General features: G+C 42.1%; 9 protein-coding genes and 2 long non-coding RNA genes across 30 annotated transcripts; 4 read left to right on the top strand and 7 right to left on the bottom strand.

Moving 5' to 3' along the window:
• Window positions 1-6,083: 6,083 nt before the first annotated feature.
• LOC101165789 (RCC1 and BTB domain-containing protein 1) lies at window positions 6,084-16,219 on the top strand. 2 transcript variants are annotated; one of them, XM_023966197.1, is made up of 14 exons: window positions 6,132-6,167; window positions 6,262-6,291; window positions 7,282-7,564; window positions 8,289-8,439; window positions 9,064-9,230; window positions 10,538-10,696; window positions 10,827-10,934; window positions 12,004-12,146; window positions 12,221-12,284; window positions 12,351-12,477; window positions 12,563-12,689; window positions 12,998-13,149; window positions 13,222-13,352; window positions 15,161-16,219. In XM_023966197.1, exons 2-14 carry the CDS (start codon window positions 6,275-6,277, stop codon window positions 15,299-15,301), a joined length of 1,770 nt encoding a protein of 589 aa, XP_023821965.1. In that variant the 5' UTR covers window positions 6,132-6,167; window positions 6,262-6,274; the 3' UTR covers window positions 15,302-16,219. The 2 variants fall into 2 exon arrangements, with proteins under 2 accessions (XP_023821969.1, XP_023821965.1); XM_023966201.1 differs by lacking the exon at window positions 6,262-6,291 and having other exon boundaries at window positions 6,084-6,167.
• Window positions 16,220-16,570: 351 nt separating this feature from the next.
• Window positions 16,571-22,489, top strand: cdadc1 (cytidine and dCMP deaminase domain containing 1). 2 transcript variants are annotated; one of them, XM_020709191.2, is made up of 12 exons: window positions 16,571-16,966; window positions 17,837-17,964; window positions 18,043-18,220; window positions 18,899-19,166; window positions 19,246-19,452; window positions 19,524-19,621; window positions 20,736-20,785; window positions 20,980-21,149; window positions 21,228-21,417; window positions 21,493-21,541; window positions 21,642-21,754; window positions 22,071-22,489. In XM_020709191.2, the coding sequence occupies exons 1-11, from the start codon at window positions 16,867-16,869 to the stop codon at window positions 21,740-21,742; spliced, it is 1,539 nt and encodes a 512-aa protein (XP_020564850.1). In that variant the 5' UTR covers window positions 16,571-16,866; the 3' UTR covers window positions 21,743-21,754; window positions 22,071-22,489. The 2 variants fall into 2 exon arrangements, with proteins under 2 accessions (XP_020564850.1, XP_023821980.1); XM_023966212.1 differs by having other exon boundaries at window positions 16,574-16,966; window positions 21,642-22,489.
• LOC101156310 (calcium-binding protein 39-like) lies at window positions 22,374-34,472 on the bottom strand. Its single transcript, XM_004066610.4, has 9 exons — window positions 34,268-34,472; window positions 27,936-28,067; window positions 27,595-27,759; window positions 27,396-27,514; window positions 27,148-27,316; window positions 26,987-27,046; window positions 25,178-25,243; window positions 24,957-25,100; window positions 22,374-23,561 (listed from the first exon to the last, which is right to left on the bottom strand). Exons 2-9 carry the CDS (start codon window positions 28,035-28,037, stop codon window positions 23,382-23,384), a joined length of 1,005 nt encoding a protein of 334 aa, XP_004066658.1. The 5' UTR covers window positions 28,038-28,067; window positions 34,268-34,472; the 3' UTR covers window positions 22,374-23,381.
• Window positions 34,473-35,080: 608 nt separating this feature from the next.
• On the bottom strand, window positions 35,081-98,058 carry LOC101165288 (guanine nucleotide exchange factor DBS). Of its 6 annotated transcripts, XM_023966166.1 has the most exons (33): window positions 97,963-98,058; window positions 97,370-97,486; window positions 64,634-64,717; window positions 63,276-63,390; window positions 61,812-61,902; window positions 53,365-53,484; window positions 53,170-53,286; window positions 52,951-53,100; window positions 52,750-52,874; window positions 52,575-52,689; window positions 52,381-52,500; window positions 51,703-51,894; window positions 51,436-51,627; window positions 51,201-51,354; window positions 51,074-51,126; window positions 44,020-44,099; window positions 43,868-43,934; window positions 43,664-43,779; window positions 43,524-43,593; window positions 42,341-42,433; window positions 42,170-42,262; window positions 41,766-41,891; window positions 40,669-40,890; window positions 40,491-40,583; window positions 40,330-40,408; window positions 40,184-40,265; window positions 40,006-40,112; window positions 39,729-39,821; window positions 39,173-39,241; window positions 38,397-38,506; window positions 37,299-37,411; window positions 36,873-36,976; window positions 35,081-36,517 (listed from the first exon to the last, which is right to left on the bottom strand). In XM_023966166.1, exons 2-33 carry the CDS (start codon window positions 97,422-97,424, stop codon window positions 36,438-36,440), a joined length of 3,480 nt encoding a protein of 1,159 aa, XP_023821934.1. In that variant the 5' UTR covers window positions 97,425-97,486; window positions 97,963-98,058; the 3' UTR covers window positions 35,081-36,437. The 6 variants fall into 6 exon arrangements, with proteins under 6 accessions (XP_023821934.1, XP_023821933.1, XP_023821932.1 ...); XM_023966165.1 differs by lacking the exon at window positions 97,963-98,058 and having other exon boundaries at window positions 97,370-97,872; XM_023966164.1 differs by lacking the exons at window positions 97,370-97,486; window positions 97,963-98,058 and adding an exon at window positions 79,378-79,607.
• LOC111949299 lies at window positions 56,489-88,369 on the top strand. The gene is made up of 3 exons (XR_002875313.1): window positions 56,489-58,546; window positions 59,548-59,640; window positions 88,126-88,369. It is a non-coding gene; the product is annotated as an uncharacterized LOC111949299 (long non-coding RNA).
• A 2,398-nt stretch (window positions 98,059-100,456) lies between the features above and the next one.
• LOC101156069 (radixin) lies at window positions 100,457-118,428 on the top strand. The gene is made up of 15 exons (XM_004066609.4): window positions 100,457-100,665; window positions 102,112-102,205; window positions 110,862-110,945; window positions 112,430-112,525; window positions 112,795-112,917; window positions 113,011-113,162; window positions 113,243-113,326; window positions 113,398-113,544; window positions 113,673-113,769; window positions 113,854-114,017; window positions 114,712-114,842; window positions 114,923-115,083; window positions 115,161-115,253; window positions 115,385-115,630; window positions 117,425-118,428. The coding sequence occupies exons 2-15, from the start codon at window positions 102,194-102,196 to the stop codon at window positions 117,587-117,589; spliced, it is 1,755 nt and encodes a 584-aa protein (XP_004066657.1). The 5' UTR covers window positions 100,457-100,665; window positions 102,112-102,193; the 3' UTR covers window positions 117,590-118,428.
• A 2,200-nt stretch (window positions 118,429-120,628) lies between these two features.
• On the bottom strand, window positions 120,629-128,240 carry mrpl39 (mitochondrial ribosomal protein L39). The gene is made up of 10 exons (XM_004066607.4): window positions 128,052-128,240; window positions 126,884-127,093; window positions 126,679-126,818; window positions 122,787-122,886; window positions 122,627-122,694; window positions 122,447-122,559; window positions 122,312-122,377; window positions 122,090-122,243; window positions 121,318-121,365; window positions 120,629-120,861 (listed from the first exon to the last, which is right to left on the bottom strand). Exons 1-10 carry the CDS (start codon window positions 128,086-128,088, stop codon window positions 120,784-120,786), a joined length of 1,014 nt encoding a protein of 337 aa, XP_004066655.1. The 5' UTR covers window positions 128,089-128,240; the 3' UTR covers window positions 120,629-120,783.
• Window positions 128,241-128,867: 627 nt separating this feature from the next.
• Window positions 128,868-141,139, bottom strand: LOC101155833 (ras-related protein Rap-2a). The gene is made up of 2 exons (XM_004066608.4): window positions 140,438-141,139; window positions 128,868-129,884 (listed from the first exon to the last, which is right to left on the bottom strand). Exons 1-2 carry the CDS (start codon window positions 140,749-140,751, stop codon window positions 129,647-129,649), a joined length of 552 nt encoding a protein of 183 aa, XP_004066656.1. The 5' UTR covers window positions 140,752-141,139; the 3' UTR covers window positions 128,868-129,646.
• A 3,332-nt stretch (window positions 141,140-144,471) lies between these two features.
• On the bottom strand, window positions 144,472-198,908 carry LOC101165037 (muscleblind-like protein 2a). 13 transcript variants are annotated; one of them, XM_011485292.3, is made up of 10 exons: window positions 196,170-196,410; window positions 188,329-189,101; window positions 162,218-162,382; window positions 160,100-160,303; window positions 158,425-158,685; window positions 153,945-153,998; window positions 153,475-153,625; window positions 151,698-151,733; window positions 149,787-149,881; window positions 144,472-147,242 (listed from the first exon to the last, which is right to left on the bottom strand). In XM_011485292.3, the coding sequence occupies exons 2-10, from the start codon at window positions 188,500-188,502 to the stop codon at window positions 147,228-147,230; spliced, it is 1,155 nt and encodes a 384-aa protein (XP_011483594.1). In that variant the 5' UTR covers window positions 188,503-189,101; window positions 196,170-196,410; the 3' UTR covers window positions 144,472-147,227. The 13 variants fall into 13 exon arrangements, with proteins under 13 accessions (XP_011483594.1, XP_011483609.1, XP_020564779.1 ...); XM_011485307.3 differs by having other exon boundaries at window positions 149,787-149,839; XM_020709120.2 differs by lacking the exons at window positions 149,787-149,881; window positions 196,170-196,410 and adding an exon at window positions 198,645-198,908.
• On the bottom strand, window positions 147,806-149,780 carry LOC111949281. Its single transcript, XR_002875291.1, has 2 exons — window positions 149,359-149,780; window positions 147,806-149,325 (listed from the first exon to the last, which is right to left on the bottom strand). It is a non-coding gene; the product is annotated as an uncharacterized LOC111949281 (long non-coding RNA).
• A 21,775-nt stretch (window positions 198,909-220,683) lies between the features above and the next one.
• On the bottom strand, window positions 220,684-227,769 carry LOC101164783 (zona pellucida sperm-binding protein 3). Its single transcript, XM_011485278.3, has 11 exons — window positions 227,308-227,769; window positions 227,141-227,243; window positions 226,726-226,844; window positions 226,543-226,661; window positions 224,428-224,531; window positions 223,533-223,710; window positions 221,941-222,058; window positions 221,306-221,397; window positions 221,139-221,236; window positions 220,918-221,055; window positions 220,684-220,838 (listed from the first exon to the last, which is right to left on the bottom strand). The coding sequence occupies exons 1-11, from the start codon at window positions 227,689-227,691 to the stop codon at window positions 220,714-220,716; spliced, it is 1,578 nt and encodes a 525-aa protein (XP_011483580.1). The 5' UTR covers window positions 227,692-227,769; the 3' UTR covers window positions 220,684-220,713.
• Window positions 227,770-244,719: the final 16,950 nt, after the last annotated feature.

Genomic DNA, 244,719 nt, shown 5'->3' with positions numbered 1-244,719 from the left:
AACTGTGGTGTTTTTCTGCTGGCACGTGTACCTGTTGCACCACTTCATTAAAACAAATCACGGAGATCCGTTCAGAGAAACAATTATTTAAAAAAAAAACACTCACATTTTTGCATGTCAAGCTGTGGAGACCCCCCACCCTGGACAGCGCTGGGATTTTTGACCGCACTGGCGCTGTCCAGGGTGCTGAATCCACAGAACCTCCTCAGTCACGCCCAAAAACCTCATCCACCTTTACTACCAGTAGCGGTTTTAGGCACGGGCCATACGGGCGATCGCCCGGGGCGGAAAAATGACGGAGGGGCGGCGCCAGCGGCTCAGCTCTTGTAAAATACTTTATGCACCACTATTGGTTTACTTATATCACAGAGTTTGTAACAGCCTGAAACCTGGCGGCGCCCCCGCCCCGCAGCTGCGCTCCCTCCTGTCTTTGAGAAGTAGACGCAAATGTGTGTGAGAAGGAGAAGGGAGGGGGCGCGGGGTGAAGGATGCAGGCTGAGAGGTGAGCACGGAGCGCAAAACGCATGCGCAAACCTGGCTGGATCTTCTTCCAGGGGGGCAACGGTCGCGGGCCGCGGCTCAGTGCTTGATGAAAAAATAAAAATAAAAATTGCTCCGCCATGTAGCGAATTGGCGCCCCTGGGTGCAGCTGCACGCGCTCCTGCTGGAAATGTTTGATGAACGGGGGTGGGGGGGGGGGGGGGGGGCTGCGGGTATAAAAAAGGTATAAAAAATCATGCTTTTTTGGTTATTTTTGTGTGAAATGCCCAAATAAAAAATGGGAAAACAAAAAAAATCTTCACTTAGATGACAGTTGGTTTAGTCGACAGACTTGATACCTATGTCAGGACATTTATGCTAAATGCAAAAACATCTGAAATATGGAGAAAAAAGGTCAAAGCTGGTGCCCAATTTAGAAAGAAAAGAGAAGAAAAAGAGGAGAAAAGAGACAAAGAAAAGGGTATTATCGCATAGCTAGATGCACGTTTTCTAAATTCGAATGCTACCTGCCCTACAACAACAACAATGTTGCAGAGGAAAAATCTCTTGTTTGGTCTATCATGACCAAAACTGAAGTAGGCCCAAATATTGCAAATAACGTCCTTTTTAAGATATTTATTCTTAAATGTTTGCTCTGCCTTAACTTGTAACATTAGTTATGATTCGTGTGTCTGTCTGCTCTGCTGTAACACAAAGTTTTTGTTGTGTTTTATTGTTGTATATTAGTTCATAATGTTAAATAAGGTGTGACGGTAGCATGCTGCTGCTGCTGCTGCTGCTGCTGCTGTTAACTTTTCAAAACTCCAGTTGATCAAGTCATACCTGAGATCACCAATGTCTCAGGAGCAACTCACTAACCTGCTGTTGTTAGTATCAATCATTCAGGGGGGGAGCAGATTTCATATGATGACGTTATTGACAAGCTTGCATCAAGGAAGGCCACAAAGGTTAGGTTTTAGTTAGTGTTTTCTGTTCTTCGTGCTGCAGTTACATTTATTCTAGTGTGTTATTAGTGTGATTTGTAGTTTATAATATTTATTTCAGATTATTTGTGTTTGATTAAATATTTCCTAACTGTATTTTCAGTTACAATAAATGGACAAAGTGACTCTATGGGGGGGGGGGGGGGGGGGGGGGGGGCGCCAGAGGAGGGTCTCGCCCGGGGAGTAATTCAGGGTAGAACCGCCACTGTTTACTACACCCAGCCACTCCTTTGCATTTCAACCAATTCAACTGAATTCAATTCAATTTTATTTCTATAGCCCAATATTTACAATAACAGTCGTCTCAATGGGCTTTATACCGGTAACTGTGTAATAAACATGAATCATAAAGAACAACAAAGAACCAGCTAGCTGTCATGTTCTCAGAATAACCCCAAAGGTTTTAATAATAATAATAATAATAATAATAATAATTATTATTATTATTATTATTATTATTATGATAAACTTTATTTGTAAAGCACATTTCAAGATAAAAACCACAAAGTGCTTCACAGTAAAACACAGGAAAACATGATAAAACATAATAAAACACAGGATATAAAAAGAATTAAGAAAAAGCAGTTTTAAAAAGATTGGTTTTTAGCTGCTTTTTCAAATAAACCTTTAAGTCTCTATGGATCTGAGGCAGAGGGGAAGGGAGTTCCAGAGCGATGGAGCCACTGCTGCAAAGGCTCTGTCACCTTTAGTCTTCAACCGGGTTCTCTTAGCAACCGGCAGACCCTGGTCACATGACCTCAGCGACCTGCTGGGGGGGGGGGGGGTACGGCTGCACAGGGTCTTCTCTATAGACCGGTGCTTGGCTGTTAAGAGCTGTGTGGGTTAAAACCAGGGTTTTAAAATGCATTCTGAAACGGATGGGGAGCCAGTGCAGCTGGATCAACAACTAAACTAGCACTAATCTAAATCTACAATCAACTTTTCAAGTTACCATCATGACACGAGCTCATTCATTATCAGAGACTTCATTGATGACAAATAAAAAAATGATAAAAACGTGTTTTTAATTAATTCATGGCAACCAAAGGAACATCTGTCCCTTTATGAATGTTACCAACCAACTCAAATTCTGTTTTTCCAAATCGTGTGTGTGTGGGGGGGGGGGGGGGGGTCAGACCTCACCCAGGACCTACCTGACTTGGACATTGGACTTGGCCTGAGACTTGGCATTGAACTTGACTCGAAACTTGATTTGAGACTTGACTTGAGACCTGATTTGGGACTTGATTTGAGACTTGACTTGAGACCTGATTCTGGACTTGACTTGGACCACATTTGGGACTTGACTTGAGACCTGATTTGGGACTAGATTTGAGACTTGACTTGAGACCTGATTCTGGACTTGACTTGAGACTTGATTTGGGACTTGACTTGAGACCACATTTGGGACTTGACTTGAGACCTGATTTGGGACTTGATTTGAGACTTGACTTGAGACCTGATTCTGGACTTGACTTGAGACTTGATTTGGGACTTGACTTGAGACCACATTTGGGACTTGACTTGAGACCTGATTCTGGACTTGATTTGAGACTTGACTTGAGACCTGATTCTGGACTTGACTTGAGACTTGATTTGGGACTTGACGTGAGACCACATTTGGGACTTGACTTGAGACCACATTTGGGACTTAACTTGAGACCTGATTTAGAACTTGACTTGAGACCACATTTGGGACTTGACTTGAGACCTGATTTGGGACTTGACTTGAGACCACATTTGGGACTTGACTTGAGACCTGATTTGGGACTTGACTTGAGACCACATTTGGGACTTGACTTGAGACCTGATTTGGGACTTGACTTGAGACCACATTTGGGACTTGACTTGAGACCTGATTTGGGACTTGACGTGAGACCACATTTGGGACTTAACTTGAGACCACATTTGGGACTTAACTTGAGACCTGATTTAGAACTTGACTTGAGACCACATTTGGGACTTGACTTGAGACCTGATTTGGGACTTGACTTGAGACCACATTTGGGACTTGACTTGAGACCTGATTTTGGACTTGACTTGAGACCTGATTCTGGACTTGACTTGAGACCTGATTTGGGACTTGATTTGAGACTCGATTTTGGACTTGATTTGGGACCTGATTTGAGATCTGATTCTGGAATTGATTTGAGACTTGATTTGGGACTTGACTTGTGACTTGATTTGGGACTTGACTTGAGACCTGATTTAGAACCTGAATTGAGACTTGACTTGAAACTTGAGTTGAGACTTGACTTGAGACTTGATTTGAGGCTTGACCTGATTTTGGACTTGATTTAAGACTTGGGTTGAGACTTGAATTGAGACTTGAACTGAGATCTGACTTGATACTTGATTTAAGAATTGACTCGACACCCGACTAAAGACTTGACTTTGGAGTTCCTTTGAGAAATCTGACTTGAGACCTGAGCTAAAACTTGAGAGGAAACATTCTGTTAACCCTTGTACTATCCTAAGCACTTTAACATTGGGAGTTGGGTCATCTAGACCCACTAGACAGTGCTCTGAACCTTTTTTCTTCAATGATTTGTGATCTTCACTGGTGTCCATGGATTACATGGAATCTTTCCACCTTTATCCACCTTTGTCCTGGTAGGGAGAACACGTCAATGCAAGGGTGGGGTCATCTAAGATAGCACAAGGGTTAAAGGATTTGGGCAGTTTTTAAACCCCTTTAACTCTAACTTTATTGCACTTTTATGTGTTATTTTGCTCAAAAACTTTCTGGGAAAACATTATTTAAATAAATTTGAGAGAAGAAGCATCTGGACCCATGAGTTCCATTCTGTAAGAACTGGGTATAAAGAATGTCTTTAAACTGTTGTTTAACCTCCATTTCTGCCCCTCTTGGTATGCAATGCAGGGGTGTTTAGTTAATCAGAATTAATAATAGCAGGTCGGATGGATGGAAAACGTGAAAGGAAAACAAGAAAAAGAACTAGAACCCATAAAACATCCTTTCCATTCCCCCCATCATGCTCAACTTTGATGCATGGAGACTGCAGCACCGCATAACTGCCATCTCAGGGCAGAACATCAAAGCTGCTTCAGTACATTGGGAACATTTGCAGGAAGGCGCCGCCGCAAGGCGGGGAGAAAACAATAAAGAAATACGTCGAAAAACCATCAGTTACTCTCTCCGGTAAGTAAATAATATTGATTTAAAATTTGACACACGGAGGAAATACTTCCTTCTGAGATTCAGATTTATGAATTGAGGGACATTCTTGCATTGAAACTGCTGATCTGCAGGTAAAAAAAAACAAAACAAAAACAATGATGACATGTGCTGCATACAAGAAATGTTATTTCGGAGCCAGAATAAGCTTCAAAATGATGTGGCTTTACTCCACCTACTGGTCAGGATGGAGAACTGCAGGTAGTGATCTGAAGCTTCATCAGTGTGTAAACTTAAAAGAAAAAACGTTTAAAAAGTTGTGAAAAAGTCCTTTTTAAAAAAAATTTGGCTTTAAAATAGTTTTTTTTTATTATTATTATTGTTACTTTTACAAAACATTTGGTTACAAATATTTTTGCGCTCTCAAATTTTACAATTTAATGTGTTTTTTCAGCCAAATTAACTATATATCAAATTTTCATATCAAAGTTTTTTTCATCAGCTTACTTTTCAAAATGCCAATGGTTAAACAGCCTCGATTACGTTTTTATTCATCCAAAACTTCCAGATTCAGCTTTCATGATGTTGGAGGATTTAAAAATGAGAAATTTGTGATTTTCAGAGCTGATGATCAAGCAGAAACCATCCCTTTTCATTATACACAAACTATTTAAAAATATAGACATATTGTTTTACTTTAATGGGGCTCACACACCTTTCTTCTGTCTAAATTCCTCTTCTTCCGTATTATTGATGGTTCATCTGAGAGATATTTTCCATAATCGTGAGTTCATGTTTAGTTTTTATTGTAAGTCAACAATTTTTTATAAAAAGCCTTCAAAAGGAGGGTAATGGAACTGAAACTTCCCTTTTGTCAAACTCAGATCCACATTTAGTGCAACCGGCAGTTGCAAAATCCATATGTTTTTTCTTTTTCTATTCTACACAAAGAACACATAAATGTTCATATAAACACACATTCATTTGCATGAGAACAGGTTCATTTTTAAGTGGAAGGTGTTAGTTTACATGCTGAAAAAACACATTTTAACTAACACAGCTTGAATGTCTATTGCACAAAACACGTGAAAAATATAAAAGAAAATGAGATGAAAAAATTTCATAAGAAAATATTCCACATTTTAATGCACATACAAGAAAATGTATTTCTAAAAAACAAAAACAGTATTTTACAGGTAAAATAACATTTTGGCCATTTCGATTCATTGCAGAATTAATGCTTCATACCACCTGATGGAAGATGTACAGCTGTGCACTTTTGTCCTGAAATTGCTTTTATGATAACATGTTTATTGAAAAATTAGAGGCTCTACTTTCCTGAAAATCTGAGCGACGGGCTCCAATAAAACGTCAATTAGAACGGGGATGGCTGTAATCTAGCTAATTTACAGCAGGGGGCAGTGTCGCATCAACGACGACACGCCTCTGCGTGAAAACTGCAGACAAAGAAGCAACGTTTGTCCTCTGCGCAGCCGCAGATCGACAAGGGAAATGACAACACCGGGCGAAACAAGTTAACTTGGGTAAAATTACGACCTTTTTTAGTATTTTGATTGACTATTGCTTAGATTTTTTACTGTCATATAATTTTGGCGCTCTTTTTATGTCTATTCACAGTCTAGTCCTTGTTATGGAGCGATGTTTTAGGTAGGGAAGAGCCTAACGCTCAGCTGAGCTAGCTTTTAATTTTTTCAGTTGGCTTGCCTTGTGTGACTTGTCTTGTCCACTTGCTTAACTGCCAACATTTTCTTGTCCAGATTTTTGTTTTTTCCCCTACTTTTCGTTAAATAGACAGATCTTAAATTTAATGTCGCAGTTTTATTGTAATTACACTAAAGTTTGTGTATTTTTGCGGGCGGGAGACTTAATCTTAAATTGAGAATTAATATTTTTGTATTTTTTTTAACACATCCTCCTCAGATTTCTATTTAGATTATAAAAGAGAAAATGTTCTCTTCATATTTTTATTTAAAACGATAAGGAGCATTAATATGAACTTTTACTTTATTTGAAAATCTAAAACAAAGTTTGTTTCTGTTCATAAACATTTAGCCAGTATAAACAGTAATTTCTGTAATTATTTAAAATTTTTTCAATTTATTTTAGTTTTGTTAATTTTATTGTTTCGAGTTGATTTATAAGTTGACCCTAAAAACCAAAGTAACTTTGGAAAACAAGTACAAGTTTGTTTGCATTAATGCCTGTTTTCTAAACATAAATGTGTAATTTATGTGTTTTTCCTGCAAAGATATATTTACTTGAAATACAGAAAAACTGTTAAGCTAGAGAAAAAAAAAACATTATGTGTACCATATAAAATATACATTTATATATTTTTCTAAAATAAATTCTCAAAATTTGAGTAAAACCTAAATTCCATGTCGTTTTTTTATTTATTTTTTAATTTAGAAATGTAGAAATCACCAAATACGTATTTCCTTTTAGTTGTTACCTTCCCACATACGCTTCAGCTTTGTTGCTTCACTTTCTTGATTGGATTTTTCGTCTGTCAGGAGAAAAAGAGTATAGATATTCAGTTTTTGTTGCTTTAACGTTTCGCTTTGATGCTTTTAGGAAACTCTCTCCGCTCATCATGTCCTTAGATCTTTAACCATCTCTCCTTCCTCTTGTCTGAAGTGTCATCAGGGATGCTTCTTCTTCTTCTCCTCCTCCACCGGCATCTCCTCCTCCAGACGTCCCTTCCTCCCCCCTCGTTCCACCCGTCTCCCCCCCTTCATCCTTGACTCCTCCTCCTCCTCACCATCAAGCAGTAAAGGATTTTGGAGCAGGAGCCATGGTGGACGTCAGTAAATGGCCTCTGTTCTCGCTGCTGAGCAGCGAGGATCGGGCGTCGGTTCGGCAGGCCTGCGTGTTCGGAACCTCTGCAAACGAGGCCGTTTACGTTTCCCATGGAAACGAGGTGAGCGGCTGTGTTTGCAGAAGAACCGGAAGCTTGTCACTCCCTCATGAGGACTGCTATTGTAACCACATTGACCCTGACTGAGGGGCAAAAATGCCTCTGAGCAAGGCACCAACCTCCAACTACTGCATAGCGTTATGTGTCTGTAAATGGAGAGACTTAAATGAACTTTAGAGATGGAAAACAGGAAATGAATATATTCATTTCTTTTGTACTTAGAGCTTAGTTTTGAAACTACACAAGTTGTTTAAGGACGTGATGACATGTGTGTTGTGTGTTGACAGTTTTTAGGCAGATGTTTAGTCGGTTTTATTTGGATCTTGGGTTACATCCCTCCCTCTCTTGTGTTGGGGCTTGTAAAAGGAACAAGTTAAATACCCCAACGACTGAAAAACTCTCACAAACAAACCCTAAACCGGCGATTTATTTACAGAAAAACCCAAAACTACACAAAAATAACCAAACTATAAGACCAAAATAACCAAAGCCTCTAACAATATCCAACAAATTAAAGCTCTGCAACAGATGATGTGGCAGTATTTAAACCAGAGCTGGATGTCCTCAGCCAATCAGGGGCTCCAATCTGCACAGAAATATAGGAGGGGAAGAAAAAGAGACAGAACCTCCCACTGCAGCATAAAGAAAAAGAAAACGGATACAAAACACTCCAAAAGTCCCAAAAAACCTCATCAATGTCACTGTAAAGATGCTTGTTTCTTTTCAGGTGTTTGCGTTTGGGTTGAACTCCAACGGCTGCCTCGGCACCGGCGACTATTGCAGCACTATTGTACCAAAGAAACTGAACTTCCTGCAAGGAAAGAAGGTCGTCAGCCTGAGTTACGGCAGCGGTCCCCACGTCCTGCTGGCTGCTGAAAGTAGGTTATCACGCTCATGATTTCAACTGTAAATATTCTACGCGTGCCCAAAACTTTTGCTTAGATTTTTTAATTCCACATGATCGAAAAAAAAAACAAAAAACAACACACCTACATAGATTTCTTTTATTGTCTTTTTCTCGAGACCAAAAAAAACCCCAAGATTTTCTGCCAATTTTAATGTAAAAACAGAAATTTAAGGTTCACAATCCTTCACTCTGATTTACAAGCTATTAAAAAAACTTATTTTGCACAAACTAACACATTTTCTAACACAATTTAATTCTGCACAACAGTTGTCTGTAGTTTAAAAACATTATTTGTGTGTCGCAGTGCAGCCTTCAGTTCATAAAAATACACCTAGACAGTCTGGGAAAACCATCATCTCCAGGAAACTTTTGGGTCTGATTGTTTTCCTGAAGAAAAGGGGTTACATATGGGACACATCAGTGAATTTATTAAATGTGGAGTACCCCAAGGCTCTTTTCCAAGACCTCTGAAGTTTTCATGATATTATTTTACCATTTTGGTTAGGCAGGAGATCCACCAACGGGATCTAAGGTTGAGCAGGAGTTTGATAAAGACACGAGTCGAGGCTCTTAAATGACCCCTGCTGTTGTCCAGATGGTCAGCTGTTTGCGTGGGGGCACAACGGCTACAGCCAGCTGGGCAACGGGACGACAAACCAGGAACTGTCTCCCGTTCTGATCAGCGGTCACCTGCAGGACAAGAAGGTCACAAAGGTGGCGTGCGGCTCCCATCACTCCATGGCGCTCATGGAGGACGGAGAGGTACCGATTTGAATGTTTTGTCAGAAAATTTAAGGTGGAATTCTTCAAAAAAATGCATTTCCAATCAAGTCTGTACACTTTTATACAAGAAAAAGGTCAAAAATAGGAATGACGGTAAATCCAGCTTATTACAGATTTTTTTACTGCATATTTTTAGAAGCAGAAAAAAACAAAATTTTAATACATACAATAAAAATAATCATTTAAGTTATTGAATGTTTTCCTTAATAATCTAATCACACTATTAGATGTTCAATAAGAGCTTGTGAAGAAACACGTGTATCACTTATAAATACATCCCAGTAAAATATAAAGCACTCATTTCTTTCCATACATTTCTGTTTCGAATCACACTTGAAGTGGATTAATTGAATAATTATAATGCTTTTTGACTCATTTTATGTCTACATAAATGATATCAATAATATTGTATGATTCATGCTTACTTCCTTCATGTAATACATGCATTTGTGAGTTCATTGAATAAAAATCCAGAGATTTCTTATCAAAATAAAGATTTAGACGGGGAAAATTCTCTAAAAAACATTTATAACAGGAATCAAATGTAGAATGAATAAATGAAAAGATGGAGATTAAAAATGACTCTGAAACTGATTAAAGTACTAGAAAAATAAATACATTTAACCAAAAAGCGCTTCTGATTTTAGCAAATAATGTGTAAAGTAAAAGACAACATTATTAATTAATAAGTTTGAGATATTATTAACAGTAATAATAATCGTCATCATAATAAAAGGACAATATAAATCAATCAAAATGACTTTTTAACTACTTCTAAGTACAAAACAAATAACTAAAGAGTTTATCTTTAAACAAATAAAAATTCTAATCTATTTTGAAGGATTTGAACTTGGCTGCAGAGGTATTTGTTGAGACAGATATTTTAAAGTTTGATTCAATTTAACTGTATAAGATTTTGATCAATTGAGGATAAATCTTTTCTTTTAGCTGCGTAGAACGGAAGAAAAAAAACAACGGAACGATCCAAATGTGGTAACAATTCTTCTTTAAAGCCAAAAAGTTTTATTGCAGTCAAAATACGTTAGGAAGAGTTCAAATAAAATACATTAAAACTGTTTTTTTTTAATTACAAAAAGATTTTCAGCCAAATTATTCAATGTTTTTAATCATTTAAATTCTCACAAAGCCAAACATAAAGTGTACATTGGAATCTCCTTTTTTTTTTTTGATTCATCTTCACATACGATATTTTTTCCCCACGCAGAATAATTTTTAGAAACAGAATGATCACCTTAGACTAAACCCCTCCCCTCTTTCCCCTCCAGGTGTTTGCCTGGGGTTACAACAACTGCGGCCAGGTTGGTTCAGGATCCACCGCCAACCAGCCGTATCCAAGGAGAATCACCGGCGGCCTGCAGGGAAAGCTGGCCGTGGACATCACGTGTGGTCAGACCTCCTCCATGGCTCTGGTTAACAGCGGAGAGGTCCAGACCCCTCCCTCCTTCTTCCTGTAACCCACTTCAGTGCAGTTCAACACAAACATGAAGGTAAAGCGTTGTTGTTGTCGTCGTCGTGCCCCCCCCCCCCACCCCCACCCCCCCACCCCGTTTTCAGGTTTACGCGTGGGGATACAACGGAAACGGACAGCTCGGCATCGGGAACAACGGAAACCAGCCGTCTCCGAGCCGACTCGCTGCTTTCCAAGGGTTGTGCGTTCAGCGGGTGAGGCGCCATTTAAAATCCGTGGAAGCTTGATAAACATCATTATATATAGTTAAAATGGTGGAAAAAGGAGAAGCTAAGATGTTAAAAGTTCTTCCGAAGGCAAACACAATCAACAATGTTTTAAAAATAATAAAAGCTTCACCAAGTTTGTACATTTTTAAATGATAGTTGTGATTAGGATGTAGTTTAAGCTCCAAATGATTTAACCCTAAACCTTAACCCTTAACCCTAAACCTTTTACCCTAAACCCTAAACCCTTAACCCTAAACACTTGACCCTAAAACCTTAACCCTAAACCCTAAACCTTTTACCCTAAACCTTAAACCTTAAGCCTTAAACTTTTAACCCTTAACCCTTAACCCTAAACCCTTAATCCTAAACCCTAAACCTTTTACCCTAAACCCTAAACCCTAAAACCTTAACCCTTAACCCTAAACCTTTTACCCTAAACCTTAAACCTTAAACCTTAAACCTTAAACCTTAAACCTTTAACCCTTAACCCTAAACCTTTTACCCTAAACCCTAAACCTTAACCCTAAACACTTGACCCTAAAACCTTAACCCTAAACCTTTTACCCTAAACCCTAAACCTTAAACCTTTAACCCTTAACCCTAAACCCTAAAAAATTGTAATAATCTAAAGCTCAAAATGAACATCAGGAGTTCAGAAAATACGGACAAGATCAAACCAGTATCATATAAAAATGGACCGAAACATAGAATTTTGTAAAAACACAAGAAATGTTTATTGAAAATGAACTTTCTTTCTCTCAATTTTTATAACATTTTCCAGAAACGATGAACGATTAAAAGAAAAATTCTGACTTTTTGGGGGAAATTATAAATTTTTCCTAACTGGATGGTTTGACTGTTTGCTAAACTAACCAACTCCTTAAGGAACAGAACGCTTTGGAGAGTTTAAAGCTTTGTTTGGCTTAAATAAGCATCAAAAAGCTGTAAAATGTCAATTCTGCAAAAGCCAAAAATGTTTTTTCTCTCTTTTGCTTCCAGTTTTTGTCAAATGATAGAGGTTAGAGACTATATTATCTTCTGCTCTGCTTTCCAGATTGTAGCAGGATATGGACACTGCCTGGCACTGACAGATGAAGGGGCGCTTTACGCCTGGGGGGCAAACACCTTCGGTCAACTGGGAACGGGCAACAAGAGCAACCATCTGAGTCCTGTGCGGATCATGGCTGACAAAGAGAGGTACTTCCCGTTTCCTGTCCGCGCGTCCTCCCGGCCGTGAAGGTCTGAACCCTTAGCCGTGTTTTACCCTGCAGGGTTGTGGAGGTCGCAGCGTGCCACTCCACGCACATTTCAGCGGCGAAGACCCGAACCGGCGAGGTACTTCAGCGGTCAAAGACGCGCTGGCCGTGTGTGCAGGTTTGAAAGCGGCGGGCTCTCTTCCAGGTCTACATGTGGGGTCAGTGTCGCGGCCAGTGCATAGCCTTACCCCACCGCACCCACTTCAGCAGCACCGACGACGTCTTCGCCTGCTTCGCCACGCCCGCCGTCACGTGGCGCCTGCTGTCCACGGGTGAGGGCAAAGCCGACGCCCGTCTCCACAGATGAACGGCATGTTTGTGTCAACGTATGTTTTTCTTCTTTTTCTTACATCCTAGAAAACGACGACTTCGTGTCGGTCACAGAGGCGCTGAGGAAGGAGTTCGACAGTCCGGAAACGGCCGACTTGAAGTTCATGGTTGGAGGGAAATTCATCCACGTTCACAAGGCGCTGCTGAAGATCAGGTGACTCTCAGGAAAGCGTGTTCCTGTAAGCGCATTTATATTTGAATAGATTTAGGTGTTCACTAGCATCCAGTTTCATAAATGAAATCAATCTTTTGTTGCTTTTCTTTAAATTCTTGTTGGACTTTTCTGTAAATAATTCAAAAAAGTCATTCAAATGTCCAGTTTTTTTCCCCGCCGGACTGATTGTGATAAAAGCTGCTGCCATGTTTTGGGTTTAGTAGCTAATGTTGTTAGCAAGATATTGACCGTGTGTGACAGAAAAAGTGAGCTTTCAAGAGTTAGTAAAAAACCGTCTGTTGGTGTAGGTGCGAGCATTTCCGCTCCATGTTTCGCTCCCACTGGACGGAGGACCAGCAGGACGTGATTGAAATCAGCCAGTTCTCCTACCCCGTCTACAAATCCTTCCTGCAGTTCCTGTACACAGACGCCGTGGACCTCCCAGCTGAAGACGCCATCGGTCAGCGGGCCTTTTCACTGTGCGGCGGTGTCTAGTTCTTCAGCGCTTCAGGAAGTGTTTTGTTCTCCGCAGGCTTGTTGGATCTGGCCACCTCGTACTGTGAGAACCGCCTCAGGCGCCTGTGCCAGCAGATCATCAAGAGGGGAATCACCGTGGAGAACGCCTTCACGCTTCTGTCTGCCGCCATTCGATACGACGCAGAGGTCAGAAACCAGACCCGGGCGCCGTTTACTTCACTAGGTCCAGACAAGAGTGACCCACAGCAGCCAAACGGACCGACACCGACTGAAACTTTTAGCGCTTCCAGTCCCTGACAAACGGAGGTGACCGGCTCCAAACCGGAGATCCTCCCCCGAAAATAACTATATTAATAAATAAACCAAAAATTAAAGCTATTAAATTACGAGAATAAAGTGGTAAATTTACGACTTTAACACATACATTTATGAGAAAAGTCACAAATTTATAAAGGGAAAAAATCCAAAGATTAACAAGAAAACAAGTCATGAATTATCAAGAAAAATGTCATAAATTTATGAGAGAGAATTAAAAAAAAATAGTTCACACAAAAGTTACAAATCAGGAATTAGGCACACACACAAATCCAAAGCTACACACAAATCTAAAGCTACACACAAATCTAAAGCTACACACAAATCTAAAGCTACACACAAATCTAAAGCTACACACAAATCTAAAGCTACACACAAATCTAAAGCTACACACAAATCTAAAGCTACACACAAATTTAAAGCTACACACAAATCTAAAGCTAGACACAAATCTAAAGCTACACACAAATCTAAAGCTACACACAAATTTAAAGCTACACACAAATCTAAAGCTACACACAAATCCAAAGCTACACACAAATCTAAAGCTACACACAAATCCAAAGCTACACACAAATCCAAAGCTACACACAAATCTAAAGGGACACACAAATCTAAAGCTACACACAAATCTAAAGCTACACACAAATCTAAAGCTACACACAAATCCAAAGCTACACACAAATCTAAAGCAACACACAAATCTAAAGCGACACACAAATCTAAAGCGACACACAAATCTAAAGCGACACACAAATCTAAAGCGACACACAAATCTAAAGCGACACACAAATCTAAAGCGACACACAAATCTAAAGCGACACACAAATCTAAAGCGACACACAAATCTAAAGCGACACACAAATCTAAGGTTACACAAAAATCCAAAGTTACACAAAAATCCAAAGTTACACAAAAATCCAAAGCTACACAAAAATCCAAAGCTACACAAAAATCTCAAGCGACAAACAAACATGCTGACAAGCTACAAATTACAATGCAATGAAATTCAATCCCCTCTTTGCATTTTTGCTTCAGTGATGTCCCAGAATGAGCGATGTTGAAGAAGGAAATGAAAAAGCATTTTAAAGGACTAACATTTAATTTTACTTTTGAGTCATTTGATGCAGTTACATTGTGAAAATGAAAAAGTGTTTCTGTTAATCTATTTTAATAGTCAAATTAGTTATTTCTAATTGAATTTTGCTCCACATTTACCAGAGAACTTTTTGAAAATGAAATATCAAATACCATTTTCTTTATCACTTTAAGTGACAGAATAAGCGGTATTGAAGAAGAAAAAGAAAAAGAAAAAGCATTTTGGCGGATCGCTTTTTCTTTTTAATTTTGAGTCAAAAAATGCAGCTTTATTTTGAAAATGAAAAAGCATTTCTGGTTTTGACTTTTATTTTGAATAATGCTACATAAAAAATTTCCATACAAATGAAGAAATAAGCACACACAAATGCAGTGAATCTATTTTTCTCTCCACATTCCTTCATTTGAATGATTATAGTGGCATCTAGCGGAGAAATACAGAACTATACCTAAATGTCAGCTGCCTTGGATTCCTAACAGCTGTTAGTATTTTTGCCGCTTTACTTTGTAAAAAGATAAAAATCTCTCATCTCTGGCTGAATCATTGATGTAATAATTGTAGTTTTTCTGCGTTTCTCCAGGACCTTGAAGAGTTCTGCTTCAGGTTCTGTCTGAACCATCTCACTGAGGTGACTCAGACCACGGCGTTCTGGCACGTGGATGGAGCGATGCTCAAGGAGTTCGTCACCAAAGCCAGCCGCTGCGGCGCCTTTAAGAACTGAACGCCACCGATAAATGCTTATTTAGACACTCGTTTTGCAGGTGATCGGTTTAAGACAACCTGTTGTTTGTTTTACTTTCTAGGACTGAATCATTCTGCACATTTGAAGCTGCTTTCTTTATGGACGCCCTATTGGCAATTTGCTAAAAAACCTGTGGACTTTTACTACTACAAACTCCTGCGTTTATAGTCACAAGTTATCTTTTTTTTTATCTTTTCATTTGCTGCTACAGCGGGACTCAGGAGCTACGTCTTACTTTAGAAAATGAAAGCATCTTATTTGTGTCTTTCTGCTTTGAAACATGTTTATTTTCCATCTTTTTCACATTCCAGAGCCTCTTAATTTACTGTATTGCTGAGTTTTAGGGGACCAAATCGATAAAAGTTTGAAGTTTTTTTGTTTACAGGGAAGTAAAATTAGTTTAAGCGGATCAGAATCCGTGTTCATCCATGCATCTTGGGATCTTCGCTCACTAATCCCTCCGCATTTAGGGATGTCTTTGGTAAATATACAGTTAAAAATGGAGTAAAGCAAACTACACAGCTGGGTAAAAATCTGTTGCACACAAATCTTGGAAAGACTTGCTTCATTACAGCTGTAAGACCTTAAAAATGTAACATATTGTTTATTTATTTTATCCCTAATAAGTTTGCAATCTATGTTTTGTCAGCTGTTAACTGTGAATTTTGCTAATCCAGTGAAAAATAAGGGACTAACTCTGAAGAAGCACAAATTCAAAGCATCCTTTGTTGGTTGGGTCACATTTTAAATGATTTCTTGGAAGTCATATAATTATTTTATTATTTTATTGGAGATGAGATCAGTTTTGTTTTTCTCTTAGGTTTCATTTTCTCAGATGTTGGATAAACTCTTTGTATGTTTTTTTTAATGTTATTATTCATTACCAGACACTCAAAATTACATTTAATTATTGCAGTTTCTACTTGTTTTTTTATGCTTTTTTTTAATCTTATTTGGATTATTTTAAAACAGGCTGTGAAATTTGTTGGGTTTTTCCGTTTCCCGACTTTTTCTTTGAAATTTCAAAAAAAATGCTGCTAATATTAAGAAATAAAAAATATTCAAACCACGTGGGTGTCATTTGTAACCTCTTAAAGATTCTATACGAAATTTTCTCTTATTTGATTCAAGTTCAAGACGAGGCCCCGCCCTTTTAACAACGTCAGAGAGAATTTACGGAAATAATCGCCAAATTGTCAAAGGACCGCGAGAAACCCGGAACTAATATAGTCTTTTAAAAAATAAAGCGATCTAATCAGCAATTTGTACTAAAAGAAATCTTGTTTTGTTTTCTAGTTTATTTTAAATCGTTATTTATAAAGTAAAATGTGGATTTTTCATTGTTTCTTAGCCTAAAATGTGCGCCATTGAGCTTTTATTTTTAAACGAACGCTTTTATTTTGAATGACTACCGGAACACGGCCCAGACGGATAAACTGCTCATAGTTCGATTCGTCAACATTTCCTGTCCCAACAGTCTGTCCGTCTCAGTTTTCTGTGCGTGACCGCTGGAATATCTGTCATTACGTTAGCTCCGGGGCTGAATGGAAGGTGGCGAGAAACAGAACCGAAACGAACCGAGCCGGTCCGGCCCGTGTCGGGACATGAAAGATGGAAGCTCCCAGACCGACTGCAGGATACGAGGTGAGCCAGATGGAGAAGCGCGACATTGGAAATGTGTCGAATCTGCTCCTGTGTGACGAAGCGACGCGTTTCTGTTATTTATTTACTATCATTTATTAGGGGTTTGTGCAATTTTTTTATTAACGTTTTTATTAAATAGGAAAAAAAAAATATAAAGAACAGAAATATATGGTCTCAGTTAATAAATTCCACACTTTATTTATTTTATGATTATTTTATTTATACACTTACTGCCCACAGCTTTGAATTGGAAATCAGTGGAACTCTGGGTTAAGAAAAAAGGAAATAAAGTTTTTTGTTATTAGATTGAAAAGCTTATTTTGATATCAGGTTTGTTACATACATTTGGAATATACTGCAGCTCTTCCTTCTATTAAACTCTCTAAAATATAGTATTTAAAACCTTCAAATTAATGGATTTTTTTTAGGCTAACTGATCCTAAACAGTTGTTCAGGACATCTCTTTTTCTTCCTCTTTAAATGAAGAAATCTCTGTGCGTCAGGAGCAAGGCTATTCAACCGTTCTTCTGACAATCTGCAATCTCATCTGCAGAACTAGCAAACGCTCTGTCATGCAGAAAGGAACCGCGACACGTTTCGCATGAACTTCAGCTTCAAAATGTCTGTTATGGACAGACGAGTCCAGATGTTTGTGACAATAGAATGATCCAGAAAACCCAAAAGGTTCTGGAGCAACATCTGCTCCAGGGGAGGACTTTTATTTTGAAGTTTTTTTTTCCTTCATCCAACACTGTTGCTCAGATGTTCCAAACTATTTTTTTTTTTTCATTAAGAAGAATCCCAGGTAAAACTTCAGAGGCAGGTGTTTGGCGTGCTCTCATGTAGTGTTGGATTTGTATCCTTGCTCAGGTCACGGCCCCAGGTTGTCCAAAGTAAACCTGTTTACTTTGCTGAGTCTGTGGATGGAGATGTTTCCTCGTGATCCGCCCGAGGAGAAGGAGGAGGAGGAAGAGGAGGAGGAAGAGGACAGTCGTCAGGTCAGTTTGGGAAAGGGACGCCAGGGCTTTTGCAGATCCCGAATGACTGCTTGAGTCGCGGCGTCTGCTCTGCTCCAGATCCGTGGGATGGGCCTGGTGGTGGTGCGAGAAGGCAAAGTGGTGGGCCTCCACTGTTCCGGTCCCGAGCTGCACGCAGGACAAGCCGCCGTTCTCCAGCACGGCGTCCGTCTCGCCGAAAGTCAGCTGTACTTCTCCAGGAGACCGTGCGCCACCTGTCTGAAGATGATCATCAACGGTGAGGAAAGCCAGCCAGCGATTTACCAATGCAGATTCAAGGCTCTTATTTTGAAAGAGCATCGCTGCTACTTTTAAAGCTCTGTAAGCATCAAGTCTGAGATCTCAGAACTGCACGCAACTTTCATGATGCGTTCACTGTCAACGCGGTCGTAAAATTCCACAAAGAATGACCTGGTGAGATTTGATTCCATCCCTTTGTTGATGTTTAGTTTTTTCTCTGCTGATTCCAATAATTTGCAAAACCCAAAATCCTCAAAACTTTATCGATTAGTGGCTAACAATAACACTTGTTGTTGGATATATATCAGGGTTGTTCTTTTTTTTAAATGATCTCAAAGTGAGGCAAACATTGATGACGTCTTATTATGATGTGAAAGGTTCAAACAGAAGCTTCAGACGTTTGATAAAAATATTATTAACATTAAACGGAAAGAAAACGATCTATCATTTGATAAAAAGGGTCACTATAACATGATTGATAGATGAAAAGTTGTAATTTTTTTATTTCTGAAGCAAAACTGTTCCTTTAAATTTACGACGAAACGTCACTGAAAGGAAAGACCGGATAATTATTTGAGTATTTAAAGACTTTAAAATGAGATTTAATCCTCCTTTTTTCCGACCCAAATCCACTACATTTCCAAAGTTTCAGCTGAGAAGCTTCTCTCCTCTTCAGCTGGAGTCAGTCAGATCTCCTTCTGGCCTGGAGACCCTGAAATCAGCATGCTGGAGTCCTCGCCGCCCGGCTCCGTCAGGGAGGAGGCCGCGCTGCTGGACGCCGTGGCAACGGAGAAGCTGAAGTCCAACAGCCGGCCTCACGTCTGCGTGCTGCTGCAGCCGCTGACCCCCGACCTGCTGCAGTTTGTCAACGAGACGTCCAGAGACTGCGACTTCAGGGAGAGGCAGAACGAGGACGACGCGGCGGCGGGAGACGGCTTCAACAGGTGCCGCTTCCTCCCAAACTCGCAAGAACGCCTGCAGAAAGACGCTTCTCACCACGGTTCTGCTCTTTTTCTTATTCAGAGAACGCGTCAGATACCTGAGGGCTTTTTCCAGAAGGTTCCTCGTTTGCACGTCCCAGCAGCACAAGGAGATCCTGACCCAAATGGGCTTGGAGAACTTCTGCGCGGAGCCGTACTTCTGCAACCTGAGGCACGACATGAGAGAGCTGGTGGAGGTTCTGGCCGCCGTGGCTGCCGGGGTCCCACGGCACCGCCACGGCTTCCACAGGTCGGAGGCGCTCCCACCTCAAGAACCCCCGAGGGTCTGGGTTTCTATGGTAACACCTCTGGCCTTTTCAGAGAACAGTCCTGGACCTCATGGGGGCCTCAGGAGGAAGTAGCCCAGGAGGTGGCACGCCACTGCATCATCCAAGCCAGGCTGCTGGCCTACAGGACGGGTACGGCGCTGGAGTTCAGGCCGAGAGAATGCAACCGTTTTAGGAGAAGAAAACCATCAATTACCCAAAACAGAAGGCTCGCTGAGATTGCAATGATCCAGTTAGATTTTAATCATATTATGTTTTAAGATAATCATTTTATAATTGTATCAAAAGAAATGCATTTAAAAAAACTGTCAAAGAATATGAGGTGGAGTTAGCTTTGTGATTGGCTAAAACATAAGCCCCGCCCTCTGTAACCGATTGATCGAGACAATAAAATTCAGCTGAAAATATCAAAGTTTCTTTAGAATCAGAGGAAGGGCCTGTTTAAGTAGAATCATTTGAAATATTTTAAAAAGAAGTATCAGATTTTTACGAAAAAACTTTTAGGACCAGTTTACAAAAAAAGATTTTTTTTTTAACTACAACTTTAAAATCACACATTTTCGAGAGAGAGAAACGTGACTGTGAAATTATGAGATTAAAGTCGTACATTTACAACTTTAAAAGTTGAAGTTATGACAGTTTTTCTCCTGAATTTATGTGTTTTAAAGTAGTAAACCTATGACTAAATGTAGAAAAGTCGTGACTTTAAAACACGTGAATTTACAAGAAAAATAGAAATTTATGAGAAAATGTCGTAACAGTCACATTACGAGAATTACTTTGTATATTTGTTAATTTAAAAGTTCTAGGCTAAATTTATGACTTTTTCTGCAAATTTTTACATGTTTTAACGTCGTAAATGTATTACTTTAAATATTTTAAATTCACAACGTTACTTTCTAAACACAAGTTCATTTTTGGGAAAAAGACATACATTTACGAGAAAAAGTCTTATATTTTTGAGAAAAGAGTAATAAATGAATGAGAAAATTCACCAAAGTTGGTTATTGGAGCCGCACTTGAAGATGAAAGATGTCGAGCGTTTCGTGAAACTTTATTTCCGATTAGGTTTCAAACACGAACAAAAGATCGGATTTTTGTTTTTCCCTTTGGCCCTAATTCTCTGTCGTGTTTTTTTTTTCAAACCAATTGACTACAAAGTCATTTGAAAGAAATGTGTGTTAACATTTTAAACCTCTATAAATGCGTCAGTATTTCTCACCTTTTGCCTCTTTTCTTTTCCCAGAGGACCCTAAAGTGGGCGTGGGGGCAGTTATTTGGGCAAAAGGAAAGCGGGTAAGATCTCTGACACTGCAATTTATCTAGTCTGTGTGGCTCTACGTCTGAAGAAAAATCAAATACAAGCATTGATGTTTCTGCTGTGGGACAGCGTCACCAGTGGGAGGAGCTAGTGCTCCAAAATCCAACCCTCTGATGAACTTTGAAAACGCTGGAGGAGGATCACGTTTGGATCTGCTCTCGGCCTCCAGGTTGGTTTTGGTGGAACGGGCCGTCTGTCCCTGGTGGGTTGCGGGTACAACGCTTACCCGGCCGGCTCCAAGTACGCGGAGTACCCCCAAATGGACACCAAGCAGGAGGATCGTCAGAGACGAAAGTACAGATACATGATCCACGCCGAGCAGAACGCCCTCACCTTCAGGTCAGTGACCCTCGGGGGCGTCCAGAGGCTAGCCGCGCCCTTTTTTTCTTAAGACCCCGCCCCGCCCGGTTCTTTCAGGACGCGTGACATCCGAGCAGAGGAACCCACCATGCTGTTTGTGACCAAATGTCCGTGTGACGAGTGCGTCCCTCTGATCAGAGGCGCCGGGATCACGCACATCTACACCTCCGACCAGGACCGAGACAAAGACAAGGGCGACATCTCCTACCTGAGGTTCAGCAGCCTGACGGACATCAGCAAGTTCATCGTGAGTCGCATCCCTGTGAGTCGCATCTTTATTGACAAACCGTTCCAGAGTGCGACGCTCTGCGTGTTTTCTCAGTGGCAGAGGAACCCTTCGGATTCTCCGGCGGCTTCTTCTCACCTCGTCAGTAAGTTTCTTCCATAAAAACCTTGTAAAATTCAGATCCTTTGAGGAAAAAAGGGTGTCTTTTTTTTTTTAAGAATGCGTCATTCTTTCCCGTCCCGCAGACGGTTACCTCGGGAAACACGACCGACAGCCGGAGCCGGAAACCAACAGAAACAAGAAGCTGTGCACCCAAAGGCCCAGCGGCGCCCCCTCTGGCTGCTGAGCGCTTATAACAGTAGGTGGCGCCGACAAAGATTTCCGTTTTTCGGCACAGATTTGACACCTGTGTCCTCTTTTGAACTGAGGGAGGTGGCTGTAGGAGGAGAAGGTTTGTGGCACGTTTAAAACTTGAATGACATTTAAATGATGTACACACGGCGCTTTACCGAGCCGAAAACTTTTGTTTTTGGCTCTTCAGTAGAAGAATTGTGTTTTTTTTGTGTTTTACCGCCAGATTTATTTGTGTGCACTAAAATATTGATTTTATTTTATTCTTTTTTTAAGCCCATTTTATTGTTGCTTCGGAACAACAAAGTGTTTCTGTCTTTTAGGATAAAACCCCAAAAACTGCACCCACATCCTTTTATTGGTAGTGAATGTGGTACAATAGAAAGGCTGTGGAAACTAGCCGGCTGCTTTCAGACTGTGGGGGAAATAAAATCGCACCTTCGCCTGGAAACGTGTGAAAAATGATCCTTTTTATTTCAGATTAGCTGCTGCTAAAAAAAAAAAAAAAAAGAAAAGTTGACACACAATTCCAATCACAGGTTTACATGCTGTTGTTTATTTAGTTTTCTTGTTTTTTAATTATTTTTTTTTGTGAACACACAACTGGATTTTCCTCTTTTTTCTTCTTTCATTTCATTTCAACTTCAGATCCCAAAATAAAAAGCATCTAAATCATGTTGGTGCTTAAAGAAAAAATTTAATATTATTTGAATAATAAACAAAAGAAATGCATCAACTGAAATGTGTTTTTTATTTTTATTTTCTGTATTTCTAGAGGGGAAGAAAAACAAACTTCTTTTTGGATTTTCCAAGCTCTTCTTCGGCCTGAAGCTCCAATCTACTGAGGTTCACAGCTTAATCAAAGCAGATTCGTTCCGTCCAGAGGATATTTTTCACCCACCTCTTAATTAAGCTCCCCTTAGAAAGATACGAAAACACCCCCAAAAAAAAAACAACAACAACAAAGGCACGTCTGAATTTCCAACTGCTTCCTTCAGATCAGAGAGCACCTGATACGGCGAGCGGAAACACAAACGTCTCCTTCCTTCCTTCCTTCCGACGAAGCGCAAACTGTACAAGGCGAGAAATTTAGATTAAAAAACAAAAATCAAAGCGGGACGTAAACTGATCAGCTTTTTTTTTCATGGTTTCCTGTTGGCTTAATCATACAGAAAGTGCTATTAGAAGAGAAGTGGGTGATGGTTTGACGCTCATACTAGGACAGAAGACTTCATTTAAATCATTCTTCAAAAAGAAAAAAACAACAAAAATTCACAATATTTAGCTTCGTTTTTGGTCACAGGTCAAAGCGGTTCTCGGTTTTCTGGCTGACAGGGAGTCGAGTGGTTCAGATGGCACGATTAGATGGTTAGCTTTCCACCTTCAGGCGGAGAACCTGCAGAGAAAACTTGGATCTGAGGCCTGGCATTACTAATGCGTCGGTTGGTTAAAGTTGGCTTTCTCGCTGCTGGTTCTGAAACTAAAGAGTAAAAAAGGTTTTTCCGAAAAGCTCGCTGATTAAGAACTACTCCTGCTGCGACAAAAGAAAAACGTCTCTGGAATAGAACACCCATCGCTGTTAACAAGATGTTAGGTCTCCTATTGGTCGAAAAAGTGGGCGGGCGGACGCCGCTCTAGGAGGCGGGCTTCTTCAGATCCCTGATCTGTTTGATTAGGTAGGTCTTCTCGTCGTTAAACTGGTCATCATCCGAGCGGTCCTTCTGGAAGTTACTCAAGAAGTCGATGAGTTTGGTCTGGTTCTTCAGCAGGATGTCGACGATGGGCTGCGTCTTGTTGGGGTTCGCCACGAACACCTGGAGGCGGAACAGACGAGGTCAGAACAGCAGATTTAAAAGGCAAAGATTGGAGTTTTTATGTAAAAACAACGACAAAAAAACACTTCTGCATGAGTCACAGTGAGAACATTCATCTAAAACGTCCTGGTATGGACTGAAATGCTATAGCATTTGCATGTTTTTAAGGGTTTCGTGTAAAATATTCTTTCCTTCTACGTATTTTTGCAAACTTTCTGGAGCAGATTTCATCTGGAACTCAACCAGAGAAAAGAAAGACGAAGAAAAACGACTGAGATCTGCTTTAACTAAGGAAAGATCACAAGAAAAGATCCGATTTTCTCCAGCAGAAACAACCATTGACTTCCTGTTTGAAGCTGGTCTCAAAACGAAAATAATTGGTAACCAGTAAATGTAACAGGTGAATTAATCCTTTCTTCACACTCAGGTAAAACGGTCCAACCTTACGACACAAATAAACACGCTTGGATGGATAAAAACAGAATAAAAACAACTTGATAAATCTGGATTCATTTTCATGTGTAGTTTCAATTTAATGCAGATTTATAGATTTAGAATCCAGATTCAAAGATGTGAGATCCAGAATTTTAGATTTGAAATACATATTTGTAGATTTAGGATCCAGAATTAGTCTTGGGAAACCAAAATTAGAATCCAGATTTATAGATGTGGGATCTAGAATGTTTTTATTTAGAATATAGATTTATAGACTTCAGATCCAAATTTCTCCTTTATGATCCAGATTTAAAGATATGGGATCCAGATTTATTATTTAAAATCCAGATTTTAAGATGTAGGTCTTGAAAGGTTTTATTTAGAAAACAGATTTATAGACTTAAGATCCAAATTTATACTTTATTATCCAGATTTCTAGATTTAGGATCCAGATTGGTCTTGGATAAAGACATGGTCTTAGTCAATTAGAACATGCCAACAGGGTATGTTGGAAAACATTCATGAATGACTGCGGGCCTTGAGTTACCATCCCGGAGCCTATGGCCATTAGTGATGTCATTTCCTGCCAACGGCAGAGCTGATTCTGGTTTTTACAGTCATTTGTCGACTGGGATTACAATCAACAGAAGTTTGTCAAACTCTGTCTGAACGATGTTAGTCTGGAATTTGAAATAATGACGTTTTATCAGATTTAATCCCAGTAAGGAAAAGGCTAACTATAGTTAAGCGAAGAGACGTGATGCTTGTTACGCCACCTAGTGGCTACCTGGTGAACTGACCTGACTCCAGTTATTTTAAATAGTCAATTAAGATTAAATCGACCCATAATGCATCACTCCTGTAGGTGTATTGTGTCCGAAACCGCAACACGTGGAGGCGAGTTCTTACCCTCCTCCAGGGAGCGCTGTGTTCGTGTGAACATGTGACTTGAACCCTCACCTTGAAGACGTGGAACGCCTCAAACTGGATGTTGGCGCTTTTGTCTCGGAGCAGATTCATCATCAGCTTCAGATTCTCCGGCTTGCTGATGTAGCGCGTCATCACCGTGAAGTTATGTCTGTCCAGGAGCAGCTCGCCCAGAAGCTGAGGACGGAAGAGTCCAGCCCGTTAGATGAAGAAGGGCCTTCAGCGGCTTTTGATCCACGGAGGAGAGAGCAAACCTTCAGAGACTGCCGCTTGGTGACGTAGTTCTCGGAGTGCAGCAGCTTCTCGTAGTCCGCAAACACCTGGAAAGCAGATTTTACATCAATGCAGATCTAACTTAAGACATTAGGTTCGCTCAAAAGCTGGAAGAATCTTCCTGCACTTCCTCAAAACCTTCCATTTGCTGAAACCAATGAGTTACATAGGCTAGAGACGCCACGCCAGCCTGTTACCATAGTCCAATGCACGCCAAGAGAGACGCCATATCGGAAAGGGCGGTAAACAATGACGCACAGCTTAGCCGACACCGTAAAATGACCATAAAGAGCTTCATTTGGGTCCGATTTTAAAAAAGGAAAGAAGAATCTTTGATCGTCACAAAAATACGACCCAGGCTGTTGAATTATTGTTTTTTGTACAAAGGGCAACAGATGGACACCGTTTCAAATGTTTCTACAAATAAATACATCATATAGGAAAAAAAACAATAAAATGTATATTTTTTAAATAAATGTAAAATATTGTAAATAGATAAATAAAATAAAGTAATTTAAAAATAACAATAAATAAACAATTGTAAAAATAAATTAAAATATAAAATAAATACATAAATAAAAAATGATAAATAAAACGCAATGCTTTCCGGATGCTTGGTTGTGGTTTTATTCAAATCTACACGCATACTTAGTTTTTTTCATTCGTCTTCCGAACCGTTTGTCCCTTTCGGGGTCACGGGGCTGCTGGAGCCTATCCCGGCCACTTGTGGGCGAAGGCAGGGGGCGCCCTGGACAGGTCGCCAGTCTGTCGCAGGGTCACACATATCACACACCCATGCACACTCACACCTATGGACAATTGACCTATGGAGCATGTTTTTGGACGGTGGGAGGAAGCCGGAGAAAACCTGGGAGAGCATGCACGAGGAGAACATGCAAACGCAGAGAGGTCCTCCATTGATGTTCTGCTTCACGTCCCAAAGCTGGGAATTGAACCAGGGGCCTTCTTGCTGTGAGGCAAGAGCGCTAACCACTGCACCACCCTACACATACTAAGATTTACACAAACTGTCAGACTCCTCTGTTTGTGTTTGGGTCGGGTCAGGTCAGCCGAAATCGCCGCAGAACCCTTGAGCCCATTGTACATGGGCCTCTCCGGGCCAAAAGCGTCAGTGGACAGTCGCCCCGTCTCTCCTGCTGACGGGAGAGCGGACGCAGTAAGCACTTCAGCTCGCGGCCCCCGGCACGCCAAGGTCCACGTGGGAGGGGCCGCTGCACCGCCGCAGGGAGAAAAAGATGCACCTGGCGAACTTAGACACCCGCACGACACGGAGCGGGCAGTCTTCTGTGCGTCATCCACCCGCCGGACGGGGATTTGGCGTTGGGGCTCTTCGCTCGCCGCTACTGAGGGGAACCCTGGTTAGTTTCTGTTCCTCCGCTCAGTAATCTGCTTAAATACAAATCCTAAGGTCCTCCTCCAAAAAAAGGTATGTGGTCCTGCGTAAAAACATGGAAATACTGCTGCTAGGCATCGTTGGTGTTGACATCGCCATCATCGCTGCAAGATCCGCCAAAACGTGGACTATTCCAAGAGCAGACGCACGCGGATCATCTCCTCAACATGTTTTCGTTACTAGCTGCTCGGTTTGAGCAGTTCACAGGCATTTTACCCTTTCCAATATGGCGTCCGGCTTTACCAATGTAACTCGTAGCGCAGCGTCTCTATCCGACACAGCTCCTCTTTCTTTGAGACTTGACTGACTCCTGATCCACAGATGTTGGACAACTTGTCCCTGGAAGGGGGGAGGGGCTTAAAGGCGTCAGGCTCACCGTGTCGTAGTTCTGCTCCAGGAATTCAGCCACAAGCACCTTGTGTCTCGTCAGAAGATCCTGCCAGAGGAAGACGGGACAGACACGGCCCACGCAGACGCCGTTAAAAGCGAGAAAATTCAGTCTGGTCGCGCTGTGACTCTGCAGCTCTGGGCCGTTACCTTAAAGGTGGCGAAGGCGTCGGAGGCGATGTCGAATGTGGACATCTCCACGTAGTTGAAGAAGCTGTGGAAGTGCTCGGAGTGAAGGACGATCTTGGCCAGCGGCTCGTGGCGGATGCACTCCCTCAACATGATCCCGCAGTTCAGCGCGATCTGCGGAGTCTCGTACCTGCAAGAGGCGCACAGAGACGGCGGTTGCTGCACGCCGCCGTAGAGGTTCCCCGCCCTGTGAATGGCGTTCGCCTCACCCCTTCAGGAGGATGAAGAGGACCTCCTGGTGGGAGCAGAAGTATTCCACGGTGGGGCTCCTCGTCCCGATCTGCCTCCTCAGGATGTTGTTGAAGATCTGGCACACGTCCTTCTTCCCCTGCAGTCAGGAGGGTGGAGCATGAAAACCCAGAGCTCTCAAAAGCCCACGATCCAGATCCGTCTGGGGTTTCCCCTCACCTCAAAGTCTATCACTTGAAGGTTTTGCACCAGGGATATCAGCAGGCCGCTGTTGTACAGCTCCTGCGCCAGCTGGGCCACAGTCTCCGTGTGTGGCTCCTTATCGCTGCTCCCGTACAGGATCTCCTTCATGGACACCAAGCACTTGGAAACCTCATCAGATGCCTGCGGAACAAAGAAAATCCGTCTTATTTTTCTTTTCTCGAGATGTGAGAAACCACAGTGAAGTGTCAGGAGTCGACGGGGACAGCCGGCCGTTTCAAGCTCTGCTTTCACAGAGACCTGTCACCTTTGGGCCCCTGGACTCCCGAGACCCAGAAAAGGAGGAAGACCCCGCCCACCTTTTCTGTCTTCTTGTCGTGTTTGACCACAATGGCCAGGTTCTCCTTCAAGGTCCTGACGATGTCCGTGGGACTCTTGTGGGATTTGCCAAACAGTGGCATGACGAAGTCGCACACGAGCAGCTCGGGAACCTGGAGGACACACAACAGCGCAGTGATCAAACACACAACAGCGCAGTGATCGGACACACAACAGCGCAGTGATCGGACACACGACAACGCAGTGATCAGACACACAACAGCGCAGTGATCAAACACACAACAGCGCAGTGATCGGACACACGACAACGCAGTGATCAGACACACAACAGCGCAGTGATCGGACACACGACAACGCAGTGATCGGACACACAACAGCGCAGTGATCAAACACACAACAGCGCAGTGATCGGACACACAACAGCGCAGTGATCAAACACACGACAACGCAGTGATCAGACACACAACAGCGCAGTGATCGGACACACGACAGCGCAGTGATCGGACACACAACAGCGCAGTGATCCAACACACGACAGCGCAGTGATCGAACACACGACAGCGCAGTGATCGAACACACGACAGCGCAGTGATCGAACACACGACAGCGCAGTGATCGAACACACGACAGCGCAGTGATCGAACACACGACAGCGCAGTGATCAGACACACAACAGCGCAGTGATCGGACACACAACGACGCAGTGATCGGACACACAACAGCGCAGTGATCCAACACACGACAGCGCAGTGATCCGACACACAACAGCGCAGTGATCGAACACACGACAGCGCAGTGATCGAACACACGACAGCGCAGTGATCGAACACACGACAGCGCAGTGATCCAACACACGACAGCGCAGTGATCGAACACACGACAGCGCAGTGATCGAACACACGACAGCGCAGTGATCAGACACACAACAGCGCAGTGATCAGACACACAACAGCGCAGTGATCGGACACACAACAGCGCAGTGATCAGACACACAACAGCGCAGTGATCGAACACACGACAGCGCAGTGATCGAACACACAACAGCGCAGTGATCGGACACACAACAGCGCAGTGATCGGACACACAACAGCGCAGTGATCGAACACACGACAGCGCAGTGATCGAACACACGACAGCGCAGTGATCAGACACACAACAGCGCAGTGATCGGACACACAACAGCGCAGTGATCGGACACACAACAGCGCAGTGATCGGACACACGACAGCGCAGTGATCGGACACACGACAGCGCAGTGATCGAACACACGACAGCGCAGTGATCGAACACACGACAGCGCAGTGATCCAACACACGACAGCGCAGTGATCGAACACACGACAGCGCAGTGATCGAACACACGACAGCGCAGTGATCAGACACACAACAGCGCAGTGATCAGACACACAACAGCGCAGTGATCGGACACACAACAGCGCAGTGATCAGACACACGACAGCGCAGTGATCGAACACACGACAGCGCAGTGATCGAACACACAACAGCGCAGTGATCGGACACACAACAGCGCAGTGATCGGACACACAACAGCGCAGTGATCGAACACACGACAGCGCAGTGATCGGACACACGACAGCGCAGTGATCAGACACACAACAGCGCAGTGATCAGACACACAACAGCGCAGTGATCGGACACACAACAGCGCAGTGATCGGACACACAACAGCGCAGTGATCGGACACACAACAGCGCAGTGATCGAACACACGACAGCGCAGTGATCGAACACACGACAGCGCAGTGATCGGACACACGACAGCGCAGTGATCGAACACACGACAGCGCAGTGATCAGACACACAACAGCGCAGTGATCGGACACACAACAGCGCATTAGGGACAGATGAGGCTTCGCTTCACACTAAGCTCACTTTAATCTGCGTTTATCAAACCTCCTGCCTTTCAGAATAAAAGCCAAACAGCTGTTGTACGATGCAAAAAAGACTTTAAAATCACCTGCTAATCAACAGGCCACGCCCACATTTAAGTGCAATGCCAAAAACAGAATAAATAAAAATTAATTCCCAATTGTCTTTAAAAAAAATTATGTAGTTTTAAGGGCCAGTTTTGAAGCAAATATGTTTTTTAAATTACGACTTACGAGTTTTTTTCTCGTAAATGTGAGATTTTAAGACGTAAATTTACAACTTTATTCTCGTAATTTAAGTTGTGAATTTTCTTCCTGTAAATTTACTAGTTTTTTTCTTGTGAATTTACATCTTAAAAACTCATTAACAAGAAAAAAACTCATAAATTTACAAGATTTAAAGTTGTAAATTGAATACTTTAAATATCACAAATTTACGAGTTTTTTACACGTAAATTTACTACTTAAAATCTCATACATTTATGAGAAAAAATAAAATAAAAAATAATAAATTTAAATAAAATTACTACTTTACATTTCGTAATTTTACTTTTATTTTCCAGTGACCCTATAACTCCGTCATAGAAAACAAGTCTAAAAACGACAACAAAAAGTTAGCTCTTCTTACACAGAGCTGAAGGAGGAGCTAATTTACCTGTTTTGTCACCTAATGGTCACATGGTCGGCTGTTTTGGCTCCACTTATTTCTGTTTTAAATTCAGCCTCAATGCTGCCTCTTTAGCAGCAATAACTTTAATAACAATAACTCTATCTTGACTTTGTTATTTGGGGCAATTGCTCAGCAAATTTAACATTTCTTGGTACTTTTTAAGACGGAAAATGACATTTATCGTGGCCATGCTGATAAAAATCATGGTGTGTTTTTGGTGTTTTTAATGTTCATCGTGGCGGACAAATATAAAGAAAATTAAGATTAAAATGGCATTTCTGCTTATTTCTTCCTTTAAATCAATGTGAATCAGGACCAGACGGAAAGAAAAAATCCTCTCTGTGACGTAGAAAATACGCTGCGCGAGCCACCGGCTTCCTGCTCCGCTCCATTCTGATTCTCGCAGACAAATAGATCCGTTAAACGTCTTTGTTTTCCTCATCTGAGCTGGAATCTGGTTCAGAACTGGACGGCTCCAATATAAGCTGCTATTTTTGTTGCACCGCCAAGGTTAGGTTGGGGTTCGAGGGGCTGTAAGCTAGCTGGGGAGCGTGTGAACGGGGATGCTTCGTACCCACAACGTTAGAACTGCTGCCGCTCTGCAGAAACTATGTTCAAGAAAACCACATGGGTTTTTTGATTTTTGTTTAAAAACAGCATCATCGTAATTTAAAGAACACTGAAAAATGCTTTGAAAGATGGTCAGAGGGAGACTTTAAGATGAATATCTTATTAAAACGTTACATTTAACATAAATACTGAAAATTGGGTTCTGTTGCTGTTTAGCGTTGACTTTAAACCCCCTGAAATGAACTCATTTGTTCTGAGAACCAAATCCCGACTGACTCGGACAAAAGCAAAATGTTTTTCTGGGTAAAAAGGTTTTTCAGAAGAAGGTTGGAGGATTCGTCGCGGCCCTCCACCCGTCTTTTTGTCCATCAGCTCAGCCCCCCAACTCCACAAAAGTCCGCTAAAGAAGTCAAGTGTGAAGATGACACGTTGCAGACACATTCCACCCGTCATCTCCAGGCAAGCATGGCTTTCCTGGAGTCGGCATGGATGTGATATGATCGTCTGATCTTTGCGGCTTCCTTCAGCTCCTTTCTTCACTGTATAGTCCGTCACCAAACTGTCTGAATCCCAGATTTAGCTGCATCCAAATGGCTTTAGGTTGTATTTTGCCCTGGAAGCTGCAGACCTGTTTATGCAGCGTGTGCATTAACTCGCATGTTCCATGCACTCTGTAGTTCAATGAGCATCCATAAAGCAAAATAAAAGTTTGATTTTTAGGGGGGGCGCCGAAAACCCACAATGCTCTTTTCCTGACGTGATTTTTACCAGTTAAAAAAAAGCTGTTTCTGCAGAAATCCAGGTCAGGAACAGCCGAAGAACTTGTGACTGCTAATCCTCTTCCTCATCTGGGAATGTTTAAAAAAAAAAAAGCCCTCCCTCTTTACCCCGGCTCCCCTCTTCCTCCAAGCTTGAACTCTTGTCGTCGGCTGGACGCTTCCCCCTCAGACCGGACGCTGGTGTGGGTTGAGGAGAACGTGAGGATTCGTCTGAACAAAGACAAACTTTCACACGGAGGAAGTTTGATGACAGACTAATCAGACGGCGGATTCACGAGCAGCAAGAAGAAGAAAACAACCCAAATTAGAATCACAAGTTCTGCACCTGACAGAGCCGAGTTTTTCCTGAACACATCCCTGCAGCGTTCAGACTTTTGTTTGGGCAGAAAGTGGCTATTTAGGGAACCGCTCAACGGTGACATGTGTTTTATGTGTTCTCAATACAAGAACCTGAGCAGCTAAACGCACAAAATGTAAACAAGTGGAGCCAATCTGGATCCAGAACAGAAAAAAAAAAAACCTTTGAGACACTTTAGTTTAAAAAAAAGCCAAAATAAAGAATAAAAATGGCTTAATATTTTTATTTTAGATTGAATTTATCACTGGAATAAAATGTTCTGGTTAATATTTAGTTGAGGTTCTTCCCCTCTGACATAATGTTAGTAATTCATCAACAAAAAGGTCCAAAAAGTTCATTTAATTCACTCCAAAAACACATCTTTAAGACCTAGAAAGCCTAAAACTGACTAAATTCTATATACTTGGATTATTTTGGTGTGTTTTTTAAGGTTCTATATTGCCCCTAAATCCAAACTTTTAAAACGAAAGTAACAATGCCAAGTTAATCCAAAAAACACACAAAAGTACTAAAGTATTTGACTTTTAATAAATTAAAATGACAGAAGGGAGCACTAAAATAAACATGAGCAGTCAAATTTAATACATGTCTATTTCCTGTGAACTTTTTAACAAAACAAAAATTACAAAGTATTGCACATTTTGTGTGCAAAAGTTGAATATTTTATAATAAATGAATCTGAAACCTGATTGCTTTGATAGCTTTTGAAATCAATCTTTTCAAACTTGTATTGAAAATTAAAATCAATTTATTTTATAATATTCTGGAGCAGAAGGTCATTTAAAGGCATGACAGTCCACTGCATCTTATTAAGGTTATCTTATATTTAAAGGCTAATTGAGGTAAAACAGGAAGCCAGGGAGCCATGCAGATTCACTTTCAAAATAAAATCACACTATTAGTGTTTTTTATTTACACCAATATAAGCTATAAAGTAACTTCTCCTTTACTTGTTTTCCTCTTTTTTCTGTTTTCTTTGATTACATAGTTTTAAAATAAGTTTGGATTTTTTAGAATGATTGTAGTACAAAATTATTAGTGCATCTTCATTTCATTTTTGTCAACAGTAAAAGTGACGTTATTTTTTTACTGTTGCCCCAGAACATGAGGAGTTTTTTCATTTGTTAGTGTTTTCAACTTCAATCAATAATCTGATAATTACTTTATGCTTGAGTGCTATTATTTTGATGTTGATTATTGTCTGACTGGGAAAAATAGGTTTCTAATTGGTATTTATTTCATTAACACCATTTTTAAAATTAAAGACAAGAACAGCATAAATAAAACTGAAAGTATATTATGAATACATGCAATGTTAAATAGTTTAAAAAAGAGAGAGAATTAGTTTAGTAATTATTTTCTGTATTTTGACCTGTTAAATGTTCTGAAACAGTTTTTAGAATATATTTAAATGCTTAACTTTTATCCCCCAAAAAAGGACAGTGTGTGTACATGTATCTGTATAATATATATATATAACTTGCTAAAATCTAAGTCATTTTACGTTTTGATAACTAAATGTCGCGTTTTTAGGCTTTGATTGGGCGATTTTTCTGCATTCTGCCTGGTAATTACATAATAATTACTTGATAACATCGACATCACGTAGTCTTATTTTGAAACTTCGCACCGGAAACGCAATAGTTCTCCCTCAGGCTGGCCCGACACGAGCTGTCTAAATACAAAACGCAAAAACACACTCGGTGTATATGTTCCGCCACACGGTGCAGACCCTCGTGAACGACAAGCATAAAGTGGCACGCGCCGGTAGCTCGAGAGCGAAGTAACGAGCGCAAAAGGCCGCGTGAAGTGTCCCAGACAATGTGATTTACAAGGCTACACCCCTCTCGCCTCCGGCCAAAGCAAACTCCCTTTTCGTTTGACAGATTTCCCCCCAGCGAAACAGCGCCGCGAGGGGAAACAACAGCAGGAGAAAAAAACTGAGGTTCGTGAAATGCGGGTTACCAACAAAAAACACCAATTTAAGCACGTCAGCCACGAGCAAAGTTACGAGGAACGTCAAGGGCAGAAATATGATCATAAGGTCGGTGAACATCGACAGCGTTAGCTTGGAGGAGTGAGACTCACACAGTCAGACGGTGTCTTTAAATGTCTCCCCCGCCTCGCAGCGCGGCCTGGCCTCCCCGGTAGAAGTCTACGTTTCAGATGTTGAGCAGCTAAATCAGCTCAAACGTACGCTGAGCAATTTTAACTGAGTGGAATCCTTTATTAAGCCAGTGCAGAATTCCATCTGGTCGCTCGCAAGTCTCGAGTCAATTTAACGCACTCAAGCAAAACCGTTTCCGCTTTTGGACTTTCACAATAAGACGCTAGCGTCGTTGTCAGATAAAAGCACGACGGCCAATGTTTTAGATCAATTCACAATAAATACCCTCAATTCAAAGCGTACATTTGACTTGATTTTTTAGAATAAATTTATATAAAGTACTTCTCCTTAACATATAATTAAACATTTGGTGTTTGTAAGAAAAATGTGCCACTTCCGGTAGCTTTCACGCTCGTGCCTAGCGACTCGACGTCAGTAGCTTTACAGCTTCGTCCGGGTTCCGTTCGCATCTTCTACCTTAAACATCCTCCTCTTGTGTTTTCTCGTTCTTAATGCGCTATAGCGATAAATAGTATTAATGGAAGTTTGACAAATTAACTTCCAAGCGAACTAATGCAGGCGTTTTAATTGGTTACCGCTTGGAATGAGCCGGAAAAAGGAGCAGAGGTTGTGTCATTTTCCTATTCGGACGCACCCCGTGCCAGCTCATGCAGCCTTTACTGCATCCAGAATGGAAGTCATCAATCTGATTTAAAAGCACATCATCTTTTAACATTTTTTAATGTAAAATATGTTGAATGAAATGTAAAAAAAAAAGAGCAGGAGACATCTCATAAAGGAAACTATTTCAGACTTTATTAAAGCAGCTTTACTTTTACATACAAGTCAGACTTACATATTTACAAATGTACAGCTGTGTCTCATAGCATCATTTTCGACAATCAGTAGATTTACACATATATATATATATATATATATATTATAGGAAAATAAAGATAGTGCTTGCTGCAATGTGCTGCATAAACTAAAAAATATAACCCTTATCTCTTCAGCCACAGGATCAAAAGTACAAATGAATGAGTAAGCTTTATTGTGACAGTCCAACGCTGACGAGTTTAGTGCCCCATGTAGGCTTTCCAAGCAGGGCAGGAAATACACTTTCAAGGAATTTCAAGAGAGTTCGATTTAAAAAAAAAAGGTGTAAAAACGTGACTGTGAAGATCATGCCACCACCAAGACTTTGCAAAAACTTGTCAACAATATGGAAAACAGTGTGGTGCACAATTATCAACACGTGAGGCCGAACACGAACACTTTGACATCGAGCTGGTGGAGTCTTGCTGACAGGTGTAGCCCAGGCTGAGTAATAAACAGGTGGGGTTGGTTTCAGGGCTGTTTATTTTTTGCAAAGCACGCCCTGCAAACACAGCAGAGTTTATAAAAGTGGCTTTAAAGAAAGGGCGTCCTGTGTCAGGGATGCCCTCACTGCTCGCTGTACGAAAATGTTTTATTTGCAGGTGAGCACGCGCGTTGCATGCCTGAGTGGGGCTGGGGAGCAGAGGGAGTGGACGGGCAAGAAGGGGGAATGCACGCGCAGGTATGCGGGCACACCTGCCGGCCTGGGATTCCTGAGAGGTAAAAGGAGGTCAGAGGCGATAACAAAGAGGTTTGAAAAGTTGTCTGAGCTGCCAGCGTTTGAGCACGGCGGGTTTTTGTCCTTTAACACATCACCGAACCGTTTTGTTTTGTTTTAAATCGCCATCACACCCCGGCTTGCTACTTTTCACGAACCGTGTCTGATGCCGAAGGCCGTCTCACAAGAATCTGTCGCCGCCCTGCGATCAAACCCCCTCAACTGCACCAGATGCTCTTTTTTTGTTTTGTTTTTTTTGATGCTACATAACTGCAGTATGGCACAGAACACTCATAACTAGATGAAAAAACACAGAGTTTTGCCACAATGTGCGGATTCAAAATGACATTTTTTTGGTTTTTGGAGAGGCTGACCTCACAACAAAATTCTGAGTGTCCAATGACATGCATAGTAAGTCATGGGTTTTTCCATTTGTGTCTTTCATTTGCCTCCTGTTCTGCCCCTGAGCAGGAGCTAGATAGATACCCCCCCTCCCTCCCTCCCTCCCTCCCCACCCAAAAGACACCAACTACAAACACATAAAAAAAAGGATGATATCAGGGTTTGATGTCAGAGAAGCTGGTGTAGGTCTCGCTGCAGCTGGAAGACGTGCTCAGGTTCCCAGAGACGCTGCCATCTACAGGACAAAAATCACATGATTCAAAGTCATTGGTAGCCCCTGAAACGTCTTTTTAAAAGCGCTTTCCTCCTAAAAAAGCAATCGTTTCTGTGCGTCGTTGCAGCTCTCTGCTGCCACATTCCATTGAGGTCAGTTCAGTGGTCAGTCTTTGTAACTGCATGTAAATCTAAACTCCTACAACTGTATCACACAGATTTTTTGTAAGCAAAATACAAAAATGATCCAGGTTTTATGAATAAAAGTCAACTAAAAGAAACAGTAAGCTTTTGGCTTGCTGAGGTCTGAAGTGATGCACTTTTATTGATGCTTAAAGTCATTTTGGACAGAGTTTGAAGGGTTCTCCTCTCAGTACCTGAGCTGCTCAGTGACTGGGAGCTCTTGGACTCCGAGATGAGGCTGAGGAGGTTCGCCGCCGCCACCCAGCCCTCCTTTTGAGTGCGGAGGTTTTTCACAAACCTGCAAAACAAAAAAAGGGTTGGGCAGACTTTATCCTCCAAACAAAACCACCAAACAGGCTTGACGTAATTCCTGACCTGCAGCTTTGCTGAAAAGGTCACAATAATTTTTTTTCTGTTCTACAGTGGAATAATCTTTTCTTTGCTTCAGTTGAAGATCTTGTAAATTAGAATATCTAAACGATTTACCTGTGACTCTGAACTTTTCAAAGATGTCACATTATTTCTATTTTCTAACCACAAACACAACTATTTGCACTGTAAGGTTGAAATGAAGTGACAAAAAGTTTATAAATAGTTTTTGACTCAAAGACGCCGTTCACCATTGTCCCTCCTCTCCTTCCCTGATGAGCTGGACCACGTCTCCACTCTTGACAGACAGCTCCTGAGGACCCGCCTTCTCGCAGTCTGCTACCACTGTGTACTTTCCTGGAGCCTAGAGATAGGCCCAAAGGGGATTATGGGTATTTGTACAGCCACTTTATCAAAAGATAACAAAATCATCTATCTTGTCTTGTCTTGTCTTGTCCTGTCTTGTCCTGTCTTATCCTGTCTGTCTGTCTATGCTAATTTTTGCAGAATCTGTTAAAATACCTAAATACAAGAATATTAAGCGTAATTACTGACCTTGCATTCATCTGAATGTCATAATGTTTCATGATTAAATCTTAATGTAAAAGATTTCGGGTTAAATTCAGATTTTACATTAAAGGTCCACAAGATGGCGCCAAATCTACAATTTAACTTATTTAGCAATTCGTTTCTGTTTTTGTTTTTTTGCATTTTCCAGCATTTACACCATCTTTTTTTCTTTCTATGTCCCCCTTAGTGGCTCCACATAGAAATGCAATACTATAATTATATATATTTGTGAAATATCCTGTACTTTTTATTTCATTTGCATTAAACATCATGTCTTAACAGGGTTCAAATCTCCAAAAATGTATGAATGAATAATGATTAAATCCCACTCTAAAGTAACCTTTGAAAAATTGCATATTAAAAAAATTAATAAATTATATCAGTTTTTGCTCCAGTTCTGAAAAAGCGAGCACTTCTGGCTATAGATCAATATAAATTTATTAGATAAATCTTAATGCAGGGTTTTCAAAAAATCTAATTTGACATACAAAAATCAGGAAAAAATTGATTTGTAGTAAAAGTACATAAAAAGTATGATATTTTTGTTTGTATTGTAAGTGCTGTTTTGAACCTATATCGTACAGATTGTATTTCAATTTGAATTTGATCAAATGGAAAAAGGAACTTATCAGTTCTTAGGTCCATAGTCTAATAAACAACTTTAATTTTAAATAAGTAGAAAGGATTATTTATCTTAAGTTTTCTGTTGTTTGCAAGGTAATTTTAATCACAAATTTTACAAACATTTTGAATAAAACTTCTTTAGGAAGAATCCTCACCAGCTTCTTTACTGCATCCTCCTCGGTGTCGGAGTTCATGGGGTCCTCGCCGCTGGAGTAGCCGTCGTTCTCCTCAGAGGCGTCGGCAGACAGAGACGCCTTGCTCCAACCTGTCGGGAAGGAAGACCAACGAGTCATCAATCCGCCTCTGAGCTTAACCGGACGTACCGACAGGATGTGAGAACGAAAGAAAAGATGGAAGAAAGGTCCAAACCGAATCACACAAATGAAACAAACGAAGGACAGAGATCAAGAAACAAATGTTTGTTTTGGAGGGTTTCTCTGTTCACCACACAGCAGTCAGAATATCCACCAGCAGGAAAGATTTTCCTCATTTGGCCAAGATTTAAGGTCTTAAACTCCACAATAGGGTGGAAGTTTTTATCACTTTACTGAAGGATTGATGAAGCAAAGTGATTGAATATTTTAGGACACTCCACCACAGGAAAACACCCACAGGGCCCGAGCCTCGGCTCTGTACCTTGGCGCTTGCTCTGTAACAGATTAGTGGTACTCATCCATTTGGCTCTGGTCAGAGTGATGTGTGGAGTCGACTCTAAAGAGGAAGAAACGGCCAGCAAGTCAGTGTCAGCCTGTCGGCCGCCTCACGCCTGCTGACTGACAGTCAGCTTTTTTTTCCGTTCTTCTCACTAAGCAGTCAGCCTGTGTGGAGTAACACACCACACTCCAATGACGATGACGGGATGGCAAAAAAAAAAAAAAGAAAAAGATGGCTTCTGGAATGGAGAGACGCCAGAAACGAGACAAAAGTGTACCTCTAAACCCAAACGGCGTTGGGTCACTCTTGACCGAGTGGCGTTTGGCGGTTTGCTCAGGGCTCAGAGCTGAGCAACACAGGGAAGAGGAGGGGGATGAGGAAGGAAACAAAAAAGGAGAGATTTATCCAAAAGTTCCTTGAAAACCCCCAAATTAAATTGACAATAAAGGAACCGAAGAAACGAAATTAGCATGACATTAATGTAATAGCACATTTGCACCACCAGGGGGCACCAAAATACGAGTTTTCAGATCTCGCCGGCGACAACTAAATAACAAACGTTTTTTGACGAACCGTAAATCTTTGACCGCCAAACGTGAATTGGCGGCCTCTGGTGTGGAGAAAAGCGGCCTTTTGCATCACCTTTGCCCCGAAGGTGATGCTAGCATGAACTGTTGCATAATGGCGACCACTAGAGTTACGCTAGTCGAAAGCGCACTGGAGACAACGTTAAAGGGTTTAATAAAAGAAGGATAATTTCTTCCAAAAACTGTAGAAGAATGAAAAATAAAAAAAATTCTCAACTGCGACCTGCGTTTGCCGCTAACGTTTACCTTTCGGACTCTTGAGATTGCTGAAACCCTGCAAAGTGAAACGCTTTTTAGCCAAAGAGGATCTGTCTGTGGTCGGGCTGGTCACCGCTTCATCTGGAAGCAATGGTTTGAAATGAGGAGCAGGAAGCAGGGGGGGAAAGGGGGGGGGGGGGGCAGGAGATGACGGCGATGAAGAGATAACCACGTTAAGGAAAAGGAGGCGGAGCTTCTCCCACCCTGAACAAAAAAACCGTCATTGGGCTCTCAAGCCGAGGAGGACACGGATTCAAGCGTTCACCTTTGTGCTTCGGGGAGGAGCATGAGTTGGTGTCAGAGGCCGGGTTTGGCTCCGCCTTCTTCTCCTCCTGTTTCTTCTGGTTTCTCTGTGCGCTGCTGCGGAAGGGGCTGGAAGAGACCAAACATTTACCCCAGATGTCACTGCGGTGAGGGTTTGGTACCTTCCACGTGAGACCGACCTGAGGCAGATGGAGCTGCTGCTGCTGCTGGTGGTGGTGGTACTCGGTGACACGGAGTCGGCGCTCTTCGGCTGCCTGGCGTCTAAAAGAAAGCCAATGACCGTCAAGTTCTCAACGTCAAAGTGGAATACAGGGGGAGAACCTACCTCTGCAGGCTTTCAGCTGCTGAGTCAGCACCTTACGGATCTCATTCACCCAGGAGGTCTTGATCTCCGGTGTTGGGGCCTTGAAGGAACAAGGCGGAGCTCGGAATCCAAACGTTTTTTTTGTACTTTTACCGATACAAGAAACAAAAACGACAGCGCACCTGGACGATGAAAACCTCCTCTCTGGAATTGCACCAAATTTCAAACTTTTTGTTGTCCCCCTTTGCGTTCTCCGTGATTCCCACCGCGCTCATCTGGGAAAAAAAAAAAACACGGCAAACACCTTTAACCACAGCAGTCACCTCGTAGCCACGGCATCTCGTCGCTAAGCGGGCTTACGCTGAGGGAATGTTTAAAGCTGTAGGACGGCGCCTTCTCGTAGCCCTCGCCGTTCTCCTCCCTCTTCTTGCAGAACAACAGAGCCTTCTGATGGAGAAACAAGTGTCTCTGCATGGGTTTGAACCTGGCGAGGTCCTTCACCTTGGCATGGCCTTTCTTATGTTCCGTCCAGACGCTGAAGGAGCCTTGCATCAGCAGGCGACCCAGCTCTGACAGGTTACCCTGAAGAGAGGGAAGACATCGACACGGTACAGCTACATTCACACCAGACTCGCCCATTCAAGACACCACTTTCAATGGAAGGTCGGCGTAAACCATTGACTGTATACAGAGAGTGGACATCGTGGCCCCTTCCCCTCTGGCGTTCCAAACAGGAAGTGGCTCCAAGGAGCCAAAATCCTGTAGACCTTCCACAGAGAAATGACCGGTACCATTCAATAACCCTTCTTGCTCTGATACCCTTGTTTAAAATGTCCTTTAGTGCAAGTTATAAACCGACCAATCAGATGCCTCAGGAAAAGCGTGTGGTGCCCGCTGGCCCCCACCTCAAAATGTTTGACAGATTCTCCTGAGCCCGCTTTCAGTGAGAAGGAGGGTGCGGACTTCCAGCAAGCTTACTGCTAAATTGGCGGCAGTAGTTGCCATAGAAACTCAGACCAACTCGGACCAATCACTGTCGACTGGCTCCAAATGGTGGCGCCCGTATTGGCTTCAATTGGCTGGAGCCAGAGGTTTCTATGGGTGACGTCACAGCCGCTCTTGTCCAGTTCCTGTTTCTAAGCAATGGTGAAAGGCTCTGCGTACAAAATACGCCCTTTACCAGTTAAACCAGGTAGAACTTTGTCCAAACTCGAATTGGGCAGTGGTGTTTGGATTCGGCGGCGACGGCCTAACAATGTCTGCGTTTGTTTTTCAAGTACGATAAACCAAACCTACTCTCTTGATACGATAATAATCCGTATCCGCCATTGCAAGGACGCCAGCAAGTCGCACCGCTTCAACGTTTTGCGCCAAGCCTCTTCCAACTGTAGGTGGCGTACCTGCGCTAGTCAACGGCTGTAAAAAATGAAGTGTTGCATGGATCATAGAAGCACTACCTCATATCCCGTGATGGCGATGAGGTGCATGGAGTCGTTGACGGCCTTCAGGATCCCCAGGATGGAAGACAGGGCCTCCTGCAGGTCATTGGAGCCGTCACAGCCCTTACTGTACTTCAACAGCTCCTGCAAAGGTTGCATAGCATGTTGGGACAGAAACAAGACACCTTTGGACAGAACTCCGCCCTTAAATATTTCCCTCCACAGGTTCCAACCAAAGCCTCAGTCGCCGCTTTGATCTGTTGCTGCAAATGAACTAACGTGCAACAGGAAAGGGCCAGAATAGGAGATAACGCCTTATTTAAACACATATCCATAAAAGGGATCTTATGTCCAGACCAAAATGGGTAAATATTTGTCAGATAGACATAAAACTTGAAGGAAGGGAAAGGAACAGCGCTTACTTTCAGCAGCAGCTGGTACTTGGTGATTCTCTGAACAGGTTTTAGGAGGTAGGAGTCCAGACCGAGTTTATGTTCCAGCTTCTTCTGGCACTCCTGGTTCACAAACCAAATCATGGAGAGTTTACGACGGAGGACGTTGTTACTGTTTGTAGCTGTGAAGATGAGGCTTACCTGGAAGAAGGCACAGTCGGAGCACTGTCTCCACAAGCTCTCTGAGCGCGGTTTGTTCTGGCAGTAAGCCTCGTAGATCTGCAGATCCTTCATCTGCACGAGAGAGAAAAAACGGCCACAAGAAAGGTTAATGCAGGTAGAATGTTCACCAGGTAAGAAGGCTATAAAAGCTGAGGAAACACTTTCAAAATAAAACGACAGACATTTTTCAAACGATTCAATGCGAGATCAGCTATATTCATTACACCTTCATGTTAAATGATAAACTAGCTAAAGAAAATGTAATAAATAAAAGATAAAGACTGCTAATACCGCCTTGAGAAGCTAAATGTGTTTTTAGCACAGTCCTTCAAAATTGTTTGCTATATTAATTTAAAGATAGTCTGGCGACAGAAAAACAGGTTCAACCAAATCATTCTAGAAAAATCTAATTACACTAACAGCTAAAATTAGTAACAAACAAAAAAACTTTAATAGTTTAAAAATGTAATTACTGTAATTTTTCATCGCCAAATATACTAAAGAAAGTCTGAAAGCTTTTTGCTCTTTAGTGTTTTAATTTTTAATATTTTCCATCATAATACTGCAAAAACAAAAAAACAAAAATGCTAAAAATGCAAAGGTTCAGATTCTTCCGTTAGAGCAGCAAAGAAAGTTTCTGAAACGAAATATGGAAGAATGTGTGTAAGATTTGATCAAAGCTTTTCTTCAATTAACAAAAGGATTTCAAAATAATAGTGTCTAATAAAGTTAAAACGATCTTTTTTTTCATATGCCAAGAAAATATTCTAATCTAAACGTTTTTAAAGTACTTGATTTGTGAAACATTCATAATAATTACACTAACAGCTAAAATTAGCAACAAACAAAACTTAACTTAAAAAATAAATAGGTTTAAATTTGTAATTATTGTCATTTTTCATCGCCAAACATACTAAAGAAAGTCTGAAACCTTTTTAAAATAAGTAAACTTAACCATTCTTTTATTTAACTAAACTAAACAAAAATCTCAAAAATGTTAAGATTTTATCATAGTTTTTCTTCAATTAAACAAGGATTTCAAAATAAAAGTGTCTAATAAATCCTTTAGAATTAAAAAGATCTTTTTTGACATTGATTTTTTTGGACACATTTATACTACATTATTATTATTATTATTATTATTATTATTAGATCTATTTACCCGTTCTAAAAAGCAGCGCCCCACCAGCTCTGGGCAGTCGGTGTACGCTTCCAGTTCTTTCAGGAAAGTCCTGGAAACCAAAAAAAATGTGGTCAACGTTTTACCGGAACGACTCAAACTATTACAATGCAGATAAGTACCTCTTATGAAAGTGGTAGATTTCAGACATGTTGCCAAACAGGATGTCCTTTTTGCTGTGGAGGGTGCTGGGGATGAGATGGGCCATGGCGGGGTTGTCCATCTCTGCTGCGTAGCCCTGTCGTTTGACACAACACGTTGGTAAAAAATAAAAATAAAAAGACCATAAATGAAGGTGGAGACTCTGAAGGAATGGCTGTACCTACCTCCAGCACACACAGAAGCTCCTCCACGTATGCCCGCTCCGTCTCTAGGAGCTCGTTCATCACATGACTGGAAGCCGCAAAAAGGAATACACAAGTGAGATTTCGTTCTAAGATGAACGTTGCGTCGGCTTTTGTAGATTTCGGACGCTCACCGCCGTAGAACCGCCAGGCTTTCCTCTTCTTCTGAAAGAGAAGCGTGTCTTGTGCCGCCATTAAGGACCGGAGACTCTCCCTGGAAACGTGAGCGACATTCCCACACATTTTGACCACTTGCAGAGCCGCCAAACATCTTCTCATAAAGCCTTAGTCACGACTCCCCTTACGGGTAGGCGAAAGTAAAAAATGGTCAAACCTTTACGGAACTATGATGGTCGCAGGCCGCTCAGTGAAACCATAGAAGGAAAAGGTTTTTTTCGACTTAAATCCAGCTGGCGACTATACGCAAGCGTGAAGTAGGTGAGATGCTGTTCACGCTAAACGTTCACACCAGATCGGAAAACGCTTGTTTGAGCGACCACTACCAGTGATAGATCTTCGAGTATGTGTGTTTTGGGCTTTAGCGTTCAAAACTCCAGCGTTCATGCGTCGCTACTTTTGAACTCTACGTACAAGATTGAACCAGGTCGACCAATCACGGACCTAGATTTGGTAGTGACGTACGGATTCCGCCCTTTTTCATTCATACGAATCCTTCCCCTACCCCTCCAGCTTCTCCCTGCCCCTACATTTAGCCCTCCAAACGGAGAGTCATGGAAAAATTGTGAAAAATTCCCACACTAACCCCTACTTATGAAAAAAATGATATAGTGCAACACTTCATGGTGTCAGACACCATGCTCACCCCTTTTTTATTTTTTTTCAACTTGTCCTGTCCAACAGCTGGGCAGACAGATGAGAGCTGAGGGCCTCTTGTGTTGGACATATTTTACTTTAACAAGAGGGGTTGTTAATCTTCAGACAAACCAAAGGTATGTCTGAATAAACCCCTTTGTAATTGTTGCGGTAAACTCAGGGACCTGTTGGGTTTTGTTGATCTGCTCCACTGGCGCTAATCACACCAGGTGGGAACAATTGAGAGAACAAGCAAAGCAGCTGATTGTTGTCAGTGGGAGCATATAAAAGTGCTCAGAAACATTTGACCAGAGAGAAAAGCAGAAGCTTTGTATTGTTCTGGTGTGATTTCCTGACCTGCCCGAAGAGCTGCAGTCAAAATATCCAGTGATGAGCTTGTTTCCTGGTCTGGTCCTGTGTGGTATATTAGTCACCTGGTTGCTCCAAATCCACATTCTGTAACAACTCCAGTGAGGTTTGTATGGAACAGCAGTCAGAAGTTTAGAGGTTTAAGTTTAAATGACCTGCTAATGAAAGGCCCGGATGTGTTGAATCCAATCCGTGGTGTAATCCTTCGGTTCAGAAGCGGGAAGTTTGCTGCTCTTGGTGATATAAAAAAGATGTATAACTCAGTCTGGCTCGAAGAAAGAGAAAAACACTTGCATCGTTTCCTCTGGCGTGACTCAAGAGAACAAGAAATCGAGGAGTATGCAGTTACCAGGGTCAACATTGGTGACAAACCAGCAGGTTGCATTGCTCAGCTGGCCATGAGAGAAACAGCTAACCTCCCTATGTTCAATCATTTCAAAGAAGAACGGCGTATCCTTCAAGAGGATACCTATGTAGATGATATACTTACCTCCCACAATGATCTGAGTGAGTTATACACAATCACAACAAATGTGGAGAACATTCTTAAAGCTGGCGGGTTCCACCTTAAGCCTTGGGTGATATCTGGTCAAAACAGAGGAAGAGAAATGGATGTAAAGAAGGTGCCCAAGGCAATGATTTTACCCAACCAAATGAGCGAGGATGAGAACAAAGCCCTTGGCTACGGTTATGATGTAGACAACGACACATTACACGTCATGGTAGCCATCAACTTTTCTAAAGAGAAGAAAAAGATGCGTCTTGGTCAAGATCTCTCAGAAGAACAGGTCAAGGACGGTACACCAGATCCCCTCACAAGACGAGTGCTCCTAAGCCAGATAGCAACATTTTATGATCCTGCTGGTCTGGCCGTACCAATTAAACAAAAAGGTGCCATCTTGGTACGGCGTGCATTTCAGGAAGCTAAAACATCATCAACAGATGCAAAAGAGACTTGGGATACAGCCTTGTCTTGTAACATCAGAGAAGAGGCAATCCATATTTTTAAAGAATATACTAAGTTGGCTCATGTGACATTTCCCAGGGCACTGACCCCCACTGATGCCCTGCAAGACACTTGTGCTATTACCTTTTTTTGATGGAAGTGAGCAAGCTTATGGAGCTGTTATGTATTTGAGATGGATCAGTCCACAAAGACCAGTTGTGAGATTAGTAGAAGCAAAGGCAAAGTTAACCCCCTTTGACCACAAAGGAGAAGCAGTCAAAGCTGAGGTTTGTGGCGCAGTCTTTGCAGCCCGATTGAAAAAATATTTTGTACAGAACTGCAATATAAACATCAGGCGGTTTTACCACATCATCGACAGCCAGACGGTTCTCGGTGCCATTCAGAGGGAAAGCTATGGTTTCAAGACCTTTTTTGCCAACAGGATAGGAGAGATACAAGAAACAACAAATGTTGAAGATTGGTGGTGGATTCAAGGACACCAAAACATTTCTGACATTCTCACTCGTGGAGCAGACTCTGACAACCTGAAAGAAGAATCAGAATGGCAAAAAGGTCCACCATTTTTGTACCTACCAGAAGAGGAGTGGCCCTTAAAATCAGCTAGAGATGTGGCGACTGAAGCTAAAGAAGAAATTACCAAGCTACAAAAGAAAGCATATGTCACGGCTCTATTGACAAGAGCTCAAACCAAAGCAAGGCAAGATTCAAAACTCGGAAAAAGTCAGAATCAAGTTGTACAAAGGCCTCCATCAACTGCAGGACGTCTAATTGAGATGCATCGATTCAGTAGTCTAAATCGATTGGTCTGTGCAACTGCGCTGTTATGGAGGGCAGCCAGAAGATTTCTGGAACTGATACGGCCCCTGGATGGCTCAAAGTGGGAGGCTGTTACTTCTGTTGGGACCATCACTGTACAGGAAAGAAAGGATGCACTAAGAGACCTAATGTTAACTGCTCAAGATGGATACTCATTCCCCAGTTCAACAACCAATCGACTTGTGGCTTTCAGGGATAAAAATTCTGGACTACTGCTTTGTGGTGGCAGAATCCAAGCATTTGAAGAAGACAAAGTTGCTGTACCACTCCTGCCAAATGGTGCTTGGTTATCCACCCTCATAGCAAGAGATGCTCACAAAGACGGCCATGTTGGTGTTGCTGCTACCCTTCTGAAGATGAGGAAGCAAGCATGGGTGATTAGAGGAAGAAGACTAGCTCAAAAAGCTGTTGATTCTTGTTGTTTGTGCAGAAAGCTTAGAGCAAAAAGGTGCCAACAAGTGATGGGTGATTTACCTATAGAGAGGACTGGTGAAACCGCCCCTTTTGCATTCACATCCACAGACCTTTTTGGCCCTTATATGGTCAAAGATGACATTAAAAAAAGAACAACCATGAAGGTCTGGGGGGTTGTGTTCTGCTGTATGGCAAGCCGTGCAATCCATGCAGAGCTAGTAAATTCTATGTCAACGGAGAGTTTCCTAATGGCATTCCAAAGATTCACAGCGATTCGGGGGCATCCAAAGAAAATGTGGTCTGACCCAGGAACAAACTTTGTAGGTGCAAAGTCAGTCCTCGAAGAAATAAACTCCTACTTAGACAGTTTGGATAAACCAGCAATTGAGAGACTGGCAGCCAAGAATGGAACAACTTTCTTGTGGAAATTGCACCCAGCAGACTCCCCCCACCGCAACGGCGCTGCTGAAGCGGCTGTGAAGATCTTAAAACGGGCTCTGCAGTCCCTTGGAGCAGAGTCAAATTTAAGCTTCAGTGAATTCTACACAACCCTTCAGTTAGCAGCCAATTTAGCAAATGATCGCCCAATTGATGCACAAGTGCAGAGAGGAGAACATTCTTTACATCACACCTAACTCTCTCCTTCACGGTAGATCCTTTCTGAGTAGTGATATAAGAACATTTGACTTCAACAACTACCCGTATAAAAGATTCATTGAGATGCAGAAACAAGTATCAAAGTTTTGGAGGACCTGGAGTCAACTGGCGGGCCCCAATCTCTTCATTCGAAGTAAGTGGCACACAACTCAAAGGAATGTCGCTGTGGGAGACATTGTTTGGGTGTGTGATCAAAATGCTTTGCGAGGACAGTTCAAGTTGGGCAGAGTTATCAAAACGAACCCAGACTCTAAAGGTGTGGTCAGAGACGTCCTTGTTAAAACAGTCCCAAGTTCTGTGACATCAAGACTAAAGCCTGACAAACACTCATCAGAGACCCTAGAAGGGTCCGGCCTTTCCACAACATTACGGAGAGATGTCAGGCGCCTAGTGATACTTCTACCAATTGAGGAACAAAAGACCCACTCCCACCTTGCCTAAGTTGACGATCTCTTTCAGGACTTTACAGAGATCGAGTGGGAGGTGTTGCGGTAAACTCAGGGACCTGTTGGGTTTTGTTGATCTGCTCCACTGGCGCTAATCACACCAGGTGGGAACAATTGAGAGAACAAGCAAAGCAGCTGATTGTTGTCAGTGGGAGCATATAAAAGTGCTCAGAAACATTTGACCAGAGAGAAAAGCAGAAGCTTTGTATTGTTCAGTAAGAAAACATCTTGCCTGTGAAGATACAGCTGGTAAGAGTCAGACATTTATTTTGGCTGTAGTAATGCATAAATTGTTTGATTGACTAGAATAATCTGTTCTTTATATTTATGCTTTGAAAATTGTATTAATTGTGATAATTGTTATGGTAATCACCAGATTTTCACTTGTGTTTGAAGGTTTTTCACCTGGTTGTTCACATGACTTCAAAAATAAAAGAGAGGAAAAGAGAAACAATCTGAGTGGAATCCTGCTTCATCTTTCTGAAAAGCAAGGTAGAACCCCTTTCAAGTGCAGGGGACGCAAACAATTCTGGAGCACTTGACAGTAATTGAGGTCAAACTTTATTAATTTCAATCATGTCTGAAAATCTTTGGTGTTGGACCGGACGGAAAAGGAAAGATGGGGAGAAGAGAGAGGGACGTTAGAGAGAGGGGGGGGGGGGTAGGAGGGTGATAATAGGAGGGGAAGGGGGGTAAGACCATGAAGCAGCATAAAGCAACAAGTTTACTGGTTGTTAATCATTATGGTAAGGTTCAAATGTAGTAAAAAAAAAAAAAAAAAAAAAAGGGCGGAGCCTGTCCACACACACACACTCAAATGTTATAAACACACCTGCTAGCTGCAAAAATGTCCACCTGTCGACATGTACACAAAACAGATAGTGTTCACACGCATACTTATGCCTTAAAACCAACTAGTGTGAAATATTTCAGTCATTCAGTCATGCAAACTGTTAGTGCAAAGGTGAGCTAACACCAGTGCTCAGGTGAGTGTTTATGTTCTTCTAAAATGGATGGTGGAACGTGAAAAGAAGGAGGGAGAGTGCCCAGCCATCCCCACCCCAAGACCCCCACCGCAGCAGCAGCGGCAGCCGGAATCCCCCCAACGCCACACGGGAACCGGCAGGGAACAACCGCCGCCCGGGCGACCAAGCCCGCCACCCAGGCCAGGGCCAGCAGGGCCGCCGCAAGGCCCCCAGAGCCAGAGGCCAGGGAGGCACGGAGGGAAAGAGAGCGCCGACCCAGCCCAACCAGGAGAGCAGCCCCCCCGGCACGCCGGGAGAACCCAACGCAGGGCCCCACCGGAGAAGGACGCCCACAGCCCCAAACGAGCACCCCACCACCACCCAGGAGTTCCGGGCATCCCCCCGCCCCAACCCCAGGTACGAGCCAGGACCCCCCAAGGGAGACCCGCTCCGCACTCCAGGCAGCCATCCGCCCGGCCCACGGTTGGTCCAGGGAGGAGCGAGGCAGGGGCCCGCCGCCCCCGCCCAGGAGGGGGGAACCCCGGGGAAAAAAGAGGGCCCACAAGGGGTGTTGTAAATATGGCCCGACCAGGCTCGGCCACAGTTGGAAATTTGGCGGGGCCCAGTACTCAGGAGCAAGGACCAGAACCCACCCCCCAGGGACCAGACACCCCGGGCTCAGATGTAATGTGAACCCCCCCACCGCGCGGAGAGAGTACCGCCGGGCCCAGGACGCCGGCACCCCGGGTGATGACGAATATGACGTCATCGATTTCACAAAGTTAAAATCTATTTGATATGAGCATTTTGCGATGATTATTTATTAATCCACTGTGTTCTGACGATAAAAACTTTGATGGTTTATAAAAAAATATACATTTAAATACATTTTTTGGGCAAAAATTGTTAAGACACAATGCATTGTGGTCTTTATTGGCCAATCCGGTGAGCTTGGATGCCCACTGACTTCTGGGAAATTTCTAGGGCACACATTGTAGATTCGGACAGCACTACAAATTGGGGAACGCACGTTATGGTGCATTATTTCATTCAGACACAACCGTTGTCCTCAAATTCGGACTTTACCACCGCTCGATGACATCATCAATAGCCGGCGGTGAGTTACGTTAGCACGTAGCTGCCAGCGCTCAGAAAATACATTACAACCTCGGTTTATAACTTTAAAAAAGTAAAGACGCTCATTTAAATGTAAACTCTGCTTCAGAGCACACCCACGCAAAGAAATGCATTTCTCCTCAGATCACCCTAACTGGCGGAGTGATACCCGACGTTTCACTACGGTGTTTCCTTAAAAAAAAAAAAAAACTTTTGGACACCACTACAGCTCCAAATGCCTGTACGATTGAAGCAATAGGAAGGGACTGGAGGGGTAGGAGAAGAATTCGGATTCAACCCAAGTCTTTCACACATTGGAATAGAGATGTGAAATAAAAAGCCCGGAGAAAGATTGACCAGATTTGCGGCGCTTTGACATCGGACGCCAAGCCTCTTCCAACTGTAGGTGACGGACGTGCACTGGTAAACGGTAGCAAAGCAAGAAAAAGAAGAGGAAGCCCCTCCCCTGCTCGACCAGTGTGAACACCGTGGGCGTATTTAAGAACACGACCGCTATGCGTCCGCTCCTCTCCACGACCCTCCACCGACCCGGACAACCCGATAACCTACGGCACCCGTACAGGTGACTAAGGCTTTAGAAACACTCAAGGAAAGTCATGTCTACCTTTTTACAGAGGGTACTATCTGCAGAGTATCTTCTCTCTTTTCTCTCTTGACCTGGAAATGAAAAGTGTTTGATGACCGTGGATGTATGTACTTAAAAAAAATGAATAATGCGTATCAGGACTCACTGGGAGAAGAAAGTGGAGACTTGACTTCTGGTCTTGGAGCTACTGGCTGAACTGGTCTAGTTTGTTTGGCAGCAAGTTTCTTCAGACTGACGCGTCTCTTTTCAAACATCTCCTGGACGGAGATCTGTTTCTGGAAAACTCGTTCAATCTGGTCCTGATGAAAAAAAAGAAAGCACACGTTAAATAAAGCTTTTGAAAGCTTCCAACTAATGTGGATTAAAATAGTCTTTCGGACCCTGAGCTGAGTGTTGAGCACTGTCTCGTACTGACAGCAGATGGCGCTGCGGTCCGTCAGAGTGTGCAAGGCTGCCGTGTCTAGGTATCGCTCCAGCTCTTGCAGAGCTGCCTCCGCTCCATCCTGGGACTGGCAGCGATCCACCGGCTGGCTGGCCAGCAGGAAGATGCCCTCTTCACACCACCCCGATGCCTTCCGGCAAAAAACAAAGAAACTCGTCAATCTTTCAGGAGACGACGAGAAAAGTCGGCTGGACCAGATTCCTACCTTCTCCAGAGCGTGGTGGAGCTCCAGAGCTCTAAGCAGGAGGCTCTTCTTGTGCCTCAGAGTGGAGCTAATCTCCTCACACACGTCTCTCAGCTCCCTGCACTTCGGCCTGATGGAGTCCTCGGCGTAGTGGGAGTTTTCGATCAGTCCGTCTCCTTCGCCGGCCAGGGACAGGGCAACATCCAGCAACGCCTGTTGAAGAACACTGATATCAGGAAGCACACGTCTATGTTGACCACAATTACTTCAAGATGTCCGTCACTTTCTCCTGAAGTGTGGAGAGTCCACAGAAATGACTGATCTTCAGGTGTAATCCAAAACAGTGACTGTACTGAATGGAGTAATCAGGTAAATCTGAGATTTTAATCCAAACTCCAGCAAAAAGGTGTTTAAGAACTTGAAAAGTCATATGATCTGCTTTAAATGCTTCAAATTCTTACAGATGAAACTCTGTAACCATAATGTTCAGTACCATGCAGCCTGTGGCGGTAGTGTCATGATGGGGTTTTGTTGTTTTGGTGCTAAAATTAGATCACCTGGATGCAGAGTTTTCATGTACAAAGTGCTGCCTGAAACATTTTTTGTTATCTGTTAGTGTTCCCCTCGTCCTCGTTTTTTTGGGAATGGAAGATGTGACGGAGCTGAGGTGGTTCCATAAAGGACCCGGTTTCTCCTTACAAAGGCTTTGTCCTCGTGGTTGCTGAGTTCCTGGAGGACGTGCTCGGCGTGGGCGGGGCTTACGCTGACCTCGGAGAACCCCGACAACCGCTCGGACGTCACGTCGAGCTGAGCCCGGATCTGTGGAGAGCAGAATAAGCCGTTGGAGTGCGTGCACGTGAGCAGACGGTTGCTTCCGCCTGGGCAGGACTCACCTCACGAAAGTGGTGCTCAAAGTGCCGGAGCTGCAAACACTGCTCCAGTTTGGTTCGGTGGCGCTCCCAGAAATCCTCAAACGCCGTCTCGGTCTCGTCCAGCTGGCCGATGAGTCTACGACCAAAGTGGAGTTAGCGGCTTGCCTCCATCATCGTTACAATTTTTCCATCTAACCTTTGGACCGTGGCGAGATTCTCCATTTCATCATGCGTCATATTGTATTCGGGATCCACCAGAAGAGGCTCGTTGATGATGTCCAGTAGACGCCTTCCTTGAGAGAGCGCCACCTGCAGGTCCTCCTGGAAGTGGAATCAAACGTTTTTTACGCACCCTGTAAGCGTTCGTACGGGAACTCTGGCGGGAGGCATCGCTCACCTTCATCTGCTCTTTTTTGCAAGTGTGCGCCTGCAGCAGGTTGGTGGTGGCTTCGGCATCGTTGGGCAGCTCCGTCTCGGCCAGCTCGGTCCCGAAGGCTTGCAGGGTCTGGGCTATCGTCTTTACCATGAGGGCAAAAGCCTCAATGGCCTGTAGGGAGACATTCGCAGATTCAGAAAGGCCGGTGAGCAAGAAGTCCAGATAAGTGGACATACGTACGGTTCGGTGGGAGATCCAGCTGTCGTGGTTGTAGTCCTGCGTGCCACCAACCTCAGTGGTCAGCTGTCCTGGGTCGATGTACGCATGGAGCTCAGTCACTGAGCTCAGCATCACCACCTGGAAAAACACGTACTCTCCCATAACCGTGAAGGGGTTTCACGACGGAACCAATCACCTGACGTCTGTTCGCCTTACCGGCACCTTCATTTTGAAGTCATCCCTGATAAACCTTAACTGGAGGTCCGAGATGGTCCGCTGGAAAAAGGTTGTGGGACGCAACACCAACACCAAGTGCAAGATCCCCGGAAATGAACCCTAGGAGAGCAATCAAGGTTTTGTCAATCAAAAACTCCAGGGATTTTCTGGAAATCCTCAGATTTAAACAATCAAGGCTCGATCTGTATCATCGATGTTCTGTTTTCTTATGAGCTTCTTGGGCAGATTTTAGTACCACTGCTAAATTTAAAAACAAAACCAATGGATATCTCCTCCCGACAAGTACACAACCAGGAAAACCCACAAACCGCTGACGATCAACCAAAAATTGTGCCCAAAAGAATTTTTTTTAACATATTCTCGATAGTCCTCTTTTTTTCCTTGAGTTCATTATTCAAGTTATAAACTGACCAATCGGACGTTTGACAGTTTGCAGTAGGGGGTGTGGGTATTCAACAAGCTCTTTCGTGACTGACAAGAGTGGTTGCCATAGAAACCCAGAGTGATTCAGACCAGTCGCTGCTTACTGACGTCTGGGCTCTGAAGCGGCGGTGTCCGTATCCTGGAAACATGGCGACCGAATTGCTTTTGTTTGGTTGGAGCCGGAAGGAAAAACCAGTTTCTAGGGGTGACGGAATATTTGTCACCTTGTCTTTGACTGACAGCTGTAAAAGCTCTGCAAAGTCACCCTAAAGCTGAGAATTCAAGTTTGTTTATTTTTATAAAGAACTACACAAATTTTGCTGTTCCCTTTCCAAGCCACCCAGTGGTTCTTTGATGAACTGATCTGGTTTTAGCCACTTTTATCTTCAAATTTGCTCCTAACAGAAATTTCTGCTTCTTCAGCTTCCCTAACAGTCACATGTTTCCAGGTCTTCAGACACATTTTCCTTCATTTTCGGGTCATTTTTTCCATTTTTTCATCTGTTTCTTTAAGCATTTTTCTTTCTGTGTTTCAGTTGGTGTTAAATCAAACTAGGGTTCCCGTTTGGACCCTACAACCTTCTAGCCTTTTAAGTTGTTTGAAATATAACTATAATTGTAGATTTTCATGTTTTTTTTTTTTTTACCCAGGTGACTTGTGAAGTTGAGCAAAATGGCAGATATTTGCTGAGGTGGTAATTTTCCTTTGCTTCAAATTTTCCTGCATGGAAAACTGTGAATAACCTTTGATACATGACGGCGTGTGCCTGAAGAATTAAAATTCACATGAAAACCTTATTAAGTTAAAAAAAAAAAGATATAAATTGTGTTGACTAGATAATGAGGGTGAAGCTTTTTCATGTCGGTGAAAGTCTGGCTTACATTTATTATTAAAAAGTAGCTTTTGTTAGCAGATGACTACAGATTTACAGCTTATTTGCCACATTTTATAAATCAAAAACACTCGAATCATGAATTTTAGTCTCAGTTCCATCACTGTAAACCATCAATGTGTTCGCCCTGGAATAAATCCTCCCCGTCCAACGATCTGATGGCTCAGAGTTGACGGTTTGTTTCCCCCACCTTTCAAAAGAATCAATTAGAGGAGGCAGACAGGCCTGAGCTGAGGCAGGCAGGAGCCCAAGAGGCCACTTCTTCCACCCCCGAGTCATTTGCTGTTAGACATGACAGATAGAGTGATGTGTGAGCAGACGTGGGGAAAACCGGATTGATTTGAAGACTTTAGTAAATCAAAGCCATTTTAAGCCATGAGATTTCAGATGTGCGTGAAGTGTCTCGGAGCCTTTTGACAACGAAATCATCTGTAGTAAATTCATTACATGGCTTTAATATGGTTAACAAAAAGAGCTGGTGTTCAGGCGCGCCCATGCGTGCACTGGAGTCATTAAAATCCCTGCAATTTATCACCATGGAAACCAATTAAAGAGCAATGCTGGAGAAAAATAAAATAAAAAAAAGATGTATCTAGTTTTCACCCATTTTATGAACAATATTCCGCGTGGAAATCCCGAACAGCATTTCTGTAATTGCAAGTGATTAAATTCAATGAACCCCAGTCGTCCCTCATTTACATGACAATGTCCGTGCTGCTCTGCGGATCCCCCGGCACACGGATGCATGCTAATGCCGCATGGACAACAGCCTGTGTGCTAACACACACACACATGTGTATGACTTTAAAAGATGAAAAAGCATCACATTAATAAATGATGAGGATTAGGAGGCTGACCGGGGTGATTTATATTCTTTGAGGGGGAGTTGTTGCACCGGCATGTCCTCTAATGACATCCACATTGCTGTCCAGGGAACATGCTGCAGCATATTTAAAAAAAAAGAACTCCCTCCCTGTAAACAGCCTTTGAGATTTCATTTTATCAGCATTTTTTTTTTATGACACAGTTATTTGTTGCAGCAAATGTGAGCGTCTTAGCAGCAGCCAACTGGACCATCTGGTTCCTGGGCCTGAGGCATCGCTGCTTGTTTTTTTTTTCATTAACCTGAATCCAAAGGATTCGCTGACACAAAGAGTCCTGCCGTTATCTGGAAGGTGGATCCGACACCCCAGAAGCATTTCTGTGACCGCTTGGAACGAGGAATGAATCGAGATCGTTTGGATTTAGAAACCTCGTGTCCTACAAGGAGCAAAGCCCCAACAGCAGTTTAAAGACACACTCCAATGAAAACGGTCTGTTTGGAGTTTCTGACATGTTCTTGAGGCGTTTTTCTGATGATGGAGGACACATAGAAAGAAAATTGAGCTCAAAATTTCGAATGAACAACTGCTGCTCTGTAGAAATGTCAGTTTTTTGTTTTGTTTTTTGGCAAAAACGTCAAAATCATAATAAAAACACCACCGGGAACACTAAAAAAAGATTAAGATATGAGCAGAAGGGGGCTTTAAAGACAAGGGGGGAAGGAGGGGGGGGGGGGGGCAATAAAACCATGCTAAACCAAAAACTACAACTCCTAACTGACATTTACTGTGAAAAACTTCGATGTTACAGCAAAAAACATGCTCTTATTTTGAAATTTGCAATTATTTTACATCAAAAGCATGTAGAAATTTTGACATTCTTCTTTTTTATTGTATCTTATTTTATTGTATTTACTGTTTTATTACATTTATTTAGTATATTTTCTCTGAAAACCTCTATTTTAGTGTGTCAATTCACCTATTCATGGGTTTTGGCCTGTTGTATAATTAATAATAATATGTATAAATAAATAAATGAAATTAAGTACAAGACAGAAGCAGAAAATTTTCCCAAGATTTTGACAACTGAGAGGATTTAAGTTTGGATAAAACGTTTATAGCGCGTTTATTTCTGTTGCTTTGTTTTTCAACTTGCTTTAAGCAGGAAGTTCAAGGAGGCTTTCACACTAAGCTTTTTGGTCTGCACCATCATGTGGCATTGTCCGAATACGCAATCATCTTTAGAAAACACGGTCACAGTTTCAGTGTTTGTTTGTTTTTATCGGCTCCATATTTTCTAAAAATACATTTCTTGATGTTTTGAAGGTGCAAAGGTACCCTAATTGACTTTTTTTTCAACCATTTTTTTTCTTTAATAAAAAAGTTCCCAGTGGTGTTTATATTATTGTTATGTAGTTTTTATCCCAAAAGGCCATATTTCATGTTTATCTGAAGCACCGTTCTGCAAGCTTGGTTTTACATAAGTGAAGGGCTTAGCACAAGGGGAGGGGCACAAATGACAGTGACTGACAGTCTCTATTCTTCAAAGCTTCTCTTTAGCGATAAAGAAACTGTAAATAAAACTGGCATAGTTTTGGTTCCAAATGAACACTTTTTATGTGTTTCAATATTGAGTCAATGGTACAGACGCGATCTGAGGTCTTATGGCGCGAATTGTGCAGCAAATGCGGCGCAAAGGTCTGGCAGCAGCGCAGTTTAAAGCAGCGCAGCAACATTTGGTACCCGTCTGGACCAAATCGCCCAACAGTTCCCGTCTCGACAAGCAGTACCTGTTAGAACCAAAGGCGGGCACACCTTAAGACGTCTGGCGCAGGGTGGGTTGAGCTGGAGGGATCTCGAACAATAGCTCCGCTCCCGGGAGGCGAGCTGTGGAGACCCTGTTGCTTTAAAAGTAAAGCTGCTTTTTCTTTGTGGGTTATTTGGGTCTCTCATTGAGTATAATGTGAAATTTCTCATTGAAATACACCATTGAATTTCACAATAATTGCGTAAAATGGCTTTAGTATGAATCAAAGGCTTTTAAACAAATTAATGAAATTATGAGCCTCTCTCCGTTTCTTTCACAAAAACCCATCATCATCAGGCATGAGTGGTCTTCCATGAGGAGTGCCTCCCATGGGAGGCAGAACAACCCTCACCCTCCTGGAATGGTAGAGGACAAAGATGCCCAACAGGAATATGCCCCACCGAGAAGGGGGGTGGGACCTCCTCTCACCACCTGCTCTACATGCCCTCAGGTAATGTGACGGAGTGACCAGGAGCCGGAACTGCTGCTGTGGATACGATTTAAAACCGAACAGTTGGATGTTTATTTTATGGTTGTACTTTTTGTTAAAACCTTGGACACGATTTCCAGTGCTCCGATAGCTCTTTAGCATGGCACCATAAAGGTGAGGAGTAAGAAAAGCTCATTCTCTTTCATGCAACAGCTCCTTTGTTTCAACATTTAAGGACCTATGAAGGTAACGGTGGTGCCGCTGCTGCTCAAGTCTTTGGATTTTTGTCAAAAGCAAACTTAAAGAAGATGGAGCAACATTTGGGAAACAACACAGCAATATTGACATGATTGATGTCATGATAATTGATAGTCTATGTCAAAGTGTGCACTAGCTGCAAATTGTTGTTGCACATTATTAAAAACATCCAATCTTAATTAATTAAACCAAACATCATCTGACGAATTAGCCAGCCGACACATTTGTGGTGCATATTAATGATTTTTGACAACAAACATTGCTTTTATAGCTATATGGTTTATTTCTTTATTTTTTGGTTTATCAATGTTACTAAAGTGTAATGCCAGATTATCTTTCATGATGAGGAAATAAAGAAAAAAACAGGGGGAAGTCAATGCACATGGACGTCAATGGGAGATTCTCAAATAAGCTCCCAGTGGTCATTTTGGGAACTGTAAGGCAGGGTACTTCCGGGTTTGAGACCCGGTCCCGGGAACGGAAGTGGGGGTCTTGGTGGAAACGAAGACGCAAAGAGGCGGAGGAACTCGTGAGTGCTAATGGCCTACATAATAATAATAGTAATGAAGTGGGGCAAAACAGTTATTACAATAAAAAAAATGTATGTATAAATATGGTGGTAAAAAGGCAGCCGGAAAATCCCCTAAATGCAGCTGCGAGCACTTAGCTAGCAGGAGCTAGGAAGTCACGTGAGTTTAGCTTTTTTTTGTTTTTTGCAGCGCCAACAAAAATGTATTTAAACCTTAAAATTAAAATCTTATTATTGAGCCTTGATAAAATAACAATAAAAATATTATGAATGTTTTAATCCGACACAATTCGTGTTTTTACACAAACACGAATGTGATAGATTTTAATTCCATATGATGCGTTTACTTGCACTTAAAAAAATTGTACAATCCAAGAACCCTCCTTTTATGTCCATTATTAGACATAATTCCGATATGTAAGGATGCAATGTTTTGTTTTTTTAATCTAGTATATTGTTTTATTATACTAGCCATGTCAAAAGTCAGAGTTGTCCTACAAAGTTTCTAGGTCTACAGTGAGACTAAACTATTACAAAATCTGTTTGAACATCAACAGAAGAGGATAGTTGACAGATTTTTTTTTTATTATTTCAACAGTTTAAATTGTTACATTCGTAGATGTAAAATAAATGAGTCCAATGGGTTTTAAAGCGGAATGAAATCAGACTTGAATAGAAAATCCAGGTTTTCTAAATCCGATTTCCTAAAGCGTTCCACAAAGTGACACAACATATCAGATTATTCATCATTACCTCTAATCATTTAAAAAAAAAATTGGAATTTGTCATGATCTACACGTGTTTACATGGTGGAAGCTAAAAATTAACTACATACCTATTATGAATCATTTATTTATAATAATTATCTTTAGTGTAGAAAACCTGGCATTATATAGTTTACTAAAAAAAGGAAACTGCTGTATTCATCTCAACAGAAAGGCATAATTACAGAATTATCAAGATTATGTGCCTGAAAACAGAGATGTTGCTCCTCTGATCAGAGAGAAGAGGATGAGTCCACGGAGCACAAAGGAACAGAGAGAGAGGAAACACAAAGGAGGAAGCCAAGGACGGGAAAAGGAGGAAGCAGAGAGGTAAAGAGAGGGATGGGAGGGGGGTGTCCTGTGGAGAGGCGACTGCTGTCCTCAGCTTTAACGCCCCACTTCCATCAGAACTGGGTTTTTGAACATGTTTTTTCACATTATTTCTCTATTCAAGTTGTTGTGAATCGGGAGCAGATAAAAAAAAAAAAGCTCCGCTCTGCAGAAACTATGTCCTAGAAAACGACTTAATTTTGGCTAAAAACGCCATCATTATAATTAAAAGACAAATGGATCAAAAGATGATCACAGTGGGACTTGAAAATAGTATATTTTAGTGTTAAACGCCATCTTTTGCTTATGCTAATATCTTTAGTTTAAGTATTTAAATGTAAACTTGTGAAAAGGAGCTCTGCATCTGTTTGGGGTTTCCTATTAAGATGCACAGAAAGTCAAAATATTTTAGATTATTTGGAGCAACTCTGTTTTTTTTAAATATTTTTTAATATTTAGACACTATAAACAGACAACTTTTGCTGCTTAGTTTCTTAAATTTAATATGACATTTTGCTACTCCTTCCACTTGTAGTGTTTTAAGCTCCATTAGAAATAGCGTCATTTTACTTTTGGTCATATAGTTTATTTATTAATGAATATTTAACATGTTTTCTACTTTTCGCATTGAAAAAGAACGCAAACGCAATTTTACCTTCCAGTTCAACATACTTTAACCAATCGTTACAAATTTTGGTATGTACCCTATTGAGACAACCACAACTTGAATGGTACCACCCACTGTGCTTAAATCCTTACAGTTTTCCATAAAAATTCAAATTAGAGGGCGGAACACAAATCGGACGTCACAAAATTGAACACAATATATCTTTAATAGTTGACGAATGGACGCTACACGTTCAATGACTTGTTGAAATGGTCTTAGATAACATACAGATATTTTGTTTTTGTTTTGTTTTAGCACCACCTGGTGGTCACTTATAGAGGATTTTCCAACTTTTATCTGTTCTGATTGTTTGTTGACTTCCCAAATCACTTCGCTATGATGTCATCGTTCGCCATTTTTTTGTGTTTTTTAACCCACATGCCAATCACTTCATAGCCAATTTTCATAGCAGGCTAACTGTTAAGTGTTCGCATGTAAAAATGAAAAATAAAAAAAGAAGTTCTAATGCAGTTCCACCAATGACCACTTGGGGCTGGTTGCAGAAATAAACAGTTTTCTGTTGACTATTGTGTCTGAAAGTCAAGAGTTTACGCCTAAAATAAACAGTTTCAGTGTTTCTTTATATGTGACTTTTTTTTATTAATTTGGATCCACTTTTATTTATTTGTTGCGTAAACTAGCAAGCATTTGGTGTCTTTGATGGAGCGGTTTTGGATCTTGAATGGGTCTTAGCTCACAAATTAAATGTATTTTGAAGGTATTCGCTTCATCCAGAGTCTTTAAGCTCAATTTTTGTTTCAAAGCAGCTGCTGGTCCACAGCTACACTGAATTCTGGTAATGATAGCGGCCTCCTTATCAATAAATAAAACATCAATGGTGTCAATTGAAAAAAGCGGAAAACTCTTTTTTAAAATCTTAAGGAGCTTTCTTATCAGGGTCCTATACTAAAAATTATTATTAATAGAAATCTTTATTATACAGTTTATTTAGAATCCTGATCAGTAAAAACTGTTAAATGTGTTATATTTATACTCTGTTGAGCTCATCTTTTTACCAATTTGATAAACTCTAAATACATTGTTTATTTACATATAATTAATGTATGTGCTTATTTATTTATTGATAGAATTATCTTGGTATTTAACCCTTTAAATCCATAAAACTCTTTAGTTTACATCAGCTTTGTTGAATAATAACCATTTATGTCTTAATCTACATCCAAATCTAAATTTACTTTTGTCTTAAGATAATTCTATCTGAAAAATTTTAATGGACGTATCAGGATAGAACTGTGACAGACAGGAAAAGGTGTGATGTCCGTAAACAAGCGAACATGCTGAAAAAGTTCACATCGACGTCACGCGTGAACAAACTGGAGACTGAAGCTGCTGCCTGATAAACAGTTTCAGTCCCTTTTTTCAAAAAAGGGTCAGAGGCGCCGATAACAGTCTCAGAGCAATAGCCCCCCTCTGCAGCTGACGGGGAGGACTACAGCGGCAGACACGTGCGCCTACAAAAACACACACACGGCGGGTCTCTTACCGCGATGCGGAGCAGGGTGGCTCTGACGGCGGTCCATCGGTCCTGCCGGCGGTCGATGACCAGGATGAAACCCTCTCCTGATGCTGCAGTGCTGTGGGAGGAGAGGCGCACGGCGTTATCGCAGAAGGAGAAAAAAATAAAAAAAGAGCACTTTCTTCTGTTGGTGTGCCGACGAGATAAGGGTGAGGGCGTGGGCCAAAGTCTATATGTGTCTGTAAGTGTTTTGGAGACGGTCATGAGGCGTTCCGACATGCAGCATCCCCTTTTAGTGTAGTCAGAATCTCTGGGACATTTGAATGCACCACGTCTCCTGCCTTTGTAGAGGCAAACACCAAAGCTTTTATTGTCTTGACCTAAAGTGACTGCTTTTGTTTTGAAATTCTGAAAATGCCAGGCTGCTCGTATTTAGGAAGTATCGCCTTTGTGTCATCGTTTGTCACCAGGGGATGATCATGAGAGGCCCTTCCGATCACCATGGCAACGTTGGCTCTGCAGTCAGTGTGTGTGTGTGTGTGTGTGTGTGTGTGTGTGCGCCATCGGCTCCACAGGCAGGGCCATATGTAGCCGCCTCATTAAGCTAATGTACGCGTTCTCAGTAAGGCTCCTGTTGGACGAGCTGACATGCATCCCGACAACCCAAAACGCACCGTCGACCAGGCAGAACGTTCACATGTCACGCCAAAAACGGCGACGCCAGCATCGGAAAAGAGCGCCCGGTCCGTGCAGAGAAAAACGTCCTGCTGTAGCCAGCGAATGCCGCAGCATCCGACCCTCATTCCATCCTGATCGAAATCCCGGAACGCACAAAGGAAGGAAAACGTAAATCCTAACGTTTCAGGAGGAAAACACAATCCACCGTCGCTCCAAACGCCTTTTTTCTATTTATATTTTTTTGCATCTCTCTGTTCTTCCAGCGGAGGAGAGAGAGAGAGAGAGGTGACCGACGCTTGAAGAGCATCTCCCCCCCTCCTCTCTCTGCTCCTCCACCAGCCGCCTCTGCGCCACGGCCAATCGGAGCTCGGCTCAGCAAATAGGAGCTCGGAGTGAAGCCGATGGCTGAGGAGATGGAGGGGGGAGACGGGAGGGGGGGGGGGGGGGCGTTATGCATGAAAGGTGATGAGACACCAAAAATACAGAAAAGGCCGCCGTGATAATAATGTGGAGGCGTCTCCAAACTGCCCCCCCCTTCTCATTAATTATCTTTGGAAGGAGGTGATCTGTTTAAAAATAACAGATGAAATAAAAGAAAAAGCTGTTTTTTTAGGTAAATGGATCAGACATTAAAAATGTACGTTTATATTGGATTATTTTCATTTAAAAAAATCATAAAGGTGCCTTTTTCTTTTTTCTTTTTAATATAATTTCTCTTGTTTTTACACCATCAGCCCCACGCTGACACCTACTGGAAAAACACGGTACTTCCACTTTCTTATCAGTCATAAATTAAGAATGGACCGCGCTCACCTGGGAACACTGGTGAGGTAGCTGAGCACATTCTGGAGCTCCTCCTCCTTCACATCGCTGAAGTCCGGATACTCGGGGAAAATGATGATGGGGCTGCCGTTCGTGCCGCGGCCCCCTAGAGACACAGAGGTCAAGAGGGTCAGGGGGTCAGACGGGCGTCCAGGCTTGTTATCAACCTGCTGCTGGGTTTTTAAATGGACGTGCTGGCAGCTGGAGGGACAATACTGACTGAAAATGTGGAAAAAATTCATTAAATAAGGAAAAAATTTAAGTGGACCTTTGCTTTCAGCATCAAAAACAGCTCAAATAAATGTTCTAAATCTCCCAAAGAGTCCTTGAAGTCTTTCACTGGAGGGTCAAGTTGCAGGGCCCGTCGTCACGGCACTGAATTATTCACCCAGCGATCACGGTCACCATGGTAACCCGTGTCGGGGCCTTCAGCGTGCAGTTCTGTGTGCACAGGTTTGTTTTTTCTGAGCTGCCCTGCACGCCGTCCTGCAGGCTGGTGGGTGGGACCGTTCTATCGCTTCCACTCTGGAGTAGTTTATGAACCAAAAAAAAAAGTGAAACTTTGCTCTCACAAGGACCAACTCTTTACGTTCCGTCGCGCCGTAGTCTGAACCTAAACGGAGGTCAAAGGAGCTGAGAAAGACTCAAATGACCTTCAAATGTTAAAATTGTACTTTTTTTTTGCCTTGTAGGAGCAAATTAACAAATATTTTTGGAATTTTCCTAATTTAGAGATCATTTTCATACAAGTTCATAAGGATAAGGACTTGTTTGTGTAGCTTGAGTAGAAGCTTCCTCTTTTAGATGACAGCTTTCTAATTCTTTATTATCTTGGAACCAAAGACCTGGGACTTCATCTGGACTTTTACTCAAAAGATAGGGGAATTGACTTGAATGGACTTGGATTTGGGACAAAAGACTTACAACTTGACGAAAATTCAAGGTAAACTTGAGATGAGATTGAAACTTGTGACCTTTTATTGGACGAGGACTTGAATCCAAAAGCTTGGGAGTCGACTTGAACTGTGATTTGGGACTTGATAATGTGACTTGTGAGCCTCTTTGTCGGAATATGACAGTTAGAAGAGTCCAGTCCTTAAACCGGGGTTGTTCAGTTTGAGGTCAGTGAACCAGCAGGAACATTGAGGTTATTCCAATCGATAAATACAGAGTTTTACCTTGTTTTCATTAAACAAAAAGCTTGATTGTGGCGTCAAACTGACATTAGTCGACAAAAAAAATAAAATAAACTACACCTTTTTGTTAAAGTTTGCAGCTTTTCAATAAAGCGAAAACCTTTCACTCAACACAAACTACCAATCGGATCACAGTAAGAAATTCAAACCAACCTGGCAGGATGGCAAACTGCTTCTGAAGTTCAGAGCCAACTTCTGCTGCACACAGAGGCCCCGCCTCCTTCTGCAGAATGTCATCTAAACAAAAAAACAAGGAAAGAAAGAAATGGTAGAAACACCTCAGTCTTCTTAGTGTTTTAGAAGCACCTAAGGTGTGCCAATGCTCAAACACATCCGGTTAAAGAAAACAAGACGTCTTCCTTTAGTGGTTTTAACCAAAAACACCCTGATTCCATCTTTATGTCACAGTCGCCTGTCACGACTTTTAAAGCAACATGTGATCTGGTTGTAATTGCAAAACACATCTTTGAGAGTCTGCCGGCACGGGCTGATGAAACACAGACGGAAGTTGTAATGGCTTTAATGGGGTGGTCGTACAGAAGAGTGGTCACATCTTAAGGGGAGCACAGGTGTGTCTCACAGTTCCCTTGAGGCGCTGGCGGCCACTTTAAGGGATGTCATGAAAATGGAACGTACCAGCGTTGTGCCGTCATACGGTGTCCTCACGCCACACTCTAGTCGTTAGTAAGGTGTGAATGCTGACCGCTTACTGGCCACACATGAATGCACACACATGGTTCGTGATACACGAGTAGGATATAGTAGCCTCGAAGTGTAAATCACATCAACAAATCACTGGACGCTAAAACATTTTAAAGATCACAACGGCAAATAAAAAAATGCCCAACAAATATTGGAACAAACAGCATTACATTTTAAAAACTAGACAAAATCCCAGAAACCAAACAACAGTAAACAACAGGACGAAAACACTTTTTGGGAAACGGCCCGTGGACTGAATCAGGTTTGTTTAAATTGCACATATTTTTGAGTTTCAAGTCTATGTTCCTGTGTCCAGTGCAGAATAATTTTTTTGATCACACAAAATCTTTTAAAGTTTTGCATTCTGAATAATGGCACAAAAATCACTCCTTAGACAACCACACAAACTTATTTCCCTCATTTCCAACATTTAGGCTGCAAGAAGCGTGTACGTATCCGTGAGCGTCACCAATAGGCCCCATGCCCGGTCTCTCACCAAGCGGTCCACAGCTCTGGTATTTCGTGCGGGTCGCCTGTGTGGTCCGTACAGGTTTGACCATTTGACCACAGAGTTAAATGTTTAAGTTAAATGTTTGGCTAACTCTAGAAAAGTGTTTGGTTCAGCAAAAAGTGAAAAATGTCCCATGCTTTTTGGTTTGGTCTATTTTCATTACGAACTCTTAAGCTCCGTTTCCACTGGGGCAGTACGGTCTGGTCCGGCCCCTCTCCGGTCCAATTTAAAATGGTCCAGGCAGTTCAGGTGAGCGTCTCTCCACCCAAAGTTGGACTGTCACGCCGCATGCGGGGTGTAGACCCATTGTGTAGCTTTGCGTTATAGTAGTGCGACTACAGCAAAACCGAAGCTATCAACAACAAAAACAGCTCTTCGTTGATACAAAGCATTTAGTGTTATATGACAGAAGATTGCGGGTGGCGAAAAGGAATACAACCAAAAACGTTGGTGCTGGTTTGGACTTTCTATTTTTGTATTGACCTTGCGCCAATCAACGGGTGACTACAGTAGCCTACTGTAAAGTGGTACACTTTGGACTGGCTTAAATGGATTAATTTGATAATGGAAACGCTCAGTATACTGGTCCAGACCGGACCGGACCAGTCATGTTTTTGACTCGTTCTTCTTTGGGTATAAATGTTCAACTTTTCTTGTTTTTTTTACTCATGAAACCTGCGTCTGTTCCTTGACCTCTTTAGTCTGCAACATGGTCACCCTGCATTCATACTGGCATGAACCTCACCAGGGTTCACGTGCAATGGAACCCGAACCCAAACCATGAGGACGAAAATGGAAAAACAAATCTGTGGATTGTAGTGCTCCGGCTACCCAGGTCAACCAACGTCATCTTTAGTATTCATCAACAATCTTTTTGATTATTTCCTTGCCTTCTTGATCAAACATATAAAATGTACAAAAATAAAAGCCGTTGGAGGTGAAATGAAGCCAGAAACGTAAAGAACAGAAGAAAATGTAAAGAAGTGAAGTGACCAGAGCGATGAAAGTGAAGATGAAGAAAACTGCACTAGAAATTCCTATTCTCTCTGGTAAAGCTGGATTACAATAATCTCATTTAGACAGCTCAGACAAAAAGCAACCCCCCCCCCCCCCCCATGTGTGACCCATGCGTGCCAAAAAAATGCAGAACCTTTGGCACGGTTAAGAATCTTCTCTGAATGGAAACTGAGAGCAACCCGTCATCTCCCTGTGTTCGATGTACGCGTGGACAAAGGCTGGCGCTGACATGAGTGCGAAATGCTCAGCCAAGAGTTCCAGACACACTAGAAGAACCGGGACTGAGGGGATTTAATTATCATGTAAGTGCAAACCAAACAAACGTGTCCAACGGAGACCTTCCACACAAATCCTCCCACAAGATCTGACCCTCAAAGAAAGTGGAACCTTTTGGTAAACAACCCAAAAAAATAGGCTGAAAATGTCCATCAAGATTAAAACAGTTTGAAATTATAAAAAAAGCCTTTGAATCACGGATAGGTCACGCCGTAAAAACATATTAGATCATTTATTCAATATCTTTTTTTTTTTGCAATATTCTTGTAAATTTTGAATTTATATGACCAAACTGTTTTTTTGCACAACTTTTATCACATATGTGCATTTTTCTGGCCTTTCTATCTTTTTTTTTTAACCACACCATTTTTCAATATCATTTTTAAATTTTCTCCCAACTAGAAGATTTCCAGCTCGTCTAGTAAATGCTGTGGGTATGACTTGACTCATTTTGCGGTTTAGTTAAAATCTCATCTATCAAAAATAAGAGACATGCAGGTGGTCATGCAGCTTGAATTAGCACAAATACAAAAAACATTTTTCAGGATTTGTGAGGAGTGACAAACATGGTGATGTTTTGATCACTTCTCGTTGAACGGAACACAGCGAAGGCGATCTCTGCAGCTGCTCTGTACGCTACAGAACCCCTTCGGATTAGGAGATTACGTCTGAAGTAATGCGGTGTCCAGTGTGTCAGCACACCGCCGGCCAGACAGCAACTCGTGCTTGAAGTTCAGACGCTGTTCACAAAGATCTGGACTATCTGAGTTAAATATTACAAATGTAAAGAAAAAAATAAAACTTTGGATTTCACTTTTATTTAATGAGATAAAGAAACGTTCATAATAAATAATCGAATTAGCTATTTAAAGTTACTATTGCATGGCCTGCAGGCGTGGCACCTGCCATCACCCTTCTTTTCACCCACCCTCACTCTCGACTTCCGATCAGGAAAAAGAACATACCCCTTTTTTTTATGGCTGCTTTTGTACTGGTTTTATCTCCATTGCAAACCATTCTAACTTTTGGTCACTTGAGGGTGACGAACAGGTCTATGCAACCTTTAAAAGAATCCACAAAAGTAAACTTCTGGATTTCCTTGGCAACGAGGTTTTTTTGTTGTCAGCATGTTCATACTGTGTGTTATATATAGTTTCGTTCAGCTTGAGCCGACGGTCCGTGTATTACGTTTTCTCAATATAATGGGCGAGCGGCAGGGAAATACCACTTTTTCGAGCTCAATGCACATACAGCATAAACAAAACAAACAAAAAAAAACATAAACAACTTATAATTCCAACATTTCTCAAGTAGCTTCGTAATGAAGCTTGAGGAGTTAGGAGGCGATGGATCGAAATCCCTAGGAGGAGCTTCACTTTGTAGCTAGCACGAAGGGGGATTTTTGTTTTTTTTGGGGGGGGGGGGGGGGATTCAAGATGGCAGCCTCCTCCCAAGTTCAAAGTCAACCAAAGGTTACCTGTGGTTGTAGACTTTAGCTGGTGGGATGTGGGTGACTTTTTGTAAAGATCGCTAGAAAAAAAGTTATTTTTCGATATTGTGGGAAAATGTCAAATTACAAACTTTGCCTCATAGAGGAGTAGGTCCTGTGGCCATCCCATAATAATTTCCCACAACATTTTTGAAATTCTTTATTTTGTAGCCCCATAGGACTATTTAACAGCCAGCAGTGGATGCAGTTTGTCTTTCCAAAAACAAGAGGTTCTGTTTAATTACCATCAGCTGTTTGCGACCAGCAGTGAGGATTTGAAACTCAAAATTGTTCGACTTTTGTCGTAAAAAGCAAGAAACGCGTAGTAAGCATATGGTTGGCACTGCTGGCAGTTGGTTTAAGTGACGCAGGCAGTGTGTGGTAAAAGTCAGGTGGCGCGTTTGCAAAGCCCCGCGGTGCAGCTGTCCCTTCAGGGGGTCAACCTCTTAAGAACCCGACGCTGGATCCCAGCCACAAATGCTCAGCGCTCTTTCACTCTTTCATGTTTATTGTTTTGGCAAAAGAAAAAGAGTTTTAAAAAAAAAAAAAAAGTGACAGCCGCAACAATCCACCGTACAACTCACACATCCTCTGATGTCAGGAAACTTAGAAAACACCTTCAGAGCCAGAGCCTACTGGAGTCTCTGTTGGGCTTTAAGCTCACACTGAACTGAAGGAGGGGGACTTGATGGGGGAAGGGGGGGGGGGTCCTGGAAAACTGCCCCATCAACCAGATGAGGGACAAACTATTAATATACAAATGGAAACTGACAGAAAAGAATTAACCTGAAACATTTATGTGGATTATTTCTTTAGAGCATTTTGGTTTAAAGCTTTGAAAAAATATTGAAAAACTTACAATATATATTTTTTGCATCAAATTATCCCCATAATTTATGCTTTATTGAGATTTACAAATTTTATGCAAACAGGAAGTCAGAGAATTAAAAAAAAAATCAAAAATGGCCTTTTATTGTGAAAAACTTTTTACTTTCATTACATTTTTTTACTTTTTTTTTAAAATATTTGCTCCACCTATATAAAAAAAACAGCTGAGAATGGGAACACATTCATAATGAAACAACACAAAGACATTCCTCAACACAAAGCACCAAACAAACAGTTGAGCATGTTTTTGTGTAAGACCCCCATATAAGATAAGGTAGCATTAGCAAACAGTGTTTCATTTTATTTTATTTAATAGATGTTTTAAATCTTTAAATCAGCTTTAAATGCATTTAAAAATTGCAATTTATTTAAATAAATCATATAAATGTGCATTTTTAACCACTTTTATCATCTGTTCAGTGAAAAAACAAGCAGGTAGAGCTTTAAAAAGAAGCAATTTGCTAAATCTATGCATTTATTTAAATGCATAGCACATTGTAATGATTGAGTGAAAGGCTGGTTGGAGGTGTTTAGCGGTGAACTCTGCAGAAACATCAGACATTCAGGCGTCGGGCAGCTTTTCACCGCTGCAGCTCGAAAACTCAGCTTTGTCCCTCAGACGAGTGAATGAAATGAAACTATAGCAGCAAAGCTGTGGGTGAACCCTTTTAACCTCAACGCGCACACACACAAACACACAAACTGGGGCAATGCTGCCAAACACAAATAGTGATTATGAGGGGCCTAAAAAGACCCACCCCTTTGCACCCTTCCCCCAGACCCGGAGACCCCCGTCCCCGCTTCATTCATTCTTTTTCTCAGTGGCTTAGCTGAGGGGAAGAAGATAAAAAAAAAAAAAAAAAAAAAAAAAAAAAAACAGCGGCCATTTTTCACCTTTAAATTGAATGACATCTCTTCGGTGAACCAGGAAGTTCTTCTGTATTTTAGCAGTTTAAAATAAAAATGTCAAAAATCTGTTTACACGTTTGAGAGATCAGAAGGAGTAAAGGACCAGGAGGAGAAAAGATACAAAAAAAGTAAAAACAAGAGGCTGGAGGTCCTGTCTTAGTACGGTGAAACGGAGGAGAGGTTTTCCAAACACACGCCTACATATTTAATGCATCGACCTGCACTACGGTACGTCTGACACCCTGATCCTAAGGAAATATGGAACCAAAAAAACAACAAGTTTGTTGTAGACTACCTCATGTTCTGACATTCTGAACCTTGCACAGAACTTGACTACGTTGGCCTATGTTATGTCTGTATGTGATACTGGTGTTTTATTGTGTAACTATTTCATGGATACCAAGAAAGGCGCCAAATATTTTAAACCAATTTTGACCACAAATAACCTGGATCAGTGTTTAGGAAACCAGCTGGGGGGAAACCCACTTCCACACAAGAACTATTTGGCCAAAGTTGATTCCTCTGATACTTTAAAGTCAAAGTTCGTCACATGCATCCATTTGGGGGCTTGACCCTCAGGATGCTGCAGGCTTTTGGGTTGTCCAGGCCTGTGGAGGGTCATAAAGTGGAGGCGGTGCATCATAAGGGAAGCACTGGTGAGTCTTGCAGTTCTCTTAAGGCTCCTACGTCATGGGATGACACAACAGTGGAAGGTACCATTTTCATACGTGTATCGTAAAGTATTCGTAAGGCTACTTAAGACGTGGTAGGGACACTGTCGCATGGTGCCCTTACACCACACGTGCTTGGGGTTTGAGCTTTTTTCATACGCAGACTTCCCATACCCACCTTTTGGGACAGTTGATGCTACTTTCTTCCCACCGGGTATGTGTCACGCTTTTAGCATTCGGTGTTCACACTGGACTGTTCCTACCGATACATTACACGCACTAAAATGGTACGTTCCATTGACATGACATCCTATGACGTAGGAGCCTTAAGGGAACTGCAAGACACACCTGTGCTTCCCTTAAGATGCCTTGACACGCCTGGACAACCCAAAAACCTGCAGCACCTGAAGGGTCAAGCCCCTGAATGGATGCATGGGACGAGCTTTGACTTTAAAAACTGAGTATAAGAGGAATCAAACTTGGCCAAATAGTTCTGGTGCTGAAGTGGTTTCACCACAGCTGGTTTCCTAAACACCGATCCAGGTTAGTCGTGGTCGAAATTGGTTAGAAATGTTAATAATAATAGTCCATTTTATTTGTTTGGCGCCTTTCTTGGAACTAGAGCTGCACAAGACTTTCGTTGCCTTGTGGGGGGAAACGAATGTCAGACATGACCGAGGCGGCGTAAATGTTCCGATTGATTAACGAACGTTCACATTTTTTGTGTCAACACAACGGAGACTCGTCTAAGAAGGATCTGTGGAAATCAGACATTTTCAGACCTGATAGTTCAAACTGTATTCAAGCGATCCAAAAAGCTTTAAAAATTCTGCTCTCTTGTTGCCGTGGTGAAGGCAAACAATCTGTTGAAAGTTTATTTTTTCGCAGACCTGCGCTAACGCACAAATATAGTCATTCATTTTATTGATTGGACATTTTTTCAGCTTTTTTGACTCTTGGTTCACTTTTGTCGAGATTGTTCATCTGCGTTTTTACTACAGTAAATTATTCAATAGTTCTGATGAGTTTCTCGCGTGCATAAGCAGCATCAGACCAAACAGTGCAATGTGAATTGGTTTCTTAATAATCCACCTTTGTTTTTTTGGTCAAATCCCATTGATCTCTCTTAAAGCCGTGTCACACAGCCAGTTTGTATATTTAGCGCATATTGCACTGATGAAAATTGGTCAGACATGAATCTAAGGGGGAAAACGTAAGAAACGTTGTGGTTCTTTCCGTGAAATTTTCACAGATGTTTCACGAATGCACCACATTAAAACCAGGGAAGAAGTACGGATAAACCACGCAAAGAACAAGTAGACCAATGTAGAACATGAACTGTGCCTGATTATTGCGTTGTTTATATGCAAATCATTAGTGATTTGTGCATCAAATAAATAATTTTAACGTGATATGTGCACCGTGGAAAGCCACGACTGTTCCACGTATGAATATTGGAAAAATAACACACACAATTGTGTAAGATTTAGGTAATATTAGCAAATAAAGTACGTAAAATACACGTAAAATGTGTAATTCTCAAACCGAAACCCGGCCGTAACCCTCGAAGATCCTCTGTGTACATGGACAAATGACTAACGTAAGAAACACGTATGAACTACGTATATCAGGCGTGTATCACGAAAGACCGAAATTTCATACGCAATATGTACGTAGTGGCTGTGTGATGTGGCCCTTAAGTGTTGACTCTTCCCTTCCCTTTTTCTAAAGGGGATGTTTTCGTTGAGGTTTATATTCTATGAACTGATCTGAAAAACGGTGTTCACATCTGTTTCAACACATGCTTCACAGTTCAAGTTTCAGTTTCTAACTTGAAAACTTAATTATAGGCCCCATTGTTCCTTTGAACATGCCTGTTTTCCTCTTCTCTTCTCTTTTCAACAAAAAAAAAAATCCTGTGTGACAAAGCACACCTTGTGAAAGGTAGAGATTACTTCGCTAAGACGTTAAAAGCTAGATGGTTGTCTGCCTGTGGCGCTCGCATCATCCTCCTTTGTGTGGAGGTCGTGTTCAGACAAGTTTTCGCGGCGTGCAGGGCCAAATTGAAAGGCGGCAGCTAGCTGTTCTCCGCTGGTTGACGGCCACCAGCGCTGATGCTGGTCAAAGTTCAAAGCAGCAGGAGGCGGGAGGCACTCAAACACACGGGTGCACTGACTTTGGACCCACCCGGGGGGGGGGGGGGGGGGGGGGGGGTTGTGCTAACACAAATAAGCCTGACTAGGCTGGATGGAGGTGAGCGCCGTTCCAAAGTGACCTCCAACGTACCTCCCCTCAACACAGTCTTTTCTTCACCCATCTGATATATGATTCGAGACAGAGATGAGACATTTCTAATCTGGATTCCTCAGGAAAAATAGAGGATAAAAGGCATGTACAGTAAAAGGAAATGGGGTGTAGAAAGGACAAGGACCAGAAAATAAAAGCTGATTTTCCCGGGGGGGGGGGGGACATCAGTCGGTATGCTGGTTTGCCGCCACGTGTGTGTGCGTTCACACTTGTGTGAGGGAATCTGAGCTCTATTATCTGGCATTATCGTCAGGGTTTACCCGATCTCCATCTGTCGCTGCTGCGCGACGTCTGAACGCAGCGCGCACACACAGGCGCAGGTCCGTCGCTGGCATGCACACACACACCACACAACAACTGGGTCACAGGGCCAACAGCCTGGAATGTGCGTATCTGTGTGCGCCCATCCCCTCCGCCAAAGCTTGAATTAGTCAAGACAGCCTCCCAGGCGAATATTAAAATATAACCGACTCTCGCATGACTTCAGGACTGACTGTGTCCCTTTGTGCCGGCTCTAAATGTCCAGATTAGTTTCACTTTTACGTTTAATTTTCCAGGAGCGCCGAGCGATTAGGATAAACTAATTTAGGCAAAATGTACAACTCCCCAAGCAGAACATTTTATTTAAAACCATCACTTTTACTTCCATTAAAACCTTATCCCAAGTTAAAGAAACCCAAGACCAGCAGCGAGTCAGCTGGTTGAAATACAAACCCGCAGTATCGGGTCGGACTCTGTCATTGGCACCGAGCCCTCGTCTACTGAATAGACGGTGGCATCATCATCTCTGCAAAACAACTCACTACTGTACTTCTGTCTACAGTCTGCGCCACTGATGCAACACAATCACACTCTCCAGAGCAGCAGAAAACGGAGTTCAGACAAGATCTGCTAATCAGTGGAGCTCCAATCATCCACAGAAGGTTATCTACGTCCAATTAAACCGACTTTATTTGCATGAAGTAGCAGGAAATCAGAGATTGAATATGTATGAGACCATCTTATGCAAACAACTATTACTATAGTTTACTGTCACGAATATTTTATGGCGAGGAACTAAACGGGTTTCAGCTGGTCTCCATACAAAACCAAAAATGTTTATGAATCCCAAACCGAACCAAATCTGGACCCACTCGTGTACCGGAGACATTGAGGGGTTGGGTACCATTCTAAACAGCAGTGGTGCATGCAGGGATATACCATTCACATTTAAGAATGGTATAGGACCACACACCTCATCAAGTATGATTAAAAAAAACAGTTCCTCCACAGACATATTTTTTTTAGGATTCTTAATTTATTAGATAGTTTAGATTCTAGAGAAGAATTCCTTCAACGTAAAAATATGAAATGTCCCACATCATCTATATTTCACACCAACGCCCCACTTGTTTTAAAAAGTTGAAGCCAAAATAGAAGGAAAAAAAATGCCGCGGTACGTTAAATGACCACCAGAGGCTGGTTTTAGAATCACTTAAAAGTCCAGCTTTATGCAAAAAACAAAACAAAAAGAACATTTGTACTGTCTTGATTTTTGATGCCTATTAAATTTTTATTCATGGCTATATTAATAGAGTTCCCTCTTCCTTCTACAGTCATGCGCCCATTTTTTGATTGTTGTAGAAGTGGGTGGAGTTAACTTCCATCAATATATCCAACACGAAAATTCAATATTTTCTCTATTCAGAATCTTCTGGGTGACGTCAGAGACCCATGCATCAATCAAATCATGTCTATTTTCCTCTAAATTTTGTTTAAACCTTTAACACAGGGGTCACCAAATCCAGGCCTAGAGGGGCGGTGTCCTACATGTTTTCCTACCCACCTGCCATTGAAGCTCCTTATTGGCTAAACACACCTGAACCAGGTAGTCAACAGCAAATAAGGCAGGTTTTCTGGAAAACCAGCCGGACACCGGCCCTCAAGGCCTGGATTTGGGGACCCCTGCTTTAACAGCCTTAGCCTTAGTGTTGACGCTCTTTGAATTGTCGTAACTCTTGAACTATGTTCACACCAGCCTCTGGAACAGGTGTTTAAGCAACTACTTCCATTGAAAATTCCACGAAAACCAGCGTAAATGCACATTTCGGGCTTCTGTGTTCAAAACTCTCTTGGATACCTACGAAAATCTTTACGACCATTTTTTTACTTTACATACAAAATGTGCAGCAATTGAACGCATGTTGAAAATTAAATTAGGTCGACCAACCAGGGACTTTACTCACGGAAGTGCCAACCGTTTGTACACTGATCGTGGAGGCAAAATTAATAAATGCAGTTTGTTCCTGGATGGAATTCTGGGACACCAGGTTGTTTTATATATCGGAATAGAGCTGCGAAAGAAAAAGCCTGGAGCAAGATTAGCGAGATCTGCACTGGTTTGACAGTTCGCACCAAGCCTTCCAACTGTAGGTGGATAACATTGCTCTATTAAACAATGGCAAAAGAAAAAGAAGAAGCCCCTCCCTGCTTGTCCAGTGTGAACACCATGGGCTATAATCGCGTTCAAGAATGTGGTAAGCGCATGTTCTTGAATGCAGGTATAGTCTACGCCTTAGACTCTACCGCGTTCACACTGGACAACCAAGAAGGGGCTTCTTCTTCGTTTCCTCGCGTGTCCATAGCTTTAAACCTTTTGTGCAATTAACAAACTTCCAAAGCAGCTTTGCGCTGATTTCCAACCCTTTGCAACATTTTGCTGTAAATCAGCGCAAAGCTGCTTTTCTCGGCTTTCTGAATCAGAAATCGGCAAAAAATGTGAAAGGATCTGCTGTGGATGTTTCTGAATGACTTATCGCATGAGCTGGTTTGTGTTCATTCACATTATTATGATTTAATGGAAACAATGTAGTTGTAAAATTGTGGTGGTGGTTTTTATTTGTGGACATTTCTAGAATTTTGATATAGTTTTGCACATATGTGTGTTGGAAGCACACTTGCAGTTTTGAGGTGAGCTTTCCCACCTGCCAATAGAAACGGACAAAACCAACTCTGTTGTGGACCAAACCATTTTCGAACGTGCCTGAACGTTTCCAAACTCGTCCTGCGATAAAAATGATGTACTTTTTGCTGCACCGTCAGTAATATTTAAGCAGCTTTCAGAGTGGTCCACACCTCACGTGAACTTGGACTACAGCCACAGTTTGCCCCAGAGGCGAGGGCGGTGACGGCAACCTCTGATGGGATCCTTTGGCTCAAAGAACTCCAGAATCCCCCTGAAAGCTAATGGGAGATCTGAGGACTACAAAGCTGAAAATCCTGTGGGTTTAAGTACGAGTCCTCCTCCCTTCCTCTTTCCCTACTATTAGAGAGAGGAAAAATAAAGAAAAGATGGCCAGCTGAGTGCAAAACCAGCCGATGCAGCAGAGGCTTTTTTTAGCTGCCCTTGGCCATGCCTACCAGTCATTACACTACGTGAACAAAGTAACCCAAGAAAGGCAGAGCGGCGAGGGGAAAAAAATGGAAATAACATTCAAAGACAGACGGAGGGTGGTGGCCAATAAGCAAATAAGCCCACATGGTTGTGTTTTTACTTGCCCTCAAAGAAAGCAGTCGCTGCAGGCTAACATCGCATTCTGTTTAAAATTCAATCTTGTGATCAAAACAATAAATAGATTTTTCAACTCCAGCCGGTTCAAGATTTCTAAAGAAAAGACACGCTTTCTAAGGTTTTACAAACGTGACAAGAGCAAATATAATTTTAGATTATAGTTATGATCTGAGGGAAATAAACACTCCTCAATAGGGGTGTGTGAATACTTTTGTAGGAGAGCTTTATTTACTTTTTTCAATAAAATGTGATTTTATGTTGTTGTTTTTGACCTGGGAAAACACATTTGCAAGATACATGATTGTGCTTTTTTTTCCCCCTCTAAATTGCTCTTGATTTGTTCCTGTTTTGATCATTTTTCATGCACATAAATGGTTTGATTGGGAAAACCTGATTGATTTTAGGATAAAAGAGTGAAACATGACCTGCACACAGAGAGGTCTAACCGTTTAGAGAGCTTATATTTGATCACTGTTTCCTGCTTAAAAGAATCCCACATCCTCCAGGGATCATTAAAGATCCATTTGGATTTGTTTTTTTTAGTGCATCAATTCGGCCGGCGTGGAGCTGCTGCCCCACAGATGAAGACAAATGGGGTAATTTTAACCCGAGATGAAAGATTTTTGCCTCTTTTTGTGTGCACTGGCGTGGGTCAAGGCTGTGGCTCATTACCGCCGCGTTGTCATAAGCTGATGCTCGTGTGCACGTGCAGCTTTGCAGACTCATAAGATGACCAGCATCTGCCAGCAGAGCAAACATACGCTCAGGCTACAGGGCAAACACACTGTACACACAGGACGGCAAAAAATAAAAAAGCATCATTTAAAGCTTGCATGAGCACCAATGAAAAGCAAATAACGGAGTCAATGAGTCAACAACAAAGACGCACAAACAGAGCTGGAAACGGGGAGGGGGGCTATTCAAACACTCAAGAGTTTTGTCCTGACTGACGGGAGGAGGCCGCTCGATTAAGATGCCGTCAACGCGCTGCTTTGTTTACCGGACCTCACATTAGCATCGACACCTCTGCCGGACCCCGAGGAGGAAACAAACCCTCTCTGCTCAGCGTCCTGCGGCGTTTACGTCAACAGCAAGCTTTTCTTGTGCACAAAAATCTTCCTCTTTTTTTTGTTTTTTGTTTTGAATGCATCTTCATTCATCAAACTTTATCTGCATCATGCTTTTACTTTGGAATTTGAGTTTTCCTCTTTTTAATTTAGCTTTATTTTGCTCTATTGTGTGACCAGCATTACTACAAAATAAAAGCATCTTTTAGAATGATGGAATTATCAGATCTCTAGGTTGGAACCAAACATTTCCCAGCAGGAAAAAAAAAAAATGTCAGTGGTGATTAGAAAAAAAAACCCTGTTTTCTGATGGACCAGCGGTTGTGCGATAGATCCGCACCAAAGTCCAGATGAACTTTCACCTGTTAAACAAACTGTAATATATATATATCCATATATATATATATATATGACACTATGTTTACTACCTTTGGCACACTAAAGAATAATCTTTTTAATTAAATATGAAGTATTTTCGCAGCTCATTTTCCTGCCCGGAAGTAAGACGCCTTGATCTCTTTCGCTCCTTGTGGGTTCCGCCCATTTCATGACATCAACCTAAAGTCGGCCTCGGCAGCGTGTCTGCGTTTCGTCCACGAAAAACAAACAACATCCGAACTTGTGCAAATATGGATGTGCATATAAACGTAAAGCGTTTAGCCGATCAATGCTAGCTCCACTGAGGCAGTGGGTGTGTCTGTTAGTCTGGGGGCGGAGCTGGAAGCTCAGACTCTTCCTGGAAGGGACCTAAAATATTAAATCTGTCGTTTTCCAGGACATAGTTCTTGCAGAGCGACAAGAGTTAATTAGAAATTCCTGCCCCCTCATTCCCATCAACTATCTGTTTACGTGTTCTCCCGCTAGCTTACAGCCCCTCGCACCGCCCAATCTAACGTTAACAGTGCAACAAAAACGGCGAGCAATATGGGAGCGATCCAGCCATACAGTTTAGAACCAGATTCTAGCTCAGACGAGGAAAACAATCAGTTTGTCTGCAAGCGGACGCAAAGACCAACTGAAATCTTTGGTGTCCTCCTGAGAAATACTCAGAAATGCTATTTTTTAGCTGAATTTTTTCATACATCATGAGAAAAATTCCATAAGAACATGTTAATTGCTTTTTTGAAAAGTAAAATAACTCAATTTAATTTTGTAAATTTTCAAAATCCTATATTGGATGCAGGAATCTTCCTGTCACATTCTGACATTAAGATTTTACACGTTAACTGCAGTCTCCATATGAACACTCGTACCCTGCCAGGCGTTTTTTGCAGGTTCCCTCTTAGAAACAGGAACTCATTCGTTGATGCATCCATGCAAGTCTGCGCTGGTTTATTGTCGCAGATTTCTCAGCCGCTCAGTGAGACGCGGCCCGCTTTTAGAAACTTAAGTGAACCCCTGCTAGTATTTGCAGCCACGTCCAAACAGGAAAACACCTGCAGGATTCTGATCATCTCCTGTTTCCTCCCCAACAAGCATTAAAAATGCAGGCAGCAACACTGTGAGGTACCTGTCATCAGCTTCAGCTGCAGCCACAGCCTGGTGATTTCGTGGCAGAGTTCTGAAACTCGGTTCAGAGCCATTGTTGTGCCGCTGCATCTATGCGCACGCACGCTCACACACACAACTGAAACAAACTCACACAACCGCACGTCCTGTCAGAAAGCATCGCGGTGGGAAGTCCATGCCGCTGCAGCCAAGGACCTCGGCTGCTTACTGAGCTGTCACCGCACAGCACAGACACACAAACGCACACAAACCCTCCAGTTAGTGCCGGCTGAGAAGGCGGGGCTCCAGAAAGTCCACCCCCGATCTCCCGTTACACAGCCTTCACCCGACAAAGACCCACAACCCCAGACCAAGAAAATGGACTTCCACAACAACCCCTTTTTTTTTCTTTTGTTGCTGGATGGAACTATAATCCAGATTAGAATCTGTTTGTAGTTGGAGTTCCCGTCACGGTTTTTTGACAGTAAAAGCTTTTGTCTGACAAAAAGAAGGAAAGCCAATCAACTTTTCATTCAGAAGATAGAAAAGAGAGCATTGAAAAAGGACATTTTCATTACGAATGGTTAGAAATGAGCCATCCTCTTTTAATGTTCAGCATATGTCCCACAACAGAAGAGAAAGCGAGTCTGCCACACGCTGGTCAGACCGTGAACAGACACACAGGTTTCAGCAAAACTGAGACTATTTGTTTTTAGTTTGGTTAGATTTCTGTAAAGATGGCTGCAGGGTCTTACCTCAAACAAAAAAAAGAAAAACCATAAATAAACGAGTGCTATCTTAGATGACCCCACCCTTACTTTGACGTGTTCTCCCTACCATGACAAAGGTGGATAAAGGTGGAAAGATTTCATGTAATCCATGGACACCAGTGAAGAAGAGCTCTGTCTAGTGGGTCTGGATGACCCAACTCGCAATGTTAAAGTGCCTAGGATAGCACAAGGGTTAATAGTTCAGGGCGTTTTTGAGCTTTTTTTTATTTACAATTTGCTTTGTAAATTTATCTTTATAACCGTTTCAATTTTTTCTTTTTTTTTTACAATGCCAGCTTTTTGTTGTTGTTTTGTTTTACCAAATATCTATTTTTGTTTATATTACAGAATTACTTCACACTGAACCTGAAAGTGTCTAAAAAAACAACAACTCTATTTTATGTGGTAATTTACACAGATTTACAAGGAGTCTAACGCAAACGCGAGTCACGCAATGAAAGGGAGGGCCGCCGAGTGCTCGGGTCCTGGACACAACGCCGGCCCCTGATGCCTGCCCCTGACGCCTGCCCCGTTCAGGGAGGCGGAGCGTGAGCGTGTGCGATAAGACCCCGAAAGATGGTGACCTATGCTTGGGCAGGGCGAAGCCAGAGGAAAACTCTGATGGAGGCCCACAACGGTTCTGACGTGCTAATTTACGTAGTTTACACAGATTTATGACATGAGATATACACAATTTGTGTGTTATATTTGTGAGATGCATACACATTTGCACAAATCGATCCAGGTATGTCTAACGGACTTTTCATGCACGTACCACCGATATAGAACTTTGAAATCGCGTATACGGCGCACATGTCACTAATGAATTACGTGAAAAAAGACCACAACTTTTCTCACTTTTTCCACGTATGTTCACATATGACCAATTTTCATCCGTGCAATTTGTGTTAAAATTTACGTAGCGGCTGTTTGACATCATCAGCCATGTTGACAGGATATGACATCATCAAACCCCTACCCTCCGGAAACCCCTCTCATGACATGCACAAGAAAAGCATGTTAGCTACTTAAAAGTGCCCAGTTTTACAGCTGGTGACTCAACAGTCACAGTTAAATCAAGAGGCCACGCCCCTGTGAATTTTCTCCTTTGATCTCAAAGATAAGATAAGGTTTTAGCAAATAAATTTGAATAAATATAACTGCAAAATGGAAAACTTCTAAGTCAAACTCTTAGTACATGTTAAATATTTAGATCTAGTCACATTTCTGGGAAGAAAGACTGACTTAACCGGGAAAAACGCCCCCTAGTGGCTACTTGGTGGCTGATTTAGATTCATAACATTTGCTTTTTCCACCTGCTTCAAGAAGGAAGTGAAAGTGTGCAGACAGACACGCCTTAAGTTAACAACCTTGTCTTTTTAGAACCGACAGATGTTACAAGAACTCTGAGACAAAAGAGTGTGTTACCGTAAACACAAACCAGAGGTGTTTTTTTAGATTAAACAGACACGGATCACAGCTGTGTGCTGTAATAATAAGCAGTAGGCATCTTATATGTGCAAATGCAAACTTTTAAATAAACTTTTCAATCAAAAGCTCATTTTTTGACAGTGGATAAACATAAAAGCCTCTTTTTAATTGCATGAATGGACACATCTTGTGGAAAAACTACCAAAATGTCCTCAGAGCCATGCACGCGCATTGAAGCCGTGCACATGTGCGTGTTGTCATGGGAAGCCGAGCAGACGGCGTTCGGTGGAAGGAGGGATGTGGGGCAGACTGCTGCTACAACCGTTTGCAGCTGACGTCGGAACTCCGGCGGACGTCCGCGAGCGCAAAGAAGAAACGCCGCGGACTCCTTCCGCTTCACCGCCACGCACAGTCGGCCCCGCCGGAGCGTAAACAGGAAGTCGCCAATTCAGAAGTGACTCACAGGATGAAACTGAGAGAGTGGACGAAACCAGGAAGACCAAAAGGTGTTAATATGAGCTTAGTTTGACTTTAGAGTGCAAACACACCAATGATGGAAAGATTAGATAGTATGACTATAGGGAAAAAATACATTTAAACAAGATTTACTTTTATTTATAAAATTTGGCCAAAAAATAATCCTCACCGAGAAGGAGGGTCTAAGGGCAGGGATGTCTCGTGTAGCTTAGCCTAGTCTGTTCCCAAATGTTTTTGTACGACTTTGGTAAACCACAATCGACTCGTATGCCCCTGTTGTACACATCCCTTACAATAGTGGGGGCATTTAAAGGACAAAAACTTTTTCGTTTTATGATGTAGATTTTACGTTTAGCAATGGACACGCAACACCAGACGTTTTTTCTGTGGCCGATACCGAACGTCGACGCAAAAAATAAAGCTACTGTGCAAAAAAAAAGAAACTGCAAATATAAAAGCCACAGCAGATGTGGATTATTGGGGATTGATTTTGCCCATGCACTGCTGTGAGAATAAGAAAAAAAAAGAATAGGCGTACAAACTGAAAATGAACGGGAATGTTTGATGTCACTGTGTGCACTTTTAGGCCATGTAGCCTCTAGTCTGGAGGATTCGGGTTTAAGGTTAGCTTAAGCTAACACGGGGAAACCCGGAGTGCAGAAAGACGGAAACGAGAGGAGAATGGAGTTCTGTAGCTTAAGCTTTACATGGACCACCACACGGTCTGACTGCAGAGCGGAATTGAACCAACAACAGGTACTGAAAAAGCCTGACATGGAAACAAATCTGAGTGGAAACAAATGATGGCTAAATACTTATTACTGTGGTGCAGTGGTAGATTGCAGGTGCGATTCCCACCTTGCCCGCCTAAATGTTGAAGTGACCTTGGGCGAGACACTGAACCGAGACACTGGAAGGTTGGCGCCAGTGTTCGGGAGCGGAGCGCGTGAATGGGACTTCACTTCGGGCCTTCGCGGGCGCTATATGAGTGTACGCGCTTTACCACAAGCATCTCTGATCATGAATGTTGAGTCCAACCAATGGACAGACAGTGCTTGGTTTCTCCGTATGTGCTGTTGTTGACACAATCTTTTTTTAGAAATATTTGATTACAGCAAAGAAAATAAGCTTTATTTGGAAATATAGTCTTTTTTTTTGGTGTGATGGCGGGTCTCAGCCACCGCAGTTTGGTTGAATACTATAATTCAGGGGTGTCAAACTCATTTTCACCGAGGGCCACATCAGCATAGTGGCTGTCCTCAAAGGGTCAGATAAATGCATAGAAAAACATATGTTTGCTTGTTATTCTAGCATAAATCAAATGAATTAAATTTGATTCAGTCAGGTTAGGTTAAATGGACAGTGTTTAAGTCCTAATGCATAGTTGCCCAATCCAATATTTCAAGTCAGATTCCCCCTACATATAAATAAATACTCACCAATTTTTATTTTTTATTTTAGGAAATTAAAAACTTTTATGCTCTCACGGGCCACATAAAATGACATAGCGGGCCACATTTAGCCCACGGGCTTGGGTTTGACACATGTGCTATAAATCCTTCAACCATTGTTTTCCTGTTTCTCTGTCTTTATTCTAGTATCTTCCTCCATCTTTTTGGTGCTTAACTCCTACAATGTTTCAGCTATTTTAACCATTCAACTATTCAAATGTTCAGCTCTCTCAGCTTTTTTCCAGCTGTGACTTTTGGTCCTTCAAATCCTTGAACTTCTCAACATATTTCAGGATTTCTGCCTCTATTGAAATCAATGGGGAATCCTTGGTGCAGAAGCTCGCTGGTTCGATACCCGGCGCTGGCATTTTTTCACAAACATATCCTTGTTATTTTGCTGTTTTCTCTTTATTTATGGTCAACTTTGTTAATTTCTTTCTTTAATTATTGTTTTTATTTCCCAATTATTACCCTTTACGTTTCATTTTCATTCAGCAATCTAGCATTCAACCCTACATTTTCTTCTATTTTTTTTTCTGATTTTCTGTTTAATTATTTGCACCGTAGCCCATTTTGAAAAGAACCCAGATTTTCACCACATCAAGTGACTCAATCATGCTCTGGTACAAACCAACCTCAGCGCTGAAGCCGCCAAACCAACTGTATCCTGAGGTCAAAATGGGGGGGGGGGACATTATTCTATGAAACATCCTGACGATGTTTTAGAGCTTTTATCTGATGGTGTGAGCTCAGGAGACCGCACAGTCGAATGCTGTAAACAAGGAGACATTAAAGGAAGAAGAAATGGCGATTTATGGAGATGGTCATGAAGAAGTATGACAGGAATGTTTTTTAACGAAAATAAATCCCCTAATAAAATCATGAGTTGCTCCTGCGAAAGAGGAATTTATCCCCTAAAAAGAGGAAGGACGACTGGTCATCATGCGGAGAAGGATAACAAAATGTCATGACGGGCATGCGACTCCCATCCCATCAGAAGACTTCATGAAGCACATGATGAAGAATTCCTCAGGTAACTTTAAACTCCAGGTAATTAACATTTACATTAGAGCTTAATTGTGTCCCGGAAAAACTAAATATAAGAAATGAAAACATGTTTTGTTGTCTACAGTTGAACATTTTCCAAAAAGAGATCCTCTTTACAGATTAAGGAAAAAGTTAGAAAACTTCAAAACACAACAAGAGTTCAACATGAGGCGACCAAGTATCTCAAACTTACTAATATTAAGCCTTAGAATAAATACGAAAGGTAAATCAATGAGAAGTAATTCCCATCCAGAAGAAAGAATGCAACATACCAGTAGGATTTCTTTAAGATAGCAATATTTTAAGGTAATATAGGAATATTTAAATGTCACAAATTGTTAATAATCTACTTTTAAACAACTTTTGTGACACAAAAACACACATCCTACATGTGAAAGGTTTACAAAGACAGAATTTATTTTTAAACCTGAGTGGGAGTAAAAAGCAAATTTAAAAATATTACCGTAATGCTAAAGTCAAGTCCCGGGTGTCTTTATGTGAGACAAGAACAGCTCCATTCTGCTTTAGTAGAATATAGTTTAGCTGCTTCGATTTCTTTTGGTTTTGACAAATAATGAATCAAATAAAAATGATTAAACTAGAAAATTAATATTATCCTTTCAGCCGACATTGTAGAAAAAAGACTCAATTTCAAAACTGAGCTGCATTTCTAGAAGAAAACGCAGGGTTGAATGCTCTATTGCTGAATGAAAATGGAACTGAAAAGGGTAATAATTGGTAAAAAAATAAATAAAGAATTGATCAAAGTTGACCATAAATAAAGTGAAAACAGCACAAAAACAAAGATTTTTGTGAAAAGATGCCAGCGCTGGGTATTGAACCAGCGAGCTTCTGCGCCAAGGATTCCCCGTGTATTTCAATAGAGGTAGAAATCCTGGAATATCTTGAAAGGTTGAAGGATTTGAAGGACCAAAATTCATAGCTGGAAAAAAGCTGAAAGAGATGAACATTTGAATAGTTGAATGGTTGAAATAGCTGAAACATTGTAAGAGCTAAGCGCCAAAAAATGGAGGAAGATACTAGAATAAAGAAAGAGAAACAGGAAAACAATGGTTGAAGGCTTTATAGTGTTTAACCAATAAAGTTTAATTTCTTTGCTGTAATCAAATATTTCTAAAAGTAAAAAGCAAAAGTGTCTTGCCCAAGGACTCTTCGGCCACTTCGGTCATATGTCGAACCGGCAATCTCCCGATCAGAGGTCGACCGCCCCACCACCGCACCACGGCCGCCCTTGTTTGACCCGATAAAATAAACAAGCGTGACCTTTTCTAGGATGCATGAACTAAAACGTGCTCTGGTCTGATGGCTTCCACAAGCAGAGGAGCTCTGACACGTCCTTCACGACAAGATCTGCTCCACTTAGAGGACAGATGATGGTTCTGTGTACTATGTACTATGTTCTATGTACTATGTACTATGTACTGTTCTATAGATCAAGATCCTAAAAAACTAAAGCATATTACATTTTAAAACCAGTTTCAGTCAGGAAGGCAGGATCAACAGCAAGGAGCAGAAAGAAGCAGCAGCCTCAAATCAGCTGATTCTAAAAATATTCTTTTCAGGTCTAAATAAAGACATACAAAAAAAAGCCGCTCCTGACAGGCACCAAGATCAAAAACACCAGTAAACAAATGCGGCACGCATCCCACAAGGCCGAGAGGCTCTGCAGAATCTGATGGAGGCGATTCTGAACAAATACTGTCTTTATTAATGCGACTCCTCCTCCTCCTCCTCCTCCTCGTCTTCCTCCTCTGTCACACACCATCTGTGAGGAACTGAAACACCCTGAGCAAATAAGGATGTCGCAGCCGTAGTGAACACTCCTCAGGCTTTCTTAAACATGTTGACTTCACACAAAAAGACACAATTATCAGCTGAACTCCAGGAGCATAACTTCAGAGGAGTTTAAAACTTTTATTTAAAAAAGAAAAATTAAATATAGAAGGACAGTTTTCTGCTCTTCTTAAGAGTCATTTAAGAATGACATTTCTTTCAATTGTTTTAGTGCAAAATACCAAAAATCTCTGAAAAAATAAATAAAATCAGCACCATAAAGGATAAACCAATTATTTTTGTGAATTAAAAAAAATTGGGTGGAAAAAAAAATCTGTTGAAAAAATCTGTTATCATATTGTTTAAAAAAATGTTTTTTTTTAAACAATATCATAAGATTTAGTTAAATTAACCTTACAATTATTTATAAAATGCCAAAAATGGGTATAAATCAAGAGTTTTATGTTATTATCTTTAAAAGCACTGCAAATAATTTCTTATTGATGGTTTATATGGAATTGCATACATTTCCTTTGTGACACAAGTGTATGGAAATAAAATAAAAATATCTATTGGGAGTTCATAAAATCAGCACAAAGAAGGATAAAAATATAATTTTAAGAATTTAAATATCATGGGATTTTTTTTAAAGTCACAGAAATACAGTTGTTTAGTTAGAAGACAAATTGCTAACAAACAAAACAAATAAATAATACCGTATAATTGAGTCAAATTAACCAAATAATTATTGATTATATGAAAAAAACCAAATCCTTTTCTGTGTAAATCAAGAGTTTTACGTTATTTTCTTCAATAGTATTATAATCAATTCTTGATGGGTTATTTGCACGTATTTACTCGATAACTGAGGTGTAAAGACAAAAAAAAAAGGTCAAGAAAGGCAGTTTTCCAGGAAAAACAGCTACGATTTATCTTAATTTATTTAAGATAACAAGATAATCTTAATGGTTTAAAGTAGAAATTAGGACTAGAGTTAAATAAATGCCGATACGAATACCTTTGCAGCTTTATTTGAACTAAAAAAGGACTAAAGATGAGCGAATTGAATTTAAAACGACTAAAAGAAGATGATATTTTTAGTGCCTTTCCCACTAATGCCACTCAGGAAACTCACTGTGCAGCTTCTGACAGCTCAGGGTGTATCTGTAGAAGCTCTCCATCTCCCGCACCGAGATGCAGACGAAGCCGCAAATGCAGAGCTTCCTCTTCCTCTCTTCCTCCTCTTCTTCTTCTCTGACCACCTTCATCTCCTCGGGTACAGAAAAAGGGAACTCTCCTGCCTCATTAAGCCCTTCTCTCTGCTCTTCAAACCTCCCTGTCACTATTTAGCTCACACCTGTCAGGACTCCTCTCAAGATTACGCCACTCCTGTTTTTCCTGCCCCTCCCTGCTCCTGCGGGAATCTGGGAAATAATCCGCACGTGTGCAGCGCACTTGCATCCCCACGAAAGTTAGATTTAAGGTGACGGCTGCAAAAATACAAGTGCTTCAAAAAGTAGCCTCAGACGGCCCAGCTCCAGTTCAGAATGTCGGCTGAGTCAAAACGCTTTATCACAACTTCAATAAACATTTATGACCCATCCTGAAGATTGCAGCACTTCTGCTGTTCAGATTCCGCAGGTTTGCATTAGGTAACACGTTGGTACATCAGACAGTCTCAATAAAGTCTTAGTTTGTGGCTTTAGAGACGTGGTGCTGTCAATCACAAGAGCGGGAAAAAGGTGAACACTCACCCGTGGTGTCGGTTTGAGTGCATTTGTGTCTCTTTTTCGCCTCCAGAGGCCGACGGACGCAGAAAAAGCCGGCAGACATGACAGAAACGGACCGACTTCACTGCCTGCTTCCCGTTCTTTTCTAAGGTAAGATTGGACTGCCGCCGGCAAGGGCTGTCAGGTAATAAGTGATCGAGGTCGAAGAGGTCGAGCGCCGTGGAGTGGTAACTAATGCCCCTGCTGGTGTGGGGAATCATGAGATTGATTAGAAAAACTTTTACTATAAAAACATGAATATTTTTGTTAAACAAATGTAACTTCACATGAGTAATATTTCTAATCGTTTATTGAGAGATACACTGCAAAAATAGGCCCAGTAGAAATATTTAAAAAAAAAAAAGTTTTCTTCAAATAAGGAAAAAAGAAATCTCCCAAAAAATGGTCTTACCACGACTTTGTATTTTAAGAAAATAATTATACTCACTAAGACTATATCATACAAAATCAACTTTGTGAGCTTTAAAGTGTATTATAATGCGAATTCTTCATTAAAAAAGTGGGACTTTAATCACAAATTTCTGAGCATTCCTCTAAAATCCTGCTCTCTGAGCACCAGCACCACCCAATCAATGAAAACGAGACTTTGTGATGTCACAAAGTGAGGAACAGCCCCTTCCAGGAAGAGTCTGCGCTGCTAGCTCCGCCCACAGTTTAACAAAAACATCCACTTTCTTCGTGGAGCTAGCGGTGGGCGGCTAAACACTTTCCTTTTCTACGCACAAATGCATGGCCATCTTTTCAAAAGTTCAGATGTTGGCCTCAGAGATAGAGTCGTCCTACTTATGGGGAGCAAAATGAGCTGCGAAAATAGCTAATATTCATAAAAATGTGTTCTTTACTGTACCAAAGGTAATATATTAGCATATATATGGATGTAGTTTACTCTGAAAGACTTAAGAAAAGCAGGATATAGACCCTTTAAACTGGGATTCTTTTTCTGTTGAAAAACTTTCTTGAGATAATTTTACTTGCAAGACAGAAAATAAAACGTCTTTTTCTTGAAAAAAGCATCTTTTTATTGTCTTAAGATTCAGTTTATGCAGTGTCACTGTGACCCAGTTTAAGGACTTGCTGTCCCATATTAGTCCAAGGAGGGAAAAAATAAAAACAAGAGGATCTTTTTGTTGTTGTCTTGATACTAATGAGGAAAATCGGTTGTCATCCTGCGGCGTTAGCAGCAGCACGCTAGACCACCATGCCCGTCCTTCAATACACACTGCAGGACCTCCTATTGGGTGTGTCCATTGACTTAACTGGACGCCCCTGCCACGTGAATCACGTATGCAGCTTTAAGAATCAGTTTTTTCCTGTGTACTAACAGTTTTGATTGAAGCTCCACCCACTCTGTAGACCATTTTCCTCTGAATGGAAACCAAACCAAATTTAATGCTAGCTGCTGTTTTTCCATTTTCCATTTAAGGTGGGATGTACTTTCTTCTCAACTGCAAGTGAAACTATTCCCCTTTGTGAACCCTGAAGCTCATAATATAAAGTGATACAAATAATTGTATTTTTTCAGCTGACTCCTGGATAGAAGTTGTTCTATCAGAGGGCGGTCCTCCATAAATTAACGCAAACAAAACTATAGCTGCACGTTTGTTTATGAAAAATAAACTGCATCCACTGCTGCTTGTGCCAAATCTTTAAGTCTGTTGTTGTCTGGTTTGTGATTAAAAATTCTAGCATCATTCATTAATATCAGAGCATGGATCCTTGACAAAACTACACATTAAAAGGGACAAAAATATAGTTGTAGTTTCCCTTTTGGCTTTTCCCATCAGGGGTCGCCACAGCGAACGAGTCGCATGGTAAACTTGGCAATGTTTTACGCCGGATGCCCTTCCTGACGCAACCCTCTCAAAGCAACCGGGCTTGGGACCAGCACAGAAGTGGAGAAGGGAACAGGGAGCAGCCCGGAGTCGAACCCTGGTTTCACGGACGGAAGGCGCCGCAAACCAGCACGAGCTAAACCGGCTCCCTTAAAGGGACGAAAATATAGTAATTACGTTTATTGAATTTATGCTTTTTTTAATAAAATAGTACAAATTTGGCAAAGGGTTATGTTGAATTACAGATAATTATCATTGGAATACAGTCTTTTAAATCAGTTATGGTTTAAAATCACAAGTTTCATTATTGAGACAACGGACCAAACAAGGAAGCCCCGCCCACTAAATTATATGATTTAAGTCTTTAAAGCGACATTTCTTGCACCTTTTCAGGTAGAAAAAGACTAATTTTAATGAGATCTTGTTAAATTATGTCTTGTAGACATTTACCACCTTTTAAGCTTTGCCAGAACAGAGCCAGCTATTTGACCCCACTTTACATAGAGCTTTCACTTTTCGGGAATTAATACAAAAATATCCATAGAGAAGTGTAGGTATCCCAAATTTTTCCTTTTAAAGACGCCTGAAAAGGACCGTAAACCGTTAATTTTTACTCAGAACTTATTTTAACGTGGGATCAGGCTTTTTGTTGTCGATTTTATACTCATAAGCTCACACGTGGACACAAAGTCGAGATGAAAACATCAGAAACATTTTCAAAAAACTGAAGCATTAAAAGACAAAAGTAAATTTGACTCTGCTGATAAATATCTGAAACTGATCAACGGAGCTGAGTGTCATATTTTTGACCAAATTTTTAATGAATTTTTTACTTTAAAAAAATGAAAAAGGCCTTGTTTTTTTTTTACAAAGCTACATCTCACATCTCAAATATAAAGAAGTTGAAATACTGTAGATGAAATAAGCCATAAGGTGCTGTTTTGTTGACTTTTTTTTTTAACGGTGCACAGAATCATTAGGAAGAGGAATAGTGGGAACTTTTTCATTCTGTTTTAAAAATGAAAGAGTGAACGCCAACAGAGGAAATCTCCCTGAACTGGTAGGAAATCCTGTCCTCCCATCCTGTGGCGTTGATTGAAACGGCATGAAACTTTACCGGCAGCATCGAACTGCGCTCACCTTTTCTCCTGGCGGGTCGGCTGCTTCTGCTGTGGCGGGGTTGTCTGGTGAGCAGATGGATGGATTCTGACAGATTGTCCTGCAGTTGGGAAAACAGCGCTTGGCTGCTGTGGACCAACTCAAAGAGAGACATGGTCCCTTTCAGCCCAAGGGTTCTGAGGAACGCTTTTCTGAGGCTGAAGGTTTTTATCTCACTCCATGTCAGCTCGGAGTTTATCTCAGGAAGAGAGGGCTGGAGGGTGGGACCACCAGACAAATCCCCCAACAGCTCATTAGACCACCCTGCTAAGTGTGTCTACATGCTTTTGGTCACCAACGCAAATGTGGCTGAGCTTAAAATGACGGTCCGTGCAAAATCGAATGTTTTTCCACCAGCACACACGTAAAGTGAGTCGGATAAAGTCTAAAAGAAGCACACATTTGAACCTAAAGCTAAAATATTCATCTTATCTAAAATAAGATCATCTTTCCAAATACAAACTTCACAAAAAAATAAATGTCTAACAGATCTAAACCACCTTATTTGTTTAAAATAAAAATACATTTTATAGCAGCTGACAGTCAAAACACTGATATAGAAGCTTTTAAATTCAATGAATATGTAGAGAAAACATAAAAAATGATCTGCAGGACAAAGAAAATTAGGGCTTCAGATTACTACAGTTACTTACAGAATAGTTTTTTTTCTGAAAGGCAAATAAGTTAATTAAAAAAAATCATAAAAACCTATCATACATAAATGTCTTTTTTAATGTTTAAAATATATTAATGTTTTCTCTCATTTTAAATGCTAAAACTTTTTAATTATTTGCACTTATTGATTATTTTTGCGTTTTGCAAGTATAGTAAAAGGTAATTGGAATTTTGTGTTTCTGATAAAAAAGTTGTTTCTTAATATCTTAAATTGAAGAGTATTAAATTATCTTATACTAAATGTCAGGACTTCCTTTCAACAGACAAGAAAAAAAGCAGAACACCAACATGAAACGACTGTTTTAATCCACCATATCAGGTTCTTTGTTTTTATGTCATATGTTTTTATTGCAACACACGAAGCACTAACGAAACTAAAACACAAGAGTCGGGGAAATCTAAAGGAAGTTTTGATGGCCATTTTGAGTCATAGTTGGAAATTTGTCGATTTGTCATATTTTCCCGCAATAAGGGAAAAGAAAACTTTTGTTCCAGCGATCTTGACAAATTTTCACACACGACCAGGTTAAGTCTACAACCACAACTAAAGTTTTATTGACATTTGAGCTCATCAAGAGGCCGCCATCTTGAATTTAAAAACAAAATAAACAAATAAAATTTTCATTTAGTTTGTTCTATAAAGTTAAACTCCTCCCAGGGACTTTGATTTATCACCACCTTACTCCTCAAGCAACATTGTGAAGCTATTTGGGGGGGGGGTGGGTGTTGGTAAGTTTGGCGTTGCGAGATCGCAAAATTTGCGTTCCCCTGTGGCTTTTCATATTTTTTAACCAGATTGTTGTGAAAATTTACTAATTTAATTATTGGCTCAAGCCAAACAAAACGATTTGACATATGATGTGAAAATATTAGGAATATGGGCGTGGTTAACAAAAAACCTCCGTTGCCAAGAAAATCCAAAATTTTACTTCTACTGATTCTTCTAAAAATTATATAGATCTGTTTGTCACCGCGAGGCGACCAAAAACTAAAATGGTTGCTATGGAGGAAAAAACCAATAGAAAAGCAGACGTATTGTATTTTTTGTGAATTTATGACGAAAGTGGCGGGGGCAGAGGGTGAGAGGCTTGTAGCAGCCACTGAGGGGCAGGTCATAAGGGGGCAGCGGGGACAGGTAGCGCCTGCAGGCCATACCATGAGGCTTTAAGTTACATTATTTTTAAAATGAATAATTTTACATTTTTTAGTCAAAATCATTAGAGCTCAGAAAACGGCGTCCTCTGACTCACTGATCAACCCAAACTTTTGCATGTCAAGTCGGGGAAATCCGAATTTCCATGGTGCCATCTGTAAAGGTCTCTGCTTTCTTTAGACTATCGCATTATCTTTGTTCCGCTGGTGGTTCTGACTTTGAAGCTTCAAAGGCGACACTTAAAGGCGGTCATGCAGCTTCCATTATCTGGTATCCTGTACAATTGGATTTATTAATGAGTGCAATAGATCAGAGCTTCTGCTCTCCAACCCTGACACCGAATACAAAACCAATCAGACCCAAAACAAAGTGAACTATCTTGAATTTTTCTGGGCAAACTTTTTTTTCATTACAGCGGAAACTATAAAATTATTTCCAGTGGAGTCATGTACTACAATTAGCACTACAAAAAGTTGCATTACCTCCGATAATGCTAGTGTGAATGCTTTATGCTGAATGTGGTTGCCGAAGATGCTAAAGGAATGTACTGTAATTGCTGAAGACATTTGCTGAAAGTGCCAAAGGTATTTGCATAATTGTAAAGTTGCAAACTGACTTAAAATTCTTGAAATTAGCCAAAAAAACTTTGGACATTTTTAAAATATTGGTTTAACTCAAAATTAGCCCATAAAATATTGGTAGTTGCCAAATTAGCCAAAAAAAGCTAGCATGCTGCTATATTAACTAAACTATACATAAGCCCAAAAAACCACATTAAATGCTGAATTAGCCAAAAAAGCTAGGACGTTGCTAAAATATTAGCTTAACTCCAAATTAGCCCCAAAAAGCTAGTATGTTTTCGAAAATATGCAGAGGTATTCAGACATTCACAAGTTTTAAAACTGCTCAAGGTTTAAATGGGTTTTGAAGAATTTCATAATAATTTCAAAGAAGTATACAAAAGAAAAAGAAGAAAGAAAATCGCATAAATTGCAAAAAAATGTTAAAATGTGAAAGAGATAGTATACCAAAAGTACAAGCAGGAATGTCCTAGACATGCTGAATGTTTTGATACTAATATTGCATAGGTATTAAATTGCATTTGTAAGGAGCTGAAGGGAAGAAAAAAATATATATATCACGAAAATTGCTAATAATAATGTTAAAGTACATAAAAGATATGAACCCCAAACGTAGAGGCATTGAATGTCTTGAACGTGCTGAATGTTTTGATACCAATATTACATATGTTTTATATTGCGTTTCTAAGAAGCTTAAAAATTGCATAAAATGCGGGGGGGGGGGGGGGGGGGGGTTCAAATGCGTGATAAATATGAATATCAAAAGTAAAAAGCAGGAATGTCCTGCACATACTAAACACTATGATAAAAATGTTGGTTTCAAAGTGCGTTCTATGGAGCTGAAAAATAGCAAAAATTGCAACAAAAAAAGTTTGTGCGTAAAAGAAATGAATATTCAAAGGAGAAAGCAGGAATATCCTGAACATTCGGATACCAATTTGCATGATTTAAAAAGTGCACAAAGATTTTGAAAAATTTCTCATTGAATTAAAATGGGGCTAAAAATCACATAAATTGCGTAAAATCGTGAAAACCCTAAAATACACGATAACCAAAAATACATGCAGGAATGACCGGATTCTGCTGAACGTTTTGATACCAAGATTTCAGAAATTGCAGAATGTATGACGGAGTGTTTACGTGTCAAAAAGTATACAGAAGTGGAAATAAATAAAAATGATATAGAAAAACAGGATCAGAATAGTGTGAATGCTTACGAAGCAGCTTCTTCAGAGCAGAAGAAGCTCGGATGGGCAGAGAAACATCCACTTAAAGACCAGGGGCCTCATTTATAAAACTTTGCGTAGGATTTGCGTCAGAAGTGGCGTACGGATGAAAACTAGGACGTGCGTACGCACAGAAATATTCAGATTTATAAAACCGTGCGCACGCACATCCTACGCATCTTTCCCTTTATAAATCACAACCAATCCTAAATGCAGCGCAGCTTTTGCGGTTTCATGACACGCCCATAGTTGCCCATAAATAGTCCGTGAAACGCCCACAAATGAATATTTATGGCTTGCGAAATCACGGCAAACACAGAGAGGAAATCAAAAAAACGTAACTTCACTCAATGTGAGGTTGAAGTTATCGTTGGCGAGGTGGAAAAGAGGAGAAAAGTGTTGTTTGGAGGGCACAGTGTGGCCATTACTAATGCCATAAAGGCACGTGAGCGGCAGACGCCGTTAATGCTGTAGCCTCACAACCTCGGACCGTGGTTAAATAAAAAAGAAATGGTCGGACATCAAAGTCGAGGCAAAAAAACGTCGGGGGGGGGGGGCTCTGGGGGGGGCCGGAGCGCCAGATCCACCGGCTGACACGGGTAAAAGAAATAATTAAAATGAATGCAGTCAAGTCACATGTATGCAGTCCACACAATTACAGATTATTAATATAGAACAATTTTATTTTAGCTGCTGGGTTTTCCAGCGGGGCCAGTGGTTACGATGCTGCAGCTGAGCAGCCGTCTGGACCCAGCGTCTCCACGGCACGCGGCTCTCAACCCTCCAGCAGTGGACTTGTCCTCACCGATGCAGTCCTTGAAATGCAGACGAAGTCATTACGTCAATCAGAGAGGTGGCCAAGGAGTTGGGCGAAATCAAGACTGACTGAAATAAACTGCACGATGAGGGAATTCTTAAATAAATAATATTTTCCACACCTTTTGTTGATCTTTACAAGCGACGCATCACTTCCAAACGCTGGCGCACAGCAGCAGCATTTGGCTCAAATGCGTGGGGATGGGGTTCAGGGTCGGGGCCAACACAGCAATCGGCGCCAGGGGGTAGAGGCACGTTTTTAAGCTGTGCCCCATTGTAAAGCACAGCAGCACATGCCAGCACGATTTGGCACACACTGTCACTTTCACGTGTTTCTTCCATCTGCCGACGGTGTCGCCGTTTCTCATTTCACCCGTTTTTGTGCGTACGCCTGGGTCAGAGCTTGCGTGGAGGACCGCACATTTTCCCGTCAAGTTTGCTTTTTATAAATCTCAACTATTGCGTAGAGAGTGGCGTACGCCTTCTTTTGTGCGTACGCAACGTTTATAAATGAGGCCCCAGAACTCTGGGATAACATGACATAGCCTGATTTTAGGAGTGAGAACTGAATAAGTGGATAGGAATCCCAAAAGTGTCATTTTACAGTTCCTAACAAAAATGCTGGCTGACAAGTTGGTCATTTGGTCAAATCCAATTTAAAAATAATGTCAGTTTTGGCAGAAAAATATACACAGATTCATGGAAATAAATATTCAAAAACTGTTTTTTCTTTCATTATCAGTTTTCAACTTCAATCGGCAATTTTAATTAAAAAATTTGCTTTAGAGTTCATTTTTACTTAAAAACCGATCTACTGGGCTTCCATTGTAAACGCACTGTATTTGAGCGTCCTTAAAACCTTCAAAAACACGACAGCAGTCACTCAGTCCATCCGCATTCCCAGGAGTGTCTTCTCCTTTTCCAGTTAGTTGTTTTAACTGTCAGGTGTGAAAACTCACCTGGTCTGTGGTCCTCCTCCTGAAAGCAACAGATTGAGCTATTCTTGCAAGTGAACTCTGATGCGGTTTAGACCAGCTATCCAAAAAAGCGGATGAGCCAAGCACCAACCACAAAAAACAAACAAACATCTTAACTGATGCAAAGAGGTAAAAAGCATTTATAAAAGCGCTCAAAAGGCTTCCTCTTGTCCTTCCTGTTCAGAGTTTGTTGTCGGAACAGTTGGTCCACCCTTGACAGTGCAGTGTGAAACCAAACTAAACAAAGATGCTAAGCTTTTTTGCTTACCCCCCCCCCCCCCCCCCAATCTAATCAAACCGGATTTATAAAACAACAGGGATGTTTTCAGGGGTGAAGGCTTTGGAAGGTTGATCCCCTCATTCAGTTTGGTGTGTTTTCACTATTTTCACCACACCCAGAACCTTCCAGAGGAGTTAAGAGACCGAAACCGACCAAAGCACCTGGAAAATGTGAAGTAGGCTTTGTGAAAACGAGCTCCGTTTAAAACGGGGATAAAGTATCCCGCGTTGGGCACCCAGGAACCGGAGCCAAACCTCATCTGAAAGGAGATTTTTAAAGGAAACTGATCTCCAAACTCTGAGGCAGCAGTTCTGAAGGGGATTCCCTACAATAAACCGTTTAAACCTCAGTTTGCTCATTTTTTTCCCGTTTTTGTCGTCTTTGTAACTCAATCTTTTACAAACAAATACGATATTATCTTTAAAAATGTTAACTTTTTGATGTTTTTCCCTGTTCAAATGTAACAAAATAAAAGCATACTGTACAAACGTCAGGTGTCATTCATTTGAATTACTTTCAGCGCCGCTTGTAAAGAGGATTTTGAAGAAACTCTCACCACCGACTTCCCCGCTGTCCTCCACATCTTCTTCCACTGAAGACTTTTGTCCCATTTTCAGCCTCTGGACACACTCGGTGGACCTTTGTCTTCACATGAACCTCAAACAAAAAGCAACTGGAAGAAAAAAAAATGAACCGTCCAGCAAGCAGAACAGAAACGGACTGATGCTTACATTTTTTTTTTTTGTGTTGCTTTCTGCAGAGTGGGAGGAGAGGAAGGAAGGACCAGGTCTGCAACTGCGCAACACTTAACAAGATCACTGCCTCTGCATACCACAGGGCACACTTTTGTTCCTTCGGGGGGTGTTAACAAAGTTAACTAATTTTATCTTTTCTTTAACAAAGCTGGCTGCACAACTGGAACATGAGCGGCCAAACTTAGCGTTGATTCAGAAAATGTAATTATCACCCAAAAATGGTAGAAAGTCGTCTGCATAGACAGGATGAGATACTTTGAAAGGGATGAAAAAGTTGATTTTTTTTCTTGTTTCTCCAAAAATTAGCATTATTTTTTTTTTTTTGTCACACAAACACCTGAAGACTTCTACCAGAACAATCAGTGCTAATGTGTCCAATTCCCCGTCCAATTACCCCCACACTGGCTCCTTTCATGGCTCCGACAATAGAGCAGCGTGCTCCGAGTCATACGGACCGGGATCTTGTGAGGTGGTGCCGTGCCAAGCTAAAAACAGACCAAGGGAAGCTTCACTTGTGACGCCCAACTTCATACATGTGGCCCAAAATCCATAACGTCAGCACTTTTTTTTTTTTTTTTAAGTAGTTAAAGTAAGGAAGTAAGAAAAAATAAAAAGGAACCAAATCAGTTTTAGTTTCTATGTTTAAAAAAATTAAAAAGCATGTTTTTGTTTAGAAAAAAAGGCATTAAGTTAAAAAAAGGTTGTTATCTTAATTAAATTTACTCTAAAATGTGACATTGCACAATTGGCTACAAATTTTAAGTCAAGTTAGCTAATTGCTAACAAATAGAAAAATCCTTAACAGGATAATAAATTAGAATTTGACTGGAGTATTAATAGCTATTTATCAATGTTTTAATTTGTTTAACAAATGAAAAGTATTTCTTTACCTGAAAGTTTTTCCAAAAGGCCAAGAATTCACCTTCCTGTGAGCCAATTAAGAAGATCCTGAAAGAGTGCTGCTTGTTTTGCTGCCACTCCTACTGGACACCGTCATCTTATGGAAAGTTTGTATTTGTAAACTAAACATGCAAAAGTCTTCATTTTTGTATAAAAGTCTGTGTTTTTTATTTGTCTTAGAATGTAATGAAAAATACAATATTTGACCTATTTATATCAATGAAGTCAAAATATAAATTAATAGGATACGTCTTTAGAAATCCTACAAAACATTTCACATCACTAAGCAAAAAAAGAAAAAAGGATAATTTTATTTAATTCAGCTTTTGGCTTGCCATTGAATTTCAGTTTATACACATCTATATTAGTTAAAAATAAAAACAAAGATAAACATTTTAAATAAATCAGTTCAGCTTATGAAAAATGCAAGTTTATAAAAACAAAAAAAGTCCATTTATGTTTTTAAAACATTTTATTAACACTCGATGACATTTTTGAAGGTATCAGACGGGATGTCATTTTAGAACTAATTTTAAAAAAATAAAATAAAAGGGCAACTTGGTTATAACAGCACAGTCTGAAAAGATAAAGAGAAACACAAACAGAATTTATGAAGCCTGATACTAATAATGTTTACTCTTATGTAAACATAATATACATTTCCATATTTTGTGTCCATTTACTGTACTGGCAATTTACAAACAAAACAATATTGTGTTTAAATCCAGATTATAGTTGAAGTTTAAAAGATGATACACAAAAAAAGTTAATTATTTTTCGGCCATTAGTTTTTACAGCAAATTTAAATAAATAAAAAACTTTAATTTTAGGGGTTTGAGAGTTATGAATAAATATGACCTCTAGGGGGCGACAATGGCTCCTATTCCTGATTTGTGCGCCAACAGTGCCATCCAGTGGTGGCGCATAGATACTGCTCCATGTCGAATGCAACAAGTGTCAAGAGATGTAAATATGCTTCCAATTTTTAACTGAAGTTTAGACCGGATGTGAGTGATTATAAACAAAACTTTTTTCCACGCTAAAACTTTCAAAATAAGATTAAAAATAGTTTTATTGACAGATGATGCTGGGCGTTATTGAAATATTGGCTGTTATTGTGAAAAGCTTACAGTGTGTTTTAACCTGTTTATTCAATGAACCTCGCGGCATAAAGCACCTCGCGTGCCCACATGCAAGTCTAGCATCCTCTCGCGGGCTGCTGACAGCCATGTTGCACATCTTCACAGTCAAGCGCGTAACATAAGGCTGAGAAGGGATGAGGTGGCCGGAAATGAAAGTTTTTCCTTCAAAATAAACGACAAGCGTGGCGTGTTTATACTAAGGTGCTTAAAAATGTTCTGTGTTTAAATATTTTAGATGTTTGCTGATATAGACAGACCAGGAAATGTTTGCATAAACAGAACAGTATTTTAATGAATGTCTTCAAATTCAGTTTTGCTTAAACATACACAGATATTACCAACAATTATTTTTTATCAAAAATGCAATATTATTTAAATCTAATGTGCAATACAAACTACTCAATAATTAGAAAAAGAACGAAATTCATCATATTGCTAATATTTGCACTATATCGAATGTCAATTTTGTACAACGTAGGATTAGGGTCACCATGAAAGAAAAAATATTATTTAACATATGTGAATACAGTTGTAAAAGTATGAAAAAAAAGTAATTTAAGAGACTAAACTTATGAGACCAAGTATTTTGAAAATATAGTTGATAGTGTTTGCCTCTATCCATTTTGTGTGCTGACTAAATCCATCAATGCACCAATCCCATAAATGGCTTCTCATATATTTAATTATTTAGTTGTTTTTATGGTGGGCTAAATACTCCGTCATACTTCTATATCAAATTCGTTTTATGTCCCCTTTTTGTTGTTGCTTACTTAGTTTACTAGTAAACTATCCTATTCCAAGTATTTTCCTGGGCTTTTATTTTCTAAACTCGAACCGGAAGTGACAGTAATTGCTCGGGGTTTGTTTGTTTTTCACAGCGAAAACCCCAAATCGTCTTATGGGTGTTTAGATCTCAACGGTTTTTCTGCTGTGTGCGGGAACTTGTTTGGACAGGCGAAGCGCTGGATGTAGCTTTATGCTTCTTCTCTGCTGGTGTTTAGTTTTATCTCTCCGTAGTTTTTCTCTCAAACTTGACGCCGGAGACCGTCCGCGCGGTGAGTTGCCTCTCCCTAAAAAAGATGAGCCGCTGCTCATCAAGTTTGCTATATAGCGGATATCCTCGAGAGAAGTGATGCTCGACTCCGTGAACTGTAGCCCCAGGGCTGATTTAAAAATTATTGTATTTGACTTTCTGCGGGTATTTGTTTTGGGAAGGTGTTAAATAAATGTGTGGATTTAACTTAAAGTCAGTGAGTCTTTTAAAAGGCGCTAAAACTTCAGGCAAACCCGTCACGCGGACAACACCCACTACTAGCTTAAAAATGTCAGCTTTTCTACGGCCGAATAGTCACTGTTTTACACTAAAAGCGCCTTTATTTGAGTTTTTAGCTAACTATAAAAGCATTTCCTTCTTTTTTTAACAAACGTGGGGGTTTATTTGAGCCGCTCAGAGCAACAGTTGCTGCTGCTGAGTTCAAACGGGGAGAAGCTAATTGCTTACCAGCTTCAAATAGACAAGATTCACCCCAACAACCTCATACATGTGGAAATGTTTAAATATATTCATCATTTAAATATTTATGGACGTCTAAATCATACTACACTTTAAAAAAAAGACTTGTTTGGGGGTTCAGATGCCAACTTTTGATCATATTTGTAGTAAAAAAAAAATTTCAATTACCACTATTTTATCCAAAAAAGTTGTTTTTATTGTTTTTTTTAAATATATATTATTATTAATATATATAAAAAGTATTTTCAAACTGTTATTTTCTCTCCCAACAGTGAACCAAATACATTGTAAGAGATAAATGTTGGTGTACGAATTTAAATGTTAGAACTGACGAAAGTTAAAGTTTATATTTTACAAAAATTGCATTTAAAGATTAGAATTGTTCTGTCAGGATCTTCGTTTATGATGTGCAGTCAGGAAGTGAAACCACGTGAAAACCTGTAACTGTAAGTTTAGTTTAAAATTCAGATTACAGATGGAAATCCTTTGGTCAGAACACTCTTTACTCTTGGCTGGAGGCTTTTATTTTGGCCATTTGGTGTTCGTAGAAAGCTTTTAAAAGAAGTTTAGTCCTACTGTAATACTTATTTGTCATCGTAAAGAGTCTCTGAATGAGTTTTTGCTGCTTGTTTTCTCTTTGCGTCTTTAGAAAATATCAAATCAGTCATCTCAGTTGTTGTTCTTTGACCTAAATGGTTGAATGTTAGTAGAATTACAGACAAATGTGTGGTTTAAATGTCAGTTGTATCGTCTACGGTGCATTATTGTTAATCCACTGCATAGTTTTAATCCCTCAGAATGCCTTAGCAATGGCTTCTGATACTAAAACACCGGATTACGGTCTTGACAACTTTGATTTAGTTTGTTGTATCTGAATACATCAGATTAGTCTATTTAAGGTTTTCGGTTTTTAATTTATAACAGAAAAAAACACCAAAAAATAATGCTTAAAATCTCCCTCACGGCATAAAAACGGTCTTTATTTCAGGTCCTGTGAGACGGGTTCTGCTGCCGCCCCGTCACGGATCGGTCCTCTCATCTGTTGAGTGTGAAGAGGAGGGGAAGCAAAGATGCCCAAACCGGTAAGCATTTTTCAAAGTAGACTTCAGTCTTAGAGACCAATAATAAAGCTTTTGCATTCTTTCCAGAGGAGATGGAGTTGCTCCTTTACTCCTAGCGTTGTGTTAAAGTGGTAGCTTCTCTTTTTCCACTTTCGTTGCTCGTCCTCCCAAGTAAACATCCAGCGATGGAAAGCTGCTGACCCTGCAGCCCTGCAGCTGCTGCAACACTGCTGCAATTGTTCTTAAGGGATGGGGAGTGTCCGTCTTTGAGGGTCTGAACTGATTTGCTGCAGTCGAGGCTCGAATGTCTGGATCTGCTGGAAAACAACAGACGATGCATTCGTGTTTCTGTTTTCATTTCACGCAGGAGCTTCTCTGCAGAATGCGTCGATGCATTTACACGAAGCTGTTGATGCGTTCAGCCGTAAACTAGGTTTCAGTTTTACTTTTCTTTCTGATTAAGGGAAAGTCGGTCTGCTTTACTGTTTCTCACTCCTTTTTGTTTCTCATCAATATTCAGTAGAGATGAACAACAAATGTCATTTTTAATCACAGGATGTCCTGAGTTTGTCGCATTTCTGACTGGAAATCTATTGTAAAAGGGAAAAATGTATTTGTTTGGTATAGACTAGTTTTCTGAAACAAAAAAATTGTATCGTATTAAAATCATTTATTTATTTAAAAAAACAAACCGATTTTTTTATATCAGTACATTTTCCATAAATCAGGACTATCAAAAGCATTAATTCAAAACTTGAATAATACAGCAGATCAAAATAAAACAAACGGTCACTACTACAAATTAATTCAAAATATTAAAAAAATAATAATAATTGTCTTCTTTTAAAAACAAAATTAAAATGTACATTTCAAAACGATTTCCTTGCATTTTTTACGTCAGCTTTGTTTCCATTTTTACCGGAAACCGGTCGCTCTAACCTTCTGCGGCGTCTGCAGCTGCATTCTTGGTTCTGATTGGATCTCTTTGTATTCACCTCCGCCGTTCACTGTCAGCAGCCGCTCTGATTGGACGCCATTATCAGTTAATTTTTGTCTCGTTTTTATTCGTCAACAAAAGCGTCAACACCTCTTTGTTTGTTTGATTTTAATTTTTGTTTATGATTCATTTCGTGAAAACGCGTCATGAAAGAAGACTGTGAATAAAACCTTTGTCAATAAAGTTGACTCTGAATTTATAGTAGCGAGTAAAAGAATTCCAAAAAGTTATAAATTATTGGAGTTAAATATAATTAAAGGTGATCATTTGGAAATACGTTAAAGTCCCTCTACGACAATTTATTTTTTTAAATTAAAACCTTCCTGGTTGTGTTTTAATCATGATTATGAAGTTTTTAACTAGAATCCCTCCTTCCTCATTTCTTAAAAAGCCACATTTCATGTTAATCTGAAGCCTCTGTTGCCCAAATCTCCTCTACATGGGCGTGGCCATTGGTGCTGAGCTGAGTAGCTCCGCCCTTGACCCCCTTCCCTTTCTGCAATAGCCTATTCTGCAAGTATTGTTACGTTTCTTCACTCTTACTGCGTCTTGGAGCGGAAATGTGACCCCCGCCACATGCTTGAAAAGTCACCAAAACTGGCACACAACTAGGACTCTGCAAAAATTAATTTTTGGTAGAGTAACCCCCCCAACACGATGACATCACAGCTTTCAAAAAATGAATTGGGTGACATCACAACGGCTCATCAATTCAGAGCGTCTTTGCGACTGTTTGACTGATGGCAATTTAAAAGTAAAAATACACAGAAATGCCTAAATGAAGTAATTTTTTTTATAGCATTTGTTCTCTTTCATAAAATAAATGCCACATTTCCATTTAAAAAAAATCACGTGCCCAGTTCTGACATCTACATCTACCTCCTGGATTTCCAGCTGTTTGCAGCAGACGGGCCTTACTAGGAAATTTGGGGGTCGGTAGATGCATCATTAAGTCATCGTTTAATATCACAACCCATGTAGTTTTGTCTTTATGATGCTGAAAATAGACTCAGTGGCAGTCCTTTAACATTTACCACTCTTCTTCTTTGCCCCCTCCTGGCTTTCTCGCCTCCTGTAGGGGTTAATCAGAGGGAGAGACAGTTGGTTCAGATTAACAGCTCTGTCTATTGATGTGTTTAAGACTGTCAGCAAAGCTCTGCACTGAATGAGAAAACTGTCCTGAAGAGCAGATTTGAGGGAAGTTCTCTGCTCAGACCACAGAGGAACCTTTGCTTCCTGCAGCAGGAGCTAACGAAAGCTGGAGACGCCTGTTCAAATGAACCCGTAAAGGCAGACGAAACCGAAAATAAATGCAGAAAAGAGGTTGTAGTAGGTTTAGGGGTTGTCATCTGGACTTGGTTTTAAAGTTAGAAGACGTTTCACCTCTTATCCAAGAGGCTTTGTCAATTCTGAATTAGCTGGCCGAAGAGCTGGTGTATATGCGCTCATGGGGGAGGAGTCAGACCTGAAACTGGATGGTATTGTCCACTTAGCCTACATGGTTTTGGGTCGTTTAGAGTCCTTTGTCCTCAGTTGGGGGTTGGGGAGCCAGTGACTCCCTCCCCAACTGGTCATCTCTTTCAGCTGTTAACGACCCAGGTGGAACTGGTTTGGTTTGTTTAGGTTTCAAAACACTGCCGTAGATGGATGGAGGAATAAACCTAAGACCACCATTCTTATTACGAGAAGGTTTATCCTTCTTGACAAAGATGGCTTCTTTCACTCCTCGCTCAAACCAAATTTGGACTTCACTGTCCTCGAACGAGGGGTTTGTGGCCTTCAGGTGGAGATGCACTGCAGACTCAGGTCCACTTGGGTTGGCTCTGCGATGTTGGTAAAGCCGCTTATGTAGAGGTTGTTTGGTTTCTCCTATATACTGTTCATTGCAGTTCTCTTTGCAGTGGATAGAGTACACAACATTACTCTGTTTGTAGCTAGGAATTTTGTCCTTTGGATGAACCAGTTTTTTGTCTGAGAGTATTAACTGGTTTGAGATGAACTGGGATGTTATGTTTTTTGAAAATCCTTTTTAGTTTTTCAGACAGGCCTGAAATATAGGGAATTGAAATACTCTTCCGTTTCGGCTCTTGTTCCTTCTTGTCTTGTTTTCCTGTATGTTGGGATCAGGTGAATGCCCACTTGGGATATCCACAGGTTTGGAGGGCTTGGCGGATATGTTGCTCTTCTTTCTTCTTTCCATCAGAGTCTAGAAAAGCTAGGGTGTTGTCCTTTGTGTCTTCCCTGGTGAACTTGATGTTCTTGTCTACTGCGTTGATATGATCTGTGAAAGTCTCCACTTCCTGGATTTTGATCTTGACCCAAGTGTTGTCCACACATCTGAACCAGTGGCTTGGAGTAGTACCTGGGAATAGGGTTGTGCCGATGGACGATATCATCGTCCATCGTGATGGGTGACTGACATGCCGATGGAGAGACCACCATCGTGATGGCACGCCCCCGCCACGTTGCGAGTCAACACCATAAGCCGCGGTTACATGTACAAAATATCTTGATGGGATCAATGGTCGGATTAGAATCCAACAGTGTAGATGGGCCCAGAAAAATGTTTTCAGAATATAAAAACGTTCACTCAAGTGACACTTTCCGTCGGAATAAATCATTCGCACATGCGCAGTAGGGTTTGAAAACCGGAAGGATATAAACTCCGCCGAACGGCTTTTAAAAAAAAAAAACTTTATTGAATGTAACAATTCAATACAAAACAATGTTAAACAGCGCCGAGCGGCTATATACATTGACATGTCAGCTCGGTAAAATACGAGACGATCTTCTAAACGTGCTTTTAATAATGTTACGGTTATTATGAAACACCTGTTCGCTCATCATTTGAATTTTAATCCGTGTGGTCAGTGCTTTTTCTGAACGAAGCCAGGATTAGCAGTATGCTAACACGGGCTAACAACATTAGCTTTGGGTGGCGCTGCATGCTGTGAATAACATCAGCCTTTATTTAGTCGGGACACGACTGGAAACACAAATCCTCGTGATTGTTTGAATGTTTTCTAAGGACTGAGCGACATTTCTGCTTTGAAGCTCAAACCACTGTGTGCGCTGACGATCCGAGCTGTGCTCAGACACACACTTTTAGACCCGGTTCTGAGTTTGATAGCTCGTTCCCCTAGAGCTGCGGGACGGATCGCAGTCTTAAATCTCCCACACATACTGCTCATGTAACAAAGCACCCCCCGCCTTCCCATCAAACACAAAGCTGTAAATCCGCACTCCGCCGGTCAACTTCCCTAGTTAAGTGCGGGAGCGGACTACTTCTTTTCTATTTTGTTTGTTACTTTTTTTGTTAAAGTCACTTCCCTCAGTTTATACTGGATCATCGCGGATGAGTCAGTAGTTGGGAAATAAAATGAAAAAAGCAAAATAACGAATAGCAGTTATATAAGAACGAAAACTGTAAAAATACCCCCCCCCCCCCCCCCCCCCCCCCCCCCCAGGCGATGTCATCGTCCATCCCGATGGTTGACAGCAAACATCGTCAACGGCCAGTTTAAGGGACATCGCCCAACCCTACCTGGGAAAGAGTCCAGGGCTCTTCTCTCGACTTCTTCCATGTACAAATTGGCCACAATGGGCGAGATTGGAGAGCCCATAGCACAGCCGTGCCTCTGCCTGTAGAAGTTTCCCCTGAATTGGAAATATGTGGAGTTGAGGCACACTTCCAGCAGTTCGCAGACCCAGACCACATCTGCGAATTGCTGGAAGTGTGCCTCAGTGTGAACTTTTCAAAGCAGAAATGTCGCTCAGTCCTTAGAAACCGTTCAAACAATCACATGAATTTGTGTTTCCAGTCGTGTCCCGACAAAATAAAGGCTGATGTTATTCCCACATATTAACGTTCAGCCAAGCTGCAGATTGCAGCATTTCCCACATGGATTTATGTTCATCAAAGGCTACATGTTGTTAGCCCGTGTTAGCCTTCTGCTAACCCTGCCTTCTTCCGGCTCCGTTCTTCAACAGAAAAAGCACTGAGCACACAGATTAAAATTAAAACGATGAGCGAACAGGTGCTTCATAATAACATTAATAAAAACGTTTAGAAGATCATCTCGTATATTACAGAGCTGCTAGATATCTATGTTTGTATTTCAAACACTACAGCGCATGTGAAAATGATTTATTCCGACCAAAAGTGTGACCCATGTGAACGTTTTTTATAATCGGAAAACGTTTTACTGGGCCCATGTACACGGTTGAGTTCTAATCCGATCATTGGTCCGATCGAGATATTTTGCACATTTAACCGCGGGTTATGGTGTCGACTCGCAGTGTGGCGGGGGCGTGGCATCACGATGGTGTCTCTCCAACGTGATGTCAGTCAGCCAATGGTATCGTCCATCGGCACAACCCTAGTGCATATCACAAAACATGGCGAAAATTGCAATAAATGGTTTCCTTAAATGTGCTAACACAATCTTATGTTTGCTTGAAGTATTTAACAAGTCAAAAAAAATCCATTCAAGCATTTGACCAATCGGATGGACCTCTTCACAGTGTTGAAGAGGTCCATCCGATTGCACATAGGAGGCGACATTGGTCGCCTCCTACGTGGGTCAGTTGGAGTATAAATTAAGTTGTGTTGACTCTTATTTAAATTAAACTGTGCAGTGTAATGGGATTGATGTTTTTTGGTTGTTTTACTGTTTGCTCATGTGTCGCAAGTTATATTGTCATCGCAATATTGATCACTAATATGGCAGGTTTTTCTCATATCGTGCAGCCCTAGGCCACATTATTCCACATCATTGGTTTGTTGCTATACTTGAACTTGTGGATGTTTTTGCATCGTTCTTGTTCTGGATTTAAACTTCCCCATTTCTGGTCCACAGTCGTAGAAAGTTCATTTTCTGCGGCTTGTTTGTGCTAATGGTAGTTTAAAATTTACAATTCTTCTTAGTTTATGGGTATTTTTCTTTGATTATAAATAGTTTCGGAAGTTAAATGCCTTATACATTGATAATATTGTCTTTTATTGTATTAAATACTGTAATTTTAGTCATTTATATTGTATAAAAAGTTGGTTTGTAGGTTCTAAATACCCTGTTTTGCGTATGATCTGGACTGCTTGTTTTTGCTACACATATGATGCATGTAATGATGATCAATGTTCAACTTCATCACAGTAGTTGAGGTAGGGGAGCCAGGAATCTGGCTGCAAACTGTAAGGGCTGGATAGTTCCAATGTTGCTCGCCATTTTTTTGTTGCACCGTTATGGACATATTGGTTGTGAATGACTGTAAGCTAGCGGGAGAGCGTGCTAACAGATGGATGATGGGAAATGAGTGCGGGCTCACTCAACACCAATAGTCCAGCACTAATCTCAGAGGTGAATTCCTGATGAACTCCTGCCGCTCTGCAGAAACTATATCCTCGAAAAAGCAACATTTTTGGCTAAAAATGACGTAATCCAAATTAAAAGACCGCTGAGAACGCTTCTAAAGTAGATCAGAAGATGATCAGAGCGGGACTTTATCGTCTACAGGCTCGGCTTTAAATTTACAGCAATAAATCTTCAATTTAGTCTTTAAAACTGTGAGTTATATCACCACTGTTCTATTTGAATACAGATTTTTCAGTCATCTTTTTCAATAATTCTGACATAACGGAGTCTCCAAGCTTCAAGTATCTCTTTAAAAATCCTGTAAAAACTGTTCATGTTTTTAATTTTCCTTTTCATTATCTTCTGGTTTCTAAGCAGAAATATTAACTGTAGTTTAACTTGAAGAAGCAGTAGAAGCTTACACCAAATCTGATTCTCTCCAGATGTTGCACACATTTGGAATAAAATAAAAGTAAAACAAAAAAACTCCTAAAAATGCTGCGAAAGACTAAAACACAAGTCCAGAGAAGAGAAAAAACTCATGTCAGAATCTGTTGGCCTGAAAAAACTCTAGAAAAATCAGTTTGATGCCCAGAACTAAAACCCCAAAAAGGTTTACCTGTCACCTGGCTGACAGGTGGCAGAAAGTGCACCTTTTTCGTCACCTGACCTTTGCCTTTACATCAAACACATTATTTGCTTTTTGGTCTCTGCAAAAACCCAAAATCCCACCCGCTCGATAAAGTCCAGCTTTTGTTGCATCGATCGTGTCCTGAACAAGTTTGTGGAGTTGTTGGTTCCTCAGGTGTGATAAGCTTAGTCATCTCCTCCTCCTCCTCCTCTGTCTGCAGAGCAGAGAGGATTAACTGTCCGTCTGCTCGTCTCCCGTCAGGAACAAAAATCCTTCCTTTCTCTCTCACGTGAAGGCCGATGGACGGCCACTCCAACACCAGGTTAAGGTGGATTTCCTGCGCGTTTTGGCGCTTAATCTCCTCCTACCTGGGAGAATAACATTGACCATGAATGAAGGAGGTGTCATGAATGCTGGTCACCTGACACAGAAGATTACCCTTCCCCTGAAAATAGATCTGCTGCTCGCAGGTTCAACTCTGTGAAGCTCCACGTCGGAGTTAGAGAGGTCTGCAGCAGGAAGGAGGTCGTTTAACTTCCTGTTGAGGAAAAAACACTGAAATCCAATTATAACTGAAGCCCAAATCAAAATCAGAGTCACTTTTTCTCATTTTTATTAAACGTTTCTGTTATTGTCTGGTGGATTTTCTTTACTTCCTGGAACTTTTACAGCTTTTTTCTGTTTTCCGGTATTTGAGCGACATTTTCACTCCTTCTATTCGTCGTCCGTCTCCTGCAGAAAAACGTAATTTTTATTTCAACTCTCTGAAACGTGCGAAAAACTTGATTCTTATATATTAGTTAATTTCCGATAAGATTGGATGAAAAGCATCCGTTCAGGCGCTAAACGTTATTTAGAAATGAAGCAAAACTTAACAAAAAAATGTTGCTTTACGAAAAATAAACCCTATGTACAAAAAGATTAATTCTAATTATAAAAAAATGCTGTTAAAAATGCTGCTGAACAAATGAACCAAAAAAGGCATGAAACTAAAACTAAATAGAAAAATTGTGCTTAAATTTAGTTTTAAGAGTATAGTTCCAACAAACAAAAGTATCTGAACAGTAAAATCAAGGTATTTTAAATCATAGAAAAGTGAAGTGGGATTAGATTTTGTTTCTACAGAAACATGTTCCAAAAATGGGGTTTTGTATGCGACACTAGCATATTTTTAAAGGCTAAAGTCATGAAATGTCATTAAAGAATCCTATAACTTGGGAGAACGCAGCAGGGTCATAGAGGTGATGCATTGTGGGACGTCTCTCTGTGGAGCTGCGATCCTGTGGCTGATTATTCCACCATGTCCCGGATACTGCAACTTTTATGGATTATTCATGCCGGGATGGCCGGAGATCCACGAGATTATAATCTGAGGAAGTGTAATCCTGTAAATTCCACTGGGTTTCTCGATCTTGTGGTCACACTTTCTGCTGAAGCTTCACGCCATCATCATCATCATCATCCTCCCTTTGAGGAGGGGGCTGAACTGACCACAAGGAGAACAAATGTTCATCTGAGGATGAGGAACGCCGTCATCCATAAGATGGAATCTTATTTTTCAAACACTTGAATTTATTTGAGAGGTTTGGCTGAACTGATGGATGTTTTTCTTGTCTCGATGTGGGACGACTTTTTAAATCCAAAAAGCTTGGATCAAACGTCTGCTTCCTCGGTGCAACCTCCCGTCTTGTCTCGCAGGTAAACGTGCGCGTGACCACCATGGATGCAGAGCTGGAGTTCGCCATCCAGCCCAACACGACCGGAAAGCAACTCTTTGACCAGGTGGGCAGAACACGCAACAGTCAGCTCAAGAAAAACACGGGGCAAAAAAATACTTTGTTTGTTTACACAACAATCAGATACAAACGCATGACAACTTTGGATCAGACTGGTTTTGATTGTTCTTCTCTTCAACTTAGCCGTTTTTAATGTTTAGCTTCTTCATGAACTTTTTAAAACCTAGATTTTAAAAAAAAGGTTTTTTGGTCTTTGAGTCGTGGCTTGTTTTGGTGAATTTCTGCCGAACCAACAAGTCATTTTTTTCAGACAGAAAGATCTTCAAACTTTAAAACCCAATAGTTTTTTTTCTCTCCAGCTTTTGACATCTCGATGAGTTCTTTAATTCAGTTGTCTCTGATAGTTTTTCAGGCCACAGACCGGCCTGTACGAGGCTAAAGTTGGCATCAGATTTTTCCAATTTCCCTTCACTTTAGACAGAAACATTCATCTTCGTGTCTGTAGATTATCTGCGGTTGGTTTATTTCCTCACAAAAACAACCCCAGAGAGCCGGAGCCTCTCCCAATCCACAACTTGTGACGTCACAAAGTGGGGAACTGCCCCTTCCAGGAAGGGTCTGCGCTGCTAGCTCCGCCCCCAGGCTAACAGACACGCCCACTTCCTCAGTGGAGCTAGCGGTGAGCGGCTAATCGCTTTTGTTTTCGATGCACCATCTGCACGTCCATCTTTACAAAAGTTCAGATGTTGTTTGTTTTCGGGGGGGGGGGGGGGGGGTCAGACACGCTGTCGAGACCAATTCTCGGTTTTCATGAAATGGGCGGCACCCTCAAGGAGAGAAAGGCGGAGCCTCAGAGATGGAGTCGACTTGCTTTTGGGTTGGAAAAGAACTCAGCTAGCATTTCTTTGTAAAAAAAATGGATATAGTTAAGTATAAAAGGCTTCAGAACAGAATGGTATATGTCCTTTAAACTTAATTTATTCTCTAGATGTGCAGATTTTCCCTGTCTGAATTCAAAGGCATGGCAGATAAATACGACAATGAAAACCTTTAGCTTCTAAAAATAACACATCCAGCGTGTTTGTAACTTCATTAGCAGCGTCCCGGTAACATTGGAGTCGGCCGCTGCATATTATGTGCAGCGGGTCTTCCTCTTTCCTCTATAGTTCTTTTCTGCGCAAAGACGTTTGTTTTTCTTAGCTTTGCCAGCTCTGTAAATGTAGTGGTCGCTTTCAGAAAGTAGCGGATGGATTTAAGACACCTGACCCACAAAAGCTTTACAAAATGAGACTTCCTTCAGAACCAGATGATACATTGAGCCTAAATGATGTAAGATATGTTTCTTTTTTTCTCATTTGTACGGAGTGACCCACGGACCGGGTTCTGGTCCTACATATATAGATTTAAAAAAACAAAGTTTTCCGCTTCAAAATGGATTGTGTTTGATGTTTTAGAGTGAAGTCCATCACAGGTCAGGGTCCACAGAACGAGGACCTTTCTTCCTGTAAAGTTGGGTTCTTGTTGTCTCAGGTGGTGAAGACCGTGGGTCTGCGGGAGGTCTGGTTCTTCGGCCTGCAGTACGTGGACAGTAAAGGCTACAGCACCTGGCTCAAACTCAACAAGAAGGTCCGTTTCTCCTCACATTCCACCCATTTCAGTTTGAAATCCACGATAAAACCATCTGTGTACAAATCCAGAACAAAGCCATGACTTATGAGAAGAAAGGATGAACCTGAGGCTTCACTGCAGCTCAAAGACAGAATTTCTGATTTTTTTTCTGATTTATTGGCATAAAGATGTTAAATAATTCTTATTTGTGCAGAAATATTACATTGAAGCTCCTAATATTTACACTTTTGTTGGTGGAAGCTTTGAACAGACTCTGGATCCTGCAGGTGACCCAGCAGGACGTGAAGAAAGAAAACCCTCTGCAGTTCAAGTTCAGAGCCAAGTTCTTCCCCGAGGACGTCTCAGAGGAGCTGATCCAGGAGATCACGCACAGGCTCTTCTTCCTGCAGGTAAACTAAGCAGCAGCAGCAGCAGCAGCAGGAGGAAGGAGGACCAACAAGTTCATCTGAGTTTTTTAAAAAAGTGATTCGGCATCACTTTAGGTGAAAGAGGCCATCCTGAACGACGAGAACTACTGTCCTCCGGAGACGGCCGTGCTGCTGGCGTCGTACGCCGTCCAGGCCAAATACGGGGACTACAGCCGCGACGTCCACAAGCCGGGGTACCTGACGCATGAGCGGCTGCTGCCTCAGAGGTACCCCATCCCAAAAAAAAACCACGCAATTGTCTCAAGAACGTCTCCTGAGGAGGTCCCACGGTTCTGTCTGCGTTCAGGGTTCTGGAGCAGCACAAGCTGACGAAGGATCAGTGGGAGGTCAGGATCCAGACCTGGCACGAAGAGCACCGGGGGATCCTCAGGTCCGTGCCCTCAGGCGGGAAATATGGGAACTGCTTCCCAGGAATAACCTCCAAGTCTGCGTTTCCTGTAGAGAGGACGCCATGATGGAGTACCTGAAGATAGCTCAGGACCTGGAGATGTACGGAGTCAACTACTTTGAGATCAAGAACAAGAAGGGAACGCAGCTGTGGCTGGGCGTGGACGCGCTGGGACTCAACATCTACGAGCACGAGGACAAGTGAGGACGCGTTACCCACCATCCATGCGGGCTCTGCCGTTCTCCTACAAACCCATCTTTCATTTAGCTGAAACCAGTTAAAAAATCCCACTTGTGGTTGTTATGTTTAAATCTGAAATGTTCGCCAGGTTGACTCCAAAGATCGGCTTCCCCTGGAGCGAAATCCGGAACATTTCTTTCAACGACAAGAAGTTCTTCATCCGACCCATCGACAAGAAGGCGCCGGTGAGTCTCCGGTCCGGTTCCTCTGCAGGTTCCACCCACACGCCGGCGCCAGAAGAAGATCCGGTTTGTCTTTTGCTCCCGCAGGACTTTGTGTTCTGCGCTCCTCGACTGCGGATCAACAAGCGGATCCTGGCTCTGTGCATGGGCAACCATGAGCTGTACATGAGGAGGAGGAAGCCCGACACCATCGAGGTGCAGCAGATGAAGGCCCAGGCCCGAGAGGAGAAGCACCACAAACAGATGGAGAGGTGCTCTGGCTTCTGCTAAGTACATCTTTAACCCCATGGGATTCACACCCTAGACATAAAATCACACCAAAACAGAAAACGGGCTGAATTTAGCTGCGGAAATCCGACAATATGGTCGACGCGCCATCTTTTTTTCAACATAGAACTAATGTTTTAAGTGTAATTTCAATAAAACGACCGCAACAAATGTTTTCAACAAACTCATTTACTTGTTTTGAATGAAAATACGGGAAAAACGCCCACGGATTTCTCTGTGAGGCACATAGAAACAGTTTCTGGCGTCACAGCTCCACGCCGTCTCCTTCCTGATGCTTCTAGGCGACCCACACAAATACAGTTTGTCTTCTGGGAGCACAGTTTTTCTTTTTTTTGCAGCCTTTGCATTTTCCGTTCTTGTGGCAAAGATGAAAAGGAGTGTTGTTTTTGGAGTTTTATCCTTCTCCTCGGCCGGAATCTGCTCACACCGTTCATCTTCCGCCTCCATTTTTAAAGAGAAAATATCGCTTTGTTCCAGAAACTACACTAAATAATTGCCCTTTTCTCTCTTTCACTCAACATAATCTCAATCACAAAGTTTATTTTTGACGTGGATTTATTCTGCTGATGTCAGGATTCCCCATAGTGATGGATAAAATATACGCAGCTCAGCAGGCTGTCCACTAGAGGGCAGTTCTGAGACGTGGAATGTTTTCAGGGCGCAGCTGGAGAACGAGAAGAAGAAACGGGACCTGGCCGAGAAAGAGAAGGAGAGGATAGAGCGCGAGAAGGAGGAGCTGATGGAGAGGCTGAAGCAGATCGAGGAGCAGACCATGAAGGCTCAGAGAGGTACGCCGCCACGTTCATGGCATGGTAAGAGCAGGAAGAAAAGAAAAACAAATTCAGTGAACGTTTGTGTTTCTGCGCAGAGCTGGAGGAACAGACTCGCCGGGCCTTGGAGCTGGAGCAGGAGCGAAAGCGAGCGCGGGAGGAGGCCGAGAGGCTGGAGAGGGAGCGGCGGGCGGCCGAGGAGGCCAAAGCCGAGCTGGCCAGGCAGGCGGAGGACCAGCAGAAGACCCAGGAGCAGCTGGTGAGGGTCTGCGCAGTCGCAGACCTTACAGCTGCGCGTCTGGATGTTTTAAAGCCCGGTGTCTCGTCTCGCGGCAGGCGGCTGAGCTGGCAGAATACACGGCCAAGATTTCTCTGCTAGAAGAAGCCAAGAAGAAGAAAGAGGAGGAGGCCACGGAGTGGCAGCACAAGGTGAGAAACGTCCGATGTTTTCACGTTATTTCTCCCTGAAGCTGAGTTTTACTGTGAAAGACGCTCAAGAGGACGTGAGGAAACAAGACTTTGTCATTTAGTTTCCACGTTTCACTGAAACCCCCCTGCAGGCCATGTCAGTCCAGGAGGACCTGGAGAAAACCAAGGAGGAGCTGAAGACGGTCGCCACCGTGACGCCGGCGGCCCGCCAGCACGAGCCGCCGGCGTGCTCGGGCGATCACGACGAGCAGGACGAGAACCACGCCGAGGCCAGCGCCGATTTCTCCAACGAGGGCGTCCGCCAGCTGGACCTCCGCAGCGAGGAGGAGCGCGTCACGGAGGCGCAGAAGAACGAGCGGGTGAAGCAGCAGCTGCAGGTAGGAGGCGGCGGCGGCGTCCACGGTGAACGGTCACCTCCACAGACAAAAACACCAGTCCACTTCCCGATACATGTAGGGATTGGAATATAGAAATCTATGGAAGCGTTTTGATTTCAAAACAAAAAAGAAGAGAACAAGTAGAAAAGCCACCGATCTGTTTTGTTTGTGTGTTCATGAAGCCTGTGTTGTTGTTCTACTGACCTCATCCACCAACATGACAGAACAAAACGCTGGACGCAGCTCTACTGACCCGTTTGAAACCTTCATTTGTGTTTGTGCTGATGCAGAAAAGCAGCCGGAGTTTGTTCATGTGAAGCTGCAGAGACCGTCAAGAAAGTACACAAAAACGCCAGTTTGTCAGGGACTCACCTTAAATAATCTAAAACAACATCACAATTATTGTTCAAATAAAATCCACTCAAATCACAACATTGCTCTTTCTCTTAGTGAACCAGCATGTTTGAGTAATGAGAGCTTTAGACGCGTCCTTATATCCTCGCTTTAGGACTACAGCTGTTGTAGTCCTAAAAACATTATAGCGAATTCTGGGGGAAAATAGTAAAAATCAGGAAAAAAGTAAGTGAAATTCAGATTTTTAAAAATGGCAACATTCAGAAGAAAATATATTAAAAATCAGAGAAAAATATAGAGTAAAATTCAGGAAACAAAGCATTGTAAAATTCAGAAAAAGATAATGCGAAATTCAGAAGAAAATATAGTAAAATTCAGAATAAACAGATAGAAGAATTCAGGAAAAAAATATTGAAAAAAATCAGAAAAACATTTAGTGAAATTCAAGAAAAAAATATAATTAAATTTAGAAAAAAATACTTTATATTTATTTTAGATAAAGTTTGAAAAAAAGTTTAAAAAAAATCTTTAAAATAAATCTTGAAAATATCTCGAAAAAAACAAAATTTTAAGTTGACAATTATTAACATCATCCTTTATAATCCATTTTTTCTGAACAACAAAAAAAAATTATATCAAAGTAAGAAAAAAATATCTCAAAAAACATAAAAGGACTTTTATGTAAGGACAAATAATTTGTGAGAAAACTTACAGGAAGTGACCGCTAGCCACAACAAAGCTGACCACACCCACAACGTGAGCATCATGCCTCGTCTCTCAAACTGGTCTATATTGAAGACTTTCCTCTGTCTGTCATGGATAAACAGACGTGACGTGGTGACGAGCACAGAAACTAAACGGATCATGTCTGTGGCTTTTCTACTTTGATTAGAAAGTACTAGAATGAGAATCACCTTTGTGTTTATATGAGGTACTTAAGAGCCACGACACCCATTGATTTGCTGTTTTTTCATTGAAAACGCAAAGACTCTTCCATAGAGTTCCAACCAAACAGAAGTTGTTGGAGTTCAATGTCATAAGCTCCTCCCACCAACGCCAGTAACCAGATGATATATTATCTTCTGACAGCAGTTTTGTTGCAAAGAAGAATCTCAGGCCAGGCGGTGGCACATCAGGGTAAGACGAGGCTCCGCCGTTCCTCCTCACACTCCTCCTTTGAGCAGGACGTGTGCCGGTTTAGACCCATTCCCGGTTTTGACGCGGACTCTGACACCGGCCGATCTCCTGACTCCAAACTCCAGAACCTCCTGACGGGAGCGTTGACTCCTCCCCCAAGGAGGAGTCCTTCCTTCCTCCTGCAGCCTGGACTGCTCCTCTACGCTCTGCTTTCCTCTGTTCCAGCTTCTCCCGCCCGTTTTGACCTCTGACCTTCTGCCTCCTCCTCCTGGTCACCTTCTCCTCCCTCTGTTCCTCCCTCAGACGTTGACCTCCGAGTTGGCCCACGCCCGAGACGAGACCAAGAAGACCCAGAACGACGTGCTGCACGCCGAGAACGTGAAGGCGGGCCGGGACAAGTACAAGACCCTGCGGCAGATCCGACAGGGCAACACCAAGCAGCGCATCGACGAGTTCGAGTCCATGTGAAGCTCCGCCCCCTACGGAGCCCGCCCGGGAACGCGGCGCCCTGACGCTTTTGCCAAAGTCCTCATCCGGAACCTTCATCGAGATCAAACTGGAGTTTATTTTTGACTGACAGCTACTTTTGTTTTTGTTTATTTTGTTTCATGATCTATAAAAACAACATTTTTTATTCTGATTCTGTGACTTTTTCACTGAAAAAAAAAAGTTTTTAGTTTAAGTTCAACCACAAAATATGCTCGACTGGACTGTCACGTGATGACTCGGCAGTATTTTATTTAAAAAAGAATAAAAAGGTCAAACATTTGTGACGGGTGAATGTAGCTGGAGGCCAGAAGAAGGGATTCACACAGGAAGTTCAGCTTCCTTCCTGTTCCTGTTTTTCTTTTCTTTTAGTGTTACGTAGAATAAGCTAACGAGCGTTTCTTCACGCTCCAGTTTAAGGTCAACCCCCCCTCCGTCCCCACCTGGGACGCCGCTCTACCTCAGAGACAGTCTCAGCGTTTCCTGTCATGGGGAAAAAAACACCTTGTCCTTTCAAATTAAGAGCATCATTTCAGAGGCCAGCTTTTGTTTCTATTAACCTTTGGAACGACATGAAGATGAAATATAGATTTTTTATTTTAATATGGAGAAAGATGTTTATTATTTGTAAGCTAAGGAAGACAGTTGATGTTTTAAAGCTTTTAGCTTCTATGGGTTCAGCATCCACACTTCCCAGAACCGTCCCTTAGGAGGTCCGCTCCAGCCCCCCAGCCATCCCAATACTTATATTTGTGTTCTAGTAAAGCGGACCGAGGTCCATTAGATTGGTTCTGAAGAAATAAAAGTTTTACATTTTAAGAGTCTTACTGTTTTTGTCTTTTTTAACTTTCCAGATCAAAGCCTCTGTGTTTAGGTGGATGTGCGCCCCCTTGTGGGTAATCACAATAACTACATTTGGCAAGCTTTGTCACTTGTGAAAAAAACTTTATATTTAAAATGTGACAAATAGAAAAGCAAACAAATGACAAAACGGTGTCATAAATGTTTAAACTTCTCATCAAAGCTTATAAATTAATTTTCTTTTAAAGTATGTTAGCAAGTTAAAATTTTCCCAGAATGCCTTTGGGGTTTCAATTGAAATTTTCAGTGTAAAGAAAAAGTCCTTGTTTAGGTTATGGATTTTATTTAAACTCCTCCTCCTTATGGTGTTGAGGCCACGCCCCCACACCTCTACTATAAATCTGATTAGAGGTCTCTACTTCCTGTTTGTTGCCTCGGAAACCAACTTTTCGGTGGGTTCACTTAGATGTGAGCTCTCTGACAGGTTACCATGGAAACCCAGGAGAGTCTGTTAGCTTTCTTCAACTGTTCCTGCTGATGGATCTCCTCCAGATTTACAGTCAAAAGCTCCATGAGAACAGAGCTGCTGAAGGGCTCTGTGGTGCAGTGGGTTTGTGTTTCACTGTGAAGGGTTCAATTCCCGTCTGTTGCTCAGGATTCTTTTCATTCTTTAAAGGAACTCGGTCAAACTATTAACAGAAAATCTTTGAAGCTCTGCAGCTAAAGTGGTGCAATAGCTCAGACTGTTGGTGAACTGTCATCTAACTCAGAGGTTGCTGGTTCAATTCTCATGCTGCGCAATTTTAAAGTTGACAGGCAAAATTGTAAAAGTTAAAAGCACCACGAGAAGATGTTTAAGTGTGAGTGGCCCTGGTGGTGCAGTGGGTTAGTGTGAGCTCTGAAGTTCAAATCCCATCTGTTGTCCAGGCAGGATACCTCAGTGGTAGGCGGCAGGTTATGAAAGCATGAGAGTGTTAGTTCAATTCCCAGCTTGTGGCAGAGGCAGTAACTCACCTCTGTTGGATAGAAACAGTTAATGGGAGGCAGCAAAATACAAGTGTTGGTGGGAACAGGATAGGTAGAGTAGCTCAGAGGAGAAATAACATAAACAACATTGTGAATGAGGTCTGTCTCCTGTAGATTTGACTGTTAGTAGTCCCTAGAGGTGCTGGTTAATGCATAACTGTATTTTTTTTGTGTTGTTGTCCTTATAACCAGCCCTCTTTCCCTGCTCTACCACTCTTCCTGTCCACCAACTCAACCTTCATTGTTGTCTCTGACCATCTTTAACATTTCTATCCAACAGAGGTGAGTTACTGCTTCTGCCACAAGCTGGGAATTGAACTAACACTCTCATGCTTTCATAACCTGCCATCTACCACTGAGCCATCCTGCCTGGGCTAGACCAGCAGCTCTTCATTCTTATAACCTGACGATGCTCCACACTCTGAACAAAACTTTGGAAGGATTTGAACCCTCACCCTTCCGCTCATTAGATCAAGAATCAAACCAACAACCTTTGGGTCTGACTGCAGTCCTCCAGCAGTGTGAGCTATTCATCTGTTCCTCTTGACTCATGCTCTTCAACGTTTTCTGTTTGTTCCCTGAGTTACTTTAAGAAAAGCTGCTTGTCTCCAGAAGACGTGAGCAACAGATGGGATTTGAACTTCAGAGCCTCACACTAACCCACTGCACCACTTTAGCTGCAGAACTTCAAAGATTTTCTGTTTCTAGTTTGACCAAGTTCCTTTAAAGCATGAAAAGAATCCTGATCAACAGAGGGGAATTGAACCCTTCACAGTGGAACACAAACCCACTGCACCACAGAGCCCTTCAGCAGCTCCGTTCTCATGGAGCTTTTGACTGTAAATCTGGAGGAGATCCATCAGCTAAATGACAGAAACAGAGTGGAGGACATGAGGTAACTCCTCCTCTTCCTCCTCTTCATCAGTAGAGCTCCTCCTACTGTCTGTGTTTTCAGGTTGTGTTCCAGCAGGACGACAAGCTGCAGGTACAGCTCTACATCAGTTCCACAAACGTTACACTTCTAACACATCTAAGCGATCCCTTCGGTTTCCGTGGTAACCTACTAGCTAACAACACTCAAATTAACCCGCAGCATCATCCATGCCGTTCTTCGGGCAATAGGACGACAAAACCAGAGATAATGAGGATCATTTGGACACTGAAGGACATAAATCATTTAAAGGACACGTAAAAGCCGATTTTAAACCTTTTATTGGAAACAAGAAGATGTTACTTTTATGAGGGACGTTTCTTTCTGACGTTTTCTTGCTTCAGTACGGAGCAAGAAAATGACGGAAGGAGACAATTCAGGAAGTTCATTGAACAACCGATGGTCAGTCGAGCCTTTTTTAGGGGTTTAACTCGCTGGAAGGCGGCGGCGGTGGCGACGAGGGCGGGGTCACTTCCTCGGGTTCTGTGACTCTCACCTGTGAAATAAAAGTGTTTAGCATTTTCGGCAGAAGGCAGCAAAGATTTGATGGTCTTTCCATAAAAGAAGAAACACTTTGGCGTTCCACAGGGCTCCGTTTTTGAGCCTCTTTGTTTCTACGAGAATAGAAAAACTAAACACAAGGTCACATGACCAACTGGTCACCCTATGGAATCCGTTTTTCCAGCTTTTTACTCCGATGGGAACAGCAAGGACGACCCCTTGAGGCCACACCCCTTGCAGTATTGGAGAAGTAGGTTTGATCAATGTCTAAATGGAGGTTTGTTCACGTGTGGCAATGAGGAAAAAAAAAGTTTATAGGGTCATTTGGGGTTCATTTAAGGACAAACTGGTGTGTACTGACCTTTGTTTGCCCCCCTCCTCGCACACATTACAACAGATAGGGGCATTTTTAACCCTAGCCGATAATCTGAGTGGGAACGGCGGTTCTTACCGGTTTCTGGGCCCGCTCCCTCAGTTTCCTCCAGACGGTGTGGTGAGCCTGAACAGAGAAGAAGAGCTGACGGAGACGGCAAACAGGGCGCCGTGGCATTGTGGGAAATAACGGTCACAGCAGCACGGGGAACACGTGGACCTCTGGGCGGTTTGAGGAACAGCTAAAGAACCTGTTCGTTCATTTCCTACAGCCCATTAAGTCTGAACCAATCTGGGTTTCTGAGTTTGTCCGGAGCGGCGTGTTGGAAACGGACAGAAACTGGGAAAGACGAGGTTCTCCCAGAGGTGGGTTTGTTCGGTTCCTACAATCAAGAACGAGTTCTAAAGGGTTCTAAAGAGAGGCACCGCAGAGGTCCGTTCAGCTGAATCTGCTGGAGCTATAATGGTCAAACACAGAGGTGGGAGTGTCATGGTTTGCAGAACCACAACACAAAAATCAGGGGGTTTTTAGGTTTGCGGAGAAGTTTGGCTTTTTTTGGTTTTTAAAGAGTAAAAAAAAATATATTCAATTAAAATATTCTGATAAGACATTTATAACTGACAACACTGAAGGGATTAAATCTGTGACCCAGAAATGAAATAAATCATTTTGGTTCTGATTCATTTTGCAGCTGGAAGCAAAGATGTTTTTTTTCATGATTAATTTGCAGTAAAATAATTTTTTCTTAGTTTCAGATATTTGCAAAACTTTCTGCACAAAAAACTTCAGGTTTTACAAACTGACCAAGGTAACACACACAAACACACACACAGACAAACGCACAGCGTACCTGCAGCTGCAGGGGCAAAGACAAACCCTGAACTCTGCGCTGAAGCCCCCACGGCCCCCGACCGCATTCATACAGGGCCGTTACTTCATACTGGGAGCACAGCCCCGTTCTGGCCACCAGGGGGCCCCCACTCAACAGAACATGACCCCCACACCTGCAGAGACAGGTGAGCAGGTTCAGCTTCAGAGGCAGAACTGAAAACTCTCACAAAGGTGGGACGACCTGTAGAGCGTCACGGTTCCTCCGGAGCTCTGCGAGGCTTTCCGCTCCACCTCCTCCTTCTTACTCCTGCAGGACACCAGAGAGTCACGGGGGGCGGGAAGTTACTGTGACGGGGGGAGGGGGGTGACGGTCTACCTGCTGTGTGAGAAGACCTCCAAGGCCACAGAGGGCGACACTTCCAAAGGCTCCCAGGGAAGGTCCTGGTGGATCAGCTGCTGGGCCGCTCGGGTCAGAGAGCGCAAAGACTCCTGGGAAAAAAAAGGCGTCAGTGCTGGAGTTCTGAGGCCAGAGGAAACGTTCTGGATGAAGGTTCACCTCAGAGGGACTCCAGGAATCCAGCTGCGGGTCCAGGGCGACATCGCAGCAGAAGGCTCCCGAGGTGACTGCGGAGAAAAGGGGGGAAAACAAATGTTCGATCGTGAGACGCCGTCCTCACACAACCCGAGCAGAAACGCTAAAAAAACAGAAACGTCACCTGGAAGTTCTGGAGAGTCCAGCAGCTCCACCCAGAACTCATCCTTGAAGGCCGTCTCCAGAACCTGCCCGAGCAGAGCGGCACAGGAACGCCAAAACGCCTGAAGACAGAGCGCCGAGTCATGGAATAGAGTCACGGAATAGTCATAGAGCACCGAGTCATAGAATAGAGTCACAGAGTGCTGAGTCATGGAATAGAGTCACAGAGTGCTGAGTCATGGAATAGAGTCACAGAGCGCCGAGTCATGGAATAGAGTCACAGAGTGCTGAGTCATGGAATAGAGTCACAGAGTGCTGAGTCATAGAATAGAGTCACAGAGTGCTGAGTCATGGAATAGAGTCACAGAGCACCGAGTCATAGAATAGAGTCACAGAGCACCGAGTCACAGAATAGAGTCACAGAGCGCCGAGTCACAGAATAGAGTAACAGAGTGCTGACTCATAGAATAGAGTCACAGAGTGCTGAGTCATAGAATAGAGTCACAGAGTGCTGAGTCATAGAATAGAGTCACAGAGTGCTGAGTCATAGAATAGAGTCACAGAGCACCGAGTCATGGAATAGAGTCACATAGCAACGAGTCATAGAATAGAGTCACAGAGTGCTGAGTCATGGAATAGAGTCACAGAGCACCGAGTCATGGAATAGAGTCACAGAGCTCCGAGTCATAGAATAGAGTCACAGAGTGCTGAGTCATGGAATAGAGTCACAGAGAACCGAGTCATAGAATAGAGTCACATAGCAACGAGTCATAGAATAGAGTCACAGAGTGCTGAGTCATGGAATAGAGTCACAGAGCACCGAGTCATGGAATAGAGTCACAGAGCTCCGAGTCATAGAATAGAGTCACAGAGTGCTGAGTCATGGAATAGAGTCACAGAGCACCGAGTCATAGAATAGAGTAACAGAGCAACGAGTCATAGAATAGAGTCACAGAGTGCTGCTTCATAGAATAGAGTCACAGAGCAACGAGTCATAGAATATAGTCACAGAGCACCGAGTCATAGAATAGAGTCACAGAGCACCGAGTCATAGAATAGAGTCACAGAGTGCTGCTTCATAGAATAGAGTCACAGAGTGCTGCTTCATAGAATAGAGTCACAGAGAAACGAGTCATAGAATAGAGTCACAGAACACCGAGTCACAGAATAGAGTCACAGAGCGCCGAGTCACAGAATAGTGTCACAGAGTGCTGAGTCATAGAATAGAGTCACAGAGTGCTGAGTCATAGAATAGAGTCACAGAGTGCTGAGTCATAGAATAGAATCACAGAGCACCGAGTCATAGAATAGAGTCACAGTACCGAGTCATGGAATAGAGTCACAAAGCACCGAGTCATGGAATAGAGTCACAAAGCACCGAGTCACAGAATAGAGTCACAGAGTGCTGAGTCATAGAATAGAGTCACAGAGCACCGAGTCATGGAATAGAGTCACAGAGCTCCGAGTCATAGAATAGAGTAACAGAGTGCTGACTCATAGAATAGAGTCACAGAGTGCTGACTCATAGAATAGAGTCACAGAGTGCTGAGTCATAGAATAGAGTCACAGAGTGCTGAGTCATAGAATAGAGTCACAGAGCACCGAGTCATGGAATAGAGTCACAGAGCTCCGAGTCATAGAATAGAGTCACAGAGTGCTGAGTCATGGAATAGAGTCACAGAGCACCGAGTCATAGAATAGAGTCACATAGCAACGAGTCATAGAATAGAGTCACAGAGTGCTGAGTCATGGAATAGAGTCACAGAGCACCGAGTCATGGAATAGAGTCACAGAGCTCCGAGTCATAGAATAGAGTCACAGAGTGCTGAGTCATGGAATAGAGTCACAGAGCACCGAGTCATAGAATAGAGTCACATAGCAACGAGTCATAGAATAGAGTCACAGAGTGCTGAGTCATGGAATAGAGTCACAGAGCACCGAGTCATGGAATAGAGTCACAGAGCTCCGAGTCATAGAATAGAGTCACAGAGTGCTGAGTCATGGAATAGAGTCACAGAGCACCGAGTCATAGAATAGAGTAACAGAGCAACGAGTCATAGAATAGAGTCACAGAGTGCTGCTTCATAGAATAGAGTCACAGAGCAACGAGTCATAGAATATAGTCACAGAGCACCGAGTCATAGAATAGAGTCACAGAGCACCGAGTCATAGAATAGAGTCACAGAGTGCTGCTTCATAGAATAGAGTCACAGAGTGCTGCTTCATAGAATAGAGTCACAGAGAAACGAGTCATAGAATAGAGTCACAGAGCACCGAGTCACAGAATAGAGTCACAGAGCGCCGAGTCACAGAATAGTGTCACAGAGTGCTGAGTCATAGAATAGAGTCACAGAGTGCTGAGTCATAGAATAGAGTCACAGAGTGCTGAGTCATAGAATAGAATCACAGAGCACCGAGTCATAGAATAGAGTCACAGTACCGAGTCATGGAATAGAGTCACAAAGCACCGAGTCATGGAATAGAGTCACAAAGCACCGAGTCACAGAATAGAGTCACAGAGTGCTGAGTCATAGAATAGAGTCACAGAGCACCGAGTCATGGAATAGAGTCACAGAGCTCCGAGTCACAGAATAGAGTCACATAGCAACGAGTCATAGAATAGAGTCACAGAGTGCTGAGTCATGGAATAGAGTCACAGAGCACCGAGTCATAGAATAGAGTCACAGAGCACCGAGTCATAGAATAGAGTCACAGAGCACCGAGTCATAGAATAGAGTCACAGAGTGCTGCTTCATAGAATAGAGTCACAGAGCAACGAGTCATAGAATAGAGTCACAGAGCACCGAGTCATAGAATAGAGTCAGAGTGCTGCTTCATAGAATAGAGTCACAGAGCAACGAGTCATAGAATAGAGTCACAGAGTGCTGCTTCATAGAATAGAGTCACAGAGCAACGAGTCATAGAATAGAGTCACAGAGTGCTGCTTCATAGAATAGAGTCACAGAGCAACGAGTCATAGAATAGAGTCACAGAGCAACGAGTCATGGAATAGAGTCACAGAGCACCGAGTCACAGAATAGAGTCACAGAGTGCTGAGTCATAGAATAGAGTCACAGAGTGCTGAGTCATAGAATAGAGTCACAGAGCACCGAGTCATGGAATAGAGTCACAGAGCTCCGAGTCATGGAATAGAGTCACATAGCAACGAGTCATAGAATAGAGTCACAGAGCACCGAGTCATAGAATAGAGTCACAGAGCAACGAGTCATAGAATAGAGTCACAGAGTGCTGCTTCATAGAATAGAGTCACAGAGCAACGAGTCATAGAATAGAGTCACAGAGCACCGAGTCATAGAATAGAGTCACAGAGTGCTGCTTCATAGAATAGAGTCACAGAGCAACGAGTCATAGAATAGAGTCACAGAGTGCTGCTTCATAGAATAGAGTCACAGAGCACAGAGTCATAGAATAGAGTCACAGAACACCGAGTCATAGAATAGAGTCACAGAGTGCTGAGTCATAGAATAGAGTCACAGAGCACCGAGTCATAGAATAGAGTCACATAGCAACGAGTCATAGAATAGAGTCAAAGAGTGCTGAGTCATGGAATAGAGTCACAGAGCACCGAGTCATAGAATAGAGTCACAGAGTGCTGCTTCATAGAATAGAGTCACAGAGCAACGAGTCATAGAATAGAGTCACATAGCAACGAGTCATAGAATAGAGTCACAGAGTGCTGAGTCATAGAATAGAGTCACAGAGCTCCGAGTCATAGAATAGAGTCACATAGCAACGAGTCATAGAATAGAGTCACAGAGTGCTGAGTCATGGAATAGAGTCACAGAGCACCGAGTCATAGAATAGAGTCACAGAGTGCTGAATCATGGAATAGTCATCAAATAGAGTTAGAGAGCACTCTACCAAGCACTGAATCACAGAATCCCTCCCTCTACCTGGTTGACGGGCGTAGGATCGGCGTCTCTGAACGTCAGCAGGCGCAGCGAGCAGGAGTGCGTCAGCGCCTTGTGCAGAGGCCACGGCTCTCCGTCCACCAGCGCCAGCGCCGAGTTGGTCACGTGATGCTCCGTTAGATCTGAGGGAGTCAGCCCGTTTAGGAACCGCCTTCGCTCAGCGCCAAGCTTTCTAGCGTTCACTCACGTCTGGCGCAGCTGAGCGGCGTGGACGTCCCTCTGTTCATGATGAGCAGGCTCCCGTCCAGACCCGGACCCTCCATGGACACCTCGATCTTCTCCACGCGGGGGTACAGAGCCCTCTGCCGCGCCTGCTCCCGGGAGAACACGGCGCTGCGCTGCTGCCAGACCTCAGCGGGCGTCGGGCGAAGAGCGGCCGCCGCCGCTGAAGCAAAACCTGCAGGAAAAACAGAAAAGAAAATCAAAAACGATGCAGGAGGCAAAGAAAAATAGGATCTTTCCATCTGCAATGATTCATAAACGTAGATGTTCACTTTGTTTTGATCTGATTACTGAGATTTGAACTGAACGTTTGTCAATTCTGACCTGATTAAAGTAATTAAATCTTCATTATAAGATGAATATCGTCTGATTCTATGTGCAGTTATGTGGTTTAAAAAGTGATATTTACTACGGAAACAACAATGAAACAAATAAACCAAACAGTAACCTATAACACATCTGCTTTAGAAGTTTGTTTTAGGTGTTTAGTAAATAAAAACAAAAAAACAAAGACATTCACACATTGATTTTTAGATTTGGATAGATTTTTCTTTAACTGTTTATTAATTAATTAAGCCATATTTTAATTTATTTTTTAATCAATGATTAATACATTCCCATCTTGATTTAGTTTAGGTTATTGTGTTCGTTAGCGCCGCTCTGTAATTACAGAAATAATTTCATATTTAGTTGGAGAATGCAAACCCAGACTGTTAATTATTTTTTAATATTGAAATAAATTCAGAATTTAGGTCTGTAATGTCTGTAATTCAGCTGCTTGCAATACATATGAAAATATAATAATCACATATAAAAAAAAAATCACAAAAATATTCTTTTATCTATTTTAGTTAGTTTCTTTTATATAAAATGTGTTTTCTCCGAGAAAAAAACGCATTTTGGGAATTGAAGTTTATTGTTAGGCCAAACGAACTGTCAAGTAATCTTGTTTAGCTTGTAACGTATGCGTTACACTTTTTTTTCAACTTACCTATTAGCACAACGTAAACACAAACTTCATGTGTTACATTGGGTTGCAAAATAACAAGAGGAATAAAAAATATAAATAACAAAATCTGATCCGACTACAAATTCCAAACAGTTAGCTTGTATGCTACTAATCGGATACTTACGGCGCTGGAAATGTCGACACGAAGTCCTGGCCGCCATTGAGCACAAATGTTCCTTACAAGACCATGAAAAAAAGATGTGAAAGTGATAAATATGTTTGACCTAACGGACGCCTGTTATGGAAGGACGCCATGCATCTCTGGTGTGCAGCGCTTTCATTGGTCCGGGCTGAACAGACGCTAAGAGTTCCGCAAAAGCTGCAGTTTTGACTTCACGACAGCAGGCGTCGCTATCGACCTTCTTGTTTGTTTGTTTTAACAGCGGAAACAGCTTAGACGTCACTTCCTGTAAATCTAAATCCGCTAATCTTTTCCCAACTGATTTGCTTTTTTTAAAATATAATATTTCAAGAGTCAAATCGGTCTAGTATTGTTATTGAACCCAGTTTATTTAGATTAATTTTAAAATTAATTAAAATGTTTTTTAAAATGGGCAGAAAGTTAAGATTAATTTATAACCATCAGTTCGACTCATTATTATACTCTTATCATAACCTTTTGCAAATGCATTTCTTTTTAAATACATTAATATAACACCATAGTTAAAAACCACATTTACGTTTTTTTAATGTATAAACATTATATAATTAAATCATACAGCCTGTTTTCACAATAAAAGTGTACATTAATACATTTAAATAAAAAATAGTTTTATGTTCAGAGCAAATCTAATACTTTTTTTCTGAAAAGGCTTTTATAAACCGCTAATCAATAATAATAATCTATATTCTAATTCATGTTTTATTTTACTAGTGGTTGTTTGGAGAACTGATTTGGCTCCAGCCACTCAAGGACAAACATAAGAACATTGAACGTGACGCTTGTGCATAAAGTTTTATTGAAAATAAGTGTTTCTGACATCAAACCACCGACATATTTGACGTGACTTCATGTAGACGGACACGGACGTTCGTTCAAAGCAACGAGGCGTTTGCATCTGCGGGGTGAAAGCTGTCCGTGGGTGAGGGGACGCGCCGCCTGATGGGCTCTTTGGGTGGGATTGATTGTCCTCGTGTGTCGGTGCTACAGGTCGCCCGTCATCCACAAGCACATCTCAGCGTTTTGGGAGCGAATCTCCCCAAAAAAGGTGCAGGTTGTTGTTGTTTTTTTTAGGACATTCATCTTCATTCGTAGTGGGCGGGACATCCAGGGGGGGGCGACCGCTTTCACAGTGGTGATTGACGTCTGCTCACGTACAGGTGAAGGCTCTTGCACTGTCAGTTGTCCCAAAAAGTGCAACAAAAAAAGAAGAAGAAGAAGAAGAAGAAGAAATGCAGAGCGAGCAGCCATCTTTATGTGGACCTGCTTGCTTTTAGCACCGTGATCCTCTTGGCTAATTGCCTTTTGGGAAACCCTGGAAATTCACTCCATCAACGGGACACTGATGGGAAGTTGGAGGTCAGGTGTTGCTTCTTCTCTCAAGTGAAACCCGGACGCCGTCCTGTTTCCTCCACGCCGTTTGTCCTCCGGAGACAGGGCTTGAACGAGACTGAAAGGACTAGAAGACGAGTGGATTTTCAAGCTAACACCCACTAAGTTTGCGTTCTAATGTCTACCCCCTGTGCCCCCTCCTCTCCCCCATCCACCCCGTCGGGCCTCTACTGGATGCTGCAGGCGGGGCAGCAGGTTTCTCTCCGGTCGGGCAGAGGGCAGAAGTCCATCTGCCGCACGATCTCGGCGAACAGCTCGTCCACCATCGTCTTGCTTTTGGCCGACGTCTCCAGGAAAGGACAGCCCCAGTCCTCCGCCAGCGCTTGGCCCTCGCTGGGGGACACCTCCCTCTCGTCCTCCAAGTCCACCTTGTTGCCCACCAGGACCACCGGCACCTGCTGGTACCTGGAAAGAAAAACAAAACAAAAAGAAAGACACAGATTTTTATAGTTTGGACGATTTCAATCCTCCATCCTCACGCTGATGGAGGATGAGGAGGCTGATGAGAAGAGTGGGCGGAGCTATCCAGGCTTCAACCCGTTGTTTTCTGACTTTTGCTCCTTCAAATCCTTGAACTTTTCAAGATATTCCAGGATTTATGCCTCCATTGAAATCCATGGGGAATCCTTGAAAACCTTTGCGTCTTTCAACCAATATAACTTCAACATGCTTTTAGCTAGAGACACCGTTCAAACTACAAATTATTCACAAGACTTTAAACTGATTCCAAGTCTTTCAGATTTTTAAAACAGGTTTACGTTTTTGAAATATAAACCTTTAGAATTTGCGGTAGGTTCAGCTTCATAATGGGTTTCAATGGGAGAGGCTTCACCAAAGTTCACCATGTTTGGGAGCTTCTTATTTTGGCATTTTTTCAGCTAAAGCCACCATTAAAACGTTAAAATGCTCACAAGGCTTTGGACTACAACATATTCTAGTCTTGCGAGTATGCAATTCACAGTGTTTTTCACAAACGGACTTCCTATAACCCTCCAAGTTTCATTTTCATTCAGCAATCTAGTATCCATTCTAGTATGCATTTTCTTCTGGAAATGCAGCTCCTTCTAGTTTCCAAACAACGCTTCTACACTAATGTGCTTCACTGCATTGAGTAAAAGATACTCAAGGCTACAGTGGATCAAACATAAACAAATAGGACTCGCAGCAGTCTTTCCTAGTAAAAAAAGTTCAGTTTTTACTTGAGTTGACTCCCATTTCCACCCTGTTTGTTGTATTTCGTAGTTTTCTCCTCACATGTTGACACTTTCAGATGGAAGAGTACTCTGCATAAATGTTGAGAGGTTATTGATAAGCTCGTTTCTGCTTACTTTAGCCGCGGTCACATCGTTACTTCATTTTAATCTCCTGTTAGATGAGAATAATATATATTTATGTACAGATATTCGTGCTCGGATGCTCAAAAGCCGCATGATGTCAGTGGCAGTGGCTTTACGCTCTCTGACGGCGAGCAGCTAAAAGCCTGGTCCATCAGTCACCGCTAAGTGCTTTCAGGCTCAGCGTATTGATCTGCTGCTGCTCCTGAGAAATGAGGCCCTCGTCTCCAAATTGGTGTCCTGCAGCAGCGCTTGTTCGGCTGCCGGAGGAGGCGAGGCCGGGCGTGGAGAAGAGCCGGCAAACGCCTCACCGAGCAGAAGATGACGTGCAGGAAAAGAGGGTCCTTGTGGAACCCGCTGAAGGGGTTCTCCAGCGGCGAAGTGATGCTCCTGCCGTAGAACAGCCTCCCTCAAAACGTTTGCGTCACTTTCTGGAAGGGTTGCTTTAAAACGCCCCCCTGCATTGACGCTGAAAGGCCAGAGAGTTCCCTGCAGTCTGACATTTCCACGCCACGGCCAGCGCACACACGGACCGACCAGGAGCTGACATCAGCAGGACCGGCGCTCCTGTGTGTTCAGAAAGCTGGAGTCGGTGTGTTCCAGAGTGTGAACGGGGAGTGCGCCAGGCGGATAAATGCAACCTGACAGCCTCGTAGGGGACACTTTATGTAGAAATACAAAGTCTTCTGGGTGGGCGGAGCTTGTTTGGAGCAGCAACACACTGCTGCTGTTCAGCTCGGCGTGAAGAAACCCTGTTCCGCTGGGATTTATAGGTTAGTGTCGTGTCTTATTGAACGAGACGCCACACAGAGCTTGTTGGACACCCCAGCTTCTCCAGGACTTTATATGTCGCGTACCGATACACCTCAGTCACTGTTAGTCTCCCATCTTATATCCAGATGAAATTAGAGTTGTTGTCTAGTTTGTTTCAGTTTTACAAGTTTATCGTTTTATTCTTCCTCTATTGATCTCTGTCTAGCATGAACAGACTTGTGTGAAGCCCCGCCCACACAGGGGCCAGCTCTCTTCTCATTGGTTGACCATATGGAGTGGAAAGTGCTAGCTCTATTTGATTGGCTGGCCAATGAAAGGCGGGGCCCACACATCTACTCAATGCACAGAAACACAGTTGAGTGGAGGAATTCTATCAATTCAGTCAGTACAAACAGATTGTCCAGTTTTTTCAGCAGACTTCTGGCCAAATACAAACAGTTCCCCATTCCCTGAAAAATCCAGCTATTTTATTTATAACCGTGTCCTCTAGGGTTTAGAACAAACATCCACTTTATGGCCACGTTGACAGTAAAAAATAAACTGCATCCACTGCTGCCAGATATCATGGCTCCTTTCATGAAGTGAAGAAGACTTGGCGTGCTTCAGACGATGTTCATATAAGAGCATAAACATTTAGCCAAAAAGATCTCGATAAATACCTTGCGAGTGTTGTTTTTCATGCTACGTACACATGTGATTCCAGAACGCGGGTTCTTTTAGCACACAGTGGACTGTCGCTGTCCAATGCTAGCGAATGTACCTACAGTTGGAAGAGTCTTGGTGCGAAACTTTTTTTTTTGTCACAGCTCTATTCTGATATATGGAAGACTTGGTGTTGGCACAAACTGTAATTAATAATTTCCCCTTTATGATTAATTTTCAAATGGTTGGTACTTCCGGGTTTTGAAAAAGATGCTACCCATATGTCACCACTAAAGCCCTGATTGGTCAAAGCTCCACCTGCAACGCAAGTTTAGTACATAGGGTCTGAAAACAGACTTAAAAATGTGTGTAGCAACGTGTGAAGGCAATAGTTTAGAACGCAGAAGCCAGAAACACGCATTTATGCGCATTGACCTAGACTTTTCATTGGAAATGGTTGCTCAAACGCTCAAACGCGCGTCTCCGAGCCCGATGTAAATGAAGCATAACCCTTTAACACGGGAGCTGTTGAATCCTTCCGACCTAATCAAAACGGTAAATTAGGTAGGATTATCTGATAAGGTAGGACATTTGGATCTATCATTTTGTGCTACCGATAGGAAAATCTCACGAGGTAGGAGAAACCATCGGAACATCGGCCACAGGAAATAACACACTCTTTCAATTAGTGTAATTCTTTGACCAGTTGTGGGATATAAATCATTTTATGCTAAAGTCTACTATTTGTGCAACGCTGCTTTTCTCAGGTTCAAATTGTGTTCATTGCATAAATGGTTGAACTTAAGGAGCTCTGGTGTGAAAGGGTCAAACTTTTGAAGTCGTCGTAATCCCCCTGGAGACTCGTTTTTGGTTTTTTGTGTTTGCGTCTTTTCCGTCACTTCCCCGCCAATCTCTGATTAAACTGCTGCTTCTTCAAAAACCTCCTTGAATCATGAATTTCTACAAAAGTTGCGCGATAACATCCGTTAGCGATCATCATCGGCCGATAGTGGAACAGTTTGACGCCATGCCGATAATTCTGATAAGAGAAAATAATTTGCTGATAAAATGGACCGATAACTAAAAGCTTGAACTGCCGTCGCTTCCTCACTCACCACTTCTGTATTTATTATTGCTAGTGCTCGTTCGAAAAAATAAATGAAACAGAAAGCGTCTGGGCAGGTGACTATTGCCGAAGCGTTTGACCAGTGTGAAAAACTAAACAAGAATGATCCGCGAGAGTCGCAGATAACCGACAAAAACGATGGAACTGATAACACGTGCTTACCAGCTGGTATTGCTAGAGTATCGGCATCGGCTACATGAGGGAGGAAAAAATATCGGGTGTCGGTTGTAAAAAGTCATTAACGTGCATCGTTAAGTTCCACTGATCATTCAACATTGAGCAAATGTTTTTGTCCCAGCATCATTTGAGCCATCTAACGTCTAAAATAAAGCAGTAGACGACCAATAAAAAGACTATGTTTGTTTCTATTGCACTGTTATTTTTAGAAGCCATTTGGATTTACAGAAAAACAATGATCATTTCTGATTTGTAATATTTAGAGACTTGTGGAGAAGCTGAGCTCCGCCCTCCCTCTGCAGCCGTCATCTGTAGCGAATTACCAAAAGGTCACGGGTTGACATCCTCCCAAGGCAATCTGGAACAGCTTAGTACCATTTACCTCTGCGGGATGTTATTCTAGCTGCTGGAAAAATGCAAGTATGCAAACCCCCCGCCTCAAACACAAGTGTTTATGACCAACAGAAAAACAAATAAACCGTTTGTTTTCCGTTTCGCCACGCAGCTCGGCTTCCCGCTGCGCCGCAGAGCCAAGGTCTGCCCGATGACGCATTTTCCCGAGACCCACCGCGTCCAGCGAACACGCACGCGAAATTCCAAACCCCGGTCCAGCATGTGGCTGCAGCCGCCGCATCTGGTTCCAGTTAGCAGCTGTGGACGTCGCGGTTCCAGAGCAGATGGAGGAGTCGAGATGAGACTCCGTGTTTTGGTTGAATCTAAAGGCCGTGTCGCACAGCCGCTACGTACATTTAGTGCATGATGAAAACCGGTCGTGAGTGAATCTCCGTAGGAAAAGTTGCATTTTTTACAGATGTTTCACAAATGAACCAAGCAAAGAAAACCAACGTAGAACATGAACTGTGTGTGATTATTGTGCGTTTATATGCAGTTCATTAGCGATTTGTGAGTCAATTACGTAATTTGAACGAAAAAGTGCGTTGTAAACGTGATATAAAACATAGGTGGTCCATGTCTGAAAAGTTTACGTGAACCAGTCGTGGAAAACCAAGAATTTATGTCTCGCAAAAATCACACACGATTTTGTAAGACATAGACCTGCGCAATAAATCACAAATTAATTGTTACTCCGATATGATGCTGTGAAATACGCAATCAAAAAAAATGCTGAAAATCGTGATCAATTGTAACCTTAAATGTGCTAAAAAAATCTTATGGCAGTTTGAAGTATTTAATGAATCAATTTAATCCAGTTATGCATTTGACCAATCAGATTGGACCCCGTTACATCATCGGATCAGATTGAGCCGTTTTATGCCTGCCTGTATTTTAAGGTATCTTGACTCTGAAACTAAACTGTTGCAGTGAAATGGAAATGATGTATTTGGTTGTTTTGCTATTTGGTCATGTATCGCAAGTAATATCGTCAACGCAATATTGATCATTAATATCGCGATTTGTCCTCATATCGTGCAGACTTAGTAAGACATATAATAATTGCGTAGAAATGACGTAAAATAGGTGTAAACTGCGTGATTTTCTACAGACCAAATATTTTGAACAGCTCAAAATTGAATTCACATAAAGAATCGAAGTTTTTCAACATGAAAATAATCTTATTTAAAAAAAAAATATGTCTTAGCGATTAGACCTTTTCTTAAAATGAGACTTCTTGAATTTTATGGGAATTTATTTTTCTTTTTTAAGAATTTGTACTTATTTCAACAGTTTTTGAAGTGCAGATACTTTCTCTCACTAAAACCATGAAAATAGGACGTCCTGTTTGTTTTACGGTCGTTTATTTAGTTAGCATTTCAAACACAGCCGTGCTGTGTGTCAAACTAAACGCACAATTCATCAAATACCCACAATCTGAAGAAACGACGCACAAAAAATGTGTCACATTTTTAAAGTTCTAGAAGCAGGGATAGATTTAGAAGATGATCAATGAATCGATCAAATTGAAATTACGATTTCTTTTGAAGTATTTTTCAGGTAAAATATTTTTTCTATACGTTCTAACAAACTTTCTACTTTTATTCAGTTTAAATGCATAAAAATCATTATAATAACTAAAGAAAGTTCTGTTAAAAAAATAAAAATTGGATAAATATATTAAACTGCGTTGAATCTGATGACTTTTAGCCTTTAAATTGGTGTTTTTTATTTGTAAAAGACAAAAGCTGTGCTAAAACATAACTGTCTTTTTTAACTTCTCTTTGGACTAAACTCACGTTTGTCAAAGTTTCTGACTAAAGCAGTGCCTGTTTAGTGTCCACCATGTTTAGAGTCCTTCTGAAGTTGATAAAAATAGAAGCTTTCTGCAGGTTTCACTTGTTTGCTGAAGCTTCTCCGACCACGCAGAGACACCCGCTTTGGATTAACCTCCACAGCCGAAACATTTGGTTCCAATCCGAGCTCCAAAACCAGAAGACATCCTTCATTTTATTGGTCACATGACGTTCCGGAAAGGTTAAACTCAAACTCAGCTAACAGCAGATTTAGAACATAAAAGTAGTAAAAGAAAATCTTCTTTTTTCACTGACAGCTGGAGGTGATAATCATCTCAATGTGGGGGAAACTCCCAGTACAGATCAAAGCACGTTTGCCCAGGAGAACTTCCAGAGGTTTGGAGATCATTAACAAGCTGCAATCTCAGAGGTATGTTGTAGTTTTTATCATCTGGCCTCCGCATGAGTCTCCTGTTTTAAAGGCAGGATGTATGTACGCAAAACAACAACTAGAACTTCTGGGAGGGTTTTGTGATGGAAAGCACTTCTTCTCCAAACATGGCTTAAACAGCTTCCTGAAGGCTAAAAGATGCTGCTTTTACACCAAAGTGCCCCCTGGGACCAGTTCTGCTCTGTGTTGCCCTTCAGCGGTGCATGGCGCTCGCCTCCTGCTATTAGACACGGCATCAGCGTACCACGAAAACGCCCCTGGTGACTCCTGGGAGAGCGAGCGGCGATGTCCGGACGAGGGGGATAGTGCCTTATGTCCGGTTTATACGTCCGCCGGGGCTCGGGTTGTGTCGGTCCATCGGAAGGGAATCGTTCCCATCCAAGCGGATGACATCCTCCATGAATGGAATTTTACCCCCGTTGTCCAATCCCCTCCCATTTCTCCTGAACTTATTTTGAGAAATTAGAATATGCAAAGGCGGAGAAAAGTCGATCCAGAAAAATTGCGTCTTTTTAACACTGTTGACGATGAAACGTGATTGAAGACGTTGGAAAATAACGTAACCTCTACGATGCATCCATGTGGGAGTACGGATACACCGATAGAACTAGTAGTTGATGCCACAGCGTCATCAGGCTCAAAAAGCGTAAACGCCACTCAGAAGTTCGTCGTAGTTATCGCAGACAGTTCCGAGCGAAACCGACCCGACCTTTGTAGGAACGGAGCCGCATGATTACGGTGGGGACGCGATGCGAACGATGCAATGACCAATCGCTAAGAAATTTAAGCTACGTGCTCCCGTATGGGTGGTTGACTCTGGGAGTTTTTGGGTTGTCCGGGTCTGTGGAGGGTCATAGAGAGTGGCGGTCACATCCTAAGGGGAGCACAGGTTCAATTCAATTCAATTCAATTTTATTTGTATAGCCCAAAATCACAACAACAGTCGTTTCGATGGGCTTCGAAGTAAAACATGAACTCAAAAGGATCATGAATACAAAGAGTTCAATAGGAAAATACTAAAAATGAACTAACAAACTGACTAAGCTATACTGGCATCCATGCCCTTAGACCCCCCTTCGCGGTGACAGGTGTGTCTCGTACAGCCACCTTATAGCTGCGTATACACCGGTCGCGCATCCAAATGTCCTTAACGCTCTGGCTGCGTGTGGGAGGAGCAACCGCCAACGTTTTTCTGGACTTCATTCGTTGCCACATGATGAAGAACAAGGATGATGTTGAGCGAGTAGCTTGGGTTGATGTGTTTTGGAGAGCTCTACAGAGGTGACAGGAGGGATGTTGTCATGTTTGGGTTCATCGGATCATCCAGAGACTCTCCTGGCGCACTTGACTCCTGCAGCGGGAGCTGCGGCTGCTGGCCGTTTTAAACTTCTGTCCGTGTGTGGCCCAGTGTGAAGAATTTCTGTCCCCCATAACCCAAGAGGGAAAAACTAAAACTTTAGGATCTTTATATTATTGTCTTAGTGAAAATAGGATAGAAATCATACAATTAGATTTTTACAGCTCAATTTCACGTCGTAAGTCCACGGAACTGGAGCAGTTGTGCTACCTATGGCGGCACCTACGGCGGCTCTCCGTCTGCCGGGCAGCCAACCACATATGGGCCATTTGCCTCCCAGGGGCCGGCGGAGCTCGCAAGCTCCCTACTGGCTAGCGTAGCTGGCTCGATCGCTCCAGTCTCCGGCAACCCCGCGGCCCTAGCCAGTTTATAAAACGGATGGAAGTTCAGGATGAAATTCCTCGCATCGAGCAGCCATATATTTTTTTTTTTACCCCCTGAAGCGTCACATGCCCAAAGCTAAATCCCTGATTGGTTTACGCACCACGCCTACTTTTCCGCATCAGCCGCCCACGTCTGTACACTGATGGGTGAATCCCATTCGGACATCGTGAAAATGGAACGTACAATTGTGGAGCGTGTGGTAAGTGTATCGTGAAGTAATCGTAAGGCTAATGAAAGTTCCACGCACTTGTGACGGCATACAGTGTCCTTACGCCACGCTCTAGTTATGTCCGAGGACTGGTTCCTTACCGACTCCGCAGTCCAGCATCACATGACACCTGTAGAATGTCCAGACAAACTGTGTCCTTGTTCCCTAATTTTACCGACGGAATCACGTGACAACCACTAACAGGCTCGGTGCGCAGGTTTGAGAGGGGGCGAAAACTGGAAAAATCCCTACGTCCTGCCTGGATCTCACCTACTTCCCCCGTAGGTGTTGTATAAGTGTTCACTACGACCTGCCGCTCGTCTGTATCCGCATCCGCTCGTCCTCGCTATCTCATCAAGCAGATCTTAGCATTGTCCTGTGTCCTCATACGAGGTTTGCCCGTTTTTCCACCGCAGACAGTCCCCCGTAAGGACAGACGGGGCCAACGTTGAAGGAGCTGGTGCACCAGGACCTGCCTCGCCCCTGCATTTGCGTCTTTGCCTTCTTGGCATCAACCCCATAAAGATCCAATGAGCGGACACATCCTGCTGGTTCAGCAACAAGTGAGGGAGGAGGAAGGGCGGTTGATGCGGCGCTCATCATCCGACGAGCTTTTTTTTCTCCTCTAGCGGAGCCACAGAAGTGGGAGAAGAAGGTATGAAATATTAATTGGGAAACACTTCAGGACGCTTTGCTGCAGCCGAGCTTTTGGGTGGCGGCCGACTGCAGGCGAAGGCTGCTCGCTTTCCGCCCACCCGCCATTATATTATTCATTTCCAAGAAGTTCCTTGTCATGCTCCGCTCTGCGCCGTCAGCTCAGACGGGTCACCTGGTTCAGTCCGCGCTCAGATTCCGATCGTTTTCAGAGGTTCTGGTCTGGAGTGTTATCCGGATCCAGTTTGATGTGCTCCAGGTGAGCCTCAGCCGGGGTCTGACGAGGAACACGTGAACCGGTTAAAGCTTCTCACGGAGGATGAACCATTTTACTGTATCAGCCATACGGGGTGTTTGAATCACAGAACATTTGACAAATGCTGGACAGAAATACGTCTCTATGGATGACAGAACGTAAATCCAGCAGTTAAGGGGTATTAAGAAGTCGTGAACTCTTCTATTGGTCTGTCTCTCCATGTTTTAGAGCGAAGAAGGACTTCAGAAAACATTTGTTTTTCTAGGAAAACCACTCAAGTTACTGTCAATAGAAAAATACAAAATAAAAGCACCAATTAACTTGCGATATTTGATCTGCGCATACTATGACGATTTCGGAAATAGCGTTGTGTCTAATTGTTTTAATGACTGTTCTAATAAAAAATAATCTGCACATACTTTTGATACTTGATCAGCATGAGTTCTGAAACAGTGTTATGTCTATTTTTTCTGATATAGTGTCTTTTTTAATCATAGTCAAGATTTTTCTAAGGAAATCAATAATTTTAGATAACTAATCTGCATGTGCTTTGTTGATTTTATGTCTATTTTTACATAATAATAACGTCCTTCATCTTTGTCATGTGATTATTGATACCTAAATATTCGTAATGACCTGAAACTGTGTTGATAAGGAAACAATATCTGATAAAATTTTATAAATAATAATTTTATTATAATGTAATTAAATGGTTTCGGTAGAACAGGGTGGGATTCTAGAAGTTCCTTCTATTCCCTTTCAAGCAATTTTTGATTTAATGTCTAATTATCCAAAGTTTCATACGACTTTTTATGAATGTATGACTGCTGATTGTGTTGTTTTGTGCATTATTCGTGCGTTGATTGCTTGAAATAAACCATTTCAAATGAAAATAAAATAAATTTTAATAAAGCACCATGACGACACATAAAAATAATGTTAATAAAAGTTTTAAAAAGTCTATAAAAAAGGTTGAAAAAGTTATTTCTGATTGATGAAATATAAAAATATATATATTTTTATTATTATTTTGGTTATGCACTGATTTTACTTTCCAAAAATACAATATCAGTTTGACACAGTAGCTTTATTGCAAAACTTAAAATTGAAAAAAATAATTTTCACAGTAAAGATGTAACTTTGACACATTAATGACAGTTTTACTTAACATTTATTCTTTATAGTGTTTTCAGACACCAATTTAGGAGTTTGATTTCCCTTAACTTCTCCCTTAATTGTGATATATTTTTTGTTATTGGCCTTTCCATGACTAATAACTTTTACTCATAACTTATGTGTTCTTAATGAAAGTAGTTCATTTGAAAGAGCAGAACCTCGCATGTCCTCCACCAGCTCCGGGGGGGACTCCTAAAGGAATTGGTGAGCATTCAAACGGAGGAGCTCACCTCTTCACCCGGATAATCTGGTCCCTCATGGGTTTGATGTCCTGAAAACTCTGCTGGTTCACCAGACTGTAGACCAGGATGAAGCCCTGGCCGTTCCGGATGTAGAGGTCCCGCATGGAGGCGAACTGCTCGGTCCCCGCCGTGTCCAGGATCTCCAGCACCGACGGAGACGAGTCCACCTCGATCTCCTTCCGGTAGAAATCTTCAATGGTCGGGTCGTACTTCTCTATGAAAGTCCCGGTGACGAACTGGACCGTGAGGGCGGACTTGCCCACCCCGCCGCTGCCCAGCACCACTACCTTGTACTCCCGCATGGCCCCCGTCACGCGGAGCAGAGCATCCCCGCAGCCGGCCTCCGCCCCAGAGAGAGAAAGAGAGAGAGAGCGATGCTGTCACGGTCACGGGCGCGGGGGAGGATGCTGGGGCATCGATCCCGGGGATGCTCGGCCGCTAGATTCCCGCGCTAACCGGAAGGGACGCCGCTCCAAGGGCGTTCATCATGCTGCACGGCGGCGCGGGAAAAAATAAGAAAAGAGAAGAAGAAAAAGAGGATCGGCTGTAACAGGAAACGTCCGCGCGGCGCATCGTTGGCGGGACGCTAACGCCGCATCCCGCTGCACAACGACGCCGTTAAAGGAGAAGCACCGATCCCCGCCTCGTGAGGGCGGACAACGGCGGCGGCGGCGAGCAGGGGGGGGGGATCCACGCCTCTGGGGTCGGCCGATGGGCTGGAATATATGGAGCGCCGTTAGGGCCAAAAGTAAACAAAAGAGGGCGCGAAAAGAGCCAAGAGGGAAATGTTTACTCATTCTAAGAAAAAGAAAAATCAAACCCTTTTATTAAGTTATAAAAGTGAAGTTACTAAAACATTTTTATCAAGCAAATTGATCAAGTTTTTTTTAATTACACGCGATTGTGACAAAAACATTAACACACAACTCAAAAAATGAACAATTTCCCATTCTAACGAAGCACTCCCCCAGTGGCCACAAAGCTAATTATTTGACCTGTTGTGACCTTTTAACCCCCAACGCGTTCTAAAATGGAGAAATGGAGCTTTGAGCCGACACGCAACACTTTACGTCAGTAACAGAGTCAGCTGATTGCACAAAAGGTGTCAGAGTGTGGAGTAAGGTCAGCATCAAAACCTACATTTTTATCGAGAATGCACAAATACTATGATACATTTACCACACGCACGACATGGTACATCCTATTGTTCACGATGTCCCTTGGGTCGGCCGTATGAGCCTTGAGGAGACTGTAAGATACACCTTAAGAGGTGACCCGTCACCAGAACAGGCAGACGGCTGGATCCAAATGCAGCAGGTTTATTAGCTTAGCTAAAAGTCCACAAAGCTAAATCAGGGTCAGACAGGCAGGGGTCAATGGAAGGCATGAGAGCATCAGAGGAGAGACAGGATGGTCAGGATCCAGGTGAGGGACGAGGCAGGCGGCAGGCAAGCGGGGTCAGGGTCAGAAGGCAGAAGCTCAGGTCCGACCATCACACTTAGTAAGGAAGGCAGAGTGGCACAAACAATATTTCGCACTAGGTAAGGCTCAGTGCAGCGTTCAAATACACTGTGAGTGATTCAGCGAATCAGGTGTGCGGCATCCAGGAAGTGTGCGCTGGGGATGCTGGGAGAGGAAAGTGCAGTCAGCAAGCCTGGACGACCCAAAACCCGCAGACCCCGTACCGAGTTACCCCCGTCTGCGAGCATGTGACTAAGACTTTAAGCTCCGGTGTTGAAGGCTTTTTAAAAATTGGCAGATATTTGTGTTGTGACACGACAGAAGATTTTTATGAAGTACATGTAAATAAATAAAAACGCAAAACGGAGGGATAAAAGTATTTCTAGTGAGCAACTGCCACAGGTGGGAATGTTTTTTTCTGTTGTTTTTTCTGTTGTTTCTGTGTTCTCTTGACAAGATGTTAAAAATGTATCCACTAAAGTCCCACCATAAAGTCCTGAACTTTACACGTCCAGCTACCTTTTCAAACGTATGTGCTTTAATTTAACTTTATTTTGAAAAGTCAGACTACCCGTGATCCTCAGTTCAAAGAGACCCCGGAGGGGAGATTTCATGGGAAACAGTCCTTTCTTTCCCTTCGCTTTAATGCAATAGCACTGAAAAAAGAAAGTCCTCAAACTTGATTGGATAAGAATCTAAACTCAATTTCAGCTCATCAGCGTTCCCATGCGTGGAAAAGCCGTTGAAGGGGTTTGTTTATCGTTTTGGTTTTCCCACAGGAAACACGTCTGGACAAGAGCGGACATCCATTTACGTCTTTGCTCTAAACTAACCAAGACGCTTTAAACATTTAGAAAATGACCTTCAAGGGAACTTTACACATTATAAAAGCTCCTGCTCTTACCTATCGGGTGTGATTCTTCACCTCCTCCTCCTTCGCCCTTCAGCTGCTCACCATCAGGTCATGCAAGGACAGGTTCGGCCATTATTTGCAAAAATGCAAATGTATGTACTCCTCTATAACCTATGGAAGACCAAAACGTGTCATGAAATCATTAAAATGTAAAAAAAATAATAATAAACTTTTAATTACTTCATGGAGTTAGCAGTGTCTCATAAATCAATTTTATCTGTCAAACTCACCTGTCAAAGTCAGTGGGCGGGGCTACCTCAGATCCAGATGATTCAATTGGTCTGGCCTGAAGTCTTTCACGATGTGACGGCTAAAGTGATGGTGTACCTTCACGGTCGACCTGGTTTGAGACTTTTTTATTTTTCAAACTTGGGATCATTAATCATAAAAGGTTTGCAAAATATATATAGACCTATGCATATGGAACATGGGGAATTGAAATCATTAAATAGTACGTTTGAAAAGGAGTTAATTTTTGTTTTACTTATTTTTCCCCATTAATTATTAAAATAGTAAAATGAATCAATGATTTTGTTACATACAATTGAATTGGTATTTTTAATAGGTAATAATTAAGGTTGTTTTCATGTATTTTAATTTGTCACATTTGGTCTTCCATACATTTCAGCATTGAAAAACCTAATAAAATGTTCCTATTAGACCTACCTTGACAAACCTTTTTTTTTTATCTCTAGACAGGACTAAAAGTTATGAAAAAAAGGATTATGCTCATTTAAATGTCACTCAATTAGAATGTAATATCCTTTAATAAATAAAAAATCAGTATTAAACTACATATTAATAAATTTTTACAAAATATGTTAACTAATTGCATCCGTTTTATGAGGTATTTTCAAAAATGTGGTTATTTTTGCTTTCCGGACATTCTACTGTCTTGTTAAAAAAAATAACATCTGTTTAATGAGTTATTTTCAATAATCAGGTCATTTTTGCCTTCCATACCTTCTATGTTTTCATTTAAAAAAAAAACTTAAATCCGTTTAATTAGTTATTTTCAATAATCAGGTCACTTTGCCTTCCATACATTCTATGTCTCATATAAAAAAACAAAACTTAAAACCGTTTAATTAGTTATTTTCAATAATCTGATCATTTTTGCCCTTCATACTTTCTATGTATTGTATAAAAAAAGCAACTTAAATCTGTTTAATTAGTTATTTTCAATAATCGGGTCATTTTTGCCTTCCATACATTCTATGTCTTGTAAAAAAAACAAAAAACAACTTCAATCCGTTTCGTTAGTTATTTTCAATAATCAGGTCACTTTGCCTTCCATACATTCTATGTCTCATATAAAAAAACAAAACTTAAATCGTTTAATTAGTTATTTTCAATAATCTGATCATTTTTGCCTTCCATACTTTCTATGTATTGTATAAAAAAAGCAACTTAAATCTGTTTAATTAGTTATTTTCAATAATCTGGTCATTTTTGCCTTCCATACATTCTTCAATCCGTTTCGTTAGTGATTTTCAATAATCAGGTCACTTTTGCCTTCCATACTTTCTATGTATTGTATAAAAAAAGTAACTTACATCTGTTTAATGAGTTATTTTCAATAATCAGATCATTTTTGACTTCCATAAATTCTTTCTTGTCAAAAAAATATGTTCAGACAAAACTGAAATAGTTTGAATTTCTTTATTTCTTTCTTTCAATAAATTTTACACAAACTTGCTGGAACCAAAGAAACATTTGACTATATAAACATAACATAACACAAAATATATGAAAACATAATAATAATAATACATTGAAAAGGATTACACTGAAACTGTCAATCGTATGAGGGTGCTCTTGAATTTCTGTCTGTTGATGAGCTGCAACCAGGATGACAGAGGCCGTCACTTCAGAACCTGCAGCATCCCCTAGAGCGCCCTCTGCTGGCTGAAGCTGAGAACTTGACATCCATCGCTTCCATGGTAAGGCAATGGGACAAAGTGAAAGACCAGCGACTGCTCTCCTCTGTTGCAGCCCCCACTTTTGGCCTTGTGGCGCACACGTTGAAAAACAGAAGATTTTAGAGAGAGAGGTTTTCCGTAGGAACTCAGAAAGGGGTTTGAGGTGAGAGTAGCCGTTCAAGTTGTGAATAATTTCATACAGAGCTCTTTAAAAAGAAACAAAAAAAAACAGAAAATCCTCAAGCACGATGGACTCAAGATAAGGCAAAGTGTTTTGGATAAGCTGAGTCTGCCTAGGTGACCAAATGCTCAGAAAGTGCTCACGTTTCTTCTCCAACCGCAAGGAAAACATCTCCAGAAGGATCTGTTCCTACCGGAGCAATCTTCTTTTTTGTACAGACATCTTTTCTTTTTTATCACTAGAAACATTCAGTGTGTTTATTATTCATTCAGAAAAAAATTTGTCATGCAAAAACACATTAAAAGGTGAATTCCCGGTGCTTTTGGTGAACAGACGGACGAAAACCTCCTTTAAAAAAAAAAAGAAGTACACCCCTAAACCCTTTCAAAATAAGAGCGTGAACGTGAAGGTCCTTCGTTTGGAGAACGACTTATACATAGATTATTTAGTCCTTACATATATTCATATAGAGATTTATATTCATGTGTAATCTATGTAACGTAGATGACTTTTTAAATCTAAAAGTGTTACAGTCACAGCGCTATAGAGGCTGTTATTTGCTAAGGAAAATATCAGGTCAGAATCTCAGTCAAGAAGAAGAAGAAGAAGAAGAAGAAAAAAAATCGTTATCTTCCATCTAACTCGGGTACAGTGTTTTAACACATAAAAAAAACAAAAAAAAAAGCAATGTCATTTACAAAAATACCAAATTTAGTAACTGCAACGCTCGGTTGCCACGGCAACGACTTAGATCGTTATGAAATACTATCATTACTAGAGTGAAAAGTACATCTTTTTTTTTTAAATTAATTCATTTATTTTTAAACATTTTTTTTTTGCCTTTTTGTTGTTGTTGTTGTTTTGGTTAATCTATACAATAAAATTTGTAATCCTTATTTTTCCAACAACACAACCAACTCTATATAACTCTATTATGCCGCAACGCCGTGACAGTTGTCGCCCCAAATGTGAGCCACCGTGCAGAACGCAGCGCAATAAATTACATTCATCTCAAAATAGAATAGCTTACAATGTCATAGTTTCTTTTTTTTTTTTTTTCTTTTTTTTTTTTACCAAAATCTGACTAAAAAGAAGAAGTAACGTAAATGACACCGTAAAGATGGGAACCATCTTTTCCACGAGTTTTCCAAACACATTCCAGGTGAAAAGAAAACAAAAAAACAGCAACAAAAAAAAGTTCCCGCTCTGCGTCGCGTGACTGTGGATTGTCAATGTTAATCGAGCACCGTGACATCACATCAGAGTCTGGAAAATCCACGGAAAAATGAACGTTTGAGCGTCTTTGAAACACAAAAATGACGTCTTGAAGGTGGAGATGTGGGGGAGGGAGGGGGAGGGGGGACACAAACTTTAAATAATACATTTCTAGAATATAAACTGTCAAAATAAGAGACACTTTTACATACGTTACACAGTTTACAATACAGTTGTCTCGCTCCCGTTCCTCGTGTAAACTACGCAAACCCACGTTTAGAAACGACGGAGGTCACCACACATTCTACAAAGCTATTGTTGATTTGTCGTTTCTCCTCTCTCCTGGTAAAAGTCACTTGTGGATGTGGAGAGATCCCCAAAAAGGTCCTTTTTCCTGCCTCCACCCCGCATGCGGATGTCGGTGATGATCATCGTCTTGTTTAGGCACTTCTACAGTTTTCTAAAATGGAACAGGATCGTCGGCGATAAAGAAGGGGGTGGGGGTGGGGGTGGGGTGGACAGGAACGACCGGCGGTCACGGATAGCCCTCCAGGTGAAGTTCAAGTCATCTTTTTGCTTTTTTTTTGTCTAGAATTAGCACTTCAACCTCTTCCGGACCCTCGTGCACGCCCCCTCGCGGGTTTGGTTGAGGCTTTTCTCTTCGCCGTTGCAACGACTAAAGGTTGCAGCACGCACTACGGCAAAAGAATTGCAAAAATGGATGCAACTTTGAGTGACAGATGTGGGGCTTTAATAGCAACGGGTCGACTCGGTCCGTTAAAAACTTAAAAACCTTCAGGAGGGGAAGGAAATCCCTCCAGAGAGATGATAAAATGACTTCTACGCCGTTCCTGCTGTACATACGTGTTAATAGCTGTTTATCTAGCAATACATACAGTTGATGTGTGTTACTTTTGTGTGTGTTTGTGTGCGTTACACCGGCACTGCAGTTCTTACGGTTAAATTCTGAAGGGTTACACTCTTAGCATGCAGGTTGCTGCACCTCCACAGCGGAGGTTAGGTAGTATTTACAGAGGGGCTGTTTTGGGTTTTCTAGTGCAGCTTGGTGAAACTCCGCCTCTTTGACTATTTCAGGATGATCTGGAGGACAAACAACAAAAAACAAAAGAGAGAGAGAGGGGGGGGTTAGTTGAACCAGCAAGAAAACACAAACCAAACATTTCTGACCGTTTTGAGATCAAATAAAAACTTTAACGTCTCGTTTTCTCCGAAAACAGCTGTTGTCCTGCAGACCTGCTCACATTTAGTTTGATGCTTCGAGCAGCAGGTGGCGCCGCCCCATACGTGCCACATCTGTGTTTTAAAAGCTTAAAATTAAATGTATACAAATTTCTTTAGTCAAATTGTAGTAAATCAAGAGCAGAAGACGGACGCATCCACCTTTTCCTGGTCCCATCTGGTTCTACAGCTCACTAAGTATCGTTCGCCGTTTTTCTTGCGCCGCAAATGTTAGTTCCTCACACTAGGATGACGCATTTGAGCGCATTTGAGCATCCACATTCAATATAAAAAGAAGTCAATAATCGTACATCCGCGTTTCAGGCTACGTACGTTTTTTCTGCTGTTTTCAGCTTTTTTTTTTCATGGATGTACGTCGGCGTTTTCCGGCTATCACATTCAAGTTGACATACGTTTTTCTTCCATTTTTCTGTTTTTCATAAACGCTGAACGTTTCAGGCTACCGCGTTCAAAACTCTGCAGTTCACGCGTTGCTACAGACGTTTTCCGTTTTTGGGCTGTACGTAAAAACGCGCAGCGATTGAACATGCATTAAAAGTTCAACCTGTTGAACTTTGACCGAACAGCCACTCGGCTTGGGTACCGATGTTTGGTTTAGGGTCCTTTTCAAAACGCCGAACTGTTTAAAAATCATGGAAGATAAATGAATAACTGCGATTAGTTGACACCAAGTCATTGATTTATCGGAATAGAGCTGTGAAATAAAAAGCCGGGACCCGGATTTACCAGATCTGCACCGCTTGGACATTTCGCACCAAACTAGTGTGAGGCAGCTACAGTCCAGTGTGAACACCGAACACTAAAAGCACCCATGTAAAGCGTGTCCTTGAACGCGGCATTCATGCCCGGAAGCTTGAGCTTGAGAGAGAGAGCATGTAAACAGAAAGCTCTCAGCAACGTGAAGGGGGGGGGGGTTGCTTTGCGCCACCAGGAGCGACTTTCTGATGAACTCCTGCAGGCAGGAAGTACGTCCTAGAAAAAAATAATCATAATGAAAAGACCACGGGGGGGGGGGACTTTCAGGGTTGCTGAGTCATTTCTGATCACTCCTCATTCACACCAAGGAAAGAAATAGTGTGGGGGGGGGGCGTGAAGCGATTGTTGGTCAGCCGAAACAGTGCTGAGTGAGTTTGTGAGGCAGATGACGTCAAGAGGAAAAGGTTTTACATGGATGAAGAGGAGCTGGCCTTCAAAGCAGCGCAGAGATCTGCCAGCAGAGGGCGCTGCAACCTCACAGCTCACAGCAAAAGTTTCTCCTGAGCGCAGACGACGTCATCGGCTCCTGCTCGCCGCGTCACATCAACCGTTCCGCCGGGAGCCGACCGGACGCGCTGACCTCATGTGGGTTCAGTCTGGTTTCCCAGCACACACTCTGCCAGACAGACTGAAACGTGCCTTTCTTCTTTAATCCAATTTTGATTCAATTAGTTTAAAAGATTGGACAAAAAATGTTTACCAGGCAAACCCAGAAAAGTCTGACTTCTGCAGCTCCTGACCTCCATCAAAAACAAATTTTAAAAAATCCAAATTTGATTAAAAAAAAAGTGCATGACAAGAGCAAACAAGCGTCTGAATCTGACAGAGGAGGGAAGGGAAAGGAGTATGCGGGACAGGCGGATGCAGACAGAGGAAGGCTGACGTCATGGTTCCTCCTCGTCCCTCCTGCATGTTTAAAGCGCAGCCGCTGCTGCTGCTGCTGCATGCCAATTACAGCAAGAGACGTTGACTCACAGGAAGTGAGCGCATTACTGGCTGATGAGAAGCAATAAAAGCCCAAACTGGATCCTCCTGGATCAAACACTCAAAGGGATTTTGATGTTTCTGCTTTAAATGTGAAGATGCTGGACTCTGAGGCTCAGACGATGCTGCTCGCGGCGTCAGCATGTGGAGCACGTCCCGCTTCCCCTCCGTGTCCTCAAAGCACCTCTGCGCTGGAAACCAGACCCGCGTGCGTCACGTCACTCCGGCAGCCCACGTTCGGAAGGCTGCCTTCAGACGTCGTGCGGCTAAATGTTTCTCTCTTTTTTTAACTGGCGGAGACGGGGTGAAAGGGCGCGACCCCTGAGCGGTCTGCAGGAGAGACGGCGTGTTTTCTGTGAGTTTGCCGAGCACGCTTAGCGGCACAGATGAGGCGCCCTACTGCAGATGAAGACATCGAGAGAAAAGAAAGAAGACAAAACAAAAAAAAAAACATGCAAAAGTGATGCAACGTAACACAACTACTACTTGCAAAATGTGGGAGCTCTGAAGAAGTGCTGTTTGTGGGGGGAGGCGGGGCTTAACTAGGCTTTTGGGCTCGCTCGGGCGGAGCTTCGGCTTTATGAGGAGGCAGTTCTTATTCAGAGCTCCGGGGACTGATGAAAGAAAGCTTTAAAAGGAGCAAACCTGATTGGCTGGTGCTGTTGCTGCGTAGGGGACACTTGTGGCAGGAGTTGTTGCTGCAGAGACAGTAGCAGGCGAAGCACTGTACATCATTTGGACTTTGTTTTTTTCGAGGGATGGAAGGACGGGGGGGGGGCAAAAGGGAGGAGGAGTAGGAGAAGGTGGTAGCAATGGGAGAGGGTTGTGGAGCATCATGGTAACCATGGTAACAGGTTTTTTTTTTTTTTTTTATTGGACGGGTGACATTTGTTGCGGTTGGAGGAGGTGAAAGAGAGCCAGCGAGCCATCGTTAGGGTTACGCCGGCAGATGGCATGCAACCGTTCACAACGCAAAGCCGGGGCAGAAGGAAAGAAAAGGAGGCATGGGAGAAAAAACAAACAAAAACAAAAAAAAAGGAGAGAAGCTGATTACAATCACAAGGAAATTTATGTGGACAATCAGTTGGCTGCTTTTTCCCAGAGAACTTACAATCAATCAACCCCTTTGATTAAAAACAGATCATTTTTGCATTCTTTGAAAGAGTTGCACCAAACGAAAACAAACATCCCTTTAAATGCGTCCAGTCTTTCACCAAAACCAAAGAGAATGTGGTCACATGATCTATTCATCACAGGATATGATGTCGTTAGACCACACCCATAATCGGATATTAAATATTAATATATTAAAACTTTTAGATGTTCGTATTTTTCGCTGTAAAGTTCTTTTTTTCTGGATTTGCCTGTCTAACAAAAACTGCACTGATTTACAGGTTTTATTATTATTTTTTTTGTTTTTAAAAGGCCTATATAATGTAATGTAAGTGTATTATAATGTGAATTTCTAACAAAAAACAACCCCAAAGTGGGGTTTTGATCCGTTCACGCATCTAAAAACGCTGCGCTCCTTATCCAGCCCCTCCCAATCCACAAAATTGTCTCACGTTGTGATGTCACAAAGTTAGGAACAGCCCCTTCCAGGAGGAGTCGGCGCTGCTAGCTCCGCCCCCCAGGCTAACAGTCACGGCTAAACGCTTTCCTTTAGATACACAAACTGCACATCCGCCTCTGTAAAAGTTCGGATGTTTGTTTTTGCAGTGGCCCACTTTAGGATGATGTCATGAAATGGGTGGGGCCTCAGAGATCGAGTCGTCTTACTTCTGGGTAGGAAAACAAGCAGCGAAAATAGCTCAAATTTCATAAAAAAAGGTAATATATAACCACATATTTGTAGTTTACTCAGAAAGGCTTAAGAAAAACATGACATTGACCCTTTGAGATGAGCTTAAATGACACCAAACATTTAGCATTTTTGTGCAATTAGAGTTAACCTGCTTTTTACCTGTGGTCCTCTGTATTTCCAAGTTAGCACTGGTTCATTTGGAAATGTGTCGGTTTTTGTTGTGACAAATTACAAAAATGTTTGCCGAATTTAAAGTTTAATGAACCCTAAAAACTGAATAAATAAAAACTACTACCAGCACTACAAACAGTAATTGAAAGGAGCTTTAATTTGATTTAGGATGTATGTAAAACAACACTTGAATCGTGGTTTTAGAGCTACTTTAGCCCCAGGTTTTTATCGATCGGTAATGAGATGCTGCGTTTTGTTTTGGTGGGGAGACAAATGGCGCCATCAGACAGGTTTTCTCTGGGAAACTGATTTAAATTTCCTGATCAAAACACAGCAAACAGAAGCTATCCTAAAGCACAAAGCACAAGAACAGATCACACACACACAAAAAAAACACACAAAGAAACACAGTCAGTCAAACCCGGAGCTTCAACCTTTAGGTGACACACCACCCACCTCCACCCAAAAACACATGAAAATGGAGACCCCAGAAGAGTTTTTTTTCTTTTTATCTCACCTGTAAGGGCTGCAGACACCCCCACCCCACCCCCCAAGTGTGTGAGAGAAACAACGGGACCTACCAAGACCGCTAGCGGGAGTCATGCACAAGACTGACCCTGTCGTGATCATGCAGAGAAAAAGACAGGAAAGGGGGGGACAAAAGGGGGAGAGAGGGGCAAATCAGTGGGTTAATTTGAGGAGGAGGAGAAGAACAAGGTTAGACAAGACAAAAAAACGGAAAAAAAAAAGTCTAAAAGCTGCTGTTGCAGCTGCAGCATCAGCTAAACACGAGGCAGCGTAGCAAAGCAAGCGGACCCTCTCCTTCATGAGTTCATGCATTCAAACAGAGAGCAAACTCGGCTATTATTACCAATTATTTATACCTGCAGATGTCAGGACTTTATTGCTTTAATCTGGTTGTTCTGGACAAATGACGTCATTTAAAATAAAAATAAAAATCCTTTCTGCTTTGTAGGCCACGAAATCCAGAAAATCCCTTACTCAGTCACAAATATGAACAGAGGAGCATTTATTTACTTTACTTTACAGAAAGTCAAAGCAGCCGTGCGTGAAGAAGCTCTGCCTGAGATCAGTGAACGTGTACGAGGAAAAAATGACAACAAATGCGGGAGGAAGGACGAGGGTTGCTATCGGTTACCACACTCTCTGCGATCGACTGCCAAGCTACGACTTCTTCTGCAAGAAGAAGACGGAGAAACGGGGGGACAACTTCATGGGAGCTGGGGCCCCCCGCTGAGGGGGGGCAGCGGCTTTGACACGGGGCGAGCAGATGCATCACGCTGACGTGGTCGTATATCAGAGAGAGCGGCGCCCGATCCGCCGGATTCAGGGAACGCTGGAAATGTTAGCGTGCGGCAGCGAAACAACAGCCTTCAGGGAGGCATCTTCAAAGACCCCTTTTTGACACGCGCTGTTAGACAGGTGACTGAGTTAGGTTTTAAAGGTGGGTTTATTTGAAAGAAGAAAAAAAAACATTAAAGTGTAATAAACGGACTTGCGTTTTAAACTAAATGCTAAAACCTGGACGTAACAGCTGAAAAAAAAAAAAAATCTCCTTCCTTCCAGGGCTTTTCATCCCAGTCCTCACCTCCTAAATCTTCAGGGATCCTGATTATCAGCCCAAAATTTCTCAGCAGGATCTGAACTGATCTCACAAGCAGCTGGAGGGACATTAAAAACTCCCATGTGAAGTTTTAACGAGGGATTTTTGGAGAGAGAGCTGGGGAAGCCATTTTTGTGTTGGGAGGAAAAGAACCTCATCCCGACTCATCGTACTGCAAAAACAGAATCTTTAGGAAGTAAATAAACCCTTAAAGCCAGAAAATAATCTTTTTCTACAACAAAGTAAATAAGTGTCTTACTCACTAGAATTATTTTTGTTGCTATTTTAAGCTTGATTTTTCAAATTTTGTGAATTATTTTTAACTCCTTTCTATGGGGCCTGTTTTTGCAGTGCAGACATTGAGGTGGAATCCTGATGGTTGGGGCCTTGTTTCTGCCGCAATAGAGCAGGATTTCTGCGCCAGAGGAACCATGAATTCGATCAAATTGTAGTAAAAACCAACCAGCTAACATCTCTGAAAAGGAGCATCTAGGTCCTGAACCTCCAGAACTTAATCCTGAGGAAGATTTAAAGTAGAAGCCGTGGTTTTGACCCGTCAACTCGTAACGATGAGGAGAGGACTGTCGAAACCTTTGCTGCAAAAATGCAGATCAATTCATACATTTTTGCCTGTTCTACCTGTTCAAATAAGCCTGCCATTAAAAACGGGTTATATCATTGCCAGTGAGCAAGCGTACACAAATACTTTTGTCCGGTTCTGCGTGAGCTCTTACCTGTGGGAAAGAAGGCGGGCTGCTGGAGCTGTGCGTTGGCCAGAGCCTGCTGGTAGTGCAAAACACTGGGACTGAACAGGGAGCTGGCTCCGTTGCTCTTCTCGAGTGCTGGTCTCTTTGGTAGGGGCTGGAGGACGCCGTGTGGGAACGCCTTACAGCCACCAATGCACACATTAAGACACACACACACACACACACATACACAACAGAAGCACAGCAGGTTTGTACTGTGTGCAAACGCAACATTTTGTATCTGTTCATTTGTCTAAGCGCAGCAGGACAATAAGACAACAGTCATCGACATAACAGGAGACTACTTTAACATTACTTCATTAATGCATAATTCAATCAGAAATCTAAACATTAAAGTGTCTTACACAAAAAACAGAAGAGCCAAATTAAATTCTGTGAGTGGCTACAGTACAATTAAAGAAGCTACATGCAAAGCAAAAGGTGAAAGGTCAAAGTACCAGGTCTACAGTTGCCTCGAGGGGTCGCTTCATTGCTTTGGCAGTCGACTGAGTCTTTAATTAGCAGGCAGCGAGCACATGATGGCAGTGGGCCAATGGGATTCAAGCGTATTAACATACAGGTAACAGCAAGCAGAGGTGCATCATGGGGGACAGCATTGCATTGTGGATAGGTGAGAAGGAAAAAAACAAAAACAAAAAAATAATCTGAATGCAAGTATACCACATACAAAACAACAGGCATGCACAGAAACAAAAAAATCAGTTTCCTTTACTTCCAAGAAACGTGGCTACTTTCTGAATTAGTAAAAAAAAAAAAAAAAAACGGTTCTACATTTACTTTTGGTTAAGAACAAGCAAGAAACTTTGGTGTACTGAGCAAGAACATCTGCTAAGCTAAGCTAAAAAAAAAAAAACACAAAAGAAGGAGGAAGGTGAACCAAAGATGTCCGTCAGCTACTTAGCATCTACAGAGAATCTGTGCCAGGTGATTTTGAGTCTTCCTGAACAACAGTGATGAAGATCCGGTTCACATTAGTGGATGAAATCGCTAAAAGTTGGGTCTGCTTTGACCGAACAACCTCAAAATTGACCACACATTTATATTTTGGAGGCGTTTAAGACCTCTAAAGCTACGTTCACACCGGACTTCCAATGAAAAATCAATGGAAACGCGCGTACATCTGGGGCTTCTGCGTTCCGAAATCTTCTATTTTTACGCGTCCAAAACTCGTGTTGAAAGTTAAACTGGTGGAACTTTGTCCAATCAGCGACTCGTATTTGGTACTGACGTATGGATACCGTCCTTTTTAAGTCATTAAAGTACCAACCGTTTGAAAATTTATCATGGAGAGATTAGTCATTGAGGTTTGTTCCCGGCGGGAATTCTTCGACGCCAAGTCTTTCATATTTCGGAATGGAGCTGTGACAGAAAAAGCCTGGGGCGAGATTCACCAGATCTGCACCGCTTCGACATCCGGCGCCAAGCCTCTCCCAACAGTAAGTACTAGTATCGGGTACCGACGGTCCAGCGTGGAACACTGTACGCTAAAAGCACCGGTGTGTACGTAGCAAAAGAGAGACAACAAACCCACTGTTTGTAGTTTTTGTCGAGCAGCTGTGAGGACGGAACCTTCATTTAAAAATCAGTTTTAACTCCAAAACAAGGGATTAAAGGAGTTTTGTTCTTAGTAAAGAAAAAAAAAACATATTTTTGGATAAATTGCTTTCTCTTAGAGAAAAGGTCTCAAATAAAGTCAAATTTTTATTTGAAAGAGGAAAATATATCATCATGTGATTCTCTATATGGATCAAATAATACCTGTTGGGTTAATGTGTGCTGAAGTTAAACAAGTTTTTGCAGCACTGAAGAAAACTCAGTGTGGACCTAGAATGTGGAGCTCTGTTTATTTTTGCATGACCTTGAATGTGGCTGCTGGAGGGGGTTTCAAAGCAAAAAAACGTGACATGGATGTGATGAGCGCCGCGCTGTTAGGGGTCCATGCACACGCCTCCGGGTTCCCCTAAAGCCTGGCAGGACTGGTTCCTGCATCGCTGACGCAGACGGGGTTAGTTCCGATGGGACACGGTCCGTGAGAAGCAGAGAAGGTCGCGGCGCGGTGAGCAAACACATAAAAAGAACAACATCATCTGGGTAATATGATCTGACGCTGAGACTATCAGCACTCTATCTGATTTACTTTTTAAAAAGTAAAAATGGATTTGCCGCCCTGCATCAGGTATTACGGCTGGTGGAAAATGGGCTTTGGCTTACGGCTAACTCCTGAAGGAAAATTGGATTAAAGGTGCTGACTAGACAACTGGTCGTCCTACGGTTGACCCTCCTAACCTCTAGCACCGACCGGAGGTCGGCTGGTAAATCGGAGTATTCCAGGAGGAACGGGCCCTGTTGAGCTCCAGCAGGTTAGAAAACAGCCGTGGAAGTTTGAAAAAGAGAGCGAAAAGCAGCCAATAGGAGGAAAGTGCGTCAAGCATGCCCATGCCATGGAGGGAAAGGGAAGTCAGTCAAGCACATTGATGCGGTGCGAGGCGTGCAAGAGCCAAGCCCCGATTGGAAGAAGCCACTTGGTTGGGGGGGGGGTTCTACCTGTCTGGATTTCCACCTGCTTAATTTCAAAGTGAGCTTTTCAAAGTAAAAGTAGAAGAGGGTTGTAAACCCCCTCCCCCCCTCCGATGCTGGATTCATCCATAATTCAATTTGCAGTGATCTGCAGAGAAGCACACTTATCACCGAGAGAGGCGGTGTGCGATGGGAGGCGGGAAGGGGGAGCGGGGGCAGCACATTGTCTCTGAATGCACCAAGGGCATTGGACAATAAGAGGACTGCAGTGAGATAACAGCGGATCGTTCTCGCAGCGTTGGCTAATGACTTCAGTTCTGTCTGGAGCTGGTTCTGCACTCAGCTGCAGCACTTTGGGTCCGTCAGGGGGAAAAAAGCCAGCAGAGGTGGGCATGCTTCGGTTCTGATTCGGCTCGAACACCCTCACCCCCCCCAAATAAAGGGAAATCATATAGATAACTGTTTTAGAGAGTAATAAAGCAGGGCTCCACATTTAATGATATGCGAGGAAATCAACCAAACGTATTACATAAATATGTGCATAGACCTGTGTGGCTGCCTGTGTTTTCACTAAAAAACTAAAAAACAAAAAGGGAGATGTCAGATATATTTTGCTATCCTGCGAAGAAATCAAAAGCAAACAAATAACACTACGAAACCATTGACTGTATATGAGAACTGGACTGGACTGCTGGCTCCGACGAAATTAAGTCAATTCACAATACGGACGCCGCTATGTTGAAGCCAGACGCTGTCAGTAAAGAGTGATTAGTCCGAGTCGGTCATTATTTCTATGGCAACCACCCTCATCAATCAGGAGTGAGCTTTTTGGAAGGCCACGCCCCTACCTTGAATAAGTTGCTCTACACTTGCAATCACACTTGTACCACAACGTTTTACGGTAGTACTTTACGATATAAAAATGTAAATATTTGCAACAAGTTTGCAGTGATATGCAACACTTGACAGTAGTACTTTAGGTGAAGTGTTGCGTGTCGGCATCAGATGTTTGCAGCAATATACCACACTTTACAGAAGTACTTTACACAGTTTAAAGTACAACGGCAAAGAGTTGCATATACTACCAGAAACGCTTGCAAATACCATAGTAAAGTGTTGCAGATCTGCAACAAGTTATCAGCAATATCTTACGGTTGTACTATTCGTAAAGTGTTGTGTATCGGCAGCTGCAGGTTCGCTGCAATGTACAACTTTTTTACGGTAGTACTTTGCACTTTACAAAGTGTTAGGTGCTGCCACAAAGTGTTGCATATACTAACACAAAATGTGGCATATCTGCAACAGGTTAGCAGCGATATACTGCACTTTACGGTAGTACTATTTATTAAGTGTTGTGTATCGGCAACTGCAGATTCGCTGCAATGTTCAACTTTTTATGGTAGTACTTTATACTTTACAAAGTGTAAACACTACCACAAAAAGTTGCCTGTCTGTAACAGGTTTGTGGTGATATACACCACTCTACGGTAGTTTGTAAAGTAATACCACAAAGTGTTGCATATATTAACACAAAATGTGGCACATCTGCAATAGGTTAGCAGCAATATACTTCACTTCATGGTAGTAGTATTTGTAAAGCATTGTGTATCGGCAACTGCAATCAGCAACTTTTTATGGTAGTACTTTATACTTTACAAAGTCTAATTACTACCACAAAGTGTTGCCTATCTGCAACAGGTTGGTGGTGATACACAGCAATCTACAGTAGAATGTAAAGTACTACCACAAAATGTTGCATACCTGTAACAGATTTTTGCCGAAATAAAAACATCATGGTAGTACTTTACAGTTTACGCTAGTGAAGTAAGAATCTGTTGGAATTAGTTGATTGCGTGAATGGTCAAAGAGTTGCGGTACGTCAAAGAACGTGTTGTGTCGTGTTGCTGGCAACAGCTCCAGCATGAAAGGGTTAAGTGGAAGAACTGACCTTCAAATGGCTGAGAAGCCAATCAGGGACGTGACAACCAACTTTTTCATTTGTAAACACTAATATCCCCCAAATGGTTAGTGGCCAATCAGGAGTGAGGTTGTTGAAAGTCCACTCTCCTATTACTTAACAGAGGGCTACGCAAAACCTATCAAACATTTTTAATGTTCAACGTGAGACCATCTTTTTCTGTTTAGGCATCTGATTGGTCAGTTTATAACGTGAATAACTTGATCTACAGAAAAAATATGAAGCTGTGTATTTCTCTATAGAAGTCTATGGGATTCTTGGAGCCGGTGGGCACTTCCTGTTTGGAACGGGGGTCACTCAGTCCTGTTCATACGTACAGTCAATGTGTAAAACAGAATCATCCAAACCGGTTCATTTGTCAGAAAAAGCAGAAACTCTGTCAAATCAGTTCGGAGAGACTACAGGACAGGTGTTGCTCTCACCATGGCTGCAGCTGTGGCGGCAGCTTGGGCCGCCACAGCTGTCTGGTTGGCCTGGTGTTGGGTCGCCTTGATCTTGGCCTGCAGGTGGGCCGGAGGGTGGAAGTACTTGCACTTCTCGCGGGAGCAGCGGCTCTTGATGTAGTCCATGCACACCGTGACTGTGTTGTCGCTGGTGTCGATCATGGGGCTGTCGCTGGGGTGGGCGAAGCGGCAGTCCGTCTCGCCGCGCGCACAGTTGCCCCGCTGGAACTCGCGACAAACCTGGAAAGCGGGAGAATCGCACGCAAACACATTCACACGAACAACACAAACACACCAAAGTGACTCATGTAGTTTGGTTCCAAAAGAGAGAAGTTAAGAAACTGAAAAGTTTGCTAAGAAAATAACTGTTTGGGTTCAAAATAGGCGACTCCCCTGTCCGATGTAGGACATCTTTTTGGACAAAACACTTTAAGAACCGTATTATGCTTAAATTTAGTTTAGGTTTTTAGCCTTACTGTCCAAAAGGCTAAAGCTAATAGATTTTAATTAGCCTAGTTTTTTTACGTTGTCGTTTTTGATCGGTTGAGGTGTTATTTGTTTCAAATGTATGTACGTTTCCGCTCATCTGTCTGTACCCACAAACTCTCTGCTTTTGGGACGACAGCAGGAGTGATATTAATCTGGTTTATTTTAAGAGTGTGTAAGTCCCTTGTTTAGTCCTATGTGTACTTGTTTGAACCTTGCTTTAATACTTTGACGGATTTAAGTTAAAATTTGTTTTTGTTTCTTTAAATGTTGCAGTAATAATCAGTGAAATCCACAATATGAATGCAAGTTGGTGGGGATTTTGTCCAAAAATGTCTGTTTCAACACATTCACCAGGATGGGTTCATTGCACTTCGATTTGACGTAAGTATCCTATAAACACTGAGTTTATAGGATACTTAAAAGAACAACAAAAATAAAATGAATTTAAAGCTGAGCTTTTAGTTTGAAATAAAGCATAAAAGAGAATTTTAAAAAAATAGGTTTTAACTTATCTTTACCAAACACATTGCCATAATATTTCTGCTGCAGATTCATGAAAATAAACAAACAAAAAGCCACAAATTAAATTGCACGGCAATTTTAGCGGATGAATTACTTAAAAACCTCATCTCTGCAGAATCTCTGAACTGGTTGTCGCTAAAACACAAACTGGAGCGTCCACACAAACATATATAAAACCGTCCGCACACACGAGCGCACATACACGACAGCTTTGTGTAGGAGTGCATACGTGTCCCACAGGGACACTGTTTAATTAGAGCCAGCTCTATTCAGTTGCTAAGTGACAGCTCTCCTGCAGAAAAACAGACACAGGCGTACACCCACGCATCACCTCCAGGTCTTAGGTAGATTATTGTTTATCTTCATAAATATAGTGGAGGGAAAAGGCAACTCTCTTTCACAATAAGCTGGTCTTTGAAAAAGTTGTTTGCCAAGCAGGCAGATGGAGGTCCCATGCTGCAGAGCGAATAATAAACAAATAGCGGGGAAAGAACATCAGATTTAAATGTTAATCTGTCTTCAACTCAAATTTGTATTCATTTTAGACATTATCTTCCTTAATTTGTTCAATTCGCTGCACTGCAGTAACTGGTGATGCACTGAAACGTCTGGAAAAAAAGGGGGTGGTTTCAGGGTGTGTCACCTCCAGCTTGTCAGTGCGCAGCAGTTTCTGGTTGGAGGAAGAGCCAGCGGTCACGGAGACGGGCGGGCTGCCAGGGACGATGACGGGAGTGCTGGGCAGGATGTCTGTGGGCACCAGGCCCATGCTGTGGGACATGGGAGTCAGGTACGGAGTGTAGCTCAGACCTGCGCTGGAGCCCAGACCTTGGCTGACCGGAAAAGTCTGCTGCAGGCGGAGAGAAGAGCAGATGTTCAGCGCCACCCTTCTTCTTCAGATTTCTCCATCAAATGTGTCCTGTAGAGCGGCGGTCCCCGACCTTTTTCAGGCAACAGACCGGTTTAACAGTATTTTCATGGACAAGGATGAAGAAGTCTGTGTTTTGAATAACATTTGAGGATAAAGTTTCTCTTCATCCTCTGTAAAAACATCTGCAGCTGCTTTAAACTCTATTTGTTCACTAGATTTCATGTAGGAATCATTAAAAAGTGATCTAGATTTTCCCATAACCCATAACTTCAGCCTCATTTGACTGTTAAGGAGCGACGAATAAATGACAAAAAAGACGATCACTAAAGGGGTACTTCCTAAATATAATCGTAAACGCGAATCCACCGCTTAAATAACTTTATTAGCAGCTTCCTCGTAACATTAGACAGCCGGGTGCTGAATATTCTGCAATATTATTATGGTGTGTAGGAACAAGTGTCACAATCAATCCATGTTTGGAGTAAAGACTCCTGGTTTTTGTCTGTTAAGACACAGACGCTCTGCACATTTTGCATATTTTCCATGTGCCCCATTTTTTTCTTTTTCGATCCATGTGTGATATGTGCGTAATTCATAAATGTTTCATGTGTTCGCATTTCCTCGACGTGCGTAGATGTCCATCGAAAGTTTCTGCCGACGGACATATTTTTGTGTCGTTTTTACGCAAATATTACGTAAATCTTACGCATTGTGCATGCTTTTTGCAAGATGCACACGGAAATTTGTGTCTTCCCACGATTGTTCCACGTTTGTCTAAGAGACATTTCACGCATGTACCACCAATGCATAACTCTTACATCACGTATACGACGCACAAATCACATTAAAAGTACATAATCGACGCACAAATCACTAACGAATTGCATATAAACAGCGAGGGGCCGCGGCGGGAGCTGACCATGGTGCTGACGCCATTTGATTTCTCCTCCATGCTCCGAATGTCAAAGCGAAGAAATTCAATGGTTTCCGTGTTCTTTGTGCGATTTAGTCTGCAAGTTCTTCAGTGGTTTTAACGTCGTTCATTAGTGATGCATCTTTGAAAATGTCACATAATGAAGCACAACCTTTCTCACTTTTTCCACATCAATTCATGTATGAACAATTTTCATTGGGGAAACAACCGCTAAAGGTCAACCAGTTGTTAGAGGGAAAATAACAGATATTTTAACTAATATTTATTTTTTCAAAAATAAGATCTAAGTCGCTCCTGAGTATAAGTCGCACCCCTGGCTAAACTATGCAAAAAAAGGTACGACTTATACTCAGAAAATAGAATAATCCCCTGGTGGTCAGTTTGGATTTTTTTTAGAAAACAAGAAGGGTGGGAGGTCTGAAAGATCAGGGTCAGGCAGCACGGATGAAGATCTTTCAGCAGGTTTGCTTTGGCTTCTGTCCACGGTCTTAATTAAAGAGCCAGAGACTTAAGAAAGCGGGGTGCAGCAAAGACGTGACATGGAGGATGCAGCGACCGAGGAAAGGAAGAAGGAGGAAGAGAACAACTGAAGAGAGGGGAACAGCTGTGGGGAGCTGGGTGGCGGGGATGACAGTTAGAACTGGGGGGAACAAAGAGAAATATATATGTGGGAAACATGGGGGAGATGGAGAGAAACAAGAGAATCTTTTTATTGTAGCGGTTTTTGCTGAGCGTGTTTGTTCCGATGCAGTTAAAGTCATCCAGGCTTGGCAGCAGCCCAGTCCACTCCGCTTCAGCACTGAGGAAACGGTTGCAGGGAAGAAATTACGATCTTTGGAGGCTAATCTCCAAACTCTACGAGCTTGTCAGACAGAAGAAGCTGCTGCACCTAATAAGATTTTTTTTTTTTCTTGCAAAGTCATGCGGCTCGTCGCGGTATTTCCCAGAGCGACACTAACCACATGCTGCATGGTGGTGCCGGGGATCATAAACTGCATCTGCTGAGCCAACATGGCCGCTGCCGTCTTCTGCTGGATCAGGTTGTTTCGCCCGTTGATCTCCAGCTGGGTCTTCAGGTGGGCCGGCGGATGCAGGTACTTGCAGTTTTCTCGCGTGCAGCGGCCCTGAGGGCAAGAGACAAAAGTCTGTAAACAAGCATCACGAAGACGAGAGACGGGAGAGAAGCATCTTTCTAATATGTTTTCTTCAAGCATTTCAAAAATCTTTGGAGGAAGAACTCGCTTTGACTCTATTTATTAACATTCCTCAGAGCTTTTGTTTAGGGAACAAAAGATCAAATTCGATCATCAGTTTGCTGCGGTGCAGTGGACAATCAAAAAGAAGATGGTTTTCAACCATTAAACCTCAGACAAACTGACACTTAAAATGCTCTCCTTTAGGTTAAAGTCAATGAGGTGGTCACTAATAAAGTTATGTTTCGATTCTTAAATTTAGAGTCTGTAGTATTTTAGTGGTTTCTATTGTGGTCCATTTTATTTCCTTTTTCACAAGTCAGTTCCGCAGGAAACATTTTTTGGGCGGGAGCCTGAAATGTGAAGCAGTGCGGCCATTTCCAACCCGAACGGCAAAAAGCTAACAGTCACATAGCTTAAAAATGCTGCTAATTTTACAATTTGACCTTCATTTTTTCAAAACATTCTTTGCTCTTCAATAGCAAAAGCCGTTCTCTGATATTTTTTATAATCTATTGCATGTTTAGCCGGCTAGCTGATTGTGTCTTCATTTTTGGAACCTTGTTCCCTGGATAAATGGACCGCAGCAACACTTATAGGCTTTGCCGTCCCCGGCGACGATTCATGAATCGCACGTCACCAAACAGAGGCATGGAGAACTAAATGATAAATAAATGATCAAGAATAGAGGAGAGAAGGAGGCGAGAATAGAGGACAGAACCCCAGTGCACCATAGCTTCCCCAGCATCAAACTTCTAGCAGCCTACTACTAATTATTATTGTTAAGTTTAATTCAAACATGTTAACAGTAAGTCAAATATTCTCTGATTATTAGCTAGTCTGGCAATAAGGCTGTCCAAAGAGGAATGTTTTAAGCCTAACTTTGAATGTAGAAACTGTGTCGGCCTCTGATAAACGCGTCGTCCGCTTATCTCAGTGGAAATGCAAATGCAGAGGCTGGCGGGGTCAGGCTTGCAGGAACACTGGTAGATGAAGCCAATTACACTGTCAGAGCAAGGCCTAATGGCGAACACAGTGATCCAATATGGATCCTCCACAGCAGTTGTTGCAGGAAAGGGGGGAAGGCACACGGAAGCCAGGTCAGCAGGGGACAAATGAAAGCCAGCATCGAAGGAGAGATGTGCAGAAAGCAAAGGGGACAGAGCGGAGGTGTCTGCAACGGCACACAGAGTCTTAGAGGATAGAAAAGCAGGATAAAAACGAGTCTGGTGTAAGGAAGGCTGCTGGTCCATCTAAATACCTCTTAATACCATGACACAACCCAGCCCACTAAGTATCCTGATTAGCTATATCACTGCCATCGTGATTTCTCCAATTTCCTCTTATATGACGGGTCTGCCTCGCGTCAAGGACAGAGTTTAATCACTCAAGTGCTCCACTCAAGCACCGATTTAAAAAAAAAGTCAGACGAAAGGGAAGCGGACCGTGAACGGGATGGCTGTCGTGTGCAGCGTGCAACCATCTGGACGGTCTCTGACCGAGGGCTCGGCTGAGCGAACCGTGCGGAAGTGGCATTGAACACATCAGTGCGGGATTGATGATCAGTCATTGGCACTCAAAATCACGAAGCTGCAAAATTTCAGTTCCAGGTTCCACCATAACAAGTATCCTTTCCTAAATCGTTTTTAAATGTCTCACGAACACATTTGTGTTTGAATGTATGGTCACAACAGCATGTAGGACTTTGCTAGCATCTGTTTAGCAACACCAACAAACAAGTGGGTTATGTGTGAATGCTTTGAGTTTAATTCAAGGACTACAGAACTATCTCTCTGCAGGAATTGATGTTTATTCTCAGCCTTTAGGTCCGTAAAGAAACATTCGCAGGAAAACCTTTTACTAAGGCACGCTTAAACTAAAAGCCATACTCTTATTGTGAACGAACAAAGGGGTTCTGTTTGAATAAACAAGTAAAATCATGACACAGCTATTGTGTTTTTCACAACTGACAGAATAAATAAGAGCACCTAAAACACTTTTACAGCTAATTTTCAATCTATTTAGTTCAAATTCAAAATGGGATTTTTTTTACGAGTCTTTCTGTTCAAATGAAATTTGGACTAAATAGTTTATTTGGAGAATAATAAAATTAGAATCTTGAGTTTTGCTGCTGAAAAACAAGCTCTAAGTTTCTTTCCAATAGTGTTCCCTCACTGATTGCTGGCGTTACGTCCTAAAAATAACCTGTGATAGGCGAAATCCGCGAAATAGGATTGCAGATAGCACAAACTCCATACGCATTTATCAGACAAGCACAAACATTTTAAACTCTCAAAGTTGAAACCTTCATTAGCATTAGCTGCGTTTCCATCACACATATGCGCAAAGCTTTACAAAAACTCTAAGAAAGTAAAAAGAAAAACATAATTTGGCATAATCTACCGTATTTTCCGGACTATAAGGCGCCCTTTTTTCATAGTTTGGCAAGGGGTGCGACTTATACTCTGCAGCGACTTATAATAGAAATAAATTGAAATAAATACATTGTTAACCCTCCTGTTATGTTCATTTGTGAGGAACAGAGATAATGTTCCTGGGTCAATTTGATGTATGAGGTATGTTAAGTGTTTAGAGTATGTTAAGTGACTCAGAGAATCAGCAAACCTTTTTTACAGTAAGATCTTGAAGGCTTACAACATAATATTTTATTTTCCAATGATTTCATAGATGCAGAAATGCAATAAAAATAACTACATTCTACAAATACAGGATGAAAACAGAGTATTAGTTGGCCAATGATGCTTCATGAAAGGAATAAAAAAATAAGTATGAGAAAGAAATACTGTGAAATTATGAGATAAACAGTCTGCTATGATTGTGTCATATGAGGTTTTGCAACTTATTAGTTCTTGGTCTTAGATTTTGTCAAATAAATTTCCCGTCAAAATGCGACTTATAGTCCAGTGCGACTTATCTGTGTTTTTTTCAACTTTATAATGCATTTTTGGGTGCGACTTATACTCCGCAGCGAATTATAGTCCGGAAAATACGGTAAATCATAATTATGCGAATAAACATAAACCAACTTATGTGAGTTGGATGGGGCTATGGTCTCATCCACAGCCCCATGGGGTGGGCTAGGGATAAATCACCATTTTGGAAAATGGTGATTTAATAGAGGGGCTGAGGATCCAACAATTCCACATGACACGCTCAACTTTTAATGAGCTGGTGAAGCCTGTGAGTTTTTTCAAAATTGGGGTGTTTCTATTAGGCGAATTTCTTCCAATTTGCGCAATTTTATAGTGAATGGAGACGCATCAATCGAGAAATAAGTCCAGTATTATGGAATGAAAACAAAGATCTGATCGCAATCAAAGATTTATGTAGGATTCAGATAGATTTTGCAACCTGAACGCACTCTTTACAGGAGACACAGAGAATATTGATTGACAAGAACAACGGCCAATCAGGATGCAGGACACAGTGCACCCTAAACAAAACAAAAAATATCTAAAGAAAAATCAAAGAAAGATCCACAAAAACAAAGAGACAATGATGGATGAGGAATTTGGACACAACCTTAGTCTATGTACAACATAAAATGTTATACTGTAGACTGAGCAAAGAAGAAGAAAGGTCAATATCACCACAGAAGAAGTAGAAATGATGTTATAGTGACATAGAAATGGAGAAAAAGAAGAGTAGCAGTTTACGGAGAGGAATATTTTTTCTTGAAAAAATCATGTATTGAAAATAATTACTTTGGAAAAAATAGTCAAGAACATTTGAAGCTTCAAGGCTTCAAAACAGTACACAAAAGTGACATTTGGTGACCAAATAAAGCAATTAAGACCTCTCTTAAGTACTCAAACACTCAAGTACTTTTTTTGTTTTGTTTGTTTTTTTGTATAATCTATTGATTAAGGATTATTAAAGACCCTTTCTATCTTTCTGTCTGTCTGTCTGTCTGTCTTTAATACAATAACTTTTGAAATCTAAACACAAGTCTTGATAAGACTTGGGATGAACACACAAACATGTCGTCTTTTGTTTAGCACCAAAGATCCAAAGCGGAAATAGAAACGGCTAAAATATTTGTGATTAGTGGACAGTTTGGGGTATGATGGAACAAAAACATCATGCTGTAGTTCATTTTTTGGGAGTAGCGTCGAGCCTGCAGCCTTGTAATGACATGAGTCGCAGGCTGGAAGGGACTGACCAGGTGTGAAAGCGGCAGCAAGCCCCCGATACCCTCGCTCCTCCTTCTCAGTCCGCATGCACAAAAATCACACCTGCCCACACACATGCATGCTAAATCCCTCCATCGCAGCAAGCCGCAAACACACTTTTAACACGCTCACAAGTGGAGCACACCGTTGGGTTTCCTTAATTAATTATTCCAGCACTTAACCCTGCGGCCAAAGATCTTTAAGGTGTAAGAAATAATTAAAGCTCTGTGGAGAGCGCCGCTAAAAATCGGCAAAAGATGTGGATGGTGTGAGCGCCGTGTCCACAAGAAGGAACGTGTGGGCAGGTGTAACTGCAGAAGAAACTGTGTGGGAGAGTGTGATTCTGCGCCTGCGAGGAAGAGAGCCCTGGACAGCATCCCAGGCCCGGTCTGCAGAAAGCCACACCATCCCCACAATGCCCTGCAGACACCTCATGTACCTGCTTACACTGGTAACAACACACCCGTAAGCAGAGCGAACCCTCAGAAGGAGATCTGTTCAGAAACAATGATGGGAACGGTCGGTGCCAGGCCTCGCGCTTGAAAACCTCCTGCTGTCACCTTCTCTTTCTGCCTTTCACAGATCCACCATAAACCCGTCTTTTGCTCTGCGCTAAAATTTCTGTGATTCATCTGCTTTGTATCAGCAGAAGATGGAGGGAGTGATAAAAAAAAAACAACAAAAAAAACCCCAAAAAGCTTCCTCAAGCGCTTCTTTGATAATGGAAATTCCAACATAATGGGCTAATAAAAGGCATCACACTGTTTGCAGCAGTGTTACCAGAAAGCTTTGCAATTACTGTAAATGATCTGTGTGGCATCCATCATCATCGCACCGCATATTTGCTTCTGCATCGTTTATTCTGAGCATACGCTTCAAGTCACAGATATTCACCTCAGCTCTTCATTAGCCGAGTTGTGAGGCCACAAATGGAAAAAAATAAAATAAAAGTAAAGAGTCACCATTTTAGGGCTTTCATCAAGGCTAATGTTAGATTTGGTAAGGTTTTTGGCAGTCCATAGCAATTTTGGAAAAGTTACTTAATGCCTTAGTCTCATGGACCTGTGTGGGTGCTGCACGTTTTTGGGTTGTCCGGTCATAGAGAGGAGCCGCCTCTTACAGGAAGCACAGGTGTGCCTTACTCTTGTGGTACTGCTGTGGCTCGTATGACCACCTCAAAGGGACGTCATGAAAATGCAAAGTATCATTGTCGTACCTGCGGTAAATCTATCATTATGACATCCAAGTGTCCTTATAACGCACTCATTAGTAGTCACAAGTAAGATGGAAGTATTGGCCCCTTACCAAATGCAAGTTCACACGCATGGGCTGTGCACATGATAGTTTAGTGCCCGTAGGACGCCTGTAGGATGTCCACATGTTCACACCGCCCTCAGCAATGCACAATCAAGCGGACACATATAGGTGCATTTTGGGCTTCAGCGTCCAAAATTCGCAATTTCCTGGGTCGCCGTGCACATTTTAAACACCGTTTTTAGGCTATATATGCAAAATGCGTTAAAAGTCAAACCAGGTTGTACTTTGACCAATTAGGGACTCGGATTTAGTAGTGACATATGGATGCTGTCTCTTTCAATTTTACGAACTTGATCACGTAGGATAAATTTAATAGTTGTGTCTTTCATATATATAGGAATAGAGCTGTGACAGAAGAATCCTGGAGCGAGATTTGCACCGCATCTTGTCCCCAACCCTCTTCCAAATGTAGGGGGCAGACATGCGCTATTTGATAGCGACAGTTCGGTGTGAACACCATATGCTAAATGCTAAAAATTAGCGTTGCAGTTAGCCTGCACATAAGGGATACGCAAGGACCACTAAAGTGTGAACACGAACTGGCTCCATTCGCATAATTATTCACAGGATTATTATAAAAAAATGGTTTGCCCATTTTTCATCCACAGACAGCCCACATCCACCAGTAAAGACAGTTGTGATTGAGGCTTTAGGTATTCACAAACAGGACACGGGTACTTGCTGAATTTGAAGAGGTGGTAATTGACAACCTCTTTGCAAAGTAGTTAAAAAGCTTTTACCCACAATGCAATGGTAATGAGCTTGACATTGGAGGTAATTTAAGACATTTCTTTAGAGAAAAAGCATGTAAGGCCGACTGCAACAGCCATCCGCAAAAAGGCAGGAACAAGAAGACAGAAGACGGCTATGAACGGAGGACTCGGGCTGGTGCTTTTGATGCCACATTTGGAGATTCAAAGCACACACGATGAGGTAAGCTTTGTGGAAAAATCAGCACTGCATCACAGAAGTGCACACAGCTCAGCATCCGAAGCTGTTCAGCAGCATGCAGAAGCGCTGAAAGGCTGCACGCACGACTGGTAACAATACTGTGCCGTCATCTGATTACAAGCCCTTCGTCTTTTTGTAAGGGCGTAGGGACACAAGCGCACAGGCCTGAGCGGAGAGACACGCTTCTGTTGAAGCCACCCACACTGAGCAGAAATCCATTCATTGCAAGAGTGCTGCTTTCCAGCAGCTATCTATCAAAAGGGTCTTTGAATGCACCATTACACCTTTGTGGTCTGTGCGCTATCTTACGCAGAGTAGCTACAGGTGTAAAACTACACTTCCAATCAGAGTCATAGGGTATTATATCTACCGTAAAATTCGACTTACTTGTGATTACAGTAAAAACCTTTGTCAATATTTGTAATAATCTTTATTTTTTATTGCAGACAGGCCTGTAGAATGAATCGCAAAGTTATAAAGTTATCGTCATTGAGCCATTTGCCTGTTTGAAAGGAATATTGCAAAAGACGGCATAAACTGTGATAAATGGTTACTTTAAAATGTTTAGACATAGGGCAGCTTGAAGTATTTGACAAATCAAATGAAGCATATTTGACCAATTGAATGGGCTCCTTCAAATTAAAGATTAATTAAAGGGGAGATGCTACAAATCGGGTAATTCTTTGGCCAGAAGGTGATATTTTGACTAGATTTTGAAAGTGTACATCTGTTTTGGTCAACAGAGGCTGTTGACCAACTCACTGCAATCTCAACACTGTCTGATATTTCTGCAGGATTTACAGATCATGATGAACTTAATGGAAAAAAAAACCCCTAAAGGTCAATCTCTTTAAAGAGCAAAGGTATTACTTAAAAACTGTCTGAATCCAATGCGGGGAACACGACGGCCCGTTCAATATCTGCAAACAACAGAATGAGGCCTAAGGCAAAGAAAAGAAGACCGTGGCGGTGCTAAGTGCAAACATCATCGGTCCAAACATGACAGCTTCTGCCTTAATTATACTGTGATGTTTGGAGCTGTGTAGACAAGAATCTCTTCAATCTGATCCTGTTATTTCCAGCATAAACACTGAAGTCTCACGATGAGTGACATGTCATCTGGAATGACCTGTAGCTTTCCAATACCCGTAATAACAGATGTCACTTTCGAGACGAGTGACACACTAATGACCGCCTGGTACATGCAGGGAAGCCCTCATTATTTAATGAGTGCGTTTTCTCCAGCAAAAACAGATTCATCTGTTATCTTTCTGCAGTAGAGTAACACGGCATATACTCTCTACACAAATATAGGTTGTGTTCGAATTCTTCACTACTCACTACTTTGCGCACTTTATAGTGCGTTCGCCCTTCTGTAGGGCCGTCTTAGGTTCCTTCCCTACTCACTATTTAGTGCGTTCACCTACCTACCATTTCAAATTCTAGTGCCCTGGAAATTTCCCAGAAGTCTCTGCGAAAAACCAGTGGGCATCGATGCTCACTAGATCGGCAAATATAGACCACAATGCATTGTGTCAGAACAATTTTCGTCGAAAAAATGTATTTTAATGTATTTATATGAAAAAATGTAGTAAGAATGGTGTCCTAATTGCTTTTAAAACCTGGGGTACTAGATAGTCTCACACTATATGGTCATTTAGTAGTTAGGGAGTAGTGAGAGAATTCGGAAACCACCATAAATAAAAGTCAGACTGTGCTGGTCCAGAATGTTCCTCTATAACTGGCTTCGGCAACCGCTGCATGGGCTTTTGCCCTGGCGTCTTTATCAGCAGTTAAAAGCCCCTTCCACGACCCCCCTCCTCCTTCATCAGGCAAACTGAATGGTCAGAGTGATGGCTGTTGTGTGTTTGTGGGTGGCACAGACAAGAGGGCCAGTCTTCAACCCGCTGGGAAGAATGGCGCTTCAGTTGTGGGCCCCACCGTTTACCACTGTAACATTTGCATTTCCCCTCAATGAACACTCTATCCTGAGGCTTGCTGGAGACCCAGGGCAGCTGCCTATAGGCCAACATAAGGGCTGTAAACGTCCCTGCACGGGCAGCTGGAATCACCTTGACATTACTCTGCTCTTCTCTGCTTCCAAATTCCCTTAATAGCAACACTGGAGTCTTGGCTCTCGTCCAATATAGATAAAATGAGAAATTGCCTTTTCTTCCCTTATCAACACTTCAAGCTAAAAACAATATTAAACATTAGGTAATGTCTTGAGATTCACTGGCGTGTGGGTGCATGCAATTCTACATTAACCCCTTCAATTTCCCTTGTACTACAAGGTTGAGTCTTCATATCTAAGCCCTAATTATCAGAGTTTTTTATAGGCATAGTGCTCAATAAAATGATCAATGATTGTGTAATTGGTAGTATTGACAAACTGCTTCAACCATAAGGAAGACAGCAGGAAAAAAAGCCTTGGAAACAACATGGGTGTGTTACACAATGCATTCTGACCAAGGATGTCTGGACAGGACCTCAGACAGTCTGCTAAACCTTTCCACAAGCTAAAGCCTCATTCAGGGGCTTGCAGGTTTTTGGGTTGTCTAGGACCATGGCGCACAGGTTGTCTTGGGGTTCCCTTAAGGTCCATGCAGCCACCTCAAGGGACACAGTTGAAAACGAAACGTACCATTGATGTGTGTGTGGAAAGTGTTCCGTGAAATATTTGTGAGGTTAATGCAAATTGCGCGCACTTGTGACGTACGGGAGATGCCGTCGTACAGTGCCCTCACGCCACACTCTGCGAGTACTTGCCCTTTCACTGACCGTACGTTTAAAAGCAGCTCGCACGGGGTGTGCACGTGATATGCTAGGACGTCCCTAGAACGCCCGTAGGATGTCCACACAAACTGCACCTTGATTGTCTAATTTCTTGATTTCTATCAGTCAGGCTTCACGTAAGGAACACATACTGACCACGGACCAACACTAACGTGCCTATCTCACCAACTTCCCCCTTAAGTGTTGTACAAGTTATCACTGCAGCATATGCTCGTAGAAAGAATGTAAAAGAACATTTTCTTTCCATGGGTTTACCATTACAGGCTTGCCCATTTATTACCTGCAGACAAGGGCAGTTGTGGTTAAAGGCTTGAACAACTGAGATGTAGTCTTTTTAAAACTGTGCTCTTAGTTTGTTTGCAAGTGGACCCTGGCACAGTTCTCAACAGTGTGAATGTAAACAAACTTAGCAACATCTGAAGCAAATCAAGACTAATAGTAGGGATGCCAGAATTCCCGCTGCACACCAGTATGTTTATGTTGAAAGTGTCAAACAATCGTGCTAAATTTAAGAAGGATTTAGTGTTTTTTTATTATTGAACCAGGCCTAGTATAAGCCAATTGAAAGGTTTTTCTTCATTGTTACTTGTTTATTAACACATTTAAAAGAGGGGTTTTCCAAAACATTTAGTATTTGTGGTCATTTTGTAGTACACAAATCACATATCGAACCAGAACAAAACCCAAAAATCAAGGTTTGAAACGTATCGTGGGGAAAGTGAATCATTACCTCCCTAACTAGTATCTTGTAGCATCAAAAAACTATGTTGTGAAAATAAACCAGATAAAAACATGATATTTTATTAGAGTTCAATGGGTTGACCTGGTCTGAACACACCCCAAAACTTGCATGTACTGTAAAGCATAGGTGGTTAGTGTTTTTTAGAAATGAATTATCTGTCAATCATGACAAATGTGATATTTGTCCCGTCTCTACAACATAGCTAAACATCAGCTTCTAGCATTATTTCCTTCTTTATTTTTTTCTTTTATTTCATCTCAGGACTCTGCTGTTCCGTTTACGTCTATGTTGCAGATAGCAGTGGGCCATCAGCGCTGATAAAAAAGAATTCAAGCTTCCTGTTGTGTTTGATGTTCTGGTGAAAGATATTTGCAACTCCTGCTAAAAATACCCAAACGAGAGCTTTTTATCATTACTCAGCTGTAAGAAGCTCACCTCTACATTTCTAAAAAGCAGATTTTCAGTCGGCTTTTTTGTTTCTCCACCTTTCTCAGTTTGATTTTTTACTTCTTATTTTACGGACCAGCAGACAAAGAAAGTTGCTTTTCCGCTTCCTAATGTCTGGTTACGAGTCTGAAAGGGTTCAAGAGAGAAGCACTTTGATAAACCCCCCCCCCCACATGTAAAAGGTGCACTCCGGTGCTCAGAGGCCTGAGACGAGCAGTGATCCCACCACCTCCTCAAGTTGTGAGGTGCTGGATGCACATGGACAGGGGTTTCCTTCATCCTCAAAGACAGGGAATTCTTCTTCCTGAAGCTCTAATGGATCCGTTGAAATTAATGGATCTGCTTGAAGCGTTGAAGCCGCAAACCAGCAGGAAATGCTGCGAAGCCATTTAGAAATGATAGCCAAAAGCTTTCTGCATGTGTTTGGGCTGGTAACGGAGATGAAGGATCAATGTTGAATAGTGGGTAAGTCATTTGAATGTAAACCAGAGAGAAAGCGGATCTCCAGACTCCTTTTTTTTTTAAAAAAAGCTCTAATTACCTTATTAGCAGGCATTTTACCTCACGCAGTAAACAATTCTAAATAATGGGAATGAATGGGAACAACGCGGGAGAAGTGGCTGGTTATAAGCCGCGTTCTGCTTTCTGTTCCTCGACAATGTTGCCTCAGCAGTAATTAAGTGCCTTTGCTTCACCAACCGTAATCCCACAGATGAAGGAGTGGTGCAGCTGCTGACACACCTGAGATTACCCAGGGATAGAGAGGAGACAGGCGCTTGGAGGAAGCACACACAGTGAAGGGGGGAGCGGGATCAGGATGGGTTTTGCTGTGGGACACCTTGAAATGGCGAAACCCTGCGTCCAGAGGGCTGAAGAGTAATCACTCCCCATATCCGTCGCAGGTGGATAATAAAAGCGGATCTGATGAGCGGACTCGTTTGATCACATCGTATCCCCGTGGAAATGTCTCAGAATAGCAGCAGAACGATGCACATCAGATGAAAATCACATGAGTGGGTTATCATTGTACAGCTCTGAGCTTGTGATCGATGGCATAAAAGCCAAACAGGGAAAGGATTCTGTGTTTTTCTATGAACTAAACCCTCCTGCTCAGTCCTCCACAGAATCTTGTTTAGCTCTTAGGCCTTTTTCTTTCATTAATTTTCTGCAAAATCCTCATTAGGAGGTGTGGTCCACTGCATCCAAAGCTTTAAATTGACACAAGAGGCCGTTAAACTGTGAGAAATTCCAAAATGCTTTTGAGGAAGGGGTATTTAAAGCGCGGCTGCGATGGCACCATTGTGAGGTACCTGTAAAGCTCTGGTCCCCACTGCTAATCCATCTGGAGGCTGCTGCCCTGCTTCAGTTAATCTGATCATCTGTGACCTGCTGAGACATGAAACCCACCCTCCAGAGCACATCTAATCTGATGCCGCACATACTGCAGAGGGACGGCGCGAGGCGCTGACGGCCGCCCTGCAGTCTTGTTGCCTGCTAACCATCGGTTTGAGTCAAATGCGGCAAACCAACCCAAACAAACTGGACTAGCACCTGGCACTGGTGCCTTTTTAGTCTGTCGATAGGTAGGCGTTAACCTGCTGACACTTTCCCGAGAAGACAGATCTCATCAGCTCTGATGTGACAGCCGACGAACAACTTAGCCTCAATTATTCCATAGAAGTAGGTTAGGAGGTATGGATAGCCCAGTTTAGAGAGAACTGTGTCAGAGTCCCAGGAGGAAACAGCCGACAGGCCTGATTTCTATCTGCTAATTTTACATTTGTGACCAGTTTTCAGACACTCTCCGGTGATCAGAGGCGAAGCTACTTGAAATTTTAATGATAGAAATTAAAAGAAGGCTGTTAGACAAAAAAAGGGCGTGTCTTCAGATTCTGACAGCACGCCAAAGCCTGTTGAGGAGTTGTTTAAATCCGTACAACAGATAAAGGAGGATAATGAGATAGAAGGGAGAGAGCAGATCTATTCATCAAAGCCCCTTTCTAACACACTCAGCAGATAGGGGCAGAAATGTTGCACGGCTGCTTACGCTCCACTTTTAAGATTCAAGCTCAGATTGCTGACAAAAAAAAGAAGAAGAAAAAAGTTGAGACGTACAGTTTCCTGAACCACAGAGGAGGAAAGTACAAAAAATCTCTAATAACTCTGAAGCTAATTTTTTTTTTATATTGTTTAGAAACATTGAGCATCCACCAACAAGAAAGGAACATGAGTGAGAAACTTTAAACTGCAATTGCACAAGGTCTTGGGTAACTTAAATGTGATCTGCTCAACACAGTGCGGCAACACTTGTTTGTTGGGCGTTGTGATGAGGCCTCCGAGGGGCTGGTATGCTCCTGGGGGTGAAGAGACCTAAATCCCACATGGAGATGATGAAAACATTCCTCATAAGATTGAGAAGACGAAAGAACAGAGATGAATGGGAGTCCTATTCGACGACTTACTAACTCTAGGATACTATAGGATAGTTTTTTTTATGACAGAGTCTTAAAAAACGCAATTGTTTTAGCGTTCAACCACAAGAGCCCAAAACATTCTTAAGATAGGACTTTTAGTTTCTTAATCGAACTAGGATTAGTTATCATCTTAGATGAGGGCTTTGATCAATTTAGTGAGGTGATCTGCCTCTCTGGTCCGATCTGAGCTCTCAGTCTCCATCTTCTCCCTGTTCTAAAATGAGTTCAGATTATCAATAAGAATTAGGAATAATTGTGTGGTTTGATGCCAAAAAGTAACTGAAACATCTTGTCACACATTCCCTCTCCCACCACAGGTTCAACCTCCCCACCACTGTGACGCAACACGCTGCCAATTAGTGTCCCCCACCTGTCCCTGTAGGTCAGTCGTGACGGCATTTGCTGGGTGTGAGATGGGCCGTCTCATTTTTCATCCATGAACTTTGCATGCCAATCCCTCCCCTGCTTATAGACTTGCTGTAATGGCCTGAGCTTGACCTTTCAGCTATGGCCACCCTAAGACGAGGAAGAACACGCTACAAATAATAACTTTGACGTCTGACATGGCACGATAGGATCAAAGTTCTAGAAAATGAATCGGAACTGTATTGGATTCAATTGGGCTCCGGGACATTTCCATTCATGTCATCCTAATTTGCAGCAACTGCAGTTTGGCTGATTGAGCTTGGAAGAAAATGTTGCGCTGACCTTGAATAAATGATCTACTTCTTGCCACCAGACTATACTAATGTTTGAGAAGATCCATCAGCTGTTATAGCCAATTTTGTCATTCCAACATAATCTATGGTCACAGCACTGGGAAGAACAGTTCCTTCCACAAGATTCTATGACAGGACACAGATAAAAACAGATGTCTGGATTGCTATTTTGAATTTATAGGTCTGTTGAAGTGTTTAAAGGTACAGCAGATTGTAGCAAGTACCACTTGTACTTCAAAATAAAGCCTTGGTCACGATTTTCCTTTTGGGTAGACACAGCTGTCTGTGGGTGAAAAATAGGCGAATCTGTACGGGCACGTATATGGGTAGAACGAAATATCAGGGTCTTAGACTGCTCGAGAGCGTTTGTGCACCTCTTTCCTATGGGCACGCTATAAGCACTTATGAATAATTATAAACACTTATGAATGCGCAAGGGTAAGTAACAGTGTAGTAGTTGTCTGTAGGTGTTGTTCACATATTTGCGTGCAGCCTTACTGTTGGATATTAGACAATCAGAGACAATCAGACATCTTACGCTTGTCTTACCTTATGCACAGCCTGTGCATTTGTGTAAGGTCGGTAAGGAGCCAGCACTCGCTCCTTACTTATGACTAGAGTGCAACGTAAGGCACCAAGCGACAGCATCCCCCATACGTCATAAGTGTGCGCAACTTTCATTATTCTTACAAATACTTCATAATACATACAGTACAGACCACAGACCATTCTCATTCATTTGAATGAGAAGGTGTGTCCAAACTTTTGATACGTACACTCCATTTTCATGATGTCCGTTGAGGTGGCCATGTAAGCCTCAAGACAAACCTGCGCTCCCCTTAAGATGCGACGCTCTACAATCTTCCACGGGTCCCACAATCCAAAAACCTGTACAGGTCAACCACCCGTACAGGTGCATGTGACTACAGCTACTTTCACACCACCTTTCAAGCTAATGCCTTCAAAAATATTGCATTCACGCATAGGCACGCAGGTTTTTACGATAGTCTTCTGGCTTTACGTACAAAACCCGTGGCCACAGAACATTCATTGTAATCTTAACTAAGTTGAACTTTGACCAATCAGTGACTCAGATTTGATGGCAACTCAGAGCGTAGCTTGTTTATATGGGGAACCAGACACACCTGACAGCTTGTTCGCTTTTTTTTCAAGTAACAATATACCAAGGCCACTCTCCTGACATGATGTAATCCTTATCCGCCATTGCGAGGATGCCAGCAATGAACTGTATTTGTAAATACACTTTACAATTACCATTACGAAGCCCATTGAGACGACTGTTGTTGTGAATTTGGGCTATACAAATACAATTGAATTGAATTGAACCAAATTGTTTCAGTTTTGTGCCCACATTGTGACATTTTTGCACCAAGCCTCTTCCAACTGTAGGTGGTGGACATGCGCTAGTAAACAGTAGCAAAAGAAGAAGAAGAAGTAGCCCCTCCCTGCTTGTCCAGTATGAACACAGTGAGTTGACCGTGCATCAAAAGCCCAGTGTGTACATAGCCCACGGCTTAAAGTCACTACCACTTAAGGAGGCTAAATAGACCAATTGATCAATCTAAACACCAGGAATTATTAGGTTTTAATCAGGCCTTGATGCTAAAGATGGAGAAACGACAGTTTTAGAAATAGACCGTCAACCTACTTTCCCCAGGAGATATAGATGTCACGGCAGGCTGGGTTTGCCACTGCCTGTTTGACACAGACTAACAGCCGGTGAGACAAAGAAAGAGCAGAGAAAAACGTTCTACTGTCGGGCCCCTGAAGATTGCATTTCTGTTGCCTCATTAGATGAAGCCAATTAAGAAGATCTCAGTCTCATTATAGAGGCTGGCCGGTGGGAGACAGCTGGAACTGTCTGTTTCGCGGTTTGTAGCTCCCTAGGTGAGTGTGTGCACGCGCACATCACTGTGTGCAAAAGCATCTGAAGCTTTGTGTCCACTTAAAAAAAAGCAAAAAATGATTAATTGATTACTAAGAAAATATGTCTTTTTTTATTGGACAAATACTATAAAGTATTCAACCCATTATTTTCCTGTTTCTCTCCCTTATTATAGGATCTTCCACCATTTTCTGGTGTTTAACTCCTACAATGTTTCAGCTATTTTAACCATTCAACTATTCAAATGTTCAGCTCTTTCAGCTTTTTCCAGCTATGACTTTTGGTCCTTCAAATCCTTGAACTTTTCTAGATATTCCAGGATTTCCAGGATTTTTGCCTCCATTGAAATACATGGGGAATCCTTGGCGCAGAAGCTCGCTGGTTCGATACCCGGCTCTGGCATTTTTCACAAGCATATCTTTTTCATTACTGTGCTGTTTTCACTTGATTTATGGTCAACTTTCATCATTTCTTTATCTAATTTTTATTTTTTTTCCAAAAATTACCCTTTACGTTTCATTTTCATTCATCAGTATAGCATTCAACACTGCATTTACTTCTGGAAATGCAGCTCCTTCTAGTTTATAATTAAGCCTATGGAAGGAGTCGACTTATTTCATGAGCAATGATTAATTTCGCAGTTTAAAATAGATCATGTTGCGCGCCGTATGCTTTACCTAAGCATCACTGACCTTTCCAGGAAAAACAAGATAATCGTTGCTGCACATCTTTTAAGAGTGTTTCTCAAAGGCAAAAGAGGAGAAGTTTCTATATAAAGCAAGCAAGTGAATGCATCTCTCAGACAAACTGTCTCTGAGTGATGATCAAACTCCTCATCAATAATTAATGAGACCAATACTAAAGGTCAAGTACACAGCGAGCCTTTTGCCTGGCTCGCCATAGATCTACCTTGAGGTTGACTGCAGAGATGCTGGCTGCAGCAGCACGGGAGTCCAGTTGACTTTGAAGTAGTCAAATGTGAGGAAGGAGAAGATTCTGCAGCATCAATGGAAGCTGTTGTTTTAAAAAAAACAGAGGGGGAAAAAAGCTTGCAAATCAAGGACTGTGGGCAGCTGAGAGTGATGGAAATGGAGGATGACTCAGAGGCAGTGGGTGGACTTAGACCAGGTGAGACACTGGTACGGCAGATGGGCCGATTATCAGCGCTCAGTCTTTCCATCGCAGCAGCAGAGAGCTCACGGGGTGAAGAACACCTACTACTCACTCTGACACAGAACAACACAAGCGCTCTGTTTTATTTATTTTGTTCTGTGGAGAAGAAATAATGGAGTTCAAAGACCCAACGTTGGGATGTATAACACATTAGCAGGCGTGCTTTGTGACTGCCGCAGAGCTTCCTACAGGTTCGGGTGGTAAATCAGCCGATCAAGGGAAAACGATTGAAATTTATTAGTTTACGTCCACCTTAAATGTTAGTTGTATATCCTTCTTCTGTTCTTTCTCTCACGAAAGGCTCTTAAGGAGGTTATTTGTATCCAACTATTGTCGGACTCCATGTTTTATTTTTAGTCGGCCTGCCCACACGAAAACGCAAAACGGCTCACCAGATTTCATCTGCTATAGCAAAGTATCTGGGAGGGCTAAAAAAAAGAAAAGAAAAAAAAGTACTTCAACAGCAAGTGAAGTATTTCACACCAATGTTCAGGACGGCTTTGTTCAGATCAGCTCTTCAGCTGAACCCATACGGAGAAAGCAAATGTGAGGATTATTGTAGGACACGCATCTTGACATTGTCCATCCCACATGTTCTGATAAAACATGATGTAGATGATTAATTCAAGCCAAGTGACTACTTAAAGGAGGAATACAACAAATCTCCAACTGTCGTGAAAAAACATGTACAGATTTTAAATAAAAGCTTTGGCTCTTCTGAAAAGCCAAAACTCAAACACCTAAAACACATTTAGGGGCTTATGAGACAAGTTCCACCATGATGTACACAATACAGCTGCATGGGGTGCATTGATATTGGCTTATGAGGCTTCTGTACCCCGAGCTCCGTGAACTACAGTGTGAATGCAGACAAACAACACAACACCAAGGATTCCCTAACAGAGCTAGTGATGTAAGCATTAAGCATTTGGAGTGTCAAAACTAAACTTCATCAGAAAATGTGGCGTGCTGGACATAAAAGTGTTCATCAAAGGGACACAATGGTCAACAAGAAGGAGCTGCATTTCCAGAAGAAAATGCAGGGTTGAATGCTGTATTGCTGAATGAAAATGAAACGTAAATTGGCCCAAAAAATAAGTAAATAAAGAAATGATGAAAGTTGGCCATAAATAAAGTGAAAACAGCACAATAACAAAAAAGATATGTTTGTGAAAAATGAGCCTGGTATCGAACCAGCGAGCTTTTGCACCAAGGATTCCCCATGGATTGCAATGGAGGCAGAAATCCTGGAATATCTTGAAAAGTTCAAGGATTTGAAGAACCAAAAGTCATAGCTGGAAAAAGCTGAAAGAGCTGAACATTTGATAGTTCAGCTCTTCAATTTAAAACAATTTAGATAGTTTAGTTTGATAGTTGAAGAGTTGAATGATTAAAATAGCTGAAAACTTGTAAGAGCTAAGCGCCAAAAAATGGCAGAAGATACTTTAATAAAGAAAGAGAAACAGCAACACAATGGACCAATTAGTGATCTGTTTTTTTGTTGTTGCTTTTTTGTGGTGCTTTTTCTCCTTCCAGGTGAAGTCATTTGAAACAATACCAACCCAAAATTAGCTTGGATAAGTGCGCGTTCCTTGCGTGACTGTTAAAACTAAGGAAATTAGACTATTAGTGTGGTTTATGTGCAAACTTCGAGCGTACGGTATTTGTGTGTGGTCAGTAAAGGGTCAGTATTCGCACATCACTGACAAAAAGTGTGGTGTAAGCACGCCGTATGACAGCTTCGACTGTACATTACAAATGGGTGTGAATATTTCACAAAACACTTACCACACGCCTTTTGTATATTCCATTTTTTTACGGCGTCCAGTGAGTTGGGCGTTCGAACATCAAGGGAATGGCAAAACACACCGCACGGGGGTTGAGCCGTACATGTGCTTTGGGTTTCTGGGTGGTCCATGTCAGTGGAGGGTCATAGAGAGTAGGCTCTTTGGGTTCACTTAGCGCTCTATGGGCAAACTTGCATGCCCCTTACAGGTTTGCCCCTTGTTTTATCCACAGAAAGGCCGTTTCAACGCACAAGGACAGTTGGAACTTGGTCTTAAGATGCAGCCGCTCCTGTCTATGACCTTCAATGGGCCCGGACGACCCAAAACCCTGCGGGCCGACCCCTGGATGGATGCATGTGACGAAGGCTTTAGCTCAATTGGGTTTCCATCCAAGTCTTCTGTCAGAATCAACCAGGGAACTGAAAAACTGGCTTTTTTTAGTATGTACATGTGGGTATTTCAGACCACACAGTTTGTCTGAGGCAGGTCACAGTAGTTCCAACAGCAGCCAGACATGTTTGTTTTGACTATTTGATCGTTCTTGTAAAGGCTAGTGTTTTTGTTTTAGGGTCACATGATTACATACGCCATCCGCAAACTTTTTAATGAATACAACTTAGCTAGTTTCAGAAGAGTTCCCATTTTAAAACCAATAGATTTCCATTCATCTTAGTACAGATGCTTAAATGACTCATAAGACCCCCCCTCTCTCATTTATTTTCCTGTCTGTAACTTTTCTCAAATCAGCAAGATTCCAAAAGGTAGTGAAGGGGGTGAAATCACGTGGATCAAATGAAAGCTGGCAAGGTTTGCACTAGCGAAAAAACCGAGCGTGAATGCACCCGGCCGCGCGCACCAAGGACTGTCAGAGGATCGGCAGCAGCCGAGGTCTCCTAGGGGCTCATCAAAGCATGCCGCATCCATTGCAGCCTAACAGTAAGCTCAAGCCAGTGCCTCATTGTGTCTGTGAATGACCCTGGGGGAACACCAGCCACCGCTGCACCGCACGCATTCCCCTCCACGTGTTTGCTCTGCCCAGGGTGTGGCCCAGTTCGAGAGGATTACCCTCAGGAATGCAGACGAGGCCATATTTTAAAACAAGAGAGGAGAACGGGACTGAGGCCACGGGTGTATGATTCCTGTCCACCGAAGCATCCCAAAGGCCCAAAAAAAAAGAAATGCAAATACTGTAAGACGGTTACAGAAAAGCCAGAAGCAGCTCTGCACTTAAGATTAGTGTTTAGTTTCCCCATCCTGTGTCTGTCTGGACTGGTTTCTCCGTAGCAACTCCTTCAAGTCAGCTTGTAGGCATGTTCATTACGAAATTGGGTTGAAAACGATTCCCTTAATCCCTGCTTGGCCAAACGTGCTCACAATGAGTCCTTATTCTTTCTCACACCAGATTTACTTCTTTCCTTCAGCGGCTGAATCCCTTACTAACGCCCGTCACTCTTTCCGAGTTCCCTGGCGTCTTTATTTACTTATGTCAACCATCCCCACACCCCCAAATAACACTTACAATATGTTCCTTTTGAAGCCGAGTCCGGATTAAGAGGCTCTTAGCGCCTGTGGGAAACCGGTCCCAATGGGACCGTGCAGACTCCGACACAAATGGGCGAGAAAATCTTTAAAGACCCGAAAGTACTTTGTTTTGTTTCCCACTTTCTTTTGTTGACGACTACAACGATCATGCAGCGATGCAGCAGACCCCCCCCCCCCCCCCCCGACCCCTCATAGTATGGAAACACAGGCGTGGTGGTCACCTTCTAAAATGTGACTGGACATAAAAGTAAAGGGGAGTAAATCCAAACGAGGATCTCATGGAAAGGTGTGTTTAAATAAGATCAATCCTGCTTCAAGTTTTAAAAATGAGGAAAACCCTCCAGAAGCTACTTTTATCAATACTTGACAATATAAACCTCAACTTTGACAGTTTTCGAGTGTTTAAGAACAGAAGAGCGGCTGTCTCACCGTCACATGACCGCAGTGATTTCATTTACTCCATTAAGACGTGGATTCTAGCTCATTTCCTGCAAACGCCACTCACTCCATGATTTCCATGGTCACAACACAACAATTACAGAAGAATTTAAAGGAAACGTCCGTCAAAAACAACCGCATGGCTTCATCTTAGTGAAAAACTTAAGACACAAAAAACCCAACAAACAAGGCATTTAAAGACCATCTTTGGCCTGACAAACACAACACATCTGCTGACACGTCTTATTATTTGCATCAGACAAACGTCAGATGTGAGGCAAAGACCTTCAGGAATCTCCTAAGAAAAAAACTACACTGCTTCCACCTTTGAGCATCGCCTCGGTGAAACTTACAGATACTTGAGTCGTTTTAAATTGAACAGATTAATGTGAATTCAGGGTTTCATGGACAAAAGAAAAGAGGGATTTCTAGACCGCAGATAGACCAAAACCCTGAGATGTTATGAGCTAAAAATTTGTGATGTTGCCAGGTTTTACATGGAGGGTGAATCAAGCGGGGCTGGTTCCTTAAAATAATTTGGTCCATGCAAAGCATCCCAACAGAAAATGCAAAACAAGCCTCTTCCTATCCAGGGAAAACACGTTCCTTGTGGTGAACCATTTTCACTGATAATAACCGGATCTGACGACAGAATCCAAGAGATAACAACAGAGTAGTGTTTTGGGTTTTCCCCTTCAATTATTAGCCTTCCTTTCTGCTTCAATTTGTTACTATTTGTCTAAACTCAACACCATTCAAACACTGAACGCTGAGTTTGCATGCTCGCACACCGCTGCCTGGCCTCTTCCTCCTGAGTGTTACCTTTCAAATGTTTACTAAAAGGGCCCCCTGTGATCGCGGGCCAAGTTACACCTGGCAGCACAACCCTGGAACGATAACCCCATCTAAGGAGAAGGAGACCCGGGAAGAGAAGACGGACGCAATGGGGTGAAAACCAGCTTTCTTGATGCTAAAAGAAAGCCTTCTTTCTTTATAAGTCGGGAGCAAAGTCTTTGGGAAATCGGAGGTTAGTAGGTGGTAAAAATACAGAGAATCTTCTATGTTCTTTAAAAAGAGAAGAAAAAGGTGACAGGAAGAGTCAATTTACTTAGATTTTTGTTTTAGATGAAGTTTGGTCATTTGATTTTGTAATTAAACAATGATAAAAAAATATATATATGTTTTTAATTGATGGGGTTAAGGAAACTTCAGGACAAAAAAGTCAACATTCCAAAACTGCAGTTATTGAAGTTATCCTATTTTATTTATCCTATTTTATTTTTTACCATAAAGATTATTTTACCCAAAAAAATGAGTATAAAGAGCAGAGAAATGTTCTACAAGAATTACTCCCTAAATATGCGGTAAAATGTATTGTTTGTTAGTAAATGTTGATTTTTTTTTTTGTATCAGCCACACGCGGTGTGTTGTGGCAGGCACCGAATTCATGAAAAAAACACTTTTTTTAGAAAAATTGCAGCTTTTCTGTTTGTTTAATCTCCATAGCAACCATTTTAGTTTTGGATGCCTGGGGGGTGACGAACGTATCTATGTAATTTTTAGAAGAATCAGCAAAAGTCAACTTTTGGATTACCTTGGCAACAGAGGTTTTCTTTTGTTAACTACGCCCACATTCTAATACGTTAGTCTTGTATTGTATTTTATGTCATTTAGTTCAGCTTGAGTCAATAATTCATGTATTAAAGATTCACAGCATTACAGTAAAAAAAATATGGAAGCAACAGGTAAACACCACTTTTGCAAGCTCGCCACGCTAACGCCATTCCAAATCTACCGACTTTAACCCCTACCCCCCCAAGTACTTTCCCAATGATGCTCAAGGAGTTAGGAGGAGCTCAAAGGTTAACAAAAACTTTGGCTGTGGTTGTAGACCTAACCTCTTTGCATGTGTGTGAAATTTCGTGAAAATCGCTACAACAAAACATTATATTTACCATATTGTGCGAAAATGAGAAAATTGACAAATTTCATAATTTGCCAAAAAGTGGCCATCCTGTAGCTATCCCATAATAATTGCAAAACCTTCTGTGGATATCCCTGACATGTGTGTTTTGGTATTGTTAGTGGATGCTTAAATCATTTTTTAATTCACTTTTTTGATAGTTTCTCCCGCTGTAATGTCATCGTGTCTAAAAAATATTTTCACCCGTTACTTGGTGTACAAACTTTGGTGAGCTTTGGATTGCGTGGTGGTGGGAAAATTACCACAAATACTATAATCTCCAGTCATATTCCTAAACTGAAAATTACAAAGACGTGTTCAGACAAAGCTGGTCATTTCTTATGTTTCTAGCAACAATTGCGACCCGTAACATAGTTTTATGCTAAAATACGTCGGACTTATGAACCGGTTTTCTCCCAAACAGCTAAAAAAATGTGCATCTCAAGGAAATCTCCGTGTCTTTTGCTTCCATGAGTTTATTTCTAACACTGCATGCATGAGCATTTTCAGGAAAAAAAAACAGTAACTTCATGACATCAAGATGAAGAGATCCCGTGTTTGTTATTTTAAAAAAGGGAGGAAGAAGAAAAGGTCAAAGAAGAAAGTGCTTCATCAGTGCCCTTCTCTTCTTAATGATGAATTATGAGTGCACGGATATTATTGAGTTTTCTGCTCAAAACTGTCCACACGGACGCTCATAAAAGAGTTGGGGACATTTTAATTTGACTGCTTGACCACGAAAATGGGCCATTAACACGTCTTCATCTTGTTTCCGAGAACACTGGGGGATCTGAGCGCGAGTCTCGACTTGAAAACATTTCAGGCCAGCGTTTTCCAACCAGATGGTGGCTTCTGCGAGGAACTTCAAGATTACAACCTTCTTCTATTTAAAGCATGTTGCCGGGGAGATCTGGGATGTTCCCGCGTTGTTACAAAAATATTCTTTTTTTCTCTTTTGATCAACGTCTTGTCAAGCCTTTTTGACTAGAGGGACGGCCAAGTTTGGCCACTGAGCCAGAACCTTGATGAGGAAAATGGAAAGAAGCCACGATACCATGGAAACCAGAAAATGTTTTATCTAATCAATGTGGTGGTGGATGGAAGATCATGCAAAAAATCTTTGATTCTAAGCAAAAGATGTCAGATCTGTCAGAGGACAGCCTCAGAAAACAAAAGAAGACTGTGAAATGGGGTGCTGGTATGCCTCAGAGTCACAGATACCGAGACGGAGTTAGCAAGGACCGTGGCTTTGTGGGCATTTGGATCCATGTAACGCCAAAGCCAGGATAAAAACGTGCTAGCTATGGCAGCACGGAAAGAATGTCACTCAAGACAGACTTTCTGCAAAGCTCTTATGAGGCCTCATTATGCTGAGGTCGAATAAAAAACAACACATTTTTAGGAATTCCAATAGATAACTGACACGTGAAACTTCTAAAAGTGACCGGTTTCAGGCAGTACTTAGCATTCCATACAACTTTGTAATTCTTCTTCAAGTGAAAAGTGAATATATACAATGTGATTATTTGTGTTTTTGTTAAAAAAAATTACCAATAAAGATGGTTAGATTGCTTCTTTTTATTTTTCTGTTTAATTTTGAAATCCCAAACCCTTAATGCCAGGAGGTCTTGGACAGGCTAAAAGCGGGGGTTGGCGGTGTCACCATTCACCCAACAATATCTATAAATGTCCCCCCTGTTGTTGCCTAAACGAAGCAGATACTCAAGAGTTCAAGAAAGCGTTAGCAACTGTCTGTCTTCCTAAAGGAGTCACAGGCCAGGAAGTCGTGGATGCGGTTCGTTTTTCTAGATGGCTGTGAAGGTTTTTATGAAGGACAGTGTCATCAACAAAGCTGGATTTTCCACAAACCTGCTTCATAACCCTTTAAGACGGGATCCGATCGCTGGCAAGAGCGAAGTAACAAATTCTTCGACCATTTACACAATTAACGCAGTTCCAACATATTTTGATTTTGCACCAATATGCAACACTTTACAGTAGCGAAAGGTCGCATATCAGCACAAAGCGGCTTTTCTCTGCATCGTGGCAATGCGTAAACAGTTAAAAAATTAGGATAATTCAAAGAACGTCAAAACTGGAGTCAAAGCTCCGGTGTTAAACCAGAGAGAGAGAGTTTGACTGGCCCGGGGTGTGCTCAAAAACTGCTGCAGCTGAGGGGTATTTTAACGAGGTTAACAATAACAGAAGTCGTTGTGATGTTTTTTCGCACGTAGGGAAAATGAGGGACCACCAGTAAGGAGGAGAGGTCGTATTTTTTATCAGAAGAGATGTGGATTTTACAAAGCATCACTTCAAACTGCTCATTTAGAGGGAAAAAAAAAGTTCAATTTGTCCTATACATCTGCTTTTTGAAGCCAGGGTAAAGCTATGTGTCTTATGTTTCAAATTAAGTGGCCATAAAATGACATTTTGCCTCTTTAAACCTTATTTATGTCAGGCTAAAAAGGCGTCAACACTTAAAGACATTAGGAAAAAAAACCTACAGCCCAATTTCAACCTCTGAAAGTCTTAAGGATTGGCAGAATTTACTCAAATATGTTTAAATTCATACAAATTGCTTCAAGGTCTTTGGTCACCAATTAAGAGTGGGAATTGTGAATACATTAGGGAAACATTTTAATGAAGGAAACGTCTTTGGAAAGTGATGGAGCTTTCTTGGTGTGACTCTGTCAATGCAGCACTGCTCCACCCAGAGAAAACGTGAACTCTGTTTCCATGGCCTGCTCCACTTTCATACTCATTCATCTTTGTCACATCTGTGTTTTTTTAACTGTAAAGCTCTATATGGCTTACCGGTACGCTGAGATGCATGTGGGGACTCAAGTGAAAAGTCATGATCTGATACATAGTTTGTAGTTTGATGTACGGAGTAATAAAATGTAAAAAAAAACAATACAATTTAATCCTTTCACTGTGATTAGGTTAATGTGAAACCATTATGGATCACTGACATACTTTGGCATAGTTTTTTGGCATCAACTTGCTAATTCTTTCCCTAAGGTTTGAATATGCAAAGGTCTAGTGTGAGAATCAACAGTCGCGTTACAGCTTCTGACTGTTGATGTTGTTTGACGGTTGTATACAGCGAGACAGCTGACAGGCGTCCAGGAATAGAAGCTCTGGAACGACTCGAGGCGATCGGATGTTGGCCTACAAGTGCAGATGAGCCACGGTAATATTAGAAGAACTTGGCATAAAAAAAAGCTCTCGCACGCACGCACGGTGCGGTGGCAGTGAACATGACAAAGGACCTCTCTGACCTTTAGCTTCGCGGGTCAGACTGGTGCTAACTGCAGAGACCTGACACTCGTTGATTTAAAGGGAACTACCCGCTCCTGCGCCTCATTAGGAGCATCATTTCACTGAAAACGATGCTTATATTGTCCAAGAAGATGTTATCTCTCTTACCTTTAGAGAGTCAAAGCAGGCGATGACCCTTCCGTTCTCCACCTGGCAGCTCTTGGGCGGGTGGGCGAATTTGCATTCTTCGTCGCTGCGTGAACAGGTCCCCCTCTGAAACTGACGGCACACCTCCAGGGTCAGCCATTTAGTGTCCCGTATGGAGGCTATGTTCAGGGCCATGTCGAGGAGCGACGGCTGCGGAGCTGAGGAGGGAAGATCCTCTGAGGAGAACTTGAGCTGTGCTCCAGTTAAAGGCTAAAAGTAAAAATAAATAAATTAAAGGACAAAGGAAGCAACGTGCGGCTATAAATAATCTGGGATGTGCGGTTGGTCCTTGCAGACGGTAAAGTTGGGGTAATGGACCGGCAAAGTCTCATGCATGGAACGGAGCTATGGTGGAGCGTCAGTCAAAGCGGTTCATCAATCAGAACGTCTCAGGTGCGGGCCTCTGAAGCGGCAGAGGGGGCATGCCTGGACGCAGCGGGTGCTGGCTGCCCCGGTGTCCTCAAAACGTCGCCTTTGTGACGGATGGGGTCTTCTTGGCGGTGGATATCAGGGGGGCGAACTGGGTCCTGGTTCGACGGTACAGACTTGCAAAGTCGGTCACTTTGAAATGTTTTTCCGCTCTGTGGGTTCAGCCGTGAAGCGGCTCTGAGTTCCTTCAGGTGAGGGCGGGGCAGAGCTGGCGTGGAGGTGAGCCGAATCCTCTCGCTAAATGTGGAGAACCACTTCAAGTACGAGGGGCGGTTTTGTCTCACAAGGCACTTCCTGTCAGGGATCTGAAACAGAAAGAAGCCCAAGGATTAGTCACAGCATGAAAAGAACGCTTCAACGGACACTTTTGGGTTTTGTTACCGCCCGTCTCCCAGAATCTAAGGCCCAGGGGACGGCTTCAAATTTAAGTTAATAAATTACCTATTGAAAGCGCTGTTCTGCATTCAATAATTGCACCACATAGAGCGGCGGTGCAACCAATGGTAAACACCGCAGTGTGGCATTATTCTAGGCGAGCGTCCAGCTGTCAGACAGGGGCGGAGCCTATGCCAGATGTGCTAGGGATTCCTTGTACTAGTCCAGATGAAGCATCCCTAAATTCACACGGGACGATGGCGGTGGGCTCCAGTGATAGCTGTCCCCGACAGTTTGAGGAAATAACCTTTTTGCTGGAGAAGATGAAACTCCTCGCTGAGCTACTGAGCAGGGAGCCCATTTTTTTCAGCACATCTGGAAATGTTTTGCTCGTAACTGTGGGTGGGCGGGAGCAGCTGAAGACAGCAAAGAGAGGGCAGAGACTGTAAAATCTCAAGCTCTGATTGAAGGGTTCTTCTTTTTTTTACTGCTTTATGTAAATCAGCGTATCCATGGAAAACAGAGAGTAGCATAAAATACCACTAAGGGACTCGGCCAACCCCTGTCAGCAGCAGACAAGTCCAGGCAAGCTGAGACCTGCAGCACAGAGGAGTTATGCTCCAATGCTGGCTGTAGATCTTTGACGATTTTCAGCACTTCCCACCAAAGTGAAAGATTAGATTTTAAAAGCAGTTCTAAAAGTAAATAAAGACCCTCTACGTTCACGATTAAAGTCCCACTTAACTGATTTTTTGATCATTTTCAAAACAGTTTTTTAAAATTTATTTTTAGTCAAAATTGAAAAGACCCTGTGTCGTTTTCTGGGACATAGTTTCTGCAGAGTGGCAGGAGTTCATTAGACTTCACTCTGAGTTGTGGGGGGCGGGACCATTTTTCCTTCTTGTGGCCCACGCCCCGCCCACGTCACAAATACTTTTTCAAACAGCAATTTTTCAAAAACAAATTGACTCCAGAAATACTCAGAAATGCAATTTCAAGCTTCATTTTCTTTAAATCTGTCCTCCATCATCAGAGAAATGCCACAAGAACGTGTCAAAAACCCAACTTCCATCAGAGCAGGTCTTCAAATAAAGCAGGACTCCATTCATTTAAAATAGAAAAATGTAACGGTGGACTCAAACTACCCCAAAGTTTGTTTGGTTAGTGTGAACACTGCTGTGGTCTCAGGCATGGTTCAGTAAAATATGCAGAAGCTAGTTTAAAGAAGTGGGCCAGAGCGCGCTTTGACTGTGTATCCTCAATTAATGAATCAAGACACAGATCGAACCAGCTGTCTTAGTTTTTATTTTTTAATCTTTGAATTATTACTATTTTTATGTATTTGTATTGGATGTAATACAATTAAGACACAGGAAACCAGAATCGACAAAACAGATAAAAACACAACGATTTAGAAAGAAAGAAATGGTTTTAGCACTTTAAACAAAGTCACACACCAAAGTTTTCCCGTCAACTTCCTGGTTAACTTCAGCAGGAAACAAAACCTAAACGTCTCTGTTGTTTTGGACCAAGTAACCAATCCTAAAAAATGCTCTCCACAGTTTTTCCGTCCTCAACGTTTAGCTGCCTACAGTTCTAGTAGATCGATAACTAGAGGATAGCGAACGAAGACTCCTCAATAGAAATGGAGCGACTAGAAAACACTCACTCAACTCTAAACTGACAACAGTGTTTCCAACAGACAGGTTTCACAAAATGACTTTAGTGGAAATGCCAAAAAACTCCCAAAACTTTAGATAAACCTTTTACAGACATGCTCCGATGTGACTTCTACACCGTGATAGCAGAAAGTCCCATGACGTCACATAACGTTTATTTTATTTTCATTATATTCTTCTCTTTTTTATTTTTAAAAGTTATTTTCATCAACAAAAAGCACTTGATGCTTTTACTTTGAAAATGTTAACCTTTACCGACACTTGACTTTGAAGACTTCTTTACTTCCGTTGATATTAGCGAGATTTGGGTTATTAAGTTTATAAAATCCATCATTATTCTGTCATTTTTGAGCAATTACATGGCTTGATGTGTTATTGATTCTACTATTTTTATTTAAAAAAATCGCGAATCAACAAATAAAACTTTTTGAATGTTGAATTTTTGGGAACGGATCTCAAATATCCGAGTATTTGGTACTCGTAACGGCCTTAACAGTTTAGTTTGGCGCAGTGCGGCTTAATCCAGGTGGCGAGACATAAATAAAATTTTTTATTTTAACCAAACTTTGTTTTTTAAGCTCTTCTTTCGATTAAATGATCATTAATAGTTTAAACTAGTTTGCAATGAAACAATAATGTAAACCAAACGTATAAGCAGTCTGAGGGGTAAAATATAATAAGCCAAAAATCTTTGATTCACATCAGCAACTTTATTTTATTTAACTTCTATAATTACTTAATTAATTAAATTTGAACATAATCAGCTTTAGATTTTAACAGACTTTTTAACATTTATCTTCTAAAGGATCGTTTTGCCCAACTCATAGTACAGTTGTTTCTCGTGTAACGGCATAAATTGGTGCATTTTTCCTCCGACATCCTGCTCCTGAATGACATCGTCCATTCAAACCTCTGTCCTGCATCAAATCATATCCTCCCTTTTTTAGTGCTGATGGTGTGAAATGAGATCAGGAGCTTCCTCGTCCTGAAACGCCGCTCTCCGAGGCAGGATTTAATTCCACATCATCTCCCCCCGGAGGGGCGGAAGCCAATCGCTGCAGAAGAGACGTTCAGGTAAGAATGGTGTCAGATATGACCTTAAACAATTAATCCTGGCTTATTTTTAGAGGGTAGAGAAAGTGTTTGATCGAGCTAACCCACTTTGTCGGTGCGTAAAAGGACAATGGCTCCAGTTCTTTAGCTAAACTATGCAATTATTTGTAAAGAAAATGAAAAAAAAACAACTAATCCTGACGTTTTTGTAGTAGCTGGTTCACGTGACATTAAAAAAACAACAACTTTTAAGCAACACATGACAGGAAGGATCCCAGGAATTGGAGAAAAACCTGGTGGGACAGGGCCGCATCCATACTGATAAGGACTCGTCCATGTTTGAACGGTCAAAAGGTTTGTCTTTCCCACGCATTTCTGGGAGTTTGTTTCCCTGATTTCCTGTAATGTGGCATTAAAGCGATCACCGAACTACTCGTTTTCCTGGCAAAATGTACTATTTTGTAGGAATTGTGGGAAAAAATATATTAATGATTGAGCCAAAGAAGTATGAAACGCTCAAACACACAAGGGAGGAAAAAAAAAATGCTTCGCAATGATGACTGCTTTGAAAAAAAGAAAGTGGCTGAAGTCAGAGGTGGTGCATGCAGTTTTAGTTTAGGCTGATTTGACATTATTGGACACTGCACCTCTGGCTCAGCGACACCTTGATGCAGCACAGCTTAGTTTACATCGAGGTGGGGAAAAGCTCTTTGAAGGACGGTTTGTGGAAAGAGGGGGAAGGCAGACGGTCAGCTAGGAGGTGTTGGGACAATCTCTTACCTGGAGGAGGACGGTCAACAAAAACCTTCGCTTTTTGTTGACCGTCCTCCTCCAGGTAAGAGATTGAAATTAAAACTTGAACCAGAGTCTTTCTAGAAATGACTAGCCCTACGTTCACACTGATTGAAAAGTCTTGCATTGGTAGGTTCCTACGCGTGTTTTTGCTCTTCTCGGGCTCTACATACAGAATGCGTAGTCATTTAAAAGCACATTAAAGGCTAAAACAGTTGAACTTTGACCAATCAGGGACTCTGATTTGGTAATGTCATGCGCTAGCATCGGGTAGTAGAGCCAGTTCGGAGTCAACAAACACCTGCATTCAGCACTTTCTAGGGGTGTACGGATCCATTTTAACAACGATTCAATTCAATCCCACCTCAGACAGATCAATCCAGTTGGACTGTGGGCATAGAAATCGATGAATTGATTAATGGTTACACTCTTGTCGCGTTTTTAAATTGCGCATCACATGCCTGGTGTGAACATGGTTATTAGTCCTTTTATAATCAGGACATCACATTTGAATTTCATTGAAGTCTAATACTACGTTCACACCAGCTTCGGCAACGCACGTTCAAGCAACTGCTCCCAAAATGAAGTCTGTGTAAACGCGTGCATGCGTGGATTTCGGGCTACCGCATTGAAAAACCCTTACATTTATGCGCTGCTGTGCAAGTTTTTGGACTGCTTTCGGGCTTTACGTTCAAAACACGTGGCCATTGAATAAGTAATAGAACTTTAACAAGTTGAACTTTGACCAATCAGGATCCGGAATTAGGTAGTGACGTATAGATAGCGTCCTTTTCAATTCACGGATGTCACGACCATTTGAAAACTGATCATGAAGGGGAAGTTAATAACTGCTGTTTGCTCCCGGCTGAAATGATGCGACACCGACTCTTTCATTTAACAGAATAAAGCTGTGAAAGAAAATGCCTGAAGCAGGATGTGCGAGATTTGAACCGCTTTGACACTTCTCACCGAGCTTCTTCTAAGATTGGGAACACCGTATGCTAAAAGTTCAAGAACGTGTGTTCCTGAACGGGCTACACATGCCCAGTTTGAGCATAGCTTGGGGGGCGTGAGCTAGCGAGACAGTAGGGCTACACGATATGAGGAAAACTCGCAATGTGCAATATTAGTGATCAATATTGCAATGACGATATAACTTGCGATAAATGAACAAATAGCAAAAACAACAAAAACATTTCCCTTTCACTGCAAAAGTTTAATTTAAATAAGAGTCAAAATATCTTAAATTATTCTCCAAATGACCCTCGTCTATTTAGCAGGGCAACATCTAGCATAAAAGCTCCATCCGATTGGTCAACAACGTGAAGGGCTCCATCTGATTGGTCAAATGCATAAAGGGATTTATTCAATTTATGAAAAAGTTCAAGTTGCCATAAGATCGTTTTAGCACATTTTAGGTTTACCATTTATTGCTCACTTTTGCAATATGGATATTGCACAGCTTGAAATCGCGATAAATTTGCGCTTAATTGTGCAGGCCTACGACGAGAGAGCATGTAAACAGAGAGCTCTCAGCAACAGGAAAGGGGGAAGGGGGTTTCCTCTGCACCAACAGTCCAGCCCACAACCCAATAGATGAATTTCTAATGAACGCGCAACACGAGACGAGTGTGAACGCAAGCATAAGGGACGCAGACAAAAAGTCAGGCATGACTTTCGTGAGTTACTCTGGAATCCAGAGGCGTGAAGCCGAGCGGCACAGCTACAGACGCTAAGGTTTACGGACACTCTCCGCAGCCAGCTGGCAGCTGCATTATCTTCGTCAGTCTCCCTAATTGAAAGAGAGTCAGCGGGACTGGGGCGTCTCGAGTGAAAGTCATTGGCTTGACCTCTGAGTGGTACGTATGAGGGCCATTAGTCTGGTATCCGTGCAGTCTGCTGCTTGTGTTTGCACAGCAGAGACGAGGAGCTCCCCGGCTCGGCTGGCGGCTTGGCGTTAGCCAGGTGCCTCGGACGTTATAGAGATACAATTCAAATTACATTTGAGTGAGGCCGGGAAACCGGGCCTCCTGAGTGGCCACAATTTCCATTTATTACCATTTTTATATTGCAAAACCGCGGCTGAATGGTGATTTGCATGGCCAAGAGGAACGAGCGGTCAGAGTTTTTTCAAGGCTGCGCACAGAGGGCCTCACCGGAGAGCGAAAAAATAGGAAAAATGTTCCAGTGAGTCATGGAAACAGGAGTCCAAATGCTCTCTAGCTTGTTTCTGTGCGGGCAATAACCTGCAGATGAAACAGAAATAAGCCGCGACGATTATGGAATTGTCTTTGGCATAAGCCACAAATCCTTGAGTTTGATCATATCAAGAACCATTAGCGTTAAGGATGGGTGAGTGAGCAGAGGACTAAGCTACTGTTGGGAGGCAACACTAGGAGATATGCTCAGAGTCAGCAGGCAGGTGTGCCTCATATCAGAATAGCCTTAACAAAACCCGTATGACCCGGAGGGCCCAGCTCACGGACGGATACACTGCCTTTTATTGGAACAAAAAAGAATCTGATGTTGCTGTAAACAGGTTTATTTTCTTCCTGCATGTCTTCTCTCCAGTAAACCAGAGGGACTCGGTCAAGTCATCCACTAATTATAGAGCCGTCGTCAGCCCGAGGTCAGCGCCGCTGCTCCGATAAATATGATGATTAACAGAACATCCCAGCGTTATGACAGAAAATCTGTGCAGATATAACATCAAGGAATACGCTTTTGATGACATCACAGCCTTTGTACGTCAAATGCTGAACCTTGAAATATATTTGAAAATTCATCAAGATATAATTGGAAAAAAAAAACTCTACTTTACTCTAAAACTCATTAAAAAAATAAAGAACATTTCAACCGAACCATTCAGGAACAAACAAAGTTCAGGCTGAACACGCTGTGCTTCAACAGGAAGGGTTGGTCTGATGTCCCACTTACAAAAATGGACCAAAAAAAACAAAATCGACTTCCCCTCCATCTACAGCAAAACCAATAACAAGAACTTTGGCGCCCGACGTTGTCCGCCGTTAACCACACCAGGCCCAACGTCGAGACTAAATCTGGACAGAACCAACTCAGAAAGTCGAGCCCTGAACCTCGTTAGGACTCAACCGGGTCAGGAGCTATTTGCAAAAACACATTCTGCATGTGTGGCTCGACCTCAAAACTCACAAAGCTAGTAGAGACGGAGCACATCAGGACAAGGGAGCTCCAGATATTTGCACTGAATGGTGAGACTGTAACACCCCCCCTCCCCAGGACTTGAAAGGGAAAGTCCATTATTGGACTTTAAATGAAGCAAATTCCAGCAGTTTCAATATTTTTGTATCTGTCTTTCATAGAGGGTTGAGTCCCTCCCCACTCAGACCGGTATGCAGCACACTGCAGCAAAGCTCCAGACCTTAAAAACATTTTTTTTTTAAACTGGTGGGGGAAAAAGAAGGAAAACCAGACGTAATGACAGTTTCCTCCCACCTGGTTTCACTGAGTCCAGGACCTGAGCGTCACCCGGCGCTCCTGAGCCACCGATCTCCACTGCGGCTCCCCTTCAGTCCCAGCCGGAGGAGCTAACGACCACGTGAACTGCTGTCATTCCAGAAGTCCATGCCGAGACTGGGATTCTCTCTCAGCCAGAGCAAGCGAGCGAGCGAGCGAGCGAGCAGGGCAGGGCGGAGGGGCAGGAAGCAGCAGAGTGTCTCCTAAAAACTATGCGCCTGCAACACTTCCAGCCAGACGCACACCCCTAAAGCCAGCCCCTTCCTGCCCACCAGCTCGTGGCAAGGACCTCCCCCACGGCTCCAGCCAATGAGACGACAGCCACTGTGAATTGCCTCTCCACTGGAAGGGAGCAGACGACTGATGTGGCGAAGACTGCGCTCGCAGCAGCAGCAGCAGTAGCAGCTCCTCATCTTCAAGAGGTATTTCCCCAATTTCATGCCCAGCTCCGTCAGCTGTCACATAGTTTATGCATTCTAGATTCTAGGGATTTTTATTTTTTTTAGAGAAGGGGGCAATAAAGTACAGCTGAAGCCGCCCTGTCCTTGGGTCCATCATTGCTTCCGATACCATCCCCCAGAAAACCGCCACACGGCTCCGCCTCCCCCTCCTGCCTCATCTCCATCCTCCCCTCCTGACTCCTCTTCACCCCCTCACCTGTTCGGATGAAGCATTTCCATGAGATACCCTCTTAACCCCCGCCCCCCCCTCAGCTCTTTTTTTTTTTTTGTCCTTGGATATCTAAAGGGGAGAATGGCATTTCTGCATCTCCATGAAAAGAAGGGGATGCTGATGTCATGCAGGCCGGCACGCCAGAACTGATGAGTCAGAGATCCGGCTTTCACGACTGTTCGATCCCGGACTCAATAGAAACAGCTGTGGCGTCTGTCTTCCCCCGCCTCGCACAAAGCCTGCGCGTGACGCCGCAGCCTGGGCGTTTCGTCGACTCCAGTCAGGACAAACAGACCTGTTTACTGTCTGCTCCTGCTTGGAAGGTCACATGTTTGCCCCACTAGCAAAGCATCTGCTAATATCTGAGGGGGGGGTGGCGTTTAATCTCAGCTGTGACTTCACCTGTGAGGAAATGACACGGAGGAGGGGGGAGGGAGGCGGGGGACGGCGTCACCTGACACCACCAGGGAAAGCAGTCGCTCTGCTTCCCTAAAATCCTAAAAATGAAATCATCCGAATTATTTCATTTAGCTTTTGACTCTCCTCGTTACAAAACACACAACAGGCTTCCATTACAACCCCCCCAACAGGAAAACCAACAAAAGCCCGGCAGACAAACAACCACAGCTACTTCCTTCCCAACATCGGATCCCCTCCCCTCTTATTATCCCCGTCCTGTTTGACCCCCCCCTGAGCGGCTCGGCTCAGATTTAGCGTTCTGTCGCCCAAAGCGGCTTCATCTTTTCAGAAACAAGCAACGGATTCAAAGACTAATTAGAAAACAGATAAACCTCAGCAGGAAAAACAGAAAGAGCAACATTAAAAAAAAAACACTGGATGTTCAGGAGGGGCGTCAGAAGAGGGTGAATAAAGCGTGTGAATCATCTATTGCATAAGCGTTCCCAGCAGGATTCTGCCATATTTACCCAAAAATTGAAAATCCTCTGTTGTTTCTAGGACGCGGTTCAGTCAAAATTCGCCTCTAAGTTGTAAGCCGACCCCCTTCCCATCATTCATCTGTTTACACTCCCTCCTGCTAGCTGGCAGCCCCTAACATCCCTAACTTAACATGCGTGGTGCAAGAAAAAACGGCGAGCAGTATCGGAGCTCTCCGTCCGTACGGTTCGGAACCGGATTCCAGCTGGGACGAGGAAAACAAAGACGTGCACGGATCTCTGTTGGGCTGCAAGGTTGTGGCTCGCCGTAGTAGCTTCGACGTCACACCTACAAGCGTTTTTCAAACGACACAGTTTAAAGACATGCTCAGAAATGGACATTTCAGCTTACTTTTCTTTGTATATGTCTGGCATCGTAGGAAAATTTGCCAGAAGTACATACATAGCCAGGCAGGCCGGCAGACAGACAGGCAAACAGATAAATAGCATTTTTCAAACAAAAACGTCATTTTCAAGTAAGAAAACTTTGTAAAACCCTAAGAAAAAGGTGTCATATTGTTTTGTAATATGTTTATGAAATATAGAATTATAGGTGAATAGATATTAACAAATTTTCAAAAGGGAAAATAGCACTAATTTTAGTGTTAAGTGGTTTTAATAGGCTGCTGGACTTGGGTGGACAGTTGTTGGGGGCTAGCATAGCCAAGCAGCCAATCACGAATCACGATTTGGACTCTGGAGCAGCCTTTTCAGGAAAAATGTATCCTCTTTCTGGTTAATAAAGTTATTACATTTTGTATTAAGGGTATAATAAGCAGATTAATGGGAGTCAAATTCCAAAAAAAGAGGCGCTTTTACCTTGCTAGGCTAGCTACCTGCAGCTTACCTGATGACGACCCTGTCACATCCAGCTGCACTCCAGCCGCCTTCCCGACAGCGCAGCGCCCGTTCGCGTGCAGCAGGACTCCGTTCGCCCGGAACATGCGCGGCGCTTTCAGCTTTTTAAAAAATAGATATACATATGTATAAATACAAGTCTTTATTGCGGCAAACTTTATCGATATATTTCGTTTGAGAGGAGCTCTACAATCGGCTAGCTCGCTAACTACTTTTAAGGCTAGGAGAGGAAGCAACAAGCGATTTTGACAGTTCGGGGGAATGTTGGTTGTGCGCCACTTGAGGAATAAAAAGAGGGGTGGAGACCGAGTTATCAACAATATTTACACCGTTATAAATATAAATTCAGCCTTTTTAAAGCATTATCTAAAAAGATAACTGTACTAACACCATAAACTAACGTTTGTTGCTGAAAATGTAAGCACCTAAATGCTCTCGCGTTAGTTTAAAGTGTGAAATCCCCCCTATTGTTGATGTGGTACGGTCCAGAAAAAAAATGCAGCGGCAGGGATGGGGCCACGGGGCTGCCTGTGTTACCAAGGAAACAACAGTGAATCTCCCTGGAGTGAAAGATGCGGTCTTTGATTTAGTCTTTCTGTCAAAGTAACCTCTAAACCACGTAATTAAATATAAATATGAAAAAAATATCAAAGATGAAACACATGGAGTTTTAAAACTTCATTATAGTTTATTTTAGCACTTTTAAGCTCATCCAAATTGAAGAAGAATCATTGAAAATTAGGAATAATAGCTTACATTTTCTAGATTTAAGGTCTGTGCATCCTCTCTCGCTTTGCAGACGAGCACACAGCTGGCTGGTCGTGGCGGCGTGTGACGCACAGAGACCCGTTGTCAGCAAGGAGGGCAGCAAGTCAACAAGGACCAAGTCACAAATATCCCCGGAATGAGCAGAGAGGCACAAATTTAGCCCCACTGACTGCTGCCCATGCCATGTGCTGCCTATTGAGCGCGCGGACAATGAGCACAGCCATGGCCGCCCGCTCTGCCAAGGCCCACGCAGATGGAATGCAGTTGGATTTAGCGTCAACGCCGATGCTTGAAGGCCTCTTACATATTAATAGATGACACATGCGTGATATTTGGCGACCACGCCGAGTCACAGCAAAGATATAAGTCAGAAGAGTTCAAAGCTGTGGACACAGTGTGTGGTCATGTGACCCCTGGTGTGGCCTATTTAAAGGCAGTTTGTTGAGCTACGTTCACACCGGCGTCGGCAACGCGCGTCAAGCAACAACTTCAATGCAAACGTGAGTTTATTTTACCCTACAGCCTGACTTTATTATAAAAATAAATAAAAATACAAAAAAATATTTAAAAAAAGTAAAACAAATGATTAATCACTTATTGAAAATTGTTAAATTGATTGAATTTTAATGATATTACTTCACTTGCTCCAAAAATTGATAAATTGATTCAAAAATCTTTCCTAATGTAGCATAATTTTGCACGTTTTTAACTTTTGATACTTGATGAAATTTTGCAATGAAAATTCCTGAAACATTGTTGTGTCTACTTTACTGATATAGTATTATGTTTTATTCATATGAATGGCTTTTATAAGTAACATAATCTGCATATATATCTGCATTTGCCATGTTGATTTCTAAAATAGTTATTTTTGACGTAGTACTTAAGTAATTCATTTTTGTCATGTGCTTTATCAATATCTTATGATTTTTAATTCTGTCTGATAAAACCTAGGAACCGGATATTGATAAATCCTGTAATAAAATGGTTACAGTATAACGGGGTGGGATTATATAAGTTCGCTTCCTTCCACTCCCTTTCAAGCAATATTTATAAATATGTCTAATTATCCTAAGTTTGATTAGTTACTGTATGAATGTATGACTGATGTTTATATTGCTGTTGTGTATTATTTCTACTTAATTGCTTGAAATAAACAATTTCAAATCAAAATCAAAAATATGTGCGTTTCAGGCTTCTGTGTTGAAAGCTCTCATGCTTACGCGTCGCCTATGAAATGATACTTATGCCAACACATTGCAAAAAAAACTTTCTTAATTGCAAATAAAAATAATACATATTTGCTTTTAAATACTTTTCCTTTGCTTTCAATTTTTTTTTTTTGCTTTCAAAAACTTTTTTTTCTAATTTTCTTTTTTCTTTCCCAAAGGAAAAATGTTTTCGCCTGCATTGTATCTCATCTGTGCTTTTTGTGAAACTTATGAGAGCAAAATCAAAGATAGGGAAAAAGCGAGGTGAGACACAACACAGGCGAAAACATTTGGGTTGCAAAAGCACAAAAGGAAATTTGAAAAAAAAAAGATTTTTTAAAGCAAAAGAAATTTTTTTTTTTTTTTTGACAAAAATCCTGCGGCACACCAGCATCCAAAAATAAAAAAAAAGGAGAAACTCATAGTCTGTATTGATCTACAGTCCCTCTACAATCTCACGTGCATTTTTGTGATAATTTTGGCAGAAAAAGCTGGAAGTTGCAGCTGTTTTTTCTAAAAGATGTAATAAAAGTAGTTAGAAGATTTAAAAACTGTTTGATGTGTTTTCATTGTGGTTTCAAGACATTTAACAAGCATTGTGCGCTGAGACGCTGTCACTTTCACTCAATGCATCATGGGAAATGTAGTGCAAACAGCCGCCGAACGTCTCTGAGCTTCATTGTTTTGTTCACTTGTTTCACGGTCTGACACCGGATTCTGTGGAAAGCTACACCGCTAAAGACGAGCTTTGGCGTTGAGAGACTTTTTGAGCAGAATCAGAACAAGGAAGTGAAGACTTTAACCACTTCTGATTGGTCAGACTGATGACGTATGATTAAGCCTCCAAAAATGATTGGTGGAGACAGTTAAAGGGGCGGGACTTTTCAGAAAACAGCTGACGCTACGGCTAAATCGCGGTACCGTCATTCTTAACAAAATGTCTTTAATAGAATCAAATAAACACAAAGAAAAAAGTATTTTATCATCTTTTATATTCCTAACTACTAGTGTTTTATCAGGGCCTGTTTGGATGAAAACAGAGCTGATATCCTGGAGATGGGAAATGTTTTTAGATTAGTTAATAAGGGCAATTTCCCACGGCACACACACGTTTTAAAACTGATCATGGAGGACAATTTTATAATTTTGTTTATATTATGTATCGGAATAGAGCAGCAGAAGAAGAAGTCTAGAGCAAGATATGCAGCGCTTTGACATTTTAGCCTATTGACACTATAGGTGGCCGTCATGCGCTAGGATCAGGTAGCAACAGTGCACCATAACACCATAACATGGCAGTCGTGTTTCTCCAACGACTGACCAACATGTTGATGTTTCACCATTTTTTTCGCAAAGCTTTGATGCAGCTCTGACCAAATGACAATAATTGTTTGTTTTTGAAATTGTCTTTGATTGAACCCCACACCAATCAGCAAGTCACATGACCACAAAGTTTGTCCAGCTTATGTGGAAATTACACATATTGCTACATGCTTGGCTAAGAGCAATTTGCTTACAGGCCCCCTTGCTAGCTTACAGCCCCCTCACAACCCCAAGCTAACATTAGTGGTGCAACAAAAATGGCGAGCTACATCGGCACTATCCAGTCGTACAGTTCTGATCCAGACGCTCATGGATCTATTTGTCTATAACTGGATGAATCAGATAAGGGGTGGAGCAGGGAGCCTGTGGCCCCGCCCAGCGTGTTGTCGACGTCACAAATGCAATCTTTTTTAAACATCATCTGCTCCTGATTCACAAACATTTTAACAATGAAATACTATTTTTTTTAAACTCCAGATACACACAAACCGAGAACTTGTTGGTTTATTTTTCTTTTACAAAGTGGGAAGTTGTGTCGAAAGAAGAAGCTTTAATTAACTTCAAAAAAGGCGGCATGGCATATGAAAATGACCAAAACAAAAAACCCAAATTTGCTTGATTTGAAGTTATTTTTCTGCTGGATCATTTTGGAACCTATAGATTTCTGCCGAAAACAAAGAACATTTTACCTGTACGTAAACATTTTACTTGTGGTAAGAAGCCCCCAGTGGTTACTTGGTGAACTGCAGCCGGTCGTTCCTTTTTTAGATGACCTTCAATCTGGAAGTCAATATAGAAAAAATATTAATTTGAGGCAAAACATGTTTTTTGGGATTTCATTAAAAATGTCATAATTCTCCATAAAAACAGTTAATGGTACGGAGAGAACTGCTTTTCCAGATGCAGGTGATTATGAAAAACTGCAGGCATAGGTCAAGCTGGTACCCCTAAGGCCTGGCATATTGATTCCCCTCTTGGCAAAGAGGAGGCATTTGTAAAAACGCTGGAGCCGGCAGACTTTTCTGAAAGTCCCTGAACGCCCACTCACCACCGAGCACAAGTAAACACTGTGCAGGCATAAAAGAAGCTGCTCAAACACAGATATATCCATCAAAATGTCGACTGTTTTTTTTTTAAATCATTTGGATTGTTTGGAAGGAGGAGGATTGTTAGCATGAAGGATGTACATCTGTTTAAAAGACAAGCTGTTACTGAAGCTCATCCCACTCTGTGAATATTACACTGCACGCTGAAAGTGCACATTTCCTGCAAAGCGGATGCGCGTGCGCGCTCATTAATGGGCTGTGCCGGTGCGTTCGTTGCGGCAGCAGTCAGTGGAGTGGACCTGGGGATCAAGTGAGGAGGCGTCGGGCAGGAAAAACAGCCGCAGTATCTGCAGGACTCTCTCCGGGCGGCGGGTGATGAAGAGAACGCAGCGTGTGTGTGTGTGTCCCCCCCCCCACGCACGAAACAGTAAACAGACACACAGAGGGTCTCTCTGCTGACACGTGCACGCGCACGAGCACAGAGTGGGCAAAGCTCTCCTGTCAAGGTCGGTATTGATCTTGGAAACGAGAACAGGCCCCGATTATGAAAGCTTTTAACCCAAATGCTTAATGTAGCGCAGGTGTAACGGAAGAAGCTTACATCTGACGGTGGGGGGGGGTCACCTGGGCATTTTCACTAATCGAAATACCTGAGCGAGGACAGACTGAAGGTCATCGTTAAGCTAAAATCCACCCAGAGCTGCTGGGAAAAGCTGAGAGGAGCCATTATGAGGCAGACCGCCGGGGAGGAAGGCCAGTCCTGCGTCGCCATAAGTCATCTGCTGCAGCTGTTTGTTCATGTGGCTCCACTCCTGTCCTCCAGGACTCGTTTCAGGCAAGAAGGAGGAGGAGAACGCCATCACCCCAAGATTTTTGCAAAAAAAAAAAAAGTTTTTTTTTGGCATTTCTGATGCAGCTCGATGCTTTAAAAAAATCTGTTTTAAATGGATTTCACTAGTTTATGGCAGAAAAATATGACTGGCATGCGGAGGCAGAAAAATGTCCAACTTTATGAAGATCTGCTCCTGTCCTTGGCCGTGGACCCCGTCTCACGCTCCCAGCCGTCCCCCAACTCCATCTGGATGAAGCCCATCTGCTGAACATGTAGTTGTAGAGTTAGATAAGCTAATTCTCTCTGGGTGTTCTGGTACATCGCCTGTCTGTCCTGGGGGAGGATCCCTTCTACATGTGGACACCCCTGAGGTTTCTTCTTTATTTCGGGAATCTTTTTTTTTTTTTTTAAGTTTTTCCTTACCGACAAGGAGGGTCTAAGGGAGGCACAGTTTAGTTTAGTCTGTTTAGTTCAGTTCAGCCATTACCTATTGAATTCTATGACTTCATGTTCTTTATGATCTCATGTTTATTATACAATTATCGGTATGAAGCCCATTGAGACGACAACTGTAGTAATATTGGGCTATATAAATAAATTCGAATTGAATTGAATAAAGAAAACATCTTTATAAAATAGAGAGGGAAGATCTTGTCATACAGAAGGTGTTTTGACATGTTCGAAGCCAGTTTTATTTTTATTTTTATTACAGACCTATTAAACACGATTAAAACATCTATTGCACAAAAAACAACAACCCTATTTTTGTAAATAAATTCTTATCAAACTGTTTTTCAGATTTGATCATTTGATTCTAAACAAATTCAACAAAAAAATAGCATCATCTGCAAATAAATTAAACTTATAGAATGTTATAATTTTGAAAGAAAACACATAAAAACTAATGTATGTATTTACTGTACATTTTTGGTTTTTGTTTTTCTTTTAAATGATAAATTATCTATGCCTCAAAAATTTCATTTTTTTTATTTATATTCATAATTGTTAGCATTTAATCCTCTGAAAAGCTAAAGTTTTTATCTTTCTTTTGTAATATATATTTTACATTGATTATATTGAAGTTTATTTCTCTGAAATTTTCAAATTTTCTTAGCAAGTATTTTTGCATTGCTATTATTATTATTATTATTTTTATCTACAGCCTTTATTGTTTTTTATACTTCTGTTTTTCAAAAGGACAATCTTATAGAACTAAAAATGAGTCAAAAGAATTTGGTTCAACCAGCTCCCTTTTCACCCAGGGCCCCCCCAAAAAAGACCCAGTACCGCCCCTTTCAGTGTACCTGTTAAAATTAAAAAAAAATTTAATAAAAAAAAAATAAAGATTAAAAGCATTTTCTTTTGGGGGGAACTTACACAATGGCTCAAGCAGCCCCCTTTTCACCCAGGGCCTTAGAAAACCCAGTACTGCCCCTGTCAATGCACCTGTTGACCATTTTTTTGTGATTTTGAAAAACAAAGATTTATTGGTTTTGTTCTGTATAGACGGGAGAATATCTGAAACATGACGTTCAGCACATTTGCATTTATCAGCATTTATCAACAACCTTCCCCGCCTGGAGGAAATCCTCTGACTTGATGTCTGTAAGGATCTGGGGAGGTGTGACATCAGCGGGATTTAACCCTACATCTGAGAAAAGTGGCACTCCTGGGGCTGGGCAGCCACTGACAGAGATCTTGAAAATGTCAGGAGAAAATGGCATATCGCCATGACAACCTGGCTATTGTCTTCATCAAGGTTGCAGTGGGAGGCAGCCAACGCAGCAGCTAACGAGGTCTTCTGCACCACAAATGTAGCCCCCCCACAGATTTATGTGAACCAGGAGGGGCTTGTTGTGGGGATGTGATCATGTGACCGACAGCATGGCATGTTAACCTCTGACCTTTTTCTTCAGGCTCCTGACGGCTGGACGGATCAAGTGTGAGAACAGATCAGTTGCTCTCATCTGACCCCTTATTGTGGTTCAGTCTTAAAAGTACGGTACACGGAATATGGATTTGGTTTCAAGGTTGCCACTTTATGACGAGTGAAAAAGGAAAAAATGAGTTTTTTCTTTTTGTTAAATCACTTTGACCTTTTTTGTGTCCCATAATTACTTTTTTCAGAATATTTTGGTCTAAAATCTAAAAACGTTTTGATGTCAAATTGAAACTTTATCTAAAGAATTTGAGCTTTATTTTACAAGAACTTCAATTTGCTTTGATCCATTTATTTTCTAAAATATTTGTATTATTCCCTCATTTTATAGAATCCCCCATTTTAAAAATTAGAATCCAAATGAAATCCGGAAAATGTAAATTTTTTCAAATTGATGGACTTTTTCCCTCAACATTTTAATGATCTTTTTGATCAAATTAGTGAACAATTTTTTTTTTGGGAAAAGTTAACCTTAAAACATGTTTTTATTTGTCAAATAGGAACTTTTAACTACTTTTAACTCAGAATTTTTATCCAGATTTAAGCTGTTTTTTAGAATTATATATTTTTTGTTTTATTTCTCTCTCTTTCCCTTCTTTTCTCTCTTCCATTGAACCTCTCTTTCTATTTTCACAAAATAACCCACGGCTTGTTTGTCTTCACTCGGCAGAAAGAAAAGCCGAATCCATCAGGGTTTGGAAACAAAGAGAAGTAGAAGGGTAATAATGCAGAACTTTGAAAGTTAATTTCATTTTATTCTGATACATTTTGGAAACAACTGAGTTTTTTCTACCACTAAACAATTTGTAATTCATCTGAAAATATATGAAAAAACTTTATTTTATTTACTTCCGGTCTCAAACGATCAGATCAATTCCAACAGGAACTCAAGTATTCTAGTCTTGCTGATTCCAGTGAGGCAGTCAAAGCCTGACTCAAGCTCAGAAGTTATTACATTACCGTAACCATGGTGACGTATTTGCTAAGTGATGTACAAACGGAGGCGTACTCGTGGAGGAGAGGGGAGAGAGGAGGTGCCAGCGGCCACATGCAGACGCCGCGACCTCTGAGCTGCAGGCACAACCTTCAGAAACAGAACGCACACATGAATGCACAAATGTCTGTATACACAAAAACAACTATTTTATAGCAACGATGCAACAAACTTTATTTAAAATGTCAAAAAAACAAACAAACAAGTAAACACAAACGGGAAGTTAAACTGTTCGCATGCAGAGATCAAAAGAAAGTCTATGGCTGTGATGTCTCATTTTGGCAAAAGTGATTCAAATTCATCATATTTTCTTCTTTAGTTATGACTAGATTGCACCACCTAGTGGACAAAATAAAGATGACACTAATAGACTATGTAAGGGGGTTTATATTTACAAAACTGTGCAAAAATATTTAGTATTTTGTGGCCACCAATTAGCAGAAAGCATTGATGATACTAAAATGCAATAGTTTTCCCACAAAATGCAAATAAAATGCCAATCTGTGGCCATGAAATGGTCATTTGTGCGCACAAACAACACAATACTGGCCAAGAATGAATAATCTGAGGGAACAATTACTTTTTATTGTTGTTTATTGTTACATAGAGGGCTCTATGGGTCTCCCATCCTTCCCAGACGTGTGCATTTTTTGGAATGATCTCGTAAGCAACGACCAGAAACATGTTGCTTTAACAATAAACCCAAGAAAACACTACAACCTAAACAAATAGTCGTCTAGCTAAAGTTTTAAATTTGTATTAAGTCCTCTGAATCTGACCGAATGTACTTTAGAGCTCTGAAACCAATTTATGAGTAAATATACAAAACATGATGGAATGTGGTTATCTCTTCTAGTCTCGATGAGGAAAACATTGAAAATAATTATAGTGTTTTATATATTTATAACGTCACTCTGTCACATTTGTGGATGGTTGTTTAAAAAAGGTTAAAAATGGTGTCCATACCTTATAAAATGTATGTTCTGAGCGTCAGCAAATCTTATTTTTTTTCAAGTTTGAGATGGTAAAGCACACCTCAGATTCAATGGGATACAGTGAGTACAACTAGATTTCATCAACATATCAAGGACTCCCTTGAAAAAGAGGTTCTTATCTCAGTGTGACATTTCCTGTGTAAAAAAGGTTCAATAAAAAAAGTTAATGCAAAACAAGAGGTTTTTATTGTTTCATCACTGAATTTGATTAATTCAATTCTTAAATCTTCCATGTTTGATAAACTACAGTACAGACCAAAAGTTTGGAGACACCTTCCTATTCAAATGAATGGGAGTTTGGAAACACCTTCCCATTCAAATGAATGGGAGTTTGGACACACCGTCCCATTCAAATGAATGGGAGTTTGGACACACCGTCCCATTCAAATGAATGGGAGTTTTTACACACCGTCCCATTCAAATGAATGGGAGTTCGGACACACCTTCCCATTCAAATGAATGGGCAGGTGTGTCCAAACTTTTGGTCTGTACTGTCTTTTTTCTCTTTCACGTGTTCACTTTTCTGTGTAGAAAGTGTTTACAGGACAAAAACCTGCACATGTGCTTTCTACCGCTTGAATATGAACTAAATTTCTTCCTTTGATTTAAAAATCTTTCAGATAATTTGGCAAAGCTGCAGTGTTCTTGTCAGGTTTCTAGGTTATGGTCGATCGAAATCCCTAGGAGGAGTTTACATTTGAAGGGGATTGTTTCTTTCTTTTTTTTTTAAATTGAAGATGGTGACCTCTTCCTGAGGTCAAAGATCAATGAAACTTCAGCTGTGGTTGAACTGTGTGAAATATTGCTCAAACAAAACCTTTTTTGTCCATATTATGTGAACATGTGAAAAGCCGTAGGTCCCTTGCCCATCCCATAATACTTCTAAAACTTCCTTTGGATATTCCAGGAAAAAAATGAAATTTTAGTTATCGGACCTGAAGCTAAAAGAGAGAAACCGTTTCTGAAGCTAAAGGAACTTTCATTAAGCCATCAAGAAACAGTCTTAAACTTGGGCGTTATTTTCGACTCTAAGCTAACTTTTATCCCACATATAAAACACCACTGCTCAGCTGTGGTGGAGCGGTCCTCCCCTGTGATGCTGCATTTGGCTGGATATGCCGCCGTCCACAGAGAGGGAGGTGCCAATTATTACCAACATCTTGTTTTTGGGCTCAGTCTATCTCTCATTGTGTTTCCCCATCAGTTAGGGGGGTGGGAGGTGTGAAAGAAGTGGGGGGGGGGGTTGTGTAGGTACGGGGAGGGGGGCCCTATTTTTAAATGTTTTATTTTTGTGCTTGTTTATTTTAATTTTCACGCTTGCTTTTATATTATTTATTTTGTTTTGTTTTAATGTAAAACATTTTGTGTTCTACTTTTATATGATAAATAAAGTTTGATTTGATTTGATTTGATTTGATATTCCCGACATGTGTGAATTTTTAAAATACCTTTCTCCATGAGAACTCTTTGGTTGTGTCCGAATTCCTTCCCTACTCACTGCTGTCCGAATCTACAATTCATGAATCCAGTGCCCTACAAATTTCCCAGAATTCTCCTGTGTGCATCGATGCTCACTACTTTGGCAAATATAGACCACAATGCATTGCGTCGGAAAAATTTTGGCCTAAATAATGTATTTAAATGTATTTTTTGATAAACCGTCAACATTTTTATCTTCAGTGGACTCATAAATAATCGCTCATATCAACTAGATTTTAACTTCGTGAAATTGGTGACGTGACTCCGACACAGCTTTCTTTTCTAGTCTTTTTGTTGTTGTTGGTTTCTCCCACTGTGATGTCATCACTGTGACCAAAGCTCCTTTGAACCGGGTATTAGGTGTGTGTAGGGCAGGGGTCGGCAACCCATGGCTCCGGAGCCACATGTGGCTCTTTCATCCATCTGTTGTGGCTCCTTGTGACTTTGGAAAATAATGAGTATTTTATAATAATTAAATTTTATTTTAGTTGTTTCGTTTTTCATGGCATTTCAAAGGCGCTGCTAGCTCCGCACGAAGCACGAGGCACGTAAAAAAACAGCTTCGTAATGAGCTCGTCTTAGTAGAGGCACGCGGGGCGGCTTCAATAAACACTCCGATCTTCTGCCGGGAACTTGAGGCACCGCGGGGCAGAGACTGATGACAGACTGAGAGTTCGCGCCAGCGTTGCCAGATAGAGTCACAGGTTTCCAGCCGAAAAGTCATCTGAAAACCGCCAGACCCAGCCAAATACCGCCTAACACAGCTTTTGTTGATGTTTTTTTTCATACTGGACTGATAAAATAAAAGATTTTTCTAAATAAAAGATAGTTCTGACTAATCATAAAAGGTGTGCAATATTGAATATTTCTTCAGCGGAGCACCTTCTTTCATTCATTTGCTTAACCCGCTCTATCCCCGCTATAACCTGCGTCCGGCTCTTTCGTCCTTGTGCGGCGCTGGAGCGACCCGACTACCGTATTTAGCGCTCTCTGTGTAGGACACACTGAGGAGCGCGGGGGAAACCACTCTCAGCTGCAGAGGATATGAACAGGTGAACAGGTAGAGAGGAAAAGCAGGTAGAGAGGCGGAGGAGGGGCTTTGGCTTCAAACTCTGTCAGAGAGATGCAAACACGGGCGTCAGATTCAGACGCAGCTTTCACTGCAGGTGTTGAATCAGAGACTTTCCCTGGGATGATTTTATGAACTCAAACATGGAAACATGATTACCAAGTAGAACTCTTCAAAATAATAAACCTGATCTCTCTACATTCTCAGTGTCTACCATGCATTGATAAACACATCGCTCCATGCGGCGATCAGACCAGAACCAGTAACTCCTCCCAACGCGGCCGCGGTATCATCCTTTAAACAACATAATGTGCATTTGCAGCGGTGCATGCTTCAGACGATCTCCGATTGGCCAATCTCCATGTCAATCAAGTCCATTACTACTCAGTGAGGATTTTGATTGGCTGGTGGATTTTAAAGAAGTACTTTTTTTTTTAATCTTTTCTGGCCCGCGATCTACACTCATGTCATTGAAGATCGACCGGTAGATCGCGATCGATGTAATGAGCACCTTTGAATAATACATACATGCATAATATATATAATGATGTCAAAACGGGTTGTGGCTCCAGGAGCTTTCTTTTTTATTAGGGGCGGTCCCAAATGGCTCTTTGAGTAAAAAAGGTTGCCGACCCCTGGTGTAGGGGGTTAATTTGTGCTAAACATCCTAGTCTGTAAGTCCAGAACTGCTGTAGGTTCGAATTACCAAAATAAAAGCCTCCAGTTATTTGACCTGATCGGACTTGATTGGGTGCTTCCTTGAACCTGCAGGGGGCAGTGTTGCTCCATGGAAACTGGGCCTTTTTTTTATAAAGTATTATTATGTTTTTATTTCCCCTTCTCTTTGTTCTTTTAACAGATGTCTAAACTAGAATAGTAATTTCCAGGGGGGGCCGCCTCATTCAAGCCAGGTCTGATTCCTGACAGAACGGGCTCCAAAAGCGTCTGCAGGCAGGAGGAGTTCCTGGTGTGATGACAAGCTTCTTCTGCAGAATCTGAGGTTATTTTTTTTTAGTATAAACCGGGTTCCCCTGCCCTCAGCAGCTACAGGTGTTCCAACAGACAGGCAGGGGGGGGCTGTGATGATACAGCTGGGTCAATACGCCTTAAAGGCCCGTTTTCCTCCCTTAAAAAAATGCGCCTGAGCAGGAAAGAGGCATCCTACGTGTCACACGTATGGAGGGAAATGACTCTCCAGGGAATACAAAAAAAAACAGGATTATGGATTGAAGAGAGGAAAAAACTCAGGATTTGGTCTCCATATGAAAAAAGAAAGGTGCTGACAGCTTCCTCCATTCAGTCCCGGTGGGGGCGCTTATCTGGCGTCGCGTCGTGAGATAAGAGCGGCATTTATTTTCTCAGGTTGACAGCTCGGAGCACACTTGGAATGATTAAATTAAATAAAAAAAGTTTTTTTAAAAGGGTGTTTGGGCGCCGTGTCCCCCCCCCCCCTTGCTGTGCCAATCAGGATTAAAGGTCATGGTCTACAGGACAAATGTGTGAACATTTACATCCATAAATGAGAGCTGCGAGTCTCTCAGAGCTCTTATCCCCTCAGTCTGGGCCTTGTTCTTGTATTTGTGCACCAGAGATGTGTGATCAAACATTTCCCATTAAAGCCCAGCAAAGGCTGGACTCGCATAGAACACGAGGGCAATCCTATTTTTTCCCATCCATTGTCTTATAAAATAAAGTAAAAAAGCATATCTGAAGCAAGAATAAACGGGAAGAGAGCCTTTTGTTGTGGCTGCTCTCCTGGCGGTTGAGAGGAAGGGGTTCACTCTGCACGGATCTGATGGGACTTCAAATAAGAGACGACATCTGTTCTGGTCCGAGTCACATCCGTGTGAAACTTCCCTGGTGCAGATGCTTCCCAGTGCGGTGATTTATGACGCTTTCGGACGGCGGGAGCTCCGCCAGCACGACGGAACGAAAAAAAGCAGGTTTGACGCTTAGAGGAACTGCAGAAAATCATAAAAAAAAGCCCAGTGAAAAAGCTACAGATGGTAAAGAACTTTAAAAGTTAAATGAACAAGTGGCTAAAGACAGAAAACAATAAATACAGTAGTGGTAACGTAACAGTAAAGAATCTATACCATTACTATCTACATATATGAGAACATGAGACCTTTGGCACACTAAAGAACATGTTTTTTATGAATATTAGCTATTTTCGCAGTTTCTTTTCCTACCCAGAAGTAACGTCTTACTTCTGATTGAGTTGTCTCTCAATCTCTGAGGCTCCGCCCATTTCATGACATTATCCTAGATCCGGTCTCGGCAGCGTTTTTCCCATGAAAACGTGTAAACGGAAAGCTTTTAGCCGACGTGTGTGTGTCTGTTAGCCTGGGGGCGGTGCTGGCGGCGCAGACTCTTCCTGGAAGGGGCGGTTTCTCACTTTGTGATGTCACAATGTGGGGAACCTGCTGGATTTCCTGGGTTGGGAGGGGCTGGTGCTCAAAGAGCAGGTTTTTAGACGGATGTTCGGAAAAAGGTTCGAAGTGCCGAATTAACATTATTATACAATTGAAAGAGGAAAGAGAAAAGTGAATTTTTCTTGACAAAAGACCTTTAAACTGCGTACAAACGACCACTTTTAATGAAAGTCCATGCAAACGCGCGTTTCAGGCTTCAGTGTTCAAAACTCTTGCCGTCATACGTCCCTACACACGTTTTTGTTTGTGTGCAAAACGCGCCACCATTAACGTGAATGTTGCAAGTTAAACTTGGTCAAACTTTTACCAATCAGGAACTTGGATTTGGTAATGATGCATTAAGCCGCTGACTTTTTGGAAATTGATCATGAAGGCAAAATGAATAATTATAAGTCTGTTAAATATCGGAATAGAGCTGTGATGAGCTGTGAAAATAACAAAAAACAAAGTTTAGGAAAGTTATTTATTTTATTTGTAAAGCATTTAAATAGTCCTTACAGACCCAAAGTGCTGTTGCTGTGTCAACGAGATAAAACAAATATAAAGAAAGGGATAAAAAAGATTAAAAGTGAACAAAGAAATGCTCATAAAATAGAGAATAAATGAAAATGTGGTGAGATAAAAGAAAGAGCGGGAAATGATGACGAGGAATAGTTTTTAAAAAAAGCCAAAATTCTAAATAAACCCAACTAAAAGTAGTATAAAGTATTAATATATATATTATATTTGTACTCTATGGCAATATTTTGCACAAATAAATTAAAAAAAATAAGTAAAAAGGCCTAAAATGAACTTTTATTGATTATTTTTGTTTACCTGCCTTATGGAAAATTGATGAACAAATCTTAAAGAGACTAAATAGAGTCAAAACAGAATAATGAAGCAAAAAAAAAAATGAAGTAGTTGAACAAACTAACTAACATGAGTGACGGCACAAATGCTGTTTGAAAATTTAAAATATGGGGGTAAAATACTACAAAAATGATGAAGATTTGTGCTACAAATTCTAACATAAAAAACGTTTAAATACTGATTAGCTGAACAAACAGTAGGAAAAATCACAGTAAAAGGAGAAAACATTTCAAAATCCAAATATAAATAGCTATTTAGTGGGAGATTTTTGAACAAGCAAGCAAACCTCCTTATAATACAAAAAAATATATATATATATATGAAGTTTTTTTTGTCTTTTAGGCCCTGAAGCGCCGCTTTGCAGTCACCTTTAAGTCATGAATAGATTGGAAAATTCCATTTAAACGATAAATATTCAAGCAAAAGGCAGCAGCCAACAAATAAAGCGGTAAATTTAAGACATCTGAGATGCTTTTATTTGATAAAACTTCCATTAAAAGTTCAATTGGCTGAAAATGTGATTTATGTAATTATTGTGGATGATACTTCCTCACAATCCCAGTTTTTCTTGTTTTGCTGCTGCAGTTCAGAGCTTCCCACGATGCATTCTGTTTTCCTCAATTGTTCCACTTTCTGTCAAGAAAGAAAAAAACGGGCACAAAGGTCCGCGGGCCAGCAACACCGGCGGCCACCAGAGACCCTCACAGCTCCCAAAAAAACAAACAAACCAAACAATGGCCAGTGGAGATCTGAGGGAAGGAGGCCGGCGTTTGGAGATGCTCAATGGGGAATCGGGTGAAGGTGTGGCTCCGCGGGTCAAGCCTCCGCTTTCCTCTCCCCTCCTCTGGGAGGGGCCCCACTGTCTTCGACAACAGGAAGGGAGTCAAGGTCGAAGCGCAGGCCCATTGTCTTCCTGCCGGTGTGACAGACGCATGTCAGACTAGCATCTCAGGGTCGCGATCGTTCAAATGTGCTGACCGATCGAGCGGGGCGTTTTCTCTTAAAACCCTTCATGGGTTGAATGCCATAAAGCCTTCAACCCATTGTTTTCCTGTTTCTCTTTCTTTATTTTAGGATCTTCCTCCATTTTTTGGCGCTTTACTCCTACAATGTTTTTAATCTATTTTAACCATTCAAATGTTCAGCTCTTTCAGCTTTTTCCAGCTATGACTTTTGGTCCTTCAAATCCTTGAACTTTTCAAGATGTTCCAGGATTTTTGCCTCCATTGAAATAAATGGGGAATCCTTAGGGCAGAAGCTCGCTGGTTTGATACATTTTTCACAAACATATCTTTTTTTTTTGTGTTTGTTCTGTTTTCACTTGATTTGTGTTCAACTTTCATCATTTCTTTCTTTTATTGTTTCTTTTTTTTTTGGGCCAACCATTGGCTAAATGCTATACAGCGTTATTTCGACAGACCCCAAAGCAGCCATGTGCTATCAAAAGCTGAAGAACGTTTTTCTCTGTGTCACAATCCGTTGGAACGGCACACTAGTGTGCTGTGGGAAATTGCCCTCATTGACTAATCTAAAAACATTTTCCATCTCCAGGATATCAGATCTGTGTTCATCCAAACAGGCCCTGATAAAACACTAGTAGTTAGGAATATGAAAGATCATAAAATACTTTTTTCTTTGTGTTTATTTGATTCTATTAAAAACATTTTGATAAGAATGATGGTACCGCGATTTAGCCGTAGCTTCAGCTGTATTAGGAAAAGTCCCGCCCCTTTAATTGTCTCCACCAATCATTAATCATAGGTCATCAGTCTGACCAATCAGAAGTGGTTAAAGTCTTCACTTCCTTGTTCTGATTCTGCTCATAAAGTCTCTCAGTTCCATCAAAAATACCAGCTAAAGCTCGTCTTTAGCGGTGTAGCTTTCCACAGAATCCGGTGTCAGACCGTGGAACAAGAGAACAAAACAATGAAGCTCAGAGACGCGAGTCTGTTTGCGTTCGGCAGCTGTTTGCACTACAATTACCATGATGCATTGGGTTAAAGTGACAGCGTGTCAAGGTTAAAGTGTGCCGTGGCTCAAAAAATGTCTAAAAACACTGGTTTAACCCCCCAATGCTGAGCGTCAAGCAGGGAGGCACTGGCCTGGATTTGAACTCACGACCTTCCAGTCACGGGGCGGACACTCTACCACGGTGCACGAGTTACGGTAACTCGGCAAACACCCACACTGGAGCTGAAGTTCTGGGGACAACCCCACACGCTCTTGGAACCAGCACATTTCCACGATCTTCTACAGAACTCAACGAAAATTTCCAACGGCTTCTGTCGTCCGTGTGACGACGCACGACGGCGCGAGTCAGGACCAGGTAGTTGAACTGCGTACAAAACTACAAAGTGTTGCTTTTCTCCGCTTCCAAATCCATCGGAATGGCATCAGGGGTCCAAAGGTTTTTCAAGTGTTAATCTTACTAATGCAAGGTGGACCTTTGAAGCTTTACAACAAATAAAAACACAGCCTTGACAGAAAAATTAGATTTGGTTTGAAAGTTTTGGGCACAAATCCTAACTTTTGGAGCATTCCTTTCTCCCAGCTCCAAAGCCCACTTCTCTTTAGGGTTATCACACACCGATAAGAAGAACAGCAGAAAATAAAGACACTGCAAAATGAAGCCTCTTTTACTTCACCCAGTCAACCAATCTCTCTCTCTCTGTTTAACTTTTTTTTTCACATAGATAAGGTTGCGCGCACACCGCCCCACCCTGAAACCTCCGGGACATGCGCTCGTCCCTTTTGTGCCCCGATAGAGGAGACCGGCGGTTGCATGTAATCAGCATATTATTGATAGTCTTAATGAGAAAGAGTCTGAGTCACCGAAGCCATTAGCCGGGATAAAAGAGGCTTAATTGTTTTGAGTGTGCGTGTGGGTGCACACGTGTGCTTTTACGGCATGTTCCTGAGCTAAGATCAAGCTAATTAAATCCATTTCCTTCATTAGGAACTTATTTCTTTCTTAATTAAGAGGGTCAACCTTCGGGCCTGGACGGAGGAGGCGCCTCCATGCTGCCGTTCACCACCACTGAAACTTCTTTTGAGGACAAACGTTGCCGTCTCAAAGGTTTAACTTCACAGTCGGACATTTTTGGTGGAGATCGAACTGCGGGGGGAATCCAGACGCTTTGCTTGTCGAAGGGGCGCGCGCCGATCGGTCGGCCCCACGCCGTGTGCAGAACAGCAGTCATCATGGCTGCGGGACAGGGCACGGCACGCGCCATTACATCTGATGGTAGCAAATATATGTGTGTGTGTGTGTGTGTGTGTGTGCGCTCACACCCTCGGGGTCACACTTCCTGTCTGTGCGAATGGCTGATTCAGGGCCGGCTGCCATTTCGCTTGTCAACCGGGGCCCAAACTGCCGCGGGACATCTGTGGGCAGCCGACTATCTCCAGCACGATGATGATGATGATGATGATGATGATGAGCCTGTGCAGCTAAAAGGAGACATTAGCACTTTTTTATAGATGGCTGACGTCTCTTCACGCCGCAGGAAAGCAGACGCGACACAAATTTAGCCTCTGAAAGTTAAAGATCTACTAATGTGGGGCAGAATTGGCCAAAAATCTGCATCCAATCAATGAAATGGATGATCACCTATAATAAAAAATAAGAAATATGTGGCCCACTGCAGGGCCTGTTGCATTATGGGTAATGGTAAATGGCGTTCACTCGCTTACCTGCCTTGAAGGCTCAAAGCACTGTAAAGTCACAGTCTCCTTCACCCATCCACACACTGGTGGCGGCTCCACTGCCAAACACTGGACACTTGGAAACATGGACGGGCAGGGCGGGAATTGAACCTGCAATCTTCCAACCAGAGGTCAACCGCCCTAACACTTCACCACGGTATACAAGTCAGCGACGCTTGAAATGTCAAAGCGGTGAAAAATGTATGGAATCTGGCTCCAGGTTTTTCCCTTTCACAGCTCTATTCCCATATATAAAAGGCTTGGGGTCACATGACTCCATTTATTAGTTTATCCGCCTTTGATCAATTTCTAAACGGTCGGCACTTTCGTGAATTGAAAAGAACGCTATCCACACATCTCCACCAAATCTGGGTCAAAGTTCAACAGGTTTAAGTTTTAAAGCGTATTTGATGGCCTTGAGTTTTGTACGTAAAGCTAAAAAACGGACTAAGAAACACCCGCAGTGATGCGTGAACGCCGGAGTTTTGAACACGGATGTGCGCATCTACATTCTTTTCATTGGAATTGGCCGCTCGAACACGCGTTTCCGAACCCGGAGTATGGTTAAAGCACCTCGCCAGCTAGTGTGGACCAATTCTGCTCATTGACCGACGTCTTCTGGCTTCAGCTAAATAAAGTCGACTTAGTCGCCATTTTGGAGCCAGACGCTGTCAGTGAGCAGGGATTGGTCCGAGTCGTTCTGAGTCAACATTTTTAATGGGAGCCACTTGCACCAATCAGGAGTGAGTTTGATGGAAGGCCACACCCCTACCATTTGAAAGCGAGCTACACCAAATCTGTCAAACATTTTGAACGTTGGACGTGGGGACCATCTACTTTTATTGAGGCATCTCATTGGTTAGTTCATAACTTGAATAACTCAAACTATTGGGGGGAAAAAATGGAAAAAAAACAAGAGCAACAATGTTAATTCTTACCAATGGATGGACTCATCGCTTTTTTTTTGGTGCCACTTCAGGTGCAGGACGTTTTTCTGGTTCTGGTTTGGTATTTGCAGCCTCTTTGGGGGGGGGCCTTTGGGAGACTGGAGCGACCTGGTTAACTCCCCAGCGGATCCCCACATTTTTTGTAGTTCTGTTATTCTGTAGTTCTGACAGAAAGACACAATGATGGATCAAACAGCTAGCGACATTAAATGAGTCATCCTGGAGGACATCTTGCTTAGGGAAGGCAAACTACAACACAAAGCCAAACGTTTTTACCCAAAATGCATTCTGGCCACTGCAGGTCTTGCAGTGGGGAGGGTCATTACAAAATCAAAGGTTTGTTGACATGTTCATATTGCAGTCACAACATATATATTACAAAATGTGAAAAATTGATTCAGAAAAAACATGTTTTTGTTGGAAGTTCGTATGGAAAGACTAATTTAATGTAGACTAAACCATTCCATACTAACTATTTAAAAAAAAAATGAAATCAAAAAGCTTAACTACAATAAGTTTGTAAGTTTTAGGAGAGTTTTAAATTTGTTCCCAAAAAACAAGAAGGAAAACCAATAAAAGACAAATTTTTTAATATTCACAGAATCTAAAAACATTTCAGATTAACGTTTTCTGTAAAGGCGACAGGCAACGTGCTGCCCTTTTGGCTCATGTTTTTATAGAAATTCACAAAATACGGTGGCTCAGAGAGGTCATGTTTCCCAAAAACCACAGACGCATCCCAAGTGTTGCTTCTGTTAGCTAATCTTGATTTCAGGGTCTAGGACCTTAAATCTGATATTTGGCCGATACAGACAAGTTCCAGTTGGTGCAGCGCCCCCCAGTGGTTGGGGTTAGCTTTTGCCCCAATTGTTTTTTTTTTTTTTTTAAATGGAAACTCAACGTGTTCTCCACTTCTCTACTTACACCAAAGGGATTCTGGGGGAGGAACTGTTGGAAATCGCTGCATCCTTCCTGCCATCTCCACCCGCCATGTGGGGGCATCATTAGGCTGGAGTGTTTTACGGGGGTGGGGGGTGCCAGCGCTGCTCCGGTAGTAAAAGAGTGGGGCCGTTAGCCTTGCGCACAGGAACAAATACCCCATTAAACCAAGGCCTCCATATTACTGTAATAAAAGCCCCTGCTCTCTGCCTTTATGAGCTTTTTAATTATGTCTATTCGTCTTCCTGGGCTTGTGAGCAACAGTTCGTGATGAGCCTCATTGCACGGAGACTCCTCCACCGGCAGAAAGCTGAAGGGGGCAAATGAAAGAGACGCCCTTAAAATGCAAAACGGAGCCGCCTGACGGCAGAAGCCTGATGCTTCCCCCTTCCGTTTGGAAAGGGGGGAGACGCTCAAAAGCTCAGGGGTAATGTTGGGTATTGAATCGACTCCCAACCGTTTTGCTGCAGGTTCCTCGGAAAATGAGACGCACAAATCCTCCCCGGGACTTTGTGAGGATGCTGAATGGAAGCCACGAATCTGAAAAGGAGAAGCGCTTTGGAAGATGTTCCAGACGCGAATGCAAATGTTGGAGGTGTGGTAATAATGGAGCCAATCACTTCCATATGTTTTGGGACGGTGTGATTGTCAAGAATATTCATTAACATGTGCAAAATGTGTTTTTTCCCCATTGTTGTGGTGAAAGAGAGAGCTGAGCCAGAAAGTGAATCTGTCAATTTACCGGGTCGATCTCCGTTCCAATCCTCACCTTTGGTCATTAGCTTGACCCAAACAAACAAGGTCCCGAATACAAACGAGCTTCCTCTGTAGGTGGGCCCTCCCCTCCCCTAGAGATAGGGGGAGGAGCTGGGTCACCTGGAGAGAGCTCCGAGTAGAACCGCTTCTCCTCCACATCCTTAGGAACCACTTGAGGTGGCTCTGGCATCTGGTCTGGATGCCTCCTGGACGCTGTTTTTGGGGAGGTGTTCTGGGCACGTCCCACTGGACAGGGGGGCCCGGGGAAGACCCAGGACACGCTGAGGGGACTACATCTGTCGCTTGGCCTGGGAACGCCTCAGGGTCCGCCCAGAGGAGCTGGAGGAAGTGGCTGGGGCGACGGAAGTCTGGGCACCTCTGCTTAGACTGCTGCCCCCGCGACCCAGTCCCGGATGAAAGGAGGAAGATCGACAGCAGGCATACAGATAATTCAATGTCCAGTGTTACGCTTTGACCATCGATCAGAAGAGAAGAGTGGGAGTTCATAAAAAAACTTGTTTTATTTGATTTGCTGTTAGATGAAGGTAGGCAACAGTCTGAATTTTTCACTTCTGAAAAAGGAAAAAAAAAAATTTACAAAAGCAGGAAGCGCTAAAATATTAATACGTGATAATTAGCACCCAAATGACAAATGTCTATGCGTTCTTCAGCGGTCCTGCTCTTTGCACCAACATGCTTGGAGAGGGGGGAAAAAAAAGAAAACTAATGAAGAGGAAGTTTGGATATAAATAGTTTTATTGCCTTAAATCAGGAGGAAACCGAAAACACGGTGGGTTTGCGAGGTCTGCTGCAGACGACAGAGCTCAGGAACACCACCATCCCGGCCAGCGTGGCACCTGCCCCACACAGCAGGGCGGCGGGCAGGAGAGACGCTGAGAAACAAACCCAGACGTGACGGGGGTCACCCAACGCCATCAGCGCGCTGGCTAACTGCAAAAACCGACTTCTCACCGGCGTCAGGCTCCTCTTCCTGCGTTTGGAGCTCGGGAACAGGTTCCGTTGGAAGCTCTGGTCCTGCAGGCAGCTCCTCGTGGACCTCCTTCATGACAAGGATCGGGCCCAGAACCACGGTTCCCTCCACCTGCAGCTCTACAGAGACCAGCATTTCACGTTGGATACTAATATTCAATGAGCCTCCAACCACCACTGGGTGCCGCGTCTCATCCTCTTACCAGCATCTGCGGCGGGACTCCTCCTCATCCTCCTCGGCTCGCTGCAGCTGCTATCGCAGCAGCTGCACACCTTGTTGTCTCCACCTGACGCCACCCATCTGCGCAGGGGAACATGTAGTTACAGACGGCGTTCAGGACGTGAATGCCAAGCGTCTGACTCCGCCCACCTTTTGGCCTCGGGCAGGAACGAGCAGGCTTTGTGCTGCCAGTCGATGGGAGCGTCCAGCTTGGTCGCTTTCAGGTGGCAGGTGATGTAGAACTGACAGAATTACAAAAGGAAACGAAAAATCCTTAAAGCGAATTTCAAAATAAAATAAGGATTTTGGAAGATATGGATTATGGGGCTCGATACCTAAAAAATAAAATACAAATCTGCATCATTCAAGAGTTTATTCCTTTCAAAATTACCATAAACTAAATCAAATTTTGCATTTAAATGAAAATCTAAAACCATTTCAAATCACAAAGCTGCTTCATGTTAATGACAGAACTGGAGAGGAACAGAAACTGAAAGATTCTATTTGGTTTGACCCCATTAGAGGTCCAGAATACCCCCCACCAACATACAAACTAGAGTAAAGACGCTGCTGAGTGTCAAACGGCACCTTTCATTCCCTTTCTGCGTGGAAACGGTTACAAAAATGAAGAGAAATTTCACTTTTCTGTCAAATTAAATCTACATTAAGGACCAAAGATTTACTTCACTTTAGTTCCATCATATATAAAAAAAAAAAAAAGAAATTTGTGATTTTAATGACAGAACACCTATAAAAAAAACGTCGTTTAAATGTGCTGCCCTCACCGAATTGTCGTCTTCATGGTTGAACCTGAAGGTTTTCAGCTGGAAGTGAAGTTTATTCTCCTGCAGCCTCTGCATGAAGTAGGACTGCTCTCCCGTCTGCTTTGCGTCAGTTAAACACCTTAGAAATGACAAAAATCCACAGACAAATGCGCTTTTTTAAATATTTAAAGCAGACTTGAAATGTAAAGATGTTTTAAAATGAACAGATGAAGCTTTTTAAAAAACAAACATTTCTGTAATGTTTTTGGCTTTTGAGCAATTCCACAAGTCAACGACTCCTGAACATTTCCCAGATCCCTGAACAAACCATAAACAAATGAAAAAAAAAAAAAAAAAAAAAAAAAGTCTCAAAACGTAATGTAAAGGGAAAAAAAAGCAGATTAACTTTAAAACTTTCATAATTATGAGCCAATAATTCTGACCAGAAAGTTTCCCTTCTATTTAGAAAGACACTAAATATGTTTTTGTGGCTGTTCACGTATGAAATGTAGCTCCGAGACGTTTGCAACAGAAATATTTTAAAAGTGTTCACTTTTTCTGCCTTTAAAAAAAAAAAAAAAAAAAAAAAAAAAAAAAAAAAAAAAAAAAAAAAAAAAAAAAAAAAATCACAAAATTTCATTTCAAAATAAAACATCCTGTGTCAAATAAGATCCTCCAGCGGCAGCAGATTCACATGAAGTAAAAATGTCACATGACTGCGCACCAGTCATACATCAAAAAAGAAAAGGAATCAAAGGAAACAAAAGAAAACCCTGTCTGTGAAGCCCCTGACTACATTACCCATAATGCTCCAAGAAATCAAGCACTGCAGCCTCATAGTCAAACACTTGGACATGTTTGAGCTCCACATACCTCAGAAAATAAACATGAAGTCAGTAAAAACCTCTGAAATTTCTATTTTTGAACAGATATGTCTATAAAAAGATTTGACACTGCTTACATACTACCCACTTTACAAACCATTGAAGATCACTTGAATTGAAAAAATTAAAAAAAATAAAAATCCAGAAAAAACCCAAAATAAAAGGTAGAACATAAAAATAAATATCAAATTGCTTTCTATGTTTAAAAAAGAAAAACAAAAAAAACTGTTGAGGTGATGGACAAACGTCACCCAATCAGTGATGCCCCCTAACGTTTTCTGTCCCCCCCCCCTTATTTACAGAAATCCTAGAAATCAGTCGTTTTCTGAAATAGCTTTTGACTTTCAAAATTGATTTGATTTCTAAAATTTAATTTCGTGTTTTATTATTTTATTTCGTTCAGTCATTTATTTGGTGTGATTTGTCCTTCAGGGCCACCATACAATACTGGATTTATCAGGATAGTAACAATAAGAAAACTAAAATCAAAATTAAAAAAAGCATTTTCTTTCTAAAGGGTTGATATAAGCCTCTGCAGGGTTGTAGTGTGTCAGAAATCCAACCCAAACGGCTCTTTAGGAGTTGCAAGTTGCACACTTTTGGTCTAGAATAACAAATGCTTTAAAAAAAAAAAAAAAAAAAAAAGAAAAAAAAAAAATTGGTATTTTCCTGGAAAATAAACCCCCAAATTCTCAGACATTTAGGAGTTGGAGAGTCCCAGCTTCTCACCCGTGGTTGTTGATGAAGGCGTATTGGGGTTTCCCTCCGGGGTGGGGGCTCATGGTGGCCACGCAGCTGTCCACGAACACCCTGAGGGGAACGTGGTGACCCTGCAGCACCGACGCCTCCACGTGCATCACGTCATTCAGGTAGTAGACGTTGGAGGGCCGCTGCCACTGCCAGTCCTCTTAAAATCAAAAAACACAGGAAAAAAGATGGAGGTGGAACGGGTTAGGGTTAGCTGGATGCCTGGGGGCGGGGCAAGAGACGCGGCGGCACTAATCTACCTCTTTCGGCTTCTCCCATCAGGGGTCGCCACAGCGAACAAGTCGCATGGTAAACTTGGCAATGTTTTACGCCGGATTCCCTTCCTGACGCAACCTTCTCAAACCGGGCTTGGAACCGGCACAGGGGTAGAGAAGGGAACAGGGAGCAGCCCGGAGTCGAACCCCGGTTTCACGGACGGAAGGCGCCGCAAACCAGCACGAGCTAAACCGGCTCCCCACGCGGCGGCACTAATCATCTTTATAAAAACATAACTACAGGATCCTGTTGAACCACAAGAGCCATACTTTGCTCCACCAACGTATGAGACGATCAACGGTTCCCTGAAAATACAGTCGGGTCTCTTCTGAATTAATTAGGAGCCATAATCAGCTGGAAATTGATCGCCTCATTTGTGGCGGGTGACCCCACCGGGTCAGCTGGAGCCTGCAAGGGGGGCGATTACATCCAATCACCACGCGTCGGAACTTTGTCCCCTCTATTAAGTCCTCCGTTTAGCTTCTTCAGCCGTCGCGGTGATTGCAATCACGCCTGTCGTCGCTGGGGAAATTAGCCCCAGAGCCAATGAAGGTGGGGTTTTTTTTTGGGGGGGGGGGGGGTCCTAAGGTCCAAGTGTCACCTGTCATGAGACGTAGCGAGAACTGCAGTCGCTGTTCTGCACCCAGCTGGACGGCCTGCGTCTCCCAGGTTGGCTTCAAGGCGCCGCTGCTGACAACGTGCTTCCTGAAAAAACAAAAAGCAACCACGTTGACTTAACCGTAGCAACCCGGTAATGCAACATACAAACATTTGGAACGCTGTCCGCTGCATTCATTTAACAGGTTCAGGTGGGTTTGCTCCTCAACCACCATGTTAAGAGTCTGTCTCCTCTTTGTTGAAAGTCCTGACAATTTAAATGAATGTTGGTAAAAGATGCTAAAATAAATCCATATTGTGAGAGAAAACAAACCATATGGATTTGCAGTGTGGCACTGCAGCCATTTTCTTTTTTTTGTAAACAACAAATACGACGTCGCCCGTTTACCGACGTAACACTCTAAAAAATAAACATTTTATGAAAAATATGACTGAATCATCTGTTCTAATGATGCAACATCGTGAACATTATTTTCAAAAGACAAACCATTCAAACGCAATGCATTGTGGTCTAATTGAATTAGCATCTACGCACACTGGGACTATGTCCGAATTCACACCCTGACTACTAAAAAAATAAAAACTTTGTAGTGCCCTGAATTTCAAAAGCAAATTAGACACCAGCTCACTACTTTATTTTATTTTTTTTAAACGGGGGATATGATGTCATCGATTTCACAAAGTTAAAATCTCATCAATCGACTCTTTTGCCACGATTATTTACGAATTCACTGTCTTCTGAAGAAAACTTGTTTAAAAAAATATATTTAAATTCATTTTTGGTAAAAAAAATAAAAAAAATGTTCTGACGCAATGCATTGTGGTCTATGTTCGCCGATCTAGTGAGCATGGATGCACACTGGTTTTTCGGAGACTTCTGGGAAATTTCCAGGGCACTGGATTTTGGAATTATAGATAGGCGAGCGCACTATATAGTGAGCAGGGAAGACAAAGCCAAAAGGTTTCGACCAATGACCTCGCCTGGTTCCCTTCACTTACAGCGATATTGGCAGGATGGGGCTGAACCAAACTAGGCAAACGTCGCTTTAGGAGGGATTTGACCTTTTAGTTTAAGGTCAGCAGCGTAAAGATGTAAAACGTTGTTTTTAGACTTTTAGGACATTTTAGCGGGGTGTAAGTCGTTTCCAGACATTTCTCAAGAATAAATAAATAAAAATATACACTTTCATCTGTAGGGTTTAGATCAGGGGTGGACAAACCACGGCCCGGCGGCCATTGCGGCCCATTTAACTGTTCTGGCTCGTCAAATTGGAATAAATGATATTGAGAAGGTTTAATTTCTGTTGAAATTCAATGTTTAGATGCAGGAAGTTTTCCAGCACTCTTACGGTGTTGATAGGTTTGTTGGTTTTCTGATGCTCGTCTGTTTTTCCAAGTCATTTTTCCGATTGTTCCCACACAACTTAAGCACAGCGTTTCTCCTTGTTTTGATGTTTTTCCCCTGTGGGACATCAACCCATCAGTACCACTGGGGCTAAAATAAGAACAAAAGGCCACAGTTTTGAAATTTAAAACTCAATTTTAACATGTATACGTTCATTTTCATCGTCCAGATTCCTCATAATTTTTTTCCCTTATAAGGTGATTACCAAAACACTCCGAGCATCTGCCTCTAGGGGGGCCCCCTTTGTTAAATTTTAGAACCGTTTTGGCCCACAAAGCAAAACGTTTGTCTATCCCTGATCTAGAAATAAGGACAAAAAAAAAAAAAAAAAAAAAAAACTAAAACTTTAAGTAGAACCATCATAGCATGAGAATGAGAGTCCTCAGACATTTTTTTTAGTAGGACTAGCACTAAAAATGCATTTTGGGCTGTAGAACATTCAACAGCTTCTTTTCCCCTTTTGAAATGCTTGGGGACCCATTTTTTTTCTAGAGTTGGATATTTTAACGAACCTTGTCAAGTAAAAAAGATTGGACAAATGATTTCACTACTTCCTGGTAATTTTCTTCTTTAAATTATTGTTATTTACTTTGTTTATTTAACTCGTTTTGCATTGAGGAGCCAGGCTTTGGACGTCCTTTGTATGACGACGGGCCCCTTTGTGGGCGTGGTTTATTCAGAATCAAAGTTCACCTTTGATAGTGGCACTCGACGGTCACCTCGGCGGCGTTGGTCTTCAGAATGGGCGTGGTGCCGATGGGCGTGGGCAGATACTTCAGAGGGAAGGCGTAGACGAGATTCTCCTCCGTCGTCTGCGGGGAGCCGGGCGTTACCTCCGGAAACAGACCGACAGGGAGGAAAGTCAAAGAGCCGCACCTTCACGGTGCTGCCGCAGCCCTGCAGCTCCGCCTGGAAGAGCAGGATTCGGTCCACGGCGTCCACTGCCGCACAGCCTCCTAAGGTCAAATCGCCGGGATGGATCAGCTTCCCATTTCCTGAGCAGGAAGATCAAAAAAATAAATAAATAAAGAAGCGGCGTGTCAGAGGAGGCCATTACCTGCAGCCGCGCGCTGGTTTCAGTCAATAACACTCTGACAATTAAAAGGTTTTCTAATGTGTTGCTGTAAAGTCGGCGTTCGAGCACCAAAAAAGGGAGAGCGTCTGCTCAAAGACATTACAGGAAGCTGATATTGATCATTTGCAGCACTTTAGTCTCCCAATAAAACCGCTAATCCAGCCCTTACCAGAACATAAACGGACCCCGCAGACGGTCCAAACAGTCAGCCGTTACCTAAAAAGTTCTGCTGGACCGCCACGATGACCTTGTCCTCGCCACAGCGCACCGACACGCTGTCAGCCGGCACAGGCGCGCGCCGCTCGGAGCTCACCAGCATCTGGAGGTCGACACCAAACGTGAGGCGAGCGCTTCAAACGTCAGTGGGAACACGGGCCACCCACCTTTGGTTCCTTCCCAGGGAGCAGGATCGGTTCTAAGCTGCGGGCCGGCGCCGCCTCCTCCCACTGCCTCGCCTGCTGTGAGGAGAAGCCTCTGGGCTGCACCCCCGGCGGGTTCTCTTGGGCCTGCTTCAGGTCCTGCTTGGTGCCGACGGCTGGGTTCTTGAGCTGGTGGATCCTGAGCCGGATGGTGTAGGGAGAGTGGGCCGGACGACTCTGGTCCGACCGGTTGGCCTGCTGCTCCGCCGCCGCCTGCTGGGAGATCGCCGCCACCTGCTCCTGGGTCTGGTTGGTGCCAACGACTGGCCGGTTCTGGGCCGCGGAGCAGAAGCTTCCAGCAGAGAGGAGGAGCACAAACCCAAACAGAACAGCCACTCTGAACCCCATTACAACTTTTTACATAAAAAGCTGAGTGTTTGGTGTTTCCAGAGAGCACTGCTGCTGCCGCTTTCCCTGCCAAGGGCAGATATGGGAGCTTTGGCCCGGCTCCACCCTCACCTAATGACTTAATTGGACTCCAGCTGGAAGACTTTCAGCCTGTGTGCTTTTTCCCCAACAAACCACATTTTTATATTAAATGTGAACACTATAGGAACCTCACCGCCTCTTCCCACATCTCTATTTTTGCTTTTCTGGTAAAAAATCCAGAAAAGTGTCTTTGATGTTAATCAGCAAAGCTGCACAAGGAGAAGCAGCTTTTCACAAGAGGAGGAGGAGCCTAAGCAGTTAAATCTACAGTTTAACAGTTTAATCCGAATTTAATTCAAGTTGTAACATTTATTTTGGATCTGGAAAAATCTATTTTACCCTAAAACAAACTGCTTTTCTGTTCACAAACAACAGATTAACAGTAATGGTGAAATTCTTCTTTATCATGGCGCATTTGAGCAAAATGGAGCATGCTGTTGAAGGACTATTCTGTAGAAGACCCACACACGCACACGCATGAGGAGAACATGCAAACTCCACACAGAAGGTCCCCCCCCCATTGGTGTTCTGGTTCAGATCCCCAGTCAGGATTTGAACCAAGGTTCTTCCTGCTGTGAGGCAAGAGTGCTAACCACTGCACCACCATGCAGCTGTGCTGGTAACCATCTACTTTTCCACTGACAAACTGCTTCAGGATAAAATAATAAAAAAACTACTTCAAATTTCACACACAAAGTTGAAACTGAAGTTATTTTGACCTTTGACCCTTCTGGTACCTGCTACTGTTAAACTCCTCCCAGGGATTTTTATAGTCTATTACCTCCTGACTCCTCGAGCATCGTTAGGATGCCAAAAAATGAAGAAGGAAAAAAAAAAAAATTGGTTTTGTAGTTGGCGCCGGCGTGGCGACCTCAATAAAACGTGGCGATCCGCTGTTGCTCACACACATTTTTTTTCTAAAGAAATTATACATTTTCCGCTTAAGGCTGAGCAAAACTATCTGACATACGACACGAACGTTTTAGGAATGTGGGCGTGGTTAACAGAAAACCTTAGTTGTACCTTTGCAGATTCTTTTAAAAAATGACATCGACCTGTCCGTCACGCCCCAAATGGTTGCTATGGAGATAAAACCGTCAAAAAAGCTGCTATTTTGAATAAACCAGGATGGCAGCGGCGTAGGGGGGAGTGAGGGGCTTGCAGCGGGTTTGTTTATTCTTTATGGCTTTATTTTTTTTAGGTTTCGCTGTATTAAGGTCATTAAAAAATGTAATAGTTCACATATTTGCCTATTTTTATACCTTCAGATTATTTTTACAAAAGGTTTTTGTCGATTTAGTCTGTGTTTGTATTATTGTCATATTTACAAGCTAATGCTGCCAAAACATCCATTGTTGGCTGATTATGTCAGAAAAACAAATCATCTTTTTGATGTTTTCATGTGCCTAAAAATGGTTTGAAACGCATATTTTAAAGAGCCTTTTCTTAAAAATTAGGTTTAAATTAAATAACACTCACATTCCCCTCCTGTTTTTTCCTGCCTTTTTTTTCCACTGACAAACTGCTTCAGGATGAAATAATAAATTTGATTTGTTAGCCGCCTTTCAAGGCGTACACAATAGTGAAAGTAAAATATGCATTTTAAACCAGGCTAACAAGGTCAAGTTATGGGGGGAAATATGGAGTGGGGGCATCCAAATAAAGGGAGGAGGAGGAGGAGCTGAGGGTTGGGGTGGGTGTGGCGAGACGAACAAGGTCCGACAGGTATGAGGGGCGAAGGTTGTGGATGGATTGAAAAGTCAGGAGGAGTATTTTATATGTGAGGGAACAGGTGGGATGTGTTGGACGGATGGCGTGTTTGAGGGATCATTCTGCCAGCTGGGTTTTGAACATTTCGTCGTTTTTTTTGGGTGGTAAACCAAAAAGGAGGGAGTTGCAGTAATCCAGGCGGGAAGTGAGGAGGCTGTGCACCAGGACGGCTGTGGGATGAGGGCGGCGGGAAGACGACGGCTATTGATGCGTGAAGTGAAGGAGAGGATACCATAATACATCCACCTCCGTGCTTTACAATGCCCACATCTCTGGTGTTTTTTTTGGTGAACTTATAAATGAAATACTCCAGAAACACCATGTCCCAGCTTCCTTCCTTGTCTTTGTGAAAAGTCATCTTTTGCCCACAGAACATGTCGAGAAATCGGGTTCAAATCCCGTCATTTTTTTCATATCTCCTCCTGACTCCAACCGTTCCGCTTAACTGCAATTTTCTAATTACTTGTAGGACTCTTCTTTTTTTCTTTTCTTTCAGATTTCTGCTCTGCAGAAAAGATTTTGATCAGTGAGGTTTTGAGTGATTTGGAGTCAAACTTTGACAAAAATCCACATGATGTTCAGAATTCAAACAAAACAAAGAGGCGGCTCTCAGAGGGACCAGAGTTCAGGCGAGCGCAAACGCCTGCAGATATCGGAGGAATCCAACCCTGATGTGGATTGAAGGAGGCGTGACAGATGTTGTTATTGTTGGATAAAACCTGATGGAGTTCAAAACTTTATTCCAAGCCACAGGTTGTATTTCCTCCTCCATCTTTGATTATTCCTCTGGTTAAATCGCCAGGAACACCCCGCCAGGAGCGGTCCAATGTCTCTGGTCCATGTGTCTAGTCCAGATGGATCTGGGTTACTTAGAAGGAACTGGATATAAAACGGACCAAAACCGAGGAAAAGCTCTTCTTGTGGAAGCAGAGAAAGCCATAACTAAAAACTGGCAGAAGGCTGAAGGACCAACACAAACAAACAATGGACAGACTTACCTACAAACTCAAAATGGGGGAACAACAATTTTTGAAGGACTATAGTGAACTTTGTTTTCAGTTTCCTCAAAGGGAAAGGGACTCCTTAAATTGAGTTTTTCTTCTTCTTTGTACACATGTTGTTATAATGTTTCTAGCTTTTTTCATGTGTTTTAAAAAAAAAACATATTTACAGGGAAAAAAAGACCCAGTCCAATGAAAATCGTGTCTTTTGGTCTTTTTTTGAACCTGTTCTTCTCATAATGGAGGACATTTTAAACTGGCGGGTCAAAGCCGAGCTTTCTCCACAGCAATTCTAGATCCACGATGTACGACTTTGTTTTCGATCCGCCATCTCGGTTACTGGCTGTGCTTTTTTTTTCCTACACCAATGTTTAGAAGAGTGTAAACAAAGGCATGTCGGGAAATAAGTTACAGGTTAATTTCCTCGCCAACGGTCACGCCCACATCCCAAAAGAAGAATTTCTACTGAGCCAATGTGCAGAAAATATGTCTTAAAAAACCCCGACACAGGCTTTTTGATTTGAGCTGGAATCTGCATCAACGACCACTTTGAACGATTTTCCAGTTGAAAAAGCGTAGTTGGAGTGGGACTTAAAAGGCTGCAGGTCATAAATGTTGTGCAGAATGGAAGGTTAACACGCTAATGTGACATGCAATAAAAAATCCATATCATAATGGGTTATATAGGGGAAGCAGAGTGTGAAAAAACTGGCATTTTCTGCTCAGATCCAGATGGATTTTCACAATAAAAGTCACAAGTGCATTTATGTTTAAGAGGACAGTTTAACGCCAGGAAATATAACTGCAAAAACATCATGTACCAATAGAAGCGGTGATAAAAACTGGGGGTTCAAGGTGCTTCTTTTTTAGGAGCAGAATCAGTTTCAGATGCTCTAATCCAGGACTGCATCTAGCCTCTCTGTTGGGGGGGGGCGGGTGTCCCTGTGGACTCCGCAGCAGAGCTTCTGTCAGGAACCGCCTTTTATCTTCAGCAGAACAAAGACGTGCGCTGGCTCCGTCCGTCCCTGCCACTCACACTGCTAACCTGCTTAGAGCTGCTCCTAATTTGGCCCCCAGAGGGCCCTAATGTGGATCCCTCTGCAGCCTCTGACCCCCTCCCTCGTGTGCGTCCCGGATGTTGTTACAGACAGGATCACTGAGGTAAAAAATTTAAAAAAAGCACTTTCCCGCTTAGGAAACGGACACGTCGACAGATGCTCGACGATGTGTCCCTCGCCACGTTCTGCTGACAGCACAAAGTCCTGGGAACGCTTTTTTTTTTTTCCGGGAGGGGGGCGCCATACGCATTATGGCTACGGAGGCTCATTAAAAACATGTAGAGGGGAGATGGATTAGCTCCAGCCTGCTGTCGGGTTCGCCTTCAGGATCAGCTGTTTGTCAGATCCATCTGAGCGGGAACTTTTTTACACGCTGGTTTCAAACCATCCCTGCTGGATGCCTCCGCTTCCGGATTGAAGCGCACTTAAGAAGGACATGGAACCATTGCAGGTGCAATTCAGGAAGTAACCGGTAGGGGGCACATCGCCTGTAATTCAACCGGAGATGGAACACATGTACGACACAAATACTCACACCACTAATCTTGTTTTAAAACTAAAATTTTTAAAATATGCAAAGTAAAATAATTAAAGGGCCTTCATCATGCTTTTCTCAAGCCTTTCTGAGGAAAATTTTTCCGTTTGCACCTTTGTCCGGGTGAATACTGGAGTCTGATTGTCTGGTAGCTTAAATGTTCTGTATCACTGCGCCGGGTCATTTAAAACAAACGTTATCGTCATCATCTGGACAAAAACCAGCGGTAAGAGGTGAACTTTCTCTCTGACCGGATGCTTATTTTAACCCGTCTACTACGCCTGAGTTTTCTTCCGGGTTCCAGCTTCTGGGTCTGCCACGTCATCCATATCATGACATAAGTGTCGCCTTCCTTTGCCGCTGCGGTCCCTCAGCCGGTACCATGACAACACGCCACACCACCTATCAAATAGTTCCCCTTTATGTGAAAACGTGATTTGAACGGAAAAAAATATAAAGAACAAAGTCATCAAAATTTATTCCATATCTATTTCTCTTGTCAGTGACCATCGTATAAGTGTCCATCGCCAGCTTCCACATCGTCCATAAATTGCTAATAATGGACACTTCGTCGTTTCATGAAATATGAGTTCTGTTCGCAGCTCTTTTCCCACCCGGAAGAAAGACGGCTAGATCTCTGAGGCCACGCCTTTCGCTCCCTGTGGGTGCCGCCTATTTCATGCCATCGTCCTAGAGTCGGCCTCTGCAGCGTGTCTGCATTGCGGACATGAAAACTAACAACATGCGCACTTTTGCAAAGAGGGTTGTGGATAGTGAATGAAAGCCTGTCCCAGCTTTTTATGGAGAGAGTGGGTGTTAGCATGGGGGCGGTGCTCCTCCTGGAAGGGGCGGTCCCTCACTTATCTACGTCACAATGAGAGGACCCGCTCGTTGACGTGGTTTATAGAGGAATACTCAGAAATGCATGAACAGGTCAAAATACCGCTTTGGGTTTATTTTTTTAAGGAGTGAACATTATCGTATCATGAAGTTGATATAACATGAATTTCTTGCAAATACAAAGAAACCTATTCCGGGTATTGCAAATTGTATGCATGTCTTTCATTGTCAAACAGAAAAACTCACATTAATCGTCTTGTTCTAAACCTATTTTTTTTTGCCGCTTATGGCAAATTTATCACATTTTTTGGACACTTCTAATTTATCATGATAGTTTTCCAAACACATTTTTTTACTTTTAAAAATGGAATCAAGTCAGTACAGGAAATAACCAAACTGAAGTCATGAGGTGATTTCTTCCAGTTCACTCCGATGTCAAAAACCCCGATTTTTAGAAATGGCTTTAAAATCGTCTGGAAATAGAAATGGCGTTGGGGAGACATGAGACGCTGACATGACGGAGGTGATCTTTCAATTTGTCAATCAAAAAATGGACCCTTTTATTTCACAGCATTACCTTATCATGACAAAATAGCTTAATCAATTATTAAAGATGGTTAAAGTGATTGATCTTTAATTATGTACTCGCTCCAAGAAAAAAACATCTGCACATATTTGTAACTTTTGATACTTGATCTGCATGTGCTAGGATTATTTCGGAAATAGTGTTAGGTCTAATTATATTCATGATAGATTTTTTGATACTTGATAACTGATCTGCATGGGCTGTGTTGATTTCCAAAATAGAGTAATGTCTATTTTATGTAATAGTTAAGTAGTTCATCTGTTAAGTGGAACGAAGCTGGACACAGACACAGAGGGAATTAAGATGCTTTGATTGAGTCCCAGTGGAGGTGGAGGGTTCAAGCTTGGACGGATGACGGAGTGGAGAGCTGCCAGACTGGTGGGAGTGGTGACGACTGAAGAATGGAGCTTTGTTTGGTGTCCTGATGTGTGGTGATCGGTGACCATTGGTGGAGGTGAAGAGGCAAAACAAAGTGGATAAGAATGAATGAGGCACTGGGCATAGAGCTTGGCTAAAGAGCTTAGCATTAGTCTGTACACTACCGCATGAAGCAGACGGACAGACGTCGGCTGGAGGGTCCATATGAGGTCCATATGAAGGCTGCAGGCTGATGAGACGATGGGTAGCAGGTTTGACGATGATTCCCTGGTAGGTGTGGGAGGAGACCAGGATCCTAACATCATCTTTTCTGTCGTGTGATTTATTGAACTAAAGGATTCTGTCTGATAAAAGTTATGAACCGGATAATGATAAATCATGTAATAAAATGGTTACGGTAGAACAGGGTGGGATTATATAAATTCCTTCTGTAACCCGGCTTAAGTTACTTAGTCATTTTTTACTCTTTTTTTGGTGTAATTTTCAGTTTCTCCACTGGTGGCAGTCAACATTTTAAATGTTGTTTTTTTTTGGATTTGCCAGGAGTGATCGTCCTGTCAGTAGCTGTGTTTACATGGGCAAAGTAATAGGAAAGAATCCCTGATCAGAAGGCAAATGTGTCATGTAAACACGTCGTTCGGAATACTCTGCCCCGATCCGACTCGATCGGATCAAAATTTCTTTCCGATAGAGATAGGTGGATTATACCGATTGTTTATCCGATCGTTGTTCATGGAAACGGTTCATTCCGATCGTGTGTCACTTCTGCTCTGGTTTTACGTCATGCATAGACGGTGTTTCGCTCCAGAAAAAGCTTTGGACCTCAAACAGGACCGACCGGCTGCTCTGCGGAGGCCCGGTGCGAAGCGCCGCTTCGCTCTCGCCCCGCTGGCCTTCCGCCTCTCCCTTCTCTTACACCCCTCACAAGGGGGGTGTCTGGGAGGAGCGGGACCCTGCCCGGTCCTGGCTCGTGTGCCGACGGACCGAACGAACTGTGGGGAGGGGAAGGGGATGCTTTGTTACGTGTGCGTTTTGTTGTTTGTTTGTGTGTGTGACTGCGATCCGTCCCGCCGCTCTCGGTTAGCTGCTGTCAGGAGAACCGTGTGTTCCAGCAGAGCTCGGACCGTCAGCTCACACACAGCCGCTTTGAGGCGGTGTGCGAACTTTTCAAAGCAGAATGTCGCTCAGTCCTTAGAAACCGTTAAAACAATCACATGGATTTGTGTTTCCAGTCGTGTCCCGACAAAATAAAGGCTGATGTTTTTCCCACATATTTACATGCAGCTAAGATGCAGATTGCGGCATTTCCCGCATGAGTTTATGTTCATCACACAAGGCTAATGTTGTTAGCGCGTGTGTTAGCCTATCCTGGGAGCTCCATTCTTCCACAAAAAAAGCACTGACCACACGGATTAAAAATAAAATGATGAGCAAATAGGCGCTTCATAATATTCATAACATTAACAAAAACACGCTTGGAAGATCGTCTCGTATGTTGCCGAGCTGCTGCATAAATGTACATGACAGCTAGGTTTGTTTACTGTGGGACTCGTTTCCTTTTTCCGGTATTTGCAACACCATTGCGTATGCCCAAATGACTTATTCCGACCGGAAGTGTGACCATGTGAACGTTTGTTCTAATCGGAAAAAGTTTTTCTGGGCCCGTGTGCGCGGTTGAATTTTAATCCGACCATTGATCCGATCGAGATATTTTGCCCATGTAACCGCGGCTATTGTTTTTATCTTTGACGTCTTTTCAACTTTTCTCAAAGCACAGCGTCAGAGGAAAAAAAGACTGAAATTAATTGTGGTTGTTAAAACTGTATTTTTTCTAAGTTTTGGAGACAAAAAAACTCACTTCCAACAGTTAGATTGTACCCAGGAAGAGAAATCTGGTTAAAGAGCTACGTTGGACTTTGATAACTTTGTGGGGAAATACATTACCTCGGTGAGTGGTAATATCGCATTTGATGTCGCATTAACCTGCTATATTCACTGGTTCATCTCATCTCATCTTATCTCATCTCATCTCATCTACTGTTTGGACATTAAGTGGGTCACCTTTATTTCTTTTTTTGGATGCACTTAAGGTTTTTTTTATTTCATTCAAAAGAAAAGAGAAAGTTGGACTCAGATTTACGTTTTCTTTTTGAGATCTCAATTTTATTTGAACCTCCTTTTCATGTCAGTGGCCCCTTGTTTTTTTTGTTGTGAAGTGTTAAATATAAGAGATTCACTCAGTTCTGCAGACTGTTATATTGTGTTATTTTATTGCCTAAATTAAGTATTCTTTTCGGGTTCAACTGTAAATCATACAACTTCTTTGGGGTGGAATATTCCTTGCTAAATATTGGAATACATGACAGTAAACAATCTCCTCATTGAACCTAGACGTAGAGTAACTCCATTTGAAGTGATTTAGAGCTGTCACCCACAGCAGCACCGCCTAGGGGTTACACTTCCACTCCCTTTCAAGCAATCTTTGATTTAATCTCTAATTATCCAAAGTTTGAGACGTCTTTGTATGAATGTACAACTGCTGATTGTATGGTTTTTTGCTTTAATTGCTTGAAATAAACCATTTCAAATCAAATCAAATCAAATCAATCAAACGTTCTTTTGGTTGTGTCGATGCAACAGAGACGCGCCGCAGACGGACCAGACTAAATCCAAAAACAATAGAGTGAGAGCTCAGTCAGCCGGTAGATCTGTAGGTGATGGACGACAGTCAGCGGCTCAGCTGGTTCTCTGCTCATGGCGGTGAATCAACGCCACCGTCACAGACCCAAGCCATTATCACACACTCTGTTTCTGCAGAAAGGGCTCAGTCACAGAGCGCTAATGGACCGTTATTAAAGACATGCATCACTCCACCGACAAACCCACCGCCGCCGCCGCACGCTGCTCACTTGCAAACACACAGGCGGGAAAACGACTCCCGGGCTCCGCCATAACAGCTGATGTATCATTCAGCAAAGCAGAGCGGCGAGACGGCACTCTCACAAAGAGACGGCCCACTCCACACACGCCGACCTTATTTTATCACATGACATTTCTCATGAAGGCGCTCCGGTCTCATGAAATAGCTTTTCCATGGCCTTTGCTGCGCTGTAAAGGTCCTGAGCGCAGCTTGACTGACAGACGTCATCGCCGCGGCGCCCAGGAACAATGATGCTTCCAGAGAATGAGCTGCTGACCTTCAGCCTGGGCTTCAGCTCGCCACGGACTCCCCACTTCCTCTTGGGGAGACACTTCTCTTCTCCAATCAGATTTTTCAGAGCCTAATCTGATGATATTTGGATGTTTGGGTGGTGACGGCACAACTTTTGTTGCTGAAATGTTGATAAATATGCAGAGAAAATCTCACCTTTGTATGAATTTACAATTATCTTGCATCCATGCAGTCATTCAAACTCACATTTGTCCATTATGAGCCTTTTAAGTTGAACAGTACCAGCTTCACCATCCTCCATCTTCTTTTTCTTTAAATAAGACGTCATCTGCAAACAGTATCAAGAGATATGGATGGTATTCTATATTTTAAAAGCTCCCAAATGTGTTTTATTTTGAAAATAGTCTCTCCAGAAATTTCTGTTGGCTTTTATTACCCAATTTGATTGTCCAACTGGAGGCTTTTCGTCACTACAAAAGGCCAGGCAAGGAAAGTTTATTTGTACACCAAGTGATTCACGAAACAGGAAAATGCATTAAAATCACAATATATAACAGTGCAAAGATTAAAAATATACATAATCAGTATAAAATTTACTTTTAAGTGAAAGGAAAGAGAAAAAGAAAATGAAAAGAGGACCCTTCAGTTAAATACCCGGCGAAACAGGAATGTCTAGAGTCTAGATAGTAGATTCTTTCTCACAACCTCAGGGAGACTGTTCCAGCTTTTAGCTGCATGACACCGAAACGCCGATTCCCCCCGGTTTAGTCCTGACTCTGGGCACCCGCCAGGAGGCTGGTCCCTGAGGACCTCAGGGTCCGAGATGGTTCGTATGACGCTAACATGTTAGAGATGTACTTTGGTGCGCGGCCATGGAGAGACTTGCAAACAAGCAGAGCTGTTCTAAAGTCTAGTCTTTGAAAGCCAGTGCAGAGACCCGAGCACAGGACTGATGTGATGGTACTTCCTGGTTCTAGTCAGGACTCGAGCAGCAGCGTTCTGGGTGTACTGAAAAAGTACTGGAGTTCCTGTGACTCATTTGTGCTTCCTATCTAAGTAACAAACCATTTTAGGCAGGGAAACATAATGGCACCTCCACCGTGCTTTGCCATACTCTTCCTTTAGGCCTGAACATTTCAGGATACTTTTCCATTAATCCTATTGTTTGAATTTTCTTTCCAGTGGTCTGAATCACAACCATAAACGAATAAAATTCAGCCAAAGGACCAAAGGGGGTTTATCTAGTCTCACTACCCAAGGAGGAGTTTACTTAACCCAATTAACAGATGCTCTGCAACATACCGTAACCCTTCCAGCATTTACACGATCAACGCAAATCAGGCAGAGAAAAGCGACTTTTCATGTAGGCTTTGCTCCAATATGCAACACTTTACGTGACGGTAAAAAGCAGCATTTCTCCCCTTCATATTTCACTGGAATGACATACAATGAGGAAAAGGTCAAAGAGTTCACGACAGTCAACTCTATTTCTACAACACAACGAGACACTGAGGTTATCAAAAAAACGTTCTGCCGTATGTTCCCTATAGACTTTATTCTGAAAAGATCCAGATTTTTCATGTTTCCGTCTCATGTTTTACTGTACTTTTCCTGTCTGGAAAATTCATTTTTCCATAAATCAATATCAACGTTTCTAAACTCTGATTTAGCTTTTTAGCCTAAAAGCTATTTTGTGACTGAAAACCTCTAGTTTCATCTATCAAATATCCAAACATGATCATCAGGAACCGATTTACAGTCTTTGAAAAAGCTTTTTTTTTTGTGTTTTAGCATTTAGACAAGACAAGTGGCCGGATTAGGCTCCGGTAGCCCCGTGACCCCGAAAGGGACAAGGCAAGTTTAGGAGATGAATAAGCATTTAGACAGCAGGGGTCCCCAAATCCAGACCTGTCCTGTTGGTTTTCCAGAAAACATTTGCTGCTGATTACCTGGACCAGGTGTGTTTAGCCAATAAGGAGCTTCAATGGCAGCTTGGTTGGAAAACATGTCGGCCACCGGCCCTCCAGGCCTGGATTTGGGGACCCCTGGTCTAAAGAGACAACATTTTTAAACAATAAAAAACAGTTTCATTGGTTTATCCTAGTCGGGTGATCCTGGAAAAACGTTTGTGTTTTTATAGGTGTGACTGTAACTCAGCTCCTTTTCTGCTGCGGCTCAAATAAACGGTTGAGCGTGAAAATCCAAAGCTCTCCTCCCATCAAACCTTCTGTTTGATAAACAGTGATGCATGGAGCGGCCTCCCTAATGCGGAGGTGCTGCCTGCTCCAACCAGGCGTTTTTTGTTGGGCTTTCTTCGCCCCTTGCAGGTGTGTGTTTGTGTGACATGCTCGGCGTTTGGAGGCGGGGCCACAGAGCGCGATCCTTAAGGCTTTTTGCAATTACATCTAAGCAAAGTAATAAGACATGATGGATGGCTGCAGCTTTCGCGTCACGTGCAATTTCATTTCTGCCACTGCTACAAGGTCCTACTGCAGGCGGAAATGAAGCTTTTTTTTGGTTTTGTTTTTCGTTTTCAAACAGAAAAAATGACAGACAAGCACGACAAACAGTTCAGGTGCTCCTTTACAAAACAGAATGAAAAAAGGTAAGTAAAGAATTGCCAATTAAATTCTACTCAATATGTATTTACAGGCTGTCCAAAGAGGGCATAAAGAAAAGAAAAGGAAAGGAAAAATGACCAAGTTTCCTTTTGGACACATTGAACAGAAGACAAACACTTCATTTTTACCATCTTTCCTCTTTTTGCCCTTTTGTGTTTCAGAAAAAAGATTAAAAAACACCAAAAAGCAGTCTCAATACAGAGCTAAATAATTGTAACTTTCTCAAAGTGATTTGGAAATCACTGAAATCGTTGTGAACATTGACTGAGGCGGTCCTGACATGGCGAATGTCTTTCCCATTTGAATGAGAGAAAGCATGTCAGTGAGCCGTGCTGTAAAGTACAAAGACAAGCTGTAGATTTCCCCCACTTTTCCACAAGTTCTAGTGGCTTCTGCATCACCGTGGGGATAGTTCTGGTACGTAGGCAGCCAAAACATGGCAAGTTCTGCATCGGGTGGAATCAAGCAGCCAGGCTTTGGAAAAAATGTCAAATATTTTATTCCAAAAGCCAGTCAAGGAAATGAAGGCGTAACCGGAAAGAAATGTTGCTGTAGATATTTCTGTGGGGCTATATTGTAGGACATATTTAATAAATAAAAGACTTTTGGCAACATGTGGTTTAAAAAAGCGTCTGTTTTATAACAGTAAGTTGCCAAAAGAGACAACAAAATTAGTGAACGTCCTCCCGATTTTGGGAAAATATCATATTCATAATAAAAAGTGGAAAAAAGATCGGCTGAATTTCCTGAAGTCAGAGTATATTTATCCTCATTGAAATGTATTCACAGCTAAAGTCCTTTCATTGATGAAATTTGTAAATCTGCTACAGAATGGTTACAAATCTAGGGTCCAGATTGTTGATTGCCTTGCAATTTAATTTATGCTGAAGGTTTTTTATATTTTTTATATGTGTATACATTCTTGTTTTTTTTTGTCTTTGTTTTTGTGAAGAGCTGTGCCTTGCATCATTGTGAGGTTGTGTCTGCGAGAGTTTTGTAAAAATAATAATAATAAAAAAAGCTTCTGTGTTTTTTTACATGGTTTTTTTTTTTGCTGCTACCAGTAGGTGGCACTGTGGGACCAAAAAGTGGGTAGCAGTGGGAGGCGTGAGGGTCTCCTAACCCTGCGCCTCTTATGGAGTTATAAACATCAGCCCTGCAAATGAAGGGCCTTGGAGATGGCAAAGGCATCAATTTAAGATGTGGAGTAAGATGTTAAATGGACAGAATAATTGGGAGATTTTTAGTCTTTGCAAGGTTTTTTTTTTTTTTGTAATTATCGTTGCCGGTCTTTTGACTCAGCAGGTGCCTTTTATAAACGTGCGCAGTTGAAATGTAAGATGGTGATTATGCAAAGAAATAAAATAAAATAAAGAAGTCAACGTTCAGCTGTGAAAGTGGAGGTGCTAAAAGCCTCCGATTGTTCTGCAGACACAGACAGAGCTTGTCAACACTTGGAGTGGTAAATACAACGACTCGGTCGGATCTTAATTATCCAGATGGTTGTAAAGTGAGAAGAAGCTGCTGCTGTAAATGCAAAGCGCAGAAAAAGGAGCAGATGATTTCTGACAGAGGTGATTGCGTTTCGTGAAAATTAAGACAGGTAGGAGGAGAGAGAGAGGTATTTCGGAGGAGAAGCATCCTGAGTCTCGTCGCCTCTGCTATCAAAGATCCTGCAGCCCTGGAGGCCAACTGGTGACGAAGCACCGCCGTGCGCATCCTCTTCCTCTTCCTCCTCCTCCTCCTCCTCCTCCTCATCTCTCTGCTCTGCTGATCAACCGGGCAGAGCTGCAGTTCTGAGGCGTTGTGACTCGGCAGAGAAAAACAAGCAAATCACGGCAGGTCCCTGCTGGTCCAGACTGATTTTTGCAGACGTGACGTTAAAGGAGCTTCAAAACGTGAACCTTTCAGATGTTTGACGCTATCGTCTGTCTGAGTGACTTCAGCTTTAGACCAAATCATTGCTCCGTAGGGCAAACTTTTAAGTTACCAAAATAAAAGCAATATGCATTTGCTTGGGTAAAAGCAACATAAGATGTAGCTGCAGTGCTTAACATTATGATCATGAAATACAATTAATTTTACCATTTTATTACAATGAAAGGCATATTAATATTCAGGTAGAGCTTTTTTTTCTTACTCATTCTCTTAAGAAAATCGTATCGTGGAAATGCGTATCGGGATACGTATCATATTGCCAGACTCTTGCCTACTGCTACTACACCCCTCATAGTTGCAGTAGTTATTTATTTTAGTAGTAGTTATTTGTTTTTTTTCCAGTTCCAGGTTATGGAAGGCGTTTTGCCTGCCTCAAAAGCAGATTATCCGGATAATGATAAATCATGTACTCAAATGGTTACGGTAGAACAGGGATGGGTTAAATAAATTCCTTCTATTCAAGCAATCTTTGATTTAAAATCTAATTTTCCTAAGCTTGATACGTCTTTGTATGAATGTATAACTGATGATTGTGTTGTTTTTGTGCATTATTCTTGCTTTGATTGTCACGGAAGGAGGTTAGGGAGTAGCCAAGTGAGAGGAGAGAGGAGGAGGCAGGCGTTCCAGGTGAACAAAGTCTTGAATCCAAACTAAAAACCTATAAACCACTGCTATGCAGGCAAACCGAACTAGAAACTCGACACACTGGAAACTGCACTTAAACAGGGGAACAGCATAACCTGGAGCAGCACAGGAGGAAGGGAAAGACAGGACTCAAATACAGACAGACAAACGAAACCCAGGTGACAACGATCAGGACAGATGAAGACCAAAAGTAAAACTGAAAACCACGAAACCTTTCAAGATAAAACCGGAAGCAGAACTCAAAACATGACATAACAAAGCAAAGAAGCTCAAATCGTCACATTGATTGCTTGAAATAAACCTCTTCAAATCAAGAATCAAATCAATTGTTCAAAGATTTACAGCAGTTACGATAGCTACCATGTTCCAACGCAGTGCCAAGCCACTTTTCCTTGCATTCTAATCTGTTGGAGTTATGTTCAATTCAATTCAATTCAATTTTATTTGTATAGCCCAAAATCACAACAACAGTCGTCTCGATGGGCTTCGAAGTAAAACATGAAATCAAAAGGATCACGAATACAAAGAGTTCAATAGAAAAATACTAAAATGAACTAACAAACTGACTAAGCTATACTGGCATCCCTGCCCTTAGACCCCCCTTCGCGGTAAGGAAAAACTCCCAAAAAAACCGGATTCCGGAAAAAACGAAGAAACCTCAGGGGTGCCCACATGAAGGAGGGATCCTCCCCCAGGACGGACAGGCGATTTACCAGAAATCTTAGAGAAGAATTAACTTATCTAAATCTACAACTACATATATAAAAGTCCAGCAGACGAGCTTCATCCAGCCGTGGTTATCGGGACAGTCAAAGGCGCGAGTCGAGCCGGAGACAGGAACCACAGCCAGGTGTAGGAGCAGGAGCAGAGACGAGGTACTCAGTCAGGTACAGAGCAGAGACGAGCCAGAGATGAGCCAGAGGCAGGATCCACAGCCAGGTGTAGGAGCAGGAGCAAAGGCGAGGTAAACGGTCAGGAACTGGAGCACGGATGAGCACGGATGTTAAAGGCCTAAATGACTGGAGACTTTCAGTCGGTGCCGTGTTGCAGGAAGCCACTTTTCTCCATGTGAGAATCCTTTGCAACCATGGGCGGGGTGAAGGGGTCACGATCTTTCATGCCAGGGGGCTTCCCAGCAATACTTGGCGTAGGCTGCAGTCTTAGACCAAATGAAATATAAAGTCAGCATTGGGAAGATGTGTGAGGATGTGTCAACCCCAACTTTACAGCCAGCCATTAAAATCCAAAACCAATACGATCACAGAAAGAAAAAAACCCGGCAGAAACAGCCGCAGGCGGGGAAATCACCCAATGTGGGGTCTTCACAGGCCTGACAGTGAAAAACAGAGCTGAGAAGAATAGTAGTTTCACCCCCTCGACTCTCTCTGTGACATTCGGAGAGATATTTACCTTGTAAAGATCTTGACATTTCACTGCGCGCTCTAATAACATCATGAAAAATGAATAGCGGCGGAGAGAGTGGAGAGCAGCCCTGCAGAGCTTTTGTCGACGGGTATCGATCGGGTGCAGGAGGTGGGGGAAGGAAGGAGCCGGGCCGTCCCGGGGGGGCCGCGGGGAGCCACTCTTCACTGATCATCTGTTAACCTTGTCAAAAACCAAAAACAATCTTACGCGCTCGGCAGCGTCGGCGGTGGTCGCCACGGCGATTGTGATTTTCTTCTCAAAACCTGGTCCACCCTGCTCCACATCAGGTTAGGCGGCTGAGTCGATATCGGGATGAAGCGGCGGCGACACTGTTGCCACGAGACGGAAACAGGGGAAGAAAATCTTCGAGAAAAGGGCAGCGGCTCACTCGTCTGAGCAGGTCAGCCAGACTGATGGACGCTTGACTTTTTTTTTTTACTAACAAGGGACTCATTACTGCAGGAAAAAAAAACATCACTTATTTTAATGAGAGTTGGTTTTCATTTATGCACAATGACTGCTTGTTTTATGCAGCCTCAGGTTTAGTCCTGTGGATTAGCAAAACTAATGTCTGTAGAATCACATCTACTTGTTTATTTGGTTAAACGTCTGGTGTTGAAATAGTTTTAATCTTTAGCTCATGAAAATGTTTTTGATGTTATTTTTCGGCAGTTTACAAACCTTTTTTATTTATTTTTTATAAATTGCGACTTTTAGGTCGTAAAATTACGCGAAAAAAAGGAGTGACTGATAAACTACGAGATCTTAAGTCGTAAATTTACAAGAAAAAAGTCATAGATAAACGAGGGAAAAACATCAAAGTTTTCCGTTTGTCTGAGCCGAGCTTGAAGCTGAAATATGTGGAGCCTTTTGTGAAGATTTATTTCTAGATAGGTTTAAAAAACAAAGAGATTCGGAACCTTTTATGCTCACTTCCACTTGAATCTCGTGAATTTACGAGTTTCTTTGCTCGTAAAT

Source organism: Oryzias latipes, chromosome 2, assembly GCF_002234675.1.
Source record: "Oryzias latipes chromosome 2, ASM223467v1".
Classification (NCBI taxonomy): Eukaryota; Metazoa; Chordata; class Actinopteri; order Beloniformes; family Adrianichthyidae; genus Oryzias; species Oryzias latipes.
The sequence above is the reverse complement of the archived record's forward strand: the minus strand, read 5'-3'. Positions and strand labels throughout refer to the sequence as shown.

What these genes read in the sequence shown, in the direction of transcription:
- LOC101156310 (XM_004066610.4), bottom strand. Translation starts at nt 28,037, where the DNA reads ATGCCACTGTTTGGCAAATCCCACAAGAGTCCCACGGACATCGTCAGG. An exon ending in ACGACAAGAAGACAGAAAAG is followed by an intron (nt 27,760 to 27,935) that starts GTGGGCGGGGTC and finishes TTTGTTCCGCAG; the next exon opens with GCATCTGATGAGGTTTCCAA. An exon ending in ACGCCTTCGCCACCTTTAAG is followed by an intron (nt 27,047 to 27,147) that starts GTAACGGCCCAG and finishes TTCCTCTGGCAG; the next exon opens with GATCTTCTGACGAGACACAA.
- LOC101156069 (XM_004066609.4), top strand. An exon ending in GGCTCAAACTCAACAAGAAG is followed by an intron (nt 112,526 to 112,794) that starts GTCCGTTTCTCC and finishes TGGATCCTGCAG; the next exon opens with GTGACCCAGCAGGACGTGAA. An exon ending in ATCTACGAGCACGAGGACAA is followed by an intron (nt 113,545 to 113,672) that starts GTGAGGACGCGT and finishes AATGTTCGCCAG; the next exon opens with GTTGACTCCAAAGATCGGCT.
- LOC101165288 (XM_023966164.1), bottom strand. Translation starts at nt 79,450, where the DNA reads ATGGCTCTGAACCGAGTTTCAGAACTCTGCCACGAAATCACCAGGCTG. An exon ending in GCAGCTGAAGCTGATGACAG is followed by an intron (nt 64,718 to 79,377) that starts GTACCTCACAGT and finishes TTTTTTGTTTAG; the next exon opens with ATGACATTCTGCAGAAGGAG. An exon ending in CCACCCTGCTCCGCATCGCG is followed by an intron (nt 53,485 to 61,811) that starts GTAAGAGACCCG and finishes TTGCTCTCCTAG; the next exon opens with GGTTCATTTCCGGGGATCTT.
- LOC101165037 (XM_020709120.2), bottom strand. Translation starts at nt 188,502, where the DNA reads ATGGCCCTGAACATAGCCTCCATACGGGACACTAAATGGCTGACCCTG. An exon ending in TGCGCACTGACAAGCTGGAG is followed by an intron (nt 158,686 to 160,099) that starts GTGACACACCCT and finishes CCCGCTTTCCAG; the next exon opens with GTTTGTCGCGAGTTCCAGCG. An exon ending in GCCCGCCTTCTTTCCCACAG is followed by an intron (nt 151,734 to 153,474) that starts GTAAGAGCTCAC and finishes TGATCACGACAG; the next exon opens with GGTCAGTCTTGTGCATGACT.
- LOC101165789 (XM_023966197.1), top strand. An exon ending in CGTCCTGCTGGCTGCTGAAA is followed by an intron (nt 8,440 to 9,063) that starts GTAGGTTATCAC and finishes GCTGTTGTCCAG; the next exon opens with ATGGTCAGCTGTTTGCGTGG. An exon ending in CCCAGCTGAAGACGCCATCG is followed by an intron (nt 13,150 to 13,221) that starts GTCAGCGGGCCT and finishes TGTTCTCCGCAG; the next exon opens with GCTTGTTGGATCTGGCCACC.
- mrpl39 (XM_004066607.4), bottom strand. Translation starts at nt 128,088, where the DNA reads ATGGCGGCCAGGACTTCGTGTCGACATTTCCAGCGCC. An exon ending in ATCCTACGCCCGTCAACCAG is followed by an intron (nt 122,887 to 126,678) that starts GTAGAGGGAGGG and finishes CTCTGTCTTCAG; the next exon opens with GCGTTTTGGCGTTCCTGTGC. An exon ending in GGGAGCGGGCCCAGAAACCG is followed by an intron (nt 120,862 to 121,317) that starts GTAAGAACCGCC and finishes TTTATTTCACAG; the next exon opens with GTGAGAGTCACAGAACCCGA.
- LOC101164783 (XM_011485278.3), bottom strand. Translation starts at nt 227,691, where the DNA reads ATGGGGTTCAGAGTGGCTGTTCTGTTTGGGTTTGTGCTCCTCCTCTCT. An exon ending in GTCGAGTGCCACTATCAAAG is followed by an intron (nt 224,532 to 226,542) that starts GTGAACTTTGAT and finishes TTGTTTTTTCAG; the next exon opens with GAAGCACGTTGTCAGCAGCG. An exon ending in CTCGCTACGTCTCATGACAG is followed by an intron (nt 223,711 to 224,427) that starts GTGACACTTGGA and finishes TTTGATTTTAAG; the next exon opens with AGGACTGGCAGTGGCAGCGG.
- cdadc1 (XM_020709191.2), top strand. Translation starts at nt 16,867, where the DNA reads ATGGAAGGTGGCGAGAAACAGAACCGAAACGAACCGAGCCGGTCCGGC. An exon ending in CGGACATCAGCAAGTTCATC is followed by an intron (nt 21,418 to 21,492) that starts GTGAGTCGCATC and finishes GTGTTTTCTCAG; the next exon opens with TGGCAGAGGAACCCTTCGGA. An exon ending in GGCTTCTTCTCACCTCGTCA is followed by an intron (nt 21,542 to 21,641) that starts GTAAGTTTCTTC and finishes CCCGTCCCGCAG; the next exon opens with ACGGTTACCTCGGGAAACAC.
- LOC101155833 (XM_004066608.4), bottom strand. Translation starts at nt 140,751, where the DNA reads ATGCGGGAGTACAAGGTAGTGGTGCTGGGCAGCGGCGGGGTGGGCAAG. An exon ending in CAGATTATCCGGGTGAAGAG is followed by an intron (nt 129,885 to 140,437) that starts GTGAGCTCCTCC and finishes TTTTCTTTCCAG; the next exon opens with GTACCAGCAGGTGCCGGTGG.